At 39.1% G+C, this 273,579-nt stretch overlaps 1 protein-coding gene and 1 long non-coding RNA gene across 4 annotated transcripts; both read left to right on the top strand.

The window, feature by feature from the left end:
* Positions 1-35,096: 35,096 nt before the first annotated feature.
* Positions 35,097-181,022, top strand: SMOC2 (SPARC related modular calcium binding 2). Of its 3 annotated transcripts, none has more exons than XM_065680378.1 (13): positions 35,097-35,741; positions 81,302-81,473; positions 94,503-94,609; positions 96,750-96,849; positions 103,694-103,741; positions 108,071-108,121; positions 110,031-110,105; positions 135,269-135,455; positions 141,151-141,233; positions 172,816-172,918; positions 173,823-174,097; positions 176,553-176,596; positions 179,372-181,022. In XM_065680378.1, the coding sequence occupies exons 1-13, from the start codon at positions 35,667-35,669 to the stop codon at positions 179,393-179,395; spliced, it is 1,344 nt and encodes a 447-aa protein (XP_065536450.1). In that variant the 5' UTR covers positions 35,097-35,666; the 3' UTR covers positions 179,396-181,022. The 3 variants fall into 3 exon arrangements, with proteins under 3 accessions (XP_065536450.1, XP_065536449.1, XP_065536448.1); XM_065680377.1 differs by having other exon boundaries at positions 108,038-108,121; positions 173,823-174,070; XM_065680376.1 differs by having other exon boundaries at positions 108,038-108,121.
* On the top strand, positions 57,517-64,889 carry LOC136015048 (uncharacterized). The gene is made up of 4 exons (XR_010613053.1): positions 57,517-57,634; positions 57,882-59,477; positions 64,159-64,291; positions 64,707-64,889. It is a non-coding gene; the product is annotated as an uncharacterized LOC136015048 (long non-coding RNA).
* Positions 181,023-273,579: the final 92,557 nt, after the last annotated feature.

Genomic DNA, 273,579 nt, shown 5'->3' with positions numbered 1-273,579 from the left:
GGAAAGGATTTCTGGCTTATAAAACAACATTTCTCACAGAAACTGTAGCAATATGACTTGGAGAGATGAACACAGACTCTCCTGCTGGTTAAAAGGCTGAAAGTGGATTTGGCCATTAGGAGGTAATGTAGTGATTGCACAGTTACACCTCTGAAAAGCAGTAAAAATCTTGAATATGACCTAAATTACTTTAAGCTGTGAAGACTGTTACTTCTGAGTGGCTCCTCCAATTTTTCTTACTTTCTTTTCAGAAACGGATGAATTATATTCCCTTTTGATTAGGTGGTCATTCCAGGCTGGTTTGTATTTGTTTCTATAGATATACTCATCAATCTTTTCTGACTTATAATTTCCCAACTGATGTTACCCAGCCCTACTTCAAGGATTTCCTTCTCCAGCCTCTCAGTCTGTGTATGCTTATGGTTGTACAGGCTGGAAATATTGGCTATAATAAAACTGCCCCTTCCTAAGAGACACAGCTCTTAGTATTCTTTCTTGGGGTACTGTTTTTTTAGCTTTATTGTTAGTCCAATGAGCTTAATATTTCTAGTAAAATATTTATTTGTATGTGTTTACAATCCCGTTAGAAAATTAAAAAATTCTCTTCCAGAAGAACAATATCAACCTCGTATTCTGCCCCACTCGTGCTTTTTCAAAACAAGGCTAAACTGAATCTTCCTTTTTATGTAATCTGAAAGTGCTGTCATGAATGGCATTTTCATACAGATTAGTTTTTCATTTTCTGCATAAGAAGTCTCTTCTGAGATTGTATGTAGGCTTTAATGATGTATCTCTGAATGTGAAGTGCTGTTTACAGAGACTGGACACATTTTCTCTTGCAGCTGCAGCTATAATGGCTCCATAGCTTATTGCTGCCTTCAGCTTATCCCTGCCAAAGACAACTGCTCCCACAAATTTTCTTGGGGGGGCCTCTTTCAACCCCAATAATCCAAACTAGGATCTCTTTAACACTGAAAGGACCTTGAGTTGTCCAAAGCTTAGAGGTGTCTACCTGGATATACCATGTCCCTTTAGAATGGACATGCCATAACCATCCAGAAGGCTGTAAACTCCTAAAGGTTACATCTAAGTTTAGCTAAAAGAGGAAGATCGACATTTAAAATATGGAAACTCAGTTTCTTCTAAGTGAGAACAAAATATGACAGACCTTTTAAGCCATTCTGCTTTCTCCTCACAGTTTTTTGTCTCAGTTCAACAACATTTAATGTCATTTTGGGCTGCAGCAGGCTCCAGACAGGCCTGAGAAATTTGAGCTAGTGGCTGCCCTAAAGGCTAGGCTTACTTCCCTCTTCTGACTGTAGTTGTCTGCTCCTTCTTTTGCATGAGCTCTTGTGTTTGTCTGACATCCTCAGCTTTTTGAAGCGGCATGAAACACTCACTTTTGGTGGCAGCAAGCTGTCAGATTGTCCCAGCTATCTTGCGCAAACCTCACCCCCGGTGCCTCTGGGTCTCCAAGAAAGAATTTTTCTGTTGCTTCAGAAGCTTTGCTCTGTCATTTTCAGCTTCTTTCAGGCATCTCCTAATATCTGCCCTTGCTGCAGGCTTCCTGCCTGCTGGCTCATGCACCCACACTCCAGACAGCTTTCCCAGCTCTCTTTCACCCAGAGTACGGCGGTCACAGCAAGGCAAACAAGCAACTCAGCCACTGCAAGTGAACAGGGTAGGAACAACGTTGTGTGCATGCACTCTTAGTATCCCCCTGCTTTGTAGAAAACATTTATTCCATCTTACTTCTCTATGGTCAGTCTATTGCAAAGAAAAATAAATACAGTCAAGGAGCTGGGAAGAATTCAAAATTCAATCTGTTATTCAACCCAGATAGTGCCAGGACATTATGCTCCAGTGCTCCTCTATTCCTTAATCGTTGCTTCGTTATCCAGGTCCCGCAGCTGAATATAAACCTAAGGTCATGAAAGGAAGGTGGTGGTGAAGAAGAAGACACCTTTCTTCTTTGCATAATATATCTTTATTTTTGTAGTTGCTGAATACCTTTTTCTTCTCAACAGTGACTTGGGAATTATCTTGACTGTGCAGTTGGTGAAACAGTCACTTCAGCGATGAACATCTGAAGTCAATAAGCTATGAGGAATCAAAGAAGATGGGGTTAATGTTATTTTAAGTAAAGAATATTTCAGCTTTTAGTTAGTGTATTACTTAAATCATGTGCAACAGGTCATAATAACCCATTAAGATCAGATCAATAATGCTTCAAAACAGAAATGGTCAGGAAATTGCTGTTCCTGCAAATGAATTTCGAAGAATGTATATTTATGCAGTCCCGTTGCAGGATTCTATTGAAACCTGAGATACCAAAACACATTATTGGAAAAAAAATGGAAATTTTTAAATAAATTTTTCTATTCAGTACAAAAGCCCTTTTTTTCTTGGAAAATATTTTGGCAGGAGCCAAATATGTAATTTTGAAAGACTAAAAACGTATTTTGAAAGACTAAAAACGTATTTTGAAAGACTAAAAATTGGTTTTGGCCATGACATAATTCTAATGAGATATTTTTGCAAAGGAGAAATTTTGCCAGCTTCGAACAAAAAAGTCTAAAGAAGCTAGGCTTCACAAACAAAAGCAACTACCAAAGGAACCTCTGCCCACTGGTTCCCTACCTATTCTACCTCCTAGTTTTCCTTAGTGGAGCTGGGACCCAAAGACTTTTCACAGCAAGCTCACTCAGTGACAGCTGTGAAGCCTACAGAAACACCATGTAACTCTGCTAAAGGTACAGCCAAAATATAATTCTGTATAAATTCTGTATCAGAATTAGATGCTGCGAATGAGAAAAGTAGCTGAATTCCCTGGGTCTCCTTGACTGGTGGAGATTGAGGCAGCTGCGAAGACCAGTTTCAAAGCTATGAAAGAGAAACCCTCTGAAACCCAGAAATACTTGGGATATTTTATTTTCGGACAAGGTGGGCTGAGAAGACTTTGTAGGCAGCTGGAAAAAAATCTGCTCTAGTTCTTAGTACTAATAATATCTATCAAATAATATCTGTCACAATCATGTCTTGATAGCTCCTTTTAAATAGAAAAATGTGTGGGTGCATTTACAGAATAATACAAAGTAGCACTGAAGTTACATAGGTTCAGCTACCTGAAAGTTAGAGATCTAAATTAGATCTAAGTATTATTCTAAGGGAAAGAGGTAAGTACTTGCAGTGGAACAATCATTGGTCTACCAGACTTCTATCTTGGTGCATTATTTTCTGGGGGTATCCATTCTTCCCTGAGTTTTTTTTTTAGTCTCTGAGGAAATCTCATTCAAAAATGAAACAATTTATTTATCACTTACTTGAGAATAATTGTTGAAGGGTTATAGGAAAATAGGCCATATTTAAAAAAAAAAAGGTATTGTGAATCATAGAATCATAGAATAGTTAGGGTTGGAAAGACCTTAAGATCATCTAGTTCCAACCCCTCTGCCATGGGCAGGGACACCTCACACTAAATCATCTCACCCAAGGCTTGGTCCAACCTGGCCTTGAACACTGCCAGGGATGGAGCATTCGCAACCTCCCTGGGCAAATCACAGCTTGTCAGCTGAGCAATACTGATCAATTATTGCACACTCCTCATGATAATAGCCCTAGGTTTTCCTCACCAAGGCTAAGCAAATGGGTGACGTGATGTATTTGAACTCAGCAGAATAAGCTGGAATCTTATTATTTTGTCTGCTGGTAAATATGACACAAATTTTCTATGAAGAAAAAAAAAATCACTTGAATTTTTATACACTGGAGATAAATTCCACTAATTTCATGAGTGTTATATTTGCTTTTAGATGAAGCTGTATGTAACTCAGTGGACATGAGGAAGGATTTAATGTCCTGAACTGAGTTTAAGCAAGAATTAAAGTACACAGATGTAACATTTTTCTTCCTGTAAACCACGGCTCAGGTGCTGCCTAATCCCAGAGGTGAAATGACTCCATTTTTGTCTTAAAGGTCTCTAGATATCCAAACTCTGCTTCAAGACATGTCCAAGAACTCTTCTGTCTTAACAGGCTCTGAGCCCTGGGGCTTCTTCAAACTATGTACAGCTCATTTGAACTTCACAGTAAGATCTCATCTTTCCTTCATACTCAGCACTTTTGGAATATGAGGGCTTTTTATGAGCCTCCATCTGGGCCTCTCCAGATGGAAACAGCTGAAAATGCTAATAATTTTTAAGCATTTTTGCAAAGCATGTCGTGTTGATTCTCCAGGACAGCATTCGGTACAACCAAATACTTGCTAATACTGGTCTGCCTGCACAAGCCCAGAAGAACAATCTTGATTTTACTAACATTTTATTTTTAGCCTGCCACTTTTAAAATGCTTTCTTCACCTCTGATTTACTTGCAGGCTGAACGGCTCACAACAGCTCTTCTGGTAATTGCAACCTGGCTCAAAATTCCTGGCATTGGTCTGAGGAGAAATGTGCCAGCCTGGGAAGCTCGGTCTTCTGGCGGCCTGAGGGAAACATTGGCAGGAGGCTAAGGCACTGTTGGGAAGGCATTTGAAAGCTAATGGCATATAAAATAGTGTATATGTGCATATAAAATAGTGTATATGTGTTGGTTAATATAGCACAGTGTAATCATCTGTGTTTTCTGCAGAAAGAATCAGGAAAAAAAAATAATTCCCATTTTTAGCAGTTTCCCTTCCCTGAATCTAAGTTTACAGACTTCCTGCAGAAACTTAATTTAAAGGCCACTTAAATCTTTATGACAGTTTGGAAGCCAACCTACGTTTTACACAGAGATGTAATTTTTCAGCTGCTCCTTGTCTGGAATGCTGAGAAGTTCTGGGCAGTTCTACACAGGAGTTCCAGTTTCACCCCATTCAAAAATTATCTGAGTAATATACACTTGGAGCAGCATCATAAGCTGCTAGGAATAGTTCCTATAGTTCCTAGAAAGCAATAAATCCCCCTAAGTAGCAAAGTTTGAGTCTGATTTTACATGGGTCGAATCAACTTCTAGTCTTCACTTACACCACAGCAGCTGTGCTACTACTTGAGATGCTGCAGATGCAGACGAAGGTGGGGATGAATTGCGTCAAACTGTGTCCAGTACCAGCACTGGGTTTACCTTATCTTCGTCCCATTAGGAGTTAGTGGTTCTGAAGTGAGTGGGCTTGAACTGCTGGGAAATTGCCAAGGGAAAACAACCAGACCCCACATATCTAAGGGGGCAGATCACTAGGATTTTGTTGTCTGATCAGAAGTCCAAGCTGTATTTCTAGCTGTAAAGGCTACACTCCTTATGCATCTTTGTTTTTCCATTTTTTCCCGTGTGTCTTTTACTGTAACTTACTTCTAAGAAAACATAACTTGGAGCAAATCTTATAATTCATGTCTTTATTCTCATCTTCTCAGGCAGTATAGATCTGTCTGTGCACAGAGTCACTTCACCATTGTCCTGGGTTCAGCAGTAGCAGTCATTTTTCTGCTTCTTAATAGCTGGCGCAGTGCTGTGTTTTTGACTTTCAGCCTGGGAACAGCGCTGATAACACCGATGGTTTTAGTTGTTGCTCAGTAATGTTTACTCTGACCAAGAACATTCTGAGTCTCTTGCTCTGCCAGGGAGGAGGTGAAGACGGGAGGAAACAGAGACAGGACACCTGACCCAAACTAACCAAAGAGGCATTCCATACCACAGCACGTAATGCCCACTATATAAATAGGGAGCAGTTACCCAGAAGGGCTAGATCGCTGCTCGGTCAGGCTGGGTATCGATCCGCTGGTGGTGAGCAGTTGTATTCTCTTCCCTTGTTATTTCCCTTATCATTATTATCATTGGTGGTAGCAGTAGTGATTTGTGTTATACCTTAGTTACTGGACAGTTCTTATCTCAACCCGTGGGAGTTACATTCTTTTGATTCTCCTCCCCATCCCTCCAGGAGCAGGGTGGGGGAGGGGAGGAAGGGGGGTAGTGAGAGAGAGGCTGTGTGGTTCTGAGTTTAAACCATGACAGCCATCCACTAAGATATATTCAGTTTACCATTAGAAACATCCTTGCCTAGTTTTCTGTCATTCTGGGAGGAAGAAAGGAGCAGGTGAAATATCCCTCAGGCTTCAGCAGATGTTCAACAATGTCTTCAGCTGCATAGCAGATCAGGGGAAGCCACACATTTCAGGCTGTGTGATATACATACACACATGCACAGAGCAAAAAGACTGTCAAAGGCAAGTAAACTTATCTGAAGAATCAGCTGGAATTCATTTCCTCAAGAATCTTTCTTTTAAAATGGGCAGTTTTCACACCACTGCAATGCCACCCCTGGTAAACCGTCATTGAAAACACACAGTGTACATCCAGCTGCATATGTATTTCAGGCACTGCAGTTCATCTGAGTTTCATTCTACTTTAGGGGCATTTAATCTGTACATCCTCTGAAAGTTTGTATGTCATGCATTACCACGCTTCTAGCTAACAGGGGTCATGAGAGCCTTACAGAAAACATATTCTGAGGGGAAGGACTTGTTCACTGCTTTAGACACAGAAAATCTTTACTGTTATAGCATCACTATGTCACGAGCAAGATAATACACGCCAAGACATATACGTCCCTGAACATTACTGAATACTGTTTGGCAAGCGATTGAATTGTGCTGGAGCTTGTGCTGGAGCCAGCTTGGTAACTTAATTTTGAACAGTTGAAAATGTCACTTTGGACTCCCATCTAGAATCAAAGGCTGAAAAGACTTTCTTAGCCCCACATGACTTTTTAAACCTGTTCTGCAGTCCTACACAGGTGTAGGTAGAATAGTGACACTGTACAGTCTCTACCCAGAAGGACTGTGGTATTAACATCTTGAAACAAATTTTGAAAATATCTATGAAAATATTGTATCTTTCCAGTTTTTCCAGGTGGATAATGTTTTGTTGGTGCTATAACTAAGAGTATCATTTGAGAGTTTTCACTGTATTAATAAATCCATTTATTAGCAGAGATGGATGGAATACTTAGGCAATGCAGTTTTCATTTTATTCCACATTTAAAAGATGACGGTATTGACTGAACATGGAAAACATTCATAGAATTTGATAGGGATGAAACTAAATGAGAGAGTTATAGGAGTTATCGTAAACACATAGGGAAATATATCCTCTCCAGAGTATTTTCGAAAGTCAACCCTACTGAATTTTGTAACAAGAAGAGAATGTCATGTTAAATACTTGCAGGAAATAAAGCTTTAGGACTTTCTCCAGTTAGACAAAACACAGAAAAGGAGAAGATTTTAGCTGTGCTGGGCATATACAGTTCCCACCAAAACTAACAGTGATGAAGGCACAAGAACACTGGGGAAATGAGTCCATTAAATGGATAGCTCAAGCTTCCAGTCAGGTGGTAGTTACTGAATCTAGTGGATATGATTCTGGTTTCTACTCTACCAATAGACAATATCCATTTGTATCTCAGCAATCTGCATTACGTTCAAAAAGGCAGAGGCCTTCCCAGATGCTTTGGTAAACTGCTGGCATTTTGATTTCAGTAAAGCCTTGCCTTTGTTGTGCTCTAGCAGTCGCAAATTAATCATGCATAGCTGCCGATGCTTTCAAGGGAGATTCCTGTGTTCTTAAATCGTGTGCTGCAATGTCCTAAAAAGGACACCAGAAGGCAAAAAATTATTAGGTGCTTTTGGGAGCCATGCTAGCTGGAGCGGGGATGTAGAGCCCTGCTTGTCCCTTGCCCCGGTGTCACCTGTGTTCTGGGGGATACTGATGGGACCAGTGGGGCTGCTTTGTATGGACAGGCTTCAGCCAAGCTGATGCTCTGGGCTTCTTCTGTACCACTGCACTGGAGACCAGTGCTCATCCTCATCCTGACTAAACTCGAACCAGATGGTACCTCCCAAAGTGAACAAATGCTTATTTCTTTATTTAGTGCAAGGGGAATCCATACAAAATGTTAAAAATGCAAAAAGTGGCCTGACAACTGTAGCTCTATGGCACAGAAGTCACATGACTATGAAAAGGCTTGTTAGACACATCTTGATAAACAGTCAGGCAGCTTTAAATATCCTCACCATAAAAAAAGAAATAAGGAGTAAATTTCCCTTTGAAGTTCTGTCAAGTGTAGCAATCACAGCTGTGCTGGTTTTACTAACCTAAGTATTTAGCATACCTCTTTTCCAAATGGTTTCTTTTTTTTCTCATGACAGCTGTGAACAGACAGCAATAGCTACTCACACTTTGGGGTACCCTACAAAAAGTAATGTTGGAGAGGCTTTTGGATATATTCTCCCATTGTCTTCTGCATTGCAGTGCAACATGTGAGTAGGATTTCCCATGCCAAGAGAACCAAGAGGAATCTTCTGTGCTATTGTTATCACCAAGTATGACTGATGCTGTTGTAGCAATGGAAAATGTAAAATATCAGCCATAACGGGCCTGATTTTTCAATGTCATACTGGAGGGTGCTTGTGAGGACAAAAAAAATATATAAAAAAAATCTTATGTAGCATTAGATGACAGAAAATGCAGTGCTTCATAAATCAAATACATTTTTAGGGGTGAAAATATATTTTCAATACATAATTCAAATACATTTTTAGGGGTGAAACCAGTTTCTTCCAATTCAGACCCTTGGCAGCCAGTGGCTGTCACCCCATAGATGGAGTCTGCCATTTGTACAGCCCGTTCAGCCAAGAGCTGAAAAAGAACATCATGGATGTTGTTTCACCTCCAGATGTTCTGTGTGACAAGTGTTGCCACAGATCAAATGAAGCCCTTTGAGGCCAAAGCATGACAACCTAAAGGAATGCTGCCAAATGTATGAAAATGTTCAACATATTTTACACAAATTTGAACATCTGCGGTGCTCAAGGAAGATTTCATGGAGCTCTATAAATATTGTTATATGTAATTAGCTTCACAGCATGGGTGCATTATTATCCTCAGATTATGGCTAGGGAGATTGGCACAGAAAAGATAAGCAATTAGCCCTTGGGAAACAAAGATATTTTATGCCCCAGAGGGAAGCAGAACCCAAGCAAGTCAAGCAGTAAACCTATCCATCTTTTATTTTCCGTAACACCATTTTGTGAAACTACTGTTTCTAATTTGGTGGAGATGGCAAGCAACTGTTCATGGTTATAAAGCAGTGTTGTGTTTTAATGAAATAAAATGAGAAGGTAAGCACATTTCAGATCTCCTTCTCATAGATATCTAATTTAGATAGGTTCGCATTTCCAAAAACATAAGGCATAAATTAATGTAATTCATTATTTGAGCTTCAAAAGGGAGATAATATTAAAGGCTGTGTCCTTCCTTTTAGAAGGGTATTTATTTTTCCTTCTAGTTTCTGATTATGTCTAATACATTTACAATATATTTTTGGCTCTTCTCCACAACCACTGGAATTAGAAGTATCATTATTGTTGAAAATGAAAGCTGAAATCCCTTGCAGAAAGGAGCTGGGGTTTTCTGAAAAAGGTGATTTCTATGAGGCTCATCAAGTCACCTGTCTCAGTATCATTTTTGTTTGCTTTGGTTAGCAGGATAAAGTTTTAAAACGTCCATATCCCTTCTGAGCAACATAGAAAAAGAAAGTGGATGAGATCTTTCTGCTACTCTTGTATCACTTAGCTGTTAACACTTCCAGCTAGGATGTTCAATACAGGTGTCTGGGTTGGCGTCTGCTGACTGCTCATGTTGGAGACATCTCCTGTGTCTTGGTCCTGGCAGACAGTGCAATGCTCTGATGGCTGGATGAGATTTCTCTCTGATATGGCTTGAAGACCCCATTCAGAAGTTTCCAGGCTCCACAATACCACCATTTCAATGAAGCTGATGTGACTTCAGTGAAGAAATTTATGCTGCCTCTGTATTTATAAGTTTTGCCTTAGCACACCTGTATAACTCTCACTGTTGCCAGAAGATGCAACCAGACACTGAGGAATATTGGTAAACACAAGAGGAGCAAGTGCCCTGCCAAACATTTAAGAAGGAGAGTCGCAGGCTCAGGGGAATGCAGCTTAGCTTCTGGATCTGGGCCTGAGCTTTGAGGCTGTTAAAAAGAAACAGATTTTTTTTTTTTTAAAGTGTTGTGATTTTTATTAGCTTGTCAAATATTTTTTAAAAACTTTTGACACTTTAAACAGTGTAAAATGTGTTTTACATGGACAGATGTGTTGGTCTTCCTGCATGGGAAGGAGCAGTCCCATGGATGTGTCAAGATGGTTTATCTGTTGAACGTGAAAGACGTGGAGTATCTGTGTACTTCACACTGATGTGTTCGATTTCACCCTTGTTGAAAGAATGAAAAGTGGTGGAACAGAAGAGTGGTGATTTCTGTCTGAATCCAGATACATCTCCACACATTCGGGGTGTGGGAATGGACAGTGGGGCAGGAGGTCTTACAGTTGGGGCCAGGAAGATCATGGCAGTGGTGGATGGGCTCCAAGGTTCCTCTGAAACCGCAGAATTGCCATGATGGACCAACAGCTGCTCTGGTCCTTGTCAGTCCCACCACCAGCAAATAGTACAGTCTCAAGCTGGCTGAGAGTAGAAGGTGGTTACAAACCCAGAACAGCTTTCTGAAGCCAGTGGTCAAAGGACGCAGGGCAAAAATGTCCCTCCTGAAGGGCTGATTTGGATGTGGGTTGGTGTGTGCCCTTCTCACAGAGTTAGGGGTGTGAGCAAATGATCTGAGGACAGGTGAGTGAATTTTCCAAAAAATGTCTGGAAAGAGGCAAGCATGGTTACTCCTGTGAAGTCTGTGCAGGTAATATTAAGAGCAAATACTATGTTCACAATCCATTTGAAGTGATACTACCCGATTTCTATATACTACCATATTATTGCTGCATCATATTGCTGCATGGGGACCTCATAGCAGCCTTCCAATATCTGAAGTGGGCCTATAAGGATGCTGGGGAGGGACTCTTCATTAGGGACTGTAGTGACAGGACAAGGGGTAACGGGTTAAAATTTAAACAGGGGAAGTTTAGATTGGATATAAGGAAAAAGTTCTTTACTGTAAGGGTGGTGAGGCACTGGAGTGGGTTGCCCAGAGAAGTTGTGACTGCTCCATCCCTGGTGGTGTCCAAGTCCAGGTTGCACAGAGCCTTGGGTGACATGGTTTAGTGTGAGGTGTCCCTTCCCGTGGCAGGGGGTGTTGGAACTAAATGATCTTAAGGTCCTTTCCAACCCTAACTGTTCTATCATTCTATCATTCTATGACTATCAAAAATTACTAATTACCAGTTACACCAATTTTTTCAAGGGGAGTTGTGTAGGAAGCAAGTGTTTGCCATTCCAAACCCAAAAGGATCATACGAAATGTCACCTAACCAACTAGAGACAAGGTTACACTGAGATTTTGTTTCTGTGGAAGGGAAAAAGGCAGAAATTGGTGAGGTAAATGCCTGCAGTCCCACTGTGGTTGCAAACTCAGCAGCATTTGCGCATTACAGAGATATAAGATAGAGGACACCAACTGGTTTGTGGTGTCCTGCTTTTTGTGAGGCTCCTTTTGCTGGCCAGTGTCTGACATACGCCAGTGACAACAAAGTCATGACCAAGCACACAGTGAATCCCACTAGAGCTACTACTTTGTAAATTACATAATAAACTGAATTAGAGATCCTCCAAACACCAAATTTTATATTATTAAAGATTGGATACTCCTGATGTGGCAGTCTGAAATATATTGAACATCGCAAGCCTGCATTCAGGGCTTTATACGTAGCCATTTGGAAGGCTAGACTTTGTCAATGCTGTTTAAAAAGACTCCGTAAGCCAGGAATCCAAACCATGCTTTCATGTTCAGCTGAGACGTGGGAACATCCCCGCTGTGTGACAAAGCTGCTGTTGCTTCTGGCCCCCTTAGGCTAACACTGCCTCAACAGAGACTATCATACAAATGTTCACATTAAAGGGACTCTCCTCCGGGTCCTGCAAATTCAAACCACTATAAATACAGTGCTATGACTACATTAGCGACTTGGCACTGCTATTTGTCATTGCATAATGATGAGAAAGTACTAAAAACTTGACAAGTAGATTCTGTTCTTTGCTTTAAGGACGTGAGCACTAGGTGTCACTGCAGTCCCAGGAAAGGGTACCATCTCAAGGGTCTCACCAGCTGCCAAGGAAAAAGTAATTTTTTTCCCGTTTGAGAAAAAGTAGGCTTTGATGGTGTCAGAGAAATAGAGAAGAAGACAACCATGTTATAAATACGGATATAGGTATAAATGCGCGATATAAATTTTATGTGGATAGCATCTTTTATTTAGAAGGGAAACATAATTTGTACGACAAATTGCAGTCTATGCCAGGATCATCTCTTTTAGCACTCACTGATAGAGCCCTAGAGTGACAGTTTCAGACGAAGACTGAAGACTCCATCTTGAAAAGGTCTGTTGTGTTGAAACTGCTCAATGTTATTTCCCTACTTCACAACAATTTTAGATTACTGATATAACACAACTTCAGACAAGTGGTGCACAAAACATTAGGGAACACAAATACACAAGTACAGAGCATACTAAAACAGAAACAAGACTATGGGAAAACATCCATACCTGTCCAGAACCTCAAATTTCCTTGTTTATTCATCTTTCTTAAACTTTCTAAACTTTTCTCCCTATTAATTTTTCTCTGGGGCCTAAACATTCTTATCTCCTTCACTCTTCCAAACGTGTTCTGAAATAATTGCAGACGTTGTAAGTTGGAAAGATGAGAGTGACAAGTAAGAAATACAAATTTACACTCAGAGCCAATGAATCCTTGTATTTCTTCATGTCTGGATTTCATCATTTGCTGGTTTGTTATGTAGAAGAGCAGCGTGAATGAGAAACAAAGTTCTGGCAATCTTGTTTCGGGGTTTTTTTTTCTGTCTTTTAACAAACGATGGCTTCTGTCAAAATAACCCCCCATAAATCCTTACATAGCTCCCTTGTGAGTTCTTCCTGTGCCAATTAAGTTCAAATGAAATGTAGTGGCTTTTATTTACTTTTTTATTTATTAAATGTGTCCAGATAGCTTCTGGCTACCATTAGAAATTTGCAAATAAAACAGATGCCTTATTGATCTGTGTCAACTCAGCTCAGAGTCCACTCCAGGACAAACTAGACATGTTCTCCACCAAGTCCCCAGGAAAGAAGGGCCTGAGCAAACAGATGAGCCAAGTGTCCTGCCCCAAATAGCAACAGGCTGCAATACTGGCAGACCAGTGGAGGAAATTCAGTTCACAGGTAGATAGACCTCCTACTGGTGAACAGGTAGGAGGCATTTCCACGCTGAAATGCCCCTGCCAAGAATGACAGGTAAAAGAGTATATCTGCAAAGACAGAGAGAAATATCAGGAGGTACTTTGGTATCTGCCATGCCTTCTCAAAGCAGTGGGCTCAAATCCAAGTTCTGCAATTGCCCACTGACAGAAGAGTACCTTCCACCAAAATGGATGGGTGGTTATACATCCACAAAGGTCCTTTGCAAATGTGAAGCTCAAGGCATGGGGCTGTTGTTTTATGGTTGCAAGGAAAGGATACATATTTAAGGCCCCAAATGAGCTGCTCTTGACCCCGGTTTGAGTAGGGGGGCTGAACTACAGACATCTGGAAGTCTGCTTCTTACCTCAGCTATGCTGTGATCCAGAAAGTCTTTTCCATTACTAATTCTTAAGTTCATAGGTTATGTTGCAGAGCAAAGAGAGAGAAGTTTTGATTCTAGTTTACACCTTTGCAGAGGAGGAAAAAAGTGAGCTCATAAACGTTGTAGTAGGATCAAAAAATGTTAAGGAAAGAATGTGACCTCATGGTGGCCTACCAATTTGCTCTAGTTTAGTTTAGAAACTTCATCTATTTTCACCCAGTTACTTCAAGTGCAAAATTATCCTGTTAAGAATGGGTGTTAGGAGGTTAAAGAGCTGTGGACTGATAAATGCACATCTCCTCAGTCAAGCCCAATGAGAGACACTTACATGCTACAGGGGCTGCCAACAGGACAATATATCAACTCTGTAGGTGTCCAGACCATAACAGAGGTAAGCCAGCAGATGACAAGCAATCATTCATAAACTGTGAATAATGAGATGTGAGACACACAACTAGTATCAGATTATGTCTTTTCCTTATTGGTGTTGTAAAAATAATGATTTAAAGGTCAGCTGAAGTAAATAAGAAAGTTTTGGGTTGATGGATTTCTTAGGATTTAACAACTGTGTACAAAATTACTAAGAGAGAAGATCATGTAGTTAACATGAACTTAGCTTAAAATAAGGTTTCTGATAATTGATTGTGCTGTTTTATGTTAAGGCCTATATTCAGGGTCCAGTTCCCTGCGTAAGAGGAATGTCTCAAACAACTTGAAACACAACATTTTGCTGAATTCTTTCTGATGTCATTACTACAGAGTATAGGCATGCTGCTTACTTCTGACTACATTGATGATAGCAAGGTGTACTGTATTTTTATCAGTCATCATACTCTTGGTATGTTTGGTGCTATTCCATCATTCTCCTTTCTTCTTTTGTTTTTTGTCTTGTACTTCCTCTCTTCTCCGCTTACTTTCTTTCATCTGGCCATGTTCTTGTCTTTTCCATAAATTTCACGTGCTGTCCTTATTTTTCTCCTCTCCTTAAGCAGAAAACTCTCTTTTACTAGAACCAATTCTATGAATATCTGAGTCCTGTTGAATCAGTTGTTAATATCATCCCCACAGATTTCTCTTGAAAAAACATTTCCAATAACACATCAGCACATCATGACTGCCAAAGAAGGCACTCAAAGGGAAACAAACTTCCACTCAACATGCCCAGCATGACACCAAATGCATCTGATGTCATTCCACAACCACAGGATTTGCTGTTATTTTGTTTTGATTTTCCTCAACCACTGGTACTGGACGAGCAACTTCACAAAGAACAGTTATTTGATGGCAGCTATACAAGCTAGAGAGAGCTAGTAGCTTTAGAAAACCATGATCCGATTTCACCCTGGCCAGCCTGAAAGTCAGTATCAAAGGACCTGACATTAAACAGGCCTAGACAAAGGAGGAGACGTAAGACGGTGATTTCATAAGAGGAACTGAGCTTTCATAATAACTTTAGGGACTGAAAAATGAACAGTAAAGATTAATGAGAGCATGTGGAAAGACGCTGCTTACTTCTCCTCCGGGATAAAAGGAAAAATAGTTGTCTTCTCTATCTTGGAGCACAACAGAACTCTGTTCTTTCTCATTAGGTAGGAGGATCATATGATGAATCAAAATATGGAGCTTGATATTGGATATAAAGTAATAATCCAGATGTATAGTCACTTTCTAGCCCTCAGCCAGCAGTCACTTGAGCACTATCATGCACTCTATATGGTAGAGTATTTAACCTGTGCCTTCTCAATAACGTACAGCACAGCAGCTCAGAAGAGAAGATCAAGTGGAGTGAGGTAGATATGGGTCTGTAATGGCTTCTTGTCTAAAAGAAGGAATGAACAGAACTTGCCATGCTAAATTTCCCAAGGAAAAAAAAAAAGCCAGCCATCAGTATTACCTGCTTGAGCTACAATTCAGAGGAAATAAAATTGCAATCTCAGCACATTCTTCTTTGTGGCTTTCCATAATGAAGAGGTGCCAGAGAGCCCAGTGAGCTCCAAAAAGAGCAGGCACTAGCACACACATGTGCCATTTTCCCACTGACTTCCTGTCAGGACACATTTCCTTCCACACACATCCCTGTCTCTTTTTTTCTCTACCCATCAGGTCAGCAGACCTATATCTTTGTCATGGGTATTTGAATCCATTTTAAACGACACATGGAAGGTTTCTTCTCAGGTGCTTGGTCAACAAAAGAAGTTCAGGTAAGACTCATCTTACGAAAATATCTCAGGAAGTATTTAGCTCCCCTTTATCCATCAAATCCTAGTCCTCCCTAAAAGGCACAAAAGTTTTGTTTGTTGTACATGCTGTGCCATAAGGCTTCCTCTGTTTTTAGTCGTGCAAATTCTAACTGCTTCCTTGACTTGCCATGGTGCTTTGTGACGAGTGCTACTGGGAGAGGTTAAGCGTATGTGCCAGCCCCATGCCTCTGCCATGGCCAAACACGATATTTCCAGTGTTTATAATAGATTGAAACTACAGTGACAACAAGTTTTCACATTTGCTCCAGACATGCACGTGCACGCATCATGGAAAGGCTCAAAGAAAAATTCCTATTGTTTCCTCTGAGACTCTCTGGCTTTATACCCTTGCTAACAATTCAAGATATAAAGTATTTATGGCTGTGGACATCCGCTCCAATTCTCACAAAATCCACAGAAATGCCAAAACTTTCACAAAGATACTTTTCCCTAAATATACTTTATTTAAAATTTGTATATCATAAATTGCCCATATGCAAAACTTGATCCTAGTTGTGACAGGCTTTATATGTGGCATCATATGATATCACTTCTGTCATCTGGGCTTGGAAAACAGGAAAGCATTTCCTGCAAGAACTGTTAAGCATGCATTTTTTGTAATAGTCTTATGGGAGAATATTCAACTAACTCTACTGTAAATTCCTTTGCTCTGGGCATTCGTGCCAGTTAAATGAGATCACTTCAATGTTTAGGAAAGGTTGTGATGTTAACAGAAATAGACAAAGGCATAAGCATATATATTTCATTGCATTCATAGAAGATTCATGGATTAATTTTTTTCCAGTTCTGATCTTCTGGAATTTCAAATGCAGTCATGAATTTGTATATGCTTACAAAGAGCAAAATCTCATTTTAGTTGCTCACAGAAATGTAATTTATCCTCAAAGATTTCATTGGAGCTTCATATTTCAACTCAGGTTATCAGCACTAGTATCTGCAGAACAGAAATAGGAATGCCATAGTTTTTTTAAAGACTGATTGTTTATTAGATGTACAAAGAAAAATGCCTAACATTTCTGGATTTTAAGTACATATTTTCATTTTAGCATTGCCTCATTCTAATTTGATTTTTTCTCTTTCTTTGGAGAGGCCAAATGAAAATTTTCTCTTATAAGGAAAACATGTTTCTCACCAGAATATTTTAAAAGCCATAAAAAGGAAGAATTATAACAGTAGGTAAAAAGTACCTGCTTTGGTTAGAGAATGAACTACCATCCATGAACAAGATACACACTAAATTATTAAACATTATAAATATAATAATATTAAATATTATAATAATTTTAAAATAAAATGGAAAATAAATATATTAGCTAGTGTAATATTAATATTTATTATAATATAAAAATACTAAGTATAAATAATAAAATATGTTTTAAAGTCTCACCCAAATTTGATAGCAATTTTCTATATACTTCAACAAGTGGTCAACACTACCACCATTTTAGTATTGCTAGTTCACATAATTTCAAAAGCAGGTGCTCTGCTGTGAAGCTTGAAATTGGCCCATTTGCAAGTCTTAGGCTGAAATATCACCATCATGTTGAGAAGTGTCCACCGTGTGCAGAAGTGTAAATTATTCAATTTCTTCAGGGGCACAAATCACCCAGCTGAGAATAGAAACAGTATTAGATAACCCAGATCAAACCAAAGTAACCCAACAGAAAACATTTACACATTCCTAAATGAAGAACATTCAGTGTGCTAACACTGAAAGCAGGAATGTTAACATTCCTAATTACAGCATTTGCCACAAGCAACATGGAGGACAGTTGCATAAAAGACTTAAAAAACCTCTCTGGAATGATTGCTTCAGAAAAGTGTGTGTGATCTCTTTTCCCTCTGCAAGTCATAAGGAAGGGAAGAAGGAAGCTAGCACAGGGCTATTGCTATCCTTTAGCATAAAGGCACCCATCACTCTTTCCCATAGAAGGTTTATTGCTAGAGCATGACAACAGTTAACGCACCTATACATTGGATGTTGTGTTATTAATGGCCCTGCTAATAGCTGGTGACAGTGAGAGAATGAATTTCCACAGTTCACAGCCCTTTGTAAGACTTCTTCTGGAACATTTCTCTTCACTATCATCACCTAGATTCCCCCTCTGACCTCTTTATCAGTCAGTGAGTGGTACCAGAGGCTTAAGACACATAATCATAGCAGTGTGCCATGTGTGCTCTGCAGAGCAGCACAATGCAGTGGGGAAAATTAGGAAAAAAAAAAAAAAAAAAAAGCACTGCATTAAAAAACACAAGTTCTTGTTAATACCTTATGAGGTAAGGATAATGCCATTTGGTTTCACCTTCTCCTTTGAGCTTACTAACTTTACCTGAATTGTTATATTTAGCTTTCAAGTAAATCTTCATACTTACAGCTAGGCAACCTGATTTAAAATTCACCATGGGCAGTGAAAATACCCTTTGAAAACTGACTTCAGTGGACTTTGGATCAAATCTGTATCTACCTTAAAGCTTTGGCTCCCTTGGCTCCTAGCCATGAAACCAGAGTCTGAATGTGGCTTATCTGTTTAGTGGAGGAATTTAAAAATAACCTTAAAAGAAAACACTATTATGTTTGCTTCCACTTCTGCCTCCCTTTCAAGAGAAAGAGAAGTAACTGCTCATTTCAGTACGTTTGCAATTAAAGGTAAGATAAACAGCTATAGGTCACAGGTTATTTCAAGCATGCTTTGCGCTCATCAAACCTTAGAATATGGAAGTCTTTTGTTCCTGTGTTTTTGCTCCACAGACCAAGTGGCTGAGTGAATGTTCACAGAAGTTTCTGAAGCACAGTACTGACTCCTGGGCCGCACTTGGTCCAGGAGCACCCAGACTCTTCCAGGACCTTAGAAGCCTTGCGCTTGGCCTTTCACAGAAATGTGTCAAAACATATTGATGCTGCTGGTGGCTGTAGCAGGAAGGATGGCTGTAATGTACAACTCCATGTGAGACAGAGGAGGCATCAAATCTCACCACTCCATCTCTTGAAATTGCCAAGACTTCTGTGAGACATTTTGTTTACTCTTTACACTATTAAAGGTTATTGTATTACCATTGAAAGCCTAAATTGTAAGGTGGGCAAAACCATCCTGAGTACCTTTAACAAGGAACATGAGAGAACGTATGAGAAGGAACATATGAAAAGCAATGTAAGTACTTGACTGTCAGTTTATGGTAATTCAGACTCTAAGTTTTCATTTGAACTGTTCAAAGGGTTTAAAATACTCCCTTTTCTTCAGGAACACTAAGGAGTTTGCATTGCACAGCAACTTCTACAATTAAAAGATCAGTGAAGCTATTTCCAAGTCTGCTTTATGGCAGAAGTAACTTCAATCTTTCTGTTATTCTCGGTGCTTTTCAGCCTGCTAGAAGAGCACTTGGATTAACTATTTACGGTATGGTCCATTTTTAAAATACTCTCTTAAAGGAATCTTTTAGTTGATTTGTTTCCTTAACACAAAATGTGTCTTACTCAAAACTTAGAAAAGCTGCTCAGGTAGCATAATGCAAAGAACTCTTTTGGTTTGCACAATATTGCTAAGGGCAGGTCAAACAGGAAGAATTTATATACTTTCTCTGCCCTTTGTTTTGCTTACTATTACCAGTGGTACCTTCCAGCTTTATTGGAAGACTTAGGGAATTGAGGTGGTACCTTTTTCTTAGTTTGCTTTCCCAGAAGTCCCAGCTCTAAGTCAGGTCAATATATGATACACTCTGATTAAAGGTCCACAGGACCCAGAAGTTATTCTGGAAGCACTAAGGCTAATACTAACTGCCTCCCATGTCATACTACTGAAGACAATTTTGATATGTCAGCAGCTGGATGATCCCTTGGCACTTTCTGTGTCTTAGCATCTATTTCTGTCCACCTACTTTAATGAAATTTGGAGGGTCTGAATTTTCTCAGAGATTGCTATTCCTTTATCAAATTGATCAATGGATTTCAAAGGAGTTGGATCAGAAGGAGTGGTGGGACACAACCAGACATGTGAGATCATGATAAATGTCTCACGTCTTTATTAAATCAGAAAGAAAATCAGCTATCATGTTGTACTTTAAAAGAGTTTGGATTTCTACAGATTTTGCATGGGTAGCATACATCTCCCTGGGCTGGGCTGGCAGGGAGAAGTCAAATGTATATGGTGGGTTTCAAGCCCAGGTTTTCAGCAGTTTCATAGAATCATAGAATAGTTAGGTTTGGAAAGGATCTTCATGGGGAGATATGGGCAGCTGCTCAGAGCCAATCCCTCCTTTGCCCAGGACTAGATCTTGCCAGGTGCTGCACATGCTGGCCCCACTCCAGCACAGCACTTAAGCTCATGCTTAACTTTCAACACATCAATTACTCATGGAGAAGTCAAGCCCGGAGAAGCTGCTGCTGCTGAGATAGCAGTGAAAAGGAAATGGGGAGGTGGTGACCTTATTGCTTCCCTTTCCCAATGGACCTGTCTGCAGACATCATTCAGGGCCTGGGGTAAAACGATCACACAGGCTAATAGGTCAATGACCTGCTACCCTGTCGTTGGTCTAGCCCCAACCTTTGCAGAGGAGAGGGGAAGAGAGAGGGGAAGATCTGTGCAGTTTGTCAGATGTTATCACACTTGATAAGGCAAAGCTTTGCTTTCAGGAATTTCTCTTTCCTAGTTTGCTATGAAAAAAGATGGCAATCCAGAGATCTGTGGTGGCAAAAAGGAAACTCACAATCTTTTGTTCTTGCTCTGCCACTCACATATATGACAGGTTTCCTTTCTCCCTTAAGCTGTTCCAATTTCTGGCTCTTCATGTGTCAAAATAAGTTTCCAAAACAAATCACAAATGTTTTTGGTAATTAGAGCTGTCATTTTGATGTTGGGGAAAAGCGCTTCCCTTCCCAAGAAGAAGGCACCTCCTGGTCAACAGCGTATTGTGGTGATGATGAAAAAATTGGCATTTGCCTTTTTAGGGTTTTTGTTTGCATAGTACATTTTGGGGGGTTTTGTGGTTGGTTGGTTTGTTTGTTTGTTTATTTCACTTGGGGGATTAGATAAGGGAGAAGAGGAGATTGCCTTCTGCTGATGCCATATGAGCCCTTCTCTGATTCAAAAACTCTCAGAAAATGCAGCTGACAGGTATACAACTATGCACAACCACTTAAACACACAAGAGTGACCCAAGAATAGCCTCTTCAGAAGTGTGGACATCCAGCTGAATGTAAAGAAAGTTTCATATATATATATATTAAAAAATAACAATGAGAAAAATTGAACCACAGGAAAGGTAAGATCCCTTCCTTCAGATCTCCAGCAGCATGAAAAGCTTTTCTCTAAACTTTATTCTAAATGTTTGGAGGAGCATCTTTAAAAAGTACTGTGACAAACAGGCATGCAGGCCAGATCCTTTCTCTTCCAAAGAGACCCTCAGAGACACATATGAAGCTCCCTTCATAAGACCGACACAATAATGACATTCTCACCAGAAGTCTGCTCTCAACAGCTCTCATAGTTTGTTTTTAATGTGAGCATTTTGTAATAAAGGCAACATATATGGAGATAATTATTTCAAAGACTCCTTGTTTTCTTTGTGGGAGTTTAACTGCACAGAAAATCTTTTCTGAGCAAACTGCCCTGCTCCAGTTGCACACTCCTGCACCATGCATGACTCCCTGATCTCTGCAAAATTACAGATTGCTCCCCAGTCTTCTCTAGGGCACCTGCAGCACCTTGGTCACAGGAAATTTCAATCAGAATGGAACCAAAGCTATGTTGTAGGTGTGGACAGAGTGAAAATAGTTGAAAAATTATCTAAAATGTGTACTGCAGGATGGGAAGAAGAATGGGCTTTCTAATGAAGATGGAGGGCACTTGCACTCGGATTTGCTCTTTTATTGCTGTTCAATCCACTTTTGGTGAGTCATTTACTCTCAGTGCCTCTAGGTCCTCTGATCTGCAAAGAGAATCACTATGGTTACTTTTCCCCATCTTTCATGCATACTTGCAATGTGTAATTTTTTTAGTGCACAGGGAGGTACTACTGTGAAGCACTTAGCACAGTGAGGGGGCCTCTCTGAAATGCAATTCACTGAAGTGGTTTGCTGGTGACATCAGTTTAAGGGCTAGTTTCAGGGCTTCTGCCTCTCCCATCTGCCCATCCCTGCCTGTGTACTGCAATTCACTGCCCTGTCAGTTCAACTCTGAGTTTTTCTGGAAGATGCTGAAAGAAGATCAGGAAACTTATTTGGTTAAAAATAAGTCTCCCCTCGTCAACATAATTTCTCATTCAGGTCAAAATAGTGATAAGTACAGTGTGGTCCTATCAGCAGATGCTAGCACAAGCAAGTGGGCTGTGAGATGTAGCACAGGGATGAGAACAAAGACTTTGTGATTTCCTTACATTAGCTTAGCCAGGTTTTCATTTCATCGCAGCCTGAGTAAAACTTTTTAAGCTGGAGAAGCATCAAGTATGGTTATATCAGTCTCTGCTTCAACTCCATTATGAAACTTTGCCCTTCTGCAGGATTTCTATTCAAGTCCCACAGCTCTTTGCAAACATTAAGTGCTGTGTCCCTACAACACACCTGGCAGGCAGATACGGTATCCTCTTATCAGATGGGCAAAACGAGCTGCACAGGGATCATGACTGGTTCAGCCATGCAGCACGAGCCATTGCAAAAAGCAGCAAGAAGCAGAAAACTTGCTGGACTGATGTTTCAACTACTAGGCTTCTGCTGGAAATCAGTGGCTTCTGATAGAAACTGCCAATACAAAGATACTTCAAGCAGCAATAAGAATGGGGTGAGGAGCAACAATGATATGACTTGCAGATGGCTTTCATTAAATACAGTTTTTATTGGATTAAAGACACAGCTTAGAGTCTACAGTAGAACTGCTTGAAATACTTTAATCTAATCTTGAAGAGGCTTTTTGACCAAATCAAACATTTTGCTGGGAATTTTTCTACTCCACTGAAATTTCCTGGGGGATCTTGGTTTGAAACAAACAAAAAAGTAATTTAAAAATGCTCGTGCTTGTTAGCTTTAGCGCTGAAGATGAGATATATTTTATAGAAAAGATATGTTAAAACTTGTAAGAATAATTATTTTTGCCAGCTCTTGACAGGAGAAGCTTTGTCGTGGATTATCATGAGTGACTGACTGGGCTACAAATACCATAAAAACCTAAACGGTTTTGTATGCTATAATTGTAAGAAGGAAATACTTATTCCAATGATGAAACTAGTATTGATTAACCCTTCCTGAAACAAAGCTTCTTTCATGTTATGTTTGGTGTTTATCCTCAACCTTTAAAAAACCCCTGTTTTTATAGTAAAAATTATTATCTTGTGGCATTGTTTTGGCTCAGAGCTTTTGGGAGCAGGGCCTTAAAAGTCAAAAAAGAATTGCACTAAGCCAAATGTTAGCATTTTCATATATAGCCATATCTTAACAAATCCCATCAAGGCACAGATTATCCTGTTTTGCAGTGTAAAATCCAAGTAAAATTATATAAATGCTTGCAACTCTATTTCCTGCTATATTCTCAGATTTTAACACAAGCTTTTTGAGGACAAACCCACATAGGTAAGCTCACAGTTAGACAATGAACAAGGTAAATAAAAGTCTGCCTTCTCTGAATAGAAGTAAAAGAATGGCCTTACTAGGTTTCTGGGCCTATCCATGATTGCTTCAAAAACTAAACCAACTGAAACTTTAGCTGCACTTTCCTTCTAATTTTCAACTGTTTAAAATTAGCTGTGGACCTCAGGATCCAGTACAAGCAGAGACCCAAAATCCCATCTAGGCTGACTCCTTAAAGTCAAGAGAAATGCCTTCTGATTACAGTTCATAAAAAGAAAAATCATTTACAAGCATGGAAAATAACATTCATATTTTCATAAATAATGCGAACAAGCAGTGAGGGAGGTTAAAGGAAGGGATAAAGCTTGCAATTCTAAACCAAAGGAACAGAAAACAAAGCCAACAACCCCCCCAAAAATTCAGAAGTCCCATCAGACCAAAGCCAAATGCTTTCAAAATCTGAAAAAAACCTTCTGGTGTGAAATAATTTCAAGTTTCAACGAGAGCGCGGTTAGCAATAAACTATAAATCACTGCAAATAGAAGTTTCTAACCGACAAGTAGCAAACACATGAAGGCTGTTTCTCCATACTTTTGGCTCATTTGAATACAATTTTTTGAAGTCATTCATAAGGAAACAAGATTTATATAATCACTGTATTTCCCAGCTCTTTCAATCTGATCCCTTCTGGCTAACTCCAGCCCAAACTGAGGGCAGTGGAGGCTTGAAGAGATTTTGGTCCAAACTATCCCATGAATGTCACTACCCAAGGGTACGGGGAGGCTCAAACAGAGGCACCCAAGAGCTCTGGTGGGAGACTGATGGCTCACCTGACATGACAGACACTAAAGAGGTGAGACCCATGGTGCATGTACTGACAACACTGAAAGCTGTGGCTGGAGCTCACAGCTTACCAGCCATGGGGTGCTCCAGCTGCAGAATAGAGGCCACAGGCAGTCTGCTGCTCATTGAAGAGATTCAGTGTATCATTGACAATATTTGGGGAAAGAACCTCTGCTCACTCTCAGCTCTCCTTGTACAATGTTTTTTTCCACTTTACTCTCCTTTATCTTAATCTTCAGAGAAAAGTTAAAGAACAGGAGCTGAGCAAATGCCCTTGTGTAAGCAGGGATTTGGGCAGCCAGATGGTTTTGTGACAGCTGCTGCATTGCTTTCTCTGTCCAGAAATTCTTTATTTCACAGTGTTTCCACCCACGAAGTAAAAACTTAAACATATTTGAGTGTCTGCAGCAGTCACTGCTCCAATAATGTCATGTAAGCCTGTAGTAAGACTGAACACCTCTCCAAGATTCACGGATTCCTCCTGGGGTCCAGAAGGCTCCTGGCAAAATGTTTTTCATAATCTTCCTCTCTCTTAATCTCCTGTGATAGCATTTCAGTCACAGGCAGGAAAAGACTTGTCTTCCAGCAGTGGATCCATACCCGACAGTGGCAGGAATGGAGAAAGCTGAATGCATGAAGAGCAGTAATTACCTGCATTATACGAGCCTCTGAGGACTCTTTCAGAAGGGCCCATGAGTGTGGGAGCTCTCCTGTAATACTTAGTGAATCAATTTTCAAACACAGCCTGTACATCTGTGTGACTGACAGTTCAATTCAAAGCTGTTTCGGTTTCTACCTACATATGGTGCAGACAGGACTGCATTCAGGACTGCCTAGCCACATGAGTGTATAACAGTTTCTCGGCAGGTTTTGAAAGTTTTATACTGGCTTAGGTTCAGCCTGCAACTAGTAATATGCCTCTTAAGTCCTGACTCCAGCTGGTCAGGAATCAGGAGCCCCCTGAAATCTCACTGCCACATGCTATGGGTATGACTATGCAGGCAGGTATGACATTGAGATGCTGGTAGTTGTGTGCAGGCATGGCAAAACCCAGGAGCCTGAATCTTGGTTCAACACACAATGACCTTAAGATGCTGTTCAGAAAAGGTCTTTGTTGTTTTAGAGTTGGAATTGTCTGCACAGAGAAAAAAGAATGACTCTGTACACTGATGCAGAATTAAATGCAGAGACAGGCAAGAGAGAAGGGATACTCCCTGAGAGCATTTAACTGGAGCTCTGTACTGGGGGACAGAAAATAAATTAGCCAGCTGAGATTGATGTTGGAGAATGAATGTGATTTGTATTTTATTAATAAAAGAGGTCTCCCCACAAAGGAAATTCCCATCTTGGCCTAGTGATGTAGCACTAAGTGGAAATTGATACATGAAATGCCAAAGCCGTAGATCTCTAGTTACACTGAAGTAGACACTCTTTGGGGCTTGTAATTACAGGGAGTTGGCAGACATACAGATTTCATCTTTGAGAGAGAAAAGGACTTTCTGCTCTCCTGCCAGCCGAGATGACTAAGATCAGTGCCAAGTTGGACATACCTTCCAGAGCATTTGCAAAGCCGCGTTCAGTTCTACCTTAGATTCTTTCACTCTTTGGGTTTCTGAAAATTAACTCATAAAATATTTGTAATGGCACCTGCAGCAGCAAGGCATCTCAGAGAGAAAAGCCAAGTCCTGCCTCTCAGCCAGAGGAAGGCACAGTCGAGTAAAAGCAATTGCTCAGAGCTGAGCAGGAGGGAAACAGGAAAAGTTTTGTAATGACTGGGGCACAAAGGATGGCTCAAGGAGATCTGATACTCCTGGACACTGCCCTGACTCTGAGCAGGAGTTTGCTCTCTCAAGCCACCCTAATGGTATGGATTAGTTACTGAACCATGGGGCAAACTTTCTTTCTCAGGCACTCCACTGAAGTGGAGTGGCTGCCCAAGCTGCCAGAAGGTATCCGTGCAGTCCAGACTGCAGTCCAGACCTGTTGTAACGAAACCTGGAAAGCCAGACCTGCTTTCTGTTGCTCTCTTCAGATTATTTCTCCACGTTTTCCCTCCGATTTGTGGTACTGAGATCAACAACACCAAGTCTGCTCTTGGTGATCTGTGCTGACTGCCAAGGTGGCAGATGATCAGCTATCTGACATTTAGTTGGACATTTCCCCATGAAGAATATAAAACCTGTGGGCAAAAGAGCAGTACTAATACTTTTTGGCCAAATTCTGCTCTCAGTTACACCAGAGGAATGCAACTGAAGTCAATATAATTTACAGGCATTAAGGACAGCACATGGTTTGGGTTGGTTTTTTTTCTTTTTTTGAGATGACATTTAGATTCTAGTTGCAGCTAATAGGGCTGGCCACAGATAAATCTCAAAGAAAAGTAACTCTGTTGTTTGTCTTATTTTCCCTAACTCCAATGTCAGCCCCGGTCTAACAAAGCACCCTACAATATTTGCGTAGGCATTGAATTTGTTAGCCTAACTTATTTTAATGTGTTTATCCCACGTTTCTGTATAAATGTGTAAAACAAATAAAATCTGTTAATGCCAAATGTTCTCAAATACTCTTTTTCACAGGCACAGTGTACACTAGGAAGACCTTGCAAGTATAGCTATGCTGGAATTTTTATATCAATAAACCCCTGAGGGGTGGTGCAACTCCCAGCAGCGCACTGGTTCCAAGGATGAAATAACATATCCTGGCAACCCGAGTGATTTTTGCCAACAGGGCTGCAAGGCATTTCTTTCGCTGAGACAGAAAACCAGCAAAAACTTCTCCTGAGAAACCAAGCAGGGACTCTGCACTAGACAGCTGCTTGGGACATTCACCTAGCATACAGGAGACAAAGGTGTGCACCCCGGCTCTGCTCACATCAGCTGCACCAGATCTGAGTCCCCCTCCTACCGAAACATCTTCCCAGCCCTGGCCCTGCTCACTGCCCAAAGATCCCTTCATCCCTCTGCACTCATCTGGCACAGCTACCACAGGACACAGAACTGGCGGTTCGGATGGAAAGTGGGAGAGCTGAGCATTGGTCAGGCACCACAGGAGCTCGAAGAGGGGTCTCCTTGTACCTTTGACATAGCAGATGCCAGCCTTGTGGCCAGACTCAGGAGTAGAGCTTTGTCTGTTTTTTTTTCAGCAGAAGCACTTGTTGGGGTCCAAGAAATCTTTCCTGACAAGGATTATGTTGTAACTGATATGCCCCCACAAAGAGCATAGCTTTTTAAAAGTTGCTGTTGTCTGACACACGCACATGCATAATCGTATTTCACTGAAGAATTTCTGACCAACTCTTGTTGTGAACTCAGGAAAGGCCAAATGACCTAAGGGTTACAAGGTGCCAGTTGCAGATAGTGTTTCACATTCTTTCTTAGAAAAATAGTTACGAAACTACTGGATTTTCTTTCTCTGCGTTTTTTTTTCTGTATCTCTTCCAATACAAAATACTTTGTTCTCCCAGTGGAAGCCAATCATTTACTAAATATTTAGTGCAATTCATATCTGTGTCTCTCAAGTGGGGCAGTGTTTACAGTTCAAAAGCAAGAATCTTTCTTCTCATGCCATAGTCACTCCATAGAAATAAATACAAACCACAGATCCTGCACAAATCTTTGCTGAGGCAAAAAATTTTAAACACCTTATGGATTAATGTTTATGGAGTCTGTCAGAGATTTCAAACCACAGCAAGAAGGAAAGGTTTTCTTCAGCTCTGAGAAATTAACTTTTTGTCTAACATCAGCCCTACACTGAAAAAGCCTTGGCAGGTTGTTTGTCTAAGTAGACAGGCCCTTATTCAATTGTTCATGATGTCTTTCCACATAGTTCTTGCTATAAATTTGTCTCTTTGCCACCCTCTTTACACTTTTCCTCCGCGTGCCTCAGAGACATGCAGAGCCAGCAGCTCACCACTAAGTCAGCCTAAGGGGAAATGCTAGCAACAAAGACCAGCCTGCCAAAACCCATAAAACTTGCTGCTTTTTGCCTCGCTTTAAAACAAAAAAATAATATTGTGTTTTCTCTAAAGTGGTAAAGCAACACATGCCCAAATGAGTACTTGACATTACACTGGGATTTTTTAAGGGTTTTGAAGAAACCTTGGCACTCAGCAACATGTTCTCCAAAATGTATGGTTGTTAATTAGTTTAGTAGTCAGCAAAAGTGAAAAAACCCTCTGGTGGCACAAGCAGCTTTTGGTAAGTCCATGAAAATCACAGTCTCTGAAATACTGAATAAAACCAAAGGGAAGAAGCTACTAGAAGCAGAAACGCAGTCATGTCCTCTGCTATGATAACCTGCTGTTTTACTGCCACCACCATGACTATGAGAATGTACCTGACCTCACCAGCTGGTCAAAAGCAGCTAAGAAAAATCGTAAATATGAAAAGAAATGGACATTCCCCCAAACTGTAGCATTTTTTTCTTGAAAGTTAAACTGAGTTTCTTTCATTATTTGCCATTTTTTTGACTCTCAATGGACTAAAAGCCACTGCTACCCACTGCAGATCAGAATTTGGGTAGGTCACGCAGAGTGGTGTTCACATAGACCACGGCGTGCTGATAGTGCCACTTTCCCACCCAAAGCCCCTACTCCTCTGCCTAACCTCAGAAGAATTCAAAAACTAGCTGAGGGCATCTGCTGCAGACCCGCGCCCCTGTAAGGCCTGTTGGGCAGCTGTTACTGCTCTCCCCAAATTTTAGGGTCCTCTCCACCCTCTTCCTCACATCTCCAGTACTTCATGCCTGCAGATAAGGCTCTGTTTGTGGTAATGAGTTGTTTTCCCACCTGGCACAGAAAACTGGTTTTGTCTTTCCTTGGAGAGTCATTGAGGGCAGAAAAGAGAAAAACCACTTTTCTTCCCTGTGCGCTTGTTATTGGGAGAGGGTAGGAAAGAAGAGGAGGTGAGGAAAAAACAGCCTATGCATGTTTGCATAATCTCTTAAAAGGCATTAATCTCTGTGCAAGGTGCCACAGTAACAGCCCTGAAGACCAAAGCCCTCTGTTTACATATGAAGCAGGAACAGCGTGGGATGGAACAAGGATGGCTGCCCTGCACGTTCAGGCGGCTTTGCCTCCATCCTGTCCCGGGTTGATCTCTGTCATTGGTGATGGTGTGGTTCTAGGCCCGTTTAGGCTTTGACACCTGGGCTGAGATTGCTTGGTATTTTGAAGGCTTTGCAAACACCTCCTGCCCACGGGTGGCTGGCTTGGGACCACAGAGCTCACTTTACACAGGGCTGAGGAAAAGGCATGAGAATGTAACGGATTTTGGGTTACTGTGGGGTTACAAATCTGAAATAGCAAGCTGGTCCACAATACAAATGTCAGTGCTGGGGTCTGGAAATAAAATATTCATGCACTTTACCAAGCTTTTTATTCCACATTTAGGACTGCATGAAATTTCCACTGGTAAGATACCACACTTCTGTGAAAGCATTTCCATCTAATCCAACAACAGACCTCTTCCTATTCTTCTGAGAAGCAGTGCACATGTGATGCTGAAGTAGCACATCTCTGACAGCTGCCCAGGATCTTCCCAGTAAGAAGACTTCCTACATCTTCACATTCACACTGTTTTCTCCTTCTTTTGTTTGCAAGTATAAAGGACTTCCTCTGGAACATGCTATAGCAAACAGTGATAGCAAAAGAAGTCTGGCCAAGGAAAGGGAAAAGTAATAACATGAGATAAGTATGTTCTACTTTTATGCCTAATGATTTTGAAGCTATTTTATGGCTTCCACCTTCTGGTTTTATCTAGTATTATTCTTTTCTACTGCATCCTATGCCACTTTAGCTACTCCACTCACTCTCAGAAAAGCACTTTACAGCCAGTAATTCCCTTCATGTAATAGCTGGTTTCCTACACAATTTTCATGGTTGGTGCAAATCTAGTTACAGTCACTGGGGTTGAATTTATTCCTCCTGGACAGAGGTCCTCCCACTGACATTCTCCACATTATGGTTTGCTACTAAGGCGCTGAGAACTGTGCAGAAAGTTGTGGATGTTTCTAGATGATCAGCAGCAGATCAAGTTTGTGAACATTAGCTAAAGGATATATTTTTTTTCTTCTTTTTTTCTTTCCTCTCTCTACTAGTACTCACATTCTTCTTGACATCTCAGGTGTTCCTTTAACTGCAGGAGCCAGCTGGTTTTTCAGGGTTTGGTCCTGATCCCAACCACACCATCCTTAAGTTCTGCACTTGGATGAAGGAGGAGTGCCTGTGGCCACAGAGTCATGGCAATCCAGGAAGGTGATTTAGGGCAAGGTGAGTGAGTGAGCAGCAATGCTTTTCTCTGTGTTGCAACAAGCAACCTTTTGAGAAGTGTAGAGTTTGCTGGAGCTGGGTGATCGGGTGAGTGTATCAGAACTGTGCCTCTGGCAGATTGGAAAGGTATTAGCACTGCACTCACCCTGCAAGATGCAAGGCAGGTTGTTGTTGTTGCCCTGAAGCATTATGTGCTCTTCCTCACACTGCCCACTCACTAAAGTGTGATAAAACGCCACACAGTAATCTAATAATGAAAAATTCTAATAATGAAAAATGCAACATGCTGAAACTGGAAAGTCTAACTGAAGGATGATGCGTTTCAACACTATCTGTTTTTCCCAGGGACAACTAGCCAAACACAGGCCTGTTCACTTGATTTCCACATTCTGTCCCCTTTCTAAAAGGCCGGTTTGATGACTTGATTTTTAATGATCAAATAACGGGTGGACCTTGGTATTTTGGGGTGAGGGATGTGTAGCTCTCAGAAAATAGGATCTCAGCTGCTCTTCCCATAAACACTTAAAATTTCACCCCACATTTCACACGGCACAGAGCACAGCTCAGTCATCATCAGCTGCTTGCTCATAGCTGTGTTAAAACAAGTGCTTGTTAAAGAAGTTTACAGACCGTTTTCTGCTTAAAAAGAAATTAATTAAATGAATGGGTAGATCTTTAAATTTTTGCTTAAGAAGTCCCACAAACTCCTATTTATCTCCTGGACTCCATCTTCTTGCTGTTTGTGAGCTTTGAATGTTCATATTCACAGAATGGGGGACTCTCCATTGATGTCACTTGGCTTTGATGTAGTGTCTTTGTTTATAAGAAGCTAAGTGATAATGTTTTACAAGAACAAAAAACAAAAATAATCAAAAACAAAACAACAAACAACTACTTCTATTTTATTATTATTTGCTACAGGCCCAATTGGTCTCTGTCATTGACCAGGAATTCATGATGCCCAGTAATGTAGAAACATAGGAGAGAAAGACAGGCTTTAGCCGCACAGCATAGAAATAACTGTTCTCTACTTGCTTGCATGTTTGTAAGCACCCATATATTCTCTAAGTATTGCAAGAACTGTTTGCCTAACCTTTAATATTCTTTCCTATTATTTTTCCAAATTTTAAAAATTAATCAAGCGTTTCATATACTTCAAGCCAAGCTGCAGAATGCATTTGCAGGTTGAGAACCAGCAACCTTGAAAAGCAGGTGATAGCACAGGGTTGCTCAGTAATTCTTTGAAGGAGGATGCCAGAAATCCTTAGGAGAGAAAGAAGCTCTTTCTACGAACAGCATTGTCCTCTGCCAGACAACACCTGATCCCACTACAAGAAACAGACTCCTGAACGCTTATATACCCCAGCCAGAAGAGCTCCACCCTTGTCATTCCAGTACTACATTGAAACCTAAGACATTTACTTTTTTGTAGCCTTGATAGTTAAGAGCCAGATAATTCTTCCTTTCTGACAGTTAGAATTTCCAACATCATTATTGGAACAATTTTGTTAAATGCAATGCCAGGATGGTCAACTGTTCACAGGGTTTTAAAGCAGCCTGCACAATTCTATAGCAAAGAGATAATTCTTTTTTCGCTTTTTCTAACATAAGTGAAAGCATGAAAAGAAAGCATCCATGCCCTAGTAAATGCTCCCAAAACATCTCCTTTATATTTGGATCCCCTGCTGTTAAACTGTACAGGATTTCTCCATGAAGCTCACTCATTTGAGCAATCTGAGCTGCTTTCTACAACAGTTCTACAAAGACTTGGAGGAAGAGAAGAAGACATGGGCCTCATGATGAGAGCAGAAGTGTAGGACCTCAGGAAACTTGGGAACAATTCCTAATGTAGCACAGATCAAGTCTGGACATGGTCCTGGTGTGAGGTGGCAGAAGTCAAAAATGACCCCGACATGACCCAGAAAACATCTGGCCATGGCAGCTGGGAGATGTGCTCAGGATACACCCACCACTAATGAACTACAGCAAGTAATGCAACCCAAAATTTTCCTTCAGTGCCATCTATGCAGAGGGGACACTCACCATATATTATGAATGGACCCGTGGGCTCTCTGGAAATCTGTCTCCTTTTTAAATGGGATATTAACTCCTGTAAGGAAGTCACTGATGTGACTCCCTCATAGTCCTTCCCCAGATGTAATGAGGAAAAACATTTATTTCTTTTTTACATTTCTTATCTAATTAGACTAGAAGTCCTTGGAGGCAAGTTTCCCACCACCATGGTGCTGCCCAGAAGCTCTGCCTGTTAAAATCACTCTATCTTTTTACATTATAAATCACTATTTTCAGTTGCTTAAACTTTGCCAGATTTTTATCATTTGGTCTCACATTTTCCTTTAAAAATGCTTACTTTAGTTTAGGCTTCATTATCTTCTGGTATGAGGGGCAAAGAATGGGAAGAAGAAATGTTAAGCTGTATAATCAAGATTTTTAAGAAAAAAGCTGGGGGAATTCTAGCATTCCGTTTTTGCAGAGTTCTGGCCTTTTGGCTATTGCCAGCTCTGTGGAAATCCACTCAATTTTGACTAAGTTCTAAACCCTCAAAAACCTGCAGCTTGTTTTTGTTAGATTTCTCGTCTATACTGAGAAGGGATTTTTTTCCCTGCAATGTCAAATCTGAGCTGCTGTGCTGTTTAGTAGGTCCTGAGAACAGACTGAGAACAATGGGACTGTTTGCTGTGAATCCCCTTTGCCAGCTTCACACCAGCAGTGCACAGGAGAACACTGAGCTTAAGGTGAAGGGGCTGTGGGACTAGCAAGCTACAAAGAGTGTGACAGAAGGTAAAGCAGGCATAGAGCTATAGGTAGCTTGGTGATGAAGAGCACCTAGACCTGAACTGGGAAACAGACTGGGACAGGAGATGGAAGTGGACTGGGAAGACGATTCTGGAGAGGTGATACTGACTCAATGGACAAGGCAAAGGGAATGACAGGTTTGATAAGGGGAAAACAGGACTAAGTGCATATGGAGAGTAATCATGAGGTATGAAAGAGGCTGGAGTCATGGTCACAAGAAAAAAAGCTCCTTCCGTCTCTGACAGACATCAACATTGCCAAGTTTCACCACCTCCCAGCTGAGAGAAAAGGGCTGTGAAACCCACACTGGCAAAATGTCCTGCACTGCCTAAGGCAGCAAGTGGCAATTTGTTACCTCTGTGCGAGACGCAGATAGTTTGAGAGTGATGGAAGAGGTCTGTGTGGTGCAGTGAAGGGTCTCAAACATGCTCTGAGCTGGGCAATGACATCATAGCTTTCTTTCCTTTCTCCCATTAAAAAAGCTCAGAAGATATTACTGGCATGCAAACACACATGCAGGCACATAATTTGTGTAAATAATTGAGTTGTTTAAAACCAAACTTTTTGAAAGGGTGGCTTTCCAAATTCTTATGTCTCTGGGTGCTCACTTGAGATCTGAAGCTGTGACTATTTTGTTGGCTGTATGCCTCAAACATCGTAGGATCTGGAAAAATCAGCACTAGATGCCTTACTGGATGTAAGTCACACAGAGTCTGCCTGCAATTAACATCTGCTTCTCTCTGCGTTGCTTCACTGGTCACGCAGCTGCTGCTCCGGAGAGTGCACTCCATCCCGAGCCCTGGCTGAGGCGTGTGACCGCCAGGCTGTGACAAGCCTGCAGGGTCAGATCTGGACCCTTGGGGAAATTGTCCCCTGTGCGCCGTGAGCGTGCCACTTAGCAGCCTCCCTAAAGCTCTTTCACACCCCCGTCCTCTCCCATAAATGCGTACCCCCTGAGAGCAAATCAAGTCCTCATAGCTTCGGACTCCCTGGTATCACCACTAAACCGTGGGGATCTACCTCTGCAGGCTGGCAGCGAATCGCGGGTTTCAGGGGAGGAACGGGGAACTCTTTCATTGACAAAGTTGCAGTAGAAGGGTTTCTTTCAGGCAGCTGAGGGGAGGAAATCCTCTGGCGATTCTCAGTAAGGAAATAATAAACCACCTCTATTTGACTCCTAAAAGATAAGTGGGAAAAGCGCAAAACCGTCGGAAGTTTTCACTTAGCGTTTACTGCACGTGTAGCGGCAGCCCTGCTGCGACTTGCATCTCTCCGGTGTACCCTGCTCCTGGCAGGGGCAGGCAATACCCGCTCCTGCCTAGCCAGTAGACCTGGCAGCCCTCCGCGATGCCCTGCTGCCGGCCCCTGCCCCTCAGGACACTGCTCTTTGGTTTTTGCCCCTCCAGAAACCTGGCTGCCTCGGTCCTTGCTCCTCTCCCTACCCCGATGGTGCACCGGCGGGTCTCAGCGGGCGGACGGCGGTGCCACGGCCGGGGCTCAGAGGGAGCGTGTCGGGGTGCATCGAGGCGCTTCCCATCGCGTCCCAGCAGCGACAGGGGCTGTCAGTATTTGCACATGTTGATTCAGCAGGAGGCGTGGGGGGAATGAGCCCTGCGGGGGGAGCAAACCGGCGCCCCCCCGGGAGCACCGAGGAGGGTTAATCGTCGAGGACCTGTGGGTCTGGGAGGAGAAAGCGGAGGCCGGGCTGGGGAGGGGGGAGGATAAGAGGAAAAGGGGAAGAGCGGCTCGGTGAGGTCGCACACCGCCAGCCTCTGCAGCTGCGGCAGTGTCTTCCCGCGGGCTCCCATACTGGAGGGGTAGTGTGAGAGGATTCTCCCTTCCCGTCCCAATCTTTTCCTCCCGCTTCTCCCACCACCGGGAAGACGAAGCGGCAAGGGAAAGACAGCGATTCCCAGGGATAGACAGCAGCCCTTGTGAGGCGGAGGGAGGCACGGCGCCCCGAGGGAGGCGGCGGGGTCCGGCGGATCCCCTCGGCAGTGCCTGGGCGGCTAGACGGCGAAAGGGGAGAGACTGAGGCTCGGGAGCATCTCCGAGCCGGGGCTGGCTCGAGTAGCGAGGGAGGAACACGGAGAGAGGGAGAAACTGCCTCCTCCCAGCTATACACCCGTCCCCAAATTACAAGGGCTGCGGTGGGGAAAAAGAAAATAGAAGACCAAAACTGGGACCTCCCAGCCGGAGCGATTGAAAAGGAGCCAGAGTAGGAGTCGGGGAGGGGGAGCGACACCCCAAGGAGAGTCCCCCTCCTCCGCTTCCCGGAGCCGCTCCGTGCCCACCGGCTCTGCCTCAGGATGTGGGTGCCGCTGCTGCTGCTGCTGCCGGAGCTGTTGCCCGCAGTGCCGGCCCAGAAGCTCTCCGCCCTCACGGTAAGCACCCCCAGCCCGCCGCCGGGCGCTGCTCCCCCGGGGCGCACCTGAGCGGGCCGGTGCTTTTAGCCGGGCGGCGTGCGGGCCTTGGCTGCCTGGAGACAGGCGGAGGACGGAGCCCGCAGCCCGGCGGGGAGCCCTGCCGCTGCTTGTCCCGCACCGCGGGGCGCGGAGAGCGGCTGGCACCGCCGCCCCTGCGCGTCTGTCCCGGGGAGCACACGGCCCGTGGCAAGCTAAGTGGAAGTTTACTGTGGGTCTCCGCAGAGCTTCGGGCCAATGTTAATGTCCGCGTTAGTGCTTTTATTTTCCCGAAGCGGAATAGTGCTGCAGTGAGGTCTGCTTTTGGACCGTCTTGGGTTGACCGATTTGACTTTATTTTTAATTAGAAAGCGAAGTGAAACAAGCCTCTTTGGCTATCGCAGGCTCCGTGGTGCTAAACATGGAACTCTGCTTAGAGATGGGTGAGCCAATTCATTAGGCTTGCTAAATAAGCCATAAGCACTTCTCTAGCCAAGACCTGAGGTTTGCAGCTAACAGCTCGGTTCAGTCTTCTTGTAGAGCTTGCAGTGTTTGCAAAGCTATAATTAATACAATCTGCAGAAATAAAAACATTTTCCTTAAATGTGTTTTTAAACAAGTGCTTGAGTAAACATAACGGACAGCTAGTACCTCTTTCAAGCTGTTTTTAAGTGTTTTGGTGAAGGCTCTGCCCTTTGGAGTTTGTTATGTTAAAGTTACAGGCAGTTGCAAAGTGAAATAGACACCATTTTTGTCTAAGTCTTTCATAAAATTTCTGTAAAATACTGAAAGTTGGTTTCTTGTCTTTTTTTTTAATTTCCTTTTTTTTTTTTTTCCCCTTTTTGAGTAAGGGGGGATAGAGAAAGCTCAAGGACACATGGCAGTGGGGGATGGCTGAGCTGATCATACCTGAAATGCTTGACAAAAAGTTTTGCCTCCTTGTCTAATTTTTGGTGGGAAATGATTTGTAGATTCGAAGCTGCTAACTGAAACCTTGAAGGAATGAGTTTGCTCCATGAATTTTGTATTGTGTGGCATTTGAAAGTGTGGGACAGATGAAGTCAAGTGATTCTCATCTCTTTAAGCACCTCATTTGATGCACCCCTAAGCTGTCAGGTGATATGTACTATTACAGTTAACAGGTTAACATTGCAATTTAATTCCAAGCTCACTTTCACAAATGTGCAAGCAGCATTTACAAGAGATTAAAGGTTATATTCTTTCTTCTGCACATAAAAAAGTGCCAAATATCAATGTGGAGGTAAACTGGAAATGCTACCAAAACTTAATTTGTCCAAGTGTGAAATAAGACTGATTATGAGTGTTTTATCGTCTTTAAATGTTCCATGACCCAAATGATGCCAAAGTCTTTTAGCAGATGTATATAAATCACTGCTGAATCTAACTGTCATTTGGTGAGTGGTTGCCTGCCTCACAAAAGGGAAGAAAAATTTGGCCAAGGGTAGGTGCACAAACTCTTTAAAAAAATAAATGTCATAGACTTGTTCAGATGTATTTGACTTTGGTGTAAGCTGAGAGATGTCTGAAGTCCCTCTGTTACCTCTTTCACCTCTTCAGAGTGTGTGTTGCTCATCTCTGTATCATGTAGTAGTGTGCATCTTTACGAACCATGCCTAGAAAAGTGAATCCTGGTGGATTCTCCTCCTGCTACCAAAGGTAATGGCTTTGGATATGTTATGCTTTTGGGCTGAATTAAGCTTGAACATTTCAATAGGGGTAGCTAGCTTTGTTAGTAAAGAACTCTAGGTTCTCCTGTTTTTCTGCTGCCTGCGCTCTTCTTTCAGAGATGGCTAACCTGCATGAATACTAGCCGACATTAGAAATGCTTCCATAAATTGGATAATGAACAGACACCCACAGGAAGAAAACAGCACACATACACTACACTCATACACACATACTTTTTTCATCTTCTGGCAAGACTAAACTTTGTATGAGGCAGGTTTATTTCTACTGTTTGTCTACTTCCCTGTTTAAACAACACCAACAAAAGAGCAATGCTATTACAGCAACAAATACCACAGCAGTAAATCATTCTTTACTCCTGCAGTCATGTTGCTTACAGCTCACAGACTGCAGAACCCCTTCCATTGTATACCTTTCTTAATATTTATGGATAGTATCTGCGTAATTCTAGGGAAAAATAAGCCAAGGCTGTGTAGAAAGACCAAGAAACTATGACTTTTATCACCTGCTGTACCAGTGTGTGATGACAGAGAATTGCCATTCTTTTCTGCACAACAGATAAAGATTTTGGTTTTATTTGTGGTAAGAAGAATAGCAGAGAAAGACTGGTATTTTCACAAATAACTAGACACCATGGGGACAAAGCATGTTTCTCTGTGGACCCAAGTTTCATGAAAACTGCAGGATGGTATGAGGAGGGTGAGCACATCGCTGATGGTATCGCACTGTCATGAGTATAGGCAGCTTGCTTGCCAAGTGGTGGAAATATCAGGGGCACAGTCTCTCTAACTGCAGTGGTAAATCTGCTATAAGATGGACCTTAGTGATGACACAGTAGCAAATTTAGTTTCCTCTAGCAAAAGTGTCTCTAAAGTTAAGGTCATCTTCCAAAAGACGACTGCATGAATCAGAGTTTTTTTCCTTGCCTGGGTGTTGAACAGCTCTGGGTTCTGAGTGATAAACTGCATAATGGCTGGGCAGGGAGCAGGGAGTCAATGTCTGTCTTTATGAATATTTTCATCTGTCTGAAGAGATTTCTGTGCTGTTTAAACTTTTATGTCCTTGCTGGTTCCAGAAACAGAGCAAGTATTTGCCATGGTTTAACCCTAGTTGGCAACTAAGTACCACGCAGCCGCTCACTCAGCCCCCCTTCTCTGCTAGTACACCCTCTCAGTGTTGTAAACCATGACATGTAAACTTCCAGTGAAGACTTTCAGTAGTTTACAGAGCTGTACCCCTGTTTTGTCAGGAATAGTACTTTTGCATTTCACTGCGGCAGAAATGCTCAGAAGAGCCACCCATATCTGTATTTCAGGTAAATACGTGATTGTCAGATGTTGGAAGTTTTACGGTAGTCCACTAGCAAGACATTAATTTTCATACAAATAACACCTCCAAGAGATTCCTGATTGCCTAACTTGCGACTGCAGGTCTACAGGGACTGATGAGCATATGGCTTCCTATAACCTTGATGATAGCCATCAGGACACTTTAAGGCAGGTGGATTCATCAGAGTAGTCAGCAAGTAGTTGTGATGCACCAGGCAGTCTAGAGTCTGGTCCCCTTGTCTTTACAGCTATATCTAAAGTGAGTGTATGAGTGTTATAACAGTTCTTTCTCTGCTCAAACTGTGGACTCAGTCAGCACTCACTTGGGTCCCTATCTGTGTGCCAGGGTAGAGGAGGAGCATGAGAGGTGGGCTGATGCACACCTGAGTCTTCATTTTGGAGCCAGGATGTGCATCAGGGTCCACAAGTTTAGAAGTTCTTATTGGTTCACTCGGTTAGAGATAGCCCAACATGACTTTGAGTTTGTACCAGTCTTGGCCTCTTGTCATCAGAAAATACTCTTTGCTAAAGTTGCTCCTAGACTCTGCTCTTCTGAGTAGGAGCATATTGCAATGATAAACAGAGTGAGGGGAAACACAGTATTCCACTTCTGAATTGCTAACTGAGCCACAGTTACAAAGATACAGCCAAAGAGTATTATTTAGTATTATATTTATTGTTATTTCAAATAAACAAATACTGGCAACAGAACAATGGCTTTCATTCTGGGAAGGTAGGCTGAGAGCAGTCTCATAAGAAACGGTAAGATCTGGAGGGACTCTAGCCAATTTGGCTGCTCCTGGTTTTTCCTCCCCTTGTGTCAAATACTTATGTAAAACATTCTTACATTCCAAAAAATACCTTAAGTATCCTGTCCTTTTGCCTTGTTTATGGAAAGGCAGGCAACAGTCTGCAATACTTGTAAAGTGTTAGAATATTTGTGCAATGCTGAATTTTTATTCTGATCTGTTAGATGCACAGTTTATTTCTGGGTGTGTGAAATCGATGAGAACTGAGCCTTATTGATGTATTAGGGGAACAGTCATATCTTAAAGATATAGGTACTTTTGTTTTGAAACACAGTGTTTTAAAGAAAGCCTGTTTTGTTGTTCAAATAAGTAAGTTTATGATCATGTCACTTACCAACACACTGTTTATGCTGTATTTTTTGAACCATCAGCTCATCTTGTATCTCAGTTGCAGTGTTGTGTGTGTGCATGTACTTGTACAAACAATAGTGCTGCTTATTTCAAAATCTTGATGACTTAATCTACAAACTATCTAATTTTATTCTTTCAAAGCCTTGCTGAACCATGTGTCCTTCTCAATACAATTTTGATCCTAGATCTTACAAAGAAAGTTTGCTTGAAATTGCTTCTTGAAATGAACACCTCTGCCTGTTAAAAGTTTCTTTCATCAGAGGCTGAAAATTTCAGGGAACAATTGTTTCCTTTTTATCCCTTGGCACAGGTTTTGTGAGTATTCAATAGCATTTAATGCACTGGATAGCTTCCACAACACTCACCAATATAAGACGGACCACTAAGGTAGTTCAGTAAAGCGAAGCTAAACACAATCAAAGCTTTCCAAGTAAAGGACCTATTTGGATGGCGTCTGCAAACACAAACATTTGGAAAAGTTACTCTAATTGTGACTGAAAAACCAAGGCCATAAATAAAACTGTAAGTGGCTCCAGATCCTACCAGCATTGTTACTGCAAATGGGCATTGGTACAACCAAGGGTACATCAGCTCTGAAAATAAAACACTTTCAACAATGCTTCCTTCCAATAAACTCTCAAGATACTTCCCACTAAGAAAACAAAAACAAAACCTGGGAGAGTTATTATTGAAAGAGTCAGCAAATCTTTTGATCAGGGGTTAGAAGTAATTTTTCTGCATGCAGCCAACATAAACTGTACCTTATAATGTGAAAGTCGTAATGGAGATGGCAGGTTGACTGCACAACCATAAGATTTTAAAACTGGAATTCAATAGGAGCAATGAACGTGGGTGGGGAGGCAAGAGAAGGACAGAGGAAACAAACAAAAGTGTAGATCATGCGTATTTTGTCCAGTTGTGGTGCTCTCATCCATCCCCCATTTCCCACTGAATACCTCGAGGAACAGCTGTATGTATTCCTTGAGAGCTGCTAAACCTCAAGGTTTGGTTCATTTTGAGAAGCCTCCAAAAGTTTAGCTGCTATCCAAAACCTATCTGAACCCTGTTCGTTTGGAAATTGGGCTACAAATCTTTTCAAGACCTGGCTCACTCAGGACCTCGCTAGTGTTTCCATTTCTTCGGCCAGACCAGCCTCACCACAGGCACAGCCATTTTCATGGTATTTTGGTACTTCCATTTCCTGTCAAGCCTGAGACCAGGAAGTGCAGAGGCGCCTGAAAATTAAAAACTGAGTAAGAAAGAGTTGGGATCAAAAGCCTATTTTTGAACGGCAAATGAAGGTCTGAGTTTGGTTTAAGAATGGCATTTTGTATCTGAACAAATTCATATGTTCTTGGGGAAGCTGCAGGATGAATGGAGGTTACATTTTGCAAAGGATTCAGGGTTTTCCAAACATTTAGTGTATTCTTTAGGATCAAACCCCAAATGCTTCGTAATTTTCTGGTTGATTCAGTATCATGTTTTGAGGTAGGTTTTAAAAAGTTCTGATGAAAGATTCACGATGAAGATCATTTCATGGTGAAGAGTTGGAATGCTTTCTTCAGAAATAACATAGCCAAAATGTTTTTTGACAGTGTGAATAATGCCCTCCCCTCCTCTGCCCCTCTACTGTCTTCTACAACAAAATCCTGGCAATACAAATCATTTTGGTCTCTATGGCCCCGTGTAGTCTAATGGGATATGCTTCTGTTGATGTTTCTCTAGCCACTTCTGGTTGTTAATTGATAATCACTGCCCTCATATTTTTTTACAGTGATAGATAAAACACTTTCCAGTGCAACGCTAGCCATGAGCCTGAAAAGAGGAAATGCTTCAGGAAAAAACTTGAAGTTTGCAATCATAATATTACCTAGCATAATTTATGCTGATGGAAAAGGAAGGATAACTTAAGATGCAGCAAGAAATTTGCCATAAACAAAAAACTGAGCAGAGAAGAGCAGGTATAGCTTTTTTTCCCAGCACTTTTCAGATCTTTGCCTAGTTGCCCCATTGCACAGCGAATTGGTCTGAATTGTAGCCATTGGTGCGGTGCAATGGTGTGCATGGAATACAAGGATACAAACTGGTTATGGAGAGGTGAAAGCTACCCAAAAGCGTATGGTTTGGTATTAGATTGATGTGGTAACACTTGGCAGCAGAGGGTTTCTTAATATGACTTTACCAAATTAGGAATGGTCTTCAAAGAATCAAAGTTAATGTAGCGTCACATCTTAACCACAGAACTCATGAAGTAAAGTTTGTGTGGAGTCAGTCCCCTAAACACAATTTTTAGCCAGTTCTTGCAGAAGAAATTGCATTGGTGACTTAGTAACTGCCCTTCAGTGACTTTTTTTTTCTCCCCTTTCTAATTTATTAGCTTTTAAAAATGGTCACTGAGTATTTCATCAGCTTCTGAGAAGCCAGGCTAATAGAGAATACATCCTAGAATTCTTGTTGGGATGGAAAGAGAAAACATTTCCTGAAGGCGATCCTTTCCAGCTCTCTTCCTGGCTTGCTCAGTGTGCTGCTAGAAAACTTGCTCAAGAATGTTTGCCTCATACCTACCCAAAACCTAGGATTTTGTTTTCTTTCATTTACTTTAAGCTGCTTGTTCTGTCATCTTCTGAGTTACCGAGTGAAGATTTTCTTTACTTCTGTTTTACCTTAAATTTGTTTTGAGGATGTAATAGTATACTTTCCTGTCCTTTAGGTGTTTGTTTTTAAACTGTATACAAACTAGCTGTTATACATATGCTATAAATCTTTGACTGTCTTAGAGCACCAAGAGTGCTTAAAACAAAGAAAAACTCCATTGCTCTGGAATGCTCTTTTTATTTATGCCATGGCTGCATGCTGTATTTTACAGAATTTTAGGATACAACTCCTGCTGTAAAATATTCACAGTTTTTTTGGGGGCTAGATTTATCATACGTTTATCTATATTCTGACCTTTGTTGAGTATTAAAGCAAGATAATGTCACTGGATAAGCAGTGTAAATGGTCAGGAGCAGTCTGTACATTCTTTGAAGTGAAAGTAATGTCAAATAAAGAAACATTTTAATGCTAATCAGGATGGACTCACCACAGTCCTGGTAGCAAGCTGCAGTACAGAGAAAGCCTACAGACTGCAGGCATGTGTGGATATCAGGGAGGAAAGGCAACGGCTCAGTTTCATTACCTTTCTCTTGCTCTTGGCTGGAATGAAGTGGAGGAGTGGTGGAGTTTAGTCTGAGTGAAGGTCTGCCATTGAGTTTCATTACTACTTTGAAGGAGGGCCAGAAAGGAGGGTGACATTTTGGTGGGCACACAAACCATTTAACTGTATTTTCACCATAACACGACCATGTGCATAGCTCAAAGTGTGTGATCTGCCTGGGAGATAAATCACGCGATCTAGAGAACCTTTTTCTTTTCTAGGTGCTGCTCTTTATAGTGGCATCTTTCTGCTAATGTAAAGCTTAGGGTCTGGGACCTCTTTCTGGAGAATACAAGGTGAAAATACAGCAGTGGTTTCATACCAGAAAGGCTGAGTTACTAAAATGTGGGAGCTGATACATGCATGAGGCTGTGAGGCTGATACACACGTGCCATGCTGGCTGCAGTGCACTTGCCTTTGTCTTGACTTCCTATAGGCATCCAAACACCCTAGATTCCCTTTTGGCATGGTGAGGTGAACCTAAGGGTCACAAAAGGAGTGCTATTATCAGAGGCAGGTGTTGTAAGGACATGTTGAACATGGCTTCCAAACTAGCTCTAGGTCAGTTGCCCCAGTAAATATATTTGTCCTCATGTCCATCTGCATAGCTGAAGAATTATTTAATGCATTTAATCACAGTGTTTTAATTAGTTCTAATTTGCTTTAGCATCAACATTGATGCTACTTAGTGCAGCCAAAGGGATGCCAATGAAGCTGACCTATGCTCTGTAAGGTTGGTTACTGTTTGCCATCTTTTTATGCCAGTAGTGCTGTATAGCACTGCTCAAGACTGGTGGGTAGCCATCCTATGGACTGATGTTCCTGTTAGAGTGAAAAAATAACTTTTTTAAAGTAAAAATTTTTATCAAATAAATGAAATCAAGTAAGTAAAACCTGGTCCCAAGTGAGCTACCTTGTAACAGAAGAGAGTATGTATTCTAAAGATGCCTTTGTCTCTGCAACTGGATTCAGAAATAAAAAAGTCTAGCCACAAAGAAACTAAAGAAAGCTTTGACTTGACCGTACTTTTATTTGTTTAGTAAATTATCTAGTTTTTCTGAGAGGCAGCCGTCAAAGACTTCAGAGACATGAGATTGAAAACCAGAGAGGGGAGTCTATACAGGTCCTTGTGCTTTTCTCCTCCTGTCCATTCGGTTGCAAATACAGCCCCGTGGCATCACTTGCGCAGCATCCTCAGGGGCAGGGAGGTCAGCTGTCTTCTGTGACACTTCAGGGATCCACCACGGGATGGGGTACAAGAGCAGCACGGTCTGCTCGGTCCCTGCTGGAACGCAAATCTGAAATGGAAAACAAATCTTAACAGAAACTATTGGAAGGTAGAATACAGTTCTGTGAAAAGAAAATATCTTTAATGGCATGGCTTGCCATGACATTAACTAACCATTAGCACTCGTGAGAGCTCAGAGCAGCCTGGTGTGGACTACAGGGAAAATGTCATCTAACATATGAGCTGCCCTTGACTGTGGGACACCAGGAGGGGTTCAGCCTGCAGAAAGTGTATGACTTGGTCATTTCATTGCATTTATCCATACTGTTTCTTTTTGCACTATTTGATGTATGAATTCTGGTGAGAAAGACAAAACAAAGTGGACAATTTATTTTCCACACTGTATTTAATGGGATTATGTTTCCGACTGTGCCCTCCTGGGAGGGCAGTTTTCAAGCATGTCAAATTTTTGATAGATATCAGCCTAAGTGGATTTAGTTGCAAATCTGAACTTTGAACAGGAGGTTTTATCTTTCCATTTTGTTTCCTCCTTGAAAGGTACCATAAATTATGTTTCTGAGAGGAAGGGAAAGATTTTTTGAAAGAAGTGTTCATTTGGTAAGTTGCTCTTCTGTTCAAGTTTCCCCTTTCCAGGTGCTGAGTGACTCCCAGAGCAAAAGTTCTGTCATTGCTTGGTGATGGACTTCCATCAGTTTGCAATAAAATCACAAAGCAATATTAATGCACTGATAATTGATTTCTTTCTCAAGGAAAAATGGCAAAAAGCAGAATTCAAATGTCTATTTGTCTGCATCCAGTGCAGTAATATTCTCTAGTCCAAAATGGGTGCCAGTGCTGCTCTTCTGAGATGTCTGTGTTTATGTATGTTTATGGATGCAAGACCAGATGAGATCCAAGGCAACGAGAGAGTCAGAATTGTTTCCTACTAGATGGCAAAGACAGATCTGACACCAAGATGGAATGGCTGATATAGATCGCTTTCTGCATCTTGGTGGCTGCTGAAAACCCTACAGAAGAAGGATAGACACAGCACTGCTGCGCTAACTGGTGGGAGAATCACCGATTCACAATAAATGTAGTGTTGAGGTAAAACCAAAGAAAAGAGCTGGCAGAAACTGATGGTGGGAGCGAGGCCAGAGGAGCTCAAAATTGCCCTCCTTTGTGACTCATGGTTTTGACTGGGCTGTCTCTGGCCTCTGCAGACCTTTCTCCAACCTTCTGCTTCCCCATACAGTTTATCTTCCTTCCTTAGTATATCTTCTTCTTCAGTATTTATATACCTTGCCTATTTGTAGACTGTAAGCGATTTGTACCATGTTTTAGGCAAAAGAGTCTCATTCTTGGTTGGCCCTCTTGGTATATTATCATTATCAGGTTCAGTAATAAATAAGAGTAGATCTTGAATGACACTTGTTTACAGATAATGCTGAACACAAATAATAGAGGGTATACAAATCGCGTCAGCAAGCAGTTGTGGCTGCAGTCTGCTTCTTTACATCCTCTACACAGTATTCAGGCTGCTTCTTAATTTTTCTTTTTCATTTTTTTTTTTTAACCTAATATACCTTTTGTAAAGAATTGGAGCACTCAATTCAGCAATACAAGATGAAATGAGCAAAAGGGTCTGTTCCCTAGTCTTGTCATGCTGCTGGACAAAGAGTTCTGCATAGTGCAGTGGGCCAAGTGTCATCTGCTTGGTATTTCCTGACTTGTACGAGCTTAGCGTTTCAACCTTATCATTGCCCTGAAGCTGGGGTTCTCAGGCTGTGGTATGTGTTTCCTTTCATGCTGCAAAATTCTTTCTGCCCTAAAGAAAAAAAAAAAAAAAACAAAACTAAAACCAAAAACCCTGAACCAATGCAGCCTGGTCTTTCCTTCAAAGAATAAAGGGAATATTTGTATGTAGTTCAGCATAGACCTGGGAGTTTCTTTAACCACTGCTCTTCCCTACCTTTTCTTGAGGGAGAAAACAAGATTGGTCTGAATGCAAGGTACTAACATCCTATGGTTGCAGATCAAAGAGCTGAGATCTGTTCTTGCTGCTACATTCACCACCTCTTGAATATGCTGTCTTTTTCTGTAGCAGCAGCACGAAGAACCCTCTGGGAAAAGGCTCTCTTGACAACCTCAGAATGTTGTGGAGCATTATCAAGGAGCACAGATCTTCCTATAGGCTACCTGGGGCTTCAAAATGTTACCCATCAGCTGCAGTAAATTCCCTAGATTGCCATCTCCTACCTTAAGACTACCCATGTCAGTTATATATGTATTTGCAGGGGTCTACTATATACATTCCCATGTAATGCTTTTCTTTCTTTTGTTTTCCAACAAGGGGAAAAGCCACTTTTTATGTGGTTCAAAATTCCCATATCGGGCGTTTAAATGGGATTAATAACCAGGATTTCATATTTTTTTTTTTTCCTCTGGAGTTTATGCAATTTGATCTGGCCGCTTTGATCTGAATTAGTTTTTCTGTGTGTTTTGGTCTAAGGAAGGGGATGATGCACAGGAGATTAGTATTAGTTTTCATTTGACAAGCTTTCTAAGCTGTTAGGTTTTGAATGTGTTGGAGATGCTGCAGGGCAGCTGTGTTTGGTAGCTGATAAATCTGTGTTACCTAAAGACTGAAAAGAACACAATCTCCCTCAAAATCTCAGATCAAGTCCACTTCAGGAACTGCCTCAGGAGACTGTTTTATTTTAGTAGCTCTCTTGACCATCATCCTAAATGAATAGAGAGAGCTTTTACTGCTGGAATTGCTTATTATGACAGAAGCAATCAAAAAGTTACACAGTTTCTCTCCTTCACACAAAACCAAATAATTTCTTAAAAACCTGCTATCCTGAGTCTTCTCTGCACCCCTGGGTGTGAGGAGACACCAAAATGAGATTCATTTTACAACCATGTCAGGAAATCACACTCATTTCATACAAGTAAGGAGCACCCAGAAGTGTTCAATGAAATTAGGTGGTTACAACTAGGACTAGTCCAATGTAAAAACTCACTGTTTCCACCTGACTGCAGTTAAAGCAGTGTCAGAGGTGCAGTGAAATTCCCTGGAGGGATCTTCATATAAATGAGTTAAACATTAGAAAGAGTGTGCATGATGGATGGACAAGCCTGAGAGAAATGACAAATCTATCAAAGCTGCAGGGGGTCAAAGTTCATATTCTACAGCTATTTTGTGGTATGCAGGATGTCCCTCAGGAAGAGCCCCGCAGCTATCTGCTGTCAACAACAGCAAAGCAGGTGTGCACGTGTGTCTGGGAGAGGCAGAGATAGATGCTTTCTATTTCTCATACCTGGTGTTTCTTGTTTGAATGCAGGTCAACACCTTTTGAAACTCTGTGATTATTTTCTTAATGTTTCTGGTTTTGCTAGAGCACTACTGTTTAGAGAAGTGACATTCAGATGTTGTTAACAAAGTACAAGTGGAGCTGATTACTTAATTTTGTATCTGTTCTTTGTGACTGTAAAAGGGCCTGAGGGCTGCATATGTCATGTGCACACATTCTGTGTCCTGCATTGTTTAAAAAGAGGTGGGATGTGTGCCAGGTGTCTGCAAGGCAGCTCAAATAGTGGAACAGCGTGGGTGAGGGGAAGTGAGACAGTTTGCCCCTTTGTATGCTGTTTTTAGAGATCAGAAATGATTCTGACTTACCATGATGCAGACCTTTCTGATAAAGCTCCAGCTTCTGTCCTGGCCCTCTGGAATATCAGTTTGCTTTTGTATACCTCATGTGATTTGGAGAGTAGAAATGTCTGAGACAAGCACTCAACATAAGTAAGTTTGGAGCTCTTTTATCATGTCCTGTGTGTCATGGATAGAGCTGCTGCAGGTGTAGCTGTACATGTGTGCCAGAGGGTTTGTATGATGGCAACTTACTTTCTTGAATCAACCTTGTCATCACGTTTGTGTTTCTTATATATTGTTGACAAATGCATGTGGCTACAGAACTTAAAGTTCCACTGAAATAGCCACTAATCTGTGAAATAAAACTTGATAAAATCCTGTCTGCCTTTCACTGCAGGGCAAATACAGCTCACTCTCTTGACAGGAGGTTGATAAGTTGGAGCTAAATCCCACATCCACCAAAACCATTATTACAAGACTGTTGGTTCAGTTTTCTTTGGTGAAAATCATGGTTTTGATCATGGCAGCAAGGAGAAAATCTCTTCCAAGACACAGCAATTTTTCAATGACATGCTGCAGGAAAGCTCCAGAGACAGTTCTGGGAGCCAAAGTTTGGCTGAAAGATAATACCTGAATGTGGTGGAGGCACTGGGTCAGGTGAAAATAGAAGCGAGCACAACCTGGAAGAGACAGTAATCAAGGTCAACAGAATGGGGAGCTGTACTCAATGCAAAAGTGTGGGGAAAAAAAAACTCGAATCTCAGCATTTTTTGGTTTTAGTTTTGTTTTTCTTTTTCCTGAAGTGTCGTCCTTGTTCCAAAATAAAGTGGGCTGTAAATAAAATGGACACATTTTTACAAACTTCATGTCCTACAAGCAAGCTATAAGGCAATCTCTAAGTTTTCATGTTACAGCTGTTATCTCCACATACAACTCTGTTAAATTAGAGCTAAAGCCATGTATGTGTATTGTTCGTAAACACAATCATTAAGAAAAGCTCATGGAACTGGGAGTAGTGAGATACCTGTTATTCATTCTGACCACATTATATAGGAAAACCCATACAGTGTGTATTGGTTTCACAATGCACTTTGTCTTCCAAGCTCACACCTCTCCCATCAGTCCTGCTGTCCCCCTATGGCTTGGAATCCTGCCTGAGCTTGATTGCAATACATAAGGTGAGGCTCCTGCTGCTTACTTGCTGCTGCCTTAGCTGAGAATCTGCCTTGTTGTCCAGAAGTGTTTGCAGGTTGTGTTAAAACTCCTGCAGATTACATATGAAAGCATGCAATGTAAGGGTTTTATTTTCAACAGCCAGCCTCCTTTTTAGTAAGCGTATGATGCATGAAATTGGCTAATGCTGTTATTTCAGTTAATGTGGCCAGTATTCCCTCATGTCCATTAACTTGAAGCTGTGAATGGTGCTAGGAAATGAAGGGTTGGGCTTTCAGTGTACAGATCACTTGCATTGTTTTTGCAGCACATTGATCAAGGTTTTAAGCTTTTTCTACCCCAGAAATCTCTGCTGCTCACTGCTTTGCTTTCTCAAACAGCTGTTGACTATATGATGTCTCTCAGATAGAGTTTTTTATTCATCACGCTTTTCATGTCAAAGGTGAAACCCATTGCACTATTGCTATTTCATTTTCCAAATTACATTAGGATGTGTGCCATGGGAATCCATTTAACTGTCATGGTGTTGTTCAAATACACTGTAACTTGAATCGAACACTTGGCAGATTTAGTCTGATGGACTGTGAATCCAGATGTTATCCTTCTTCTGCTCATCACCTCATAAAATACTTACCGATTACATTTTTACCCTAGGGATAATTTATCAGCAGCACTCAGTTTCATTATGGATGCTTCCCTTACTCTGCAGAGGGTGGCAGATCTGTCCAGTGGAGAAGTACAGTTCTACTGTACATAGTAAGTAATTTTGGAGTTTGTATGGTGACCACTTCCTCTTATAAAGCATATATTGGGACCTAGTCATCAAGCTCTGGTAATGGTTAACTTGGTGACAGTGTACCTACAATGTCTCTCAGAACCAGAGAAGACACAAAAACTGGGCAAAATTGGTTCAAAAAAATTGGACAAGTATTTCTGTTTTATTCCTAGGTGACTAATGAATCACTTTTGAGTTTCCAATAGATGGCTGAGTCTAAGGACAAGCTCACACCTGATGCACAGTACAGCTGCCCAGTTGTTTACTATAATCTCTAAAGCTTAGTTCTTCAGGAGCCTGTGAAAACTGAGCTAATGAAAAGGATGGCTCCCTCACCTACTCAAAGAGATTTGTCAAAGGCCAGAAAAGATGACAATTATAAGGTGGGCTGAAAAATTAGGGAGAGAAGGGTCGCATATATCCAGATATAGGTGCATATATATTTGAAGGATCAAAAAAGGAAAGCACAAGAGAAGAAAGATTTAATCGATATCACCACCCTAACAGTAAATAATTTCTTCCTTATATCCAATCTAAACCTCCCTTGTTTAAGTTTTAATCCGTTACCCATTGTCTTATCACTACAGTCCCTGATGAAGAGTCCCTCCCCACCATCCTTATAGGCCCCCTTCAGGTACTGGAAGGCTGCTATGAGGTCTCCACGCAGCCTTCTCTTTTCCAGGCTGAACAGCCCCAACTTTCTCAGCCTGTCTTCATACAGGAGGTGCTCCAGTCCCCTGATCATCCTCGCGGCCCTCCTCTGGACTTGCTCCAACAGTTCCACATCCTTTTTTTGTTGAGGACACCAGAACTGCACACAATACTCCAAATGAGGTCTCATGAGAGCAGAGTAGAGGGGCAGGATCACCTCCTTCGACCTGCTGGTCACACTCCTTTTGATCCAGCCCAGGATACAGTTGGCTTTCTGGTCTGTGAGCGCACGCTGCCGGCTTGTGAGGCACTGGAATGGGTTGCCCAGGGAAGTTGTGAATGCTCCATCCCTGGCAGTGTTCAAGGCCAGACTGGACAAGCCTTGGGTGAGATGGTTTAGTGTGAGGTGTCCCTGCCCATGGCAGGGGGGTTGGAACTAGATGATCTTAAGGTCCTTTCCAGCCCTAACTATTCTATGATTCTATATAGCCATCTAGGTAGCCATCTAGGTCCAGGCAGTCTAGAGAAAATACTTCCCTCTTGCCTAAGACATTTACATGCATGTACTGAGTCCTTTGGCTTTTTCTTTTTAACTGATTTCCTTCTCTTTGTGGACAGATGGCTTTTGGTTATCTGAGATTTAAAAAGAATTGTTATCAGAAACAAAACGGGTTAAACCTCTGCTGGCCAATCTGATTAGCTGAATGGCTAAATGTTTTCTTTTGTGATAAGAATTATGTAAGCAAAGCTACAAGTGATTAAAAATGATTTTAGCATAAAGAGGGGAGGGATGGAGAAATTTAAGCAAATATTTAACAAGTTTTTTTTTTTTAATGCAGTTTGTGAGATGTTGCATTTTTAAACAGAGCATTTTTGAACAAATAGCTCTTCTGTTTGAATGCCTTCTCTAAACTTTATGTATTTTACTGAAATACTGGTTTTATAGTGCTGATGTTCTTAAAGAGATGGAAGAGTAGCCATTATACATTACTCTAGAAATGTGTAGTAATGCAAAGGAGTTTTGTTCCCTGAAAGACTAGATGGATGAAAAAAGTGCAGGAAGTCTAGAATTTTTTAGGTAGGTTTTTAATTGGAAGGAACTTCAAGCAGTGGTAGTATTTAATGTGTAATGTAACGTGTATGCAACTATAGGTTACTATAGTTATGTATATAGTTTTGTGGTGTATCAGTAACAATATATCAGATAAACAGGAGCTAATACAGTTTTAAGTTTCGTGAGCTGAGTCCACTTCTGGAAATCTTTTCTAATCTGAAAGGCATTCTGCAGAATTTGCAAACTTCTGTGACTTAGTTTTTTGTTAGCAATCACACCATCTTATTTCAACATTGAAGACAATATAGAAGTATTCAGTTGCTTTTTTTTTTTTTTTGCAATTGCATTTTCTCCTTTTCAGAGTTCCTCTCTTGATTTTAATAGGAGAATATACATTTCTGATAAAAGATTTGGCATATATCAAAGATGTGGCTTATTTAAAAATAAGTCTACCAAGCCCTCTGTGCATAAACCCATAGCTTCAATACAGAGTGGCACAAATATCCAAATATTCTGCGTATTTTACTTAATGCTTTTCAGCCTTGAAGTAGCCTATAAAACCAGGCTGTATTTATGAAACTTTTGAAGGCATAATAAATACTGCACAAGTTAAACATTTGAATAATAAATACTGTCTGATTGTTGTGTCAGTACAGGAAAATCACAGATGTATATCTGATGTACGGGTAAACTTGACAGTTGAATTTTGAATCATTGTTTAGCATTAAAAGAGACTGAGATAAGACAGACCAAGTTGTTGATTGTTACTTTTGCTAACTTTGTGACCAGGCTTATTAAAACATTCACAGAGAGCTTCACATTTATCCCTGCAGAAATAGGGGAATTAATCAGTATCCTTCTATAACTATAATCAAAGACAAAATCTAATTAAATAATAAAAAATAAAGCCCAGCCTCACAGGTTTTTTTATCTGTTTCATACTCACAGTCTTTTATGCATAGCAGACAACATCATTTGTAGAAGTTCAAAGGTGTGATTTGGGAGATGCCTCCAAAGATCCATTCTTCAAACATACCTTTGAAAAATCCCAAGTTATTTCATTTATGTATTTTTAAAAGATGTCTTTGGTATTATGTAGAAAATTACTTTTCAGGTTGCTTGTTTCACTGGGTAAGCCACAATTGCCTTATATTTATAACACTTGCATGATCTTAGTGTCACAATGACCTTACCCATATCAAAATCTTTAGTGTCGTAATAGCCCAAACTTGCAACCGTACTGTCTAATTACCCTGATTACCCAACGTCAAAACACCCCTGTAACCCAGTTTAAATACATTTGAATCCAACAAATTAGCATATGTAAGACCTTTTTCTCATATTATTCAATTAAAAATGATTTTGCCTTCCTCAGTCCAAAGCAAATCATTACACATCCCTCTCAGGGGACCAATTCCCTTCTACTTGAACCACTATGACTGCCAAAACATCTTAATATGGTAAAAAATGTAATGTGAAAGGCAAGCATTCTACGTTACAGCATCAGGCACTGGGAGTGGGAGCAGCAGGGGCTCCCCATGGGCAGCCAGAGCCCATCCCACCCCACAGTCAGGAGCAGGGTACCGGTGGCGGCCTTGGGCAGCCCCAGCTCTGGGCAGTATGCATCTCCCTGGGTATAGGCTGGTGTCAAGGTGGGAAGTCACCCATAGGCTATACCCTGGGCCTGGGAGAGCAGAGCCATAGTGAAGTTGCATTGTGGTGGGAGCACTGGATCTCACAAGGCCAAGCAGCAAAAACATAGCTGAGAAGCAGATCCCACAGGTGGGGGAAGACCCAGGTGGGTTGTCCCTTCTCCAGCATTGCCTGGGAACTCCTCTGCGGGGACACCAGGGCAAAGAGGCTGCCCACAGCTGTGCTACCTCCCCATTGACCCTGAGACCAGACAGCCAGACCTTTATGAAAAGCACGCTGTCATGACCTGTACATGGAGATCCAGCATCATGTTTAAACCCTACAATCCAGAATGCACCCTAAAAAATAGCTGTATAATCTACAAAGTAATTCTTCCAATGAAGAATTGTAGCAACCAGATTTTTGATCTGGAAAAGGTGGCAAAAATCAGCTTAAGGGAAGCAAAAGCCAAACTGCTTCCAGCAGTTTTGCAGGACAGAAAGTGTTGGCTGGTGGCAGCATAAGAATGACAGTAAACCACCTCTGCATTTCATCTGATGTGTAGCATTCATTGTACTTTGCATAATACAGATTTTATAGTTTTAAATTGTTATTAAATACGCAGGCCATGGAGAAAATGAACCTCTGACTTGATCACTTATGTTATGTTGAAGCTGCTTTGTTATTCATGAGTGAAGACTTTTCCCTTGGAGAAGAATTACAAACAAGCTAGAATAATACTGAACCTAAGGATCTCATCATCCGCTAAGTCACGCAAACAGAGACCAGTCTGAAGGGAGAATCTGGGCAAAGCTAGAAAAGGGCAACCATCTGTATAGAGGATTGTCTCAGATGGACTGTGGAAGCAATGTGTCCCCCATGGCCTGAAAGCTCATCACCCATTATGTCTAGGGAGCACCAGTCTTTGTAGGTTCTCACATTACTGAATATGTTTTGCAAGACAGCAGTTAGTAGATCGTTGACCACTCATGTTAATATATCTGACATGATAGCTAGTATGCAGATAAAGTTCTCCCATCCACAAACTCCTTGGGTGTGAGCTGGAACAAGCTATAACAGGAAATGAATAAATTGCTTTCCGCATTGCTTTACCTGCTTTCCACACCATATAAAACCAAGAAGTGCAAGGAAACCTTGTGAAAGCATGGGTAGGCTGCCAGGGCCAGAAGCTGCAGAGGGGATATGTCCACGTCTGTCTGTCTGCATGCCTGTGTACATGTGTACAGGTGAAGGAAGCAGGACAGGTGCTTTGTAACTTTCTCCAGTGCATAGCTAAGTATTGTGTTGTAGGAAACCTCATAGCTTTGTGTGTTACCATGGCACAGTGCACGGGGTACTATGGCTTTCAGAGCCAAGCAACACTGAGTCAACACTAATGTGTCAGTATAGCTCTCCACCAGGTAGTGAAGGGTCGGATATATTTTTCACTGTTTTCAAACTTCAGATTAAACTGAATCAACAAGTTGTAGGTAACTAACAGACATGACTTGCCTTCAAATGTCCAGCCCAGAAATGCCTTAATGAAATCAGTTTCTATTATCTTGCAAAGTCTGGTCAGAAATAGCTATGGGCCCACAAAAACTGATCTCATGTTGACAAAAGATCAAATTTCATGCCTTGTTTTTGCAGTTATGAAGCTAAAGGTGCTTGCCAACATCAGGTTTTCTGAGACAAAAAGAAAACTCTTGCTCTAACAGAAATGATGCTTCTAGCTTTGCATTCTTTCTTCATCATACCAGGATTTTTTCTGGAAAAGCATTTACACTGAAAGCATTTGCAAAGTAATTTATGTTACTGTCATATCTGGCAGTAAGTGTGGACACTAAAGAAAACAGTTTCAGGATTTGTAGATTTTCCAATCATAATCTCTTCAACCACCTTGAATGATTAAAATAATAGGAAGAAATCTTACAATTGTCTCTGAAATTTCCATTTCTAGCTGATTTTTTGAGGCAGAAGGCTTGTTTGACCTCTTTTAATGCCTTTCTTGGGGACATGCATTTGCTCATGAAATGATTAAAAGTTTAATACAGGAGCTATTTGGCAAGAGTATATGTGGCGGCAAAATCACAGAGAATAATAGAATAGAATAGTTAGGGTTGGAAAGGACCTTAAGATCATCTAGTTCCAACCCCCCTGCCCTGGGCAGGGACATCTCCCACTAAACCATGTCACCCAAGGCTCTGTCCAGCCTGGCCTTGAACACTGCCAGGGATGGAGCACTCACAACTTCCTTGGGCAACCCATTCCAGTGCCTCACCACCCTCACAGTAAAAAACTTCCTCCTTATATCCAATCTAAACTTCCCCTGTTTAAGTTTCAACCCATTACCCTTGTCCTATCACTACAGTCCCTAATGAAGAGTCCCTCACCACGATCCTTATAGGCCCCCTTCAGGTACTGGAAGGCTGCTATGAGGTCTCCCCACAGCCTTCTCTTCTCCAGGCTGAACAGCCCCAACTTCCTCAGCCTGTCTTCATACAGGAGGTGCTCCAGGCCCCTGATCATCCTCGTCGCCCTCCTCTGGACTTGTTCCAACAGTTCCATGTCCTTTTTATGTTGAGGACACCAGAACTGCACACAATACTCCAGGTGAGGTCTCACAAGAGCAGAGTAGAGGGGCAGGATCACCTCCTTTGACCTGCTGGTCACACTCCTTTTGATGCAGCCCAGGATACGGTTGGCTTTCTGGGCTGCGAGCGCACACTGAAGCCGGCTCATGTTCATTTTCTCATCGACCAGCACTCCCAAGTCCTTCTCCGCAGGGCTGCTCTGACCCTTTTCTTTGCCCAACCTGTAGCTGTGCCTGGTATTGCTCCGACCCAGGTGTAGGACCTTGCACTTGGCATGGTTAAACTTCATAAGGTTGGCATCAGCCCAGCTCATAAGCATGTTGAGGTCCCTCTGGATGGCATCCCTTCCCTCCAGCGTATCAACTGGACCACACAGCTTGGTGTCATCAGCAAACTTGCTGAGGGCGCACTCAATTGCACTGTCCATGTCAGTGACAAAGATGTTGAACAAGACCGGTCCCAACACCGATCCCTGAGGGACACCACTCGTTACCGGTCTGCAGCTGGACATTGAGCCATTGATCACAACTCTGCATGCGACCATCCAGCCAGTTCTTTATCCACCATGTGGTCCATCCATCAAATTGATGTCTCTCCAATTTAGAGACAAGGATGAAATCATTAAGTCCTATCTGCCTTCATAATCAATGTATTAACCTTAAGTGATCCATCCAGTTCCTTCACTGAGACTGTTGTGGTTTAAACCCAGTTAGCCACACAGTTTCTACTACCCACCCCTTTATTTCCTCCCTCCCTGCCCCCCCCCCCCCTCCCCCCGGGGGGATGGGGAGGAGAATCGAAAGAATGTAACTCCCACGGGTTGAGATAAGGACAGTCCAGTAACTAAGGTATAACACAGATCACTACTGCTACCACCAATGATAATAATGATAAGAGACAATAACAAGGGAAGAGAATACGATACCACCCGCCGAAACGAGTCCGACCCCCAGAAGAGAGCCCATGCCCTTCCGGGTAATTCCCAGTTACCTCCCTGGGCATGACGTGCTGTGGTATGGAATACCTCTTTGGCTAGTTTGGGTCAGGTGTTCTGTCTCTGCTTCCTCCTGGCCTCCCCTCCTCCCTGGCAGAGCATGAGACTCACAAGTCCTTGGTCAGAGTAAACATTACTGAGCAGCAACTAAAACCATCGGTGTTATCAGCGCTGTTCCCAGGCTGAAAGTCAAAACACAGCGCTGAACCAGCTATTAAGAAGGAGAAAAACTGACTGCTACTGCTGAACCCAGGACAGAGACTCACTTTAAGTAGTGAAGATTTTGTCACTTCATTGCAGTAGCCTTTTTTTTTTTTTAACATAACGTAGCTAGAGCTATACCTTTTTATCAACACACGCTTTTGAGTAACATATCAAGTGGAGTGATGATATGGAATTAAGTAGCATATCAAATGGAGTGATGATTTGGCTTTAACGGGGAAAGAGTGGAATAAAACCTACTTCCCTATTACAGCACTTCCATTACATGAAGATCTACTGCAGCTGTACAACAAACCAGCTGCCTCCCTGACCTTTCTATGTTGGTGGTGCCAGAGAGACTGATATATTAGCCTAGGAGGGGCCTGGGTGGGATGTTGCTAGAGCTATGGTGTAGGAAAAGGGCTAGTATATCCATGCATGTTTGCCTAAACATCATGCAGGTTATTGTCTCTTAGCTGCTGTTTTGCATAGTACTGTTGCTGACAGAACAGCCTGGGATTTCTCAGGTAGGCCTTCAATGGGTTGTTTCTCTGTGACTGACAGCTTCTACCTGCTAGCGGAATAGCTAATTTTTGTCAGTATCAGTAGGTACTGCTTGTTACCTAAATAGTCAAAGCAATATTTGATATGTTCTGGGCTGCACTAACTGTTCAGGCTTGAAACAAAATCTAGTAGAGAGATCATACTTAAATGAAAGCTGATTTTAAGATGGTGGTTTTTCTCAGGTGACTAAAATAATCCTTTACCTAATAGGAAGGAGAGGAGCATGCACTGTCCCTCTGCTCTTCAGAGCTGGAAGCAACCTGGATACTGCAGCTTGGAATAAGAGTAGTCTCCTGTTCCTCCCATACTTCTTATGCCTTCTGTAGCTGCTGTCTGTGATCTGTTGTACAGCACTAACAAACAGGAAACAGTTTAGATCATCAGCTCAAGGTGGCAACAGGGAGGGAATTTAGGGGGTCAGAAAAGCCTAATGTCTCTATCCTGTGAGAGTCTTGAAAGTATAGATTGATATCCTGTCTGGGAATTAAACCCTTTCTTCTCATGGTGCCATCTAATTTCATTCAGGCTCTTTATGGTGCGATCGTTAGTCCAAAGAGCATGTATGTTTTGGTAACCCTTCTTTGCTGGTATTATTGCACAAGCATTGAGTAGTTATTTGAGCATGTGGCTAAAGCCTTACCCCTTCTATGATTGTGCTACCTAGAGGGAAGGCCTGCCATGCAACGAGGTGTTAGAAAGGGGGCAGCTCACTCTGCAGAACCATTGCAGCTACCTCCATGCCTTGTCCTTTCACATCTAATGTCTTCAGGACAAAGATCTCTGTGTATAAGTGCGAGGTAAAGCTTTCTCCAGTGTGAAGCTGTTTTGGCCTAGGGGCAGCAAAAGCCTGTGGCTACCTGGGAGAAACAACAGAATTTCTCCACCTCTTTGTCCAGAGGAGGTTGAAATTCTTCAGCCTTACCTTTTTGGTTTAAATAGTTTGAGGCTAAAGCTCTGCTGCCCATGTAGTCCTTCCTCAGGGTGAACAATGGGATGGTGGAAAGGGTTTGGTAGGTAGGTAATTTTGTCACAATTTGAGCAACCACCAGGAAAATCTTGTGGTGAGGTGAAAAAACCATGAAGCTGAACTTTAGGATGGTCTTGATGTCACCTTGCGTGCCATAATGTAACCTTAAGTTATATTATGTGCTCAGAGCTTTGTGATTGCTCTCAGAAGATGGAATTTTCTGCCCTAGTGCTGTGTGGGATTTGTTCCACAACTTCATAGTTGGAGGACTAAATGTCACCCCCCATTTCTGGGAATGGTGGAAAGGGGAGCATGAGAAGAATGTTGAAGAGATGTTCCCTAAACCACATAATGGAAACAATGGAAAAAGGAAGAGTAACAGCTCTAGCTATTATATCCCCTGTGTATGTTTCTGTGAGTTTACCCACAATTGCTGTGGGTACAGTGCCAATATCCTTAGCTGAAGCTACTGCTGTGCATTTAAGTTATATAGTCCTTGTTGAATGCTGTGGGGTCCTGTATCAGTGAATTTGCAGCACATCTCCCCGAAGAGAGCTCTGAGAAATTTTGCTGAATGATGGGACCCCTACACTCCTCAAGACTTCTACCTTTCATTTCATTGTTATGATAAAAGCTGTTCTATGTGTACGTTAGATAACATGAGGAAAATTATTCCCTCTAAAAGCAGTGAATATTTATTCAACTGGAAGTGGTTTCACAGCTGCAGCTTGGAAGAGTTTGACCTATAGTATTTAGAGATAGGATCACAGTGATGGCTTAGTGACATCTGCTCTTTCTTCTGTGAGATCTTTTGTGAGATGCTGCTATGTTTAGTGATGGTAGGTACCGTTCCTCAGTGATTCTTGATGTGCCCATGTTATTCAGTTAGTAGTCAAGTTCTGCTAGCAGAATGAAACTGAATTAAAACAACCTAGAAGGTCCTATATTGATTAGGGACTTTCACCACAGGAAAAAATTTACAATATTCTAAGGTGTCTGTGTATGAAGCATGCACCTTTCCTGAAAGGAAAAGACAGATAATACTTTCTAGTCTGTTCATTTTAGGATTGGGAAAACAAATCCTGCTGAGGTTGTGTTACAAATGGGTCCTTGCAAAAGTTTGTCATCTTCAGTTTTCTTGTCTGTTAATAATAGAGGAGATCTACATCCAACTTTCTTCTGAAAGCATGAATATCTTAACCTATTTGAGAAGAAAAGCACTATTGTTAGCAGCACTTTACTGAATCCTTTAAACTGGATTGAGTTTTCTAGTTCAGAAAAACGCTATGATTGTGACCAGAGAGCTTTTCTACTAGTAGAATCTAAAAAGGATAAAGCACAGGATAAAAGAGTAAATTGTTCCTTAGTCTCTTAAGCTGCTAGGAAAATTCCTGAAACTGAGCATTTTCAACACAAATTCTATTACTGCACTAAAACACACCAGCTGAAATGCTGCAATGCAGTTTAAGTAATTTACAGCTTCCCTGAGTAGGTTTATAGGTCATAAAAATCCCAGGTGATGCTTGGCTCTTAGAAAAAACAAATTGCAAAATAAAGAAAAATAAGATTTTATTATGAGTTATTAGAAGAGCAACCAAATGTAGATGGGGATGCCCTTCTGTGCTGAATCTACAGCTCAGTGAAGGTTTAATATCTAAGTAAAATGATGTATAATTATCATTTTGTTCAGGTCTGGTTTTCTGTAGCTGCAGTGTGTGTTGCTAACACTTATCCCTATTAAATATAATGTACAGCCATTGGTTGGGCCAAAGCCCCTTGGACATTGATCTCACTTGTAAACCTCAAACTGCTAATTAAAACAATTTGATCCTTGAGTTACCAGGTGCTGAAAAAGGATGCTTATTTATCTTCTGTTTACCCCAATTAATGTGTCCCATGAACATAAAGATCAACCTAGCTAATGACTTCCACTTTAGGAATTCAAATGAGTTTAAAACAGAAGCCCCATCTCTTGCTGTAACTGGTAGGTGGTAAGATTTCCATTGCAACAATAGTACAGTGTGGGGAAGATTGTCAGCCTGCTAGAGGTAAATAATGCTCTGGGCCTGAGTATTTTAAGTACTGCTGATCTGAATTATGTAACTTACTAGAAAAAGCATATGCCAGTGTAGCTTACAATGGCTTCATAGAGACCAAAACCCAGAACTAAAACAAAACTTGAAATTAATGAGTTATTTGGGAAAATACTTTCTGAGTGTATTAAATCCTTTCACTTGGACAAGTTATTTTGTCTAATGATAAACAGCCAAAACAATCATCCATCTTTAGCTAGACAAGGGTCTTCTGAGTCTAGCAGGCAGCTGTGTGATGTATAAAAGTCTTCAAGCAGAGCAGCACAAACTGATTATTCCAGTTTACAGTTCTGTTTTTTGCAGATGGAGCACTGTAACTCACCGGTTACAGACATAGCTGGGACTCCAATTCCCTGATCCTCTGAGCCACAATAAAAAACAATAGAAATTTTTCTGCAGCCAGTTACTGCTATGGTGTGAGTTCATCACTATCTTTATTCTCTCAAATGCAGTTAAGAGTCTCCTGTCTATGCCAGAGTGAAGAATCATTGCAGACAGGCTTGGCTTTTCAGAATGAATGCTTATCACCCTTGAAAGTAGAAAGAAAATTCTAAGCAGCCAGAGGTCAGAAAACTCAAAATCAACTACTTCCAGAAGCCTGTATTTTATCTGTGTGTTTTCTCTTAAGATACAGCTGGGCTGACAAAGGGTCGCCTGGTTTTCTTGGAAACAGTTGACATTTTCCCACTTATTTTGGTATTGACTTCAAGTGTTTAATCAAGCTCAAAGTGTTACTTGCAGCTGGGAATCAAATGTAGGTGAATTTTCCCACTCCTGCTTAATGGAAACAAAGTTGTTCCCTCCTTTCTAACTACACGTTTGGAGAAAGATCCTGATAATTGAATTTGTTGAATGTAAACCAATACCTCTCCTAGGCTCCAATAGTAAACAATTTTTTCTTTACTGGAGCTGAACAACAGTGTACCTAAGTCACTGAAATAATCTGCTTTTTTTTTTTTTTCTATAAACCTGACTTTCTATGTTCTTCCTGTATTTAATACAAGAATCACAGTTGTAAAGCCAGTTTCTCATGTACTTGCTTGGTAATGTGACCTTGATTTAGGTACAATCTCCAATATGGGCATATGGCTTGTATTAAACAAAAACCCAAACCAAAAAAAACCCCAAACACCCCAAAATCAAAACAACCCCCCAAAACAGCCAACCAAACCCCAACATTCTTATTTCACATGTAAGCTAATTCTAAAAAGGTAGATAAGTGTGCAGATACACACATGAACAGGCTGATGTATCCAAATACCCTGCTTAAAAACACCAAAAGTCTTCTTGAGTTTGCTGCTATAAAAACAAACAAAACCGTATGGTTGTGACAGGTGTTGCAGTGTGGATCACTCAGGCACTGGAGTTAATTTATGGATGTTTGCAAGCAAGTACAGCTCTGGTAGTTTTCTTCTAATGAATGGTGTCACTGTTGATATGGAGACTCCAGAAAACATATTTCTGTTCACCCTACTCACATTTAGTGCTCAGATGACAGTAAGGACCACAGCACTACTTGGTTTTGATTTAAATACATAGTTTTGCCGTAGAAGATTGTCTAGCTGAGGCTGACAAAACCAGTTCATGTCTTTGTGAGGTTTTCTGACTTTCATGATGTTAGGGATCTGTGATCTTCTTTGGATGAAGCTGTCTCATCCCTAGACACTTGCTTATTATGCTACTCCAGGGAAATCTATGGAGATGGTGTAAACAACTGGGTAGGAACAAATAGGCAGGATATTCTTACATTGGGAAAAGATGGAATACTGATTATTTGTGAAAAGTTATGTTGATAAAAAGACTGGCGTCTAGTAACTGCAAGTACTAACATCCAGCATAAAGCTTCAGTTTTGCAGTTTTGTTCTTCAGTACTGCTTGCTGAAGAAGAGGATCTGAAGCTGACTACAGTAATATGAAAATTCTTCAAGTGACTGGATTGTCATAGCTCAGAGTGAAAAGGGAAATGAAGGCTTATTCTGCATATTCTCAATATTTCTGAATTGTCAACTTAGTTGGCTGCATGTGCCACCTCTGAGAGAAAACATCTGTGGCTGGAGTCAGCAGACCTTTAACTTAATTTGAAAGCACTTTCTCAAACTTGGGATTCCCGGCCTAGACTCTAGGAAAGAAACCTCTTTCCCACAACTAACTGCATAGTTGACATATTTTGGTTTGGATGCTGATTCTCCAGAGTGGGAAGATGGGTTCATTTTATTACTGGGTTAATTCTATCTTATACAACCCATTTCAGTCTATACATTTTAAAAATGCATACTTTCAAATTTGGAAAAACATTTGGCTATTAGGGAAGGAAATATTAAGTATATATATATTCATAGATGGGTCAATGCTGTTCTCATTCATAATGATGAGTGTGTAAGTCCATCTGATAAACTGCCTTTCTCTCTAAAAAACTGAATCTTATTTATGCTTTAGATTTTTCTAACTTCAGCTTGAAGTTATTGGAACTTTGCCTTTGCTGGCAGTTAAAACAGACCCCTTGAATAAGAAAGGTATTTTGCTTGGTTAATAATCTCTGTAAAATTTGCGTACATTTCAAATGTTTTCAGAATAGGTAAGTTCTGCTTTCTAATGTGTAAGTGATCAATGGCTTGTCCTATGGAAGGAAACGAGATTGTTGCTGTTAACATTAACAGAGTTCAATCCCTCCCACAAATATTTGAGCAAGAAAACAGCTGAGGTTGATGGATGACCTTAATAGAAATAGAGTTCTAATTGGTTTCAGAGCCATATCAATTTTTTCATGCTGGAAACTGTTGGGTTCTCTCATAGGTGTCCCTACTGTTTAACTCTGGAGTGAGTTGCTCTAATTATCACTTATTTGATGATATAGCAAATTAGTGCTCACATATGAGTCCTGAACAATGGAAATCATCATTTCAGTGGAACATCAAGTTGGCTCTTGGCATGTTTATTTTCCATGTTTCTCTTTTGTTCTAGACCAGCACTCATTACTGTTCATGTTCTACAACTTAATTTACCAGTTACCACAAAGCCTGTAAAATCCAAAGTAGGTGCTGATCTATTCACATGATATATTAGTTAAAATCACAGCAAATTGTGAATTGCTACAATTTATATAGACAAGGGTCTGAATCAAAATCTGGGATCTAAAACATACCAAGCATGAGGAGGATTTGGATTCAGATCTAAACTCTGTGGTTTGGGTTTTTCTTTAATCACATGGTGTTACAAACATCTATTTCATCTGTCTAAACTGTCCCAGCTGTGCAGAGTATTTCCTTGAACACATTAGACTTACTCCTGATTTACATCTGTGCAAAAGTAACTTTGCTAAAGTCAGTGCAACTGGTGCCAGTAGATGATGTGTGAGGAAATGTCTGTACTTTCCATATGATGTCTCTGTATGCTAAGAATACAAAAAATTACATGTATTTTTTTGCAGTGGCTTTGGGAAAAATCAGTCTGCAAGTCTTTGCGTGCACATGAGCATCATGCAGATATGCTAGCAAACATGAAGTATAAAGGAGTTGTAATGATAGCTCTCTGCAGTGGTCATTTGAAACCTTTCTTTTAAGGTAGGCCTTGGTGCCACTCCTGTATCCTCCTTGCTGTCTTCCCCTCACCTCACTGGTTTCTTCCAGGTTCTGCTACTACCACTGTCTTTTCAGTTTCTATTAGCTGTGTCCTGCTGCCTCCTGTCAGGGCACTGGGTTTGTCATTGTACTGTTTGCCTCTCACCTTCAAAGCTATCACTCATCAGCTATTAGTAACCAACATTATATAGGTATTTGAAGTAAAGAGAATATTACAGCTGGATTAAATGTTGATTTCCACTCTAGTTTTTCCTACTGAATTACATAAAGGTTTCAACTGAACTTGAGCTGTAGGGAAACCCAAGCTTTTCTTTAGGTTGGACAGAGCTTGCAAAAGTCCTGGGTTTTGTATCTGACATTCTCTCTCCATGTCTGTTATTCTTGCATGCATATCCAGTTCTGGACTGAAGTGTGACTGTTCTTTGGTATTTCGTGTCCTGGCTAGAAGCAGAAACCCCTGGAAGCATTGCTGCAAAATCCGTTTGTTGAGTGCTCCTGTGTAGCTTTCCAGGCTTGCTGAATCTAATCTTTGTGTGTTTTCAGATTCACACTGGATGAAAATAAATTTCCATTCCTTTAATTGTGACTTTATTGGGATGCAATTGCAATTCTTCTGTTTCATCAAAGGAGGGGGTGTGACTTATCTGTCCTACTGAAAGTGGTCTGACTTGCACCATATTATGCCAGTAAGGAGAAACTGCCTTACAGATTTTTATTTTTCCAAAGATGATATGTGGTCTCTGTACAGCTGCAATTTCCCTGGAGGAAGACGGTCAGACTTCTCATTGGGGGTTGTTCATTCTTACCTCTTCTAGCCAAGAACAATATAAATCAGGGTGAATCAAGGGTAAGATGCGTGTAGTTACCAGTTCAGTGTATACTTAGCATAAAAATACAATCCACTAAGGGAGCAAGAGAGAAAACAGTGAGGCCCATTAAATATCATGTTGCATACTATATCAGACAGAAGAAACTGGTACTTCAGAGAGCTCTGGGCCAGTGATAAAATAGAGTGCAAGAAGATGATTAGATCTGTAAGCCCTTCTTCAGCTAAGTATTAAGTTTTGGCTAAAGAATATACAAATTTTGACACCTCCTTTTAAGTTACCAGTCAAGTTTGTAACTTTGAGGCAGGCAAGGATGTGCAATCATAGGTGCCCTCCCCTTGGGAACACCAGTATTTCAGAGCTTGCAGACAGTGTGAATCCTTTAAGGAACAGAAGGGATCTTCTTTTTGTGTACATAAAATAAATTAGTAATTAAAGCCTTTTGAGGACATAAGCAAATTTTGTAGCAGTTATCAGTTGTTTTATCAGTCTCTTAAGAGCAGCTTAAGCAGATATAGAAAAAACAAGTCTGTTTTGGCCCTAGTTTATGATATCCATGATACATCATATGTGATTCATCAGAGGCGAATCACATTCAAACCAATAAACTGTTTATGCTGTGCAAAAACACAACTTTATATGAAAAGTGTTCAGCTTTCATAAATGGAGAACAGAACTGGGGAAAACTCAAATGTAAAAGGCAACCTACAGAGTGATTGTGGAAACACAGCTTTAAAATTTTAAAGCTAGGCACTTTTACAGTTGTTAGATAATGATGTATATTCTCTCACACTGACAACTAAGAAAATCCAAGTTAGGGCTTAAAGGTTTAAATCAGCAGACTGTTCATTGCTGAGAATCATGTTTCCCCCACACTTATCAGTCACTCTTTCTACTGGAATTTTATATATGCCTAACAGTAGATAACTTCTGGAATCCATGTCATTTCTATTGGCAGCACCAGGTCACCTGCTCCTTTATCTGGAGTTCAAGATTCAGCTTCAAACATTATGCTTGTCTGTGTTGCTTCTGCAGGGATTGTTAGATATAGTCATAAAAATCAGTGTTCACATCTATTTGTAGCATTTTTCTCTATTTTAAGTAGTTTTCTGTTGCTTCCAGAGTTCTAAGTTTTAACATTTTCTGGGTGGGCTTTTTACTTTATAGCCAAAGAACAAAATCTTGGTTGGATTCTTGTACAAGGTTGTGTCGGCCTTGCTGAAAAAGCTTGGAATATCTTTTGGTTGACATGATTTTTAGGCTTAGAAATAGGAAGAAGAAAGAGGAATAGTTAGTAATGGGCAGCAACAATTTACGAAGCTCTGTATGCAATATAGCTATCATATGAAAAAACCTCTGCATTTGTCTGTTGTTCCCTTGGGTGTTCCGTGCACGTGAAAACACGGTGTTACATTTGATTTCCATCTGTACAAGACTCTTAGGCTTTTGAGCTAGGGAGAAAGGAAATGTATGATAAATGGAGTTGACTATGCCTCTTTGTATTTGCCTTTTCTCAAAGGTTGGGACTGGAACACTGTTGCAAGAAGCAAAGCTTTGACTGGACTTACTTAAGCAGTAAGAGTGAGCTGTTCTTTATCATATTAATTTCAGTTGACTCATGTCATTTCACCTCCCAAAACCAATGATGGTTGGTTAAGATTATATCCAAACCAGTCATAAGTTACCAATGAATCAGTAACAGAATATTTTGGGCTGATATACAAAAACATCTCTTGCTCCATATTTAGTGAGCTTGGATTCTCTTGTGGTTCAACAATATTTTACAGAAACAAAACATTCTCAACTTCAAGCAGAGTACAGAATCCTTAAACTTTTAGTGCAAGGAGGGCAAAAAGTTAGCCAATTTACAGCTTCATTCCTCTTGGACTAGCTAACAGACATATGTCTTGCATAGTCTGTGCCCAAAACTTTCCACTGTCACTTATTTTGACTATCTGATAGATGCTGTGATATTAAAAGCATGGTATGCAACAGATAAATCATGGTATCAACGCCTTGTTGTGCTAATCCTCTCTGCTTTTCCAAATAGGGGAAAAAAAAAAAAAGATTGAAGTGTTTGGGTATGGAAGCCATGATAACGAACATATCCTTCATGGTTGGAGTATTTTTTTATTTTTCTCAGGTAGACCTGTAATTTGTTTGAAACATTGCCGTTGAGCAGCCTTATGGTATAGCTTTTAGATAAATTTTTGGTAAGAAACAATGTTTACAAAAACCTTGAAAAATATCCTTTGCCTTAACAGTATCAATTTGCTTTAGAAACATTAATATATCTTAGCTATTTTGTGTTTTGATGCATATGACAACAATGCCATCATTATTTCTACATGTCTGACAGCTACATCAAAGAAGTATCTGAAAAACTGAAGTTTTCTTAAAGCTAAAAGCCCCATAGCTAAATAAAACACTGCTAAGCTATCATAGAAAACCCAAGTAATCCATGGTCAGCAATAAATAAACCCAAGAGAGCTAAAGTGAAGGTCAAATCTGTGGCCTTGTTCAGAGCATGATCTTTTGGCTTTAGCATTTTACTTAATGTTTTGCTGTTATATTGTATTTTTCATTCGTGGCTTATAAACTGCTTTACGAAGACAAATAGTTCTTATTTTTCGGGTGAGGACTAAAGAAGCATCAAGAGATAAAATGGCTTGTCTGTTTAGTCAGTTCATTATAGCTATAAAGGCTTCTGATGCCAAATATTGTCTTAATTTTTAGGTAGATTTGGTTCTTTTAAGGAAGGTATGTTACAGGTATATATCCCTTGCAAATTAAATGTATTGTTCTCCTCCTTCTAGGAGGAGATACTAGGTACTTCAGGGCTCAGAAGTAGACAAGAACTGTGTGAGACTTTGAATTTGGGACTTGCCCTAAAAGAGCTAAAAACCCAATCAGTACCACACTGTTTCTCAAAACTTGAGAGAATTAACGGCATGCTGAGCCAAAACAGCTCAGCCCATGCTTTTGCCTTGGAACACCGTTCTAGATGTCATTAAAAATGACCTTTAGTGAAGATTTTTATTTTAATGGAAACAAAGAAGGTCATAATTTAGTTTACAAAACATCCTCAAATGCTTTTAACAAGAAAACCCACATGCCAGTTTTGAAGGATTCATACAGCTTCTCTTGCTCTGTCCTTGCTTTGTTAAATAGCCAGGCTTGTTTCAGCCATGACTAAATCTTTGTAGGAAAGAACATTTGGAAGGATGAGCCATGTGGTTAAAAAACAGGAATTAGTTTCTGGCATTTAATTCCCCACATTGCCACAGACTTCCTCTGTGACTTTGGACAAGCCACCACATCTCTGTGACTAAATTCACTGGCTGTAAACTGATGCTAGTGGAATTTCTCATCTTTAGAAGCAAGTTGTGAGGAGGACGTGCATTTGGGTATGAACTGCAGCTGTGGAGGACTTAGATTTTTAACTTTCTAAAAATCCAAAATAATTATTTAAAGGTGTGGCCATTTTCTATGGATTGTCTCAATAATGGGAAAATGCCACAAAGTAATTGGAGCAATTTGTCTGTGATACTTTGGCACCTCTTTCTGTCAGACAGTTTTGCAGCTGACCATACTTCCCTACTTGAGAGGCTGACAGCAAGCCGGTGACAGCACACCCATGGCAAATGTGTCATAACTGGCTATTGATGTTGCTCTGAAGAAGTTCTAGCTTTAGGTGTGATGTACATCACAGTAGTGGTGGACTTTGGGGAGCTTTAATAAATCAGGAAGGCCTGACCATCAGGTGCTGAAAGAGGTGGTTAGGGATATCAGCCTAGTGGATGACATCCAAAAGGTCAAGTGGCAGACTGTGTGATGACAGAAATCAGGTCCAGGTATCAAAGGCAACCTGTGCTAGATCTGACTGGGGACAGTTTTTTTAGGTCCTCAAGACTGCATCTCAACTAGAAGGCTTCTTCAGTAGTAAGTGGGAATGATGAATTTACGTAAAACCTTTGTTTTGGTTTCTGAGCAGTTAAACAATGAGCTACATCTGCCAAGGAGCCTGAAAAATCCTCTTGTTCATCTAGCCCAAGCCATATTCTTGGCTGAATGTTTAGAGTGACATCTGTCATATTTATCCAGATTGCTTTTTAATGTGATCAAGCATTATCTACAGAGAGATTCCATTGCCTGTGGTGGGCAGCATATAATTCTGCTTAGGTGTTTGGCCAACCTCTCCCTGTAGGAAAGAGAGGTGAATGAGCAGTTGCCCTTAGACCAGTCACTTAATCATCCTTTTCCTAGGGCAGCAAAGCAAGGGGAGGTGAGAATGCCTCAGCATCTGTTGTGGTATCTACTCTTCCTCCTGTCTGTGAGGCAGAGGGCAGGGAGCAATATTTGGGCTTCTTTAACAACAACTCCAGTATTACTTTTCTTCCTCTTCTGGAAAGCTGCTGTCTTTCCAGGCCACTACACACAACAGAGAAACAAAGCTGTGCCTATGGTTGCTCTGCTTGAGCTCACAAACACCAAAAGACAAAATATGGTTTTCGAAAGCTGGGTCAGAGACTCCAAGAAAGACAACTTGTACACAGGAAAAGGATATGGAATTGGTGGGGTGGGTATATCTGTTAAAAAGGGGATGGGCTCTGTTAAATATTCTTCCAAATGCATGCAATGAATCCATGCAGAACTCTTATCAGTGAGCTATTTTCCACAATCAAATAGGAAAACATTTCATAGGTGCCACCCTGTCCATATTTTGTTGGTCAGTTCTACTGTATATAAACAGCATCTGTAACATGGAGTAATTACATGCTTCCAATAAAAATAAACTGCGAGGATAAGATTCTCAGATTGTTTCAGTGTGATTAGAAGCCGCAAATATAAAATATTGCATCAGAGACTTTGGACTCTAGAAATCTTTAGTCTTGGGTCGTAGAAATATGATGTTTAGATAAGTTCTTGCTAAAAGCTGGAATTTGCCGGACTTCAATTTTTTTCACATTGTGAGGTACAAGAAAGTCTGATTAGAATGAAATACCTGTTCTTTAGAACTGTTTTTTTCTTTAAATCTGTTGTATTTTCAAAGTATTTAGGAAAGTTTTATCACTAAACAGAGTGTCTAGTCTTCCCTAGGTGTGTAGAATTGGTTCTGTTTGCATCCCATTTCAAAAAACGCCCTCAAAATCGTTGATATAGATGATTTTTATCCAAGGATTCAAATTGACTGATATAATCTTCTTTGTGTTCTCAGCTCCACTGCATTTAGAAACAACACTGTTCTTTTCTTTTACTTCTGGAGTGCAGTATTCTCTTCCATTGTTGATTCTCTGTCCACAATACAGTATGTGTGACTATCGTCAATACAGCTTCTTTGGGGATTATTTTTGATACAGCACATACTGTGGTGTGGCCTTTGCTCATGAAGTCAAATGGAAACTCTGCAACTTCTCCATCAGGTCTTTTACCCCTAACAATTCCTCTTGCTATCAAGAAAGCTCATACGTAAGTGTCCACAGTGGAAAGTGACTAATGTGTTGTACTGCTAGTATGAAGATTCTTTAACATTCTCTGTTATCGCTGGGTAATCTTTTAGGACAGATTTAAAAGCTACTGGTCAGTTGGTGTGTAGAAGGCAAAGAACAGCAAGGTAGATGTGTTCTGCTACAAAGAAGGCAGAGGCCACTCAAGATGTGACACAGAACTTGGAAAAACTTATTTTTTATTCTGGTAAATTGCCTGGTTGGATCATGGTTTGTTGGCCTCCCCCATCCACTTCTAGATACAGATGAAAAATTTTGGTTTTCGTGTTTTAAGGATTTTTCTTTTGTAAATGTCTTCATGATAATTAGAAATAAATGGCTTCCTAGTGACTTTTTTTCCTTGGAAAACAATGGTTTAAATTAAAGAAAAAATGGGTTTTGCCCAACATATAAACAAACATACAAGAGTTCCAAAAAACCCCAAAGTTGGAGGAAGTAGAACTGCCAGTGGTTTGAGAAAACCACAGGCAGGTTCTTGTGTCCCTGTGGAAATGTTTGTTTTTTGTTTTTTATTTTTTTCTTTTTTCTGGCTGGCTTGTTGAACCCTGCATGTTCCAAATGTGTACTGTTTAGCTGTTCACTTTTAGCATGATTTCTCCTTTTAAAGATGACAGTATTTAAACCTAGCAACATGCTTTAAGATCAACAGTTTAACAAGAGCAAAATCTGCCTCCCAGACTCAGCTGCCTGCCTGCCTTCCTTCCAAGATACTTTGTTCTGAAGAAGCTGATGGCAGTGATAAATGTAAGAGAGTTAGAGCTCTGCAGTTATTGTCAGCAAGTTAGCTTTATGGGTTGGGGATTAGACCTTTGATGTCTTATCGGGTTTCTGCCCTGCGTGAATCAGTTGCTTACTTGATTTAAATTATAAAAAGAAATGCTCTGTTGTGATATTGTCTCATACTGTGTCTTCGTCATTTGAGATGCCCTCAGTGTTCTTCAGTTCCCCAGAAAGGGAAGGCAACCAGCCATATGGAGAGTGGCCAGTTGCCTGCTGATCGTGATAGGCATTAGAGTTGCATAGAAACTCAGATATAGAAAAACCCTGTTCAGCAAGCCTTTCTGTCCCCCCACAAAGGGAGATTGTTCCCAAAAAGTCTGTAACACAACATCCACTACTGTTTCACTTTAGCATTTGAGGGGGTCTCCCTATTCCTTTAATAAATTACTTCCTTTTCACTGAGGTAAGGGATTCTTTATGAAGTTGTCTTTCTAACATCCCCCAGTGTAATTGGTGCTGGACTGGTATGGACTGCTGGTGGCTGCTTGGACATGTGGTGAAAAGAGAGCAGAGGTGAGCTGAGAAGGGGGTCTTCCTTTCTTGATTCCAGGGAACAATGAGGATGGCAATACCTTACCCTGGACACAACTGAGAGCATCAAGAAGCTCATTTTCCAGGTTTCGCACGTGCTATGTGCTGTACCAGTGGGTGAAGACATTTTTGGCCTTTGTGACAAAGGTCCAACCTAATGCATCTTATTTTGAGTTATACATTATTGGTTTTAGTTTTATTGTTTTAAGCTACGTCAGGCACTTTAAGGGTATGTGTTGCTATTCTTTAATCCTAAAATAGATATATAAATGTTGATCTGGATTAGATTTTATTTGTATTTTAAAATAGCATTTCAACATTTTAGAAGCCAAAATATTTTTCATGTGAGCAGCCTTTGAACAAGATTAAAAAGTAAAATATATCTGTTCCCAAATCATAGCTGTGGTTATTAAAGACACCAACCAGACAGATTAGCTGCATGTGAGGAAACTGGCTAACAGGACAGTTGTACTAGCATGCTTGTATTCTGAAAGTTGGGTCAGTACTCATGAAAAGCTTAAGTAAACTAAAGGATAATTCAATACATAGACAATGCATCCCACTGTTTCTCTGTTTATTTTCTCCCTGTGTGACTTCTGGCAACTGAGAAGAAACACTATAAATGACAGTAACCCGCCAAAGAAAAGATTATGAATAACAATACCACAAGAATGAAGGGCATGAAGTTACCAGCGACTTGGGAAAAATGCAGAACATTGGACGCGTGACATGTGTAGAAACTAGTGGATTGTGGTATATGCAGAACAGAACACTTTCAGATAAGAAAGTGTTCAATTTGAGTTTCCGTATAAATTTATGGTAGATTGTTTTGTACATACATGTGAAGTACAACGCATTTCTAATAAGAGGTCTTTTTTTTTTGTTTTCTTTACCACATTTTTAGCAGTGCTGCTTTCAGCACTCCATTTAAGAATGACATGTTTTACTTCCCAATCTGCAGTTTTATGTTCAGGCAACACATACAGCAAGCTGATACCTAATGGATACCATGGACAATGGACACATTTTAACGGACACCATTAAAGCTTTTTGATGGTACAAAATGAAATAAAACCAAATCCCATCTAAGTTAAAAAAATAAAGTTAAACTAGAGCTCAAAATAATTATAATAAAAATCACAGGAACTTTTTTTTTAATCCCTGAAAACCCAGGTAAACTTTTTTTATAAGGGGGAAAAAATGTTGCAGTTTATTTGTTCTTGCTGTGGTTCACTTTTATTACTTCTATATATCTACAGTATTAAATATGTGGGCTGTCTTCACCTATAGTGAATTCGTTAGGTTCAGTTTGCAGAAATGTTTAGTTTTAGTGTCATTGACAGTCTTTATCATCTCTTGAAAGTTAAGACCATTAGTTCATTTTTAGCTATATGGGGTGATTGCCAACAAGTTTTTCATACATTGTTTTTGATGCTTAGACTTTACAGCTTCTGGCATGACTCATTTAGAGTGAGTGTTTTGTGCTTCCAAAGACTATATTGTAAGAGCATTCAAATGAATCAGTGAAAGCTGCTCCTGAAAGGGTAGTTCTCCAGGCCTGAGTGCTACTCAATAGGAGCCCAAACCTGCTCCTGTTGAAGTCTGTGTATTTACCTTAGTAGGTATTGAACCAGATCCTAGAATGCTATTCAAGAAAATAGCCCTTCAGTAGGTATGACTGCACTTCAATGAAGCAGTGTCTCAGCGGGCATTAGAGACAGCTCTCCTGTGTGCCCCTGTAGATGCACAGGTGCTTACTGGAGATCTTTGATAAGATTATTTTTGAAACCTAGACCCTGCTTCTGTTTCAGTTGTTTGGAATCTGGCCCTTAGAATGTTTCTTCCTCTTTGTTTTCCTTTGCTCCTATGGGCTGGGTTAATCTCATAGGACTTCAACCATTTGCTGGAGAGCTGTTTACTCTCCAGTTCATAATGTGGAAGATACATTACTAGGATGCAATCAATCTTCTCCTAAGTCGAGTGAATCTTACCCTAAAGGTGCGAGTTTCTAATTTCTCTAATCTGTGCAGCTAGCCCCACATTATGAAATCATGATCATGGCTTGCTGCCCTGGAGAGTGCTGCAGTATTGTGGCTGGAATATTTACTATTTTGTGTGAACAGGGACAAATAAACTTTCAAGAACAAATGTTAATTTTCAGATGACCGAGATAACCTCACTGAAGTCAGTAGACTGCTCACTTGTCTGCTAGTGAAATATAATGGAACGATTCTGATTTACACCAAGAACATTTATCATTGAGAAGAAGCACAGAAATGTTTTGAGGTTCTTGTAAGTGCAAACTGCCTTGCCTACTACAGTAGTGGGAGTGGGCACATTCTAGCTCATCAGTATACTATTTGCTTAGTCCTGTGTGTGATGTCTTTCTGTATAAATGCTTCCATGCAAGCTTAACTTTAATAATGATGTCTGGTTTGTCTGGACAAAGGAGCAGGTTACAGTTTGAAGTAAATGGCTCTGGGCTTGTCCTGGAATAGTCGTGAAAGACTGTTTTGCTTCAGTGGGATAGCACAAGGTGAACTAATCTGTTAAAGATAGGTTAAGTACACTAGTTATGAAGGGTTTTCATTTTTAATGTATCTATTGGACTGTCCTAAGTAAGCCAATAACAAGGATGAATATAGGCTGAGAAAGTTGGGGCTGTTCAGCCTGGAGAAGAGAAGGCTGTGTGGAGACCTCATAGCAGCCTTCCAGTACCTGAAGGGGGCCTATAGGGATGCTGGGGAGGGACTCGTCAGGGACTGTAGTGACAGAACAAGGGGTAACGGGTTAAAACTGAAACAGGGGAAGTTTAGATTGGATATAAGGAGGAAATTCTTTCCTGTTAGGGTGGTGAGGCACTGTAATGGGTTGCCCAGGGAGGTTGTAAGTGCTCCATCGCTGGCAGTGTTCAAGGCCAGGTTGGACGAAACCTTGGGTGGGATGGTTTAGTGTGAGGTGTCCCTGCCCATGGCAGGGGGGTTGGAACTAGATGATCTTAGGGTCCTTTCCAACCCTAACTATTCTATGATTCTATAAGGAGAAATTAGGTTTTCCATATATTTCAGCACTATGGTTGAATGCTTTTTATGGCATTGGGATGAGAATAGGGTTTGTTGTATAAATGTACCTTCTGCTTCATTCCTTGGCAGAAGAGTGATGAAAAATACTGAAAAAATGAGTGGTGTTTTAATAAAGCACTTTAACTGAGACAGATTAGCTGGTTACAGTACTCTAAGGCAGACTGTAACATGTTGATATTTAAACATCATTGCCTTTGAAATATGCATGGGAATATGACTTTACAAATTATAGCCTGCATGTGTGGATATATATACACAATGGTGTGTGTTTGTGCATATATACACATGAATATATGTATATACACACACATATGTGTTACTATTGTCTAACTCATTTTCCCATTGTAGACAAGCCTGGAGGGAACAAAATATTCCTAACTTGGAGACTTTCACATCTGCACTTCATGCAGCTATCAGAAAGAAGGAGCATGCCTACATAAATCACTGTAAATCAGCACATTTTTCAACAGCATGAAGCCCTAAGCGCAGAGCCACTTTAGAGTGCACTTCTCCACAGTTTGTTCACAGACCTCCCATGCCAGCAGCGGGGAAGTCAGACCATTTTATTTCTATTCTGTTCTAACAACTTACAGTAACCAGATGCAGGATAAAGAAATTGCCTTTCAAAGCTATAGTCTGCACTAGGCTTTTCCAAGCAAAACGGCGATGTCTAGTATCAGTCTTTTCTCTTCTGCCTGTTTTTCAGGACTTTTTGGCCCTTAGCCCCCCAGGATGAGTTGTTACTCTCCTGTTCTGTGAGCAGGCTTGAGCTTATTTAATTTTAGATTCTGAAGCAGTAGTTTTCACCAGTTATAAGGGGTCCACAAAAAATAACAGAATAAAAGCCTGTTGTCAGTATGTTTAAATATCTAGTTTCAGTGGAGGATATATAGCATTGAAAGGAAAACTGAAAGGGTCTATAAATTGAAGAAAGGTTGAAAACTTCAAGTAATCCAAATCCATGAACTTGAAGGTTTTTTCTTTCCCTAGTGCACAGACTCCAACCTGACCTTACAAAGTAGGATGGAGTTTCTCTCCATAGAAAAGAAGCAGTTTATGAGTCTTCAGCTGTGGTAGGAAAAGTTATAGTAGGGCAAAGTAAAAATAGGCTTAGCATAGTTATGATCTATGCTTTAGTGTGCAGCCTGTTTGTCAAGGATGTCTCTACAGGACTGCAAGGAAACTTTCCTAGTTTTAAACTGGCCCAAATAAAAAAAAAAAAAGTAATGAAAAGAGAGATTGGAGATCACTCCTATGCCTTGCTCAGATTAATCAGACAGTGGCTTCTGACCAAAGACAATCCACAGCTGTGCACTGTATTGTGAAATGTAGATTAGAGCATTTCCCATTAGTGTTTAAAAGGCTGTGAGCCAGATTCGATAATTAATCTTTATGCCTCAGCCTAAGTACATCTGTTGTCAGCTTTTCCTCCAATGGAGTGTTCCCCATCACCAGACTGTGACACTGGTCTCAACTCTTCTGCTTTCTTGCACTGGCAGTTTGGCTTGTAGACGTATGTAGTTACTGATTGTCTAGCCATACTCCATTTTTCTTCCAGTATACTCTGTGATCTGCCTAGGTGAAGGGAGAGTTGCTCTGCACTATACATAATGGGATCACAGATTTGTGTACTGGAAATGAACAAATGTGTATGTGACTTTTCTGAGACCTTTTTTGCCCTAGTGGTGATGTGGTGGCAGGATATAGGCCAGAGGGAATGACCCTGAATCCCTGCATAAGAGTAGATAGTGTAAAGAGGAGATATGTGTCATGCTATAGAAGTGAAGAAGTTAATGGTCATATTCTCTTGATAAATGTTTTAATAGCACAGTAAAGAAACCATTGAATACCTGCTCTTGAGATACTGGAAAAACTCTCTTGCATCCCAACTCTCCACGGCCCAGATGTGGGACCAGGGACAAAAACGAAGCCGAAAGATGAAACGGAGCAGAGAACAGAAAACAGTAGAAATAATTTTCTCCAGTATAAGTAGGGTTTCAGGTATCTTCTACTTTGACAATTCTAGTGTTAACAAACTCCAGTAACAGAGGGATGAAAGATCACTGGGACAGCCTGTGATATAGAGGCCACATTTCAACCAGTATCAAGAGTCTTTGTTGTGTGAGACAGTGAAAGAAAATACTGTAATTCCATGATGCCTGAAACACATGACAGTAAATAATATTTTACCAGTGCTTGTATCTGTCAAATGGGTGCAAGCAGCTTATGGTGACTTTGGTTTTATTAACTGAGGTAAACTTAATAATAAAGAATCTTTCTGACATAGTTCTATTATTCTTTCTTCTCAGAAGTAGTATGTGAGAATTTAAAGCAGCGCCTTGTATGGAATGGTAGGCCCCTTGGAAATTGGAAGTTGTAAAAGTATAATGCTCTGGAAAGGCTGAAATAAATTGGAAGGTGTAAAAATTTTTTATTATACTAAAATGTAAAGCAGAAGATAAGTTAAAGCAATTCCAGCTGAGGAGTTGTGCCTGCTAATCTGTAGCATAAGCTTCAATTTGTAGTTGAAAACAATTTTCTGAAACTTGACTAGGCTGGTTTCTGTGTTATTAGGGGCAGGAACACCTCCTTGTTAAAAGTGGTTTGTTTTTTAATAGGGTTTAGCCATAATTGTCCAGTTTTTGGTGGTGATTCAAAATAGTTCCACCTCAGGTTGGTCAATTTTTGTTGGCTCAATATCAGTTGCTACTAGCATTCAACAGAAATGCTGCTTTAAGCTTGCCTTTCAGTGAATCACATGTTTGTACAATAACAGACTTGTTTGTTAAATGAACTTAAAGACAGAAATAGATGAGCCTGTTTCAGGGTGAGTCACCTTCTGGTCCATCTAGAGCCACTTTTCTCTCTAAACTGTCCTATTTTAATCAAAAGGAGTATTTTCGCAGGGAAGTGAAGCTCTAAGATATGCATCAGTATTGTCCTCGTGTCACTGACTCGGCTTGTTCCTGTTTAAACAAACGGCAGATTGTGTGAGAAATCTCTTAGCCCTAGCTTGTTTCAGCATTTCTATTAGTTTTGACATATATCAATTCCTTTGGCTATATACTTTCTGTCTTTATTTTATAAGTACATTTGCTAGTCAGTCTTGTATGCTGTCTTTTTCTTGCAGTTTCTTGCCTTTTTGTCCTTCCTGCTTTTAAATTCCTCAGTTACACTAGGTTGGTGGAAATTGTTTAAATGTACAACCCAAATTCTCCAGTGAGGTTTGGCTAACCAACAAGCTATTTAAGTGGTTTTGTCTCCTGGGTATGTCTTCATCCTCTGCTTTTCCAGGTTGCTTGAATATCCTTGAACCCATAATTTACCCTAATATCCTCTAAGGCTTTGAAATAATAAAATACTTAAAAAACATTCTTTGGATAAATGCCCTTTAAAATATAGCTTTATCTGTGAACTATCACACTCTCAAGAGGGTGGATTTTGTTCCTCAGATGATTAAGGGGATTTGCTGTCCGCTGTGTTACTGTGGTTTGTCCACTGTGAGCAGGCATACCCATCTTAACTCAAGCACCAACTCAAAACAGAAAAGATGAAGAAAGTCTGTGAGAAAAATGGGACAAAGGGTAGGCTGTTGCTGTGTGTGATTCTCCCCCCACCCCATGCCTGGGTTCAGTTCTCTGATCTACCACGTGATTTTCTGTGGGTCATGAAGGCTTCCTGTACTTTTGAAAAATAATTCTCTGCTCAACAGGGGTGTTGCTGAGGATAAATTAAGGGTGGTAAAGTGCTTAGCCATTACACAGGGGTAGTCTCATACACGCAGAAAGGCTGTACTCAGATCCTTACTTCACAAGATAGGAAGAGGGAGATCACTTGACGTGCCATCACCAAATCCACAGGGCATATCTGTGGCAGAACAGGGGACTGGATCCAGTTTCGTTGCCAGAGGCCCCACACGGTCTATTTTTCCTTGAAAAGTACTTTTCATAGTCGAAATCCTGACTCCTGCAGATGCCTCCACAACAAGAAAGGGAGTCTTGGAGGACCTCACTTGGAGGACCCCCCAACACTGCAGCTCATCAGGGCACCCTGGCATACCCTGGAGACCAACATAATGTTGGGATTGGTCACAGTTATTGAAGCCTGTCTTCCCTGTTGCTCATTTTGCAGGTAAAGGGAGATGACTTCAGTTTTGTTCTCTTCTCACTCAGACCAGCTAATTATTAATTTCTGTTAGGAAAAACGACCTGAAAAATAGCTCCAAAATGGGAAAGAGGACGTCTCTTTTGGAGCTGTATAACTACATGCCAGGATGAAAGTTTTGGGGTTTGTGTGTAATTTGAGTAATTTGTGAGTTATTTGCTTCTGAAACTAATTATTGTTAAAAATGAAAAATTACTAAATATGTCAGGAAAAGGAAACTTTCCTTTTCATGTTACTGTGCCAATAAAACATAAAAATTCTGGTCAAAATCCAACCATATGACTATCATTTTAAAGTGATACCTTTGAGACTGTAGCTTCAATTTTAGGCATGCTCTTCAGAAAGACATCTGTATTGTCTCATGTTAAGTGATAGGAAATGCAAATAGACCACAGTTTAAGTATGAAGATTACAGAGATTTATACCTCTCTTTATACTTTTTTTTCCCTAATAACATGCAGGGAAACTGTAGCAAATGTTTTCCTATTTTCTTTAGCTTACATTACTCTTTTCTGCTCAAATACTGGTCTTTGTCCCCCTTTTTTTTTTTTTTTTTTTGCTTGAAATTCTCCTCTTAGTAGCTTCAGTTTCTAACCTGAGGTTCAAAATGTTCTGTAGCTGAGGTTTATGATAATGAACGGCAGCAATGAAACACGTGCTTTAACTGGATGATGACCTTTTCTTAGGTACCTCCTAATGTTCAGGAGAACTGTTATCTCCTGGTGTAAGCTATATACATTGCTTAATTTTGTGCTTATTCAGAAATAATAAAATGATGGAGAAATTTATCTGAGGACTTGAGTTCACCTCCTCCCAAGTTCCCACTTTTCAGGAGCTCAGAAGATAAAGTACTATCTTTGTTTTTGGCTGGCAAGCAGAGGCATCAGAACCAATTGTGGTTTTGGCAGTATGTTTCAGGGTAAGTAGCTCCTGCTTTTCACAGTCCCAAAAAAGATGCCAAAATCATGAACCTTGCCTGCAATCGTGGGGATGGAGAGGTGAACAGTTAGAGCAAGTTCAGTGTGGCTTTGCGGCAGAACTAGAAAGGGGAGCATCTTTTGATGGCAAGAGGTTACTTCTGTCCTCCTGTACCCACTTACTGGCTTCTGGAGGAGATGAAATGGAATTTCTGAGAAAGGGAGAACACTCTTTCTGATACAAGAAGGCCAGTTCTTGGCCACCTGGGCACAAGTTGGCTCACATTCAGGTGGCTGTTGACCAACACACCCATGTCCTTTTTTGCCAGGCAGCTTTCCAGCTGCTCTTCCCCAAGCCTTTAGCTTTGCATGTGGTTGTGATCCACATACAGGACACCATCCTGCATGTTGTAAGAATGGTCTCACAGGAAAAACTGCAAGCTTATAACCTTTCCCTCTTCAATCTTGGCATGTAGTTTTATAGACAAGCATATGCACAAGTACAAATATTTCTATGAAATATATCTGAAAACTCTTTGTGGGTTTTTTTTTTGGTTTTTTTTGGTTTTTTTTTAGTTTTGTTGAGGAGTCTTTAGGTTTTAAATATAAGCATTGCAAGAACAAATGATCTGTTGTGTTTCACAAGGTGCTTCATAAGATTCTCTTACCTCAGTTTTTTTCTTCAGACCTTTTACACTGAGGCCACTGGAGACATTATGGGTATAATTTTAGATAAGTAATGATGTCTAAAATCCTATTTGGATCTTAGAACATATTTTTCAGCTTGTTATTGTAGACTCGTTAATGCATGACTAATAAAATAGTCAAGTTTCCATTGCTCTCATTTTTGTTGTGGAGAACGTTTCTGCCATCACCGTTTTTACTGTAAAGACTCCAAGCTGCTGTTTCCAGCTTCATAATGGGTGAAGAAGATTCAGATATTTCCTAATCGCAATAGTGGTTTTAGTATATGTTAGAGAAATGTTGCAATCACTACCATTTCAAAGCAGCAGCAGAATAATCACAGGTATGAACTAGCTAGTACTTGAATAGGCTAAAAAAGCTGAGCTTTCTTTTTAGTTTTGGGTAATATTTGTATGCCTTCCTTGGGGAAGGGGATCACAGAGCACTTTTCACATGGGAATAGCATTCCTACAGGTTTTGTTTCTTCTTTTTCCCCCAGTTTTTGAGAGTGGACCAAGACAAAGACAGAGAGTGCAGCCTGGACTGTGCAGGCTCCCCCCAGAAATCACTCTGTGCATCTGATGGAAGAACTTTCCTGTCCCGGTGTGAATTTCAGCGAGCAAAATGCAAAGACCCTCAGCTGGAAATAGCCTACCGGGGCAACTGCAAAGGTGAGCAAATCAAAGTTTCTCTTGACCATGATGAAAAATAATAGACTTAAAATAGTTTTTGAAAATGTTTGTTTATTGCAAACTAGGAATGCCGTATGGGAAAAGCTTTCTAAAAGCAAGTAGGTTGAAATCCATCCTGTTGATTTATAAAGATAAATTGACCTTTATCAATCAGAAAAAATACTACTTCCCCACCCCTTTACAGTATAAAAAATCCCTTTTAAGGAAATTGAAAGTTTAGGTTGTTCTTCTAAAGGACTGTTATCATTGGCAGACTCAGAGTTACCTTACAGTTATCTGCAGAGGTTTCTTGTTTGTTGCAGTTTCGTATTTGGAGTTGCTTAGGTTCAGTCTTGTGTTTTCTAACTGCAACCATTTAGTTTGTGTGAGGGAAAAAAAAGAAAGTTTTTTAATACTTAGAGCCCTCACAGGCCATTTCTGCCTACATAATCTACTCTTCTGATGTCTGGAGAAACTGTGTGATATGCAACCCTAGCACTTCAGATCCAATATTTATAAAGTATTCATAGCTAAATCTTTTCACTTTTAGAGTAGCCTGGTGCTAGAGAACACAGTTCCTTACTGAAGTGTAGGGTGATTCACAACACAATGATCTTCTTTTTAAAATGTAAGAATAGCAGTGGTCATAAAGATTTACTTTCCTTTTCTCTTTCCAAAAGAGGGGTGGGATGGGTTGGGAGAAAACACCAGGGACCACACATATTCGACCTCTAGGAAGCAATTTTCCACATCATCTCTCTCCAGCTCCAGCAAGCCTCTGAAGCATCAAGACTGCTTCAAAGAGATGTTCTGTCTCATCTGCCTAGATGAAACACTATGCTCATTCTTCAGCCCTTTCATAATAAGCCATTGTATTAGCTGATGGATCTATTTACTTTTGCAAACAAGGATAACATAGTGAAGCTACCTGAGCCGAAGCTTTTGTTACACTCATGAACAACAGAGAGAATTCTTGTGCACTCTGCATTTGTTCATTTTATGCATTAGAGCATTATACACTTTTATGGAAATCAGTTTGACTGTTTTTCTTTATTGCTTTTTCCTCTTATCATACTGACAATGTCATCTGCAAGAAATTTTTTCTATAAAGATACATTGAATTGCTTTACTGAAGGTGTCCTTGGTGATGCTGGCAAATTTTTCTGCAGTAAACAACTAGTATTTGGAGAATTGCTCACTTGCTCTTTACTAATAGGGTGTCAATACAATTACAGACTTGGAATTAGACACCTTAAGCAACATAGGTGTTGTTAATAGCAAGTATACATCATGCCCTCATTGGTCAGATGTTTTTAACCTTTCAAATAAATGAAGGGAAGCATCACTCTAGTATTTAAAGATGTTTTTTCTTTTGATTTGCAATAGACACATGATTGCCAATAATATACTCGGTCAATACCAGCAAGAGACCAGTGCTCTTTCATAGTATTTCTTACTCAATCAAAGCATCCTTAAATTTTGAGGTGACCAGTGTCTTTATTACTACCTATGGCTCAAATCATCAGAAATATTTCAAGCTGTAAAAACAAGCTTTAGAGAATAAAAAAGACGATTTGTTGGCCTAGCTGTAAGTCTCAGTTTTAGCATTGCTAGAGCTACTTTTGATAGTCCCATCAAATATTCTTCTGAAAGAGCTAAGAAAGTCCTCAGATTAAGACCTCTTTTTAGTCAGTTGCTTTTGAGTGGTGAAATTTGTTGTTGCAGGTGATGTTTGAGGAAAGAGCAGAGGGTTATTTTAGTAGGGCTGACCAAAAAGTGATGGTTCCGTTTCAGGGCAACTTTCAAGGTTTAAGAATTTGCTTTCATTAGCAAATCCTTTTGGAAGTGTTCATCTGTCCCCCTAAAAAAAACCCAGACTTTTTCTCCATTAAAACATTGGATTTAAAGCAAGTTTTGATGTTGCTAATGCAAGAAAAAGTGAAAGAAACATGCATGTTTGCATGCAGAAGTTATGAAGGGAGAAAAGAAATAATTCCTGGTATAGGATTCACAACTTTAAATATGTGCCTGATAGTCATCAACCATTGATCAGAAAGGGCATTCTTAAGTCTGTGTCTATCTTGCTCTGTCTTCTTCACAGGTAAAAATCCCTGTTCACAAAAATCTTGTATGAAAATTAAATACTTCCATGTATCTTTTTAATTAGTTGAAAACATGGTGACCAACTTCTTGTTCTGTTCAGTCTATTTGCTAGAAATCTAAACACTGACAGTTTGTGCCAATGACTTTTTGTAAAAATTGAGTCAATTTCTTAATATATTTTTTCTGTTTATAAATTAAATTTTCTATATTTTATATAGAAATTATATAGATTTTTCTATATTTTATATAGAAAATTTATATAATTTTATTTTTGTTGTTTATATATTCAGAGCTATGTTTTCTTTTTGCATTGATAAGGGAGTCTGAAACACCACCAGACAGAGGGCTTCTTTACCTGTCTTTTTTTCCTTAGAAAGCCAAATTTAGCTTGACTATCTTTCCTCTTCCTCACCTATTCTCAGCATGTGTCTCACTTGCTTGATTCTGATCACTTAAATACTAAAATTACAAGGGCATAATTTGCCTTAAATATGCTTGCTTTCCTTTCTCAATTCAGGTTTGATTCAGAGCAATAATGCTCAGCCCAGGTAATTCTTTAGCACTGCAAAGGAAACCACTTGAAAATTCTGGATCTTGAAACTAAATGACAGCTAACTGGCAGAATTTAAACTGTTTTATTTTTCTCACACTAATTTTTTTTTTTTATATAATCCATTGCTAAGATTGGAAATGTTGTAAGAAGCTGCAATCTTATAAAATTTCCAGCCTCCTTTTGCAGTTCCCAAATAATCTGTGTGTACTGTAGGTGAGCATCCAAGCTTTGGATATTTTTCCAAAGAAAATCTAAACTGGAGATTTGCCACTTGGTTGACAAAGACGTTTACTGTGCAACAAGGTTATGAATCTAATAAATAAATGTACGATGACAGTTGAGAAATATTATTTGTGTTAGGGGAACTGTTAAAATATCACTTGTAATGGGGATCCACTATACACAGGCAAATGCTTCAAAGTAGATCTGTCTCAGCATAGCCAAAGAAACAAAACATACAAGAAGTGGAAAAGCAATATGATTGCTTTTAAACTGCCCAGAAAGACACAGAGGCTATGTCTGTGTTTATTGATTAAGCAGTGCCAGAACACAGTGTGACTGCCTGCACCTGAAAGCTGGTAGATTGCATAAAGCCATCTTTTAGGGATTTAAGGCAGCTCAGCCTGAGAACTGAGCCTACCTACTCTTACAGTACTGCCCTTATACGTGCCAGGATCGATCTATTCCTATGACTAGTACAAACTCATGTGTGATGCCTATAGCACTTAGCCTTGTTCCCTGAACTACAGCTGGGGAGAATGGGATGGGAGAGCTCTGGATGTCACACAGGAAGACTTTGCAAGCTACAGAACTGAGCCTTTGATACTCTTTGTTAGTGCATGCAAAAAGTACAAGTTGAAATTTCTTAGTCTTGAAAATAGGACCAACCATACAGAAGTAATGTGTCTACAAAAAATAAAATAAAAAATAAAAATAAAATAAAAAGAGGGAAAAACCTTATTCTAAAAAGTAAAGAACCTGCTTCTAATTCATATACCTGAATGATGCATTTGTCCATTATGAGTAAGAAGTATTGCTCAGCACTGCAGTTTCCTGTAGGGCCAGTAGCTGTAGTTTAACATTTAATAGGGATTTAACATGATTTAGAACATGGTATGGGTTTCTCCAAAAGGCTTGTATGAAAACTGAAACGCACAAAACATCATCTAAAAGTGTCTTCCCCAGCAGAAATGGGAGAGGCATTGGTAAGTGAAGATCTCCTTGTTTATCTTACAAATGTGACACTGAATGTCTGTCACAAATCATGATAGATGTGATTACCTGAAACAAGTTGTTTTGTTTTTTCTCATGGAGCACCTTGTACATCTCAAATGAAGAATTCTGCCTTTTTTCCTTCTTTTTTTCAACTGTTCAGAATTACTCTGTAAAATTCAGTCTTATTGCTATAGAATGAGGTTGCACAAAGAATATTCAAATTTTCTATTGCCATGAAAATACTACATTATAAATAAAAAAAGAGAATGCTTCAACTCATTTCTGCAGACTTCTGGAAATTTTATTGCTGCTAAAATCTCTCAGGCTTTTGTTACCTTATTTATTCTTCACTACTCAGCAAGGTTTTTCATATGAACTTTGAAAATGTGAACTCATATTTTTCCTGTAGCAGCTTTCAAACAATTTTAAGCTTTTTAATGGCATTTACTGTGACAGTAAATAACATGTATTAGCTTTGAAAGCTAAAATGATGATGCTGAGTGTTGCTGAGTGGGATCGAAGGATTTTTCAATGAAACCATGCATTTTTTTGACATGACAATAAGCTTTATTCCTAGCTAGGTTAGTGGAGGATTTGGGAAGATTATGGGACCAATGGAGTTTTTTCAGAATCTAGTATCTTTGAATAACTCCATTCTCATTGAACAGCATTTTGTCTCCCATCTCAGTAACTTCAGGTCTCTAGTGTAGAAGGTCTGCTAGCAGATCGCATCTTGTTCAATGTGAGCAATGTCTGGAATGGGTGTGTCTAGTGGAGGGAACACAGGTTTTCTGTAATGTACCACAAAGCAGACAGTGTCTGGTAGACAGCAGCAGTTAATCTGCAGTTTTGCTAACAGTGTACGGGTGAATTGGAAGAGGTGGCACTGTAGTTCGTCTGGGGTATTTTGAACTTCATTTAAGCATTTGAACTCTTGGAGAATGCTGAGATTTAGGCAACTTCTCGGGAGGAAGCTGAAGAGCGTATGCAATGATGTGACTGAATTTTGGCTTTCTGGCCACTGGGAATGTTCCATCTGAACTACAAAGCCTCTATTTCCCATGAAGGTGTCCTGCATAGAGGAGGAGTTCCTATTGGTGTAACTAAAGTTTGCCTTGAACGTGGTCTGCAAGTTTTGCAGAATAATACACTTGAAAATAACCTTTTTTTTTCAGTATTTGCAGAAGTCACCCCAGCAGGGACTTGCTGCTTCATGAGCACACCGAGGAGAGCTGTCACACAGAGCAGTGTCATTGTTATTCTTCAACTATGTAGATCCTTTTTCTCCATTGGAAAACCTAGATAGTTCATGTTTAGCTTAATTCATTTACAGTATCTTAAAGACCCTGGCTGTTTAAAAATGCCATTCTTTTATAGGCTATTATAGACATAACAAAAAGTGCTATCTTCATTCTTACAATTCATATAAGGAACTGAACTACATTAAAATATGAGTGGAATTTCCCATAAAGCGGTATTTTGCTGTTTGCTATTTACTTTCCTTAAAGAGAGAAACACTCAGCATTTCTTTCATTAAAATGGGGCTCTTGGCAATAGTGAAAATTTCACTAATTTGAATGATTAGTACAATGAGTTAGTGAATGAATTAAGGACATGCTTAAATAATTTGAAACAATATGAATTAAGCTACCTTTCTGCCCTTGGAGAAATATGCTAGTATCATTTTTTGTTTTGTGCAGAGAAAGGAGGTATCACTGCGCAGTAGTTCTTTTTGGCTGGTAAATTAATCTGCATCCTGTAATTCATCCATCTAAGCATCTTTTGGGGAAATGTTGCTTTCACCTCTTAGTTACAGGACCAAGTTGTAAATGCTGGACATATTTTCTGAGTGCACACCTTATCCTGTATTCTTAAGGCTTGAGGTTGCCCTCAAGCTCAGGTTTGCCTGTGAGCCAGGTGTGAGCTCAATGTATGCTCACACTGCCTGAGTGTGTCCCTTAGGTCAATGTATGGGCAGGGCTATTGGCTAATATACTCCTGAGATGTTTCATTTGGAGAGAGAAAGATGTAGTGAGTAGGTTTGGTACTTTTCCTAGCTGAAAGGAGTGGAAGTGGGACTGGACCAAGGTATCAGTTTATAAAGTAATCCTGAACACACAGAGAGCTTGCAAAATCTGCGGAGTGAAAGAAGAACAGTTTTTACTTGTCCTCACTCTTATGAGGAAAAAGAAAATGGAAAAGCAAACCCAAACCAAAAACAAAAAGAAAGGGATGATGGGAAAAAATGATTACAGGGCAGAGTTTTATTAAAAAAGAATAATCTGGGAGCTGTCTCCTTTTTCAGACATATTTTGTTACTGCAGACACTATGTTTAATTTGTAGGATGACTGCACTTTTCCCCACTGTAATTCTGGCAATCATGATAAAAACACTGTTCAGCCTCACCCTCATTTTGGTTTTGAGTCTTCATTTATACTATGTGTCAAGCTGTTATGTATCAAGCCACTGTAGTAAAAATTTTAATTTGAGGAAGAAAATAGTCAACATCTTGGTGAACAAAAGGTATCTCTATGCGGAGATTATAATTTATGTAGTCTCTGAAAGCAAGAGGAGTTGGTTTCTGATTATACTTTCTGGTAGGAATTTGTTGCAGGTAGATAAAGTTTTAAGTATGTTTGGAATATTTTTGTGGAATATCCTTTGTTCTTTTTAGTGTATCTACTGAAATACAGGGCAACTAACACTGAAATAACATCCACAGTTTGCTGGAGGTGAAATTTATCTCTCTTTAAAATACTCAATTTTTGTTCATAATATCTCTTCAAGCATAATTTGTCAAAGCTAGGCTGCAGAGAAACAAAGCATATAGGATCATTTTTAGGTAAAAAAAAAAAAGGTATCTTTTTAGAATCAGGTATGCACTACTGTATGAAAGTAATCTTGCTCTGCTCAGAAAGCCTGGTTTGGCCTTCGGTATGTAAAAAATCAGAAAGCTGTAGCTTTAGTTTTTCTTACAAATACTTGATTCAGTTCTAGTCAGACTGTATCTCTCCAAATGTGACTGTTAGCAAATAGAGAGAAATATTATTATGCCAAGAAGGAATCCAGCACAACATTCTTTATTTTATCTTAAAGCTTAGCTATCTAAATTGCTGGGTGGTTGCAAAGTGGGTGTATGTGTGTGTGGGGGGGGGTGGTGAACCAACAAAATAACAAAGAAACCCCACACTGCTTGTTAGGTGCCAGTAGAGGAGAGTTGAGGCTAAGATTGCTCTGTTGTTTTGTTTGAATCCAGAAAGCAGCAATAAAAATAAATAGTGGAAGAGTTGGCCAGCCCTAGTCATGAAGCAGCAAGTCTATTTTATGGATGTCAGGTTAAATGTCTGTGCTGGCATCCTTTCCAACCCAAGAGGCTAATAATCTCTGCATCTTTGAAACTTTGAGCATGTGTAGCTTGCTATGTGTTTCCTAGCTAGAAACTACAGCTATTTACATGCTTTGTTAGTAGGCATGATCAATTCTTTGGAATATAGACAGACATAGGTCAAATATTATAGAACATTTTCATGTTATGTATAGTTTGTCATGTAAACCAAATGGTGTGCTGAACTCCAAAACATGTTGTGTGCTGAATAAAACAATTTTGTGTTAAACTAACTACAAATGAAGACCGTTTGATTTCATTATATCACTATGGGTTATAAAAAGGGTATAGCAGTTTGAAAGAAACACAGAAGTAGAAAAAAACTCTGGATAATCATTAGGACAATTCAGTAAAGTACTAACTTTAAACAGCTTGTTGCATTGTATGTTCCTAAATTTAAGGGCAGGTAAATTTATATAGGTATTTTAGCATAATGGAGCAGTAATAAAGGAAGCTTACAGAGAAGCAGTGAGAGATAAGTGAATATCTGTGACTGTAGTAAGGCTGCTTGTTCTCATCTATGTGACTTTAGAGAAGCTTTCTCTCAAGCATAAGAACACCTAAGTATCGGTGGGAAGTCCCCAAGGGAACTTTTTCTTCAAATGATTAAGTTTAACCACTTTATTAATAGTTTTAACAAAGTAGTAAAGGTTTCTGATCTGTTCAGCAGGATATTTCATCTATAATAAAATAACTCAAACTGTGAAGTGCATTTTATGCATAAATACATAACAAACTTGTGTCACACACAATAATCTCTTTGAGAGCAAACAAAGTCTGCTCAGTGTATTGGGACTGGGAAAGGTCCTTTTATTCTTGTTGAAATATACAGCAAACCAAGAAATACGGGATGAACTAAATCAAAACCTTTGCAGGAGATTTATCTATTCTTTTGGCAAGCTGTTTACTTTTCCATGGGAGAATCTGGGTTAGACCTCCCTGTGGAGCCCAAAGTTGCTGTAAATTTGATTGTATTAAATGTCACTTTAGAGATGGTGTTTACACCCTTGATGAGTTTGTGTCATTGTTTTAAAGATAAACTTCTACTTTCCAGTCATAAACTTCTCTGAGTGATGTATTATTCAAGGATTAGCCAGCAGATTTGAAGCTGATAAATGTTTGGTGGGTTTTTTTTGGTTTGGTTCTCCCCTTCCCCCCCAGCCCTCAAAACTCAGTGGTTTTGGTGCTGTACTGTTGGAAATAAGGCATAAAATAAAATTAGTTCCAAGTCAGCCCTGTTCTGCTTGTGAGGCTGTTTTTCTGTTTCCAGAATTTACTTGGGTACTGCAATTTCCTATTGACTTCCATGCTACCTCAGGAAATCCTGTGCTCCCAGGTGTCACGCATGACAGCATTTGGTTCTGCAGCAGTGTACCAGCACCACTTCACTTAGTAGGTGAAATTCTTCCCTGTCGCATATAGAAGCTTAACACAAAATTAAGATGGCTCTATACTTCATCCATGCCTTCCAGACATTGATCTCCTCAGGAATTGTCACTAGGGCAATTCAGAAAGTCCTCCCCAAACAGCTACAGCTCTGTAATCTCAGTTCTGTGTATTCCTGTCCACTATCATGCACCCATTTCTGTCTTAAGCTATACACCCCAGGATGTATTTGTCTTCTTAAACCTTTACCTGCCTTTGCAGTGCTAGTGCTGAATCACAGTTGTACTATCAAACATTGGCCAATGTACTATACTAAAATGCCTAAAGCCCTGTGCCAACCCAGTTTGACAGCTTTTTACAGTCTAAGTGAGCTTATTTAAGGTACACTTGTGCATCTTCATGTTTAGTTTCTATGCTAGGAGATTCCCAACAATCTTCTGGAATGTAAAAGCCCATTCCGCTGGAGTTGAGAAAGTAAAATCTCACAGAGTCAGTCATTGACATAATTAGTAATTGCTTCTAGGCATACATTGCTGCAAAATAGTTTTTTCCCGTTGTCTGAGTGTAGGCAAATAAAGCCTAATTTCAGCCAGCTTTTTACATCACTTATAGTCAAATGGTTGTTTCACCAGGTCATATACCAGATTCTGTCTTGAGCCTGCTGGGTCCCCTATTAATACTTAAGCTAGGAAGAAAAATAAAGTGTAGTGAGAATACTAGTCAGAAACTAGTAACCATTTAAAGCCCCTTATTTTTCAGCTGTATGGTTCCAAAATTTTAAACAAAAGCAGATTTTTTTTTTTTTTTTTTTTTAGAGCTAAAAGTCCAATATAACAACAGTGAAACAAGGCTGAACTTTTCCAGTGATGCACAGCATTGCATAGCTCTTTTCATCCTTCCAACATCTTGCAGATTTGGAGTCCCCTCTGCTCTTAGGTTGTTTGTCACCAGTGTGAATGCCATTTACTTGAAAAGAGTTTAGCCTGCTATGGTCAGGGTCCATGATCATCAAAATCAAGGCTGTGGGCTGATAACTCAGTAGAGAGCTACCAAGTATGTTCCACTACTTTTCATTCTCGGTCTTCATACCAAAATAATCGGAGTCCATCCTGATCTGAGTGATTCCCGTTCTAGAGAAAGAGGAAAGTTGAATTTGTATATGAGCAACTTAACTGGTATCTCCTTAGATGACAGTATTCCAATAAACCTCCTTCTGTCAATTCACTTAAACCTAGACTCATGCACTTTGAGATTTGTGTGAGCCCATTGACAAGAATTGTCTGGGTGCACTCACAGGACTTTGCACAATGAGTCCCAGATTTGGCTTTTTTGAGTGAGCAGAAGCAATGACAGTGTAAAAGGCTTGTTTGCCTAATCACTGACTTTCCTTTTAGGAGCTGCAAAATGTCCCTACATCCATCTCTTGTCTGATAAGTTGATGGGAGCTCATGTTTCGGTCTTTTTCCCAATCATGGCAAGAATTAATCTTCTCATCCTTTTTCAGCTGCTATTTTGCACAGATGTGTAGCAGATAATTATCTTGAATTCTTCTTTTCCTTCAGAAAATATGTTTGAAATCATGCAGTAGATTTAGAAGGTATTGCAATCAGGACACAGAGGCAGATTCTCAGGTGGTGTAAATCCTGCAAATTTATTGTAAAAAGTGTTATAACTTGTTTTGGATTCAGTGATGTTTTATTTGAAAGGAATTTGGCTCTTCTGAAGTATTAATTTAATGTTGATTAATATTCTGAGGAAGAATGTTTTTGTATGTCTTCTTTTTATCTTGACCATCCTATCACATTTCTTCCATCAGGTTTAAACTGTATCTGTGTGTCATAGTTATTCCTTTGTGGTAATACCTTGGTGAAATGAAAAAAAAAGAACTGGAAATAATATTTTGACAATACACACTTTCAGATGCTTAACTTGATAAGAAATCTTCATGGGTTTATTTTGGGTATGCTGAAGAACATCGATGCCCACAGCTTAAAAATGTTTCTGTGGTTATATAATACAAAATAAGGCTTCAGATGGGAATTTTGTATTCCACTAAATTTGATCATTGTTGATTTTAAAGCATATTAGATCATCCAGAAACAGGAGGCCTTTAGAGCATCAGGCTGTTTAGGAACAAGTTTTGGATGGTTTTGGAGAACTTCTCTTTCTCCTTGGCATGTTTTTATGCTAACTCAAATATTGGAGATAATTTACAACCCTACTGGTACTATACCAGAGACCTTATGTGATGGAATTTATATCACTTTTCCTTTTAGACATTTAAACCACATGTCATTCTAGAAAAACGAGGACAGAGGGCCAACAAAGGAGTGATTTATTTTCAGTTAAAATACTAGCTACATTAAAACCACATGTTATTAAGTACTGTATAACCAAACCATGCTCAGAAGAAGGCTTATGACACCAAAGCTTGCTTAAAATCTTCCTTTTTTTTTTTTCCCCAGAAAGGTTTGGCAGTGCATACATTAACAGGCTTCACTTGAGCTGCACAGTACGTTGACTATAATTTTCCCTTGATGAAACAGGTTATTAAAGGACCAGAGTACAAATTCATTCAGTTCCTTGTTATTTTTCTCATGTTTCTAGATGGTTGAATTTTTCTGTCTATTTTAGATAACATTGCATCTCTGTGAATATCTCTCCTGCAATAACATGATCTGATTAAGGTTGTTAAGACTGAAACAGTTTTTCAAAGTGAAACATGTATTTTGGGCATTTTACCAACATGAACTCTCATAATGCTCCTGTGAGAAGAGTAAACTAATGCACAGAAGTAGTGCACATGAATTCAAGACCAGAAGGGAAATCAGTACAAAGATTAGAATTAAGGGACCCCAATTTTGTTTTCAGGATGCAGATGCTGAGGACCAGTTTCTGTCCTCATTAAGCTGCACTTCCACACCAGATTACCTGGGGCTTGAAGGGAATTTTTTATGCTAATGTTGACAGGTGAGTTGTCGAAAGCTTAGTGGAGATGACCAGTGAAAGATTCATCCTGTACCAAGGACTTCCACAGTTGCACCAAGCTGCCATGGTGGTTCTGTGCATGTGTGTCCAGCTGACAGTGGCATAGAGAGGGTGCTTGGGAAGCTGGAAACTTAGCTGGCTCACCTGTATGTTCCTGAGGACTTTTAGATGCCAAAACCCTGTCAAGATACTGATCTCAAATAGGGAAGTGGAAGTGGTTTTGCCTCACTGTTCAGATTCTGTTCAGTGTGCAACCTGCATGGACTGGAAGGCCTGTACAACACTTCTGTCTCACAGGAAATCACTGGACAGTTTTAGCCCTAAAAGCGATCTAGCCAGTTACTGTGAAACAGTTAACAGTCAAAACGGGATCAGAAACAGCAATTTTTTTATGCTTGTGTGTTTGAGATCATTCTAATTCAGATGTTACAGTCACATCTTGAAATCATTAATACTACCTTAAGCTTGCCTGGTATTCTCATTTCTTCTGAAATTGTGTAGCTCAAGTAGATCCTAAAGTATTGATTCTGCATGAGCAAAATGCTAAAATTTGTAGCAGCTTTAAACAAAGAGAGGTACAACAGTGTATGTTATGTGTGTTTTATCAGTCCTTGTCTGCCTAATTGAAACAAAGTATATGTAGTAGACAATATAATTTATTAGACAATAGAAAGTTAACTGAATTAAAGCTGTCTAGTTTTCTAACTTGTCTTGGAAGGAGACCAGTACCAAGTAATGTAGGAGATGGTGCTAGTAACTACACAGTGGACAAAAAAAGGACCATTTTTTTTTTACTTTTGCCATTTCTAAATCATAAACTTGCACTAAATTTTACCATAGTATGAATTAATGTCCAAAATTATTAGAATCACCTCCCCAGTAAATCCCTATAGTGTACAACGTATTTTATTACATTTATTTTACCACCCTGGTAGGCACACCTATACTCACAGCTGAGGCTGCTGCCTAACTGCAGTAGACAGTGTGTAAAATCAGAGTAGGAAATACAAGGCTCCTGCTGCCTGCTTTGCCTTTCCTGAAGCTCTGGAAAGCTTGTGCTGCCACCAGCACAGAAAGAATATTGTGGGGCACAATATAGTATCTATTGCTGTGCTAAATTCATAGGAGAAACCCCTTTTGGGCTTCTACCATTGCGAAGCAGTTGGAGCAGCAAGGTTGTCTCTCCAGGCATCCCTCCATCTCATTCCCCAGTTCTGAATTATTGCCTAGAAATTGTCTTCTACTGGTTTTCTTTCCTAAAAATATTGTGATTGTACATTTTCACTAATTCTGATTCTCTTTATGCGTCTCAGATCCTTCCTTATTTTTCCTAATTTAGATTATCACTTATCATTTCTTTGTATTGCATCATCAAGATGACTTGTCTTCTCCCTCTAGATGTTTCCAGATGTGTGGCTGAGAGGAAGTACACCCAGGAACAAGCTCGCAAGGAATTTCAACAAGTGTTTATCCCAGAATGCAATGATGATGGCACATACAGTCAGGTTGAAAATTTTTCATTCAGTATCTTGCATGGCCGGAAAGTCTGAATATGTGTTTTTTGTAGAAAATGAAGAAGAGACAAATGTAATGAAGGGAAATGTAATTTCAAATGTAACTTGTGCTAAGGCTGACGTTAAAAAGTGGAAGGAAAATTCATATTCTGTGCCAAGTTCTTGTTCTTTTTTATAAGAGTTGGCCAGCAAAAGAGCCAAACATTATCATTTATCATGCAATGCACTCCATGTTCTTCTAGGCTGAGGCATCTGGGTCATTCTTGTAGCCCCCTCAATCCTTCTCATCAGATGGTAAAATGCTTGGAGTTTCTGATCTGTTCCTCATTCGGACCAGAAATCTTGTAACTGGAGTCTATATCTTAGTGTTAAAGCATGAACCATGGAGAATTCTTCCGTATTCTCAGCTGAATTTCTGCACAAGCGTATGGTCTAAAACTAATTTACTTAGGTTAGATCATGGAATTAAGAAGGAATGCGGTTAGAAGCTTACTTTGTGATAAGTATTCACAGAATCCACAGAATCCCAAGGGATGGAAGGGACCTAAAAAGATCATCTAGTCCAACCCCCCTGCAAGAGCAGGGTAACCTACAGTACATCACACAGGAACTTGTCCAGGCGGGCCTTGAATATCTCCAGTGTAGGAGACTCCACAACCCCCCTGGGCAACCTGTTCCAGTGCTCTGTCACTCTTACAGTAAAGAAGTTCTTCCTGATGTTAACGTGGAACTTCCTATGTTCCAGTTTACACCCATTGCCCCTTGTCCTATCACTGGATATCACTGAAAAAAGCCTAGCTCCATCATCCTGACACCTACCCTTTACATATTTGTAAACATTGATGAGGTCACCCCTCAGTCTCCTCTTCTGCAAGCTAAAGAGACCCAGCTCCCTCAGCCTCTCCTCATAAGGGAGATGTTCCACTCCCTTAATCATCTTTGTGGCTCTGCGCTGGACTCCTTCAAGCAATTCCCTGTCCTTCTTGAACAGAGGGGCCCAGAACTGGACGCAATAGTCCAGATGCGGCCTCACCAAGGCTGAGTAGAGGGGGAGGAGAACCTCTCTTGACCTACTAACCACTCCCTTTCTAATGCACCCTAAGATGCCATTTGCCTTCTTGGTCACAAGAGCACATTGCTGGCTCATGGTCATCCTCCTATCCACCAGGACCCCCAGGTCCCTTTCCCCTTCACTACTTTCCAGCAGGTCAACCCCCAACCTGTACTGGTACATGGGGTTGTTCTTCCCCAGATGCAAGACTCTACACTTGCCCTTGTTAAATTTCATCAAGTTTCTCCCCGCCCAACTCTCCAGCCTGTCCAGGTCTCGCTGAATGGCAGCACAGTCCTCTGGTGTGTCAGCCACTCCTCCCAGTTTTGTGTCATCAGCAAACTTGCTGAGGGTGCACTCAGTTCCCTCATCCAGGTCATTGATGAAAATATTAAACAGCACCGGTCCCAGCACCGACCCCTGAGGAACTCCACTAGTCACAGACCTCCAGCTAGATTCTGCGCCATTGACCACAACTCTCTGCCTCTGATTCCAATCAACATCACCTTCTGCTGCCTCTGTACTGCATTTCTGTTGTGAAGTTGTGCTGAAGACAATCCTTCTTATTTCAAATAGGGTGAGGGAAGTGATACTGGCCTTCAGGAATTACAATGAAATTGATTTCTAACAGGAATTCCAAGAGTTTCCTTTCTGACAGCTTGGGATATGAATAATGCTGGCAGAAGCACTCTGTCCTGCTCCTTCAGTGGGTGGAACAATATGTTCTCTATGTGGAAAAAAAATCAAGATTGCTTGCTTCAGTAACAGTTTATATGTCTCTTGAGGAACTTCGTTGTGAGGTTTTCATAGCACCTGCACCTCGGTCTTCTCAAATAGGGTGTAAACAACCACATATTTCAATAGTTTTCTCTTCACTCAGTTCTGAAGGACTACCACACTTTGCTTGAAATAAATTTCTTTAAGCTGAAAAATCACATGTAGGACTGAGATTAGGTCCATTATGGTTTATTGTTCTAGGTTTAGTTTGCTGAACTAGTGTTTCATACTCATGTCATGAATGCTGTGGGATAACAGACATATATCTGACAAACTGCACATGGTTCATCTCATTCCTGACAGGTTCAGTGCCATAGTTACACTGGATACTGCTGGTGTGTCACTCCCAATGGTCGTCCTATCAGTGGTACTGCTGTGGCCCACAAAACTCCCCGGTGCCCAGGTAAGACTTTTTGCAACATTGTCTCATGAATAGCAGATTTATGTGGCTTGTGATTAGACTTGAGGAGGAAGATTCTTCACTGCAAGAGTGGTTCAGCTCACAGAAGTGTTGGCGGAAGCTGTGGATGCCTCATCCTTAGGGATTTGCAAAACTCAACCGGACAAGGCTTTCAGAAAGTTGGTCTAACTTTTAAGCTAGCCCTGCATGAGGGCTGAAGTCACTGCCACCCTAATCCTCCATGTGATTCTATGACCCATCTACTTTAATTGTAGTAGTATAAGCTAGCTATTGAAGGGGGTTTCTGCAGTCATACTCATTTCCCATGTGTACTGCCTTTTGTCTTTCATCAGGACAATTAACAGGTTCACTGTTTTTTAGGTATTTGCTTCTGACCATCTTTCATTGACATATAAATATTTATCCCAAATGTATGAGCAGTTGCCAGAATTGCTGTTTACCTTCCTCGAGGCTGAGAGAATTGCACAGACATAGCTCTAAAAATACTTTAAAACTATGTATTGTATGCCTGTTTGTGCTGCAGCACCATTCTCTGTCAGAAACTGGAAAATAGCTTTAAAAAGCTAACCTGTTAATGTAAGTGAAGCTGAAAAAGAAAGTGGATTGGGGTCTTTGAGGGAATTCGCCTGGTCCTATCTACTTCAGTTGTTTAAGCACAATATTGATGTTTTAATAAATAGAGAGAGGAAGAAAGAGACTACTGAGAAAGTTTCAACAAAGATATAAATAGTTAATTCAGCTTCTAAGGTCTGTCTTGTTTAAATGATTTGGAGAATCTCCCATGCAACTTGTCTGTAGGTGAACTTTAGCTGGAAATAATATTTTTCAGACTAATCCTTTTGATCCAGTATGAAAAGTCACCGTAAAATGACAGTCAGTTATGAAAACTAATATAAAATGTTCAGAAGCCTTAAAATAGAGAAAAGTATACATTCATTTTAGTGTAATTATAAATGAATGACATTTTCAGAAGACTGGTTAGAATTGCGGTTTTATGCTTCACTGACATCAGTGAAAAAGAGGTTGTGCTTAGAAATTTTCTTCTAACCGTCTTTCATTGACATTGATAATAAATATAAATCTCAAGTGTATGAACAGTCCCAGAACAAATGGCATTATTTTTGGCTCAAGATGTTGTTGAACTAGTTGCTTTCACTTATAATAATAGTTTCTTCACCTTAGTAATACCAAATATAAATAGAACAAGTTCACTTTTTCTATTTATATTCAGTATTATTGAGGAGAAGTTTCAGTTTAGTTCTAGGTTAGTTAATAGATTATTATAAGAATTATTCTATCATTACAGGAACCAGACCTTAGTTCCTCTCAAAGCTGTATTCATGTGTCTGTCAGATAAACTTCCCAACTGCTTCAGTTTGTTTTTTGGAGGGCTGGGAAATCTTTTATGGAAATGCTAAGGAGAAGGTGATAGTAGCACTTGATCTTAATTTAGTAGCTCAGAGATAAAGAGACTGCTCCAGGGCCCAGGTGACTATGCAGAGTATGATTTTGCTTCATGAAAGATCATGGGTAATTTTCCAATTGTTATGAGACCCTTTGGGATCATCTCTGCACATTTCCTCCCCTGCTTGTATAAGTGCTCCCACATTTGATATTGTATATTGTCAAAGGGCAATATACCCCTTTGTCCCTCAAGAAAGAAGTCCAACTACAGCAGTGTTTGGAAATAAATTTGAAATGCTAGGGGATTTTGCAGTGGTAGCAGCTAAGGTCTTAGTGTTAAGAGGTCTGGAGAAATCTTATTCAGCAGAGAAGGCAGCTACAGATTTTCTCAGAACCTGATGTGGTATAATAAGGCAAAACTTTGCTCTTATATTGCAGAATGAAAGCCTGAAGCACAACTGCACCCTTCTCCCATTTCGCACTATATATTCAAAATTGCCATCTGTTTAGGATAACAGAGGGTTTCTTTTTCCCCCAGGACTGTTGATGTTTTCCAGATCACTGTTGATTCCCTTTTGTACGTTTTTCTTTAGTACCGCTATGCACAGGAATTACAATCAAAATATTAGTGTGTATGCTGAAGTTGAGTAGATGCACTTCTGTTCTAACTAATATTTCAAGGGTGCTGTTTCTTCCAACACTATTGTCCCTATTCAGTCTAATACATGCTGTTGTTGCTAGCCTTGACATAGGCATTGCCTTGCTACTTTCTGACATTGCAGGCAGGTCTCCTGTAGCAGTGGCAGGCTGACACCAGCATGTTTATGTATTTTCATTTGCTTCTGAATATTTTGCAGGCATGATGTTATAGCTATTTCAAAGACATTTATGCAAATTTCTCAGTTTGCACTTACTAGACTTTTTTGAACGGGATGACTTTTGCCACCTTTTTCATCTAGAGGAGAATGTGCAAAGACAACCAAGATGGCAGGTAGAGTTAATTGTGAATGTGCTTTCATAATGATTTTCTCAGAGGAAATGTAATACCATGGAATGTGTAAAAATTTCTTATTTTAATTAAATTGTTCAGTGTTTCTTTTCAATTTTATGTTAGTTCTTCAGTAACTTCAGATAAGCTTTAAATACATATAATCAACTGTGCTGTTCCTAAGTTATGGGATAATTTCTTGCCTTTCGTTTTCTCCCAGTAGAACCACCTTTGACTTTGATGAATATCCAGAAATAGGAAAGAAGAACATGGCAGCCTGGAAGAACTTGGATTTTAATAGAGGAAATATGGAGCAGAATTTAGGATGGGCAGATAGGCGTTTGGATAGCCAATTCCATCCCCTATTCATGTTTCACATTTTCTGTGTGATATTAGATATGTGAAACAACCCCTAGGTTTATCTAACTGTTAATATTGGTTAGATGCAAAACATGATGCTTCCTAAAGCTACTTCAGGTCCGGGGACAGAAAAGTGTCATGTGAATATTTTTTATGTACCTACAGTAGGTGTATGGGCCATTTTTTGCTCAGTGTGTTGTTCTGTTTACTCTTCCTGAAGTTGTCTTTTTTAGTAGACACAGTGTGGAAAGATGAATGTTATATGTAACATTAAAAAATGCAGGACTCTACAGCTAATTTATATAAAACCTTTGTTTAATTACCACGTTTACCTGAAAGAGGCTTTTTTCCTGTCCTTTCCAGTTATTCCTGCACAACGCTTGGTATTGGTAAAACACACTTGATAAATCTCAGAATGTCATTCCACACCATGGAACTAATCTCCACTGTTGCAGGAACAGTGGTGAGAAGGAGAGTAAATCAAACACATTCCCATGACAGCATTAAAAAGAAAGCTCCTTAAAAATGATGAATGTCCCCCAATACTTTTACTAAAGAACACCAGACATAAAAAAGACATTTTTACAACTCCCCATCTCTGTTATCAGCACTGCAGGGAACTGCAGAAATTCCGCAGGTACTGAGTCCTGGGAAATGGGGCAGAAACTGAGAAGCAGGTGTTAAATTAGCATTGAAAAATACAATGTTTGCCTATTGTAGGGTTTTTATGCCCTGTTAAGTATTCTAGGCTTCTGCTAGTGAGACTGCAGAGGTATGGACACATGGGGTTTTTTGTTAAGTAGTTTTGCTACCTTACAATTAAGATTGCGTGATCATTTTTAAGGCCAAAATACAAGTACCAATAAAAATCCAGAAATGATGAAAACAAACATGTGGGAAGGCAATGAACCTTTAAAAATTTACATCACATTACTTTTGTTAGCTGGTAAAAATACCTATCCTTAAATCATGTATATCTTCTGCCCCCATACAGAGTACTTTCCCTATACATACACAGCCAGACACATCCATATGTGAGGAAAAAACAACATGGGAAGATAACATTCCTGTTTCTTGATATCTGCATTCAGTGATTAGATGCCAAATATTTGAGATCATAAATCATTATATATATTAGATAATAGTAGATTCTCTTTTAAATGCCAGTTGCATATGACCTTATTCATAGAAAATGGGTATTTCTAAAATTACAAACCACAAAACTCACATCACATTCCCTGAAAGGTTTATTGTGCCTCAGAAGTTGCTATAGTGAAACTCACTGAAATTCTTGGTTTTGCGGTAAAGTAAGGCATTAATATTTCTGTTCGTTTGGGTTTTGTTTTGGTTTTGTTTTTTGTTTTTATTCATCGGAATCATAAATGGATAGATGGCTAAGCTAGAACAGTACTGCATTCTTCTTGTTAAAATAATGCTCCTGAATCTAATATCCCTCCTTGCCCTCTCTCATTCCATAAATATTTTTATGTGGTGGTTTGGTGGCTTACAGTGCACTGAAAACTTGGAAGCTGGTTGTATTGCCTAACTTTTATCGAAGTTATAAGTTGCTCTTTCTCTTTGTTGCCTTGCTGAAAATGTGAGCATTTGTTGTGAGTATTGAAGATACAATTTTCTAGAAACTTGCAAATGCAACTTCCTTCCACAATTTTAGAGTAGTACTTAAATATATTCAGAAAATGGTACAAAAAAAAAAAAAAAAAAAGATACAAGCTCAATAAACCTTCTCCACTTGAACTCTGAGACAACAAGAAAATTTTCTGCTTCATAAACTGAAAACTGCAGGTGAATCTACGTGAGGGCACAGAATATTCTTTGTAGGAAATTCTGTGAATATTTTTGTTAGCTTCTCAAGACTATTAAAAATTTCATTGTAGCCCAGTGAACCTAATTTTCCTAGCATTCACTTAGGAAAATCCTGGCATCTTAGTGAAATAAATTTCCTAGCATTCATAGTGAATTAAATTAATTGCGATAAAGTTAGCCTTTGTGATTGCCACTCTCTTCTTTCATGCATCAAATTTCCATCAAAATTTAGGGTAAAAAAAAAAAAAAGCAAAGCATAGAGAGAGTAATTCAATTTTCCCTGACTGTGCGTGAGTATTACATAGTCATTATTTCTCACCATTTCGCATACAGATGGAGTAATCTGAAGGCATCTTGGTGTTAATGAAATCTGGAAAGATTTTTCTGATATAAGATGTGGAATATTATATAAATTTCACCAATGCATTAAATTACTTGGTTATAAGCTGAATTTTAAGTTCAATTTATAATAATGGTTCTGAATATACGCTGAGAGACAACACTGGTGTCAAACTGAGGCTTTACTTAGTACTCTTTTTAGCACAAAAGGGGCTATCTGTGACAGTTCATCACGCACATTCCCCATGCTGAGACCTCATTTCTATTCACAAATCGGTGTAAAACACTTTAGTATGGGTGAGAGTCAGACCTTAAATTGCTGCATATGCAAGGGAATTGTAATTATGTGCCGGAGCATCAAAATTCAATTGAGAAACTACAGAGTTAATTGTAACTGGATGAAAGTTGAGGAAAGATTAGATGACTGGTATTTAGTGCAATTAGAAAAACCTGTAATTTTGTATGCAGTACTCCCTAAAACTGGAACATCTTATTTGAGTTCAAGCTAAGCCTTTTACCAAATTTAAGCCAAGCACCAAAAAGCTCAGATCTGGCTTCATCTAGCGTAAATGCAAGAATCTTCCTCCTCTTCAGAGTGAACACATGGATTAGTATTGCAGTCTGTTTAGAGCAAACTGTCCCAAACACACGTGGATATAATTCCTGTAATTATAATGACTTTATTTTTCCTGTCTGCATTAACACTGATTCATCACTAAGTATATTGATTTTCTGGTGATTCAAACATAATACAATAAAAATACACTACCACCAAAAAAAGAAGTGTCGAAACTGGAATATTTCTGTTATGGGTATGTAAAAGCTGTATTAAAAGCTGAATCCTTCAGAAGGTAGTACCAGCTTGGCTGCACTGTCGTATATTCTTTTATGGAGGCTTTAAAATCAGCATGCCAGATTTGTGATTTGAGCTGCCTTCCCTCTGGCAGACTCCTGTGTCTAAACTTGATGTTGAAGTAACTATCAAGTAACAATGCCTATGATTTAGTGGGTTTTCTTATTTAAATTGTCCTTTTAGAACAGATTTATTGTGCTGCAAGATTTTTTTGTTGTTGTTGTTGTTTGTTTGTTTGTTTTAAACCCAGTGATTCTAGTTATTCCAGAGGGAAACAAGCTAGGAAAATTAAGGCAACCATATTATTTCACACACTTCAGAGCATCTGTTAGATGTGTTTTTTTTGGTTTGTTTTTTTTTTTTTTGGTTGGGGTTTGTTAGTTTTGTTTTTTTGTTTTTTCCATTAAAGCAGGTGTACATAAGAAGAGACTGTGGTGAGAATTGATAGACATTATGCTTTTTAATTTTTGATCACTCTATGTAGGTCTTCAGAGAGAAAACTACCACTTCTGAAAGTGCTTTTTTAAAGCAGCAGAGACAGATCTGTTGATAAGAAGTGGCTAGGAGTCAGAATCATGCCAGTGGGTGTAATAATGAGACATAAGCAAGAAATAAGGAAGTATTTATATTTTAAAGCCTAAGGGCAACCACCTCCTGTAAAAACTACTAAAGAAACCAGTAGATTCTTCATTTCTTGGCAACTTGAAATCAAGACTGGATGCTGGGTTAGAGTCCAGGCTGGTAGGGTAAGCTATTAAACCCCATCTCCTGCAAGCTTCTTGATACCATTTCCACCACTGCTGTCTCCTTTTGTAAGGGCCAGATCTCTGGGGATGTCTCCTGCAACTAACTCAGGCTCAAACTCAGAATAATGCTGTGTCTCTGCCTCCACCAACACACACACTTTTAACACCACCATAGGGTTTTCAGAGGGCTTTGTGTGAGGCATTTAAAGCAAAAAGGCTTCAATGACTCATTAAATCTGAACTATTTTTCTTAGAAGACATATTAAAAATAAAAATAATATTTTTTCCGGTTAATTCCTTTTTCCATTGCAGGTTCAGTGAGTGAGAAGCTGCCACAACGAGAAGGTGCAGGAAAAACAGGTAAATATCTTAGCTGGCCTTTAAATAGAAATTAAAATATCTGTGGAATACACCACTGTAATTTTCCATAGGCTTAAATTATGAATAGTTATTCATTATGTATTACAGCTACATCTATACTATGTATACATGCATATATGCTATTTATTTTATGTCTGCATTTTAGTTATCTAGTAAACTTATAAGTATAAACGTATGCATATATGTATGCATGTATTTGTCTATATATGCATAGACAGTATGCTTTTCCAATCTCAGCCCTGCAAACTTTGCTATTCTGTGCTGTTTGGAAGATAACTTTTATTCCCATAGCTACTCTGAAATACTTTCCCATACTGTTTGCTTGCCCTGGAGGACAGATTATTCTGTCTGTTAGATAAAGACAGCATTCTGCAGTCCCAAAATCTCAGGAACTGGAGTCCTCACTTTATTTCCATAGCAATCAGTGCTTGAGACATCTTGGACCCAGCACTTTGTTCTATATTGTGTTTAATTCATCTGAAGGCTTACAGTCATGGCCAGATAATTGTTATTGTTAGAGATAGATCATGGTGTATATCTTGTTGGCAGGGCAAAATCTGATGAGGCTCCAACATAGCTGGTAGATTTAAGTGAGAGAGATGTCTATGCTTTAAACAAAATCAAAGCTTATGTTCCCCAAACACCTAAAAGAATTTTAAATTCAACTGAAAATAGCATATTAAATGTAGCTGTCAGTTACAATGGCATAAATTAATTTTAAAGAAGTTACTCATTTGTGTTAATGTTAATGACTGTTTGGTGCACTGTAAATATAATTGAAATATTTTTTTTACAGGAACTTTTGCAGCATTGTAGTATACCCAACATTTAAATAAACTATTGTGCAGTTAGGTTAAGAAAATCAGTACTTCTTTAGATGCTAATAATTACAAAGAACTGGTAAATTGTTCCTTCATGTGTTTCCAGGCAGTTGTGGGTTCCTCTAACCTTAAATTACCCATTTGCTTTAGGTCAAGACTTTCATTTTCAGCTTTGAACTGAATGAACTATCCCATGTATGAAACTTGTCTGGAATCCTTTATTTTTGTTTGTGACTGTGGCAGCTGAGCTGCTGAACCATAAATGACCAATCATAGAACAAGGAACTGGAATGAATGCTATTTATCAAGTCTTCCTTCACATCACACATATTTGTGTCTAAAGTGATATGGTTGCATTTTAATCACACCCTGTTTTTATGCTCCAGCACAAGTCTGCAGCATGGACGGCCACTGACCAGGTTCTCAGGCAGTCCTTGGCTCTTCTCAGATGCTGCTAACTTCCTCTCCTCACCCTTTTTCCAGTCAGTCTTTAAAGTCAGTCTTTAAGCATGCTTCAAATAAAGTAACGTTGTCAGAGAGATCACAACATCTTTAGGGACCTTCATGGAGCAGTGAACAGGATCAGCTGAGTGAGAGCTGTGCTTCAGTTTCACAGTCAGTGTAGTAAAAACTGTTCTGTAGCTCAGCTTGAAAAGGCACAGCAGTAGTTTTTGAAATGACCATAAAACTTCCTGTCCATCTTTCCTCTGCACATTCCTGCGGACTAATCAGAGGTGTCTGGATGAGGGTACCTTGATCGTGTTATAACCCACCAAGCTTAGGCAGGTTCACAATGTTCTCACTGCTGCAGGGAACATGTTCCAGGCCTTCAAGTGTGAGGACTCTATTCAAGAGACAGCACAGACTTAGCCTGAGACAGTCTCTTCCAAGATGTCACACAGAGACTCAGAAGAGAAGATGACCTGGTGGGCCATATCTGTTGCAGTTGTTAACCTTGCTTTCTCTATTTCAATACTGAAAGAAAATTTCCAGCTGCAGATTTTGGAGGTCAGTTTGCATGTTTGCGAATTTTCACATTAAACTGAGCAGGAGTAAAACTTAAAAGATAATTCCTGAAGTGTCTTCTCTGGCCCCAAAGTTTCCTCCTCTAATCAAGGAAAATATTCATACAATCTGAAAAGCACAAGTGTCAGAGGTGGGATCACATCCCTTTTTTCTGATTCTTAGCTGACTGCAGGGCTATGCTCTCGGTAACTGAACTCTTGACAGCAAACAGATGGTTTCTGTTTAAATATACGCACATATGGACTGGTGTGCCTGTGCCAGCCACAAAGACCTATGCAATTAACCTGTGAGATATCCAATTAACATGAAGATGAACTGTGACTCTGTTGAATGTTGTTTTGAACAATGGAATGCCACGTGCATCATCATTCTTAAAGGGGTTTTCTGTGAAAAGATGATGTACCTGACAGTGCTAACAGAAAATGAATGTGGGCATCTTCCATCAGATTAAGGGTAGTTCAGGACCTGAGTTATAGAGTTATGGAGTGAATTTAATGCCTTTTAGGTTATACAGATATCTTGTACCAAGTGTTTGGTCCATTGATGATCAAAACCAAACCTCTTTATTCTTTTTGGGGGTGGGGAGCGACATGAGGCCAGTTTTATGATTCAGTCATTAAACATCTGTTGAGTTTTTAAAAAATAAAATCAATAAACTGTTTTAAATGATGCTTGAACAGAGTTCAAAAGGCTAACTTTGACTGGGCTGAAAATCACCAAAGTTGCAACATTATATCTGAATTTCATGTAATAACATAAGATCAGATGTGTCATAAGCTGAACCTGTGTAGCAAAAGCAGATTAGAGAAATGTCATTTAAAATAAAACCTGACTTTCTGGCTGGGGTCTTGGGAATATTTGCCGACTGTAAGATACCCTCTGAAATTCTGCGTTTTCTGAATCATGCGCTGATTGATGATCTAAATATATATCTTGATTCTTAGTACACTAAGATACTTGATCACCTCTCTGAAATTAATCAATGGTCTTATTCCACCACCCAGAGGACACCACAAAAATGCCAGCAAAACTAATGAAAAGTGACAGTCTGTTAATGCATTGGAGCAAAGTAGCCTGTCATTGCGTGGATGTGAAGAATGAGCACTCTTAAAAGATGTCTCTTCATGCTTTTGTTAGAACATTTTGCAGTGAAAATGAATTTCTACTGCTGCTGCTTTGGTTTTATGAAAAGCATAGAGGTTAGTGTGCCATGGCTGAAAATCTGGTTTTACCTGGTAACTCTGCTGTGAACTAGGCTGTGGCTTCCAGAGTCCTCTGCATGATCTGCATAAAGAAAATAAAGATTTACAAAAACAGTCTCCGGGGTGATGACCTCAAAGAGAGCAGGGAAAAGGCTATTCTGACTTGTATTAGCAAGAAGAAATGGAAACAGATATAGTGTGTTAGCATTAAAGCTGCTCCTCACTGTTACCGTGGTAGGGCTACGTGCAAGAGGAAGCTTCTCAGTTAACTTTGGTCTAGCTTACATGAAAATGCCAGGAAAACAACCTGGAAACTATGTTGGTCAGAGATCCAGTTGTGAAACTGCAAGAAATAAAACCCTTGCATGGAAGATGCTGTCTACTGACGGACACCTGGTGCTGGAGTAAGCGCCATGCTACAGGAAACAGCAATGACTTGAAAGTATGTACTAGCAAGTCCTACAGGTCATGTTTAACCAGTATCTGCAGTAATTTTAAATAACAAAAACATAATAAGGTAAAGATGGGTCTTTGGGTACTGCAGTCTCTCACAGTAAGCTAACTTAAAGATTTTTTCGTATTGAGGTTTTCTTTTGCAGCACTACTTCCGCTGTGCTTTAGTAAACCTAAATTTACTCACATCCTCTTACAATTTCTGTAAAATTTCCTCTCTCTTTTCTTGCAGTAATGGTTGGTAGCAGATGGATGGAGATGGCTGACTGGAGGATAAGAATTATGCAATGATATTCTGATCCTTTAATCTGTGAATCTTGCTTATAAGATCAGTTGACTGTTAAATATATCATGCTGGGCCGAAAGAAACTTTCATTTTAAGGTGTCAACATGTCTGCAGCCACTCATTTGCCCCAGACTGCTTTTGCTTTCACAGGTCTTACTCCTTCTATATATCATCCAATTACTGACAGAAATGCTGATTTTCTCAGTTATAATCTATAGGTATCAATGTACAGCTTTAAAAATGAAGAATTACTGTCCAGGGAGCAGCCTGATCACTTCATGCCTCGTCAAAGACCCTGCAGTCATTTCGCCAGCCATAATCTCAAAAGCCATCCATTTATACTCCATAGTCTGTAGACGTGATATGTCTATTCTGTGTAGCACTTATAAATAATATTTAAAATATTTGTTTACCGGCCGGGGCTATGTGCAAATCATTAGTATCAATCACGCATGTACACTTATTTAGCTTACTCTCATAATTGTAGTCTCCTTGCAAATCTTTTCCATTCTGAATTCAGATGATGCCTCAGCTCCCGCGCTGGAGACTCAGCCTCAAGGTGATGAAGAAGGTGAGCATCGACAAGAACTTGACAGTACGGTTCTAAACTATGCAGTACAGACTGTATATTATAATATCAAATGCTACCTTAAGAGTTCAGGTAACTACCTCTTAAGCAACTAACTCTTAAGAGTCAGTTAGCTGCAAGAAAGTGCAAACATCTGTACATTTTTCCAAATCACAGAATCACAGAATCACAGAATCCCAAGGGTTGGAAGGGACCTAAAAAGATCATCTAGTCCAACCCCCCTGCAAGAGCAGGGTAACCTACAGTACATCACACAGGAACTTGTCCAGGCGGGCCTTGAATATCTCCAGTGTAGGAGACTCCACAACCCCCCTGGGCAACCTGTTCCAGTGCTCTGTCACTCTTACAGTAAAGAAGTTCTTCCTGATGTTAACGTGGAACTTCCTATGCTCCAGTTTACACCCATTGCCCCTTGTCCTATCACTGGATATCACTGAAAAAAGCCTAGCTCCATCTTCCTGACACCTACCCTTTACATATTTGTAAACATTGATGAGGTCACCCCTCAGTCTCCTCTTCTCCAAGCTAAAGAGACCCAGCTCCCTCAGCCTCTCCTCATAAGGGAGATGTTCCACTCCCTTAATCATCTTTGTGGCTCTGCGCTGGACTCCTTCAAGCAATTCCCTGTCCTTCTTGAATTGAGGGGCCCAGAACTGGACACAATATTCCAGATGCGGCCTCACCAAGGCTGAGTAGAGGGGGAGGAGAACCTCTCTTGACCTACTAACCACTCCCTTTCTAATGCACCCTAAGATGCCATTTGCCTTCTTGGCCACAAGAGCACATTGCTGGCTCATGGTCATCCTCCTATCCACCAGGACCCCCAGGTCCCTTTCTCGTTCACTACTTTCCAGCAGGTCAACCCCCAACCTGTACTGGTACATGGGGTTGTTCTTCCCCAGATGCAAGACTCTACACTTGCCCTTGTTAAATTTCATCAAGTTTCTCCCCGCCGAACTCTCCAGCCTGTCCAGGTCTCGCTGAATGGCAGCACAGTCCTCTGGTGTGTCAGCCACTCCTCCCAGTTTTGTGTCATCAGCAAACTTGCTGAGGGTGCACTCAGTTCCCTCATCCAGGTCATTGATGAAAATATTAAACAGCACCGGTCCCAGCACCGACCCCTGAGGAACTCCACTAGTCACAGACCTCCAGCTAGATTCTGCGCCATTGACCACAACTCTCTGCCTTCTTCCTTTCAACCAGTTCTCGATCCACCTCACTACTTGATCGTCAAGCCCACACTTCCTTAGCTTATCTATGAGACAGCAAACCCAACAAAGTCTTTATTTCATGTGATAGTTTTGAGATGACACTGCAGTCCAACATTAGCAGTTTTAGTTGTCACTACACAATGCAGAGACAGGTATTAAGCTTGAGTCAGAGTGCAGATCTAAACGGAGTGTCCAAGTAAGGATGTTAAAGGGTAAATTCTGTCCGCAACATATTGCCTAGTAATATTAAGGTTGATATTTTTTTTCAGGCTTATACGAGTCTGGAGAAATTTGGTGCTCTGTAAACTGAAAGCTCAAGGCCTACATGCAGTGATTGTCCTGTGTTGTGGCTGCCTTACTATTCACTGCAAATCTCACAGAATCTGATTGGAAGTTATTACATATTTTGTGTCCACACTGGGAGATTTTTATTCTGATTAAATATAATTTTAGTCTGAAAGTATTGCTTTCAACCTTTTGTATGAATTGGATAAGGAAGAAACTATTCATGCTTTTGTATGAATAAAGGTTTTAACTGGTCCAATACAAACCAGTGTGTCCCTTTATTTTTAGATCCATATGTATTTAAAATCAGCCAGTTACTATTCAGCTGCTAGTAACTGGAAAAATAAGATAAATAAAGAGGTAATATTTAAAATTATTTTTCTTTTTTTCCCTAGATATAGCTTCTCGTTATCCTACGTTATGGACTGAGCAAGTAAAGAGTAGACAAAACAAAACCAATAAAAGCTCAGGTAAGAAACTTAAATTGTCCTTACTTTGCAAAGCTCCCATGAAGACATGAATTATGCCTTGTTAAAACAAGCCATTTAATTGAAAGCCATTTTAATAACCATTATGCTTCCACTCTTATCATATGAAAGCAACTCTATGATGGTCATTGTAATGATTTTGTAGGCTCATGCATCATACGTTCCTTTTATATGGAGGTATTTTTGGCTAAGTTTTACTACATGTAAATTGATATTACTCCATTGAAGTTTCTGGCTCACATCTGTGTGCATCTGTGAGTGGATGTGACATTTATTTTTTTCATTCACTTTAATTATCTGCGCCTTTGTTGTCTACTTATATTTTTGTAGGGTGATATGTAGCAAGAAGGTGATTGAAAAATGACGGTGTGGGTTACAAGTATTTGGTGGTATATCTTAGGAGGCAAACCCATCAGAAACCAGTCATCTGTTAACAGGAAAGTGGAAAGACAGTGGTTTTGGTTTTTTTGCTACATCATCCACCTGTTATTTACAGCCTGATCGCCAGTTTAGTGTGAATTAATTACGTTGCCTTGTTTTGTAATTGCTGAATTTTGGCTTTATTTTTTTCACCATTCTTCAGAGTTGAGCTTTGTAAACCTGGAGTAGGAATGTCAGGTGAATGTCCTGAGACAGAAAACCCTTATAATATTTGAATAGATCCAGTGCTTTGGTGGATTACAAGTTTTGCTGCCTTCCTTGCAGCTCCTTCCTTTCAGTGGAACAAATTTCAGAGAATCTGGGTTTCCTGGTGTCTTTTTCTCTGAAAAAAAATTTAATTCAGATGGAAACATTAATGATACAGGCTGTGGTTCAGTCAACTGCCCAAAAGCACACTTCAGATCCAGTGGAAACTGAAGTTGTGTTTTTACATAAAGTACTGTGTTTAAATATTTTACTGAATTGAAGCCCAAAAGGATTTTAAAAGAGAAGCAATTATCGAAGGCAGACTGACATATCTTTACTAATAGGTTTATAGATTTTTAACATCAAAGCAATCATTATTAACGCTTTTTCCTCTTCTTGATTCTCCAGTAGGTGCTCAGGGGAAGGACCTTAAACAAAGTGTAGGCAAGAGTTTGAAGCAAACACTTTCTGTGCTGGACATTTATTCTGCCATTTCTTTACTCAGTGTTAGCAAGAACAGAATTCCTTTGGGATTTCTGTTGTGTAAAATATATGCATAGAAATAAGTCACTTTTAGGGGTGTTAATTTAGTTTTTATGGTGTTAGAGACTAGAACTAAAGCAAGAACTCGAGTTTGCAGTGGAGCTGCTGGAAGCCAGTTTCAACACACACACACACACACACACACACACATAAATAAATCAGAAAAACAGCAGAGAAAAGTTGGGTTTATTACTATGAAGTTGTAACCTTCAGTCCATCTAAAGACATATTTACAAAGGAAGAGAAACCAGAAACATAATCTGTTTTATGATTATTAGCCCATAGTGCATTAGCATCAAACACATGGTTGTGTTGAATTTGCTAACAGGACTTGCTCACAACTGTACTATGTACACATGTATGTATGTATCTCTGGAGGGCTAGCAGTTGCTGCAGTCTTTGGTGCCATAGGTGAACTAACAGAAGTCAGCAGACACTTTGTAGCCAGCCTTGCTTTAATTTGTTGGCATACCTGATGCGCCAGAAGCAGCCACTAGTCTCTCTTCTGAACTTCTCTTGTATATGTAATGTAATATGACATAATCAAGTCGAATCTAGGTGCTAAAAACAGTGTCCCCACCAGTTCTGCTAGGCAGCATCTCTCTTCCAGACTCCAACGTATAATGTATGTCAGTGACTGTATATTTATAAGTTGTTTTGATGGCTAAGCCTCACTGATATTCAGTAAACAGGTCTTTTAAGGTCTAGGTTAGATTTTCCCATTCTGAGTGGTGCCAAGGCTTTTGGGAACATCCAGAGAGAATGAACTCTGCGCTGCTATGTGCATGGAGGAACCTCATGACTGAATCCACTGGACTGTAAACTAACCACCTTTGGACACGTAGGCTTCAATATAAGGGATAAACGCAGTTGTCTTCTTTACTCAGTTTGCTTAGCAAACTCTGATTCAGACTTTGTCATACAAAATCCAGAAATCTTACTAGAATGTGTTTGTTGGAGTAAAATGAGGAGAATTTATGTCTTCGTGTAAACTGCCTTTGTAAAGACGAAACCCAATTTATTCATAGTGGATTAAGTTTTCCTTTGTTGTTCCAAGCGCTTTCAAAGAAATTCTTCAGGTGCAAATAACTCTATGACCTAGCTCTGCCTGTAGAAAGTAACTGAAGAAAAATAATTATGCTATAAATTTCAAGCAAAGTCCAAATATCCTACTTAAAACTATTTTAGTCTTTATTGCTATTATCTTTTCTATTTTTTACCTGTCCTAATATGTCATGGTCAACAAAGTCATGAACATAAAGGAACTTGTCTTGACCTGAGAAGTCCATCTCCTTACAAGAATGTTTTTGTGAGTTAAGGATCATAAATTAGTACATTAAATCTACTGTACTCATTCTGAAGAGGTTTGCTTTGGCTTCTCTGCAAATGATCTGCCAGTTACAGTTAGCCAGTAAAGTCGGCGTAAGCTTTTAGGTTTTGGAACATAGAAAATAATGGCTTATGAAATTCTAGTTTATATTAGTTATCCAGTACTTTCATTTGATTAAATCAGACTAAATTAATTTAGCACAAAGTAATGGTATTTGGGAGATGCAGGGCATGAAATTACTGGATTATGTATCCATGTTTTATAATGATTTATAGTGCATATTCTTTTTGTTGATTCAGAAAAATAGGCCTTTGCTGCTTACTAAAGACAATTGGAGAGTGCAATTGAACATACTAACTTTTGATGATCAAATGTTACTTGTGACAAACCCCCCCATCAACGCTGGGTCATGTAACAGTAGCTCTGTTTAGAGTGGTGGATTTGAGCTCCCCCTCTGCTTGGCCCTGATAAGGCCACATCTGAAGTACTGTGTCCACTTCTGGGCTCCTCAGGACAAGAAAGACAAGGAGCTACTGAGAAGGCTGCAGCAGAGGGCCACAAGGGTGATCAGGGGTTTACAGCATCTTTCTTATGAGGAGAGATTGTGGGAGGTGGACCTGTTAAGTCTAGAGAAGAGAAGACTGAGAGGGGATCTCATTAATGCAGGTCAATATCTCAAAGGCTGGTGCCAGGAGGATGGTGCCAGACTCTTTTCAGTGGTGCCCAGCAACAGGATGAGGAGCAATGGCAATAAACTAAAGCAAAAGAAGTTTCACCTCAACATGAGGCAGAACTTCTTTATGTTGAGAGTGGCACAGCACTGGAACAGGCTGCCCAGGGAGGTTGTGGAGTCTCCCTCTCTGGAGACATTCCATACCCACCTGGACATGTTCTGTGTAACCTTCTCTAGGTGGCCCTGCCTTGGCAGGGGAGTTGGACTAGATGATCTCTAAAAAGTCCTTTCCAATCTTAATGATTCTGTGATGCTGGCATGGTTTAGTGGGAGGTGTCCCTGCCCCTGGCATTGGGGTTGGAACTAGATGATCTTAAGGGCCTTTCCAACCCTAACTATTCTATGATTCTATGAGTCTATGATTTTGTGATCTCCATTTTAGCTCTTTGTTGAGGACGACTTTCAGAATTTTTGAAAGACTTTTTCTTTTCAGAGTTAGGAAAAAAAGTAGGCATCTGGTTGCTAAAATATAGTGTTTGCTGAGATTGTTTTATACATGTGCCTTGGTGCCTTTGCAGGTATTTTCTTTGTTTGTTTGCTTGTTGTTTTTTTTTTTGTTTCTTTCAGATTCTTTTTTAAGCCCACATTCCTAATTTCTTCTCCAGTTTCACAGAAAATATTGTGGCTTTGCCACATCATATTGACAGAAATAGAATTACAGCAATCGCTGTCAACCACAGAAAAGTGCATTGAAAACACTCAACATGGGACTATATGGCTTCTGATTAAGACATTATAGCAGCCAACACACTGCTGCCTGTATGTGGACTTGGTGTCTAAACTCGTGCTGTAGTTTGTGGAGGTGAGATCAAGTGGAGCCTAGAGAGCAGCCCACATCATCGTAAAGTCAACACCTGCACTTGGCCAGCTACCTAGATAGCTAGACCTCACTGAGTGTGGTGACTGGTTTAGATTTCTAGCTGATGTGAAGGTATCTATCCTGTAGATGTATAAACTTTATCCCACCCAGAATCAGTTGAAAGTCCAGGTAGTATTCTTTTAAAGCTTGTCTATTTTACAAAGACCAGAGGACAGGTTTTTTCCTTGAAGAAACTGAGTAACTTGGACTATGTATTCAGTAGTTGCCAGTTATTGTGGCTTGAGGGGTAGGTGTAATTTTCATGTGAGTAGAGAGCACATGACAGTACAGATACTTGACTTTGATTCGTGTGTTAAACACATGAAATGAGAGGGTAGAAACGTAGGGCCCCTTGCAGTCAATGGCAGAACTCCCAGACAGTGTTTGAACAGCCATTCATACTCTGACTACATGCTACTAGTTCGCGCAATAGTTCACGTTTCATCTGGATCAAGCATAGGCACGTGATGTAGTGCTCTGTGCCAGCTTTGTACTCTGTGCCAGTTTTATGCTTTAAGCAGGTGCTGGAGGACAAGCTATACATGATCCAGCAAATAACAAGATTGGCCCAGCGGAAGACTTTCTGGCATAAAGGCTGCCGAGGCAGGGTCAAATTGTCAAAACTCCTAACTCATCCATGCCAAAAGTAGCGGATCATGTGATTATGACAAAGAATCCTAAATCAGAATTTGTTGTCTCCTCAAGCTATAGCTTTAGTGACTCCTCAGGCTATGGCTTTGAGAGTGCCAGAGTTCAGCCAATTCTGGTAATGTAGAATCATCTTCAGTGTCATTTTTTGCTTTGGCTGTGCACGCACGAAAGGAACATATAGCTTTTTATTTAATTTTCTGACACAACAGAGTAGTGGTTTATTGCTGCTGTTTGGTACAGATCATCAGTTTCAGGGCTTTAAAACTGTTACAAGATTTTATCAATTAGCCCCAGAGGGCTCAATCTAACAGGAGTTTCATTCTCAAAACCCCATCTGGGAGAACACTGAAGTGCGCATACTGTAATGTAGTACAGACTGCCTGCAAATGCAAATGAAAACAGCGTAATATCCACTGTGAATACATTCTTAATAGACTAAAATAGCGAATTTAAGCTAATAATGTAACTAGCAATTACCTGTCTGTATCTGTATGAAACAGCTGCTTGCATTCGTCTGCCCATATAGACTGACTGTTGGCAGTCTGCCAGTGAGACTGTTTAATGTGACAGAGTGACATTCTAAGATTTTAATACAGTTTTTATTGCCTTGTCATCTGACTGCATTAAAGCATTTGTACATGTGAGTTTTTCTCACATGGAAACTATGTTGGTTTTCAGTGAGGTTTCTGTTTTTTTAGCTTTGTTTTCTTTCTCAGAGGCAGTTCAGTGGGATCCTGGGATCCCTGTGCACTGATGATTCCCTGAAAGTCACATTCTTACAAAGAACCAATACAAAACCCGTTCCATACTCCAAAGGTCACGTTCATTCCAGACTGAACCTGGCTAATGTCCTCCTGCTATGCCTATCTTGGCAAAACTCAGCTCTGAAGTTAAAAAAGCCTGCATGAAAGAAACAAAAAGATGTTGGTTTTTTTTTTCTAGAGGAAATAAATGTAGGAGTTGGTGTGTTTGCCCAATCACATAAATTCTAATAGCTGTTCCTTTCTAAGCATGGCAAAATGAGAAGCTTATAGACAGGAAAATGAGTAACAGCTCAGTGACTTTGTATTTATTCTCATAAATGGTTGCATTTGCCAGATGTTGCTTTTAATATTGACTGAAGAGAAATTACGTGCAGTTGAAAGTGTTAGAGCTAGCAAGAAAAAAGTAAGATCCCACACTTGTGTTGTAAGTACAGCCATTAGCTGTAGCTGGAGAAATCAAAAGCATGGAAATAAGTTGCTGAAATATAGGCATTTCATGTCTTCATATGGCTTAGGGTATCTGATATGTGCAAGGGCTAGAGTTATGACAGCCTACTGGAAATCAGTGATGTTCTGCCATGCAGGATTGATGATAGTCCAGAGTACCTAAAATGGCATTGAACTGACCCTAAGAACCTCAATTAAAACCATGAAAGTAAGTAGAAGGCAGACCTGTTGATTTTAAATAAGTCTTCAAACCTACGAACTGGTTATTAAATCTATACATGCATTCTGTCAGTGGGAGCTCAGTCCATTACAGATGGGCAGTCAGTCTCTGCCAAATTCAAGACAAGTTAAAATATAGATAATACTACTGTAAATTTTATAGCTTGGGTTCATCTGCAAGTCGGTTCACAAGAAAAGGTACTAGCAATTTTTGATTACATCTACAGCTAAAATCTGAATGTTTTGTGATGCCACAGATCTGGCTTTTGGGCCTTGTAAAATCTGTGGGTGATGGAAGACATCAGCTGGTAGAATATTTGTTAACTGGTCTATTATCTCAGAAAGCTGGGTATGAAAGATAAAGAAAAAAGCATTGTGAGGAAGTTAAGTACAAAAAACTGATACAGAGGAGGACTGGAAGCTTCCAGGCCAACAGTCTTGTGGCCTTCTCAGACTCTCTAGGTTAGCTCTGGTTGCTAACTCACTAAAATATTCCCTTTAGAGTTCTTGAATGAGTGAACTATTTGGAGTGAACTATAATTTGTGATTTGTATTTTACTATAAGAACAGTGTAAAGAAACTCTGGGGGAGGGAGATGTGTGAGGCACTGTCATATCTTGTTATATCCCCTACTGTTTTATTTTAAATATTTTGAAGAGCAGGAGGTAGTTCTCTTCCATTATTTTGTTGGTTTGGGGTTTGGTTTTGGATATTTTTTTTTTTTTCTGTCAAGAATCAAGAGTTTCAGTGTAGTATTTTTTTAGAACATTGGTTTCAAGATACTCCTTGACAGCTGAAAAACTGTTTGTTTTTTTTTTTTTGAAAGTACTGATTGTTCACACAATTAGGGCCAATTAGTAAATGGTTGACTTAGCTCCTAATGCAGAACTTTGTCTTACTTTTCAGTAGCAATTTTTAATGATATGGTAGTCTTCACCGAGCTATTATGCAAAGGGAACAGTACTCTTCACCCTCTTCACCTGTGAAGAAGATTACTCTTTTTATAGTCTTTAGTCCTTTTGTCTTGCCTTTACCTTACTTTACTTGCCTTGCCTTGTCTGTCCTAAATTGGTAAAGGAAAATTACAGTTTTCTTTTAGCTCTTTCAGCCTCTTCTGAGAAGATAAAACTTTCCAGACCTCCTCACAGTGCTTGTATATTATGAAACATTCTTAATTTGCAAGTTGCTGGATCATGCTTATTACTGTCCTGTTTTTAATAATCCTTTTCACAAGCATTTTCATTTATCTTCATTTTAATTTTACATATTAGTCCAAAATCTTTATAAAGATCAAGCACTGACATTTCCACTTTTTTCCTCCCACTACAGGGGAAGATCTTCCCATCTTAAGCCATTAAAAAAGAGTTCTGTTTTACATCCAGTTGATGTTCTTTATGCTCAGGATGTTCCAGGGTTTTATTGGACCGTCAGTGTGGGACAAATAAAAAAAAAACAGGAAAAAGCAGAAAAAAAAAAATCTGTTTTATACAAGGTTGATAATTCTGTTTTATTGTTTATGTTAAAATTTGATGCCAAAAGATAGTAATCTTTCCTGACCATTTTTAGTTATATCATGTTAGTTTCTGCAGCGAGTAAATGACACAACAGCCCTGCTTGAAGTTCTCCTTCAGCTTTTAGACATGCACTCCCCCCTCTACCAGTAGATTTCCCCAGTTTACCAGACATCAGATTATATAATCATAAAAGCATCAGTAAATTTTATAAATCCCAAGAGGGATCTCAGGCTGCCAGTCTATATTTTAATAATAGATGCAAAAGAAGTTATGTAAGTCACATTAATGCACAGAAACATACTGGACTGGATCATATCTAAAAACATAATCTTTATGGGAAATAGATAAATCTTTCAGTCAGGATAGTCTGAATCTAGCTATGGCTATAATATGATTCCTGGGTGATATATAGAAGATCTTCCAAATATATAGAAAGTCTTCTAAATTAGAAGTCCAGCAGGGTTGACACCATGAACTGCCAGGCCCTCCATCATCATCATCCCAGTGATCTGATAGTTGGGAGAAAATATCCACGTTCATAGTTAGGAGAAAATATCCACGTTCATGCAAAAATGCCTTCCCTTCCCTGCTTCCTCCATGCCCACAGTTAATAAACCCAAAGGCAATGAACAAAAACTATAGAATCATACACCCATAGAACAGTTAGGGTTGGAAAGGTCCTTAAAATTATCTAGTTCCAACCCCCTTGCCCCCCTCACACTAAACCATGCCACCCAAGGTTTCGTCCGACCTGGCCTTTAACACTGCCAGGGATAGATCATCCACAACTTCCCTGGGCAACCCATTCCAGTGCCTCACCACCCTAACAGGAAAGAATTTCCTCCTTATATCCAATCTAAACTTCCCCTGTTTAAGTTTGAACTCGTTACCCCTTGTCCTGTCACTACAGTCCCTGACGAGGAGTCCCTCCCCAGCATCCCTATAGGCCCCCTTCAGGTACTGGAAGGCTGCTATGAGGTCTCCATGCAGCCTTCTCTTCTCCAGGCTGAACAGCCCCAACTTTCTCAGCCTGTCTTCATACGGGAGGTGCTCCAGTCCCCTGATCATCCTCGTGGCCCTCCTCTGGACTTATTCCAGCAGTTCCATGTCCTTTTTATGTTGAGGACACCAGAACTGCACGCAATGCTCCAGGTGAGGTCTCACGAGAGCAGAGTGGAGGGCAAGATCACCTCCTTCGACCTGCTCGTCACACTCCTTTTGATGTATACGTTAGATCTCTTTCAGAATCACCTCTAGAACTGAAGTGTGAAGGTCCGTTTCAAGTGCTGCTGACTTATACGGCAGTTAAGATTAAAGAGCAAGCATTGTGGATTCATCATACTCAAAAATGATAATGATGTTAAAAAAATGATAACTTCAAGTCTTGCTCTTAATTTTAATCAAAGTCATCCAGTGAGCTGTTCTGGCAAGACTGTTCTGGTTAGGTAAGAGAGACTAGACTGTTCTGAGGACAGTAATGGTCTCTTTCTTCCATAGAGATAAGTCAAATGACCAACTTTCCACCTTTCCAATAACTAAGAATTTTTTTCAAAAAGCCAATTTTGTTATGGTAAAATACTCCCCTGTTAATATCTTATGTGAAGAATGGAATTCTGCTGCTTGGTCTGGCCACATTCTACACAAAAGCTCTGCAGCTGATGGAAATATGGACCATGGAAGGACTGGTAGCCGTGTAATATGAATCAGTTCTGGTGGCTGGAAGTCAGTTTTGCCTCAGTTTCCTGAATGTACATTTCTGACAGTCTGAATTAATTTCTAGATATTCCCGGGTAGATCAGGTTATGGGTAATCACAGTGGTTTAAATTTAGAGGGATTTTTAATGAGATGATTTATCACATCTGACTTCCAACTTTCTTATTTGCCAAACCATGTATCTCTGAACAAACTTCCCAAAAAGATTGACAGCTCATGCTACAGTTCATGCATTGCTTAATTGTTTTCCAAAAGCCAATTCTTTACTTTTTCCTTAATTCTTGAAAAAAATTGCCATGTGATGCAGGAACTTTTTGAGGCTTCATCAATACTGTTAACATTTTCCATTTGGTACAAAAGCAAGAGAAATTTAACTTCTACAGGGACTTTTGTGGGAGGAGTGGAATTCTCTCCAAAACCTTAGTGTTGGCCATATGTCTGCAATGCAGCTAATGAAGCATTTGTTTTTATGGATTGTTAAGGTCCCGGGTCAATAGTGTCATCCACGGATCCTTTACCTTAGCCTGCCCTTGATGCAGTACACTGGCTTGGGACCAGATTAGAGCCTCCTTTCCATGAAAAGCCACACCAAGGGTCATAATTGGCACAAGGGAACTTGTTCTAGTCAAATTACATTTCTAAAGTATGTAAAACCACTTCGAGATCTTTTCATCTGCAAGATGCCATATATACCCCAAGTATTGTATTATTACTGGCTTGTTTTCTGCTTCACTCCACTCTGTCCATCACGCTCTGTCTAGATAAATGCTAGACAGTGTTTCCCCTGCAGTCTACACTGCCTAGAAAAAACATTAACTATAGTTGCCATAATGCGCTAGATTTCTATGTTACTGGAGAAGAAGCAGTGGTTGAAGAGACAGACCACTGTTTTTCATTAAGCTATTTTTAATACCTGTTTCAATTTAAGAACAGCAGGCCAAGTATCTGCATTCAACCACAAATAAAACTATATTTAAATAAGATTAAGGCTGTAAATTAAATTTCAGATCTTAAATTCTCTTGGTACATTACAAAACACAAGAGAAAAGAGAAGGCAAAGCTTAATATACCAAAGTAGTTGAAAATGCAGCCTTCTATGGAAAGAATGACTTCTTAAAGAACTTTTTTTTTGAGAAGATCTGCATTTTCAGCTTAAAAAAAGTTTGTATTTTCAAAAAGAAAATTCAAATAAAAACCCTTCAAAAAGATGAACAGTTTTGTCTCAAAACTCAGAATCTTGATTGGTCATTGTAATGCTTTGTGGCAGTTGTAATTTTGAAACTTCATTAGCTTCTCCTTTTTCAGGGGCCAGGGGTCCTTAGCCTGATTATACATGCAGGATACAGTGGTCTCCCCAGTTTAAAAACTCAGAGATACCTCAGGGAACTTTTAGGCATCTGTGATTTTTTGATTCTCTGGGAAGCTCAACACAAAGAAACAACTTGTTCTGGGCTTCATTTTGTTCTCATTAAAAATCACATATTTATCAAAAATAAACACTCAAAGTGAAAAACAGCTTTCATTTAAAGATCTGATTTTCCATTAGAGACAGTCACAACAAAATTTTTCAACCACCCCCATTACAGTCATAACCAGGTATGAAAAAAATCTGTATTATTGCCACCTAAACAGTGGGGTTACCTGTTCCCATTGTTTTCCAGTGAGATTGTAGTGTTATTCAAACTTAACACTTCTGTTGTCCTTCAGTGAGTAAAGACAATGTAGCAAAATGAAAAGACTTACTGTCCCCTATTTGAATGACTTATTGGATGCAGTTTTTGTGGGACTAGAATGCATTCTAAATGCATAAATCCCTCAAATTTTGGTGACTTGTAATGCCCTTGAAGTGTTTTCCAGTGCACCCAGTTAGATCAGGGCAACAGAAAATACTTCAGGATTGTATGATCTGTTCTGGTTCAAATTGTAGGAATGGTTGAGTGTCTCACCAGCCAGAAGTGTAAGTAACTTATGATCTTGGATGTTTCTTCTCTGACTTTCCTCAAACTCCCACCATGTACCTAAAGCCATAATCTCAATAGCCCTCACTGCCTGAAGGTAATGAGAGGTTCCTTATTCTCGTTGCTCTCCTGTTTAGCTCAGTAAAGGCTATATCCTGCCTAGCTAAAGGGGCCTACAATTTTACTGTCTTGCGGGGCCTAATCATGTTTAAAAAGCAATCTAAGATAATTTTGGGGACAAGATTTTTAGTTCCTTTGAGTTGATACAACAGGGAATCAGCAAAGCCAAAAATATCAATATGTCAGTGGTCTGAAAGGTCACTTTTGCCCCTTTCCCTACCAACATCCCAAGTATGAAACAGTGACTTCTAATGTAGTCACACATCCTGTAGCTCATCCCTTTAACTAAACAGTCTGATACAATAATAGCAAATGACTGTAGGAGGAGACAGTTTAGTTTCAGCAGGCATGAAGCCTCATGTTACTCAAAGCAGTGTAAATAGAAGTGACTCCACTGCAATTAGAAGAGTAATGCCATGGGAAGCCTTATGAAGAGAGGAGAGAATCAGACCTGGAGGAGGTTTTTTTTAGTATTTAAATTTTCCTCTAAATGGGGACATTAGTGGTACAGGACTGATGATGGTGGTGCTGTCTCTCTTGGAAACATACTGAATACTCATTTCTTTAACAGTTAGAATGTGGTATATCAGTCTGCTGGATCAGTGATAATAGGACTGTCCACCCCAATTCTGCTGCTATTGCATAGCTGGATTTTCTCTTGACTTTAATGGATGTGCCCTCAATACAAGGGCTCAGCTGCTCCACTTGTATTGCCAGCTGAAAGAGTGACCTTTCTGTAAAATTTCATTCTCTCCAGATGAGACGATGAGTTTTGCGCATTGAAGCATATTCATATTCAGAAGCATTGAATATTCATGCATACTTTCGTGCATGTCTAGGAATGTAATCTCACACAACTAACCATATGCTAGCCTCAGGGATGTCATGATGCAGTTACCTTTTCAATATGCTTGTCAAAATGAGCCTGTATGACTTTTATACCTGTCTACAGCAAAGCTAGAGGAAAAATGACTGGCTTCAGATCTTTCTGTCCCCTGTATAACTGAGTAAGAAAGTTAGTGGGTCAAAATGCTATCTTTAAGCTTAATTTATTTTTTGGCATACCTGCTTTTGTTGGAGCCTTATGTAATTTTACCATTGTCTTGCTTATCTATAACATAATCAGTCATCCTCACAGTTGGTGGCACACACAGAATTCCCTGTTCTGAGTCCTTTCTTTGCAGTCTGCTTTCCTTTCTGTCAATAGTGACTTCACTGCATGTTTCTTGATACATAGAGAGACAATTTCAGGGATAACTTGTCCAGCGCTGGTATCCATACTGAAGGATACAGGAGGGTACCAAATTGCAGGAGCAATTAGGTGTTTGATCCTAAAGCTAGTAGAGTATATTTTCAGCATTAATCCAGTAAGTAAGAATGTTTCCATAGTCAAGGTTGTGAGTTTTTTGTGAAGTTAATGGTATTTTGCAAATAAAACTCAACGTAAGTGTCATAACATCAACATTGTTCATCTGAGTGACCAGTGCTCAGAGTCTTGGCCTATACTTTGTGCCAATCTTACTTCCTCAGGATGTCACTGGGGAGACTTAAGCAGTCTACAAAGAATTGTATGCAAAAGCATCTGACGTCAGCCAGTGCAAGGAGACAGCATGGTTTCATTGCTTATATTCAGGGCAGCCAGCCAGGAACTCCCGGTCTCTAACCCTGGCTCTGCTTCTGGGAGGGCTGCTGCAGTCTGGACAAATCAGTGCAAGCTAGAGCAAAAGTTTCAGCAGAGAGATGGTTTATACAGCTTCTAATATAGGACTATTTAATACAGTAAAGAACTTTACAGACTCTTATGGTATAGGAGGTGGAAGGGAAGAAAAAGATTTTGTATTGACCAGTTGAAATACTTGAATTTCTCCAAGTGAAGAGGCACAACCTAAACCCTTTCTCTCAGTTTCAATTTTGCATCTAGACTTCCTGCTTTTTGTTTGTTGGTTTCTTTGTTTCATTAATGTAAATGATGTCCTTAGATTTTCACTCTTTTTCCTTGCAATTGATTGACAACTTCAAAGACTCCTCCCTGCTTTTCTGCAAACTCTACCTGCCACTGGATGACTGCAATAAATGTATAAGTAGAACAGAAGTGAAAAGAGGATGCCCATGACTTTGGTGCAAGGGAGAGCCTGTGTCTTGACTTCCATGTTATCTTTGTCTAAATGACTCTCCTGTAGTTATTCACAAGCATGACCCAAGGAAAGCAGGTTTGTAAAAGCGCAGGCTTTTCCAGTCTTATTTAGCCTGTGTTTGCTCCTCCTGATTGATGAAAACAAGTCCCATTAAAGGCCCTTGTGGACTTCATTAATTATGATAGTGGTTGATTGGTTTGGTAGAGATTTGTTTTATAACAATAGACATATTTAATTAGCAACAGCTCCAGTTATGACAGCTTCAAAACCTCCTGGGAGCATCATGTACCAGGCTTCCTTTTGTGTTATTTTCAAACCATCAAACAACCTTTAATCTTCCCAAATTAAAAAGAAAACAAGGCATACAATGTATAATATGTAGAAAGAATAACAGAACTCTCTTCACATAAGCGATAATAAAAACTTCTCCTTATTAGGTGACTGAATGCCAACATTGCTGTTTCCTGTGATGCTTGTTATCTGGAAAAGTTAAATATTTAGAATCTGTTATTTGAACAGTACTGCTAAAACCAGTCCTTTGGATTTTCTCTTGTTGGTTTCAGAGAGCCTCAAAATAAATGAGGTATATGTGTGTGGGGAGACAGGATGGGAGCAGGTCTGAAAGGGATGAAACTATTTGTGGGAAACAAGCTAAGGAAACGCTTTTAAAAATAACACTTTCTAAAAGCTGTTTTTTACTCTCACACAGAATGAATTGTTGGACAATACTTACGTAATGCTTATTCTATTGGTACAGGTCATTTATGTGGTATGTTAAACACACTTAAAACTAATACTCTTCTGAGAACTTAAAGTAACCATGGCTTGTAAAGTATCAAGGATCATTAGTCACACTTTAAAACTCAGTTTTACTGGTTCAGAAAAATCTTTGACTTTACTACTATGCATCATCAAAGAAGCCTTTAAAACTGTTCTGGGTATGCGAGGGACCAAATTTTCTGTTAGTGATCCTTACTGTGTACAGTGGAGTGGTTCCAGTTTACAGGAGCAGAAATTGTAGCCTGGACTTTTCAGTATGATAGGGGTCTTCCATTCTTCAAAAGCATAGGGATGTTTCACTATCACACCATGTTTGACATTATCTAAACTTCAGAGAACTATTCCTTTTTAAAAACAGATATGAAAGTCGGGTGGAACTAGCGTTTTTATTTTTAATTCAGATTGCCCTTGTTTTTCTCCAAAGTTTGAAGTTTCTCCAAAGCCACACCAAGGATTTGGCATTGCTTTTGAAACCAAAGCACAAGCTGAGCTGTTTAACCATGGCCATATGAAGAAAAAAAAAAGAGCTACGTAAAACTATATTAAAAAGTTGGATCTGAAAGAAATAATATTAGAGTGTTCTTACTGGCTTTTATTCTTTTGTGGCTCATCCTCTTTATTGCATACAAAACTTTGCTGAAATCAATAAACAATGTTTTATCTGAATCCTGCACCTCTCCTGTTATGAATATTGACTTCCTACATGCTAAATAGTCCATTTTGGATATACATGTGCTGCGGGGAAAGACCTGGACAGCTTTTAATCTAAGAAGAGCCTTGCATTTGTGCAGGGTTAAAGCAATGCAGTTACCTTTTGACTAGGCTTCATGTTCATGTTGTTTGTTGAATCTCAGACTGAGGACAAGAGTTAATACATTCCGGGAGCAGTGTGACTCAGCAGATGATAGCACTTTACAGTATTTGCTTCTTGCTCTGTTAAAAGACTTCATTGCACAACATGGTTTTTGTAATTAGAGACACGAGCAATAATATGCATACTCATTTTCCACCTGCTTCCTGCCTTCTCTTTGACAAGATGAAGAAAAGCAAGTCAGTATAAAAGTGGCCAATTTTTTATTCATCTGTCATTAATTAACTTTTTAGGGTGCAGATATGCTCTCAGCATGGATAGAAGCTTTATATACTGGAATATTTTAAATCAAGTAGGTTTGAAGGGTGCATATCTGAGAGCCCTGGAGGTGGAACTGTTCTGATCAGTCACTGAAGAGGCAATAGGAATGATGGAAGCATAAAATTTTGCATTATGGCTGTCAAAATAACACTCACTGAAACACTGAGGGAGAGGAGGATTTCTGTTTCAACAGCTTGTTTAATCACTGCATTCCTGCTCAGTGCCAGAGGGCCAAATCTGTACAATTATGTGATGCCCATGCAGTCTGCTGTGGAATAGACAGAGGTGCATATTATATTGACCATTTTGTAAGGTACTCTGAGACGTGTAGAAGGGAACCATATAAACGCAAAACAGTAGTCTCTTATTTCTTGAATACATCTGCATATTTTTTAACTTGCACCTTGGATCATGTTCCTGTAAACCAGACGGAAGCCCTCCTTCCTGCTGGCTTCTGCAACAGTAGTCAGGGTTCTCTCTGTAAGGTGGTTGCAAATGAGTTCATGCTTAGAAAACAAAGTGTAGGTGGAGAGCAGCCACCTCAGGCAGGAGTTAACCAATAAGACTGGAAAACACTGCATGATGCCAACAGCATTAGCAGTGTGGACCAATGGCAGGAACATGTCACAAACTGCAGCCACAGATGCCAGTGTACACTTCTGAAAATAAAATTACTTGCGTGCCTAAGGTCAAGTATCCAAAGTCATATCCAGCACTGATGTAAGTATCTCGGTTTCCGAAATGGTGAACAGAAACAACCCCTGTTTCACTGAGGAGAAGTGCTGGGTTGATAAACATTCCCGTAAACTGGCTGGCTTATTTAAGTGCCAAAGTATGAATTTAGGTACTCCAGTTTGCACATTTTGTTTTGTAATTTTTAGTAGAGCTGTTCAAACAAATACCCTCAGCTCACCTGGCAAAGACTTTCATTTTCACAGCTCTGTGGAAAAAGTGAACTGGCTTTATTTCAAGTAATTATTTAAAAATGAGAGGTTTTTCCACTGGCAGAAGACTAACATTTGCTGGTCAATATACTCATAAAGCAAGAATGGTAGCTTTGCGCAATTTTGTTTAATGAATGAGCCTTTAGATTGCTATAGCAAATTGGCCAGCCAGCCACTGTCTTTGGGAAAAGTCAGTGATTTTCAATTGCTGTAATTTTGGGTGGTGGCTTTCTTGTTTAGTTGGTTTTGCAGTTTCAATGCTATGGCACTCTCTGCTTTGGCAGGATGAGGCAGCCATAGATAGCAATAGGAACTGATATTTCCTCTTAAGTAGGACAAGCAGTTTCCAGCCCATTTGGCAAATAATTGCTTTCAGGTGTATCCTTGCAGGATAGGGCAGTCTTCTGCACAGTATTCTCTCTCATTTTAGGATAACCAAGTTAGCAAAGTTGAGCAAGAGCACCTGGAGATGATAACCTATCTTCTTTTCAGTTTGCAATGAGTAATTGCAATCTAGGCGATTGTCCATGGCTCATTGAGTAAAAGGGGATGAGGGACCTCATTTCCTCAGGTTTTTCACTCTCCTTATGAAGACTGTTGCCATGTGATTGACCAGCTGGCTTAAAAGAACTTTTGATTTGTGTTAAGGTTGCATTCAAAGATCTGTTGTAGAAGGCAGGATGTAAACTTGGTCTTTGGATCAAGTCTGGCTAATGCAATCCCCTTTGCAAAGGCTTGCTGCCACTTCCTGACATTGCTGTTAATGATTTAACAAAAATGTGCTACTCTTGGTTCACTGCTCTCACACATTTCATAGATGGTATAATAAACGTTTGAATCAGGATGTTTAGGATATACATTTTGGCTCTAATGCAAAATGCATATTTGAAATAACTCAGATTTATAGTCTATTTTTCTCTGTCATTTATCTACAGCAGGAGTAAATGCTAATACTTAACCATTTAAAGCCAGATTCTGTCATGCTTGTAGATGGAAGACTAGATTCTTTGTGAGTGAGTGGACAGACCTCACACTACTGTTCTACTTAATTTAAATAACAATGGCAAAATATAGAGTTATATTTTGTTTAAAAACAGCAGCTAATTTGACTCCTCATAATCTGTACAATGGCAGTGGGAGAATTCAGTGAAGGAGAAAAAAGATTATAAATTAATAATTAAGTAATTGAAATTATCAATAAGTAAGGAGGAGAAGTTTGAATATTTACATAATATTCCTTATCTCTAACTAATAAGTTGGGCTAAAAATTAAACAAACAAGCAAGCAAGCAAACAAACAATGCCAAAATAGCAGGATTTTGAGGTAATACAGTTAATTTTCTTTTACAGTGTTGTGGTTACAATTGTTCTCATGGTACTCCTAGTGTCTCAATTTCTAAGAAAAAGAAAAAATTGCAGAGGTATGTGTAAAACCTTTTCTAAACCAGAAACTCTTTTCAAAAGCTCCAGTAGACAAGTGGGTTTGGATTTTAGTTAAAGAGCAAGTCATCTTATTTTCATGTGACATATTTGTCTTGTGGGATCACTAACTTGTCTGTTGATGGAACCAGAATTTGTGTGTTGCAGAAATCCTGATTTGATATAGTGCTACTTGCCTGCTTAAACCCAGGGTAAGAGTTGAGAAAATCATGGTGTATACACATAGATTAGATTGGTTGTTATCATATTCTTTTCAGGTAAGCTAAATGGGGGCTGGTGGTCTCTGTGGTTTAGATCTCTGTTTTCATGGGCTTAGTGCTTTTCCAGATGGTTCTCCTTGAGTATTGCAATGCCTTTGCATACAAGCCTACATAGATAAATGAGAGCATTTGTCTGTGATTTATCCTGCTTTGTTCAGTGGAGTAAACTACATAAATTAATTTTTAGGGCTGCGTTGAAGCCATGAGCTTTGTGTTTAGCCACAATAATTCACCCAAGCTCTAGAAGTGCAAAATAGCGATCAGCTGTACATTGAGAACATTTTGCAAATGCACACAAGGGGCCTGAAATATTTTGTTCCAACAAATTTTCACAAACAAGGAAAAATATGGGTAGGAATGTTGCCAGCTTTCTCCAGGCCTTAAGAACCCTCATGCTGATGCATATCCAAACCTAATGTAAATCAAAACATGTGGTGCCACATGAGTATTAATAGTGTAATTTAGTCTTAGGTTTTCATTGCCATCTTGATGTTGGGGCTAAGGTTGAGTGTTTATTAATGTTACCTATTCCTTACAATCAGTATTTGGTCTATGAGCAAATGTTAGCCTTAATTGCAAACATACTTGCATGTGAAAATGTCCAGCTGAGGTCTGATGTATTGTCCATTGAATTTAGTGGGTATTTCGCCGTGGATTTCTGCCGGGGGAAGATTGGGCCACATAAATACTTTTTATTTGATTTTAGGTTAATGAATAGTCTTTATAGAAGTTAGCCACATGAGCACATGAATTCCTGCATTTGTTTATAGCCTTGAGCTGCATTTAATTTCTGTTAGAGTTGAGTTTATTTGAAACTGTCAAGAGAGGGCAGGCAGACAAATTCTTGTAAGAACAGGTCTTCTTAAGAAAGATTGATGTGAGATGCCCGTACAGTGGCCATGAAGGATGAGGAGAAATAACTTTGTTTACATAAAAACTATAAAGTTGGCATTTTAAACTGCATTATATCAAAACATCTACTTCAGAGAAGGAATCTGCTATGCTAGAGAAGGTCTAAATGAAAGCTGGAAACCCTTAAAGAATAGGTAGCCATAGAGTTAACACCTTTCCTTCACTAGAATGAAATAATTTAAGGACAATTTTTGCCATTTGTATTGGTTTGTAGCAGGAGTAGACATGGTGGATTCTGGGTGATGACATGGGTCAGCTACAGATAAAGAACCTGCTAATTTGCCTTGAAGATGCATATTTGCTGGTTAGGAATAACAGAGCACTATTGTAATGGATCATTTTGCCATCCAGTCAAGGTACAGTCTTCTGCAGGGAGAGCATAGCTTGAATAGAAATTATCCTACTTCCCACTGCCTTTCTAAAGTGAACATTTTGGTCATATGTGGAAATACAATTTGGTGTAATGTAAGTGGAAATCCATTCAATGAAATTTGAAGACTATGAAAACTAGTTCAAAATATAAAAACGTATTGGAATCAGTTTTCTTGAAGCCTGTTAACTGCACTGGTTCAAGGAGGGTTCATCCTAAGCAAACGGATCAAATTCTTTTCCCTGTGAGATGTGAACTCATTGGAACATTGTATGGGTGACAATAGGATGACTATTTATGCATCCTAATTATTATGGTTGTGGAATAAACTAGCACAAAACTTGTGTAATTAAGTATTTGAAGTGTTCTAAAGAGGTGCCTAAATTAGGCTTATTAACTAGGACAGACAGATGATTTGATTAACAGAAATTGTCATAGAATTTAAGTCCCTACATACTGAAATTTGGACATGAATATATGCTGTCTATATCCTCTCAGAAACATGAAGCAACTGCAATATTAACTGTCTCTAATGTTACACTGCACTCCTAGATCATGTGTATCACTTTTTGGAGTATTTTTGTTCACAGGTTTCTTGTTACCTGCTTTCTATAGACGACATTGAGCTTCAAGTCCTAATAAAAAATCCCTTTACCCTGGAAACCAGTATGTCTAAATTGTCCTTTCATGGCCCATTATGATAATGAGGAAAGGAGAGAGCAGGAACCAACTGAAACCAAATTTTCTTGGAATGGATTCTGTTTGTCATATACACATTGTAGGGTTAAGAAAATTGGAGGAAAATGTTTGTATAGTGGCAGGAAATGTTAAAGTAGCATACAGATGCCTTTGTAATTTTATGCAGATTTGGCAACTTGTTTCTGCATAACATACTGAAATTTAGACATACATATAGTGATTTACATTCAAGCAAAAAAAAAAAAAAAAGCCTCCCATATTGTTTGTAATCATGAAATTCCATATGTTGGGAGAAGCTGTGATAAGACACAATGCAACAACTGCCAGAATTTCTGAAAGAAGGGAATAAAACATCTCCTGTTACAAGACCAACAAGGTGATAATCATAACTTACATAGTAAGTGATCAGCGGTTTAGATGTGCTACAAACAAATGCACAGTTACGTAGTTTCTTCAGAATGACTTTCCCAGAAGAGCCTCCTCTTTTTTCCTCTCTGACACCCCCATGTAAACATTAATTAACAGTCTAAGTAACACATCAGAGATGAATAAATGGAGTCTTTCACAAATAAAGATTTACGGTGTTATAAAGTACTACTACTGAGGTATTTTTCTGTTCATGTAAAATAACTTAATTCATTGAAATCCAGACTGTTTTCTTAAGGATAACTGGCAACAAGAATTGGCTGAAGATTTTATAAGAAACATGAAACTTATCCACAGAGTTTGTCATTAGCTTGAGTATCTTTTACACTGACAAAAAGATGCAACATTTTAGCTGATTGTTTTCAGTGGATGAAGGCATCTTGAACCAGAACAGGAAAAGTATATTTAGTAACTACTTTTAAACTGTAAAGGGAAGAAATAGAATAGCAATATGACATAGGAAGTTCAATGTACATTACATTTAATCAGGTTTTGAAACTCAGTTGTGAGCAGCAGTTTTACTTAATCATTCAGAAAGTCTTTGTTCAGAGTAAGTCGTAGGGTGGTGCAAAGGCTTTTGGTGTAAAATTGGGCAAAAAGGTATATTTGATTACATGACAGATGTGTGTGTTGAATCACTTACGAACCTGGAATAAAATAGAGTTTTGTATAGAAACTGCAAGAAGGTTTATCAACCTGAAATTAAGGATCCCGAGTCGTAGTGTGGCTGGCTAACATTGTAGACTATGTGGAAGGGATTTTTCAGCCATCTAATCATTTTACTGAATTAAGATGCTTGGAAAAGCATCCACTTTTTCCAGCAAGATCAAACTGAAGGAACTAAGTGAAATAATAACAGCATAAGCATACACCCTGAAAAGAAGCTAGAATGTCAGTGCTTTTCTCTTTCCAGAATGTGTGTTATTGTAGCAACTCATTCCATAGAAAATTTGATGCTTTTTAATGATTAAGGTATTTATCCTACTTGTATTGTGGCACACATCTTATTCTGTACTGTTCATTTTATGAACTTCTGGTATCCATCTGTTATGGTTCCAGATCTTTGTTGATATTAGATTGTTTGGAGAAACTCTCAGACATTTTCTAGGTTAATGACATTTATCACTGGTTCTGGCAAATGAATGTTTGTTGACCATGACTCTTCTGACATTACAAAGGCAATTATTTTTGGTATGGTAGTGCTGTGATAAGAGCTCTTAGTCATCACAGAGCTACAGTCGCATCTTTTCAGTACTCCTGTTGTAAATAATTGAAAGAGAAGTGTGAAAGGGAGTGAATGGTTCCCTCAGAGAGGAAATTACAAAGACTAACACTCTGGTTCTGGGAACAGCAGGCAACATAGTAGGTAAGCCTGATAGCTGATCTGAAGCTTGTTAGCCATTCTGTAGGGCAAGAAAATAATACATTTTTATGCACTTTTGGTGAATAAAATGGATGAACAGGGTTCAGCAGATTTGTAATGAAGCTCAGTCATTTGGCACACAGTGACCTGACAGATTCAGTGACCAGTCCATTACACTAATTTATATTTTTTCCAATTTGTAAAAAATAATTTATATTTTATCCAACACCTAATTTAGGACTAATAATAAATTCCTCCTCTTGTTACAAATTTACATTCGTAAGGGAAGAGTAAGAGATTAAAGGTTCCAACAAGATGAACATCCTCCTTGAAAATATCATAGTTTCTTTTATATATGGGGTTTTCCTTGCCTTGAATGCCTCTGCTGATGCTGCTCTTCAAAGACAGACTTTTCATCACTACAGTCCTCCCAGGTACAGGAGTTTTACCTTGGTGTTTTGTATGACTCCTGGGCTTTTTGATCTGTTTTTCATACACTTATGCAATTAAGAACATTCTTTTTAATCTTTAAACCACCCTTTGATTGCTGTTACTGGCTGTCCTGTTTCCAATCTCACTTGTAATGTTAAGTTCCATGGGTTTTCTGACTGTTCCTACTAAATGTAAGCTACATTTGCAACCCTCCTTTAACATCTCTGCCACAATACTGCTTTTTCTGTACCTCTAGAACTTCAAACCAGACATATGGGAAAAAAAGGACCAGAACCAGCCTGACCTAGCGCAAGAGAGAAATTTCTAGCTTGAGCAGCACCTTGCAGAAAACTTTGCCTAGGCAAGTCAATCAAGAGAGTAAAGACAATTTAGCTAGATCTGTAACACCTGCTCTAAAATCACCCCATCACACATGTCTGCGCTGGCCCTCAACTCCAGTGGTTTTGAGTCAGCAGCTCAGTCTTTCTCTGGTTGTTTCGATCCGCGGAAACTAGAGGTTCCAAGAAATTAGGTGGTGTAGCTTATGAAAGCAGCTGAACAGTCTGTATCTGCTTCTGCCCTGGGAATTCTCCACCGCAGCCCCTCCATGCTGTTACATTTTGTCTGTCTGGATGACCTGACTGTCTAGTCTCTGTATACCAATGTATTTTCTAAACAAAGCTGAGAGCACAAAAATGGATTGCTCCTCTGGGTTTATGAGAGATAATAATACCTGCACATCTGCCAGACTGTTGCTAGTTACAAGGATGTAAAATGAGAGAAGGTCGCAGTAGCTAAGGGAATGTTCCCAAGGTTTATCAGTCTGAAAGAGAAGAGAATTCAGTGGAGTTTAAGGAGGAGTAATGATTTCCACCCTCTCACTGCAGCTGCTTCACCCCATTTGCTCCTTTTTGCTTGGTTATATATAAAACATAAGAAGTGAACAACTAAGACAGCTGATGTATTTTCCAGGGTTGTCATACCTTGTAACTTGATAATCATCATAATCCTGATTCAGCAAGGGGAAGATTTATTTTGGTTACTTGAAGAGGGTGACAGATTTCTAATTCGTGAAACCATAGCTATTTCTGTGAAGGTTTTAACATGCAAATAATTACCTACTTCCCTTTTTAAAGGATTCTTTCTGTCCTCACTACACTGTTTTACTGCATACAGTTTATTATCTAAACACTGGTGCTTTGAGAGCTATTCAGTCTCAGTTTGTCAGCGGGTGGATCAAGAGAGAAACATGCAAAATCAGTTTAGCTGTTCTGCTCAAATACTGTGTGAAACAAAAGAGGAAAAGAAAAAAAATCAACCAAAGAACTGAAAAAGCACGCTCAGTCTGTGTCTTGTGATCCTGCTAGCAAGTGATAGCTTGTTTCTTAAACCTTTTACGTGGACTGGAACAAAACACACTGTTTTGGAAAGCAGGGTATTGCATCGATGGAATTTTTTGCCATTTAAACTATGAAGGTGTTTAACTTCCTGCCACCTTTTCAGAAGACTTACCGGTTTTGGTATTCCGCTTTAGCAAAAAGCTGGCAAGGAGCAGTAGCATTCTGGACATAACTAAAACTTTGTGTTAGGTTTTGTCTACAATTTGCAAAGCGTTTTCTGAACCTTGTGGATAAAGTGTAAATGAGATTAGATTGAAGCTGAAATTCATTACAGATGCACTAGAAAATCCGGTCAGGATTCAACTTATCCTTCTGTTGGTTAACAGTGAAAAATCAAGATGTGTGACAGATTCAGAGAATAAGTATGCTACTAGTCTTTGGCTGAGGAGAAGCTTTTATTGATTGAAATTCTAGTAACTTGAAATTTTTCTGTCAATAATGTGTCTGTAGAGTGCTTAACCTTCTTGTTTTTCAAATATTTAATTTTGTTCACTGAGTTAATTTGGGAATTAGACAAAAGCTGTTTTATTAAACTATATAAATTTCACATGATAGGAGACTGACTTTAAGGTTCCTGAAGAAATAATGGCTTGAGTAAATAGACTGAGTGATTTGTTATGGCTGCAGTGCCATGTATACCAGTTAGTAGTGATCAGAACCTCCTCAGCAGAGGATTTCTTTTTCCACTTGGTGTGAAGTGACTGGCATTCTCAGGCCCTGGCGTTTCTGCTCTTTGCCTCCTGATTCCTAGTTTCACATAAAGGCTAGGGATGTGTAGTTATGTAAAGTTTTCTAATATCCAGAAGAGATCTGGGACATATTGTTAATGCAGATATAAAAAATATTGCTTTTTCTCATGGGTCTTTGGTCTCTAGAGCAAATTATACATCACCACTACCAGAATTGCCAGAAAAGAAGCGGAAGGCTTTTCTCACGGTATTAAGATATTGTTCCAAAACTAGAAAGAGCAGAAAATAAATACCTAAATGACTGTCTAGATGAGTTCATGTAAGGAATTCTATGAAATTGGATTTTTTTCTGTTCCCTTGGAAAACCGTCGGTGGTTTAGGGGCTGTGGAGTAGGTGAGGATGTTTTTTAAGGTGGCAGGGAAGGTATTTGGGTAACAATAGTTTATACGTAGTATGGGAAACAGGGTGCCCAGGTGTTATTAAGGCTGTATTATGAAGCAGCTGTATGAAAAGGAAGCCGAAGTTTCTGACAGTAGACAGCATAAACCAATGTAGCTGTTATTTGAGCTGTAGTGAGCCTCTTAAAATTCAGTCTTTAAAAGCGAAGTAAAAAAACGTGTTTGATAAATCTAGCAAACCCTTTCCGTATACCTTCATCAGTATTTTTTCTTTTCCTTCCAAAAGCATCATCATGTGATCAAGAACTTCAGTCAGCCCTGGAGGAAGCTAAACAACCCCAGAAAGACAATGTGTTCATTCCAGAGTGTGCTCAGGGCGGCCTCTACAAACCAGTGCAGTGCCATCCTTCCACAGGCTATTGCTGGTGTGTGCTGGTGGATACTGGGCGTCCCATCCCTGGTACATCAACCAGGTAAGTAAATACACATTCATTGCTCTAAATTTGTAGTGAGAAGATGCCTTAGTGTGCATGTACTAACTAGCATGTAGATTTCTATTGCTGGTGGCATTATGGTTTTCTTCCACTATGAAGTGAAATACATATATAAGAGATATCAAAAGTTAAGGACATGTGCCCACACTTTCACTGCAATGTCACAGGCAGTTTGCTTCCCTAGTCCTTTTATTGTGTCCTGAGAAGCCAAGACTTGGAGGAGATGAGTAAGCCCAGAGGAAACCTCACACTCCTTAGCTTGAACGTAGATGAACTAAGTAAGATGGTCTATAACAGAAACCATGTCCAACCTCAGAAACATACAGTTATTTTTCCAGCATCCTCCTCAACTATTTCATATGACTGTTTTTGATGGAACGATTGCTTGAGAACCCATAAAGGGGAAATATCATTTTAGTGTGTTATTAATAGAAGCTTGAAGTTAAGTCATCTCAGCTGAGCCGGATACATGGTAAAGTGTTGTTAGCCACATAGAGCAGATGCAGGCAATGCAAGTATCAGGTTCCAAAGGGTGTTATTTAGGCTGGTTATTGAGGTTTGGCCCTTGTAGAAATGCTATAGAAGCTCATGTAAAGCTGGTGAGCAGTATGGGTATCTTGATGCAATCATAAATATTTTCAAGCTTAAGCAAAATGTTTTTTTATAATTTGCATAGGGTTTGTGAAGAAACATTATAAGCCACTTGCCGTAAAGTATTATATTCTTGGGGAGTGTTTTTCACGTATTCTTCAAGTGCTGATTTAATGACTGCTGCTTATGCCATATTCTAGACCATGCCAACTACAGTACCAGCTGAAGTGAGCCTGACTCAAAGTTACTGTCGATCTGCTGTTTCTGGCAAGTTGAGATCCATAAACTGTCAAAAGAGAATAATTTAAATTTGATCCTGAAACTGTAGGGTCACTGTGCATATTGTGTAAGGACCTAGACATGTCCTCTAGAGATTCCAGAGGCTTCTTTTGTTGCTAGTCCTCCATTCTCCACCTCTAGGTTTGTTCACTGATTCTAATTTTTAGTGCTAATCCTTCTTTGAATTATACTTTAAATCATTTTATGGAACCTATTCTCTAATTTGAGTCCAAATCCAGTTGTTTGGTCTCCATCCTGTGCTGATGCAGGGGATTAATCTTCCCCAGGTGTGGGATTTTTGTGTTTGCCTTTTCTTAACGTTATAAGATTCCCTCCAACCCATTTGTCCAGCCTGCCGAGGTCTCTCTGAATGGCAGCACTACCCTCTGATGTATCAGCAGCTCCTCCCAGTGTTGTATCATCTGCAAACTTGCTACAGTTTTCCTCTGTTCAAGGATTCTGGCCATTAACGAATAGGCTAAACAGTCCTGGCTCTAGTATTGAACTCTGGGGCACTTCACTGGGGACTGGCTTTGAGCTGAAATTTTTGCCGCTAATCCCAATTCTTTGAGACTGCAGTTCAGCCAGTTTTCAGCACACTTCAATGTTCATTTATCTAGTACATACTTCAGCAGTTTGTCTTTGAGAATGTAATCAGAGACAGTGTTAAAACCCATGCTAAAATTAAGATGACATCTGCTTATCTCTTTTTATCCAATGTGCCAGCCATCTCATCATAGAAGGCTTGCAGGGCCAAGCATGATTTCCTCTCCATAAATCCATGCTGACTACTCTCAATCACCTTCTTTGTCACCTCATATGTCTTGAAATAGCTTCTAGGAAGATTTGCTTCATCACCTTGCAGCTCGCTTTCCTATTTGTGTGCATAGTGTGCATGCAGTGTGTGGCATTTTGGCTTCTACTGTCATACAAACTAGAATCCTAAATCTTCACAATCCCTAATGAATTACCTATGGATCTAGAATCAGTTTCCATCTTCTTTTTTTCCTGTTTGGTCTGCTGGCCTCTTCTGTTAGGCAACTACACAGCCACTCAGCTACGGAGAAGAGGTGTCGGGGAGGTCTTTCACTGTGCTGCAACTTTGGTCTCCAGAGTTGGAAGGCCAGCAAATTGGATTCAGTAATTTCATGCGTATGGTTTAGACACAAATTTTGCTTTTCTGAGAGTGCTCTGCCTGGTGGTTATTACTCAAAAGATCAATTGCTGTGGTATTATAGAATCATAAAATAGTTAGGGTTGGAAAGGACCTCAAGATCATCTAGCTCCAACCTCCCTGCCATGGGCAGGGACACCTCACACTAAACTATGTCACCCAAGGCTCTGTCCAACCTGGCCTTGAACACTGACAGGGATAGATCATTCACAACTTCCCTGGGCAACCCATTCCAGTGCCTCACCACCCTAACAGGAAAAAAATTCCTCCTTATATCCAATCTAAACTTCCCCTGTTTAAGTTTGAACTCGTTACCCCTTGTCCTATCACTACAGCCCCTAATGAAGAGTCCCTCCCCACCATCCTTATAAGGCCCCTTCAGGTACTGGAAGGCTGCTATGAGGTCTCCATGCAGCCTTCTCTTCTCCAGGCTGAACAGCCCCAACTTCCTCAGCCTGTCTTCATACGGGAGGTGCTCCAGGCCCCTGATCATCCTCGTGGCCTTCCTCTGGACTTGTTCCAACAGTTCCATGTCCTTTTTATGTTGAGGACACCAGAACTGCACACAATACTCCAGGTGAGGTCTCATGAGAGCAGAGTAGAGGGGCAGGATCACCTCCTTCGACCTGCTGGTCATGCTCCTTTTGATCCAGCCCAGGCTGGCTTTCTGGGCTGCAAGCACACACTGCCTTGACCATTTCTAATTTGTTCAGCTTTACTGGACTTAATGGGCAGTTCTCCATGGAGCTCTAAGGAAGTAGTGTTTAGTAATGTCCCTGGAGAGGACATTTCTGAGCACAGATGGGTAAGCAGAGTACTGAATTTTAAGTTTCATACTAAGTAAAGAATGACTGGTGTATTTAGGAATCTGGTAAACAAGCAGGTGGGATTACTGCCTGGAGTTTAAAAGGATAGTCTAGACCTCATTTCTGAGAAAGATGTAGGTGGGCTGGAATCCCTACTTTTTTTTTTCCTCCCCTGTATTGGTAAACATTTTTTTATTATTATTATTATTTTCCATCTGGCAGAGGGAAGGGGGTCAGAATATGGTAAGGATGCAGTTGTCTATTTGTAATTCTTTCTCACAGAGTGAAAAGAGTGAACATGTGTGTCTTTCATCGTTTAAAAAACCAGATGCTCATGAAAAATGGTGTATGCTATCTTTCAGCTTCCAATTGCCAGATACATATTGGAAGAGTAGCTGTTAAAATGCTGCTGCAGGAATCAATGGCATTAGTATTCCTGGTAGCAAGATGGATGCATTCAATCCTGGAATCTCTGTTGGGCAAATCTGGATCATACCATTAGGGGACAACAGAGAAAGGACAGGCAGATTCGGGAAGCTGTAGCTAGAATAGCATAGAATTTTAGATGTTGTTGATTTTTAATACATCTATAAGGATGAAATTTGTTATATCAGCAGACTGTGAATACCACAATAAATAAATAGTAGTTGCAAAATGAAGGGAAGTTATTAATGTTCATTTACCTTCTAATGTCCCATCATCTGAAAAAAGATAAATAATTTGTTAGTGAAAGCATTCAAGGGCAAAAAAATATAATCTCATTCTAGAGTTAAAATAAAGATATGTGAATGAAGAACCACTGTAGGACATTCATGACAGTAAAATACACAAGAAAAAGGTGAAATTGTGGTATAAAGCTGGAAACATCTGTGTGACTAAAAGTAGATAATGCATTTAAAGTGTACAATCAACCATTATGCCAAATCTATCAGTATGGTCCTCACCAGCTGACTCTCAATGCCTCTTGAACATCACAGTGTGACTCTCAGCCTTTTTTGCTTAGCAGAGCCATGAGTCTGTGCTCTCATATGTGACTTTTTAGCAGCTAGGATCATGGGCAATGCAATCTCCAATCCACCTCCACAGGAAACTCTAAACTTAAAAAAGTATATAAATCAGCTGTTTCATGAGGCTGCTGACGCTGTAGAATCCCTGTGAAAGCCTCCATCCCCTACTGCTTTGTACACCTCAGTAAATCTCAGTGCTTCCAAGCAGACTGCTCAGATGTATAAACTAGGCTTCATAAGCCCTTGCCAACTCCAGATATACATTCACTGCTAGGGATTCTTTCCTCTTTAAAATTCAAAAGAGTAATTTGAGATGTCTTTTGACTACATTAATTTTAACCTGACAGTGCTCCATTCTGACATACTATCCCTTTCCCACTCTTTCCCCATGAAAACTGAGGTAAGTGTGTTTTTCTTATCAGTTCTTAGCATGGCTGATACTGTATGGTAAATTTCTAATGATTCATTTTCTTTCCTCTGTTGTTTTTAAGTGTTAAACTTAGAGTTTTCGTATTTCATCATTTTAACACTTACTGGTCTTTAATAGGTTTAGTTTGTATATGATTAACTACATGTGTATTTAACAAAAAAGCCAAAAGGGTAGAAGAGTAAGGGCCAAAAAGAAAGCGTCGGCACAGAACAGTACCAATAACAGAAGAGGACGAGGGGAATGCAGAGTCAGGTATCAGATTAATTGGGGACCAGGCTGGTTGCCAGATAATGCATTAGTGAGTACTGCTCAGAGACTTCTCTTTCGCTCTGTTCTTGGCTGATTGGTCATCCATCAGGTATCTGAATCCAACCCATGCTATCAAAGCAGCTTCTATTCCTGCTGTTCTTTAGTGGAAAAAAAGGGTCTGTAGCTCTCCCATGTCCATGAAAACAACACTGTATCTTCTTGCAGCAGACAGAATTTGATGGGACAGTGGGCAGTTTCATCAGATGATGTGAAAATACATTAATCACTCAAAAGAAAAATAATATTGTTTTTTATTTTTTTCTGGATAATTAAGATCAGAATACCGAAGGTTCTTAAGGGCAGTCTGGCCTGGACTTACCGTTATTAATTGCCACCTGGATGTAGCCACCATTTAATGTTTTAAAAAAGAGTATTTTGGTTTAAAAATTTGTATTAGTATATTTAAATTAGACATTTTAGTGCGCCATACAGTAAATGTAGTTTGGGGAACTCAAAATTTCAAAGAAAGATGCATAAAATATGAAAGAACCTGGATTCAATGAACAGGTGTGTGAAAAACTACCATGTGTCTATAGTGGAATATAATAAAAAAGGAGAGATTCAGCAGCAGATGCTCCCATGACTCCCAGACTCTCATAAAAAAAACACTGCTAGTGATGCTGTCAGTGTTTGTTGGAAGTACAGATAGAATCATATCATGTTGTAGAATCATAGAATGGTTTGGGTTAGGAGGGACTTCTAGTTCCAACCCTTCTGCTACAGGCAGGCACACCTTCTACTAGACCAGGTTGCTCAAAGCCTCTACCAATTTGGCCTTGAACACTGCCAGGGATGGGGCAGCCACAGCTTCTCTGGGAAACCTAGATTTTGGAATAGATAATGTTTTTTTAGTTTTGTATCAACCCCAGAAGAATAAAGACATACTAACTTCTTTGAGGTAAGTGGAAAATAGGCAGATGAAATTGCATTGCCCCTTCTGAATGAAAAACAATCCTATTTTATGATTCCCTGAATAAAAGAAGATGTGTGTTTAATTTGGACTAGATAATTAGAAATAAATTAGTCCTAAATCAAATTAACCTTCACTGTTTTTAATCTCTCCCTATTTGTTCTTTAGGTATGAACAACCAAAATGTGATAATGGTGCCAGAGCACACCCAACCAAAACAAAGGATTTGTACAAAGGACGCCAGCTTCAAGGTCAGTGAAATAGATAAATTGGGTTTAATATATTTCAATTCTTTGTCTATTCACTGCAGTAAATTAGAAAGCACTTTGTTACCCTATATCAAAACAATGTATCTTCTAGATATTGCTATATTGATTTGCCACTAACTATAGTCTTTGACTTCAGAAAAATACATGTAAATATGGGTCTTAGAATGTTGTCAGAGAAAGTAAGGTTCAATTTTCTCAGTAGTTTAAAGGCATTAACATTTACTAACTGGAATTATTCCTTGCTATTGTCATACCAGAGAAGTCAGAAACTATGTCTAGAATAACTTGGCCCATACTTCATAATCCTTGTTCTAGCAAAATCTATGGGAAATTTCCCTCCATCTTCAAATCAGTCTGAATTATGTATCATGTAATTACTTTTTTCCAAAAGTAGCCTTGACAGTTTACCATAGAATATTATTCTGTTCTTACCTGTTGTGGGAACAAACCTTGGTGTTTGTTAGATTTTTCGTTTTTTCAAACCTTTTATAAGCATGTGACAGGTCTTATCTCTGGATAGTTGAGGTAAACAGAAGTCGGTAGACTTGCTTAATTTTTGAAATGGCATGTTAATTTGTTTGAATAACTTGACTTGTAGCAGGTTTAGTGAATTATGAATTAAAATTATGAATCACTGTCAGCTATTGTAAAGAACCGGAAACAAGGTAATTGTGTGAGCAGATTTTATGTGTCACGAAAAATATTTCAGTTTAGCCACCCAGAGAAACATTTAGACAATAATTCTAAACTAAATGTGCCCATTAGTGTTGAAATGCATATTGAATGAAGCACACATTAATAATCTCTGTCGTGAAAGAATTTTAATTACCAGGTATAATAAAAAAAGAAGCAATGTGATTGATACAGTTTTATACTGCATATAATTATATGTTGTGTTCTACATAGAAAGAAGTCAACCATAGGATTAACTGTAAGCCATCCAAATACTGTGGCTTTAAAAAATGGCAAGTGTGACCCAAAAACATACCCAGTTAGGTATGAGGGGACAAACAGACAGGAACAGGACAAACAAGGCAGAGAAGGGAACATTCATGGCATTTTAGATAGCTCTATTATTTTTCCTGGATTTATCTAGAACTGTGGGTACAGTTCTGGTCATTTGTGTTCAGGAAAGTGGATACAGAGGAGAAGTTAGCAATCATTAATGTATCAGGGAAAGCAGCTACTCCCCAAGAGAACGCAGCTAACATTTGCTTCATTTAGACAAACAAGTTGAGGTCCGGAGGTTATATTGTTCCATGACCATGGAGACCTCATGAGACCTCATCAGACCATGAGGAAGAGAAACTCTTCCCTTGTGACAGCTTTGGCACAAGAAAAATAGTATGAACTACCCTGAATGAGTTTTACCTGGGAGCTGTGAAGTGTTTTCCAACTATAAAGCAGTGAAGCAACAGCCTTCTAAAGGACTAGTAATGGGGAAGAAAATCTGATTAGTTTTTTAGATAGATCTTCATTACTTTTAAAAGAGACAGTGGGAGACAGAGTTGAATGAGTGAGGTACTCACTCTGCATTATAACTTCTCCCTTAAGATACTGAACATGATACTGAATATATACTAAGAGATTAAAAGGTGATATATACTAAAAATTCACCTTGTAGCATGAATTTCACAGCTCTTACTGCATCGTCTCTATTTCTTTTCCTTCACAAAAAAGGGATGGAGCATGCCTGGCTTAACAGTTTTCCTGTTCAGCTGCTCACAGGTTTCAGCAGGAGCCATATGCGCCACATAAACCATCATATATGTGAAACTTAGTGGCAAATGCACCTCTGTTAATAGTCAAATTGATGAGATTTTTCCAACATTTTATAAGTTAGTACATGATTACTGATGTCGCTTACTGTTGTTGTAACTTCAGAGAAGTTAGCAGGTATTTCAACAATAATTTGGGAAATATATTGGACCTTATTGTGACCTTTCAGTACTTAAAGAGGGCTTATATACTTAAAGGCGGGCCAAGTTTTTAGGAGGGCCTGTTGCAACAGAACAAGCGGTAATGGTTTTAAACTGCAAGAGGGTAGATTAAGACTAGATATAAGGAAGAAATTTTTTTAGAATGAGGGAAAACACTGGCACAGGTTACTCACAGACGTGGTAGATGCTCCATTCCTGGAGACATTCAAGGCCAGGCTGAATGTGGTTCTGAGCAACTTGACCTATTTGAAGATGCCCGGGCCCATTGCAGGGGGGTTGGACTAGATGGCCTTTGAAGGTCCCTTCCAACCCAAACTGTTCTATGATACTTTACAGTACTTACTCCATGGAAACCAGTGGAAAGTTTCCTATCGTCAACATTTATATCAAACACTTCCATAGTTACAGACTTGGGTAATTACTTGATTTCATGGTTTGTTTTTTCTGAGTGAAAAGAATTTACACTCAGAAGAGTATGGCAGAACAGCAACTGAAGAAACAAGTTTTGCACAAACAGATATTACTGGCTGGTCACACCTACCTTTTGCTAAAAATTTTGAAGAAGCATGTGCTAGCTGGAATCTTAGAGGCAGGATGAGCATGTGAAGGGTTTTAAGCTTTCACACATCTATTTCATATCCAAACTGGTAATTCTTATATACAGTACAGTAATAAAGACTTATCCAAAGTCAAGATACTTTTCCAGTGAAACAATAAGAACTTTCCATGCTATAAACTCCTACCTGATAAATTAATTTTCATTAAGTTAGGCAATAATATTTTGTTTTTATTTTCTGCTTTATGATATTTTCCATTATGTGAGCTTTAGTCCAGCAAACCACTGCAACAATGTGAGCTCATAATTTTTATTATGTATGACATGGATTTGCTGTCCCATATCTTATATTGCTTAATCTTTGTCTTTCAAATGGTTTATATTATTTTAAAATAAGGTGAATACCAACATTTTCTAACTTTTCCTAAATTCTTATGGGTTAGCTAGGAGAACCTCCTTCTTCTGCTCTGCAGCAGCATGGAGTAAATATGTCTATAGAAGTCACAGGGGGAAGAGGTTACTTAACAGTTGCAATTATGTTAATTGTCTCTCTTAAGGCTATGTCTTTTCTTTCTCTCAACTAGTCTATTAAATGCCTGAATCCTCAACTGGCAAATTTCTTTTTTTAAATTTCTTTTATTAAGTAAAAATGAATTGAGATTTTCTTATTTTATTATTTCTTAAAAAGGAGGTTGAAAGAGGATCTTGCACAGTTGTTGCTGGTTGTCAACAACTAATATAAAGAATTGCACAAATGGCTAACGTGAAGCAACTTTTTAGTAGAAATAAATCACTGTTGCTCAAAGTTTACTCTATTGTAAGAAGTGCTGCAAAGGCATATTTACATTTGTGTTGTCTAAATTTAAATACAGCACCTGGTTACTCAGTGGTGCCAGGACTGAATGAAAAATGTAGGTTAATTGTGTACTTATTTTCAAGGAATAATGCATTTTTGGAAAGGGGGGTTTGCTTGATTTACAGATCATACCCACAAAAATGCAGTAGCCCTGGGTGAAACCACTGTCACTGTCTGATGTATAAAACCGCGAAGATTTTAAAACAACTACTTTACTACTGTGAATGATTTTAAAGAGGATAAAACTCACTGGTACATCCTCAAGTGGATTAAACTGACATAGTTCTTCTGTTATGCTGATTTATACCACCTGAAAATTTAAACCCATTACATGTTAATCCAATACTTTTAGCAATAATTTGTAAATAAATCAAGATGCAGTTTTTGGCATACAGAGATACCTTGTTAAGGCAAAATTGTAGAAGGTAAAGGCCCATTGGAGTCTATGGCAAAATTCCCACTGATCTAAACTGAGCTAAGAATATATCCTCACATCCTAAGGGTAACTTAAAATAAAGCACCTGAAATTGAAGGCTAATCTAATGTTTGTAAGAATGATCCAAGCCACCTGTATCTGTTGGATTGTCTGGAAGTTATATAATGATAATTCTTCCCATTAGATTTCTGTTCCTTTTCTTAAAACTAAAGTATTTTTCTGACGTTGCTAATGATTTTGATCTTTCTCAGAAACTAGTTATTGCAAGATAATGAGGATCAACACAGAAAGGAGTCTAGAGAAACAGACTGGAGTCTGGGGAAATAGAAGGTTTTTCTTCTTTTGTTACGATCAGAGTTTTCAAAGGTTTATACTTTGACCTTTTGTTCTCCTATTTTGTTATACAGTAAAATGGAAGGCCTCTGATAAACTGACATATTCTGTAAAGAATCTCAAATGGTTAATTTTAGACTTTTGGATAATTGGTGCGTTAAATAGAAATTCTGTTTTCTGCACAAGCTGGTCAAGACCATTTAAAAGGGTAGAGCATATAGGATAGTTAAGCTAAACCTACAGTATGGTGGAATAAGGTGTAGGTGCCCCTGTATTTTCATAAAATCATGACTGGTAATAGGTCAAATTCAGCCAAGCTGAAGAAATATAAGTTCCTGAAACTGTATTTTTTCAGTCTGGGTCTACAGGTGAAGGGATTTTCAAGCATTATATGCAGTCACTAGTTTTTAATAATCAGTAAAATATTTTTCAGCATGCATCCTCAATACATGTATATTTATTTATAAACAATATAGATGTACTATTGTACTAATATATTAAGTACATTATAAAATGTAACCAGATATAGAAGTTAAAAAAGGATAAAATAAAAATGAAATCAGCACTTTTTTTTTTTTTTTTTTATTTGTTACTAGTACAAAAAATATTCTCTTGCTGCAGTCCAGTTGATTTTCTTGTGTCCCCCTGGGGTATGTGTATCCCACTTTGGAGACCAGTGCCTTATGCAATGAATAAGCTGCCTATTCATAAAGCTAGTCTTGCCTCTGCTCTAGGCAACCTGGTAGAAAGGAACTTGGATATGTAAGAGAGCAAGACATGATAGCATACTGAGACAGTGCCAGACCACTCAGCTAATTTGCCTCAAGGACAAATCTTTTTCTTATTTAAAAAATATGCATTGAATGCAAGAAGGCTCTGTTTTAGGCTCTGCTGTGTGTGAGGGCTGGATAAACTTTGGATAATCCTTTGTATAGTTTAAGATTTTTGTATTCTTACTTGACCTGGGAACTTATCTGGATTTTGTGTAATATTATTTCTATTACCAAGACCTGAAATTTGAAAAGTAAGCGGAAAAATTTGAAAAGTATTACGGGAAATATGATTTTGCTTACGCAACATTTTAAATCAAATTTACCCTTATCTTTTGTGCAGAGGGGGTAGGGAAGAAAAAGAAATCCAAATGAGTAAAAGGCACACAAGCTTGAGAGAGGGAGACCACAATGTCAAGCTGGATTTTCAGCCTTTACTGGGTTTCTAAGGTTTTGTGGCTTTAAGTAAGACCATTAATTTTGTTTACATTTCATTTTGGTTGGTTTAATTTTTCCTTTTATTTAACAGAGTATGTTTTTTGAGGTTCTTGCAGTTGTGATACTTCCTCTCCTACAAAAGCATAATTTTGGAGGGGAAACTGTAGTTTGGAAATGACAGTGCCTTGTAAACTGTAACAGTAATACAATCTCTTGACTTGGGTGAACGTGCAGATTCAGTAAGTCTATCTATTGAAAGTCCTGAAAGCCTCCCTTTTCTATTTTCTAAGTCTAGCATAGCTCTTCACTACTGAATATTTCCTTTCCTCAAAATACTGATCTCAATTAACCCAGCTGGAATCCAGCAGAATGTATCAGTTGCATTGAAGTTACTGTAGGTTTCTACTGGTGAAATAAGATCAGCATTTCACTCTTATTTTCATCCTTCCTGGCAATCCCACTGCTCTCTGAAAAGCTTCACTTCAGATGCTTCTCATTACAATTTCCAATCCTAGACCATTTCTACAAAAAGATGAGTATTTTGGGGTTTTGATAGCACTGAGGTAATAAGCATCTGAAAGGTTTGCATGTTTAATCTCTAGGATTTATTCAGTGGCACAAGAAGGATTCAAATTAGAAAATTTGGCATCTTTGCTCAGCGTCTGAGACAGATTTCAAATTCTCAGGTTGGACAAGAGTGTAGACCACTGCCCCCTCCTTCCTGCAACCCAAACCCCAGAGCCAGTGCCTTCCATCCAGAGCCTAAACTCTGCTTATCACTGTGTTGGTACTGTGATGGTCTACAGTTTAAGTCAAGCTAAAAATGTTAAAATATTACTTAATCAAAATGTCTTGATTCATATCCCTTGTATAGTCAATCAGCTTATTTAATAACCACAGAAAAATAATCCCTCAAAACTCTTTGTTATGTATGGCTATGTTGAACTACAGGTTGTTTTCGGATTTCACAGTCTGCTAGTGACTCTGTCCTCAGCTGTTGTTTTGTGCTATAGATCTTCATAATCTTAGTTTAACCTTGACATTCAAACAGTTAATATTTTCTCTTGAAAAATCATGCATGAGAGCTGTTTAACTCATTTGTTTATTTCACATTTACGTTACTTAAGAGGAAGAAAAGTATTCTAATTGCCCAATTTTCTTCCTATTGTAATGGCTTTATTTATTGTGTTTCTGATGGGATAATCCATCATTGACCCTGAACAGTTTATATTTTGTGGAGCAAAACTCATGATTTAAGTTATGGGTGAATTATGTGTAGATAAATACAGTTTGCTTTTGGTTGTTGGCAGTGCATCTTCTTTTTCCAAAGTTAAAGAGTAATAATCAGAAACTCAAACCACAGTGATGCAAGACTGTCCCGGGTTCAGCTGTAACAGCCAAAGAGCTGTGTCTTACTCCAAAAGCATCTTTAAAATAAAAAGAAAGTGATAGAGACTTAACTGCTTTTCCTTTTGAACTGTATTCCATTATATTTTTACAGTTGCTCCACTTGTGATCATGAGCACATGAGATTTCATGAGGTACTGGACTCAGTAAGATGATGAGGTACCACCATTGGTCTACCTTATCTTGCTTACTGTAGTTTCACAGAGTTCTTCATTTCCTCTGTGTAGTCTGATGCTGTCAGCAAGTAAAAAAATAATCTGACCTTACTACATATCCTTAAATGTTTGAATGACTAAAAATTTGCTTGTTTTTTAAAGTTTCAGTTAAGTAATAGAGTATTTCTGATAGTAATGCAGATTATATACATATGCCTGCCTTTCCATGAGCTTCAAATTGTTAGGTAAATTAATAGGTAACTTTCTCCACTGAGTGTGATTTAAAAGGATTATATTTTTATGATGTAACAAGTTTTTTGGGTTCATGAGCTAATATTTAAAATATCCCTTTCTGCTATTGAATCTTGAAGTTCCAAAATGTCACACAATCATTTCAAGTTGCTGGCTGTTTTGAATGACTCTGTAACTATTGCCCTGAGCCCTACACTGCTTTATTTACCAAGAGATACTTGGCAAAAAGGCTCTGTATGAAGCAGACCTGCCTAGTTAAGGGTTTGAACTATGAACAGGAAATGTTTGTGCAAAGCTGGTGTAAACCTTCGTGACAGTGATGGCAAAAGTGAATAGCTGTATAGCAAGGATGAAGGAGGGAGCCTGCCCAGAGCCTGGCAGGTCTGCAGGTGAATGGGAGGGGTGAGGCTCAACAGTGAGGTGCAGAGGGTTGCTGGAGGGCCAGGCATGTTCAATAGTGCTAGGGGAGGCAAGGGTGTGACTGCTTTTCTGTCCAAAGCAGTAGCTGCTTTTTCTAATATATGAGGCTGCAGGAGGATGCCTGACTTCCCAGCCCTCTGCAATCCTGAGCAGCTCGATGCCGTTCCACTACCGTAGGCCTCATGTAGGTTAGTGACAGCTCAGTGAAGGACATTTTCTGCATGTTATGTCCGCTACAAGTATCCTGTGCTGGCAGCCTGAAACAGAGGTGGTGGGGATACAGATGGGTGAAGATGTGGCCATCAACAAGGACATCTGTGTGTCTCGAGTGCAGTAAGGTTAATGCAATGCCAGCGTGTTTGGTGGATGGGAAAAGGATATGCAGCACACAAGCTGGTATCACAAGAACTGACTCAGTCAGAATGCCCACACTGTAACACAAAAGCTTATTTGAGTATGGAGTAGTGGTGGCCTCAGCAGGATGTAGGATAAGGCAGTACTTCTGATGACTACATAGGTCTACTGGTCAAACCTCCATATGAAGAGAGAGTTCTGCAGCACTAAATCCCGAGGCCACCACTATGGCTTCAGGGCAGCTGAACCTCCAAAGAGGACTCTGTTTAACCTACAACAATTTCCTTGGGCCTTTGGTTTTGGTAGCTTCAATATTATTACCCTATTGTCTGGCTACATGATTATATTGTACTCTCCCAGTGGGCAGTTCTGCTTCAGAGAAAGGGAGGCTTGCAAGTTATTTTTGAAGGCTCAGCAGATTATGTTTATTTCCTGCTCACCCTCTTTCCATCTCCCCATCCTGTCTTTAATTGTCAATGGTCTGACCACAGTTCTTTATATTGCTTTATTTCTTCCTCAATTTGTAGTCATTTCTTAACAAAACAATGTATTTTCCCAACCTAAAGCAGAAATATTAGTATCTGAAACAAACAAAAAATTTTGCTCAAACACATGAGAGCTGTTGTAATTTCCAATTATGTGTGAATTTGTCTAAAACAATTACAGTCAAAGTTTGAGCTACTCGTAAAGTGCTAGTGAAAGACAGCTGTGACACAACTAACAAAACAGAAAAGCTGGCTAATTGAAGGTGATGCTGTTGGCTCAGCAATAGAATTTCATTCATTGCTGTATTTAATATTAACCTCTAATTTTGTGTTTATTTTAAAGGGCTATATTAGGAGTAATAAACACTAACTTCATTTGCTGAAGGTTATGCCAAAGAATATAAATTCTGCTTCTCATCTCACTTGTTGCTATCCTCCCTTTTCAGACAAATCCCTTGTTAAGTAGAACAGCCTTGCCAGCTCTGATGCTCTGTGCCAGTGGGTCCTGTTCTCAGTGGGACATCTCCAGGGATCGCATGCCCAGAAAGGGAGAATGTTCTCCTGTATCTGGCAGGCTTCCTGGGAGGTTGTCACCCAGCAGCTCTATAGTCACTGTCTCTGCACCAGCACTATCCGGTTAGGTATCTGAGTGTGTTTTTTGCCTTCTCAACCAAAGAATGATTAAGTGGGACAATGCTTTCTCCCAGAAATGCCTTTTCTAAGTCTGAGTTGACATCAGAAAAGTTCCACTGACACTCATGAAGACGTTTTGGTTTACCTATCAATGATGTAAATACGGAGGCAAATGCTGCCCCCTGCACTTGATGATTTTGGTATCAATTCTGATAAAGCTGAACTCTTTTTTCCAGTCTCTACTAGGAACATTTTTATTTTGGCCTGAATGGCTGTATACATAAATGAATAAATATATAAATACACTTGCAGTAAAAATATTTGTGTTCCCCTCAGTGAGAAGTAATAAACTGAGACCTGTTCCACCATAAAACTTCACTAAAGCAGAAAAAAAGACATTTAAGAAAGATATTTTAATTTCTAGCTTTAATTTATCTATACATTTTAATCCATATATTTAATCCACAATTTAGTACATATGGTAATCTAAATCCATCAGTGAAAAAGCTTTGGTTGAACACATTTATTTTTCTTTGTCTTTTAAAATAAAAAGAACAGCATCATGGATAACAATCTCATTATTATTAGTATTATTAACGTGTGGAGCTGATTTAGAGAGGTTTGTTTTGGTTTTGGGGGGTTTGTTTTTTTTTTTTTTTTTTTTTGTCTTCTGCTGAAAAGTTTCTAACTACTTTATAAATCTGTGCTTATATTTAGCAGTTCCCTACCTCTATATGGTGTAAGTTTGCTTTCAGTAATTCCTGAACTGCCTATAGGAAGGAGCACACCTATTAAAAGTGATGAAAACAGTGAATTTCCTACCTAAAAGCAAAGGTAGTCTTGCAAGAAAGTGAAAGTTTAGGCAGACTTTTTAATGCCATGGTAGGTTAGCCTGTATCAGGAAGTAATACACTGCCTTTCTGGATGAAACTCAGGGTGCATTACTAGTCAAACCACACTTGGCAGAGTAGGAGTATCTGTTGTGGATTTGCAGTCATCACATCAAAGAGAGGGGAAAAATCCACAAGGCATTCATTCTTACCTATTCAAACAAATGGTCATTTTTGTAACATCTAAAGGTAGAATAGAGAATTATGTCTCTGTGTCCCATGGGTATCTGGTTTAGACTAAATCTCTTTCTGAAAGTGCCTGTCTCCATTAACTGTAGAGGGAGCAAGTATGACTAACATCAGCGGTTGAATATATTTGGATTGCTTACGTTGAATGATGTAATTGCCATCTTACCTGAACAGATCATGAGAATGAACAGTTGTGGTACCCCACGAGCAGTGGGATACAGCCTGTCTTTTTCTCTGCTGTGGTCTAGACTATTCAGCTGAGATTGGATCACACAACAACATTTTTTCTTGCAGTGTTTCACTCCGAAGTGCTTTTAGCAGGGAAATAACTCTGACAATACTAAAAGGGTATGAGAGCATCTGTTTGAAAAATTGCATTTTTTTCAGATACTCATTTATCTCACTTAAGTATTTGGAATATTGCCTATGCTTTGGATATCAGGTCAGTGGGAGGGGGAGAGGAATGACTGATGGCTCCCTGAAACCAGGGTAGTCTAATGATATCTTAAGTTTAATTCTCCTTAAACTATCACTTGATGTAGGCTGCTCAGCCCTGTTTACAGATGATAAGCCCCAAGCCTTTGTGCATGGACCAATACTCTGCACTTCAAGAGATTTCTGTTGGTCAGTATTGAACCATCGGAGCCCTCATTGGGGATTTAGAGAGATGCTTTGGAACTGAGAGCCCTTCCTTTCTACTGAACATTATATTTACTCACCTTTTATCTTTATTCTTCTTTTTTAATACCATAAGGACAGAGCATAAGCAGAGTGAAACTTTGATCACGTTGGAACCTAAAAAGGATTAAAATATTTGCCTTCATAGAACACACTTTGATGCTGTATTCCTAAAGCTACTAATCTTCAAGAAATATATTTAAAATATCTTGAAATAATTTCTGGTACAGTGAAGACAAGGGAGGGGTATCGCATAATAACTTGGAGCAACTGGACTGCAGTTTTTGGGTGAGGAGTAGAGAAAATAACACAAGGAGAGGGGAAGATTGATGTGGAATAAGCTCAGTGTTTTCTGCAAGAATGCCTGCAGTCATTATCAACTCACAATCTGAAAGATGGCAGGAAAAACTCATATAACTGAACGGAAAAGGCAAAACCCTTTAGTCTGCCAGGGCTGTAATCATAATGAAAAATGACACCTGCACCTTATCATGACAGTGGGTGGGAGTCGAATAATAATATACTATTTCCTCTAAGACGCATGGTATGGGGCTTCTCCTTTTTAATCTGATAAGAGTATAAGCTGAATAAAAACATGCCATTGATTTGTAAGGCCGTTCCCTACAAAATGGCTATCTTGCTGCGTTGTGTTTTCATACTTGGATACAAATTCTCCTTGATTATCTGGCAGAAACAGCTCTCATGTTTAATCTGTGGACAGGGAAAAATAAATATTTTCATTTCTGAATGGACGTATATCTGCAGCTATATTTTGAAGAGGGAGCAACAATGGTTAGGCGTTTACTCTTTGCATTTAGTCACTTGGAGAAATGTTCCACTTTTCAGATAAAATGAGCACTTGGTTCCCAGTGAGCTCAAAGGGATTTTCAGTTCCCAGCAACTTTGAAAAAATACCCTGTACTGGTAATAAACCACTCTACTAATTTTGTGTCTTGTATCAAACAGTAACTTTTTGAAATCCAGGCAGAGTTATGAGGTTAGGGTTTGTGAAAATATAAGCCAGTGCAAGAATTCCCACTTCCTAACGTTTTGAGTAAGTTAATGTATAATACAGAAATAGCATCAGTTTTGGCTGATGAGTAATGACTGAAAAGGTCAAGCAGTAAGCTTAGCTCACTTGTCAAGGAGAATCAACAAGATGTAGCCAAAGTTGTTTATACTCTGATCTCACATCAGTAGGTATATTTCTCTGAAGAAAAATATTTTGATTTTAGCCTGCTCCATTAATCTTTCTCTTCACTTTTGAGAAAAGTCTGCCTCTGACAATTGGAGAGCGTATTAGATGCTTGCATTTTCTACATACTAGCATGGCTTACCTAAGAAGACTGGTCGCTGGTGTAAGAGGCAAAATTAGTGCTGCATGCTCTCCCTGAGGTTGGATTTATTTTAGAAAGTAAAGTATCATCATTAAGCAGAGTTTCCAGCTGAGGTTCAAAGGTAGTGCCAGGTGATGTCCTACTAGTCATGCAGGGTCAAAGACAGGATTAATTATACATGCTATGTTTTGGTAAGGAGGTGCTGCAACCTTGTCTCAGCCACAGACAGAAGACAGCATACCTCCTACAATATGGAGAACTTGGGACCAGAGATGAGCTTGGGAAGTCTCCATGGTTAGTACAGTTAATTGTTTGTATGACAGTAGTTTATAGTCTGGGATCCCAGTGTTCTAGGCACTGTGCAAACACAGAATAACAAGATGGTGCCTGGAAAATTTGCAGTCCAGCTGATTGCAAAGCCACTTAGGCAGTGGGTGGACAGATGCCATCAACTGAAGAGGCAGTGAAAGTTCCTGCCAATTCTTCAAAGTGCTTCAGTCTGCCAACATGTGTCACCTCTGTTTCGCACTGGCTGAGCTTAAGCCAGCTGGCTTTCCTCCAGGTCCCTTTTTGCATCAGATATTTAGACATTGGAGAATGCATTTCTCTGGGCTCAGTGAAGTAGAACAAGTATTCTTGTTCTCAAATATGACAGTGAATACAAGACTATCTCAGTGGTTTTCAAATACATGATGTTTTTCCTTGGGTTCAATACAACTTGTAGGCCTCCACAACTGAGAGCTCTTGAGGAGGAAATGAAGTTACTCCATGGAAACATCTGGGAATTCTTTCAAAGGATTCAGAATGCTTCACAAAGATTCAGAAATTTGCTTCTCTATAGCTCGGCAGGAGTGCTGCTGTTCATAGATTCCTGATGTTAGCATATGGCAAAAAAACATGAATAATTTTGGGAAATAAATTGCTTAAATTTTACCCTTTATGCTTCTGAGGTTCTTGAATTTGTTTGATATCTAGAAATGTCTTCTGGTAAAGCCTCTTGCTCTGTAAGTCATCCACAAGCAATTCATTGTAAATATTCCTAAAACACAGTTCATGACCTACTGAACCTTGATCCTGCAAACACTTACCCACATTCTTCTTGTGATTAGTTCCATTAAAATCAAAGGAACCTTTACATGTGGTTGTAAAGTTAAGCCCAGGCATAAGTGTTTGTAGGATGAAGGTTTAGGTTGGTTCCATAACCCTTGATAGTCTACGTGCTATGTAGTCTCCTTTTGCTAAATAAATTAGATGCAGGCATTCAGAACCAGTGGAAAGGCAGAGTTATTCAGTCCCAGGCTATTACTCCTGTTCCCTAACTGGCAAGTTATGGAATCCATCCTTAAGAGGCAGAATTTTTGGTTCTTTGAGTACAGAATCCAGATTTGCTGATAGCGATCCAATTTGGGATTAACTCTGGGACATGGTTAAATGCAAAACAAAGGTTATTGAACCAAAATAATCTAAGGATCAGAGTGAATATTCATCAGCTTTTTTACCAACATATTCATCACTACAGATCCTTCTGTGCTGTGAACTTTATAATGGGGAAAAGTACCAATAAGCAAAGAGTTCCTAGGTTTTGTAGCCATCCACATTTATAACAGAAAATGGGCAGATTTTCAGATAGCTGATAACAGAAAACAGAGCAGGTCAGATTTGTTCACAGAAAATAAACCTGGATTTTGAAAAATTTAGCTAGCTCTGTGAACAGAAAAGCAGAATCTAGGCAGAGCTATTGACTGTCATCTTCAACTATGTAATACCTGTATTATATCTATGACATATCTGGTGTTGAAAAAAATATACCGCATTTTGGATTTAACACACTAATTGCATTTGGCATTCAGTTCTGCAATCTCATTTGCCATGATTGCTTTGTGTCTCTCATTTTTCACATTTCAAGCTTGAAGGCATCATAAAAAGCTGTGTATGTATGTGTATATGTGTGCATCTAAATAATCATGAGTGACTAAAAAGAGTTACTCTTTCATGTATGCTGGAGATTTCCATCCCCTTATTTCAGCTGAATTTCAGTTCAGAGAACTAATATTTTAATGGCCATGAAACAAGATCTCTGAACTACTGAAAAAAGAAGATTCCTCTTTTTCCATTAAGATACGTAGCACATATTTCCACCCCTGGAAAATTTTTCAGTATATCTGGTATTTGATCCCTTAGGCTCTAAAAGCAGAAAGTAAATTTTCAGGTATTTAGAGAAGCATTTTATTAGAATTTTTAGCTCCCTTTGAGATCTGTGTAGCTGAATTAAAGTATCAAAGAAAGAGCTGGAAGGATAAAAAAAAAAATTCCTAATAAAATGTTTTAAACCTCTCTAAAATATTTATACAAGAGAGTTTGGGATTCTGTTATCCCCAAATAACATGCGCTTGTATAGGTCTTGTGAAAGTGCATTGGAGTATAGTTTCTAATGGCGTTCTGTTGGGGTGATGTGTGCTTGTAATTTCACCATGCAGAAATAATGTGTTTCTGATTTATGAGATTAAAAGCTTTTATGTGATAGCTTACATAGCTGTAAATTTAAATCTGTCTATAGTAACATGCATGTGTACTCACAGAGATCCTCTTATGCGTCTCAACTCACCGTCCTATGAAAGGGTCTTAAACAAGTTCTACTTATGAATATATCGAAGCCAGCTCAGTAAAGAGTTTTCTCACATATCGAGTTGAACTGGACCCATTGTGTGAGCTGTATCCTCATCTCTTGTTTGTAATGAACTTCTAATTCGTTGCTTTGAATTGAAAATAATCTCATTGTAACCAGGTCTGTCAGGGACTAAAGCAATATAAATGACACTAATAATCAAGACAGTATACTTACTGAACCCTACGAAGAGCTCAGTGTAGAGAACATTGATATTTTCATTAGCATTTTTATTTCACAAAAGGGAAGAAAAAAGTGTTACAAGGTTTCAAGAAGTGTCACTGGTACAGTCAGGTATCTCTCAGAAATACTGACTCTACCTGGAGACTGATGTCATGTCCTCTGTCCTCCAAATATCTGAGTGGATGCTCATTCCTCTGCTTCTGCTCTCCTGCTCTGGAGTAAGGCAGCTCAGATGCTGGATTCTTAGAGGGGCTTTGGGACGTGAGTTTGTAGTGACACCAGCTTTGGGCACACCTGTGCTGAGATGAGTTGGGACAATCAACTCCTTCCACATGTGGTGGCAGCCAGCTTGCTCAGGCATGAGTCTGGGCTACGGGCAAGATGTGATGAATCAGCTCTTTGTATCTTTTACTGTCAGTGAGACCTATCAGTGATTTTGAGCTATTCCCCTACCAGAAGTGGGATGAACTGCCCTGGCCAGCCCACCTTTCCTGTAGGCACATCTAGGTGCCTACATTGTTTGCCTAGAGGCTGGTGTGTGACACATTCCTCCGCAGAAGAAGTTACTCTGTGTAGTGTCCTCAAAAGCCTCAGGAGATGTGAGGTTCACTGCACATACAATGTGCCTCCTTGGGCATATCCATACTCTCCATTTATCAGTGATTTCCATGCATCTGAAAGCTACTGAGTGGTAGGTTACTATGTACAGCACTAGAAATGGCCGCATTTTCCACCCCTTTGTATCTGCTCTGTGTAGTTATCTTTCAGATTTCGTTTGCAGACCTATGAGCAAATTGGAGTCTACTTAAGCATGAGAGAAAATGTAACTTTCCAGCTGTTACAACTATGTCTCAATATCTTTTCTCTTAGAAAAGCAGAAAGATTGCTTCTGAAAAAACATGGTGCATCTTATGCTGTACATATATCAAACTACTACTTTCTGTATAAAGTATGAGGGTTTTGGTTTTTTTTTTTCCAGGCAGGCTAAGACACTTGGTTAATTAAGAACTTTTGGTAAATATCTCTCCTGCTCCTTAATGGTTTAGGGGAATCCAAGTTTTCCTATCTGCTTCTATAAAGCATACTTCATCTTAATTAGAACACCAGCTGGGTTGTAAAGTTTGGGATTATCTAAAAAACGTAAAGAGCACCTACAGAGAATTCATGCTCTAGATGTCATTGACATTGCCATATCAATTTGAACCAGAGTCATGGATAAAACTAATTAATATTAGATATACAATCCCAATGTCAGATTTTCAAAGGAATTGTGTTTCTCTGACAGATCTTAGTCTGGTTCCTAATGAATCACAGGAAGGTAGTCTTTCTTATTGAAAAAATACATTATTTCCTGGATTACTTTAATTTTTACTGTTTTTTTTTTTCATGAAACTCCAATGCTCTCCTATTGCAAGCTGAGCTAAGTTTATTTTTTTGCTGACATTAAAATGCCAGTTTGTTATGAGCTGTTTGAAATCACGTTCTGTTTTTACTCTCCACTTTGTTTGACACAATGCTGATTTCATCTTTTGTCTTCTGTGTTTCTTTTTCCCTTGTTCTTGCTTCTTTGATTAAAAAAACCCAAAGGCAAACAGAAACACAGCATCTGTCTCTCACATGTTTGCAAATCTATTTCATTAATTCTATGAGCTGTCCAGGATTTATACGGAGCATTTTTTCACTAGATACGTTTGTCAATAGGAAAAATTTAATCCAGTAGGGATTGCAAAGAAAATCACTCTTTTGAAGATCCTATTAATAATCAATTTCTTAAGACAGGTATCTTGACCCCTGTATTAACAGAGTGCACAGTGGTCTTGGAGCCAGCTCATGGTTCAAGGCGTGGATCACACAGACTTATTGCAAACTTGGCAGCTGAGTCAAGGAAAGAGATTAATGTGCAGTGCAGTGGCTGGACATGTAGGGTTTAGGAATCGGGTTTTAATTTACAGCTCCCTGTATGGCTTGGTGAAAAGAAGGCACACTGCTGTGGTGCTGGCATTTCCAGTGTTTAGAAAAAGAAGGCTCACTGTTCATCGCAAGTTGTTTTTACTTTCGAAGTTCATTAATTACCCTGACATAGGCAGGTGGCTTGGTGAAACTAGGGTTATTTGGGAAAGCAGGACTCTTCTGGTAGAGTAAAAACTGTATGGTTTCTTCTACAGTGAAGCCTTGTTTTGTCAAATTCCTCAGCTGCTTGAGCCTTAAGCTTGGAGACCTAGCTAAGCGTTCGGGTGAATGCTTTGTTGTTGCTAACTCTCAGTCATATCTGGCTGTGGGGTATCTTGCGGGCAGGCTTCATTCGATAGCAGCTTCATGTGAAAGGCTGGGGGGAGAAGGAGGAATGCGAACAGATACACACTGTTCTGATTCTTTACCATCTGCTCAAGGAAAGTCGCCCTGGGAAGTGGGTCAGAAAACCGGTTTATGTGGGGGGAGACACGTACATTTCTTACCATAAAACTACATGTATTTTTCTTCTGCATCTATTTACAAATATATTTAATATTAAAGTAAGGATTCATAACCTGTCCATAGGTTCAGGTCAATTTTCCCCTCACAGTTTTGTATGGGGTTTTTTTCTCTCATTTGTTTAGCTTCAGCACTTTCCCTAAGTAGCATTTGTAGTTTGGAGGCCAGTGGAAATTAACTGGGTTAATTTGCTTGTAACCAAACCAAAATTTGAACTCCCTTCTTCAACAGCAAAAGATTCATTCCGCAGCCCCTCTACCCCCAGTTGCCTTCTTTGTGATTTATCTCTGTTTACAGATAAAGCAGAACACTGTAACACAGGACAGATAAAGTGAGGACATTCTATACTCATTATATTTTCAGCAAAGACTACAGATAAATGCCTGTCATAAAAGAAGAGCAGTTTATTCTTTAAACATGCCTTGATAGCAAGGCAGTTATATTCTTTTTCAGTGTTCCCTGGCAACCATTTCAAAACACATCAGTGGCATTACTGGAGTCTCAAATACTTGAAAGATGAAAAATGATCCTTTTCATACAGAAAAAAAAACCAACAAAAGCCAAGAAAAACAGAAAACCTAAAGGTCACTAAGAAGTTGTTTTAAAACTTGAGTTTGGAACTTCCAGCCTCTCCCCTTGTCTTGATAGATGTTTCTATCTTTACACATCCCTGAAATTCCTAGACCATACTGATGGTGCTCCAGCAGACCACAGGCATCAGAACAACCCAAGATACACTTAGTATTACAGACAGCCCTAGGTGCTTTGCTAAATTATGTCATTAAGCATAAAATTTGGTGATGTTTGAAGGTATTGTGTGAGAACCCCAAGTTCCACTGTACTCTGAATTCAGCTTTATCCCACTGGAAGTTGTATTGTCTACCCTCTTTATGTCTCCTAAGTGAAACATCCTGAAAAATAGACAAGTTAAATGCCTAATTTTAAATAGAATGGATTTAAAGAGAAAATAAAATCCAACAGACTTAATGAATTCCTGTATCAAGCAACAGGCTTCTCTTGTGTATATGCACTGCTGAAAGAAAATTTAAACAGTGGCTTATACTATGGCAGAAAGATAAAGTGCTGCTTAAACACCAGTTCCCATAACTCTGTTTTTTGGTAAGGCAGAAAACCTTGAGTCTAAGACATGCAAGGCAAAAAAAATTATTTACTGGGAATTTGACTCTTCAGTGTGAAAAGTGCAGTGGCCTTGATCCAGCAAAACGCTGAAGCCAGTGCTTTCCTTTAAGCTCATAAATTCATTTGATCTAGTGAGGGCACTATGTTTGTTGACCTACTTGCCAGGGTTTTTGGAGGATGTTGGTTGCATTTCTTTACACCATGCAGGATTAAGCCCTAATTTAAAGAACATTCTGTCCGATCTGATGCTATTGTTATTTTTCTGAAGGAAATGTTTTAATGTAGCAATAGAAGTGCTTTCTGACAGTCTCTTTGTTCTGGAGAGTTTGCTCACAACAAAAGGAACCCTTCTGTAGACACACAATAGCATGATGATTAGCGCACTCAGCTGAAGAGGAATGGACCCAGGTTCAAGTCCCTGATCCAAACCAGACAGAGCAGGGAACTGAGCCTGGCTCTCTAGTGTCAGAGATTAGGGTACTCCACTGGGATATCAGCAAGCCAGGTTTCAACTCCCTGCTCTGTCTGATTTGGATCACGGAGTTGAACCTCAGTCTCCTTCATCTCAGATGTGCGCCCTCATCACCAAGCTATTTGGTGAAGATGGGATGGAGTGTTTCATTCGCAAAAAAAAAAAAAAAAAAAGAAAAAAAGACAGAATATAAAAAAGCCCATTCTGCACTGGTGTAAAATCTAAATTACCCAATCCTGACACTTTCCACATGATGGAATTGTTTTGTGTCCAGGCCTGGAGGGAGCTACTTCATGGTCACATACTGAGAGCGCCAGAAGCAGTAGGAAGATATAAAATCCCTCTGTCTCTACAAATGCAGCTAAAGATGCAGAGATTCAGCTATGTTATCCACATGGCTTTGGCAGAAGCAGAGAAAACAAAACCAGCAGAAGCCTACTCATGTGAATGTCAGAGCTATGCCAGTGAACTAGTTTTGTTTGGAGGAGAACTGGGGGGAGGAAGATTAACATTCTGTGAGTGTTGGTGTTGTCTCAGGTGTCTGTGTCAGAGCACAGGCTGTCCATGTGAACTCATTTGAAACTTCAAGCAGCTTTTTTCCCCCACTGGTTTCTATACCTCTCTTTTCTCCCTTGGCTTTCTACCTGGTTCTCTCTAATTTCCATGCTTGTATCTTTTCATTGCCGTTACCATGTCTTAATGTCCTCCTGCTTCCCATAAAGAAATTGTTCTGGCTTAAGCTTTTGTCTTTGTGGTGGTATGCTTAGTTGAACTGTGCTGTAAAACTCTCTGTGAAGGTGCTGATACCACTTAACAGAAATAGATGGGTTTCAACTGTTAATCTTGCCCTTGTAATCCACACACACATGTTGAATTTCTTGATCTAATCCCAGGCATTTTTAAAGGTTTAAGGATCTTTTCTTATTACTTTCTCTTCTGCCTTCTGATTTTCAACCAGCAGTGGAACACATACTGATTTTTGACAATCTAGCATGTGAAGCCTTTCATAGTCATCTGCAGGGTGCTCGGTTTAGTTGTATGAAGTTCATGGACTGAAGGTCTTTGTCTGTTGGAATTTCCATTGTTGGGTATCTCCAGGTATGAAGTGTGGACCTCTAATTTTGCATAAGAGTGCTTTTACATTCATTCCCTTGAGATGGAAAATGACTTGTTTATCAAATCAACTTTAAAGTATGCATATTTATATCGAAATATTCACAGAAGAGTTAGAATGGAAATGGGTTTATGAATTTTAATCTGAGTCATTATTTCCATTCACCAACAGGCAAGCACTTACTGTTGCAAAATGCATGGCTGCAAGTCAGGTTATTATACATGCACAAGAGGGACTCAGTTTTGCTGGGTATGCACATTTGAGATGCTGCTGTTGTATATTCAGATTGTATTTTTGCCCACCCCCTGCAGTGCCCAGGGCACAAAAATATAATGTGATGTCTTTTTTCCATCTCTCTCCATTTGTGCAGCAGCAGACATCAAGATGCATGAGAACCTCCTTCATGTGTTGCTGTTGCTGTGTTATCAACAAATAGCCTGCTCCAGAAATGGGACATGTGCACTCCTATAATTGTGTGCACATGCTCAGTCTTGGAGCATGCCATGTCATGTCAGCCTGTGTATAAATTGGGGTCATGTTTTATTGCAGATCAAGCCTGACTGCTGGAGGGGTGTGGTAGGGTACTTCTCCCTGTGTTTCCTCTCGAGTCTCATGGTCAGTAAACCTGAGACAGTTTTCACTTTTCAATAGCCTCTCTCCTCAACCCTCTCAGTGATAATAGCAAGTGACTGACCCGCTGACCCTGGGCAACCTGATTAACACTGAAGTCCACAACCTTTCCTGAAGTCGACACAATGGGCTTCTGCACAAATGCAGGGACATCCAGGCCTTGGCATGGCTGCAGGATATTTGTAACTGGGTTTCTGACCAAGTGCAGGACATGCAGCACATGAGGGAAACAGACCACAGTGTACATGGCGAAACTAGCATACAGTGTAGTGGTCCAGCAAGGAAATCGTCCTCATAATCCGTAAGGGAGTGCTATCATGTAATTGGATCTCCCTGCTGTAAAAAGACCCAAGGCACTTTGTAATCAAACCACATGCTGTAAACTATTTTACATGAAGTCAGCTGTGTTGCATTTTTCCTGGCAGACACTTTAGAACCCTAATTACATTCATCTCCATCTTTAATTTACTCCATTGTGCTGCTGTCATTGCAGGATCTTTGCAACCACGTGCTATGTGTTAATTTCTTCGTGCTTACTGTAAATTGCAAATTAAGGGTGGCATGATTAATGCTGAATTGTCCTTGTTGTGGGATGAAGTCAAGCTCATCATTACTTGAACATCAGTTTATTGTGGTTTAATGAGGTACACAGTGTTATACGTGGCTTGGGGTATCCATTGCAAATAGAGGTCAGTTTGCAGAGAAAGTTGGTTCAGGAACCTGCTGTAGCTACAGAGATATTCCTCTGTGAACCCTGGAGAAGAGAGCTAGGTAATGGTGAATTAGGAGTGGGTCTTAATTCTTAAATTAAATGAACAGTAACTATTTATTACAGCCTGAGCGTGAGCCTTCAGTCTGTCATAGGATGCCCACTTCCTTCACCAGGAACTGAGGGTATTTAATTCTTGCATAATATCGTACCTTGTAAAAGTTTCGCAGTAAACAATTGTAAGGCTGTAGTTATGCTTTTGTATTAGTAATTTTACAGCTTTTTTTATTTAACAAAGGATGAGCCAGTGAGATTTGAAATGGAATTTGCAGAGGAATTCTGTCATGTTTAATGGAAAGTGTCCAGAAAGGTAACACAATTGCCAATCCCAAATTAAATATTGCATAAAGAGAGAAAGAGATTTTCATGATGCCAGGTTTCCAAGGATTGGTTCATTCCGTAATGTTCAAGTAATGCTTTAGTTGTTCTTGATGACTCTTGTTTCACTTCAGTTACTTGCAGGATTTTCATTTTATAAACCTCTTCTAATCACTGCCGTAAAAACTTGCTCTGAGTTACATAGTATATAGTTCATGTTCCAAGAAATAGCCATGACTAACTCCCTGTATTGTCAGCTCCTCTTTGTATCAGAAAACCAATTTCTAAGTCTTCCATTTTCCAGTTATGGGATGGAGGGCTGGGGGGCAGGAAATCAGGTAACATTGATGAAAATTTGTCCTATTTAAAATTCAGTACTTGTAGTTATCTGTATAAGCAAACTAAAGCATGGGTAAAATGTTCAAGGCCAGGTTGGACAGAGCCTTGGGCAACATGGTCCGGTGCGAGACATCCCTGCCCATGGCAGGGGGGTTGGAACTAGATGATCATAAGGTCCTTTCCAACCCAAACCATTCTATGATTCTATGATTCTGATACTCACCTGACTGCTTGCAATATAGCTAGATCTTCTTCCACTGTGTTTCTCCCTTCCCCATATAGTTTTCCAGCTCACCCTGCACCATCCAACAATGTTTTCTGAAAAAAAAACTGTTTTCTGAAGCAGTTACCTTCATAATTTGCAGTTCTGCCACTGCTTTCATTTCAAGGATAGGCAGACACCAAGTCATTGCTCTGTACAATCCACATTTGGGTTAAAAATTAAAATAAATTAAGAACCACAGACTGGCATGAAGGTTCTGCTCTTCTCTCTGAAAACCTGGTACCACTCTGTGGAGAGGGACTCTTCGAAAAAAGCTCTCACATGAATCTGTGCTGCTGGGCCAACAGTTTTTAACTCAGCTCTGAATTTCCTTCATCTTTTTGCTTTAATGACCACTGTTTCTCAGTATTTTAATAGAGATCTTTTTTCTGGCTTTTGCTGAGAGTGAATGCTTTGGGATTTTCAGCTAATGCCTCCAGTGGTAAGTGTCTCAGTAAGAGATACCCAGGAAGGTTAAAATTAACATCAGGTTGTAGAAAAGTCTGTTTTTCATGCGTGTTTCCAAGGAGCAGGCTGCTCAGACCAATTAAGTAATGTAGAAACCATCACCAGTAAGCAAGTCCCTGTAGTTCAATTTTTCCAGCAGGAGACCAGAATTATACACCTTATTTCTGAGGTCACTTCCATAATTGCAACAACATACATTTTTTGTAATAGCTTTTCCTTTTTAATGGATATTTAAATGGAGGTAATTAAATATGGTTATTTCATACCCACCTCCTCAGAGGAAACATAACAGTATGATGAAAATACAAGTGAATTGAAAGTAATAAATGTCTACTAAAAACTACTACATTTTGACTCCCTAAGTAATATTGGTTGTTAATTGTTAAGACTCTCAGAGTGATAATATGGAGATTCGGGTGCCTGCCATACTATAGAAAACTGGATTCCAAAACATCCCCATTAATAAGCTGTTGTTGAAAGTGTTACTGCAGTCAGAAGTACCAGCTTTATATCTCAGAGGCAGGCAGTCATGACATATGGTATGTAAAGCAGAAGTATAGCCTTTTGAAAATTGAATCCAGTTACTTTTCTTTTGTGGACTTTTTTGGGCCCTTTTCTAATCCTGAAACTCGTCCCTCTGTGCCCTAATCAGTAGACTGATTGACTTGTATTACTGTGCCAATACTTCAGCCAAATACTTTGTGTTTCTTACACTGGAGCTGGATGGACATTGCTATGGTTAAACATAAGGCAACCATTCTCTAAAGGTTAGGAGTTTGGATTGACACAGGCTGACCCTAAATGCTCAGAATTGCAGATTCTTCTCAACATACTAAAATGTCTCTGGTGTCCCAGAGCATTGCAGATATCGTGTAGGCAGTGACTACCTAATAAAAACGTCAGCTGCATTGTGTCCAGTTAGGCAAGACCTTATATGAGTTTTCAAACCTTTTTCTTGTTCCCAGTCAAAACTAGAAAGGTAAGAGTCTACAAGAGAATGTTTAAAAAAGGCAGATAAGGTCCACAGACCTTCTGAAGTTCTGCTTTGAGTTTTGGATGGCATCTGAGAAGTTTACAGTGTTCTAGCTGGTTCACCGTCTGCCTGTTCTCACAGTGACATCTCAGAACTGTTAACAGCAAGAAATTTAAAGTCTTTCAAACTCTCATGAAGGAAAAAACCAAACTCAAAAGTGGTAGTCAAAAGTTAGTGATTTCACATCGTCTGTGTTATGCTGTTATGTTCTGATTCTCTTTTTGTCGTTTAGCAATTAATATTACAAGAACTGATATAAAAGTAATGAACTGCTTTTCCTATTAACAAATGCCTTAGCCTAACTTTGTCACTCAGCTTCCTGTGAAAACTGTTTATAGGATCATATGTGTTTCTGCTATGGACATCATCCCTTCTTTCTACCATATTTACCCAAAGCATAAAAAAGTAGTCTGAGCTTAAATGAACTTATCAAACAGATACATACAGAATTCATCACAAGCAGTTTTACACCATCTGGGAGTGTAAGTTAGCTGTCTGGGCTTCCTCAGAAGTTAATGGGAAAGAAGAGACACATTTTAAAGGAGATCTTATCCTACTCTAAGAAAAAGTCTAAGGTAGCTGAGATGAATGCCTTCTGAATGAGTTCTTTTATACTGAGCTTAAAGAACTTTTATGGGTGAGACACCTCATTTCACCAGGCTCAAGTTGGACAAATCCCACTCAATGCACTTTGGTATGATATGAATGCCTGGGCTTGAAGGGTAGGGCCTTGAGAGATCATCCTTTGTTAACTCTTTTGTTTCCCTCTAGCCCCCAAATTAGAACAGAAAGATCATTCAGAACTGAAATCTGCTTTCTGCCCTGCTTCAGGAATAATAGTCTTCCCTGTAAGATAAAGAGATCTGGGGCTACAAAGCAATGGATTTGTAGCTCCCCTCCAGTTAACATCTGTTCCATTCTACTTCATTATTTCCAAAATCTGTAAGCACATATAACAGAGAATTTGGCTCTGAGGTCAACTTAATTCTTTTAATCAGTGAGAATATTTAAGAGAGAAAAGAAAAAAAAGGGTAATACCTGGGGGATATTAACAAGCAGAGATGATAATGTCCTCAGCCCCTTTAGGACAGAGACTAAGAGGTAGATAATTACCATTTGTGAGATGTTACCAGGAGGTACAGTGCAGGAAAAACTGCAGTGAGCCATAAAACCACTGACTCTGTTGAGGCCATGACGTTTAGTCTCCAGAAGAGTTACAAATGTCGGTTTCCAGGCCCATCTTTTGAAGGTGTTTTTTTGCTTTTGGTTTGCTTTTTTTTTTTCCTGGACTATATCTCCAGAAGAGATAGTGTCCGAGAAGCTAGGGAATGGGTTAGGAAAGCTAAGGCCCAGTTAGAATTAAACTTGGCTAGGGATGTTAAGGATAACAAGAAGGGATTCTATAGGTACATAGCAAATAAAAAACAGACTAGGGACAACGTAGTGCCCCTCTGGAAGCCATTGGGAGAACTGGCTACACAGGATTTGGAGAAGGCTGAGGTTCTGAATGACTTCTTTGCCTCAGTCTTCACTGGCAAATGCTCTGACTGCACCACTCAAGTCTTGGAAGGCAGACACAGGGACTCTGAGAATGAAGACCTTGGGCCCACTGCAGGAGAGGATCTGGTTCGAGACCATCTCAAAAATCTGAATGTGCACAAGTCCATGGAACCTGATGAAATCCATCCATGGGTCCTGAAGGAGCTGGCAAATGAAGTTGCTAAGCAATTGGCCATCGTATTTGAAAAATCATGGCAGTCAGGTGAAGTTCACGGAAACTGGAAAAAGGGAAATATAACCCCCATTTTCAAGAAGGGGAAAATGTGATCACCCGGGGAATTACAGACCAGTCAGTCTCACCTCTGTGCCTGGAAAATCTTGGAGCAGATATTCCTGGAAGGCATGCTAAGGCACATGAAAAACAACAAGGTGCTTGGTGACAGCCAGCATGGCTTCACTAAGGGGAAATCCTGCCTGACCAATTTGGTGGCCTTCTAGGATGGGGCTACAGGGGTGGAGCAGTTGATGTCATCTACCTGGACTTGTGCAAAGTGTTCGACACTGTTCCACGCAACGTCATTGTCTCTAAATTGGAGAGACATCAATTTGATGGATGGACCACTCGGTGGATAAAGAACTGGCTGGATGGCCACATGCAAAGGGTTGTGATCAATGGCTCAATGTCCGAATGGAGACCAGTAATGAGTGGTGTTCCCCAGGGATCAGTGTTGGGACCAGTCTTGTTTACCATCTTCATCACTGACATGGACAGCGGGAGTGAGTGCGCCCTCAGCAAGTTTGCCAATGACGCCAAGCTGTGTGGTTCGGTTGATACGCTGGAGGGAAGGGATGCCATCCAGAGAGACCTTGACACGCTTGTGAGCTGGGCTGATGCCAACCTTATGAAGTTCAACCATGCCAAGTGCAAGGTCCTACACCCGGGTCGGAGCAATCCCAGGCACAGCTACAGGTTGGGCAGAGAAGAAATTCAGAGCAGCCCTGTGGAGAAGGACTTGGGGGTGTTGGTCAATGAGAAAATGAACATGAGCTGGCTTCAGTGTGCGCTCGCAGCACAGAAAGCCAACCGTATCCTGGGCTGCATCAAAAGGAGCGTGACCAGCAGGTCGAGGGAGACGATCCTGCCCCTCTATTCTGCTCTCGTGAGACCTCATTTGGAGTATTGTGTGCAGGTCTGGTGTCCTCAACATAAAAAGGACATGGAACTGCTGGAACAAGTCCAGAGGAGGGCCACGAGGATGCTCAGGGGACTGGAGCACCTCCCGTATGAAGACAGGCTGAGGAAGTTGGGGCTGTTCAGCCTGGAGAAGAGAAGGCTGCGGGGAGACCTCCTAGCAGCCTTCCAGTATCTGCAGGGGGCCTATAGGGGTGCTGTGGGTTAAAACTTAAACAGGGGAAGTTTAGATTGGATATAAGGAGGAAATTCTTTCCTGTTAGGGTGATGAGACACTGGAATGGGTTGCCCAGGGAAGTTGTGAATGCTCCATCCCTGGCAGTGTTCAAGGCCAGGTTGGACAAGCCTTGGGTGACATGGTTTAGTGTGAGGTGTCCCTGCCCATGGCAGGGGGGTTGGAACTAGATGATCTTGAGGTCCTTTCCAACCCTAACTATTCTGTGATTCTAAGGGCTCAGGAAGTCCTCCAAGAAAATGAGAAGGGCCCTCAGCATATCTAGAGAAACACAAACTTGTGATTTATTTGCATAAATAGAAATAAACTCATGAACTGAACATATATGTGTGTATAGAATAAAAGTAAAAGAAAATTTTTCCTTGTATTATCTGATCTCCCATGGTAACTAGTAGCACTGACAAACTTTGCTGAAGACTTTTTTCCTGTATACCACTATTATTTTAGTGAGGTTAAAGATGTTAAAGAGACATGAATATTTCTGATTATTCTGGTTTTCGGCAGGTCAAAGTTTATTTATAATCTTCAGGGGTATTTGAGTGGTCATTGTATATGAATGCACTGCTAAGCCTGATATTTGTTTTTACAAATAGGGAATAAAAAGCTTTAGATTTGCTAATTGGAATTTGTCATGCTTTAATTACTTGAGTGAATGACTCAAGACAGTTTCCTGTCTTGCAGGAAGATCAATATAAACTCCCTTTTGAAGTGATGAAACATCCATTGTACCCACATTTTTACAGAAATTAACAAAATACTTTTCTAGTCATGACTTCAGATGTGCTGTGAAAGATCATCTTCAAAGATTGACAGTAGCAGATTATTATCAGCCAAGCAGAGAGCTCCAAGGCACTTGGGTACATATTTTAGAAGGTTTATAGACAACTATCCCACAAATTTAACTCAAAAAACACATCCTTAGTACTAAAGGTAGATGTATTTATAGATGCACGTGTACATATGAGATATATAATGTATAATGGTGATTCTTTGATTACCTTTATATTATAGCTGAAATGAAGTGTTTGTATATTCCCATCACTTGTGGTATGTATTTGTTGGTCTAAGGTTTACTCTGGGTAAAACTATCCTTAAAGCAAACACTCAGCTCTGTGTTATATCTCTGAACCTGTAGGTTAACTCCATGTGGTTTCAACTTCAACCATTTAACAACAAATTATTATTTATGTAAGCTGTCAAATCCACACAGGACAAGCAACTGCAGAAGAAGAAATTGAAGTACATAAACCATAGCAAGAAACATAAGGCTCCCATAAGAGACTTTCCCTTTCTGTATTTAGTCCAGTAAGAGTGAATTATTCATTACAATCAAGCAAAAGCTCCCCCAGTTTTGCTATTTCATCCGCAAGTTTGGTGAAAATTAAAGCTCAGCGTGAAGCCTCCAGAGAGTTAATAACACCTGCAAAGAACAGAGATTTCTCTGTAAGGTAAATTGCTGTTTGATTGCCCAAACGTCAGCAAAAATTATAATTGGGAGAAACTGAATATTTTCTCTGTATATAACTGGTGAGGATTTTGTGGAGTGTCATTTTACGTTAAGTAGTAGAGTAATAATTTAGAATGTTTCACAGCAACTAATTGTGTTTGTCTTAACAGTGAGATTTCTATGAGATTTCTGTTGCTGTCGACTGCTATTGCAACTTTATGCGATACACAATTAGAAACTTGTCTTAATCTTAAAGAAAATTGTCAGAGACAAGCTTTAAACTATGGATTTTTTCCTCATAATTTCTTGTGAATTTAGAAATCGATACTTTCCCTTACCTAGCTGTAGCTTATGAGATAGCAAGGTAGGTCATGATTTTGATCTCTACATCTGTAGCATATGTACACTCAGCAGCTCCCTGGACAGCAGAGGAAACTATCTAAGGCATAAATTTGTGTTTCTTCCAGATGTTTCAGGTATACACTCATAACTAACTTGAAAAATTAATGTGGAGCTCCTAAGTCAAATTGGATATCAACATTATTATCTATGCACAAAGGAAAGAGAAAGAAAAAAAATCAAAGTGTCTTGTTGCCTTACGGTGTGCTGCATTGTTACACACTGAGGTATCATTGTCTGCATTTTTCTTGACTCCTCTGTACATTCACAACTCATGTTTAGAGCAGGATTCAGGCTTCTGCATCATGACAGTAAGACAAACACAGCATGAAATGGATGAAGCTTTTACTATTCAAGATAGGTCTACAGAGAGCCTCAGACAGACCTCTTTTTACCTGTCCTTTGAAGAGAACCAGCTCCGGGCCACAAGCCAAGTATCCCTGCTAGCAAGAAATAGTGCTGAATTCACTAGTTTGCTCAGAGACTTAGTTGCTTGATTCAAGCAGGTCACCATGCTACCATGACAGGGTGTGCCTTCTGCATGGGCACTGGTTGGGCTCTGCCTGCTCATCTTTGGGCAAATGTGCTTTTGAGTGGCTTAATTTAAATCACAGTGCACAACTTACTTACATGATTGCAGAGTCTAAGCTTTACTTACCAGCAAACTCTTTGCTCTAAGAAATATACTTTTGAATTATGTACAGAATGATGCCAAGAACCTGTTGGTATAGTCTTCTGTCCCTTCCTATTAATCTTTTGCAAACCTTCTAATTTCTGTGCCTTATGGAGAAAGCTCAAGTGCTTGTCTCACTGAATGCAAATTTAGGATTATATTCATAGCTGTTGGGTTGGGATTTTTTTTCTTCTTTCTTTCTTTCTTTCTTTCTTTCTTTCTTTCTTTCTTTCTTTCTTTCTTTCTTTCTTTCTTTCTTTCTTTCTTTCTTTCTTTCTTTCTTTCTTTCTTTCTTTCTTTCTTTCTTTCTTTCTTTCTTTCTTTCTTTCTTTCTTTCTTTCTTTCTTTCTTTCTTTCTTTCTTTCTTTCTTTCTTTCTTTCTTTCTTTCTTTCTTTCTTTCTTTCTTTCTTTCTTTCTTTCTTTCTTTCTTTCTTTCTTTCTTTCTTTCTTTCTTTCTTTCTTTCTTTCTTTCTTTCTTTCTTTCTTTCTTTCTTTCTTTCTTTCTTTCTTTCTCTCCTTCCTTCCTTCCTTCCTTCCTTCCTTCCTTCCTTCCTTCCTTCCTTCCTTCTTTCTTATTGTAACAAAAAAAAAGAACTCAACTGGTTAAAGCCTAAGGGAAGAGTAACATATCTGAGAGAGTGACAAGTGGCTTCAGATATGTACTTTTAGTACACATCTGTACTAATGGTGCAGATTAAACCTTCTTAGTGCAAATGATACTTTAGTGCAGTGCAACTTGTTTCGTGCATTGTTATATGCCTTTTACAGTTACTAGAATAAAATGTCTTTGGTGCCAAAGGCAAAAACATAAGAGACAGGGAACTCATAGCTGCATGAATGTGTTAGACAATAATATGTTGTGGGTGCTGCTGCTGCTGTACATAATAGCTGAGCTATTCTTACTGCAGCATAGCTAAGGGCTAGTATAACATAGCTTTCATTTCCTTGGATCAACATGGGATGTATTAAAAAAAATAATTTGCTGGGCAAGATGAGGCTTTTCAGGCTCAGATAATCCTGCCTTCTCCAGAGGTCACTGAGAAGTGTAGTGAAATAACAAATACCTACTGATTGACTAATCTTTCTTTTCTACAACACTTCAAAGCATTTCCCTTTTTTCACATAAGAATTGAACTGCAGGTAAACAGGCCTTCAGCATAGAATTGTCTGTGAAAGTCCTGCCGTGGGCTTCAGCTTCAAGCTTGTCATCTCTATGTCACTGTTGTATTACCCTAGAATTTAACTCAGCTATTACAGGGCTAGGGAAAGACCTGGTGTTTGGCTCAAGGCTTTAGGGAAGAGGAGAGGAAGCAGGTGTGTTTTGTAAGCAAACGTCCATGTGTCAATGTTCATGCACTTGACAGATGAATGTATCTGCTCCAGCTGCACTGCTCTAAGAGTGGATCTTTTAGTGTATATTTATCTGACGTATTATGTCTGAAATGTGCTGTCAGTTTCTTTCAGAGAATAACTTTGTGGCATAGGGAATGTAATTATGAGGATGATCTAGCATCACCACAAGATCCTAAAGTGTGAACCAAGTAACTAACAGCACCAGACTGGGCTACATACAATATAGTGGGAGTTAATCCCTGTCCAGGGGAAAAGTGAAAGAGGCAAAGAGTTTGCTACCATTTTACACAGAGGAAAACAAATCCACTGGGAGAATATATGTTGAGAAAGGCATTGGTAGTTCAGAAGAGCGAAAGAGGAAATCCGAAAGAAGTATTGTGCTATTGTCTTCCAGTCCATGTTTCAAACTGTTTGTGTCATGTACAAACTTTTGTTGTTTCAAATCTGTTCTTCTAAAAATACAACACCCATGGAAAAAATATCTTAAAGAAGGAAAAACAGTGTCTAAAACTGAAAGAAAGAGACCCAAGGTATGCAAACCATATTCTCACTTGCTATAGTGCAAAAGGTTGTTTTTCTATTCCTGCTCTATGTTACAGATATATACCTGAACTTAGATGCTTGCGTTTGAATTATGTTATGAACTTGTCCACAATTTATGAGGATTTGTGTATAGGGAGTCACACCTATTTCTAAATTTGAATTGTTGCTGGAATTTAAATGTTGCAAAAAAAAGGAAACAAGAGAAGAAAAAATATCTGTTTTTCTAGGTTGCCCTGGGGCCAAGAAGAACGAGTTCCTGACGAGTGTTTTGGATGCATTGTCCACAGATATGGTTCACGCAGTCTCTGATCCATCACTGTCTTCTAGCCGGTGGGTTTCGTATCCTTTTTGTGTGTCTTTCAGAGGATTCTGGCAGTGGTGAATGAATTGTTGAGGGCTTTGAGAAATTATTCTTCTTATGCCTTCACAAAGGGTGAATTTCAAGAACCTATGTAGGAGAGTTTACTTCACTCCACACTGTGGACTCTCTGCACTGAACAGAGATGCACTTGATAGCTAAATTCTCAGCAGCAGCACAGCTTAGTGTTTATCTGTAGCTGCTGGTGCAGCTGTGTCTCAGTCTTTGTTCTTCTCTCAGGCTTTACTTAATGAATGTGTACTACTTTTCTGATGCATATTTTGCCAAGTTTCTTGTAAAACAAACCCATGCTACCAACAGTCACAGATAGAATTAAAAATACCTAAGTGCTGTCAAACTTGGGTGTCTGCAGGACAGTAGCTTACCATCTGAAGCTGAGGTGGCATTTATTTTTATAAGTTAGCCTGTAATTCAATACATTTGGGAGTTTTCTCTCTAAGTTGTAATTGGAGCCTAGGAATTTGGCAATGCTGACTGCTGACCTGCTTTCGTTGGGTATAGTATGTGTTTTAATGTGTCTGCCGTCTATGAGACTTTTACTCTTCTATTTCTCTCTTCACTTTTCTCTGTTTTGGGAAATGAAAGGGGAAAGCACTGTTCTTTGAGCACGGTGCTGACCTCTACATAGTTTCAGAGAGTTAACAAAGAGCAGATTCTAGTCCTGGTTCTAGTGTAAAATTTAGGATACAGTTGACCAAACTGAAAAAAGATGGATTCACTACAAGAAGCTAGTGTCCAAAACCAGGGAGCCTTATCTGACAAAGCATCTGACAGTGATTAAACTATTCTGATATAAAGATAGAAACTAAGGTTTATGTATGAAAATTAAAATGAAACTCTTGTTTTCTGTTACAGGGTTTCAGAGCCTGATCCAAATCATACTCTGGAAGAGAGAGTGGTCCACTGGTATTTCAAACAGCTAGATAAAAATTCCAGTGGTGATATTGGCAAGAAAGAAATCAAGCCATTTAAGAGATTCCTAAGAAAGAAATCAAAACCCAAAAAGTGTGTGAAGAAGTTTGTGGAGTACTGTGATGTTAACAATGATAAGTCCTTGTCAGTTCAAGAATTAATGGGCTGCTTGGGAGTAACAAAAGAAGAAGGTAAAGCAGAAACAAAGAAACGCCATAGTAAGCACTTTTTCTGTCTTTTTCACTAGATTCTTCAGAGCTGATTAGGTCTTATATTTGTATACACCAGAAGTATGCAAAATAAAAGAATACACCTGCCTGTAGCTAATGCAGCTGCTGTTCTGAGCAGATGGCAGGAAAACTGCTTCTGTGTACACAAATCATTACTCCCATCAACTTCCTGTTGAGTCAGACCATTAAATGTATTACAGTAGGAAACCTAAAAGGATATGGTAACATTAACAGTTCTCGAAAAGCCAGTTTAGTATTATTGCAGCACTGTGTCCTGAATGAGTGGAAGTATCACACCTGTACTTCTTGGATTCCTGCTGGGAAGGGAGCACATTGTCGAGCTTTCTAATGACTTCATTTCTCAAATGTGGTTTAGAGGTATAGTGAGGAATGCAGCTATCTTCCAAATATGTGGAACAGTTGCTAGTACACAGCCACCTTATCTTGCTACCAAACTGGTAGAAGGAGAAACAGCTAACTAGAGTGTGTAATGGTCCCTGCAGAGTTCAGTCACACAATTCCTGATAAGAAGTTAAAAAAAAACTACGATTGTTAGCAACAACAGTAGGTCCTCATACAGTAAGAAGTTATAGAACATGAATTGTTTTGTTTGTCTGGGGCTCAAAATGAACCCAGGGCAGTAAAATAAAGGTGTCATAAGAAATGAAAGCATGTCAAGTGGGAAATGCAGACAGAAAAAAAATGGTTTCCACAAAATTGGTTTTAATCAAGTCTAGAAAGGGAATGCTGCAGAACGAATAGTATTGTAATAATAAAGTGGCCATGGCTTACAGAAGCAGATCTGTCAAAACAGATATATCAAATCCAGGATTTTGTTTTCTGTGGTTTTTGTGGAATTGATAATAATACCTTGCAATTTTCACTCAGGTGATGGAAGTAAAAAATGTGTATATAAAGGTGGATGACTGTAGTTATCTTTATGCTGTAAATTAAACGTAGTATCTTCTTTTTTATTTACACTATTTGGCAGATTAGTGTTTTGAAGTGGAGGCCATTATGGTCACTTCATATGTTAACATCCGTGTCAAGACACTTCTGCTGCAACTGGCACTCCTTCATCTCTTATCGTACATGAAAATTTGTGACAAAACTCATTGCCCCAGGACTTAGAGGAAAACTGCAGCAAGACTCAAAGCAAACCAAGTGCCCATTCTAGTGAAAAAAAATCCAAAGATTAGCATAAACTGCCTGTTTTGGAAAAGAAAGTTATAAGATGCATGAAGTTATATGAAGATCGTGCACAGATTCAGCCGAAGTAAAAATTATGTTTACTGTAACTGGAGATTTTTAACAGAGCTTCTTAAAAAAAAAAAAAAAAAAAAAAAAAGAAAAAGTAGTCAATAAGGAGAACATTCATTTTTGGGAGGAAAAAATAGATCAGAACTTTTGCATTGAAAAAATAATAGCATCCACTTGGAAACAGTTTCTAAACCAAGTCACTTGGGTGCTTTCCTAGAAATACGTACTTTTAAAGACAAGACAGTAAAAATTGCTTTTGTTGGAATATCAGTATCCTGTTTAGTTTCTCCTGCTTGATAATTGAACTTTTCTTTCTGATAGTCCTTTCACTACCGTTGCCACTTCACTACAGCTAGAGTTACATTTCTAGGAACAGGTGAGACTCTTTCACATGAGGTGTGAGAGCTGAGACAAGGAGATGGCTCTGTATCATTCTGTGTGGGTCCCAGGTATCTTACAAGAATCATTTGAAGCCATGTAAAAGCCAGAGAGCTATAAAACATTATTTTTCAAGGGAATACTTGTTGCTGCAGTATTTTTCGAGGTCCAGTTTTGTCCCCCTTTGTCCCAGTACCGTTTAACTGACTAACATAGTGACATGGAAGACAAAGAGAGCAAGTTCCTCCTGGCCTCTCAAGTTTGTTTGTGGAGTCAAATGAGCCAGCAGACTCAAATAATTGTTTTGCTTTGGGTTTTTTCCCCCCTGTTTAGAGCAGTCTTTGACTTTGCCACCAAGGAACTTAAAACTCAGCGATAATCTGATCAAATGTGAACCATGTCTTTGGCCGTTCTTACTCAGTATCTTTAAGCAAAGTGAGTGCTTTCCAGACAGTCTGCTTGTCCATGCTTCTTTGCCACTGGGATAATAAGCTATATTTACTACTAAAGATTTAAGAAGTTTGAAATGCTGGACACTGACTAGATAAAATCTGTCCTAAGCAAATGTCACATATTAACTGGCAAGAAATGGTGTCATTCAACTTTCATATAATTCCATGAAAGAAGCAACACCTGTGTTGAGCAAAGAGATAAGCAGATGTTTCAACAAAAGATCTGGAATATTTTATCTCATTTATTGAAAGTTGTGCTCCAAAAAATGCGTTTTCGGAATGAGGGCTTCAGTTCTTGGGAATGTTACATATAACTTGCAAACCATATTAACGTTTTCTTTTCCCTCCTTTAGCGGCACCTAAAACCAACACTGAGAGCACTTCATCCAGCAGGCAGGTGAGTATCGAGGAGAGGAGGATATCCCTTCCTGCCTTGCTCAGCTAAACTTCTTGGGGGTTTAGCAGTTATCATTGCAGCTTCAAACTGCATTCATCTTCTATTCTGCAGATTTCCCAGGAAAATGTAAAGCAGCATGATGATTAGCAAATTCTGACTTAAGTTCTGTCTAAGGAAAGCTGAATCAATCAACTGCTGGTCCAGAGTAAATGTTTATAAAATGCAAAGTAGAACAGGTTTTCGTGTGGATGTTTCTAGTAAAGTAGAAATTGCCATATAGGTTAGTGATAATTAGATGAGTGTAACTGAGCCTTCATGAGCATTCTGCATTCCTGAATAACAGCATTACTGTACACTTCTAGATGTGCACTGTTATCTTCATTTGCCTTCTTTAAATGAATTCTGTTAATTTTCCTGTGTGTCATACTGCAGACACAAACTTACATTGATAGAAATTACTTTGTGGACAAAGCCATTCATTTCCCTTGCCCTATGAAAATGTATACATCTCACAAACCCGACTATATTATTATATGGTGGCTTTAAACACCTTTTAAAATCTTAGTGAAGAGAAAAGAGCTGTCACTTTCAAATGCCTTTGCTGGCTGAGGAAAATGACGTTGGTGAACTAGGATTTGCACCTGTCTGCTGATGTATGTTGAAACTAAAATTGGTTAGGTCTGCAGAATGATTCTAGCAAATAAAATGTCAGGTGCCCTGACAACATAATCCATGATTTGGTTTTGCATCAATTTTCTGCAAAGACTTGATTTTGTTTTTCTGAGTAACACTAGTGTATGTCATTCCTGGAATTTTGGCTACTCAGGGCATTCAGAACTACAAAAGCCACAGGAGCAGAATTTTTAAATCAAGGAGCAGAACACACTGAAAAGGAGGAACTTGGGTGGCTCAGGGAAAAAAAAAAAAAAGAAAGAAAAAGATTAAGAAAGGGTTTTTCATTTGTGTGTCTCAGTTTTTATAATCATTAACACTAAAGATGCAGTTTTCTGGACAACATTGGCACAACTTCCTAGCACTTTTGCATGGGTCTGAAGAAGGGCTTCTGAATCTGCCAGTTATTTGAATGATTGAGTGATAGAATTGCCTTCATACTATTTTTGCCTCACTTTTGTATTAGTTAAATGAGTAATGCCCACGAAAGCATCAGTAAATGATGAATTGTTTTAAATATTAATATAAAGATATTATAAGGACAGGCAACCCTGCAGCTGGGAAAACAGGAATTTGGGAAAAAAACATCCCAAAGCCATGTCTCTTCCCATCTATCAGAAAGTTAGATTAATTTGTTAAAAACTGAACCCAAGATGAACTTCCCCACAAGCCAAGAGAAATTGTCCTCTCATTGTTGCTAGTCAATTTGTTACTTACTTTATCTCTTGATTTGTTTGATGTTAGGTTCACACTTCCTAAGGCAAGCTCAACACTGATTGTGGGTTCTACCAGACCTCCTACTTACCTTTGATGGAATATAAAATATTCTCACAGTTAGAGGGATGTGATAAGCTTCTGTTTGTTTAAACAAATGTTTGTGATCTTAACTTTTCAAGTTTGCCCTACAAATCACTTATGCTTTAAACAAGGCAGCATGAAAACAATTATCCTGTCAGAACTCACAAACATTCAAAGGGGATATTTTAATTATATAATGGCAATTACTGGCACACGTGCATTACACTTGAAGCATGACAAGCCCTCTCCCCTTTCTTGTAATCTGATCCTGACTTGCAGAATCTGTAATAAAAGTGTCCTAGAGGATCTACGCTTTTTTAATTTTGTCCAATAATTTTGCTGACTCAGCACCAATTATTTTAAAAGCTGTTGCTAGCAAATGATAGCCTTGAATTAAGGCTGGCTCAGCAAACCATCTGTTGGCAGTTTCAAACTTGAACAATACAAAGCAGCAAATACAGAAGGTGGCTTTCATCACAAAAGTTTTCACTTGAAGTTATTGAAAAGCAACTGAGCTTGGTAGGAATTACAAAAAGGAAACCACCCATCTAAGAAGGAGCTATCAGACTTGCACCACTGTGTAGATGGGCACTCAAAAGCTCACTTTCTACTAGTTTATTGTGGCAGTTCAGTTATATATATGTTTATGTGTGCTTAAGCATGTATTCCAGACTTTTTTTTTGTTTCCACATACGTGGTCATCTGTATATGTACATGCACATACGAGCTTACTGAAAGAAAGCAGATATAACTACATATACCAATATGCTGTCTCAGCTGTGGTTGCTCTATGAGAGGTCAAATACATAATGGATATTACAGAACTGGGTTAGTGGCCAGGTATATTTCCCTTGCTCAGCTCCACCCTGTCCAACAAACATATGCATACATGCACACATGCTGTCAATGGGACCCAGAGGGTCTTTTGCAGCCTAGCAAAAAGTTTATAAGGAAACTATAGGTTGCTCATAAGACTTTGGCCAGCAGCCCATTCTTTCTACATCACATGCCATAGAAAGGTATATTGCACCAGGGACTTGCCCAGGCAGTTGCTAAAACTGTGTGTTTGACAGGTATAGATTTAAAGAGGCCGTAGGTAAGAAATAGCAAAGACGCTGCTCATGCCCTTATTCATAGATGCCAAGAAGGACCATAGGGCAGGAATTATTTTATTCCCCATATAGATTTGTGCAGAACTCTTATTCTAACAGTGACATGTGGACACAGCTGAAAAACAGATAAATGTTTATACTTGATTAATCAAAAACATCATTAACAATGTAAATTTCTCCAACTTTCTTTCAGCAAGTTTCTAAGAAGCAAGGGTGAACAGCTTACTGATCCAAGGCAGATCTCTGACATGTGGGAGATTTCCTCACCAAAAGGCAATAAAAACAATTGTAGTATTTGCACTTTGTACTTAAAAATGTAAATTCACTTTGTAGAAAAAAACAAAATATTTAAACAGACTTTTTTTTTTTAATCTGTGAAAATGTAACAGCTAGTTTTGAAAAATTATCACATACAATGTATGTGTATTCTTTGGTTGTCTGAAATATGTGAAACATGTTGGAGATGTAAAAGTTTGCATTTAAACCATTTTTTTTTAAATAGCTTTTTGGCAAATAGTAGCATAGAAGCCTGATTCTATGTATTTTGGTTTCAATAGTATGCCTTGTTTTTATTTAATCAGTACTGTCATTTAAGTAGAGTTATACTGAAAAGTCTACTGTGTTCTCAATTTTGTCCAAGCAGTGTTGGATGTTTCAGGATTGCAAGACTGAGGAAGTGTGTAAATTGCTGTTTACTTGGGTTTGCAGATTTTAACTGAACTGATTGGTGGCAATATTTTATTTCATCTTTATTGTTATTATTATGCATTCCGAAGATCATACAGTGAGAATGCAACCACTAATGGATTAAAAACAGTTATTCTACAGTTGGGCTACTTAAACTCAATACTCAAAAAACGTATTCTGTTATCCACTTCTGAGGTGTCTTCCATTCTAAATCCTGGTAGGATTTTTTTTTCCCTGTTTGTTTTTGTTTGAGTTGTTCATACAGCAAACCAACAAGGAGTGAGGTGAATTGTAAAGTCACCCCAATCTGGTTCAGCCTGGGTCTAAAAGCATGTTTCTTTGGTCAGTGTAAAGCAAGATCAGAGTTTATATGGGTCGGAATTGTAAATCTAACTATAAAGAGACAAGGAAGGCTACACAGTTGTTCAGCTTTTTCTTCCCCTACACCTGGTTGTCCCCATCAACTCTTTAGTTTGCCTCAGGGTCCACTAGAGGTAAATCTGAACAAATTATGAGCAGTTGCTGTCAGGAGGGGCTACTCACATCGCCCTTGCCTTAGGCTTTTTCTTTCCTCTCTGAAAGAAGTTCTCACATGTTTTCATACCTTCTCTGTCATTTCTCCCCTCAGTGCATTTTTGTATGTGTGCCTGAGGGGACTAAGAACTTGCGGATGTGAATGTAGAGCAGGGGACCCAAGAAAAAAAAGAACAGCTCTCGAGCAGCTGTGAGTTAGAAGCAGCTGGGTTGATCGATGCAGTGGTAGATGGACTGCTGGCACCTAGGACTTGACATGAAAACGCAGGAATGTTGCAACAAGCAGTGATTTCGTCTTGTTTGGTTAAAAAACATGTGGGATCTGACATGTGACTACCTTATCACAATAGCACCCTGGCTTGAACTTGTACCTGGAAAAGCTTTTTTTACAAATAAAGATATTTAATTTTAATTTCAACATATGCTGAAGTGTTAGGAAACACTGTCTGCAGTGGAATTATACCCAAGAAATTGTGTACTCTAAGCTTTGGCAGCAGGAGGAAACCAAGATGCAACTGTGTGTTATCTTGTATTTTTGTTTTTAAAAGTATTTGTTATTCTTTTATACTGTTAAACTTTGAATTTGAACTTCTTTATAGATTAAAGATCAGTATGTTATCAAATTGTGCTGGTGATTTTAATTCTGCAACACAGATAGCCATGTCTGGAAACAGGTACAGTCAGGGGTGACCACTACTGCTTTGAGTTTACAAGAAACCATGTGGCCTCATATTGGGTCCATCTTCTTTTCTTCCTTTGCCCCTTTACTGAATTCTCTCCTAAGGTCATTCATGCCTTATTCATACCACTGCTTTCGCAAAATAAATAGTGATTTTGAAGCCAGATCCTTTGTTGCCACTAACTCCATATAGTTTTAGCTTGGTCTCTTGCCTTTTCATTGCAAAGAACAGTGTGGCATAGATAGAGATCACACCTTTTCCCCTCAGTGTGAGTGTGAGCTGCTAGGCAATGTTCAACCTGACTGGAAACAATGAGGTGAGAAAGGCAATACCCTGAGCATGCTCACTTATCTTTATGCTATAGGCATTCTCTTAGGTATCCAAAGACTTCTGCAGCATAGAGTCATTTAATGACTCTACAATGTCTGACTCATGAGATATTTCATCTTCCTACATATTTCAATGTCATCACATTTGTGGTTCATTTTCCAGCCATTTCCAGCCATTACACCGCTTGGCTACAAGCAGTATTGAGTACTCGTAGTTGCAGCTATAGTCCAGATCCCTAACTGGAACACACTCGAAAGCCTGCTGCATTCCATTTTGGTTCCTGTAGCTCCCATATATCTACAGGATAGTTAAACTCAGATAGATCTTGGCCCTTCTAGTTGCAAAAAAACACAGCCTTGGTACCAAAAAGGAATCCATGTGATTAGGCCCTTAGGCTCATACCACAGTACCAGTGTTTGTTTAGTTCCACTGTAATTAATTAGTTCTAGGTTTTATCCTATTCCATATGCAATGGTTTAGTTACAGTTTTTAATTCTGTTCCAATTGAAAACACAACTTTCAATAAGTTTCAGTATTCTGCTTCTCATTGACCATTGTTTGTTGTAGTTGCAGCTGTTGCTGAACAGATTTATTTAGAGCTTTTGTAAAGTTATAAGTAGAAGACTGTTAAATTTTAAGACTGTGTATGTGTTCAATGATTTGTCTAGCCTGTTGCAACGTCCATTAGCCAACAGGCCACAGAGTGAGAAATGTTCCGTGTTTTGTCAACACTTTGGATAACTTTCTCATCTTGTTCCCAGCCCTAGAAGTAAGCCAACTTCATAACTTTATAGCTTCAGTTTTACCAAAATCGCTTGATTCTCAGTCTTCTCCTAGTCTAACAAAATGCCTAACTTTCAGATACTTGTTTTGCAGAACTGGGACCTAAATGATTGCTCAGAATGAAAATTCTTCTTGAAATGTGGTTTCAGATAATACAAGAGCAAAAAAGCATCAGTTCATATAAGAGAAAAGACTTCAACTAAATATTTGCTGCTTATAAATAAAGGAATACATTGTACTTTTCTCATTTGGACCAGGCTTTTGCCCTTTGTAAGTGTCATAAGCCAGTGGAGAAAGTATGTATTCCTAGAAAGTTGAAAGGAAAAACAAAAATATCGATTGCATCATTAAAGACATTTAAGAGTGTCCCACATTTTATAGGTTAAATTTTACAGTAGTAATAAAAAATTAATTAATAGAGGTTAAGAAATCTTGTTTGGCAAGGATAATTTAGTTGTCCCTTTTAAATATTTACACTAGTGTATTATATAACTACATTATAGTAACTAGTGTGAAAGAGTCTTTAATGCAGAAAGTGAAGGGTTTATTAACTTTTGTTTTCTTTAGGCTGGTAAATGGATGTCACTTTGGGTAATTACTTTGACATTAAATAGCAACCGACTAAGTTTATTGGTCTGAAACTTTACAATGATTACAGTAAATTGCTGATATAAACTGTACTCTTTGTCCCATTTAATTTTTTCTGTTCAAGTTTTATAAGTGAAAATATGCACTTTGTTTGAAAAGCATAAATAATAGATGTTACTGTTTTCTTTCTACAAAATCTCATGTGGAGAGCGTTCGAACACACGTTTCTCTACAACATCCAATGAGAGGGGTGAGAGGAAAAGAAGTCTGACGTTTTTATCTAGGTTAGCAGTAGAAATATATGCAAATATAGAAATATTTGCCTTTACTACATCCACCATTCTTATTTCATCATACACTTTGTCGTCTGAGTAATGTTACTGCTGGAATACAAAGCCTATTTGAAAAGAAGATGGTGAAATGAGAGTCCATTTTGTGTATGCAATCTTTTCCATAAAATACAGTTGTCTGAGTCATTCTTTCCCTAGAGACTATCGTTATTCTTTACATCAATTCAATGCATAGGATTGCTTGCTTCTTATCAAGTACGGAGTTCTTTGCACAGGCATGGAATCCATTCTTGGCTATATGGGTACTTTATGAAAAAAATAATACATGAGAGATTAGCACAGATTGTAAGTGGAAGGCTGCAACTTTGTATTACACTGCAAATTAGTTTATAAAGATTTATAAAACCCACTCAGTGCTTGAAAAATATCCATGAAGATGCCTATATCTGTACTAAGTTGTCAGTCAGGGAAAAAATAAAAGAAAGAAAAAGGAGAAAAAATAAGTGAATGAAGTTTCCATTGAGAAACATTGTTTTCACTAAACCATGACAGACAGATTTCATGTGAGGATTTCCATGAAATTGCACTTTTTTGTGTGCATGATTATTTTTATGCTGAAAATTCTTTTCCTTTATCTAAAAAACATGAAGTGGCAACATGGAAACGGGGTAAATTTTGACACTGATTTTGTGCCAAAAATTAGATGTTGTGAAAGGTAGCAGCATTCCTGATCTTCCTCTGACTTCTTTAAGAAAAAAAAAGGGTATTTGTTTGAAAGAAGTCAGTTTTCTGAACATTATCGTACTTCACCTGAGTGTCATTTTACAGTCTTTGGGTACCTTTTTATCTCTATATGAGGCAAAGAAATGCTACATTTTCATTTGAGAGGTTGCTGAACTGGTGAACTTAGCACTGTATGCACACAGATTGTGAAGAAAACTGCAGTACGAGTAAGGGTATTTATACTAGTTTGTGTCTATGCAGCACAGTTGAAACAGTGTGAATCAGTGACCTGCAGAAATATATAGTGCACTTTTCCAGCTTTCAAGCAAGCCTTCCATGGGACTGAATGCAAACAGCTGCAAACCTAAAATAACATCCTGGCGTATCTTTATCTTTTACCCGTCATTTCACTTAAAGGCTTATGGGTGCCAAATGCCACTTTGACTACTACTTGAGGAGCACCTCTAGCCCTACTGGCATGTAGCTCCCCAGGTAGTCTTCCTGAACCCACAGCCTGGATTCAGTCTTCTGAGAGCTCAGGCTGGGATACCAGTGGGACCAAGATGCAGAACAAAGAACACAAGAAAAAACATGATGACAGATACTGTAAGTTACAGGATGTTACTCCACAGCTCAGGTTTTTTTACCCAGGTGGTCTGTGATCCACTGGACACTCCTGCCCTGTATCATCAGTGAGAAACCCTAACTTCTTGCTTCATAATACATCAAATGTGTTCAGTGGCAGGATATTACGCTTCAACTAAGTGGGAGTCAATGCGAGTCTTAGCTGAAGAGTATTTGAGAAATACTGTGACCCCTCAACAGATCCACGTGCTCAGTTAGTTGCCACCTAGCAATTCCTCCTTCTGTTCAGCACCATGTAATGGAGCAGTGTCTGCATGCATCAGCTCTTCAATGCCCTGAAGATAGGTGTGCTTCTCTCAGTCTGAAGTGTATTTCTTTGTGTTGAATGGTCAGTTTTGAGGGAAAAAGCTTGTTCTCTGGTTCATTTCTTGCTGATAACCTAGGAGCCTGAATTTTATTGTTGTTATTTAAAAAGGTTCAAGAAATATTTTGCAAGACAAAATATATGAAGGGTGAGGTGCTGCAGTGGAATTAAAAAAAAAAAAGAAAAAAGAAAAAAGTGTTGTTTAAAGAAGTGGTAAAAAAGAGAGAAGTTAAAAATAAAGCAGAGGAGCAGAGGGAGGAGAGCAGTGAAAGGAGGATCATGGAGAGAACACAGGAGAACTGAAGTGGGTGTCCAGAGCTCTGTGCTAATATAGGGGAGTGAAGAAGGAGCAGACAAAGAGACCAAGTAAGGAAGGAGAGACAGCAGATAGAAATGGGAGGAGGGAGTAAAAGGCGAGGAATGACAGAGGAAAGAGGAATGGAAACAAAGCAAGGGTAGAAATGGTAAAGACAGAAAGAAACAAAACTGCCCATAAGACTTCCATGAGGAGAAAAAATCTGAGGGATCCAGGAGAGAAAAATAACACAGGTGGAAGGGGCACAGGAACGAAGGAACACAGGTGAGAAGGAGATCCCAAATTTTTTCTCTTTTGGGCATCAACAGCTCTTTCCCACAGCATTACTTTCTGATGTATAGAAGAGGTCCAGCTTGCCCTTGGATTCCTTCCCTGTGCATGCATAAGGTCTGAATTTGGACCTCTATCCCAATGGCTCCAGTGCTTTATTCCAAGAGACATTTGTTTTCATGACCAATTTCAAGGCTTGCTTTAGATCCAGGAAGTCTAAGCAACATTTAATGAAAATGTGAAAGCAGAACCCAGCATATTTCTAAATTAAGAGCAGATTTGATGAGGATGAGGAAATCTGAACCACAACAAAGATAAATTTCCTTTTGTATTTCTTATTCAGTAAAGATGCAAGCAAAGTGTAATTAGACTTTTTTTTTATATAATTTTTTATTTCATTCATTGTACCAATAGATCCTCTAGAGGCTTGGCTGATACCCTACAGCTTAGCATGTTCTTTAATCAACACATTAATGACAAAGGCTTACAAAAAAGTAATGGCTTCTCATTGTCTTTTTTTGTGGTTGCCTTCATGTTGACTTTTAGGGTGGCTAAAAATAATAGTTCAAATGCTTCTCAAGATCTTTAATCTAAAGGTTTGTATCTATGTGTGAGAGAGAAAAAGGGAGAGAAACAGAGTGCAAGAAATACAGTCAAGAAAATTCAGGAGTCTACAGAAAATATCAAAGGTTCAGATTAGGAACTCTTTTCAAGGTAACAAATGTTGCAATGTCCTGGGGACAAGAAATTTGACTTCATTAGCTTTGAACAGTCATCTGGAAAATGCCTTGGAAAATAGCTAATGACAAGAAATGCCTTAAGCTTCGGGTTTTCAGTAGTGCAGCAGGGAAAGTAAAGGCACAAGTTCATCACATGCTATCCTAATGCAAATAGCAAACTGGTGCAGGCTGGGACAGTTCTCAGGAGAGGTGGGAAAGGGGCTTCACCTGGGTGCAGCTGGTAGAGTGTGAATCAGCTGCAAACACAGCCTAAAGGAGGATGGGGGGAGAAGAATCAGGTGAAGAGGAGGAGGCTGACCCTGAGTGTACCCAGCCAACTTGTCTTACAACCAGTGCCTGCTGCACTGCTTAGAGCCCAGACACTTTTAACTGTCGAGAACCTATGTCCTGGAAGTAAGCAGTGCAGCCAGTCCATGTTCCAGTTGGTTCACAGGAAAATTTCTGCCTGGAAGGCTTTCACGTTAAGCCAGGCAGTGAACATACTAAAATGCAAGAAAATGACAACGGGTGCAGATCTACTGGTTGCTTACAGTGCATGCAAGGATGTGTGTGTGTGAAAGATTGTTTTAAAATCTGGAGCCTCTACTCTATTTTACCTTTTTACAATAGAAAGAAAAGTCTATTTCCTGAAGTGCGTGACAGGCAACCTCCCAGGGTTCCTCGTCACAGTGAGCACTGGTACGAGCAAGGCTCTGTGAAGAGAGGGTCCAGTTTAGTTAGAAGCATTGAGCAGTGCTTTTAACTAGAAACTAAACACATAAATGAATACTGGAGCACAAACAGTCATTTTATATATTCTCCTCCCTCTCCTATTCATTTTAAACATCACTTTTGATGGTTATGCTTAAGAAATTGGTCGTTAAGGCCTGAGCCATAGAAATGAAACAGCAAGTTTCAGAGATGCTTTCCCTTATAGGTCTTGCTTTAGTTTGCATTGTTAGTTTCTTATCCCAGGGGAGAAGCCAGTTATGGTGGATAGTTTAGGAGCCTTGGTATCTTTTCTTTTTCTTAATTGCAGGCTTGAAACAACCCACAAGGGCTGGGAAACGTGAAACAGCACAGAACACCACACTTGCACCAGTTTCTCTCTATATTGAATAATGTTGCCAGTCTTCTTCTGGATAATAGAAAACACAGTTGAGAGAGACCTAACAGGACAGATCATGCAACATCAGTACATTTGTGGCAATGCTTTGCTGATGCTATTTTTACATTTTACTCTTAGTACATTTAGATTATATTTAGCATCAATGAAAATTCTGTTAATTGATACTTTTAAAATTAGAATAATATGAAAAGCAATCATCTGTTTTAGGAAAAGCAAAATTAAAATATATTTGGGAATTCATCATATCACAACGTTTATTAATATTTTTCATTTTTTACACACAGTTCCATGAATAAAATCCATCTTTTTCTGATCTACTATGTGGTTCTTCAAATACATAGCAAATAAAACTAAAACAAGAGGCAATATAGGCCCACTGCTGAACGAAGTGGGTACCCTGGAGACAGAGGATATAAAGAAGGCAGAGGTGCTGAATGCCTTCTTTGCCTCTGTCTTTACTCCTGCAGACTCTCCCCGAGGGCCCCGGATTTCTATAGCCCCAGAAGGAGTCAGGACAAAGGAGGAGTTTGCTTTGGTAGATGAGGATTGGGTTAGGGATCAGCTATGCAAACTGGACATCTGTAAATCGATGGGTCCGGATGGAATGCACCCACGGGTGCTGAGGGAGCTGGCGGAGGTCATTGCTAGGCCACTTTCCATCATCTTTGGTAAGTCGTGGGAAATGGGCGAGGTGCCTGAGGATTGGCGGATGGCAAAGGTCACACCAATCTATAAGAAGGGCAAGAAGGAGGACCCGGGTAATTATAGACCGGTCAGCCTTACCTCCATCCCTGGAAAGATGATGGAACAACTTATTCTTGACTCCATCACTAGGCATATCAAGGATGAGGGGGTCATTAAGAACAGCCAACATGGTTTTATGAGGGGGAAGTCATGTATGACCAACCTTATAGCCTTCTATGAGGAAGTGACTAGGTGGAGGGATGATGGTAGAGCGGTAGATGTAGTTTTTCTTGATTTCAGTAAGGCATTTGATACTGTCTCCCACAGCATCCTCATAGATAAGCTGAGGAAGTGTGGGCTTGACGATCAAGTAGTGAGGTGGATCGAGAACTGGTTGAAAGGAAGAAGGCAGAGAGTTGTGGTCAATGGCGCAGAATCTAGCTGGAGGTCTGTGACTAGTGGAGTTCCTCAGGGGTCGGTGCTGGGACCGGTGCTGTTTAATATTTTCATCAATGACCTGGATGAGGGAACTGAGTGCACCCTCAGCAAGTTTGCTGATGACACAAAACTGGGAGGAGTGGCTGACACACCAGAGGACTGTGCTGCCATTCAGCGAGACCTGGACAGGCTGGAGAGACCTGGACAGGCTGGAGAGTTGGGCGGGGAGAAACTGGATGAAATTTAACAAGGGCAAGTGTAGAGTCTTGCATCTGGGGAAGAACAACCCCATGTACCAGTACAGGTTGGGGGATGACCTGCTGGAAAGTAGTGAAGGGGAAAGGGACCTGGGGGTCCTGGTGGATAGGAGGATGACCATGAGCCAGCAATGTGCTCTTGTGGCCAAGAAGGCAAATGGCATCTTAGGGTGCATTAGAAAGGGAGTGGTTAGTAGGTCAAGAGAGGTTCTCCTCCCCCTCTACTCAGCCTTGGTGAGGCCGCATCTGGAATATTGCGTCCAGTTCTGGGCCCCTCTGTTCAAGAAGGACAGGGAATTGCTTGAAGGAGTCCAGCGCAGAGCCACAAAGATGATTAAGGGAGTGGAACATCTCCCTTATGAGGAGAGGCTGAGGGAGCTGGGTCTCTTTAGCTTGCAAAAGAGGAGACTGAGGGGTGACCTCATCAATGTTTACAAATATGTGAAGGGTAGGTGTCAGGATGATGGAGCTAGGCTTTTTTCAGTGATATCCAGTGATAGGACAAGGGGCAATGGGTGTAAACTGGAGCATAGGAAGTTCCACGTTAACATCAGGAAGAACTTCTTTACTGTAAGAGTGACAGAGCACTGGAACAGGCTGCCCAGGGGGGTTGTGGAGTCTCCTACACTGGAGATATTCAAGGCCCGCCTGGACAAGTTCCTGTGTGATGTCCTGTAGGTTACCCTGCTCTTGCAGGGGGGTTGGACTAGATGATCTTTTTAGGTCCCTTCCAACCCTTGGGATTCTGTGATTCTGTGATTCTGTGATTCTGTTATTCTACAGGATTTCACAAAAGTGTTTCCCATTGCTTGAGTGTCTGCCATAAATATAAGGGAGTTGACTATTTTTGTCTTAATCCCCATGTGGTTGTAGTATATCAGGAAACTATGAGATAATTGGATGTGGCTGGCAGCCTTTGTTTCAAAGATCGCAAGAAGTGGAATACAAATGACCCAGGTGGAAGTGCAAAGGCAAAACTACATGTGGAAACTTGTAAAATGCCTCCTTGTGCTGTTCTTAATCTTGCCTTTTGGTGAACTTTCAGCTAATCTTTTTAAGAACAACATTGAATAGATAGTGAAGCATGATACATATGCTACAGGAAAATGCGTACAGATGTTTCTGCATATAAAAATAATGCCCTCTGTCTAATAGCCTTTGTGAATTGCCTCGAATCAACACTTTGTTCTGGGGGTAATAGCAAAACCTATGTTTATTCAGACAGCCTAACATGCAGGCATATTTCTGCTCCCACATAAAGCTCCTTACCTTTCTCTAAAACATTGTGCATACCAGCTGTGCATAGATTCTCTGGGAACATGAAGCCAGTGTTCAAGACCTGAGCCAGGGACTCTAATGAGCATGGTGTGAAACTAAAGAGTAAGCAAGATGTGAGAGGGGAATTGAAGCATCACTTTATCATGTCTCGTTCCTGTGAGAGGTGACTTACAAATGCTATCACAAGTCACAAGTTAAGGTGCTCTGAAATACAGCTGTGCCCAGCTCCCTGGAACCGGTGGCTGACAGGGAGTGCAGTCTGCGAGCTAACCTGTTTGCAAAGTGCTGCTACTGTTTCCCCTTCCACCTCAGCCTACAGTGCAACCACCGTGATACCCTGTGATTCTCCATTCACTTTGGAGTTCATCCTTCTGCTCTTTGCCTTAAAAACCTGTCAGGAGGGTGCTGCTAGATTGGCTAAATGTGCATTTGGTTAGGTGCCAGTTTTAAATGTGGTACTTGGGGCCATTTCAAAGCAGGGCTCCAGCACAGTCCCTTCGGAGGACCTTCAGAACTTTGTGGGCTCAGACACTGAGAGAGACTCCCGACAAGCCCCAGCATGAACTATCCCTACAAACGGTGCCAGGCTCAGAGCAGCCTTTCCATCAGGCTTAATAAGTATGGGCATGAACAAACAGATGAAACAGATGTGACCTGCTCTGTATTGCAGGAGTGTGCAAGGACTCGCTTCCATGAGCAGGGAGGAGAAATGATCGTTTGCCAGCCTTAAGTTAGGGCAACCATTAGTTCAACTTTAATTCACACTGAGACCTCAGACAAGGGCATAAACAGCCCCAGATACAAAGGAATGTATCTGCTTATTGGCTGACTTTCTGAGTAATGAGGAGTATGTGAATCCAAGATAGGGATTTCAGCAAAAAGGCAGTGCTGGTTTTATGGGCCAGATATATTATTTTAGGTTTAATTTTAATTTTTCTCGTGGGTGAAGCTAGGTTCAAAGTACCTAATATATAATCCAGACAGCTGTACTGATGTAATGGTTTAGGCCATTATTAGAAGGAAAAAATGTAGATCTATGTATTGTGGAAAGTCAGCAAATTCTAGGTTTTACTGTGAGGGATCTTAAGAAAGTTGAGTTAGGAGCAAGTACATAATCTAAAATTTAAGGGTCAATCAGCAAATTAGATTTATCCACTGTTTCTAACAGTGGGTAAAATCCATCCTGCTGAATAGAGCTACAGAAATTATATGCGGTTCTTATATCCTAGTTGAGTTTCACCATCCTTATACAAGTCTTGGGTGACATGGCTTAGTACAAGGTGTCCCTGCCCGTGGCAGGGGGTTGGAACTTGGTGATCTTCAGGTCCTTTCCAACCCTAACTATTCTGTGATGCTATGATTCTTCTGAGAACCTGTTTCCAGTAACAGAACAAGGTTGGCAGCCCTGGCTATGCACGCATCTGTTTCCAGGAGCATGGCAAATCTGCTGTTTGCATCTCAGACTGAGTTGCATATGTTCTAGAAAGCCTTGGGCACTGATTCTGAACTAAAAGATATAATAATATGGGTGGGTTTTAAATGGCTTTCAGATTTAATTTAGTTAGTTATTCTGAAAACATTTCCCACTGAAATTCTCAGCAAAAGTAGAGAGACTGAAGGCTTTTTGGCTGTGTAGTGCTATGGTAAGGTTTGTGTGAACAGCAAAGTTACCCCCAGAAAGGTCTGCACAAGTTCTGGTCGGATTTGACAAAGAGTGTTACCCACCAGAAGGCAGAAAAAAAGACATATTTCCAGAGAATAAAAGTGAAGGATCATTGGCATGAATCAGCTGACTGGAAGTTTTGTTTCTCTGCCTGACCAGCACATACGTCATGCAGGAGATTCTTGTTTGGATATATTTTGCTCTTGTGGTCTGGGAACAACTGAAATATAAGATGTATAGCAGCAACTTCTAAGTAACTTTCCAGGTTATGATTAAGTTAATCTCATTCTAACATTTTTAGGACAAATGCTAATTTTTTCATAATCCTTCTATATGGGTATTTTAGAGTTTCTTTGTTAGATCTACATCAACCTATCTTCCATTTGTCTCAGCTTGTCCTATTAATGCAAGAAACAGGACAACAGACTTCTAAAATAGTAGTTCCCAACAATTTTCAAATGAGGTGCTTTCTCTGATTGAGTCAATTTAAGGTACTGACAGTAGATGTTTCTTGACTATGTTTCATGGATTCCTCAGGAACAGTGCGTGGACCATGAGCAGATCCAATTCACAGTTTGAGACTACCACTGTAAACAGAGAACACTGGTAGTATGGATAATGCTACACATGAATCCACTACAACTCATTTTCATCTTTTAATGCTTGCACCTTGGAAAAGAATCAGTTCTGCCATGAGGTCTACTGGAAAATCTGATTCCCAGTTTGCAAATTAACTAATACTGCAGCCTGGTAAATTTGCTTTTTTCTGTTTTGGTATCTGTAGCAGTGCTGCTGATTGCCTAGATTACAGTGTGTTTGTGTGTAATTTTGAACCTATCTCTGGTCAGATGTAAGGGAATGAAGAATTACTCGGAGTCTAGAGACCAACCACTTCATCAAATAACATCACAGCAGATCCCAAACACAGAGATGTGCAAAGCAAATATCACCAGATTTCTCTGTTTACAGAGAAGATTTTCCAGATGCTTCCGTGGGGACAGAATTTCACTTCTTAAATCCAGGTTGGTGTATCCCTGAAGATATTTACTAATTTGGGCAGAATGCTGAGCTTGGAGCAATAGTGACTGAGTAAGGGTCTATGTAGATTCCTATAGCAGGAAGTCAGATTGTGGATTATGTGGTTCTTGGCTTTCACAGCTTGTGAATTTCAGAACAGACATGCAATACAGAGAAAGAAAGGTAAAATACCTTTAATGCCAATCATTTAAAATGAACTCTTCGGCATAACTTTTAATTAGAGATGAGATTAACTTTTAGGACTTGGATCTGACAAACTTTACTGATGTTTGTTTTCCAGAGGGAAATACTGGCTCCACTGTTTAGTTTCAGGCATGCTACCTCAGATTTCGTGTTTGTTTCATCCTCTCTTTAAAGTGAATAAAGATTAAAAGTTTGCATAATGTTGTGCCATTTGGTTATTACCAAAGCTCAATGGCACCTTTTTTCTTGTTAACTGAAAACTAGAAGTGGGAAAAACAAACATGAAGCTGTTCCAATAGTGTGAATCTTAGGTTTTCTTCCCATTTTATCTACCTTTGCACAACGAGATGTAACTGTACTGGGATGAAAGCTTTGAAAGACTGTCGTGGGACCCACTGACCAACAGAGACGGAGCTGGCCAAAGAAACTTTGCTTGTTCCCTTTTCCCTGACCACGTAAAGTTGACCTGGATCCTACTGAGAGCTACCCACTACTGCAATTCAGCAAATCAAACAGAGATTTACTAAACACTTGCTAAGTGAGACACTGTGGGAAAGGCTTGTGGATTTAAACAGTTTAGATCCTACATCTGGACTCACCCGTGTATGTCTATCTGGGAATCTTACCCCACATCTTACATGAACTTGTTCATACATTTCCAAGGAATGCAAAGAGGTCCTGACATATGATGGAGAAGTTTAAACAAGTTTCATTAAGCTAATTATCTAAGTAGGCATAGAACCAGGTAAGTACTGGGGGAAGGCTTATAAAAAAAAAATTAATATTTCTATGAGCAGTAGATAGGGCCGGATTTCTGATGGTTTGACATGTCTGATTGAATTTTGTGGTATTTAATAAGATACAAATTTAAAGAGATTTGTGGAAACTATGTCTTGAAGATCCTCACTCCTTTATCCTGAAATTGTCTGAGGAGTTAAAAGTTTATTAGGAGTACACATGAACACGCCACACTTGCTTAGTAGACCTGCTTATCAATTCATGGGAAGGAATAAAAAATTTTCAGACTTAGACACTTTAAGACTAGTGTGTAAGGACATGCTGTGATTCTCAGGTTTTCTAACCATTTCTACAACAGGCGTGATTGAGTACTCTTTAAAAGTCAGATCTCTGCTTGTGGTGCATGGCACTGCAAATGTGAATTCTTTGTCCGTAAGCATAACTTGCATTCACTGATTTATTTTATAGCAAAATATCAAAGCTCAGCTAGCCAGAGAGTGCTGATAACAGCATCTTTCAAAGCTTTCCTCCAGATGAAACATCTGTCCCCCCACTGCTGTCCCAGTGTCTATAAAATACAATATCACTAGCCCACAAAGCACTTTTATTGTGTAAAATGAAACCAGAAGTCTGCTGTGATTTAGGTTATTGTTTCATTTACTAATATTAAGCATAATTTCCCAAATAGGACTAATAAATGAGAGCTGGTTTGCGCACTATATGCAAGCTTACTGTTAGTGGTGTAGGGGGGCAGTAACACAGCAGTTCTTCAGAATTCAGTCTGTGTTCAAGCTGCTCAGGATCTTATTATTTTAAAATGTCAGAATTACAGAGATGTTTGTAACAGTTGCTTAGCAACTCTGGAAAAAAAAGACGTTATTCCAAAGAGAAACTTCATTATTTGTCTTAGGTTAAGAGTAATCATGTATTGTTGAAGTTTCTGCAAATTTTTCCTAACCAGTATTAGCATACAGTATCTTACCTTTCAACTAAAAAAGAAAAATCAGTTTCTTTGTTCTTCTCTTTTCCTTCCCCATCATCTGGTATAAAATGATCAGCTTAGGTTACTCAAACATTCCTTCCTGGCTTTGCTCAATGTAACAACTACAAACCTATTGTATGATTATTTTTGAGCCTTCTTGTTTCTCTTTTTTACCCTTAAAAATAGAGAAACTGTCACTACCACGGGTTTCTTCAGTGTTAAAACTCTAAAGATGTGTGTGCCGTAGATGTGTACTTTCTGTATACATCATGTGAAAGAACATCCTTATAGCCAGCCATTTAGCCCATTCTTCTCCCGTGGCACCAGTGGTGCCATGGCACAGGGCTTCCTTGGAAAGGCTTTACTACCTCAGCAGCATTATGTTGTTACTGTCATACTGTTAAGAATAATATGAAGAGCATGAGATGCCTAACTTTCCTAACTTTCCTGGAACCAAATCTTTTATTCACATCTACAAATGTATGCTGTGTTACACTGAGGAAAGTCAGAATGATTCACTGTATGAGGCTTAAGGATTTCAGGACTGACAGGAGGTAAATGAACAACTTTGATCGCATGGGAATCCATACAGATTTAATAAGGACTTAAATATAGCTCTTCCACCTGGCCCTGTAGAAAGCAGTTTCAGTTGTGTGCTAAATGTCTTAATCTTATGCTAATTTTCTGTGTAGTAGAGAAAATGACCACTGGTTTCAGTGGGAGCAAGATCTAGCTTCTGATCGTGCCTATGTCAATTATGAAATGAACTCATCAGGGAGTTGGCTGGATGTGGCATTTTTGTACTTCACCTACAGCACCTCACAAACAGCTTCTCTGTTTACTTCTGGTATGTTAATCTGTAAACAGTTCTAGACAACAATCTCTTCTCACATCTTGTTAGGCTACTGGAAATGACTGCTTTCCTACCATCCCACAGATCTGAAAAATCAATAAGTGTTTAGACTATAATAGCATTTCGAGAACATCGCTTCCATAGTTACCTTTCCTAATAGTTGACAAGATGTTTGTCAAATCAGAGTGAAAGGAATCTGCTCAGGTAAGTTCTAGGAGACATTCACTGAGTGCCACTACAGTTTTGGTTAAAGGTACTGAGTCCGTGACATGAGAAATTTTTTCACTTGAAAAATCTGTTGTCTTCTACCTATCGAAAGACAGCAGAACTCAGAACTATTCAGCTGGGCCTTACCATGATCTACTTACTACTGAGCTTGGTTTAGTTTAGTTTTAATTTGATTGCACTGCTCTGTATCTAATTCAATATGTGAATGAGAAATCTCAACCCTCCATAACTGCTAAGGATAGATCCTATGTGTGGTATCTGTTCTAGCAAAATTCCTGTTCCAGTGGAGAAAGAAGCCTCTTCATAACAATTAGTAATTTCTTTTAAGTGACAACATCTGCTCTTTGTCCCTTCAGTAAGGACTATCTGAGAATGTGCTTCATTAGAGAAGGAAAAGAGGCTAGACACAAGTAGCAATTTTAAGTCAACACATGGAATGAAATTTGTCACCTGGACAAGGACAGGCCAATTGGGGCTCCAAAGCAGAGTATTTTATAATAGTTTGGAAAAAAACTACTTTAATACTTCAGTTGTGTTATGATGGCTTCCTTGCTACAACTAAATCATGTTTTTGTCTTTTCCAAGCTTCATTACAGCATTGAACACTAAGGACAACTTATCCTGCAAAGCTGACAGTTTTAAGAGTAGAAGGGCAACAAGCTTGAGTCAGAGGAACTGAAGAACCAGGTGTAATACGTAGCAAAACCTGTTTGTCTGGGCTAGATGGGTCTGGCCAGACCTCAAACAAAATTTGATGGCATGGCTCAGCATCCCCCAATATGGAAAGGGTGGGTCTATTCTGCATTACACACAAGCTGCTGTTACAATTTTGTAATATAATTGGCCAAGTCTGCTGAAGGTCTCTGCATACAGTGGACCAAATTCAGACATGATATTAACTGGCACGATTTAACTGGAGTCTGCCAAGGGGTGGGTCAACCTTACTCTCAAATTTTGCTCAGTCTGAAGGCAGTTGAGAGCACATAAGTTGAGAGTATGCATTTATATGCATTTCCAAGCCAAGTTCAATTCATGCCATTCTGCAATACTGTCAGAAAATGTGAATGCATTTTGAAACAAATTAAGCCCTGTAGCACCTCAAAAGAATTCAGTTAAAAGAATAGCTACATTTTGTACAGAAGCAAAGAATAAGTAGTCATGGAATTTGCTCAAAGAATAAGTCTGCCAGCATGAAATGGAATCCTGGATTTCATTTGTTCACTTTAACTTCCTCCACACCTGCCTATGCTTATTACATTTCAATAATTAAGTGGAGCTAGAAAATATCACCTTCATTCTTAGACAAATTCTAATTAATAGATTTTGTATGTGGTTTGCTTAATTCCTGTGAATAAATTTGCTTAGGGAGCAATGCACACATGAAAACTAGTTTGAAACCATAATCAGCCTATGGAGAACACAGGGCAATTATTCTTTCCCAGCCAAAATAAGCTTCAAGAAATTTCATGCTAGCTTTTTTTTTTCTGTTGGGACAGAAGGTAGATGAGCAAAACGATTCTTTCCAAGATCTCTGTATTTTCTTTCCATACCTTGTGTTGAAAAATTTCTCTAATTTTTCTGTTGCTGCTCTGCTTGGTAGATACTAAGACAATTTTTTAGAAGTACAACAAATTAACTGCTCAGGAGCTTGTTTGCATTTGTGCTGAGAAGAGCATAGCATTTTCTCAAAGAAAATATGACAACAGCGTTGGTATTGTACTGATGGTAATATTTCCCTATTGTATGTTTGTTCTTAACTACCAGTTCTTCTCCCAGGACACATTTAGAGAGGGATTCATGCACAGTGTGGGTTTTTTTAATTATTAATCTGCCAAGAATTGTTATGTTGTTATGGAGATACAATATACTTATATGAGGAACAGAGATCCAGTCTAATCTGAGACCTGTGATTCACATACAGTGCAAAACCTGACATTTTTCGCTACAGTCAGGCCCAGGTTTGGGACAACAACCAGAGAAAATGGATCTACAGGGATTCTAATCTAGACTTGTATGAGAGAAATATTGTTACATATTTGATTTCAAAGGAGAAAAGACAGTCACTTGCAAATGCTACTTTGCTGAAATTATGGCAAGTTTAGTTTAATTGGGATGACACTGAACTCCAGCTCCACCAATTGGTGTCAGAATAAGCAATTTCATACCTAATCTGGAACAAAACTCCACTGTAGTATTAAGGTTCTTCAGCTCTTGTGTAACAATCAGCACATATTTTATTATAATCATTAGAACTAGAGTAGCATGCTCTAGCCAAAAGAAAAGCCAATTAGGTGGTATTGTTATTAGTACTATCTGATTGTGCGATCTGCAAAAATAATGGGTATATTCTAAACATCTTGGATGAAAATATTGAAACTTGAAGGCATAAAGTTAGCGTCTAAATTAAAGGCCTGATTTATTTATTTTTGTAGAATGCCAAGCTGCTAAACAAAGCCAAACCCAGTGGCGTGCCAGTAGGCTAATAATCTACCACCACAAGAACAATTTCAGATAGATTTATGGTCCCTCTGTCTGAACCTTTTCTCTTTGAAGATGGCTAACTTAACTCTGCACCATGGGTGGCAGGAGTGTGAGAGAGGGAAAAGGCTGTAGTCATTTTCCTAGTCCCTCTTTCAAGGCAACAGCATAACAACACCGGTAGCCTTTGAGGGCTCTCTACATATTAGGATGAGTCAGAAAATCTGGCTCCTTTTGTTTTAGCCAGAGCATTGCCTTCTTAGGGAGTTGTTTTCTCTGCTTGAAACGTTACAAATGATAAACCAGAGCAGTATTTTCTATTGTGAAGGTTTTGGGGAGTGAAGGTGATGCAAAAAGTCTTTCTGACTGGAAACTGAATCCTTTTCCCTTTTGCTGTTTTACCTATTAGAACAAAAGAAAGGAGGAATCACACTGGAGAAAAAAAAAAAAAAAAAGAAGTAAAATATGGTGAAAAAATACCTCAAGCATTTTACTGGCCAACAAAATAATAAAGAAAATTTTAGTTTTGGAGTCCTTGAAACTGAATTCAGTATTTTGTCTTTCTGATGGAAAATAGCAAACTAACTAGACAGTTTTTCATGATAACTGTTAGACAAAATCCGCTTTACCAGCAGAAGGATTACACTCAAGCTTTTTGACTAGTTCTGCTTCACATTTTGAAGGTATAGCCAAGCCCTCTGGCCTATATTTCATCCTTGTCAGGAACAGAGGAACTCGAGGGAGAGATATTCTTCAGTGTACTCTTTCCCTGGCAGTCATTCAAAACTGGTAGGAGGAAAACAGGCATCCTGCAGTGAGCCAGCATTGTCCTCTCTGCTTTCCACATGCGGCAGAAATCCCTGCTGCCACTCCCACCCCATCCTATTCTACCTCCCAGTGGAACCTATGTGGAGGGTTGATTTTTTGTCATTACTGCAATCAGTTTTATATACTTCCTCCTGTCCAGATTTCTCCTCTGAATTCCTGCCTAGTACTCTGAAGGTTCCTTCTGGGACCATCCTTGTGTGCCATCAGGGTAACTGTATTTATATCATCTCATGGAGTGTCAGAAATGTAGGTCATAACTGTACATTGCACTGAGACACTGAGGGAAAATTTAACAATAAAAACATGTTTTATTAACATGGTTCTTCATAGTTTACAACATTCCTGAACAGCAAAAGGACTCAAATGACCATAAAATATTGTACTGAATCCATCTAATGGGTAAAATTCTGGCCTTTTTATATTGAAAGTAATTTATTTCTTGTGTAGCAGCTCTGTAGTGTTTAGAGGTTTGTTTTAACTAATTCAGACACGGAGTAGGCAAAATACATACAGATCTGCTCTGATTTGCACAACCCACCTTGCTTTCATTGCCTGTGCCTAACAAACCATAAACCTCAACAAGCTGATGTCTTCAAGTTAGGTGCTGGGTAGTTGACTAGACCATCTCAGTTGTGTGGCAGGTCCTTCAATATGCACTCTGCTTCAGCATGTTCAGGAAAACTTTTGGGAACTATTTTTTATCCCTGCCTTTAGGAACACCACACAAGAAAAACGGGTTTCCCTTCTGCTGCCATAGAACATACAGGATTTTCTCTGACTCCTCATCTCAAGCTATGGCCCTGGGAAATAATCTATGCTAGTACCAAATAGGATTAATCAGTTGAGTAATCAGCTATATTGCTAACAAAAATAACATGGTCACTTCAAACTCTGATCTCTGTGCAAGCTGAGATCAGTCTTCCCTTTTCAGAAGAAAGAATTTAAAAATAGCCAAATTAAAATGAAAACATAGAAGAAGACACGTGGCATGGGGAAAAAAAGTACTTTTATAGAAAAAAAATGAAGTTTTTTAAAACTCTCTTATACTTGCTTGGGCCAACTGGGTGAAATTCTAGTAAGAAGGGAAATAATAAAAATTTACTGTCATTCAAAGCAGATATTTTTTCATTATTTTAATTAAAAGACTATATTAAATCCAAACTTAATTTTAATGCAGAAGGAGACGTAATCAGAAACACATACTTTCCTGACAAAAGTAAGGCTTTATTGAGTTTGAAAATTCTTTAAAACAGAAAATTTAGCTATTTAGAAAAATAATACAATTTGCTTCTATCTTTCTTTTTTTTTTTTTTCATAAAACGCTGAACTGTTTGGCAAGTATAAAAATCTTTCCTTTTGCTCCACAAATATTCTCCTGATTATGTATGTCTTTTGCTATCATAAAATCACGTATCGTGTCTAGCAAGACCATCTTGTATCACACATTCCTGTGCCATGTTCTTAAGTCAGTAGCATATCCTAGACCCAGCTGCCATGATTTCTGTTCTGATCTAGACTTCCTCTTTTTTAGGCAAACTTCCTTAAGAGACTTTGTAGCCACTGATATTTTGCTATTCAGGGTAAGCTACCTATGGTATAAACTTCTCTCCTTTCTTGCTTTGTCAGATCATTTCTGCTTAGGAGGAAACCGAAGATAAGTTAGGTCTGGGACCCAAATCTTTCAGATGTTGAAGCTGGCTAAGAAAAGACTTTAAACTCAGACCATGTGTATTTGTTATCCTAGAAAAGGATTAGGCACATGAAACTTGTATGTATAATATTCTGTAGCAGAGTTATATTTAACAGAATTTACATTTATACTATACAGTAACCTTGCAGATATTTCAGAAGTATGGCTGATGTTTTATGCATAACCTGTGAAGTCAAATAGAAACTATTGATCATAACAGAATGGAAAAATTTAAACACCAGGGAAGGTTGTAAGTGGCTTCATGGCTGTAGGTAAGCAATTAGATGAGTGTAGTTTTAATGTTGCTCTCTGTGGCAGCAGCCTGGAAAATATTGAACTTAAACAATGGTTTAGAATTTACCAGTCTTTAAATACACTTCACTGTCAATTGGGATATGGATTCAACCTGATACCATGATGCACTAATACAAATTATCTCATTTTAAGTTGTGCTTCTTCAGCTAATTAAGGTCATATAGGCAACTTTTATATATTGGCAAGTACTGAGGCTGGCAAATGAGTGCATCTTTTTGTAGCACTTTTGGCTTTAAAATGAAAAAAATATTCCTGAGGACATCACCTCTAACTGTACACTTCAGTTTCAAGTAAATGTTTTTTGTTTGGAGCTATTATGAGAACACTGTTCCTTCTCAGCCTTTCTAAATGAGAACCACATGCTGGTAACTTTGGATCCCTTGAAGACCAGGAAGGCAGTTTCTGCTACATGAATTTGGCTGTTTGCATTGACAGCTATCTCAAGGGAAGTAATGAAAACCTCGGGATGACAACTGGTCTATTACAAATATTATCATCTTGGGAAAGAGATTGGAGGAGAACATAATGAACAAGAGCAATATTACCTAGGCTTCCTTAAAAGGACTCCTTTCATCATAATCAACCAAAATATATTAAGCCAACATAAGCCATAACAATAATTTATACTCCAAGTAGACGAGGTATGCAGCTAGAGGTGAGACTTAGATTTGTTTAGTAAATAGAAATGGGACAGGATGACTAGGATGCATGTGTGTTGTTCCCATTCTAAACTGCAGTGGAACTTGGGGATTTTCATTTTTACCTTCCTGAATTTGAGTTTGCACACCAATTGCCAAAATTCTGTCTCCCAATATCCCTCCCCTCTTCCCACCTTCCTCCAAATCATACAAAAATGTCAAGCATTAGTAGCACGTACATATTGCAAAAAACAGGAAATACTGTGGTTGAGGTTGGTATGCAACCTGTCACTCTGACACCCTCAAATGCCAGCATAATTATAGCGTTGCTGAACGGGACATCTGTGAGAGTGCTAGAAAGAGAACCCAGTTCTTCTGAGTCCCAGAGCAGTGCTTTAAGATATAAGTATTTATATGTTATATAAAAAATGCCATTTACTTATACATTTTTAATAAAGTTCTCCTCTGCCATGCTGACTGTGCAGTGGCTAAAACCAGATTTCCAAGAAGCAGCACATGTATTGTCATGTAAAATCATGTAGTTGTGCATGCATGCACAGAAGAACATGGTTTGGTCCCATGGTCAAGACATGATAGTAATTAATTCTGAGTGTACTGCAACTGACACTTGCAATATCCTTTGAGTCTTTTTATTTTTTTTTTCTCACATGGATCTCCTATTTCTTATTTTTATTCAGTAAAATTTGCTGAAAAGAACACTTCCACCAAGTTAAAGTATGCTGAATCCAACTTGGACAATATGAGAAGGAAGAATGTAAAACCTTTCAATCTGTAGTGTGAACCTAAACCACTTGAACTACCAAGCAGTGTTAGCAGTGGTGTGCTAATCCTTACAGTGTGGACCAGTGCTGGACAGCACATCTTGGAGGTTTTGTTGAGTGACAGAAGAATACGAGGAAAAAAATAATACTAATTTCTACTCTTACCTCTTAAAAGGTCGTTCTAGCTCATTCAGCTTGGTTTTGTTTTAGCAGTTTTGCTTTCCATCAGCAGGATTAATTTTTATAAAAATGAATTAAAAGAAATTTCAGTAATAACAATTTAACTATGCAAGAGTTAAGATGACTGGAATAACTAATTTAGCTTTATAACCTCTTGTGAGGGCAGCCATTGGAGCCATTTTATTTGTAGGAAAGCTAAATAAAAAAAAGAAAAAAAAGAAATTAAAAGAAATAGCACATAAGTTTTCACAGACAAAAGGAAACTGAAAAAAAATAAACATAAGCATAAATTTTTTTTGCAAAGTGTGGAGGTTAGCTGAAAATGTTCTGTTTGGAAGATTTTTGATCTAGAGCAGATAAAGCAAAAGCATCTGTTTTGCATAGAAAATGAACTTTCTATTAAATACAAATATCAAGTAAGAACAGATTAGGAGCTGTTGCCACATAGGTGCTGTGGTTCAGCTACCTTGGTTTTCAGCCAGTGTGAGCACTACAGCACGAGGGAGGGATCCTGAGTGAAATATACCTCTTTAAGCTCTGGGAGACCTAATCTGGATAGTAATGGTGAAAGCAAAAAAACATCAAAAATAATACATCAAGATGACATTTCTCAACAACAATATTCAGGTTTGCCATGTTTTATTGAGCCAAAATGAACATCAAAGCTTAGAGCAACATTTTCTTTGTTTTATGGTCTCTTTCCACCTATAGCATAACATTTGTATCTAAAATACCCTAGAAATGAGTATAAGACTTGAGGTACTCTTTGGATGCTTTTCATTAAAGGCAGTGTTAGTGCTTTCAAATCTCAGTCAGAGACTAGAAGGCTAAGAATGGCATCCTAGGAACAAAAGCATGCTCTTGAAACTGCTAAGCTCTCTTTTAGATGATGGGAAGGTCATGACCAAGCAAAAATGTCTCTAAGCCTTTCTTTAAACAGAATATGCTACAAACGTGATCATCTGTTTCTTGGCTACTTTAAACTGTTCCAGAAGTAAACCTCAGTCAACTCTGTGAGCAGGTAGAGCTGCAAGGTAAACGCTTTGTTTTAATTTCCAATATTGTGCTTGATACAGAAAAGACAATGTGAATTGGGATAGGAATGTGAATGGGATAGGAAGACACAACGGACCCACCACAGAGAACATTAACTTGGCTTGGCATTAAATGCACTGGCTGTTGCTACCGCTGGCGTTCAAGATATTTCATCCATTTTTTTCTCCTCTGTTTTTTGGGAAGAGTCCTTTGCAAATATGAAATAGTTTATGAATAGGGATACCCACAAGTATTTACTAGGGCTGATAAACAATGGAAAACTCAGTGAACGATCTCAGCTCATTTTTATGAAGATGAAAATCTGTGTTTGCCAGGTCTAGGAGCCTCAGGCTATCACCATTAAAGCAACAAAGACATCATCAGAATAAAAGGGACTTGAAAACTGAGGTCTGAACCTTGTTGACATTGCAAAATGCACCTTTTTAAAAGTAAAAATGTGGCTTTCAAGCCACATTGCTCAAGCATACATGAACATGAGGGTGGACATTTATTGCATTGGTCTAACAGGCAAATATGAGCCTCTGTGTGAAACCATTCCCAAAAGAACCTTTAGCCTTTTACCTGTAAAGACAGAGAGTAAATATTATCCCAATTTCTGGTGTGGATACAGTCTGTAGGAAAGCAGGGGTGTGCATGAGTATCCACAACTTTGAAAAGACTTTTCAGAACCAGGGAAGGTGTGGAAAAGAGTTTGAACTCATTGCTTATAAAATTACATTGCAAGGAGAAGAGTAAACAGTACAATATGTTTAGATAATTGAACAAAAGTCAGCGAAGCAGTTTAACTATCATAGGGTATCTTCCTGAGCACAAAATACCTGCTATTACTTCACACTATTACTTTCTTGAATCTGCCAGTGTCTGGGCCCCTCAGGGCAATGAGAGGTCTCTTGTGGTCTGTCATGCAGGGGTTGGCAGCCAGGGTGCATCCTACCCCGCAGCCAGGAGCAGGCAACCAGTGGCATCAGGGAAGCGCCACCCTGGGACCTCAGGAACCTCCCTGGGGAGGGGGACAGGCCAAGGAGAGCATGGGATTTGGGCCTGTTGGGGGCTGGCTTAAGCACCCTGGGCTTGTCCTTATGGTTCCAGGGGGTGGGCAAGGACATGGAGGATTAAGGTCACAGCTTCTTAGGATGCTGACATGGAGAAATAAAACATATGTTTTAATATAGAAAGTGATTGGCCCCAGTACAACCCAAGGGAGTAGAATATTCTCTATTTCTGTAGTCAAATGAATGCTGGGTGACTTTTCCAGAAGATATGGCTTCAGTGTTGAAAAAGTGTAAACCCAGTCAGGCAACATGGCCTTTTGGTGATTGATGGTCTCACAATCTGTGGATCACCAGAAACAAATTTAAAAATATTATGAAATACCTTATCTTGGTAGGAAGTCTGTATGGACAGTTACTGAAGTTTAACTAAATCCAAGTAAGTTTGTGTGCATTTTTGGCTCATGTTTGGGCTTTAGGCTAAAATGTAGGATATATTTAGATATGGTCCTGACCATATATAATATATATATAACATATATTTTATATGTAAATATAATATAAAATAGGGTCATAAAATCTTAAATTAACACAGAAGATCTAACACTGTTTTTCCCTAGGTGACAAGTAAAGACATGGTCACCTCAGTTGTGTGCTTCATTGGAAGGGTCTGACCAAGGAAATCAAGCAACAGCAATTGCCAACAGCCTGCAGGAAGTCTGGTGAAAGCTCAGGTAGGAATAGGGGCTGGAGAGATTAATAGAGGATCTTCCTCTTGACCACTTCATTGCAGAGTGACTCAAGCCAGAGCATGGTACAGCGGAAAAGACTTTTTCGAACAGAAGTCATCTCCTGTATGATGTGGGGCTCTGACCTGTCGTGTGAAACAACAGTTTGTGTGTATTTCTGCCCGAACTCAGATAGAGAAATTATAGTCATTTAGTGAAGCAGTTGCTTATAAAGCCAAGTATTTTTGACAACTGGTAAGCACGGTTACTGTACTGTAGCAAAGGTGCTGGCACTTGCCTGAAGCTGTTCTTCAGCTGACTGCTGTGTTAACAGACTGCCAACTGGGTTAATGGGAGCAGGAACTGGAGGATGTGAAAGCTTTTTGGCCGGTCTTTCTGCAGCCATCAGTGAAGTTGGAATTGTCATTGCTTTTTGCACAGTGGTAGATAGTCGTCTTACCACAAATCTTCCACTACCTATCTAAATATCTATTTAAAATGCCACAAAGGCTTCAAAATTTGTTTTGTGAGATTTTAGGATTTGCATAATCATTTGACAACTTGCAGAATGGCAGATAAATACCAGTAAATTGTAAAGGGAGTAATAGGAAATGTTTAAAGGTTGGACCAGATGATCCTTTGAGGTTCCTTCCAACCTGAGCTGTTCGATTTTTCTAAACGGAAACAGAAAATTCATGGCAAAAGCAGCCTGCAAAGATCTGGGAATAAGGATGCTTGAAACAGAATCTCAAAATAGTGTAAAAAGCCACACATACTTGCTTTGCTGTGCTGGTACAGTACAGATCCTGAGAGAGAAAGCAGATTTTGAAAAACAGATTCTTAAAGGCCTGAAATGGAGCTTTTAGTAATTCATATGGTACCAGAGTAGCGTATGTGACCCAGACACTTTAAATACCACAGCGGCAGCAGGGTTTCACCATAGCTCAAAGACTTCTATGCTGCAAAGTTCAAAATTTCATGCTGCTGCCCTGGGCATTTCTAGCTTGAGCTGTCAAAAGGGCATGGAGGGACACCTTCATCTACTGCGCCTGGCAGAGACCAGGCTGCCCATTGCAACACAGACAGGCTTGGAGGCACCAGGGCTACAGCTGTCCAGCCTTATGCATGAGAGACCTGGGAAGTCACTATTTGAATAACACTTAAAACAATCAAATGATGTAAAAGGCTTTTAAAGAGTTTCCCCCTGATTTCAACATCTCAACAGTACTTAATGAGTCAGCTGAACTGTTTTTCTGGGTGGTTTTGTTTTGGTTTTTTTTTTTTTTTTTGGTTGGTTGGTTGATTGGGGTTTTTTTTTGTTTGTTTATTTTTGTTTTGGGTTTTTTTTTTTTTTGGTGACTAATCAGCCATTTCTGTCTTGAATTTGTGTGGGTCTTTCAAACTACAAGGAGAGAGAATTTGTTACTCTTGTATTATTTTCCAATAGGAAAAATATGAATGTAAAAGTATCAAAAAACCCAACCCTGGCATACTGTATCAGTGTAGTACCTGAAATTACTTCCAGCTCATTAAATGAAAGTGATTAGACTGTAAATTGACTGCAAGGTTGGTAGATTTGTGTATATAGAGTGTCTGTGAGACTACAAAAAAATGGAGACATTGTAATGATGTTCACTTCAAATGTTACTGTGAAAGAAAGCATTGTTCTTATCTTCTACCAAGGAAAGGAACAGAAATTATGGGCTTGAACTGTAATAAAAGAGAGTCAGGTTTGACACCACAAAAACCTCTGCAGCTGTAGGAACAGTGGAGTGCCAAAGATTGCAGGAAAGCTAGTGCTTAGTCTTAAAGAGCAGACTGTTCACATTGCAGGCAAGAATCAGACATGACTGATTCTCACCTGGGCAAGGAGATGGAGCAAACATCGTCTCATGTTCCCCTTTAGCCTCTTTTTCTACCATTCTATGAATCTTTCAGGCTGTTAGAGTTTAATTTTTGGGGTCTGATAAGATTTTCCCAACAGAGAAACAAGCTAACAAACATATCTAACTCCATCCCCAGTCTCTAGCTTCTGCAGCTTACTAACTTAGCATATGGTCCAGTTCCAGAATGACAGAATGACATTACTGACTTTGTCTCCAGAAGAAAGTCTAAATGTCATCACTGCAGAACTCTTCAATGGTTTATATAAATAAAGGGCTTTTCATGCCAATAATACTTCCTCTTTCCTATCATAGTGCTGCCATTAGAGTGTTAGTGTATATACAGCACCAGCTGGGGCTGAATCTGTAACATCTTTTCTATTTTTGTTCCCTCTGCGCATACCTACATAACTTTGATATTTGCTGGACAGATAAAATATTGTATTCCATGCCCTTGACCACTTAGACCCCCCCACAAACAAACAAACAAATAAAACCCAAACCAACTAACCTACCAAAAAACCCCAAAACAAAACAAAAACCACAAATTCAAAAACACCCCCCCAAACCAAAAGCCACATTTGGATACAATTAGGACAAATGGGAGTGTCTCATCTTTATTCTCTCTTCCTTTGGCCAACCTTAACTTTTCAGAGGACTTCTTCATCTGTGGCCTTTGTGTTTTGGGAACTTGTCTACATCAGTGAAATTTCCTGAGAAAATTTCATCCAGAATTAAGGAAACCGTGCCAGCACTGTGGCTTCACACAAAATAAGTCTGGCTCTTTTAGCCAGGTTGACTCCGGTTGAGAGGCAGAATTTCCCCTTTGTTTGGGAACTGTGGCATCACCATCACAGCCAGCTCTCTGATCCTAAACATTATTGAGAATTAATCAGGTGCATTCAATTCATTCCTCTTCCTCATCCCCAGCCCTGCCCTACATAGAAGGTACAGACTAGTATTTATGAGTTGTTGAAGAAAAATATGAACATTGTGCTTTGGATGAAATGCAAGCCCATGGAAGACAGTGGGGGTTTTGTTATTGATTTCAGTAGAGTCAAAATTAGTGTTGTTTGACCAAAGCATGTTTGCTTCCCTCTTATTTCCATAAGTGGTATCTCTTCTTAGTGATTAATAATCTTGGATTAACTATATTTGTCTCTGAATTTTGCTTTTTATGATGATTCACTGAATAGGACTTACAATATGCTTCTTTCTTCCTCCCTCTCAGATTTTCCCTTCCTGGCTTCACCTGGTAGTTTTCCAGCATAATATATTCTAATCTTTTACTACAATTATTTCATTACATTTCTCTGAATAGTTCTATTGCCACTGCAGAGGTCCTTTGACTGTTACTTTTTATGACTTAGAAGACAAATGAAGTCTTGGGGCACAAGGGCAGACTGAGTGTACCTTTGTTCCAAAAGCCTACATGCCAAATATTTCTCACTCATACGGTCTAGGGCTTCTAGTTTTTAATAGAGGCTCTGCATTGCATAGCATCATTTTTCAATTAATTCAGTATGTTGTTGTCTGCAAAAAATGATTCCTTGACATCTGTGCATGAAAAAAATAAGTGAATTAACAGAAAGATGGTACCTCCATAAAATGATAGCAGAAAAATTATCTGATGGGCAAGGACAAGGCATGTCCTTTTTCTTCTTTCCTCTCTAATTTCTGTAGTGGTTTGTATCCTTCAGAAACCACCCCTGTAAATACATCAATAACAGGAAACTGTGGATAGAGGTCCCAGTGGTTCATGTCGCAGAAACAAATGTACATATGCCTAACTCTAGATTGTAAAATATTTTACACCATGTTAACCTTTCCCTTCTCTCCTACATTTATTATTATCAGGTCTTTGACACAACTTGACCTACTGTCCATGGTCTATGTCTGGCTACATTTTTACCTGGGCTCACAGCCACCTTTGTTCCAAGGCAGCATTGAAACAGAAATGCTGAGATAAGCAGGGGTAAGAAACACTCTGCTACCTCACAAATCCTCTGTGTAATAATAGGAAACAGTTATAGTGCTCTAAGGACATTTGGCTAGGCTGCTTCTAAGAGAAGACTATATGATATGGTCTACCTTGTCCTAATGCAATATCTTTCTATAATCAAATTTAAACCATTTCACAGAGTTAAGTACTTTATATGAAATGGAAAGACTGAGATGTGAAGCCCAAGGCTGATAAACAAGCCAGTGGAAGTAGCGAGTCAGGAGCAGTGAGAGTAAACCACATATTTCCTAACACAGCAGCAACTATCCTTATGCACAGCTTCAAAACTTGTGTAATTGTGTTGGTGGGAGACAGTTTATGCTGTTCCATGTTACAGATGTGCATCTCTATGACCTTCCTGTCATAATTTTACACGTTAGAAGTGAAGCAGTTTAGGCTCAGTATTAAAAACTGGGAAATGCATCTCAATATCAATTCCATGTAGCCACGGCTGTTATAATATAAAATATTTTCCATTATTTTGATACTTTTATAGTCAGTTAACTGTTAACAAGAAAATAAAGAATTGTTTGCAATCTGTCTTGGATCTTCATCAATAAACTGCTTCTCTTCGTTCAGATCTCTTGCTCATTATGAAGTAAGGGTTTTAAATGCTTTTTGGTACTGAGAAATGTGACTAGAATCCTCTATTTCAACAGCATCCAAATGGTTGTGGAATAAAGAGGACTTTATTTCAGAATAGCATTTCTAATTAAAATGATTCCAAAATAGCTTATTACACAATATCTATTTGCTTCATTTTTTTTTTCATACAAACTGTAAAGTAATTTAGTTAAATTGGTATTCAGACTTCAATTAGACCCACTCCCAGGATTCTAGTGTCAAAATATAAAATATTCTGCAAATAAATGGAATGAAGAGATTAGATTGTCCTGGAGATTTCAGTCCTCGTACATTTCACCTCTAATTTATTTTAGCAGATTACCTATTTGTAATTAAGACATCTCTTAGCTGCTTCCAAGCATATTTTTTAAGAATAAATAAAAAGTCATTTAACAGAAATATATAGCTGCTCTTTTGTATGCTCAGTAATCAGTTCTGCTTTTGCCTGGCTGATTCAGGAATCCTGTGGGATGACCTTTTTTTACAAAATGTGGTCTGTGACTTCCTTTCTTTAGTGACTATATTAGCTCCAGAGGTGTGCTCAGGAGAATAAACAACTCAGCTTTTCCAAACCTCCAATCTGACTTGTTCTGTGTTTTGTGCAAGTAGCCATGCAGGCTTTATTAGACCTTGTTTATCTGTTATTAACTGCTAGCTATAGATGAGCACAGGACTGTGGTTTTGGTCTCTTGCTTTGTTGGGTATTTTTTTAATATAAATAGTCTTTGAACATCGTGCTGCTTCTTCAGTGGGCTGGGGGTACAGAAGAAAATTAAAGAAAACAAAAAATCAAAACATAGAAACCACACCAGTGAGCAAATAAATAATGAAACACATGATGTTTTCTGCATGGAACTAACTGCAGACAAGTTCATTAGTTAAATCATTCAACATGAAATGTAATGGATAGTAAAATTTAGGCTAGTGGTAATTTCTCACATTATTTGTCTATTTAAAGTATTTAATCATTATCATGTTCATTTTTCTCTCAGACCAGTGTGGGTTTTTTTGAATAATATATTCCAAATGACATGAAGTTAATTTTGGAAAACAAGCCTGGATCAGCCTATGAGCCAGACATTCCTCCTAAATTTGACTCCAAGGAAAATATGGAATTCTGCAGGGCCTTCATCTACCAGAGCACAAACACGGTCATTTAATGAGGGCCAGAATGTCTAACACCTCCCTGGAGTAAAGTTTTATGTCAAAGTAAGTATTTACTGTCCCTCAGGTATGGCCATAGTACTTGCCACTGACAGTTAAATACAAGTTGCAATGACAGCTTATGATGGAGGCTTGTTCAGAAGCGGCTGGGTGTGTAAGATTTCCAGAACACTTGCCAACCAAAATAAGAAGGAAAAAGAGTCTGTTTGTATGGTTAAGAGAAGAGGACAATCTAAACCAGCCTGGAAAAACAAAACCAAAAAAACCCCAAACAAAAACCAACATCAACAAAACCCAATACAAAAAAAAAAAAAAAAAGAAAAACCCCAAACAGAAAATAATAATAATTTGAATGAACTGCACATTGATGAAGGCAAGTTGTGCTTAGCAAATAGCTGAATGGCTGAAAGCTGTGAGAAGCTTGGATTCAGAGGGAGATAATTCAGGTTGAAAACTGGAGGTTTTCTATCACTTATCTTGAAGAATTTTGCCCCAGACCAATAGTGGCTATTGAGGTTTGGAAGCATTCTACACATGCAAGGGTAGCCAATGTTCGAAGGTCCCACCTGAAGGGGTCTGTCACTAAAAAGGGGAAATTCCTACAATTTCCCCTGGGCTTGTACCCACTTGGACACTGTAGACATCAACTCCACCCAAGTCCCATTGGGTACTGAGGAATTGGTCTGGTAGCAGGGAAGAAAGTGGCAATGTTGGCAAAGGAATTAAGAGCAGCTCTTATCATGGTATGCTCCCTTTTCCTCACAGACAGGCTACACGGAGTTTGCCAAGCATCCTTATATCACATGCCAACCTGACCAGCATGCTCAGGCCTGTAAGATCCTGTGTGCTTTGGAGGGTGCGTTTAAGCCTCTCCCTGCACAGACTAAGAGTCTGGCCAAGGTGATGCTGACCTATCCTCAGTATACGTTTTCTTTTATTTTTGTGTGTGTGCTGTGAAGCTTTCCCTGAGGGGTGAAGAAATACTGAGGGAACCTCCTGGAGGGACAGGAAGACTCAAGGGAAAAATGCATTCCCCAGGCACTAGCCAGAGTATGGCCCAGCAGCTGCTGTCTATCCCTATGGACCTCTGAGCACCAGTGATGACTCTTCCAGAATTTCTATCTTTTTCCATCCTAAAGAAAATACTAGATTGGAAAAATAGAAAAAAAAAAAAAAGATTGAAGCACCCAAATTTTGATACTCATCTTCAGTCTCGAGAATTGTATCCTTATCTGTGAATCTTCTCAAGGGTTTAACTCTTTTGTGGCTGCACAACTGTTCTGGAAATCTCAGCATCTGTTTCTTCATGAAAGTCTCAGGGATTCTTGCTTCTCTCAGGCCCGCAGATAGCATGGTGCTTCTTTGTGAAACTGTATTCTCACATGTTCACTTGTCAGTTCTATTTGTACCCTTCTTTCTGAGTCTTTAGAGCCTTTCTTTTAGTCTGTCTTTTTTTGTTTTCTTACTGGTTTCTGCATGTTGTTGTTATTGTTACATTGGCTCAAAGGTAATTTTTCCTGGCAAAGCACCATTTTATTTGGGGGCTTATACTTGTGTTACTTGTGTTGTCTTCTGAAAAGATTTTCCATTCTGCCTGGTAATTTTGACCTCATCATTTCTTTTTTTCAAGCAAAGACAGTTCTGCTGTGGCTAACTTTCCTGACTGGTCTACTGAAAAAAAAAAACCCACCTTATTTTTTATATATGTGTGTATGCACATATATGTACACACACATGCATATATGTATTTAAATATACATGATACACACACATATATGTATGTAAAATATGTGCAATGAATTATACACATATGAGATACACAGACAACCAGGCTAGTGAATTATGAAGGGAAAGGTAATCTGGAGCTGATTTTTGTACAGGCCAAAGCATTGCTGCCTCCAGGCAGTGACTCCACAGTTGTGCTGACAGTATGACTGTATATGCCCTGTGCCTTGTTTCAGTCAACGACCAGCGAGGAACAGCTATGTGCATCTCTAGTACTAGAATCATTCATTTTGCTTGAAAAGGTCACTTCTTTTTGAAACAGCTAAAGAGAATAGGTTAGATGTAGCAGCAATCTCCAGCTGGGGGTATATGCTGTGGGAAGGGCTGGAGGAGAAATGGGGCAAGTGGAATGAACTGGCAGCTGTGAGTGGAATGAGTTGACCCAGGTACCTATTACAGGTGCAGCCAGATGTGGAAGAATGTCCGTCACCAAAAAATTGTGTCTGCAGTGCTTAGCAGAGGAGAGACATGGGATGACTAGATGGTACTGTACAAGTGTGAGACAAAGCTGACTTTTCATCACAGTTTCATGGGAAATGGGTCAGAGCTAATGCTTCCAAGTCCTAGAAAAAATTACAATGCAAGTACTTTAATAAGAGCTTAGATTTTCCCTGGAGTCAGAGCTACCCAGCTCCCATTGAAAGCCATAGCCAAGATTAAATGGATGTTTTTAGTCAGTCTGAGCATTCAGACATTACAATGACAATTGGAAGAAGTCCTAATAGCATTGGGGTGGGGTGAGAGAGGGAAATGTGGTTTTCTGAAATCACTGTTTAGTACCTCTTTGACAAAACAAACCGTATCTACTCTACTCACCCAAAACAATATAATTCCAATAAACTATTCATGCTCTTCTACCTTGTTCTTAGTTGTGGGTGGCTTTTTTACACAGAAATGGAAGAAAAGCATTAATGAGCAAAGCTTCCAAATCCAGTAGATCTTGCACCTGCAACTTTCTGAGTCACTTTGGAAATGCTTAAAGGTTGTTGTAAACAGAGGTATAAGAAAAAATTTTCCTCATTTATAAACAGACTTAAAGTGTGAAACACCCTAATCAAGTGTTTATGACCCCTTATGTATGAGCTTATTCAAAATGAGAAGAAATGGGGCCTAAGAGCAAAGGAAGGCATAACTCTGATCTCTCCACTTTAAGTGTCTCTGAAACTGTGAATGTTGGGATTTTTTACAGGTATATTTTGAAAAAAATAGGTAAAATACATTCATAGCTGCTGATTGAAAAGCAAATCCTAGTGACATAAATGAGCTTATATGATGTACAGAATTAAATATTACAGTACAGTGGGCTTTTCGATAGATTTGAAGGCAAAAGCCATGATTCCACTCCTGCATGACTCTACAATGCTGCCCCAGTGCACTGGAGAAAAGCACATCAGGCTCAGGTTTTATTCCTGTCTGGGCTACTGGCTTTTTACTTTGTACTATTGCATCCCTGTGCACATTGGTTTCCCAGCTTGTGAAAAAAGGTGAAGATATGTGTCTCGCTTTGTAAGGCCACTCAGGATGTACTGCTGAAAATATCCTTTAAGAATGAGGCATTATTACTGAGTTCCATTCATGTGAGGGTAATTGCAGGACTGGGATTACAGATTCTTTGTTGGGTATTTAAATACCCATAAAAACCTGAACTGGTACTGACTGCTCTTGTGATTATCTGCAAATAGATTCTGACTGTATTTGCAAGGATTAGTATTGCCCGCATGGGATTGGACCCACTTTCAGAGAGGCCATTCACAGCCCACAAAATAACTTATTATCAGACATCCGTATGATGACTTGTTGTCTTGTAATATGTTATTAGAGGTTGGTGCTTAAGGGAGGGGTGCAGTATGCAAATAACATTTGACGGGTGTTTCTGATATTGCCCTGTATACCCACTGCAAAGCCAACACTAATAATTTCATCACAAGTCATACCTTTTTTTTTTTTTGTATCCTTTATAACATTGGTGCATGTAGTCCTGTGATTACAATAAAATGTTGAAGGTTGCTGTCAGACTTCAAAACCATTAAGTTCCTTGGCCTATGTTTACAGGTAAAAGCTCATTAATATTAAATTAAAAGATCAGGAGTTGGGAACAGTGAATATATCACACTGCTTAGATTTTTTTTTCATCTGGATTTTAGAAAGCTGGAAACTATTCCAATGGGTTTCATTACTTTCTGTGTGATTTGCAGCCCATCACTCAAGTTTTAGAGATATGTAAGCACCTGACACCCGCTGGAATCCAGCAAAGAATGAGATGACTAATCCAGGTTGAAAATCTGTGTTTCATTTCTGTGGTGAAATTCCTTTTCTGTAAAGTGAGGATTGTAGACCATTTATGTTTCGCATAGTTCAGGGGGTTTGAGATATGAAATTCAGAAGTTACTAATTTAATTGGCAAAAATGTCTTCATCAGAATATGCTGGTATGAAGGTCACTGTCTCCAGGGTGAGGAGCAGCTATGCGTGAAGACAAAGATTCTGCGTTTCTCCAGGCATGGCTTTCCTCCGCAAGTGCTTCTGCATGTGAACAAGTGTGGAATATCCCAGGTCTTGTGCTGTTGGAGGATAAGATAAAATCAGTAAGATCCAAATCTTGGCCAGGTACAGTTCATAAGTGTTCTTTCCTCTGACATCTTTGTGTGTTTTTCTTTGCCAGTTGTGTATTAAATCTGAACCCTCTTTCTGCTGTTCTCATCTTATGAGCAGTGAAATATATGGATCCTCTCCATTTCTGATTCCACAAAACTGTAACCAAAACCAAGGACAAGTATGTCTTCCGGTATAGTATGATGTATTGTGTATCCTATCATTACCTTTTGGGTTTTGCTAGCTAGCAAAATAATAATAATACTTAGCACTGACATAGTAATTACCTCTTCAGAGCCCTTTGTAAGCATTCGCTAGTTCAGTGTTTCCCAGACTATGATCCAAGCACTGAGAGTGGTAAGCAAAGAGCTCTTGCCTCATGCTGTTGACTCATGCTGTTGGCCACCCATGTTTACCACTGCTGCACTCCATTAAAGACAGCTACATATATATTTGATTCATTGATGTAGAATAGCAGACAGGATGTAAGTTCCTTATACCAGCCCTTGTATAAGGAACAAGTTGGGGCCACCTGCCAAATTGCACATTATGCTGATAACTTGGCATATGGGCCACTTTAGCTTGGGCCGAGTACAGCTCTTACTTACTTGCCACAGTATATCCAAATCGGTTCTCACATGAGCAAGTGCTCCAATGGCTTCTTCAGGGGTGTTGTATGACCAGGCAAGTGAAAAGAAATGGTCTCTAAGACAACAAGCAGGAGAACATTTACTTCAGGTTCTATCTTTAGATGGAACTGGCATAAGAAGAAATTTATTCAATCCAGAAAAGTAATTCCTTGCAAATGCAAACTTTTTGCATTAAAGTATTACTGGTAATCCATTTTCAAAGGACTTACAGCTTTAAAGATAACAGTTTCAAACTTTCAAATATCTAACTGGAACAATAACTCCAAACCGGGCCTTCCTAACAGCAGAAACTATCCTAACTACCATACAGTCACTCATGTCACCCTGACCTAAACAAAACGTCAGTGTTGTATATAAGTGGAATAGGTTCAGCAGCCTGGGATAAAGGCTGTCTGGTAGCACATGATAAGCCTTAGTTAAAAAATATCACTGCTCTTGATCACATAAGAAAGGAAGGAGCACCCAAATCTTCTTAATGGGGGCTGTATGAGGTAGGAAAAGAACACTTATTCTGCAAGCAGTGCGTCAGTTTTCTTGCAGCTTGTATCTTTGGCTTTCACTAAGTGTGCTCAGAAACAAAAGCTTTTTATTTCCAGAGGATTTAAACAAAATGTGAGGATATTTGTTTTTCCTCTGATCTTCCAAGATATCTAAGAGAAAACACAGACAAAGCCCAGATAACTCCCCTCCCCCCAGCATTAACTCCAAATATATTTAGACTATTATTTGACTGCCCCAACGTTCTGTAAATCACATGACTACCTCCAGGTAGTAGATGCCATCATTTAGGATTGCTGACGTTTCAATTTCCATCAAATGCACTTTCTGATTTAAGAAGGAACACACAGAGTAGATCAAAGAGTCATAGGCAAGGATGGGCATAAGCTCTGAACCTTCATCATCTGTACTGTGAAATTGTTAGAACAGTTCCTGGGACACAACTAAGCACAGTCAGGAGAAAGCACAGGCCAGCAGCCATTAAGAATAATCAGGTTGAATGTGACCAACCTGTTTTTGGAAATATACGACCAGCTAGTCCAACCTACTTGGTCTCAGGGCTAGAGAATGGGCCCTCACTGTTTTTAGCTTTTTAATACACATATTGCCACAAAAGTTGTTTGTGTACAGGAAAAAGGAGAATCTTCAAATCTCTGTTCATTGAGATGTGTCAAAAATGTCAAGCCAGGTTGTCTCAAACCACACAAGTTCTGGGCAAAATGACTCAGTTATTCCCTCTAGTGCTCTAAGGACAAAGTTAATCAAGAAATTGAGACCAGAAGAGTAAAAGGAGTGTATAAAAACTAGAACCTTAGCTGTGGATTTCAACGTGTCTTAGAAAGAGAAGTGCTCAGGAAAGCTTTTACGTGCGCTTTTTTGAAATTCATTCTTTTCCACACAGTTCTTGATGGCTTCCAACAACTGACTGCTGCATGGTACATGCATCTGAGCAACTAGGCCAAATGAGTATTGTTTCAGAGAAAGACGTATCAAACCTCTCCAGTCCTGAGGATGCAAAATTTCTGCAGAGTTCATCTTGTGGTAGTTCTTGAAGGACCCCGTGAAACTCAGTTATCCCTTTGCAGCCCTGAATATTTTCCTGTAGGCATCAGCTCTCAAATTAGATCTGGGAGGCAACTTCTCAGAGCTTTGTTATATGACAGCCACATCTCCTTAGCATGTAAGAACATCTGCTTTTGCACTGTTCTTATGCAAAGCTACATTGCTTTAGCGCATGATATGAAATCGTCTTTCAATAGTCTTGTATATCTTCAAACTGAAAAGAATATGTTTGGAACTACAAAATTAAGCTGGAAAATTCAAGAGAAAAAGGCTGTTTTGTAAGGTTATTAATCCTTCCATTTTCCACCCTGTCCAAAAATACCATAGTTTCAGTTTTGGTCATGACATTTCAGTACTTCTTTCCCAAAGAAAATCTCAAAGTACTCAAATGCAGGGGAAGGAAAATAATGTGGGATGATCTCAGACCTGCAGCCTCCCTTCCTCTCTATCTCCTCTTTAGGTTTTCATACTGACCCTGCCTTTCCCATCCCATTTTGACTAAAGAATAATTTTTTAATTGCAAATTAAATTTGATCCAGTAGTTCTAAGCTTTTATGGTTTAGAGAAAATATTGGAAAGTTTAATTATTTGTAAAAAATAAAATCTGTCTTGTATAAAAAAGACATCTGGAAAACAAAAATTAAAAGTTCTTCAGAAAAGTTTTGATAGCTAATATATAAGTTCATTCCAGAAAATGTGCATGTGTAAGGTTAGCTCAAATCAGAAATACCTTTCAGTGTATTGCTACAGTTGAAAGTCATTCAGTATAGACATTTGCAGAAAAACTTTTTAACAGACATGGAGATTGTAGTGGATAAGAGCCATAGGTGGGCTTGAGGAAGGGTGTAAACAGAAGAGGTGGGGTTAGATGATTATTTTTATCTTCAGATTTTGGACTTTAGTTTGTAACATTTTAAAAGCTTGCAACTTTAAACTGCCTAGTTCAAGTCTTTCAGCCTTGCAGTTTGGTACTTTTCAATGGTGGGATTAGGGGCCCAGCAGCTTCCAGGAATGCACTTTACAATACCATGCTGACGAATTTTTTCTGGCTGTCTAGGGCTCTGGGTAGGTATGAAAAGACTTTTTTTTTTTTTTTTTTTTTTTTGTAAAATCTGTTCTTTGTTTGTTCTGCTTTACAAAAAATCTTTCAGAAATAAAAAGGGTGACATACAGCTAAAGGCAAATGTTTTCTTTCCTCATAAGGCAAACCCTTGTCTTATTTTATTGTTTGGAGAAGATAGTAGAGATATGCTTCTATAGAAACAGAAATAGAGGAGAGGGAGAGGAGAGGAGAGGAGAGGAGAGGAGAGGAGAGGAGAGGAGAGGAGAGGAGAGGAGAGGAGAGGAGAGGAGAGGAGAGGAGAGGAGAGGAGAGGAGAGGAGAGGAGAGGAGAGGAGAGGAGAGGAGAGGAGAGAGGAGAGGAGAGGGAATTCAATAACAGCGTGCAATCTAAAGTGGAAAAAACTAAACTGGAGTGCCATGTAAACTAAGTAAACAGCAGAAATTCAAATCTTCTTTTAATCTAGTACAGGGCATATCAGATCTCCCAGGACAGGCATGTTTTAAAGATGCATTATTTCACCAAACAGCAAAAATATGTGACTTTGCATCTTTTGGGAATAACCAAACATGGCATACCAAAATGTAAAAGTACATTTAAATTGTCCGTGTGCATGTTCATTCCCTTTCATTCTTTTTCATTCAAAATATTAGGAACAGCTCAGATGTACCAAATCCTAGGCCATCAGATTTTTTTAACATTTTCTACTGCTTAGTGGTGAATTTTAGATCCTGGAGAGCTAAAAGAGACTTCCCATCAAATCTTGTCTGTTCTAGGGCTTCTGTGTTGATGGATTTTGCTTTTTAAATTGATTATCAACTGTTAAGAATAAACACCTTAAAGTAATAGCCTTATCAGGCTTTGCTTCATTTAAGGCACATTATAATCTCTACTGTGAACATATTACTAAAGGCATTACTAAAGGCATCTCCCAGGATGAACATTACATGAGATGTTATTCAAGCAGCGTAGGAAATACTGTCATCTTGTCAGTCAGCCCAACCCTGCATTTTCCTTTCATCTCCTTTGCAGCTGTCTTTGAATACAAAACCTAATACCTCTTTCATGATTCACAGAAATGAATTCTCTTTGCTGTGAAAATGCATCATTGGCCTTTTGGATTAATCAGTCAATGGCATCTCGTGTTCCCAGAGCTATAGCCTATTCAGCCGCATTTGGGAGTTCTAAGAGAACCAGTGTTTTTCATCTGTAGGTTTTAAAGCTCTCTGAAATGAGAGAAATACCTTTTGGGTGTATCATATCTTATAAGAAAACTGGTGAGATTAAAACTGTAAAAATTTACTTCTTAATTATATGAAGGAAAAAAAAATGAAAAAAATCCCATGCAAATTGTAGGTGTTCATAAAAATATGCCTCTCATAAATAGAGCATTGAAGAGTATATCAGTGTGGTTTTGTTTCAATACTGGAAGTTTATAAAAACTCTCTAAGAGTTGAGCTCTTCTTAGAGATGAAAATATTCTGTACACATATAATTAGGACAGGAAAATAATAAAAAATGATAAAAAGTGACTAATGTTTATGTCTGCAAAAGGTTAAAAAAGACTGCAAGCTTGTTTTTGTTTCCAAAGAATACACTTCTCTACATGACTTGTGGTGTACTTAAACAAATGGGCTGCACTATTTGTGGTTTAATCAAAGATGGTGTTATTGTTCATTCTTGTCTGGAAAGGCTAACAGGTTGAGCACAAATACCATGACTACTCATCCTATAGTTATTTTTTCACAGTTAGTTATGAAGTCCATTCTAAGGGGCCTCAAAAATCCATTTCAGATTGATTGCTCACCCTGTGTGAGATTATGCAAGACAAGTATTAGTCACGTACAAATTACAGACTCAATGAGCTTGTGCTTTGGCCAGCTTTTCCCCTTCTCTACAGGCACATCTGAAAAACTGTAGAAACAAACCAAGAAATCTGGGTTAATTAATTTATGTGAAAAGTAAAAGATGATATCAGAGAGTAAGAAAGAATCTATAGCAGAACTCAGAGAGAAAAGGGGGGGCAATATGGAGAAAAGATGGTGGTGGTTATTTCTATTTTACAGAGATTGAAACTCAGTCATTTCTCATTACACATTATGTAAGAAAATATGAAAGTTTAAGGAATATAAATGTAAAGTTTTCAATTTTCCTCACTTTCTTCCAGTTTTGTAAATATATGAAGAGTTTGGCCTGTTGCCCCCTGGTATGCAAAAACATAATTTACACATTTAAATTTTACATATTTAGACATTTTTATTTTTCCTTCTGCAATTTGCAACCACTGAAACATAACAAAGTTGTTCAAAGAGTAATAATCTCAAAATCCCAACTGTATGCAAGTGTGGGTTTCTTTACACAGTTTGCTCCAGTCAAGTGACTTCTTAGCTATCTCCTTATAAAAATAAGTTACAGAAGGAGACTTTAAGAACAGGGCATGTTTCTCCATGCTTTAACCAACCTTGTAATGACCAGAATCAGACACATTATTTTTAGAACTGTGCCAAATACAGGAATTCCTTGAGAAAAAATAAACTCTTCGTCATTTCAGCTCAATATGTTCTTATTCATGCAGCTATAGAACACGCCATTCTTTACTCATAGTCTTGCAATATGATCTGTTCACTACCATGTTTTGTAGCTGATTAAAGTTAGGGCTTTATGAGACATTTGGCATATTCACATAATTCTGAGATATATTTTTCACTCTTAAATACATAATTTTATACAGAGTATCTTTAAAAATTTCTATGGCTTCTTTATATCCAGCCTATAGGAAATTAATTCTTTCTTATCAGTATTCTCATTGTAATTTTGTAAACGAAAAATTTGTCAGAAATTACTTCACATGCTTTCCCAGAAAAGCAATACAAATGGAAAACACTTTAGTGCCAGATCATCCTCTCTGGACACCCCCAGAAACTTACCCACTCAGAGATGACTTCCTGTGAAAATTATATTTCAGTTACTACTCAATTAACTGGTTTTCTATTATGGTTTCCTTGTTTTCTTGTTGGTGGTGTTTGTTTTGGACTGGTTTCTTTCCTTCTTTATTTATTTAATACTGAGCAACCCATTATAGTGTCAAACATCTTACAAAAGTTGTCAATACTGTATGAACTATTTTTTATCAATCAAAATGTAACAATGATTAAAATAAAAAGTCGTTTGTGAAAATACAATTTCCCATAAAGGCCACCTTAATGGACTTTGATTTTCTCACCTTCTCTCAATCTTTATTAACTAACTCCTTCATCAGTTGCTTGGATAGCTGGAGTAATGCTGGTTCATCCTATTCATCTTTGAATATTGGCACAACATTAGAATTTTTCTGTTATATTGGAACTTCCCTACTTTTTCCAAACTTACTGGAAAATAGTATTTGCAATTTAAACAGACACTCAACCAGCTCTTTTTAAAATCTTGGATGCAAGTTAACCTTTATTCACTGGTTGAAATGTCAAGTTTTAGTAGTTTTTGTTTAGTATCTTCTGTCAAAGTGGAAACTATTTCATCAGACTAAGAGCTAATAGGCATTTGCCAGGAACAGATCAGGCCCAATTTCTTTCTCTAACACAGTGAGAGTGCAGAGAATACACTGAAGATGTTGTGAATCTTCCTTTAATGAAGTTTTTACCATCTTATGAGGATCCTAAAGAAATCATGTGTTGACTATAAACTGCACGCAAAATCAGATGGGTAGCAGTTCCACACTATTGCTAGCAGTGGTCAGCAGTCAGTGACAAGCAATATCCAGTCATGTGCTGTCCTAGATCTAGTGTGCTCAGTATTTTCATGACTAACTGACCTTCAGAAAAGAACAACTTGCTTATTAAACTTACAGTTGATTGGAAGCTAGAAGAGATGGAAGAGAAATCAAAATGATCTGCATGAAAGACTGGATGAAATTCAGTAGCAAGAAGTATAAGAAAAAGTCAGCCACACAGATACAGGATGAGAGGAAACCCAAACGCAAACCCAACCAAAACTAAAACCCCACGATGGCAGCCACTTTTTTAGAAGCTCATCTCTAGGCTCGAGTGAATCATAAATTGAACACAAGTCAGAATTGTTCTGGTGTTTCGGAAAGGCTGACATCACAGTAGGATGTATAAACAAGAAAAGACATATGAAATAATCCTTCTGGTCTGGTTAACACTGCTGAAGCCTCAGCTGGAATTCAATTTTGAGCAGTGCATTTCAAGAAAAATGCGAAAATACTGGAGGTAACCCAAACATGAGTGACGAAAGTGATAATAGGTCTAGAAAAACATGACCTACGAAGAGAAAATTAAATAATTGGATTTGTCTCAACTAACAGAAAGAATACTGAAGTTGGCGTAATAAAAGTGCTCAAATGCGTCAGAGTTTTGAGAGGATGAAAGGAATACTTTGTTCTTAGTAACCACGGTGGATTGAACAATAAACAGTGGGCTTAATCTGGAGCAAGAAATTAAAGATATTGGGAAAGGTTAGATGGGAAACAAATTTATATGGGTAAGAATAGTAGAACACTAGGTCAGACTGCCAAAAACCTGCAGTTTTCAGTGCTGGAGGTCTGTAAAACACATTAGAGAAACAGCTGTCACGAAAGATGAAGGTATTTTGGGGGTCAGGAAATGGACTAGATAACCTCCTAAAACCATATCATGATGTTTTTCTGTGCTTTTTCTATGATACTGGTGAAATATGAACAGAATATTTCCCTTATGTACAGAATGTGGAAAATGTTTGAATTCTCATTTTAATGTTCTATTCAAGCTTTGTCTGATAGCATATTTCCTGAACAGTTCTCTTTTCCATACTACAGTTCTATCAGTGACAACTAGAAATGCTTAGAAAATTACTACTACTGCAACAATTCTATTTTTCATTATAGACTTTAGTTTACTAAAATAAGTTTTATCTTAATTTCTGGTTTACAGTAATTTCTGCCCATTTTCCTCATTTTCCAATTGTTAGATATATCTTAGATGGCTGCTTTAATTTTTCACTCTCAGAAAGGCTGGTTTTCTGCGTGGCCTTCCTTTGGAATTAAGGGACTGCATCTTCTCAAATAAAACTGAAAACATTCTGAAGCAGTTCCCAATTATTGTTCATATTTTTTCTCCCAATTATTTTCCATATTTTTCTCCCAATTATTGTTGATACTTGTCTGCTTAAAATTATTTCTATAAGATGATATTGTTCAAAATTGCTTTGAGATTTTTGAAATTGGTAGTGTTAAAGCCCCACATAGCACTAATTTGGATTTTATTTTCTTTGTGACTATGAAGTATTGGGTGCTTGGGTTAGCACATCTTTTTAGAGTACTGTGAGAATATTTTTATTTCCAGATTCTTCTTCCTCCTAGTTTTTTTGACCTGAGAATTGTTATAGGTGCTGGTGGAGCATTCTGGAGATGCTTTGTTAACAGCTGCATGAGCAATTTCACCATGTGGTTCAAAACAGTGGTCTTCCTCCTTTCAATGTAACCCCTTTTACCCATACAGTAGATTCTTGTCCTTAAAGTACTGGTATCACTAGAACAGATTATCTCTTTGGGCAACAGTAGCTGCAAATGGTTGAAGGAAACAAGCTTCATTGCAGAATAGAGAACCAGAATTTGGGGACACACTGTGGAAATATTACTAGTGAATGTGTGGCGAGAACAGCACCAAAATGATCCTCGGGTTACACTATATTATACTGAAGAGAGGAATGCAAGAATACTGTGGCCAGACAGGAAAACAACAGAAATAAAGGTTGTCCCTCTAATTTATTTCACATGCAACTGCAGAGGCTTTAGATGCAAAGTCTAGAGGAAGCTACCTGAAAGTACTTATATTGCTCCTTGAAGAAATTCTGTCTGTAGTTGCAACTCACTAATATGTGAGTAATGATGTGTGGATCAGAAATTAAATTCGAAGCAGAAAGACTATGTTAGTCCTGAAAAGATTTATATACAAATTAAGTGCAGGAATAAGCACTTTTGTATACTTTCCTCTCTGCATTCTGGATCCCTTGCCCCAGTACAGTGTGTTCCTACAGATGCTGTCAACTCTTTCATACTTACCACAATACACAGTAATGTAGAGATTTTTAAGGCTAGCTTGTAGTTGTTGTAGTACCCCATTCAGCCATCAAAGTAGTTGCAGTACTACAGCTATTGCCAGGATATGCATACAAGGAGAACAAAACCTGGGTATTTTTTCCTTCTCTTTTTCAAGGTCTCAGAAGCATCAAAGTAGATGCAAGAAGCTTCTAATTATTTCTTTTTATCCTATTTGGCCAGCTCTGTAGCTGTGCAAGGCTTGGGTTAAACCCCAGAGTTAAACACAAAGGGTATGACTCAGTCTGAGATCGAGCCCTCAATGCCAGAAAGACTGTGGGGTTCTGAAAGCCTGGGGGAGCTCACCTGCCTGGCAAAAACTCTGAACAACTGAAACAAAACCAGGTCAAATCATGACCCTGCTGCCTATCGTTGGTCTTTTTCTCTATCCAGTCACCCACTCCCTTGGCCTAATACTCCTGATGTTTTCAAGGCTAGTTTTCTGTGGAGATGGGATCCACATGTGAGCAGGTACAGGCAGGGAGTGAACATGCTTCTGTAGGTGTAAAGATACTCATAGGTGGATAAAAAACCAACCTCACTGTCAAGCCTCTCCTCCACTTACTGTTCCACTTAGATCAAACCAGGCTATATCGTGATTTCTTTATCATCAGTGAATATTCTGCAAGAATCAGCAGAGGCATTGCAGTGGCACATAGGTTGTGTGGAGACACTGGCACCAACAGCTCCCACACCTCTGAAGACTTCCATTGCTGGATCTCAGCATGCTACAGCTCAGGAGGCACATCAGAAAACAGCAAGCAACTTCTTAAAGGGAATATACTGGGGGATTTTTGGCTACCATCAACTGGCTGTTTTAAATCAGCTGTTAGGACCTTGCCATCTAACATCACTGCAGTAGCTCTTCCCAGAGCTGTCTGATTATACAGCATGCATGTAGAGTTAGGGCATAGGAAACTCCAGGTGTGCTGTGAACCACATTCAGAGAAAAATTAACGGAATGTGAAATGGTGATAGGATTTGGTTCCAAGTTTTTAATAAAATATGGTATATTTTAAAGGACCAAAACCAGGGAAGGGATTAATATGTTTTAAATTCTCCCAGAAAGAGAAAAAGCTATAAACCAAATCCTCACCAAATCCTGAGTGTCTTCATAAATATATGGTTCCAATTGAATCTCTAGTGTGATGGGGAGAGGTAAATACAAGATATGGGCTTGAACTCTGAATTCATGCTTAAATACTGGAAAGCTATGTCTTGTGTCTTCCTCACAAGATAGATACGCAAATTTACCAAATTACTTCTTGCAGCAAAGGAGCCACAATAGGTTAAGGTCAATTTAAAGTCTTATTTCAAAGATAGGAGAGTTAGTGTGAAACTGTTGTTTGCACATATGTGTGAGTGCCAGCTTAAACCCAAATCTGTATTCCGCCAGCAAGAAAATATATCTGGAAAAAAACAATGACAGCTGTACAACAGGATATGTAAATCAGTGTGTCAGTGTTTTACTTTCTGCGTTTGCTCATTCTGAAAAAAAGTCCTAGCCCTCCAAAAACACTTATTTCCTAACTATGTAAGAGACACTCCAATCATTTTCTAAATGTCAGTCTTTTGCAAGAAATCCCTTGTACATATTAGTTTTCACATCCTTATGTTTTCAAAACAGAACTGAATGTGTCCATTCCTCCTGGAATCACTCCGGAGTGCGTTTTTACAGCTGACACAATTTATTTGCACTCAGTCAGGAAAAAAAGAAATCCCACAAAAAACAAACTGACAAAAAAGTCTTTCTTTTGGTAATGTATGACTAAGATCTGTAGAGGTGACTGGCAATTCTAAGTGCTGAATTTCTTACATTGCTTTACAGCCTCAAACACTGGATGCTCAGTGTTTCTGAAAATTAGGTGTGTAGAAAGTATCATAAATTCAACTTCCCCAAATGAGCAGTTAGTTGATAGCATACTGCTCAACTGCTGAAAGTGTGGGAATACATAAGTACATGTGCATACCCATTAATATAAATAAATATATAGATTATGATTATGTGGTGCAGTAGAAAAACTTTATAATAATTTATTTACAGTTTTATAGAGACAGCAACTGAGAAGTAACACTGTGCCATATTGCCACATATACTATACTAGATACAGCAAGTTAGAAATGTCCTAATTAAATATGTTTTCCATATTTCTTTCCCACAGAATAGAGCATCGTTATATTAGAACTATTGCTCTTGGTTTTGCTTTTAGACAAAGAGAACATTATAATTCAGCAACCCAGGAAACAAACCCTGGCAGTGGTCCAAGAGAAAGGAATGAAGCGATTAACTCCCCTTGCATGAAATGGAAATGGAGATAAGCGTGTGTTTCGTTGAATTTGAAAATCAGAATTGAAGGTTCTGTCTACCCACCCTTTGCTAAAAAAGAAACATGCTGAGTAAGTACTTGGGATGCTTACCTTCATTTATCTCATGGATTTTGCAGGAGGTTTACATTACTGTAAGTTCTTTCTGAATATTAGGTTAGTCAATCATTGGTAAATACCTAGAGCACCAGTGAATTTGTGTCTGACACAAAATTCCTCTACATTGATGGAGCAGCATACTCTCTTTAAGGTATTTATATAGCATGTGGTGTCCTTGCCCATGGCAGGGGGGTTGGAAGTAGGTGATCTTAAGGTTCTTTCCAACCTTAACTATTCTATGATTCTATTTTCAATGCAAGGAGGCTCACTGATGTTCATTAAGACAGGCTGACACTAACATAAAAGAGAAAAATTGGATCTCACTACTAAAGTGTGCTTTCTTATCTCTGTCCAGAGAAAAACCTATGGAATCAATGGACTCAACAAATCTGTTTAATTAGCAAAATCATGCAAATAGGTAAGAAATGTAGCAAACAAGTTTTTTTCCTGCAGAGGTTATAATACTTCTTTTCAATAAGAATATTTTCAAATGAAGTTTATGAAATATTTCCTTAAAATAAAATCACTGGTGAAAAAAAATTTCTGTGTCTTCTAGCCCATATACATGGAAGGAAGGATTGCTCTCATTCAAATATTTTTGGCTATATGTTCACTTTAGTTTAACAGTCTTAAATGATGGGGTTTCTATCACTTCTCTTGCCAACATAGTCTATATTTAAAAAAAAAATTTAAATCGCTGACACAACAGATACAAAGAGTTGTTATGCAGATATTCTCATTTATAAATGACTACATAGGAAAAAGAGTCTCTGAACAGAAGAAAATTAAGTGCTGCATTTTTGGCAGTGACACAGAAATGCATAATTGCTTCCCTTAGTTTTGCAAAAATAAGGAATTAATTTTCACAAATAATCACAAAAACTGTTTTTTATTCTGTTTCAAGGCAGCCTGATCCAAATTTTACTTTGCCACAGCCTTTTGTGGAAGAAGAACAAAGGCTGTTAAAAACTTAATTACCAGGACAGTACACGTGACTGATGGATTGAGTTGGACCAACTAAGCTGCAATTATTTCACCACAGTGTGGCTGACTAAGATTGATACTTGGACTTCACTCAATGGTTTTCATCATTCCACCAGAAATAAACAGAGCACAGACTATTCTCAATATGTTTATGCATCAGTAACTTATATTACTTTTGGAAACTGTGAAATTTGTGCCAGTTGGTTGTAAAAGAGCGTACAGTTTTTGATTTTTTTTTTTTCTTCTCTTCTCCCACAACTCAGAATCAATGTGTCCCCAGTTTTCATCCTCCTTACATTACATGCCGTTCCTAAGAGCTGAGGCCAAGAAATAAATGGACATAACTACTTTCCTCCATCAAAATCCTGGGCTATTTTTTCCCTTTTGCAAAGATTAGAAATGAGTCTCAAAGAAAAATTAAGGTAAGAGTCCAGGTGTCAGTTTCTTTAAATGAATACATTCAGAGTCAAGATTAAGACCAAAGCAGGCTACTATTCCACAGAATTTAGATTTGTATGCTAAAATGTCTATAAAGTCTAGAAATATGGGGTCACACACATAAGCTCCAGCCTCTGTGCTGTGTACTGCCTGCCTGCAGGATGGCTCATGGTAACGGTGCCACAGAAATGAGGCTGTATATCTTCCAGTTCAGGACTGGTTTATGTACAGACAGCTCAGAGGACCAGCAAATCATAGGGTCTTATACCTGAGCATCCTTGCCTGCTTTTAGTTCTCTATACAATTTAAAAATACAGCACTCCCTGAACAAGCAATGGTGGGGATACTAGCAAAGACATGAAAACAGTGATCTTTGTTCCTCCTTCCCACCACATCATCCAGTCTTGTTCTGAGTAGCATGAGATGAAGAGATGATGAAAGTCCAGTTGCCTTCTATATACCAATGTCTCCACTGTGGCTACCCGCACGACGCCGGTAGAAGTGCTATTCATTGACAAAGCAGTTAAGGGAAACGCTTAGCATGGAGATGACCACAGAGATACAGCAGCTATGAAATAGCGACTAGAGTTCGTTAGACTGTCTTTACATATCTTTTCCAGACTTGCACTATATTTTTTTTGTAAAGAAGCACGTACAGCTAAAGTCAGAATTAATTAATTTTAGGTTGTTTTCTTAGTGTGGTTTACATGTGTTAGTTCAATGAAGGACAAACATAAATCTGAAGCACACAGCTGACTTCCTGACAACAGGCAGCCAAATCATCTCTGTTGTGAAGACTCTACATTTCTTCTTTTGTTGATTGATATTCTCTAATCTGAATGAAGCTTAACATAAACCTTGCATCTATTAGCCATGCCAAAAAAGGCTATTGTTCAGTGTCACATGAATAAATAATTTCCATATAGTGGGTTTCTATTTACTTACCATGTTCCAAAAGGCATCGCGTTTATGTGTATCGGAGTTAGTTCTGAATCTGCTCTAAGTTAGCAATATTATGTGCTCCATATGTTTGTATGACATTTTTGTCTGGTTTGGGATTTTTTTTCTTTTTTTTTTTTTCATCATCAGGATTGAGTCAAATAGGGGTTCATATACAGCAGCAGAAGAATACCATCTCAAGTGGTTTGTTCCCTAGCTCTCAGTCATCAGTGGTTTACTAGAACCAGTCCAAGTAGACTTGAAGGCACAAGAGAGGAGAGCTGTCTGATTTTAGCATGAAATACATTCTCTGATATGTGGAATACAGGTCACGGGGCTAAGGAGAAGCAAAAAGATAGAACAGGGAGAGGCAAGTTAAAAGGATTGACCTAGGAAAAGAAGGAAGGTAGATGTGTACAACCTTGGGTACACTGGAATTAATATTTTAAGTTTCTCTGATAAATTCCTTCAAGACAGTTGTCTGGCAGTAGTGCAGCATTAATCCAATCCTCTGAAGGAAAGATTTGCAGGTGCTAAAGCCAGATGATCTTTCCAGTGAGTTTAATTAGCATGGGTTACCATATTCAAGAGTTACAGTTTAAAACTGGAAGTATTACAAAGCTGATCCTCACTACAGGTTTAGGTAAGAGCCAGCTTCATGGGGAACATGTTACTAAGCCATGCCAAAAGGAAGAAGAAAAAGAGTGCCACCCCTATATCTACAGGACTGCTGCTTCATAGTATTTTCAAGGCTCTTATGTCAGTGCTGGACTCAAAAAGTTATATTTTCAGTAAAAATGGGATATTTTTAACTGCTTACCCAATGGAATTGATAATGTTGAAATAATTAGAACTGAATAAGAAATCCTAAACCATAATTTATTTTCTGTTACTCCTAGTTACTTTTTTTCATTTTATTTAAGTGTTGAACACAATAGCTACTTGCAAGTATAACGTATGTCTAATATTATGAAGGTGTGTGCTTATTTGATTTAGTTATGAAGTGTCCCAACTAGAATAACTAATGTGATGCAAATGGCTGAAGTTAATAAGTATAGATGTATCAAGCTGGCCTTGGTCAGTCTAGAAAACTCAAGCACTGGTATAGCTCTGTCTGATGTGGGTTTCAGAATATTTCAGGAAATCCTTTTCTTTGAAGTTTTCTAAAAAGCTTGTATCAGTACAAATTTTTTAATCTTCCTCCTTGAAAGCCCTTGGCTTTTTGTATACAAGCTCCTTAAACCTCCTTTCAACACTCAAGTAAGTCTGTGATAGGTAAATTAAATAAAAACAGATTATATCACTTAATGCAGTTAGTTATTCACCAGAAGTCAGTTTAAGGAGATGCCTGTTAACCTTATAATTAGAAATTAGATGGAGACAATAAAATGTTCTTGGAGCAAATCAAGAACCAGGGAAAGTTTGGAGACTTATGCAGCACGGATGGTGCTGCAAAATCAACATATGTAAATGACAAAGTATAAGCAAAAACAAAATAAATCAGTGGGGTGTAAGCCTGACTTTATTTTCTTTTCATATCCTAATTGTTGCAGAAGATAATGCAAATATTAAATAGCAAAACTTCAGTTAGAATGCATCTTCCATGTACTAAGCTTGTTCTTCCACAGTTCCAAAACCTCTCATAATTTCTGATTTATGATGTGCCCATATTTCATCTGATGACTCTCCCAGTGCCTTTTTCAGTTTCTTAATTCTTTTCGGTCTCCCTTATTCTTTCACAAGAACTGGTTAGAGAACGTATTAAGAGGTGTGTATCTAATGTAGAACAGATGACATGAATATCCACAATGGTCAAAAAAAACAGAGAGTGGGAGGAAAAAAGAAAATTTTCTGTTGAGTTTTCTTCCTCTTAACTTTCCTTTTCGCTATATCTGATACCCAGAAAGAAATGGGGAGAACATTTTCATTTAAACATTATTATGTTTACTCAATCTTTCTCTGCAGATTATCTGCTTGGAAATTGCAATTTACAGCATAAATAATTTTATAATCCATACTACATGTCCTCTATAGGATACTTTAAAGATTACTAAAATTAAATTCTCAGTGCTTTTTCATCCAGCAATTGATTATTCAATTATGAAAAGCATAAACCTGGAAATGTGAAGAATAACGTATAAATTCAGTCTCAGTTTCCAGATTTTCAGAAGAGCTTTCCTGGAAATGCTCTAAGCAAAGTGCCTCACATAAAGACAAAGTGACTTGATTTATGGCTGACCCATCTATGTTATTTGCAATTTCCTTGAATTTTTTGCTGTTATTTCTGTTCACTGTAACCACTGAAAAGGAATAATTAGATACAAAATCTTCATAGATGTCTTTAAATTCATTGCTTCAGTTTGTCCTGGTCTTCTATCACAGGAAGATTTCTTGAAGTTACTCAGAAATCTCTCAGTAAATAACTTTCTGTAGTAAAAAAATTTTTTTACATCTGCTAATACGATAACAAGATGTACATTCTGCATAACCATAGCCATTTTCTAGAGATTAAAATTAATCTCTTCAGAAATAACAATTAAATCATCCCTTGTGTAAATATTCCATATAAAAATATCTAGTTTCAGTGATATTTTTATTGTTAAAAAATTCTAAAATCTACTCAGAATTAAATTTTGCCCTAAAGAAGCAGAATGAAAGACAAACAATACTTGATTAAGCAACTGTAGATACTAAAACTATCAACTTCAAATGAGAAGACTGTCTAGGGCAGCCATTGTACCAGACGACTACAGAACTTTCCTATGACTTAATTTTGGGTTTTTTGTGCTTACACTGGCCAATGAGTCAGTCTGCTCGCTACTGCCCAGAGTGGACAGAGAAGAAGTCAGGCTTAAGCTCTAAGAAGTGATCAATAGATGAACCTACACTGGAACAGAACTTTAAGATTTCCCTACTCTGGTAGTGTTCAGAACAGGCTGTAGCTCCCTTTTCCTAATGAAAGTGGCAATATAAACCTAAACACTTACAAGACTGAAAATACCTGGGGAAAATTCAATTCCCCTTTTCCCCAATTTCCTTGCATTATCAGTATGAATCAAATGATCTATCACCAATTTTGCATTTCTAGCTCACACAACACTGCATACTGAATTAGCTAAAGAATCACAACATCAAGGTTTTCTTTTGAGAAAAGCAGAGTGCAGACTGAACCTCCGTAACAGTCATATTTAAGTTATTCACTCATTCATTTCTGAATTATCTCAGTAATTTCCATTTGTGGTTCATGAAAATCCTCCTAGCACTTCACCTGAGAGCTAATCATAGTAATACAACATGGTGGGCACTGAAGTGATTCTAAAGCCATTGAAATTTGTTTGTTTGTTTGTTTTGCAGAGGGGTCTTCCTAATAGAGGGTGTTTGCTAATTAGTGAGTACTGGGAAAGGTAAACAGGCTGATGCGGAAGATGTTTATTTAGTACATGGTCTCTTGCACTTCCATATCCTCATTTTGCTACTTGTTGGTACAAGATTTAACCACAGACTCAACTGGTATTAATTTCCAGGTTATCCAAAGCAGATGGAAAACAGAGAATGAAGCAGCCATTAACGCCTACACAAAGCCCAAGACAACTTGGGATTGTATCAGTGTACAAACATAATAACTGCTACAGAACAAACCAGAGGACCATCTAATTTGACCTTCTGTCTTCAACTGAGCTGGTGCCAGCCATCTCAAATGTAGATATAAAACCCCCTAATATAAAAAATTGTGCAATGCTCTGTCACAGAGGAAAATTATCCCTGACTCCGGCTGTTGCTCAATTATGTCCTGAAGAGTGAGGATTAACGGTTCTTGTGACTTTTGTCCCAGCATGAGTAATTGCAGATGCCATTATTATTCAGACAGATGGATAATTCTGCTCTGAACCTTCCTCAGTGCTTTTCTTTGTAGTCATCTGTGACCTTAAATGGCAGAAAGTGTCACATCATTTTAGAAACACATCTCAGCTATATCCTGCCATGGACCAAAGAAGCAGATTCTATCTCGGTGTGAAACTAAATTTGTCTGCAGAGACATATTAACTGAGGTGATGAGTTATACAATCATTTGGCTGGCATTCCTACCTACATTTCACTCAGATCAACACATTCTGCTCTCAGTCACCCTTTTAATGTTCCATTAAGGCCAAGGGGTTGAGGTAGGATAGGTGGGAGAGGAGATATTGGCCCAGATTAGCATTTCTATTATCTGGGAGCTGCAGTAGAAAATCATAGTCTACAGCTGCTATCAGCATTTTTAACCAGCCAGGTGAGCAGGTAGCGCCATGAGTGCTGAGATGTTACCCTGCAAAGCCTGTACCTATGTTAAAATGTCATGCCTATTCAGGATAGAGAGTTTTCACCTGAAGAAGCATTTTGTGGCATGTTACATTTTTTTTTCTCTTCACTGTTAGTTATTAATCAGAAAGGTATCCATTAAGAAACTAAAACGTGTTCATCCAATGATTTTATCTAAAGGTACCTCACTGAAAGGGGAAGATAAAAAAAGACAACTGAAAATGCTAGGGTGTCTTTGAGTTACGAAGGGAGCTTTCAGCAAAGTATTTACCAGACCAACTGTTACTAGAAGCCGTGACTCCTGCCTTGTATAAGATTACACTGTTTTTAAGCAGAGGCAAAATAAAACACCAGACTTTGTCCAAGAATCATCAAAATGACCAAAAGAATTAGCTGAGTATGTACACTAGATGGCTATGGTAGAAAGAAAACACTGAAGTATTTTTTATGGACAGACCAAAGAAATTAAGCAAATATCTTCACATTTCTTATCACCCAAGAAATGACTGTTGCCAGATAGTTTTCTAAACATGATGCATCAGCAGGTTTCTGGCAGGTGCCTTAAGGAGACATTTCTTCACATTCTTTATGCCTGTTAGAAGACACTGCTCCTCAGACTGCCACTGGGGTTCTGTTTGGCAGCCACAGTGATTCACCAGAAAATGAAACACATTTTTGATTGTATAGAATGCACTCAGGTCTATACACATGATGATTTGATTAGGAGAAAAATGGTAGAAAAGCAAGGCCAGATGCCAAGAGCCACTTTCGAAGGAGCCTGACTTCTGACTTAAAACAAACAAATAACCCCCCCCCTAGTATAAATGTCACAACAAAGGAAGTAGAAACCTGGGGAAAAAAATTACCTGCACAGAAAAATCACAGTAAGTAAATATCATCACATACCTCTGTAAGAGTGCATGGAAGTGACCAACTATCTGAGAGTTAATAAGAAAAAATGTCCTGTATAAATGCATGCAAATCTGCAAAAGAAACTGAGAAAGAAGTTAGTCATAATTCCGCAGCAAATACGCACTCAAAAGTGGATGCTGGCACAATCTTCATCCAAAAATATGGTCAAAATTAGAGACGAGGGTGCATACATGGAAGCTGCGAGCTGAAACTGAGCATCCAGAGGGACCTTGATAGGTGAGCCAATGAGAACAGAAGTTCAACAAAACAAAGTGCAAGGTTCTACACCTGGTTCAGGACAAACCCAGGCACAGCTACAGGTTGGGCAGCGAAGAGAGTCAGAGCAGCCCTGTGGAAAAAGACTTGGGGATGTTGAGTGATGAGAAAATGAGCATGAGCCATCTTCAGTGCTTGCTCTCAGCACAGAAAGCCAACTGTATCCTGGGCTGCATCCATAGAAGCGTGACCAGCAGGTCAAAGGAGGTGATCCTGCCCCTCTACTCTGCTCTTGTGAGACCTCACTTGGAGCATTGTGTGCAGTTCTGGTGTCCTCAACATAAGAAAGACATGTTGCTGTTGGAGCAAGTCCAGAGAAAGGCCATAAGGATGATCAGGGGTCTGGAGCACCTCCTGTATGAAAACAGGCTGAGAAAGTAGAGGCTTCCAATATCTGAAGGGGGCCTACAAGTATGCCAGAGGGGGACTCTTCATCAAGAACTGTAGTGATAGGACAAGAGGTAATGGGTTTAAACTTCAACAAGGAAAGTTCAGGCTGGATATAAGGAAGCAGTTCTTTACTGTGAGGGTGGTGAGGTACTGGAATGGGTTGCCCAAAGAAGTGGTAAATGCTCTATCCCTGGCAGTGTTCCAAGGCCAGGTTGGACAGAACCTTGGTCTAGTGTGAGTCTCCCTGCCCATGGCAGGGGGGTTGGAACTAGATGATCTTAACGACCTTTCCAGCCCTAACCCTTCTATGTTAGAAGAGTTCTACCTTCGCATGATATCATTCTATCATGCAAATTCTATCTTTGATTCTATCTTTGCACTTAAACATAGCAAATGAGTTTGCTCACAGCTATTTGGTCGAGAAAGGGGTTTTTCTTTTGTTTTGAAGTTGGAGGCCATAATTAATTGTGTTTGGAAGACAAAAATCTCTGAATGGCTTTTTCAAATTTTATTTATTTGCATGTTCAATAACTGATTTGCTGACAATATGTAGGCTTGCTTTCCCCCACAGCCAAAGCCTGGGCATTTGCTTTGTGTTCTTTCTGTAGTCGAATGCCCGTTCTAAGCATTTGCTGTGTGTTAGCAGTCTTTCAACATGGGTTAAGAAAGACTCTGGTGGATATATACAAAAACGCTAATTTGCAAGCCACAATAGTTTGATATGGGATAAGCTAGTTTATTGGTGACTGAAATCTTCTGTCAAAAGGCTTCTGACCCCTTTCCTGCCAAAACTTAAAATGTTTGAGTAGGATCCTGCTCACATTTCTTCTAATAACTCTCAGTCTGTTAAGTGCTTTTTCTTTTCCCATTTGAAATCTTTCTAACACTTTTTGAAATTTATGGTTTTAGAAGCCCTCCTCAACTGCTTTTGCCATCTTGCAAAACTTAACCACATTAAGTGCTCCCATCACAGATCCTGATGTTAAGATAACTGCAACCACAAACACTGTCCTTTCTTCTCCTTTCTCTCACCAAGAGTCTTTGGTAATATTTTGAGGAGAGGTAATAAAATGTAATTTGCTACTTCATTCCCATTCCTTAAGTAAACTTAAAAGCAGCTATACTTATATAAAATGCTCACCATATGTTAAATAGATGTATAAATTTCTTATAACTTAGGTTCTTTCTGATCTTATGCACTAAGGCTTCCTTCTGTCAGTGGAGTTTCAGAGACCAACAATATTCCCAGTCTATACAAGCTGGACATATACATCTGAATCTGAAAAGGTGTAGTACACACTGAAGGACCTAGATCAAATTGAGAACTACATCCACAGGCAGTAATGGTGTAGAAGGGATTACTTGCTAGCAGTAGTTCAAAAATAGCATAGTAGCTGAATCTAAATTGTAGATTTCAACTTTCTAAATACCAGTAAGTCCAGTGACAGCGGAAGGACTCCATCTATAAATAAATGTAGTTTATATGGAAAACTGTCTCAACCTGATTTTATCAATTTGACATGCATATAATACAGTTATTGTCAATAGATTAGAGCAGTTCTGATTGTCTTCAAATAATGATTGCCTGTAGCAATCTGATACCACCTGGCTAAAGCACAATTTCAGGTAGCCCATAAAGATTCTATTTGAAAGACAGAAGGGTGGAGATATTATTTTAAAATAGCAAAAATAATGCTTTATATTAGGAAAATTATTCTAATTATGCTTTGTTAGTGTACTTAATATGTAATGGTGTGGTTTATACAAAATATATACTGTATAATTCATTATACTAAATTGTGCACATAAATGTAGATGATGCTACAGCAAATGTTCAGAAGTTAGAATTTGAGTTTTATAACTAGGGGAGAAAAATACTATAAAGCACACTGAACTTATTTGCTTGTAACGTTTGCTTAGAACTGTGAAGTTCTGCCTGCTCTCCCTGTTGTGTCAGAATATTGCAGATCCCTTGACACAGCCAAGAACTTCTAGAACAGCCACTTAATTTTTTTAATTCTTTTGTCTGTAAATCAGTAATGGTGGTCATGAACACATGGTAAATTGCATCTCTGGGATGCTCAAAAATGTGGGTGTTTATGAAAAACTATTCTGCCTGTTAAAGAGCACTGAGATATTGCTGTAAAGGGAGAAACTCTGAAAACAAGCTTAAATCTCTTTTTCTTGACCTAGAATAAGATATCTATCTCAAGAGACTTTCAGTAACATTAACTCCACCAAATAACCATTTGGTGTCTAATCTAGTTTATTTAAGGGTTAAACCTGAAGGAATGTGCACAGCCTGCATTATTCTGTGCTCGAGAGAGTCATTCCGGAGATGGCTGAATAAAAGACCATATCCACAGATGTGTAACCCTTAATGAAATTCATGCTGATTATTATGTCAGAGGCCAGCCACAGTCACATGGGGGATTTTGTTTGCAAGTTTCATTTGCCTGCTGAAATCTCTCCATGCTTCATCCACTACCAGTATGATGTGGAAAAGAAGAGGAGGGAAAAAATAACCCAGACATATTTCCATCCCGGATACTCAGAAGCAGGGATGCGTGAGAGCAAACAACTCTCTGCTTAGGGAAAGATAGTTCTGCAAATCAAGGTACTCCTTTCAAAGCCTATTTATGAAGTAAAACAAAACCAGAAACAAAACCAAAACCTACAAAAAAACACAAACACGTCAACAAGCTATTGCTGCAGTTTACATGTGAGACAAGGAGACCAGCTACACGAGTATGCATAAAACATGAAGGATGTGCTCTGCAAGGTCACACAATTGAAGAACATAAACGTGTGTGGGTTAGCCAGTGTCAAGTTTGTTTACACATGAATAAATCCTAATTAGAGAAATGGAAAAATGTCTGAATCTAAATTTAAAGTGGAGTCTGTTCATGAGAGTCATGGGTGACTAAAAGTAATTAAGGCCGCCACTTAACTAAACAGATGTGACAGATTAACCATGTGTTTCTGTCTTTGATGTAGATGTAGATTTTTTGTTTTGGATACATTGCAGTTTGAAGTCCTTTAATACTGCCTGAGATACATCTGCCATTATTTTGATTTAGTATATTTCTTATTGCAAATGCATTTAGCACTGACATTTAGTTTGTATAAACAATTGAAAGTGTTTACAGTGAAAAATACTTGTTCAAGAAAGCCACGGTAGAGAAAAATACATTCAAAATGCAAGACAAAAGATGTGCAGTTAATAAAATACATTTTCATGCTTCATTTCGCATGGATTTGTGCAATGGATTTACATGAAAGTCGAAAAGAAAGCAAAGTCTCATCCAAGACTGCTCCAAAAATGCCTAGTCATTTTTCTTTCAAAATAATATTTTATTTTTTATGTGTTGAGGCCTTTTACTTTTGCTATTTCCAGCCCTGAAGAGCTCAGATGTGCTGCGTTCCTAGGAGTCATCGTATTCTGCCAGTACTTCTCCCCCAAATGGAACGAAGAAAGATTGGCTATTGTTAACACAGTTTATTCTCCTGAGCTCCCAATCCAGATAACCCAAAGCCGTGCATGGTAACCATGCTCAGATAACTACATATGCAGATACAGCTCTATGAATAAGCTTCCAGATGTATTTAAATTCTGGGTTGCAAGTTGTCTGCATGCATCATCTGAAGGAAATAATTGGTGAACTGGTGAACAGCTTTTATAGAAAGTTATAACTGATGATGCTCTCTGGCTTCAGGCTGGCCAACAAACAATGTTCCTGATCTGAAACAGTAAGCTGCCTATGAGACTGGGGATGATTGTAACTCCTTACCTCTCATTATCTTATGTAGAAGCTCTCAATTCCCAGCAACCGCGTTGAATTGTCACAATGAGCCTTAAAATTTCTGCATTATGACCCTTTACATCTCCTCCTCCAGAAGCTATGTTTAACAAGTCAGTCTCTGCATTAGCATGTTTCAGGTTTGATTTCTTTTAAAGAATGAAAAGATCAAAAAATAATACATATATTTTTCAGATGTTTATGATGAAAACATTTCCTGCATGCTGCTCTGGGAAGTTCAATGGAATATACAGCATCTGTCTTCCAGAGAGCAACTCTCCAACTTCAAGCCACAGAGGCTGCACTCACCCAGAGTCCTTCAAACAGCAGTTTTTTGAAGGCCAGACACCCATGGTTTTCTTTGTACTAAAAGATTCCTATGTATCCAAAGACCTGAAAACAATTAGGGGAAGGTATTAATGAAACCTAATGCTAGTCCAGGGAATTGTGTCTCCCTAGATTCACTACCTGAGGGCAGTGGCACTTTCAGAGGACACCTGCCTACATCAAATAACCCCCAAAGGAGTGTTTCTCCTTCTCCATGCACCACAAAGACAGCCTAAGGAAGCAGACTATGGTTACTGTTAGCTTTGGTGTTTTGTCCACTAAACATTTTGTACAGTCATTTATTTCTCCTATATAGAGTTTGGAATTCAAAAAGTCATACCACAAATGATGTCAGCTAGCACAGCTAGAAGAAAAAAACGTAAAATACTAGGTCATCTTGTCTATCGTCTGCCTGCGTGGGATTGTTTCCCACACAATTCATGGATATGCCACCCATAAAGGCAGCTGGTAAGAGTCTGAATCACATAAACAAGGGGGGAGGGAAACTGCATAAACTTTGTAGTATAAGAGGAGGACATTTTACCATTTATTTTTAAGGACACGTCTTCAATCTGATGGTTCTTAGCAGCTGTAAATCTTTCAAATTTGACTTCAGCTACTGAGAATTTTCCAGGTGATATCATAGCTTTATGCTATCTCCTTCTGTGCTCACAGCATATATAATATCTTCAAGGAAAAATATAAGCTAAGCATAATTTCCTTAAGTTTAGCGTAAAGTGAGCATACTCAAAGCAACAAAACCATCCAGCCTAGAGATGTTAGGTCTAAACTGACTTCTCTCCATTTTGCTGAGATCAAGAATGCCTGTTTAAGCAACCTCACACTGCTTGAGCAATAAGCAACATATTCAAGACGTGACACTGAGGGACAGGCCTTGGTAAAGTCAGAATCCTGACATCAAAGAAGTAAGTATTTAAAGCCGCATCTTGGCTTTCAACTTACACATGACGGGTCAATTGAACCCCAGTAATTTTAATGGTATTCAAGCCGTTCAACATCTATATACCATGTTGGGGATCACTATCATTGCTTAGTTCTTACTTTTTATCTTCCATCTCTCTCTTGGCTATATTGATTCCTTAATTATTTATGAAGGCACACATTTTTACAGAACTTGTAGGACTGTATTAGTCTCTAGGTAGTCTACAACTTTTTCTAACAAAATAGACTGAAATCAGCAAGTGGATTTACAAGCTATGAAGCTATCCTATGGCTTTAAAAGCTTTTGAGACTGAAGCACATACATATACAAAACCATGACATATTTTGATATAAAACTGGGTTTGAAAAAAGAAAGGGCAATTACATTTTGCAATGTCTTTATGTATTAATACCACACTTTAAAAGTCTCAGATAATGTTTTCAGCTCTTCTTATTGGAAGTGCAAGGCTAAAATTACCTCTGATTTATATGCTAAGTTTTCTACATAAAGGTTGTAGAAGTTTGTTTCTTCTTTTGTAAGAAAATAATTTCAAAGCTCATGTTTGATGGCTGCCTTTGCTGCAATTTGCTGAGTGGTCAGCATTTAATAGGATGCAGTGAAGTACATCTTCTGATCATGTCAGAGTCGGGAAATGTAAATGTCAATCCGTTAGGAATGCAGAACTGCCACGGATTTTTCACAGAAGACTCTCAATCACAAGACTTGCCAAAAGAGGCAAGAAAGTCTAAAGCAAGCATCTATACAGTGCAGAATGCTGATACAAATATGGAGTTGGCACTTAAAACAAATTTCTGCTAATTGCTTATAATGTCATCCATGTTAGCTTTCCATATAAACATCTATCCGCGTAATTTTTAAACAACTTGTTTTAAATAGATTGATCTTAACAAAACCCTTAAAGATCCATAAACCCTCATAATATTACTGTTTCATCTCAAATTTCTAGTTACAGTAAACTCTCTTTTGGAGGATGGGTGGAGAAGTTTAAGGTCTAGAAGGAAGAAGACTTTTTTTATGAAGAGAATGAGGTGGTAACTTCACCTGGGTCATACACAATATAGAATGATTTACTCTTGACAGACCATCATTCCTCATCCTGTTGCAGCTGACACCAGGGAATAAACACAGGTTTTCTGCCTTTAGCCTTTTTTGTCACTTCGTTTATAAGTTCCCTGCTGGATGGTCTTTCTCTAGTGCAATGAGACCCGTTCAGCTCTACAAGAATGCACCATGATACTAGCAATGAGGAAAATAGTCTTTTCTTCTTTCCACATCTCACTTAAGAGACAATTTAGTTTTGAGTGATGGCCCAGATGTTCTTGTGTCTAGTTCTATTCATGCCTGTGAAAATGTTTACTTGCCCTCTAGAAAAGAATGGCCTCTGATGTAAAAACAGAGTTCATCTCTGAGCCAAATCCGTGGTCAGCTGTCTCTTCCTCCTGAAGTCCATGAGAATTTGACCCAGTGTCAATCTCAGAGTACGAAGAAATGGAAAGTTTTCTACAAATGACTGTGTGTGCCATGCGGTTTGGGCTCTTCATGTAACACATCACAAATTCTGGTAAAAGACCATGGCCAAAAAAATGATAATATTCCTTACACTGTTCTGTTTGACATTTCACCCTCTTTTGGAAGATTATATAACATATTGCATGAATTGTCCATTTCCAAGATTTAACCCGAGTACTTGAGATTGTTTTCTTTCCTTGTTATGAATGCAATTAGGATTTCTGAAAGAGACTTTTTACATATTACGAACTTTAACTATAAAGCCAAATGACATTAAATTTCCAGGAAACCATCTTGCCTGTTTTCTGAGCAGAAATTCTCATGTTTGACATATATCCAAAAGCTGGAATGAAATGCATATTATCGTCTAATGTTTAGGAAATTATGTTTTAAAAGTCAGCCATGGACAAAGCTTCTTGCAGAGTGTCCTGCTTCACATATCCTTGAGTGTCAACAAAATAGAACCAGGGACTTACTATTATGTTGAAGAGAAAAATAGCAAAATATGATTTTGATTTCTGGAAGAGTAGGTCTGAGCAGTAAACTATCCACCAGAATATCAAAGAACCTTGAAAATGAAGGACCCTGAAGTATAATCTCCATTGACTTCAGTGCAGTTGGGCCAAAGACATTTTCAGTTTAATGTGGTTAAATCCTGGTACATGCCTAATACAACTTTTGCCAACAAAGCTAGAGGAAAAACCTTCTAAATCTTATTCTGAAAGAACTGGCACGTTGCCTTCCATAATAAAAATAATTCTGCAAATACGTTAGGTTTTTATGTAAAATGCATTGTTTATGCTTTGTAAGTTGATTTAAATTAGGAGAAGTATGGAAAAAGAACACTGTACTCAGTTGAAACAGCAATGGAAGAATTATTTTTTTAATTATTTGTTTCTTTGCTGCAAGTTACTATGAAAGCTTCTTCCATGTTTAAGCGCTTTGCGGGTCTCAGTACATCAATGGAATCAAGTGAAAAACATTCATCCAAAGAGCACTATAGCATGATCTGTTTCTAATTACTTCATCATGTATTCATTTGTCTTTGCTTTTAACAGCACTTCTTTAGACATTTGTATTTGTGCATGAAAGCCATTTTATAATTGCTCTGATGTATAGTCATATATTTCACAACAGCTGAGGAGATGCGTAACTAGAACTATGCTGAAAATCTCTGTGTAGTGGGGGGTTGCTTGCTGTTAGCCAGCTGAGACTATTTGTTCTTTGCAGATCTATTAAGAAATCCTTCAGTGAAATAACTTTTGAGTGTGCCAGGTTCATATGCTAGATGCAGATACCAATGGTGTGCTTCATTTCACCTCAAAGGGGCACCTAGTTTCAGTTAGTTATTTAGGCTTCCAATAAAAATGAAGGGGAGACGTGCACCTTATAAGGGCTGTGTATTTTAGCTCCCTGACTTATGGTGAAACAAAATGTTCTTTGGAGAATGCTGTCTCTCCTCTGACGAGAGAAGTTTAGATGGACTAGTTTAGACCAGATAACCAACTTCAAGGCTGTCAAATTAAGGAGGGATGAATCCTGCCTCATCTGTTTACAATTACTTAGTTGTGATTTTTGTTTTATTTCCTAACTGTTAGTGAGTGTTGTTGGATAAGGCCTTGTCAGTTATGCGGTAGCCTGATGACAAGAGACCTGAAATGGCTACCTCAAAAATAAACATAATAAGTAATAAAAAGACCACATTCCAGTGTAGATCAGTGAGTACTCCCAAAGCATGGAAAATTTTGGAAACTAAGTAAAGCTAAGCCAGAGGAAGAAAAGAACTCATATGCTTAAGTTACTGGAATACTGGAGCTATGTTTTATCCCTGTAAAAAGCAAAGCTGCATGAGACAGACTCACGCTGCTCTAAGGACAGGTGCCAACTTCAAGTCTGTTCTCCTCAGCTAGCAGCTGACTGACATAAACAGCTACCGAACAGAAGGCCCACTTAGAATCATAGAATCATAGAATAGTTAGGGTTGGAAAGGACCTCAAGATCATCTAGTTCCAACCCCCCTGCCATGGACAGGGACACCTCACACTAAACCATCCCACACAAGGCTTCATCCAACCTGGCCTTGAACAACGCCAGGGATGGAGCATTCACAACCCCCCTGGGCAACCGATTCCAGTGCCTCACCTCCCTAACAGGAAATAATTTCCTCCTTATATCCAATTTAAACTTCCCCTGTTTAAGTTTGAACCCATTACCCCTTGTCCTGTCACTACAGTCCCTGACAAAGAGTCCTTCCCCAGCATCCCTATAGGCCCATTTCAGGTACTGGAAGGCTGCTATAACGTCCCCACGCAGCCTTCTCTTCTCCAGGCTGAACAGCTCCAACTTTCTCAGCCTGTCTTCATACAGGAGGTGCTCCAGTCCCCTGATCATCCTCGTGGCCCTCCTCTGGACTTGTTCCAACAGTTCCATGTCCTTTTTATGTTGAGGACACCAGAACTGCACACAATACTGCAGGTGAGGTCTCACAAGAGCAGAGTAGAGGGGCAGGATCACCTCCTTCGACCTGCTGGTCACACTCCTTTTGATGCAGCCCAGGATACAGTTGGCTTTCTGGGCTGCAAGCGCACACTGAAGCCAGCTCATGTTCATTTTCTCATCAACCAGCACCCCCAAGTGCTTCTCTGCAGGGCCGCTCTGAATCTCTTCTTTGCCCAACCTGTAGCTGTGCCTGGGATTGCTCCGACCCAGGTGTAGGACCTTGCACTTGTCGTGGTTGAACTTCATAAGGTTGGCATTAGCCTACCTCACAAGCATGTCAAGGTCCCTCTGGATGGCATCCCTTCCCTCCAGCATATCAACCGGACCACACAGTTTAGTGTCATCGGCAAACTTGCTGAGGGCTCACTCAATCCCACTGTCCATGTCAGCGACGAAGATGTTGAACAAGACTGGTCCCAACACCGATCCCTGAGGGACACCACTCGTTACCGGTCTCCAGCCAGACATTGAGCCATTGACCACAACTCTTTGTGTGCAGCCATCCAGCCAGTTCTTTATCCACCGAGTGGTCCATCCATCAAATTGATGTCTCTCCAATTTAGAGAGAAGGATGTTGTGTATGCATCTCTTTTCTTTCTGGCACCTGCTATATTGGCCAAGCACTGCAACAAACGTAGCTTCTCCCCCCGATGTGGAAGGACCAGCTGTGATTCAGGCTGACCTTGTGGCCAATAGCCCAGGGTGGCTGTGAGCCCAAGTGGGAAGCCCGAGGATCTTTCACCATGTTGAAAAGGTGCACTGTCGGCGGTCCCCTAGAATCACACTCCTCCAGCGGTGTGAGTGCACCGAGGTTTCAGGCACATCCAGACCTGTGCCTTGGAGATGCTTTATTTCTCAAAAGGAGCTGGAAACTTGAAGGCATTTGCTGTGTTACTGGGACACTTTCAGTAGCAGAATAAACTGCTGTGAAAGGGGCCATTTGGGTAAATTCATCTTGTTCCCAAGTCTTTTTTTTAAAGTCCTGGACACCTGCACCACAGTGGATTTTCTGAGTATAGAGTAAAGACTTTCTATTTAATACATACATATGAAATATGTATAAATATGTATTTTAGAATTATTTTTTCTGTAAGCACTTGCTTTTTGAATGTATGGATGGCCAGACCTCAAAAAATTATTTAAGTGTTTTTCTTAAAAACATGCCAAATATTTTCAAGGCATCTGGTTTTGGTGAGAGCACACTGATTGTTTTGTAGAATATTTATATATATCTTGATCCTTACAGATTTTTTTTAAGGAAAATATTTATATCGTGGTTTCTAAATCAAACAATGTTAAGTATGTAAATAATGAAAGACTGCACATTTCTTTTTCTTTTTTAGCTTAGGTTACTTTTTTGAGATTTAGACTTTAATGTAACATGACTTGTACGGGGTCAGACGTAGGTAGGTGCCTTTAGACATGAAAAAAATAAAGACCCATTTGTATGTTTGAGTGAGAGATGTTTTGTACAGTTTGATCAACACTGAATTGTCGGCCTGAATTTCCTTTAATGTAACCAGAAATTTAAAGTATTTCAGCTGAATATGGGACAGATGCAACAGTTAAACTGTAAAGAGAATAAGAGTAATTAAGCCTTTACATCTGAATGAACTGTGTAAATATTTTTATGTAGTTCATGTGAAATTATTTTCTTTCTATAGCAACTGGTTTGTCAGAGGCTTTTGGGGGGACAAAGGCAATGCAGGAGGGATTACTTGCCTTTTTTTGAAAAGAGTATGTTTTGAATTTTCTTTATAATCCTCAATTTGTCCCAGATTTGTCAAAAAGATTTTACAAGTTTTGCCAACTGTTGAAATGAGCTCAGGCTGAATTTACAAAGTATAGGCTAACTGTCAAGTTAATCCTTTCTCTGAGCCCCACAGAAAGTTTACTGTTTTGTTCCAAACCGTGGAAAACTCAGGAGTATGGTTGCGTATTGCTTTGTTTTTTTTGGGTTTGCACGAGCCCTGAAACCCAAAGGTAAACTCAGCAAGTGTGTAACCCACAGTAAATAAAACAAACAATCAAAGAAAAAATAAACAAAACAAAAGAAAACAAAAGGGGGGGGGTGTGGATGGGGAGAATAAAATCCCAAACCTGAAAAATAATATATTGAACCCTGGGGACTGGAAACTGCCAAAGCTACCTCTCATAGCTTCAGTATATGAAAAAGAATGCTGTTATAACAACAGAAACTTTGATGTCAAGAGAATGCCACCATTTTTAGTAGCATTGAACTGTCACATTGCTTTTGGAAAAGATGTCATGGTTTGGTAGCTCTAATTCCTTGTGCATAAACCATTCAGCTCAATTAAAAGAACTGACAAAACCCATAATTTTTTTCTAATCCATATGGAGTCTAAATAATCATAGAATGGTTAAGGTTGGAAATGACCTTAAGATCATCTAGTTCCAACCCCCCTGCCATGGGCAGAGAGACTCACACTAGACCATGTCTCTCAAGGCTCTGTCCAACCTGGCCTTGAACACTGCCAGGGAAGGAGCATTTACACTTCTTTGGGCAACCCATTCCAGTGCCTCACCACCCTCACGGTAAAGAACTGCTTCCTTATATCCAGCCTGAACTTCCCCTGTTGAAGCTTAAACCCATTACCCTTTGTCCTATCACTACAGTTCTTGATGAAGAGTCCCCCTCTGGCATACTTGTAGGCCCCCTTCAGATATCGAAAGTCTGTTACAAGGTCCCCACCCAGCCTTCTCTTTTCTTTTTCAGCTCTGACAGCAGTTCCTGAATTACCACACGAAGTGATACCATACTCACTCCTATATCTGCATCTCCTTTTGCAGGAGAGTGAAGATGAAGATTTTTTTTAGTATGTTTGTACATTTTGCATCTTCTGACTGAACTGAACTTAGTGAAAATGGCCAGCCTTTAGTAATGGTTTGAAAGATGGCAAGCTCTTTTCATTTTGTAAACAGCAGTGCAGTTCAGCTTGGAAAATGTCCACTTGGAGATCAACACAGGTCCAATTTACTGCTCTTTTCTTCAATTTCCTTATTTCTGATTATGGAAACAGTCCTAAAAAATAACAAATAAAAGTATTTCAAGGAAAGGGGGATGATGATCATATCTGTAAGGGAGTCAAAAGGATCTGTAAGGAAAAATTAGGGTAACCTTTCTGAAATACTGTTACTCATGATGAAAGAAGTGTCTTTTGGACAGCTAGCAAACACTTCTGCAGTAGTCTGTATGTACTTGCCCGTGAGGTGGCTGACATCTTGTTGCTTTTCTTTGTTTAGCAAGTTATTTAGTGCAATGGTTAGAATTTGCAATATACAAAACCAAATAGATCAAGCCACTGGAAGGTGTTGGCAAATTCTTTCATCAGTAACAGCTGCCTGAATGGTTATTACTTTTATACAGATTCCACAGTCTGTTCTCAGCCTTGGCTGAATTCAGTGGGAATTTTGCCTCCACCATTTTAAATATTGTAGGATTTGGCCATCCTCTTTTTCCTAAGATACCCAGTATGGGAAGAAACTCTCAAATGAAAAAGACACTTAGAAAAAAATCTTTCTCATTAAATAACTCATTGTATTTGATTTAAGAGAATCCTTCTGCAGAACTGAAACATATGCAGTAAATTTGGGGACTAATACTCTCCAGATTTTCAGAAAAGAAAAAAACCCCTTACACAGATTAACGCACTAATCAACTGTTTACCATCCTTCAGGTAATATTCAGCATCTCTCCAGACAGCTATGGTGTTCTCATGTTCCTTTATGGCACATAATAGAGTATACATGACAAACATGAATGATGATGGGATTCAACTCACCCAACTTTTAGTAAGCAAAGACACAAGCATATAGTCAGAGCCACCTGCTTGCACTCCTAAAGTGAAAGGGAGAGTTGGGCACCTTCCAAGGATGACACCTGGGTCAGAGCAATCCCAGGCACAGCTACAGGCTGAGTAGAGAAGAGATTCAGAGCAGCCCTGTGGAGAAGGACTTGGGGGTGTTGTCAATGAGAAACTTAACATAAGCCGGCAGTGTGCGCTCGCAGCCCAGAAAGCCAACCGTATCCTGGGCTGCATCAAAACGAGTGTAACCAGCAGGTCGAAGGAGGTGATCCTGCCCCTCTACTCTGCTCTTGTGAGACCTCACCTGCAGTATTGTGTGCAGTTCTGGTGTCCTCAACATAAAAAGGACATGGAACTGTTGGAAAACGTCCAGAGGAGGGCCACGAGGATGATCAGGGGACTGGAGCACCTCCTGTATGAAGACAGGCTGAGGAAGTTGGGGCTGTTCAGCCTGGAGAACAGAAGGCTGCATGGAGACCTTATAGCAGCCTTCCAGTACCTGAAGGGGGCCTATAGGGATGCTGAGGAGGGACTCTTTGTCAGGGACTGTAGTGACAGGACAAGGGGTAATGGGTTCAAACTTAAACAGGGGAAGTTTAGATTGGATATAAGGAGGAAATTCTTTCCTGTTAGGGTGGTGAGGCACTGGAATCGATTGCCCAGGGAGGTTGTGAATGCTCCATCCCTGGCAGTGTTCAAGGCCAGGTTGGATGAAGCCTTGGGTAGGACGGTTTAGTGTGAGGTGTCCCTGCCCATGGTGGAGGGGTTAGAACTAGATGATCTTGAGGTCCTTTCCAACCCTAACTATTCTACGATTCTATGATCTAGCCTTTCTTATATTTAAATGCATGGGTCCTGAAAAAATGCCTCTTTTTGTATCCTCTGGCATAGAGAGAGCCTAATTGACTAGCTTAGGTTAGATATTTCAAATTCCTCTAATTATTTTATCCTGTCAGCCTAAGAGTGCAAGTGGCCAAGACTGAGTTTTCTACCCTGTCCTGGGACACCTACTTGAATCCACCACACTTCTGATTTGCTTGCTCCTCTTGCAAAAACTCTTCAATATTTCTGGTGCCTCTAAGCATGCAGGCAGAAAAGCCTTCACCATAACCATATCATTTTGCTGTTAGCTTGTTACTCATCTCAGTCATTTTTCACAGACTCATAGAATGGTTTGGGTTGGAAGGGACCTTAAAGATCATCTGGTTCCAACCCCCCTGCCATGGGCAGGGACACCTTCCAGTAGACCAGGTTGCTCCAAGTTCCGTCTAACTTGGTCTTGAACACTGCCAGAGACAGGGCAGCCACAACTTGTCTGGGCAACTTGTTCCAGTGCCTCACCACCCTCACAGATGCCAAATTCTAGGTGCACCTGCCATAGGTCATGGGCCTTTGCATACATGCAAGCATAAAAAAAAAAAAAATTATAGATAGCATTTTGATTTAGTGGCTATTTGTGATAATATTGGATTTGTGACATAACGATGTGGACATAAATGACAATGTGGGTTTCAAGAGAATGGAAAGATTCCCTGTATGATTTTGGAGATTCTTAGAAGTTTCCTACAAGTTACTGAATTCTGTAGAATATGCATTTTAATAGCTCATATAAAAAGAAATGCACATGAAATGCAGCCAATATTTTTTTATGCCTTTATCAGCATAGTACCACTGAAAGTCAGTGGATTTACTCTAATGTGACCATGATTCTCATTTGGTTTGAGGCTTGGCTGAAAGATTGATTTCAAATTTTCAATTCTAGGTGATTAATTTCAGCTATCAGTACCTGTAACTAATGAGATACATCTGCTATAGATGGTGTTCTTCTTAGTGAGAGAAGTTTGTGTTTCCATGTCTGCTTTATTTTGTTTGTATAAAAACACCTCCAATCAAAGCCTGGTTCAGATACCTCCAGCATCTATTGCCAGCTCAGTTTCGATTTAGCGTACTACTTAGTTTGAAGTTTACTCCTTCTATCAAGGGCCTAAAAGGGAAATATGTGCCAGAAGTCTTGCTTTCTTACCCCTCAAAATCAAATTAAACTTAATAATAATAGTAACATTAATAGTAACACACACACCCTTCTCCCTTAAAACTTCTGTGTCCCTCCTTTTGCCCTCATGACTGGAACAGTATCCCTGTTCCACGTAACAGCAGTGTCTTGGTTCCATTTGACCATTCTCTTATTTGTGATTAGGCAGTAGACAATGACTTTGATGACTGCTTGCTTGTGTGGCCATGCACTATTACAAGGCCAGATACACAATTTCATAGATGTACATTTTATGAATGTCATATATGTAATGCAAATCAGTTTAGTCTTTCCATTTACTTAATGAGTGCAAAATGACTTGTAGAAGCTCAGCATTGGCCTCCTATCCTTTAACTACAGGGTACATTGTCTTTCAAATGCCAACTTGATAATTGCAGTTACAGCAAAATGAGTATTAACACCTCTCTCTCTTACACTTTCAAATATAACTTCACATTTAGCACATGAAACATAATTCTGTGGATGACTTAATTTCTCTGTAGTGTCTATATGTAGAAATTTAAAAATTGTGTCATTTTTATAATTCTTTGAGCTATCACCTTTTCTCATGCATGTTTTTTTTTCTCTACTTAAACAGACATATTATGGATATAAACAAATTTTCACAACCACATGGTGGAAACATAGGTAATCTTCATATGAAATGTTAGGATTACAGACCATGTGCTCTTTTTTTTCTTTCTTTGTTTTAGATTTTGCAGAAGTGGAAAGGGCTAAGCAAGCCCTTTCCAAAGATACAGAAAATTGACATTGTTCTTCAAATATTCAACTTTTGGTAACAATTTCACCCTTCACATATATATTGTGTGACCAAAAGATTGTTAAATAGATAATGATGTATTTATTTTATATGATAGGAAACATTGAAATATTTTTTTCCTGGTAAATGAAATAAATCTATGACTAAGTTTTCATGAAAATGTTCATAAAAAAGTTCAGCAATGATGACTAATACAAAAAAGACCCATAAAAACACAGAACAAATGGATTTTTAAAAAGTCCTTTTGAACACTCCGGAAAAAAATAACATTTTGAGCATTTCAGCAAAAGCAGATTTTTGATTTTGCACCAAATTTAATAAAAAAAAAATAAAATTAGAAGAACAGTGTTTGCATTGCCAAAAGACTTCAAATTAATACACACAGGCAGTGTTAAGGCTGGCTCCGGTTAAGATCTTTGACTATTACAAGATGAATGAAGCTGAGAGTGACAAATTGTGATTGCATTGCAGATGGCATTTTCATTGCATAATGTTTAATTCTCCTCTTGGATTAACATATGCATTAGACTCTAAAATGGTGTCAAGATTTTTTTTCTCCTGAGAAAAATCCATTTAATTGGAACATCATTTGCATGAAATTCCATTAACATCATTGAAAATTCCAGAGGACCATTTTTAATATCAGAAAAATTGTTTCTGAACTTTTTGATTTTGCTATTAATTCAGAATCTGATGGATTTTTCCAGCCAGTATTATTTCTTTACTATTTAAGAGGACATGTCAGCACTAGGGGTATTTCATGTTGCTAACAAACTGTAACAAGACATCACTGTTGAAATCTTTCATTTTGGTTTTACAGAATTGTTGCTTCACACTGACTGAAACAGCTTTTCTTTTTCTATCACAGAGCATCTCCTGCTTGAATTATGATTAAGCCATTTGCATTTTAACCCAGGTGATATATGAGTGGAAGTGACCTTCAAAAGAGCAAAGAGCAAAACCTCCCACAGAATGGAAGACTCCAGCTTTCATCAACTTTGCAGCCAAATGCTAGTGAGATACATCTTGCTAACTCTAATTCAAAATTTGATGTAGGATATTATAAAATTACCAGTTATAATTCTGTAGTCAAGGCTGAGGGTGATATTTATGTACTCTTTATATTCACAGTCTTGAAACTCATTAAAATGTGTGAAGAAAGCACAGGGGACAGGAAAACATTTTATAAATATCACCTACATAAATATAGACTCCTTAAGCTAATATATACATTTTACAGTGTTAAGATGGTCTCATGGCTGAGGTAAGGAGAGGTGGTCTGGAGAAGTTCTGTTCTTTTCCGAGCCCTGTTGCAGACTTGAAGCCCTACAGTTATGCCAGTACAGGTACCAGCATCTTCTAACAACAGATTTATCCATATGCTGCAGACCCCAAATCCTGTACAATGATCAAAGCGCGCAAGGAGGCTGTTGGGTCACCAAGGTAGAGATAAGCACATGAACCCTCAGGTGACTTCTGGGCAGGCAGATGGATGCCTGCGTTGCCCCTCTGCAGCAGCAGTGCAAGAAAGCAAGAGTGCTTAAGTGAAGGATGCCCAAGAGTGCAGTGTACAGTAATAAAAACATCTCACTTAAGAAAGATTTTTTTGTTTTGTTTTGATTTGTTTATTTTTGGTTTGTTTTGTTGGGGGAAGGGTGTTATTATTTTTATTTTATTTTATTATTATAATTAGAGCTATCCACTGGGAAGTATCCGGAGCACACACTGGTGGCAGTGACCTGCCCTTAGCCAGTATATAGACACATCTACAGGAGCTGTTCCTTTGATTGTTGCTGAAAAAATCATGATTACTGCCACTGACTGCTAGTGTGATCCTGCCCTCACATGAGGTCAAAGTTATCCTGTACCTCAGTACCCACAGACATGAGGTTATAACATGGTACAAGAAGTAGATCAGGGATATAAGTAAATATTAGGTTAAGATAACTGGGGAATGAGTTGGCTTTATGGAGTAAACTTTAATGACAGCTCTTTGTGAGCCAGAAGGCAATCATGGATATTTTCTTCATATAGAAGTGCTGCATACAGAATATAAATGATGATGGCTAGACTTCGCCATGGCTTGACGAAGATTTAGGAAGGGCTTTACCCACACTTACTAGTAAACCCTTCGGGCCTGTGCAGAGGATTTTTTAGGTGAGGCACAGCATGTGCAAAACTGGCCCCACCCTTTACAGCTGAGGTTTATCTGCCAGGGCCTAGTGAGCTTGGACAGTGACAGCGAAGTCCTCAGGTTGTAGATTTGGTTAGAGTGCCCTTCTCTCAGGTGGATGGCCTTACAGGGCTATATGAGCTCCATCTGCCCAGGTTTGAAGTTATAGTTTTACTTCTCCTAGGATGATTGCCAGAACGCTAGTGAGCCCATCCTGCCCATGGACACACTTTGTCTGACCCTTCAGTTGAGACTTGTCTGGCATGGGAGACCCTACCAGAGTCATACGCCACCACCAGCATAGCTCTCAACCTCACAAGGGCACGCAAGCTCTTTCCCAATGACAAGGGGGTGTCCGTGAAAGAAACAGACTGTAGATAGATTCTAAAGATACATATTAAGTCTTTTCCTCATATATAAATTACATAATTTAGAAAGGAACACAAACATATTTTATATTTCTGCCGAATTTCCTAATCCTAGAAGATCTGACTATAATTTGCAATCATCTAGTGCTTTGGTGTTTGATCAGAAGCTTTCAACATGAAGATTTTTACCTTCAAGATATAAATAACTACAGGGGGAAGGAGACAGGTGTTTAAAAGAATTCAGAGTTGAAATTCTTCAAACTAGAGTGTTTATGATGAGAAAGCAACTTTTGTTTGCTTTATGGCTTTATTCTGAAAGAGATCAAGAAGCTGTTGAGGATTGTAAAGTTTGTATACATAAGGTTCTTCCATTTGATTTAGCATTTGACAGGGTGTATAGACATTTAAAATCCCTCTACACACTTTGAACTTCTAACTGAAAAACAAAAAGTCTTTTTTTTTTTTTTTTTTTTTTTTTGAGATATAGCTGCTCAGCTTACATTAAAGGGTTTAACATATTCAATAATCTGGAATAATACTTTGAATTTTTTAAATCGCAATATGCCCAGTCACTAGTTCCAACCTGAAAAAAAAGAAAATAACTCAGTAAAATATACGTTTATAATGTCTGGACAGTGGATCATATGAGGTACTTCATGCCTAGATCTTCTGGAATCTGATACACCAAATTAAATGAAATATTTAAGCTGTGTCAAAAGGTGATACATCAAGCCCTTATAAGATATTTAGTAACAATATATTAAGGCACATGTTGACAGAGTTCTTTTATATGTTAGCACCTCCATAACAAAAATCACTGATCTGAATGCTCTAACCAGTTGAAAATTCAAGTCTGAACCAGAAATTTCATAACTTGGATCATGAAGTCATTTTGCCCTATTTCTCTGAGAACACTTGATAGTTCTCTTTCACTTAAGACTTTAAGAGAGATTCAATCAGGGGTCAGTGGCACAGACAGTCAAACGTACTCCCTTGTCATTGTTATATATCCATATTTTTGGCTTGGTATTTAGCATCAGTTTGTCCCATTAGCTTCTTCAGAGAGGAAGATTTTCCTCACTGCTATCTGTCAGTAGCATTATTTGTCTGTATCTAGTTGAAATAGGAAACTGCATCCTTAATTTTTTTTCTAAGGCTTCTAAGATTTTTTCCTACACCTCTTATAGCATGCCTTTTTTGTCAGAATGTCATTTACATTAATCTTGATGGCTAATGAAGCACCAGCCCAGAAAACCACTGATATTTTAATTCCATGCATGGCAAAACCTCACCTTCAGACTGGCAAGTAGATTTATCAAATCTCATGCTCTGCAGAAACATCCCACATTAGCTGCAGCTCTATCACATTAGATACTGTAACCCCTGAGCCATAGCCTCTTTTGTGCTGTAGTACCTTTTTGATAAGGTAATAGCACCCAAAATATCAAGAAGTACACAGCAGAAGTGAAAGGAAAGTGTCCGTTAGGTTTAATGATCAGATGACTTTGACAGGTTAGCAGCTCTGTTGAATCATGGATGGATGGGTGGGCAGGCAACCCACCCATATACACATAAATCTGGAAGCCACACAACAGCAACCAGGACTCAGGAACTGTTGGTATTCTAATAGAAACAGTTTAAAATACAGTCTGTAAAATGGTTTTGCCACTCCAGAGGATCAATGTGCTGTGCTGTAAACATCTTGGTGTTGTGCAGGCGCTGTAGTGAGGGACACTTGCCTCTTCATTCAATTGAGAAAATGCTTTTGTAGCTTTCCTGCCTGTTCCCACACTCCCAAATCTTTTCCCAGGCTGGATAAAATTAGCTGTGGCTGGATCTGATGGTCTTTTCTTGTCCCTGTATAAAGGCGAGAGCTCTCTTAAATAAGCAGCAAACTCCTCTATATCTCCGACCTTTGCCGTGTAGGTTTAGCAACAAATCAAATGGCATCCTCATCTATCAGGCTGCCAGACTAAATGCCTCAGTTCTAGATCAGTCCTGAAGACTAAGAGTCAGCCCAAATCACGCTTTGACTCATTCATTGAGTTCTTCGGGGTTTTTGAATGGTACTTATAAAGGGTACTTGCACAGAGAGCTGACACATGATTTTGATGACACTTGACCATTAGACACATCTTTATTTTTTTCATGTCTGTCCAACTATTAAAGTGTAAATTGCCATCTTTGTGAAATCTCTTCAGATTGCAACCTTACTGTATGCGTTTGTTCTGGTGAATGCATGACAGCTTTGACATTCTCATGCTTACTCATTTGCTTTTCTGTGAAGTAGCAGTCTATTCCTCCAGGGAGTTCAGAAGAAAAAAAACCAAGCAGGAAGCAGGATGGCAAGCAGTGGTTTGACAGGAGTTTAGAAGGCAGCCATCCAAAATGCTGCAGGCGAAGATGTGAGCTTCAGAAGTCTAAATGTGAAAAAGGCTTATCAACAGCACCATTCAGCCTCCATTTCTCATGTTATATTTTGTTTATCATCTGCAAGATAAAAAACAGATGAAAATAATAGGCAGCATAAAAATGGGTGTTGTGCGGCTTAGTAGTCCTGACCAACCCTGCATGGCATTTGCCACACTGCCCAACAAGTCCTGCTCAGCCACGAACCATTCTGGTGGGCACAAACCCACCATATGTTGTGGTGTCATCATTTAGTTAAGATTTATTTGCATATATCCTGAAAGATATGTTTCGAGGAGTTGAAAACCAAGATGTAAAGAAGTAAAGAAGTGTGGTTGTAGTTCTGCTAGTTTTGTTATGGTTGAGACTTCTGAAAACAAGTACAGCTGACTTGCTCTGTAACTTAAATATGAATGACAAAGTAAAGATTGTTTGGATTATCCTTCACTGTCTGTCTTCTTTTCTTCCTCAGATTCATTGGGGCAGGTGCTATCTTCTACTGTGTCTGTGGAGTGGCTGGCTCAGGTTGGGCCCATGGTTGTGCCAGGTGTGTAAATAACTTCACCTGTGCTATATGCGAGGGAGACTATCTGGCTTAATTTCACTCTCTGGCTTTAACTAATAAAAGTAATTGTCAGTATTTATTCCCACCCTTCTAGGAGGGGAGGGAATGGTACATTTTGTCTCTCCTTGACACGTTCCAGGAACTTGATGTACCTCTTTTAATAGGTTTGTTGCTTTTATAAGTATTGACAACCATCTTACAGCCTTTCTCCTGTGACTAATTGGTGCTGATTCAAGTTACTTAAAAATGAAGCTTCATCATTTTTCACTTCTGTTAAGAAAAACATAGAGAACTATGCCAAGAAATACCAAGAAGTAAAGCTCTTCCAGGGCTCCAGTTTTTTGAGTCTGCCCATTGTAAGAGTCTTACTTCTAAAAGGTGGGTTTGGCAGAAAAATATGTGTTTTCCTTGACTACAAGGGATCTTCTATAATCGATAACAATGACAGCTATTTAATTTTTTTTCTTTGATTCTTGGGCACTTGTGCACCGAATATGCTGTGAATAAATGGTAATAATGTGACCAAGCGAATGCATAATACAATAGACAATATCACAATTAAGAGTAACAGAATATTCATGATCCACAGATACTGATCCTCAGAGGGTTTTTCTCCCTCCCCCCGCCCTTTTTCTTTTTTTTTTTTAAATACAGCCTCCAGTACAAACTTAAAAACTTTAAAAAAACAAACAAAAAACAAAAAATAAATGAACAAATTTTTACTTTATTGTCAGGAGTCGGGCAGCCATGTACCTCAGAAAGTCTGGGCAAGAGATATTCTTGAGGTCAATCCGTAAAATGCCTGAATAGTTCAAAAGGTGATGTGTAGGGGATAAAGCAGTATTTTAACATTCAGGATGGATTATCTAGTAAAAACTGAGAGTCCCAGAGGGTTTCCATATATCACCGCAGGAATTCTGCCTGTGGTAAAGTAGAGCTGTTAATCATTAAATCTGTTTCTCTTGAAGATTATTTTTTTCTTAATAATACTTTCCTGTTTATTTCTTGGACTTGATAGTGCTTCTTTCTACCAACCTGCTTTCCACAGGAATGTCATTAATTTTTCCAGAGACAAAAAAGTTTATTTTCAAGTCTGGCCAGTAGGGACTGGAGTGACAGAAAGCAGGAAAGAAGTGACAGCTGAAAAAAATGCCAGCTTGAAATTGTCACTGATGCTTGCCCCAAGGATCTTGCTGTGCTAGGCTGGGCTGCTTTTCAAGTGTCTGTTCAACCTCAGATAGTGAGGGACTGCCCTGACAGAACCTTACTGCAGGGTAAATTTGGGGCTCTTTTGAACTCAATGTATTTGGGCTTTACAGCATCCCAAACACTTTTTTTTTTGTTTCTCCAGTACTCACAGGTGAGATCTTTTGCCAAAGATCTGGTAGTAAAAGAAAGAGGCAAGTCAGCTCCTTCACTGGTAGGTTGGTCTTATTTGTGTTACAGGTACAAGAAACTGATTTTCAGACTCAAAAAGCTTTGGGTTCAGCATCTTAGAAATTCAGGTCAACTACTCCCCTGGGAGGGGAGCCACTCCTCAGATACCTTCCCAGCCCCCTGGTTTTTCTCCTCTTTCTGACATTTCCACCTCCTCAATGGAAGTGAGACAGTGGGATTTTGAGTCCCAAAACAGAGGGATGCTCCTGGTACAAGCACCCCATTTGTTGCCTGAAACTTACTAACAATGAAGTGTCTGTGATTAACCCTTTCCTCTGCCCTGAGACGGCACACCTGAATAGGCACAGGGAAGCAATAACAGCAAAGAAAGCATTCCGCACATGTAGGCTTTTCTGTTAATAATTGGCTAAAACTAGGCCATTGCTTTTCCTGTTTGTATTTTCTTTTTAAAATAAAATGAGATATACTGTGTCCTGAGACAATCTGTACTTCAACTTCAGTATTAAAATACTCTTAGTTCCTTTTGCTTGGACAACATGTTTACTGGAATGCTAGAAAGGCATCAGCTAAAGGTTTAACCTGCTAGAACATTTCTGCTGAAGAACTGAGGCCCATGAGAAAAATACAGCTTGGGTGTGTAGGGTCTGAAGGTTGAAGTCATTCAGTTGAGGTTTTTTTTTAACTTGGATCTACTGTACTGGGATTAGAACTGAACAAAATGTTGAAAGTTGATCCTGTCTCAATTACATTTTATCTTGGGTTCTGAGAGTTTTGTTTGTTCTCTCACCTTTTTAACTTAGCTTGTTAAATACCAAGTATAACAGAAAAAACTGAGCTATGCTTGTTTTCAGTCATGATTTTTTTTCTCCTTTCAGCCTAATCCTTTGAAACATCTCCAATTTATGACAATAAAAACATTCTGAAAGAAAAGATGAGAACTCCATGTCCTGATGCAGTGCAAATTTAAGAGATCTGGAAGTGTTAAATCAGTAGAATTTGAAGCAGATGATAAAGAAAAAATGAAAGAGTAAAAATACCTAAATAACATAATTTTTTATTTGCATTTAATGGCAAAAATAGGGAAAAATGCAGAAGAGCTAAGTATAATCTTCTGAAGGTGATTTTTGTTCTCCTAAAACTACTGTATTTTGAAACATATGATCAATGTTTTCTTTTTTAATGTTAACTCTAATCAACACAGCCCCAGAAAAAGGGAAATTTCACCATTTTGTACCACTTGTCACCCTGCACCACAGGGATATTACAGTTCTTTCCTCTTCACCTTCTTCCAAAGGTAAATTTTTTTTTTTTCTAAAAACAAATAATGACCAGCTGTGATTATGTTGATTTTGTCATGAAGGAAGTAAGGGAACATCAATCTATTTGGCTAAAATATTAGAGCTTCATGAAGGGGGTTTCAAGAAGGCACTGCTTCCGGCTGGATCACATGTATTGAACATTTACATTGTTCCCTATATTTTCTGTTTGGTCTACATTATCTGCCTCATTGACACTGACCTTGCTGGCAGTCACTTCTTTCTGGATATGAAAGCAGGTACATCAATACACTACATCAAGTCCCAGAACTACTATTGGTTAAGTCCACATGAAATTCCACACCCAGCTGAATTTTTACCTAAAATAGATAGCTTTTGTCATGTTTTGCAGCTGATATTTGCTGACGAAATAGAACTTCTGTGTTAAGAGCTATAGTTGACACTTATGCAGCACAGAAAACGTTCCCAGCATCCATCATGACAGGCCTTACACATGAGGCCTCCAGCAATTCAGCTTGTATGAAAAGAACAGTTTTGCTGACACACCTCTAAAGGTGAAAAGCAGGTACTTAGACTGAAGTAATTAAGGTGAGCAAGATGGCAGAATATTTTATAAAATGTCAGCCTTTTTCTGTCTAAGCCACACATACCTTCCCTAAGGCAACATTCATAAAAAAATTAGGCTACAGTAAGATTTATTTGCTACTTGCACATTTTAAATTTAATTTTCTCCCATCACATTCACATGAGGTATAACAGTTATGCAGGTATGAGTAGTCTTAACTGCAAAGCATTTGCTCAAATTCTAGCATAATTTACTCCAAAATATGCTGCTTTTCCCAGTGCTCTGGAAATTGGTTAGAGAGTCTTGATTGAACATGTAAGGATAACTGCACAACCTTCCTCTCTAAGCAGAAAACTTAAAGTTCTCCCTTTGTGAAATAACCTTAGCGTGTTACAAGACAGGGTCTTAATTTGGGCCTGTTCATGGGGTAGAGGTGCTTGATGCTTGGAAGGATGCATCAGTTTTAGTCATTGCTGATGTATTAGTGGATGCTAGGCGTATTGTCACTGCCTCAAAAAATCTGAAGAAAAGACAGCCTAACTTTTAGAAAGAGTCATGAAATCAATTTTTCACAGAATCTTTGCTTCAATACCCAAGAGGATTTTCTTTCAATTGGAATAACTCATAGTTGTTGAAATAAGTTTATTTCCCTATCTGACAAGCTCTGGCAAATTAACCATGCTGCACAAAAGCAAAGGTCTCAGTGTGGCTGCTGCTGACATCAGAGTTGGAATGTGTCTGCAGCACATCACTGCGAAGAATTACCAGTCATTCCCTGAAAGCAGACAAGGTGTGAGAAACTACTGCACTTCTAATGAAGCCATTTCTATCTTTGTTAAATATACTGTTTATGCTAAAGATGTTTTATGACCATTTTAAGTCAAACCAGAGTGTGAATTCACCTGACATGAGAAAGCACAGCTGGGAGAAAGACTTCCTTCTCAGCGTTTTTTTTCTTCTTAATACCTTCACTCTGGGAATTTTAAATACATTTGCTTATTTGCCTTAGTCCAGCTTCCTCTTCTAAAGTTTGTTTTAAGACCTTGGATCATTAACTCTGTCTTGAATAAATACTGAAGAGCAAATAGTTAGCTAGAGACATCAAGGTCCAAACACCTCTCCAGCTCTGAAGAGGTGAGTTAGAGTCATATCTAGCTCCACTTCACACTCCTCTGACACCACTTATCAATAGCAAAACACTGGGACAAATTTCAGTCAGACTTCACAAGGTTCTTTTTCCACTCAAGAACTTAATGTACATTCTGCAGAAGGAAGAACTGCAGTAAAGCCCAGCTGAAAAATGTGTCAGCACTTTTACACAGCAAGACAGCACAGGACAGAGAACTGAGTAGTGCCCTTCTAACAACAGCTGTGAGACAATCCCTAGGTTGGGGATTGTTAAAATCATCCTCCTTGAGAGGCAGCTGCTCCTGAATGCACTTAAGGCTTCAGAAGTGCCCAGTGAGAGTGTGAGAACTATGTTCCACCATGCCACTTGGGGCATCACAAGTTCTCTGTGGTCTTCCTGTATCAGCATGTTCTAACTCCTCTTCCTCCATCTTCAAATTAGTAATAATTTTCTCAAAACTCTAGCTAGAGCCTTAGATATTCCAACACAAAATTCAGAAGCTGCAATTGCGCATGGATTTCATGCTGATCTGTACTTATAATCACATTTTCCAGAAATGAAAGTGGCAAAGGTATCCACGCAAATAAGTAAGCTTCGCTGGAGGGAAGGAATGCCATCCAAGCGGACCTTGACGTGCTTGTGAGGTGGGCTGATGCCAGCCTTATGAAGTCTAACCATGATTAAGTCCAAGGTCCTACACTTGGGTCAGAGCAATCCCAGGCACAGCTACAGGCTGAGTAGAGAAGAGATTCAGAGCAGCCCTGCAGAGAAGCACTTGGGGGTGTTGTCAATGAGAAACTTAACATGAGCCGGCTTCAGTGTGTGCTCGCAGCCCAGAAAGCCAACCGTATCCTGGGCTGCATCAAAAGGAGCGTGACCAGCAGGTCGAAGGAGGTGATCCTGCCCCTCTACTCTGCTCTCCTGAGACCTCACCTGGAGTATTGTGTGCAGTTCTGGTGTCCTCAACATAAAAAGGACATGGAACTGTTGGAACAAGTCCAGAGGAGGGCCACGAGGATGATCAGGGGACTGGAGCACCTCCTGTATGAAGACACGCTGAGAAAGTTGGGGCTGTTCAGCATGGAGAAGAGAAGGCTGTGTGGAGACCTCATAGCAGCCTTCCAGTATCTGCAAGGGGCCTTATAAGGATAATGGGGAGGGACTCTTCATTAGGGGCTGTAGCGACAGGACAAGGGGTAATGGGTTCAGACTTAAACAGGGGACGTTTAGGTTGGATATAAGGAAGAAATTCTTTACTGTGATGGTGGTGAGGCACTGGAATGCGTTGCCCAAGGAAGTTGTGAATGCTCCATCCCTGGCAGTGTTCAAGGCCAGGTTGGACAGAGCCTTGGGTGACATGGTTTAGTGTGAAGTGTTCCTGCCCATGGCAAGTGGGTTGGAACTTGATAATCTTAAGGTCCTTTCCAAGCCTATCTATTCTATGGTTCTATAGTTCCTGATATGAAGCTCACTTGATGATCCTGGAAATATATCATAGCACAGTACTACCATTTCATGGAAGTTTATAAGTAAGAGCTGAGATACAGTAGCTTCTTAAACAGCCTTTCAGACTAAGCTGTAATTTTATCCAAGAATTTATTGTTCATTCTTTTCACTGTAAAGTGAAATAAGTCAGTTTAAATGATTGAGAAGTGAAACAAACCTCTCTGATTTACTTTCAGAAATGTAAGGATGCTGGTAATTATGGCTGAGAAAAGCCCCTTAACTGATAGTCTGAATGCTCCTGTTATGCACCCAAGAAAATTGTCTTTAAGGTGTTGTTTTTTTTTTTTTTTCTAAGTTGGCAAAGAACAGATACAGCCAAGGTAGTCTAGGAAGCACCCAGCTGTTTAGAATATTTATAGGTGCAGCTGCAAGCTGTTAAGCTTAGCTAAAAGTGTAAGAAAGGAATAGTTTCTCTAATGACATTTTGGTTATAAATCTCTGAACTAAAGAGGGATACTGCTCTTTCTTCATTCATATTGTCTGAGTATCAGGATTTCTTTCAAGAGGTCCTTAACCCACAGTCCACTAGGAAAGTACTCTCCCTCTGGATATTTTCTGCATGAATACTTGAGTGCTACAGGCTCTATGCTACAGTGATAGGACTATACAGAACTTGTGAGGTAGGTAATTCTGTGGATGTGCAATATCTGCTGCAAAACCTGAAAGGTCAGCTGCAGGTTTGTCAAAAAAGATCGCTTAATATCTGAACTGATCTGTGGAACCAGTGTCACTGCAGGGTCTATAGGCTGGGAGGGAAGTCATGGACTTACTGACACTAGAATTCATTTTGCTTTTTCCCCATTTAGATCCTTCTGAAAATTGCATAAAACATTTTAATATAGAAAACCAAAGCCATGAAAATTTTTGCAATGAAACCAAAACCATATTACAAATTTGAAATCCAGCATGGGGGTTTATCAACACTTGCTTTTTGTGAAAACTGTTTTGAGAGAAGTCAAGCTGCAGTATGGTTTTGAGCAGGAACTATGGGAAGCAGAATGCGTAGCTGAATTTTACATTGCATGCTCTGAGTTCATTTCCACCTGAGAATTATGTAAACTTGGGAGCATGAAAATTCATACGGATCAATACTCGAAAATGCACTGAAGAACTGTTTCTGTGATCCCTTAGAGCTTCAGGGCTAGCATTTGGTGTTGTTTAGTGCACAAAAACTGTTTGTGATTTTCATGACTGAGGTCTACAAGGAAACTCTGCTTTGATAAATTACTGCAGATCACTTTAAGACAGCTTCTCTATGTTTATTTTCTTCCTACCAACATACTACAGAAAGAGAAGGCTTAGCATAAACATTGACTTAAGTATGTACAGCTGATTTATAGGAAAACTAAGCTGTAGATGTGTATTTCCAAAGCTGAGATGCAAACTATATCTTGAAGTACATTTTGGAAAGCCCCAGAAATGTAAAGTTAAAATGACCCCCCTGGTATATTCAGGGCCAGCCACAAAGACAACAAAAAAGTTTAGATATGTCCAAGGGGTGATAGGGGTGGGAAAAGACTAGCTAATTCTATACAACTTCAATGGCCAGTGTAGTGTAAAGTTTGTGAGCGGGAAGAGCAAGTGTCATTCAGAAAACTGATATTCTGTGAAGAAATGGAAAAGCCCTGCAATAATTTGGTACCTGAAAAGAAAAACACGTGGCATTAGGTTTTTAAAAGGCCTAGGTGGCATACAAAAAAATCCCAGCTACCAAACATAAAAATAAATGAAACTGAAAGATCTATGTATTTTTAATTTAGAAAAGATAGTTCAGTGTCACCTCAAAAACTCCCCTTTAGCAGTAACCATGTAAGTTTTTCTAAATTCCATCTATACCTGGACTCAGTACTGCAGGAATTCAGTGAAATTTACACCCCTTCAAAATGTGAGAGGCTCCAACTTCCTGTTGAATTAAAACTCATTAGCAGAACCATACACTACTCACTGGAGAACTCTTTCTGGGAGGATGAGTAATATATATGGCACTAGTGCATAAACAGCTCCCTCAGCCTTTTTACTTCCTTGGAGGTTGACCTGCTAGTGTACAAGATGGACGTAGCAAGAAAAGGCCATTTCTCAGCAGTAAAGAATGAGTCATCCCTTGAAGATGGCTAAACAGAAAGAAGAGAGGAAACACAAGTCCTACCAGTGCCTTCAAATTCACAGTAAAGTTGGAACAGTTTCTGTTGGTAGCAAGTCCCAGCTGCCCAAAGCAGAAACATACAGAAGGCACAATAGGTAGAGGTACTATGATGCAAATAATGAGGAATTTACCTTAATACACATAGTTAAAGAGCTGCTTGTGCCTAAAAAAAGAAAAAGGAAAAAAAGCCTTTTATCTCTTTTGGAATGACTTGCTAGCCTGTGTAACTGAGGGTTTTGGTTTAACCATTTAACCTGATTTTGATCTTAGTCTTTGTTTTCAGCTTCCAGCTGCAAAGAGTTGGGAAGTCGGATCATATAGAGGCAAAGAGTTGGGAAGTCGGATCATATAGAGGCAAAGTAATTTAATTTTCATAAACTTTCTATTTTCTGCCTCCTAATCACAGTGAATATCTCCTCATTCTTTTGGAAGATGAGACATAAACCCCATACATGTTTTGTTTATATGAGTACTTATTATCATCACCTTCCCCACAGTCTCAGGGTTTTTTTCACACAACTATGCTTCCATATCCTTTTCAAGTCTGTAATACTTCAACCTATTGGAGGCCATCTACATTAAGAGAATGACATTCTTTTGCATTTACTAGTGTGATAAGAATACAGATTCTATTGATGATGAAGATTTAAGAGAAGTATGCATTCTGTTTCCTATCCAGGGATTTACTGGAAATCTGTAGCAATCAGTGAAAGACTCTTACCTTTCAATAACCAGATTTGGTGCTTAGTATATGGAAGTTGTTCAGGAGCAATAGACAACTTACTGGTTCTGCTACATTCCATCTCTGTGAAGGATGTCACTGACATTACACAGATTGAATGATGGAGTTCTGGGGATGGAAATAGCTGTAAATCTGAGTCCTAAAATTAAATCCTTATAGGCATAGGTTACAATACCTCTCCCTGTCATCAAGAAATCAAGGAAGCCTTTCCTAAAGGTAGGTATAACAAAAGCAGGTGTTCTTGATATAGGAGACATCTTTTGCAATACTACTATACCCATTTCTTTAGTGTATACACTTTAAAAAGTGTAAATATGAAAAAAAATATTTCTAGGAGGAAATAATATGAAACAAATGTACTTCAGGTTCCTTATAAGGGTCTTACTCTAACATAGTGCAATAAGCATAAGCATTGTGGAAAATGATTTTATTTTTGTCCTTACAAAACCCAAACTGGTAATGTTCAAGCAGATGTAAGACTGAAATAAGAATGTGCATGCATTTTAACTGAATTGATGCATTAGTGTACTGGGAATCTGGAGATAAATCAGAGAATACTAGTGTATACTCATGTTTTGAGTTAAATATCCTGAGAAGCTGGGAGTCTTTGGCTTGAAGTCATTTTTAGCTTTCCAGCAAAAGTAGTAAAAACAAAAAAAAACATGTCTTTTCTTTTTCTTATTAAATCTATCAGTTATAAATGTCACCTAGGAGCTGGACAACCCACTTTACCAGGAAGTGTGCTTGAGTTCAGATAAAGTTTGTTATCTCTGCTGAAGTGGCCACCCTGTTAGACAGCAGCAGCCCAGTGTGTTTGCATAGCTCACAGAGCATCTTCTTCAACACATAATCCCTCTGTTCTTTCCACTACAACCTTAGAGCAGAAAATCAGTTTTCCAGTGAAACAACATCCCAAAACTAACTGCATTTACACTCTGGCTGTAACAGCCCATCCCCAGCAACTGTAAACTTGTTAGGAAACATTGTTCATAGTCCTAAAGCAGCAGCAGGATATGTCTCAGCTACCTCTCTCGTTCTACAATTTTTATTTGTTGGTTAAAAATATCCAGAATGGAGAGCTTCTGCAAGAGTGTCAGTCAAAAGTAGATAAAGATTGATCAGTTCTGAGCAAGACAACTGGCTACCTTGCTGGTCGGATTTACAGACTATCTCAGTACTGGCCATACAGCAGGGATTTCTAAACACTGCAAAATGGAAAAAATAATTTTCAAGGCATAGTCAAAAGGGACTCTAGATGTATGATCAACAAGCCAGTGTAGTGAAGAAATTCCTTGACTAGTCTCAGTTCTGGTCAGATCTCCTCCAGGCTCTGTTTCAGCACACAGATCTATAAAGGTTCCAGCTCCTCATAAATTGATGGCTTGTGGCTTTCATAATACTATCTGTTTTGTAATCTTTATTGGAGCTGACTTTTGGTAAAGTTCATGATTTGATTCATATTTGTTGTATTTTACCTTACATTTCACCTTTACAAAGAAGTCTACAAATCCTTCTCACCAAACGCTCCCAAAATAACAAAAACCTACCACACCAAAAAAGCAAGAAGCAATGGGTAAGTATGCCAATATATTAAACTAAAGCAGGAAAGAGCAAGAAGAAGAAATGATCTCTAGTATTAGCTACTCAGAACTGGCCAAAACAATCTATACAGTACTCGTTTCCTGTTTGCCTTTATCTGCATGGTATGGCTGAGAAGCAATCATGTATCTAATCACCAAATTTTCATACCACTTTAGATCAGAGATAATTATGTATTCTTTCTCTTTTCAGTATCAGAATTCAGTGTACAAATGGCTGAATTCCTCACCAAGACATTAGTTCATGACATCTCTGGCATTGTTTTTCAGAAGCAATCTCTCCAAGTATATTTGAATATAACAGGTGAAAATGAGTTATTTTACAAACTGAGAGAAAGTTTACTTTCCAGGCTGGTGCTCTATTAAAGCCCACAGTAAATTCTGTAGTGAAATTTAGTGCCACAGCATTTCTCAAATCATCTGTTATGTCAGGAGAGCTATGAAAGGACAGAAACCTTAGGCGTTTCAGGGTTACAAAGGGCTGGCAGAATTAAAGTGAGTCATAGACAAAGGGGCCAAATGTTTTTCAGACATGTCAGCACATAACTGCTGAACAGTTAATCCTTCAGTAACAGGTTAACCTGCTGCTCTGTTCTAACCATGAGAAATGCTCCTGTGAGAAGTTCCCTCACTTGTCATTTGGACTGTCAACCTGCTGTAATGATTTTGCTTCAAAGCCCAAGTTAGTTTACATACTGAAGCACTAACCAGCTAATTTTCTCTCTCTGTTGCAGACATTTATTCTCAAATCATTCTTCTCTTATCACCTTCCTTTTTCAAATGCTTTCTCAGAGCCTGATGGCTTGTGGGAACATTCTGCATTGGAAAAACTACTAATGGGTGAAGGATGAGAAAAAGTCCGATTTGAAACAAAATTAAAGGCTTCTTCTTGTATAATGCTTTGGATTCAGGCACTTGCTAGTGTCTGTTTAGCACTGTTGTCATTTTTCATTAAACTATATAATGTAGTTGAGATGGTTTTGTACTATGCTTCATCTTCAGATGTAAAACAGTGGATAAGGTACGCATCCAGGAGGTGGCAAACTGAGAAGGGAGGTATAGAGCACACCTTCTACATGGTTTGCCTGACTCCTGGAGGAATTGGATCTCCAAACTGTAAGTCTGTACCTCCCATAACTCTGAGTGAACCAAGCATGTACTTGTTTGCTTCTTAACTGCTGGTGGGAAACATGAAGGGGACAAAAAGAATGCTCTCAATTCTTTGGTAAATCACCGCTATGCTGCAAACAACCCAGAGCTGACTTGAGTCACCAAAACAATGATGAAGTATAGCTGTGGTAGCAGGGGAGTACAGCTCTCCTTTTCTTTTCAGATGATAGACCCAAATGCTGGATAAAATATTTCTATGAGAGTTTCCATCATAGACTTCAGATGAGGCACTGCAGCATGTTAGTATAGCTTGTAACTGGGTGTAGTCATAGTTGAAGGGAGTGTGGTACACACCTACATCTTCTGCACTGACAATAGAGGTGAATAAAAGCAGATCCATAAACATCAACGACCAACCTTCTCAAGTAAATGTTTATTTGTATTTTATCCTGGAAGGCATGGCCTACGATTGGCTTATGGATATTCCTTGCCAACTTATGCTCACAATTTGATCTTTCATCTTTCAATGGTAGATAATTAACTCCCAGGAAGCTTTCTGTACAAAAAAAATTGGAGTTTTTTTGCAAGACCAAAGTCCTCTGTTCTATGAGGAATTTAATTATTCCATGGTGCTGCATTTTTTTCCCCATAAGACATGCTGTTTACTAAGTCAATGGATTTTTGACCAAAATTCTCCTTCCCCTGCTGATCATCTTTCTGCTTTTTGCCAACCATCTGCTTGGATCCCAACCTCCAGCTGAGAGATGGAGGCATTTCAAGGATGGGCAGAGTAACCACTTTATGAATACCATTTCTAAATTGCTCTAGGATAGCAGACACTATATAAGGTGTCATTACTATTAAACTGTAATTCAGTAGTATCCTCTGTTCATTACTTTCTCTTGGAAATAAGATGGAAATAATCATCATCATAAAAACTGGTTGAGAACATCCAGTAAAACAGCTGGTACCCTGACTTATTTATTAGAAGTGAGCTCCTATATGAAGCTCAGCAAATGAAAATGACAGTGAACATCGTTTATGTTCCTTAACATGTACTTTAACGATCTTTCACTAAAAGGATTTCTGAATCCCCACGCAATGTTTGTTTGGTCATCTAGGGCTCTTTGTTATATTAAAACAAATGTTTGTGAAAGTGGCTATGTAGATCAGGTAATATATTCAGTTCTACCTGTGCAGTAGCATATTTAGCATATTTAATATAATACTTGGTATATATTAAATATATATAAATATATAATATTTATTTAGCATATTTAATATAACATATTTAAACATATATGCATATAGAGACCTTGTGAATGTGGATTGCAGTGAAAGGGGGCTTGACTGAACTGAGGCAGGAGCTATTATTTTGCCAGTGAGTATTTTCTGGAAGTAATGAAGGAGGAGGTGATGGTTTGAGTAAGTATCGGGCAAGACACAGCCACATATATGAACCTCCAGATCTGTAGGAACAGGGTTGTGAAGGCAATGTAACACAAGGTGCTAAAGGCATCTGTTTCATAAAAAAAAGGAGAATTGTTCAATGCATCGATCATTAGTTAGGTTCCTTTTGGATAAGGTGGCTATAAAGCTCCTGAGCGTCTCCCCTGGGAAGATACTGTTAAGTGTGTACATGTGTGTGTATGCATTGGTTTTCCTGAATAACACTGAGCCTTCCTATGGTAAGGAGCACACCAAATAAAGCATTTATATCCAGAAAGTATCCCAGCTCAGCCAAAATCTGAGTAGCAAGATGGAGAGGAGCAAAGGTGGAGGGAAGATTTAAATTTGGGATTTGATCGATCACAATTCACCTGTTTTTAACTCAAAGAAGAGCTGTCTATTCAACTTAGCCATTGCTAAACAGGGTCTGTTACGAATCCAGACTTGGCTAGTAAAATCTCTGCAATAAAAACATGTCTTTGATGTCCAGCCCAGTACTTAAAAACCAAAAGTATGCCGTTACCAAGGTGAATGGGTGAATGGTTTGGGTTAACATCTGAACAGTTACAAATGTCACAAGCTTGGAGAGATTTAAAAAAACCAATTGAAACATCCACTAAAGCCAGGTTTCTGGTTTAAATTTAAAAGAAATGAAAATATCTAAATATTTTATGGAGTTGTCAGGCATGAAATTGCATCTTTGAGGTCTGAAAAACACTGAGAATTTAATACATGTATTTTAGATAATGACATGCAAATAAAAAAGACGGCAAATGATTCATGATGCATTATGCTTAATACCAGATTAAGCAAAAGGGGTGATATATGTCTGAAGATAGCATATGGCATGTTTATGATATTGTCCTTCCTTCTGGTAAGTACATACTAAGAGAAAAAGAGCACCTGGCAGGCTTTCTCCTCATGTGATGTGAGCATGATACCAAACAAGGTGGCCTCACACTTTAATCTGTGGAAAAAAAAAAATCTGTGAATTAAGGTTTTTTATTTTATGGGCTAAACACCTTCCATGGTCTTTCCTAGCAGAAATTCAGGCTGTTGCTATTGTTTTTTTCTCCCCATGAAAGCAAGCAAAACTGGGTTGGACAGAGCATATCCTGTGTCTTCTAGAAGCTCACCATATCTCCTGTCAATGTTCTTCATTACCTGGAAGAGCACATGAGAATGAGAAAGAAGCTGAACCCTGTATATTGAAGATGGGAATAAAAGAAGCTAATTTTAACTGCTAAGCACCACTGCATGCAGTGGTCATTATTTTCCTTTACTGGTGGGGAATTAGAGCACACTCCTGAAGAGTGCAGCTCTAAGTTTCCATCAAAACTTTCCTGCCAGTGACTATACAATTACAAGCCATACTTTAACACATGTGCTTCATATTTTTCTGCATGAAAGGAGAATGTTTTTATTGCATAATCATCAGGATCAATAAGGTTTTCAGATAACAATTTCTACTCTTTGAAACTCCACAAGGAGATACTAATTGAGCATCATGCATTCTTTGCCTCATGACACTAGTATACAGCACAAAGGTCCCAACTGGTCAATTAAGCATAACTTCTTTTGCACAAAAATGCCACACAAGGAAAGAAGACTAGCTTAATAATTCAGATAATGTAAAATAAAGACCAGGTAAAGCAAAACTGTACTGAAAGTTCAGCAAAGCTTAAGAAAATCTTTGTTTGGCAATATCTGAATTTTTCATAAAATATCAGTGACTGTAGCAGGAAGCCATGTGTGAATTTTATGACCAACTGGATAGCAGTCTTCCAGCTAGAAAGAAAAACTCAACAGGAATGTTGTGTCATGACAGTGGGAAGAACACAGGGAAACCTCAAGCTCTTATTCATGAGGGTTCAATTTTGTTGGCTTTATGCAATCCTGAAAACTAGAATACATCTCTGTAAGGTACAGCAGCTAAACGAAGGATATACCAAACCATTAAAGATGGAAGAAATAGACTGCTTTGGAGCAGAAATGTGAGCCAGCATCTGAGAAGGCAGTGAAATGAAGTGAAAGTTCTGTGGATTTAGGCAAAGTGTAACCAAGTCTGTAGCATTACGGTTCTTTGTCCCCCTCTGGTGACTGAAAACCTGCAGAGGTCTGTGAAGTTAGTACATCGTTTGAGATGAAAATGAAGAGGGTTGGGTTTGTACCTATTTTGTTTTGCCTATTTTTGTTTTATCTATCTTGTACCTATTTTTGTGCCTATTTTGCAACTAATCCTGGACTATTCTTATTACTTTACTCTAACAAGCCATACAGGAGTCTCCTATTTCCTTTGGCTAAATTATTTGCTGGAAATGGCCCTTTTTCACAGCATATGAGAGCAGTAGGTGCTGGCATTTCAGAGTCACAGAGGTGCTTTTTCAAAGTCAGCTGTTTCTACATTCACTCCCATGTCTGTCTGCTTGTGGGGAGGAGAGTGGAATGCTGTTTTGTCCCCACTCACGTTATGACTGAGGATTATGGGGTCAGGCCTTTTCCATGGTGTAGCTCTATTGCATCCTCTTGATAAAACCCCAGTTATTCCTACCTACTTATTAAAAGCTTAGTGTAGAAAATGAGTATGTCAGTTCATGAAAGAACAGCTCTGTCCAGCAGTCTGAATAAGCATTAATAAGGGATGACTACAGTGAACTATAGGGATGAAGACACCAAAGCTGTGTGTAACTTCTAGATCTCTGTGCACTATTGGCCAGTGCAATGCATTTAGTCACCCAGGTATTCTAAAAAACACAATGGGCAGAAAATGCTCCAGGAAAAAACAAAGGCCAAAAGTATGTACAGTAAGTACAGTATGTGGGGAGCTGCCAAAAATAGTAAGAAAAGCTGAGGACAGATGCGTCCTCTGCCTATGAAAGTTAAATATAAAGTAATTAGCTTAGAGTTCACAGCTGTGCTCTTTCTCCTAATGTAAAAAATGAAAAGCTGGACCAACCATTCCTGGTCAGAAAAAGAATATTGGTAACGCTCTTTTCTCCCCAGCATCATCTTGCTTGGGCTTGAGAAGGCAAAATTCCTGTTCCTTCCGTTTAGTTTGAAACTAGATCTTTTGCCTTCTCGGTTGTTGGGCATTGCTGTATGTGGCATGGTGTGCCCTAATCCAGCTAGCTGAAACTGTCCTACTTTTCAGTAAAATGTGTAAATATTCAGACAGCTAGACCAAGAGCAAGTTACCAGCGTGGTAACCCAGTGTTAGAAAATTTGCCTGAGGTGTCTGCCAGGGAAGTTCAAGTCCTTGTGCCAAAAGACTTGCATATGAAAAGTAGAACAAATTCCAGAGGTTTTAGCCAGTACTCTAAGTTGGATTGTGTTGCTGGGAGATGTGTTGTTTAAACTTCCTCCAGCACAAAAGGAGATTTGAGAGTCTAACCCCTTAGGCGGTTACTCTTACAGCTAGTGTGTAAGAGGGCATTGCCTCCTTTTAAGCGTGTCTAATGTGAATCTAGGTATGCCTAACCTCACCTTGAGAAGGGTAACCAAACAGGGCTGTAGATATGAATTTTATTTGACAGTCACAGGAGTATTTAAATTCCTGCCCTCAGGATAGATGCAGTTCTACTGCAGTCCAATAGGAAAAGTATACACACAGCGTTGGGAACATTGGTACCTTCAAAGTAAGGAAGGAAATCTTTTCCTTGGTGGACCTGTACACTGGGCATATGCACCTGAAGTGGCATATATGAGCTTGTTTCCCTTGGGAATCTAAGCTGAAAAATCCATTGCAATTGGTATTCTTGCTGGCATCTATTAAGATAGTAGTGACTTTCCACCAACTGGTGCTATACCAGTCAGCAAATAGTATCATCTGGATCTCAAATACTCACTGCAGATACTGTTTGAAAATCTTCTCAATCTTCTTGTTTACCACTTGAACTGAATTGCCAGTGAGACATAATCGCATATTTATAATTATAATTACATTGTTTTATTATATCTTTACTCTGCGAATATTTACAGAACTCATCCTTCAAAGAGTCTGTTGTTGCATCTAACTGGCTCAGTGTAACCACTCCTAAAGTCTCTCTCAGGAAGTGATGTTCCTTCAGTATTTTGGGTACTCTGGGTGTAGTTGAAAGTCCATGAAAGTCATAATGAATCCATGGATTTGGTGG

This window comes from Lathamus discolor, chromosome 5 (assembly GCF_037157495.1).
Source record: "Lathamus discolor isolate bLatDis1 chromosome 5, bLatDis1.hap1, whole genome shotgun sequence".
Taxonomy (NCBI): Eukaryota; Metazoa; Chordata; class Aves; order Psittaciformes; family Psittacidae; genus Lathamus; species Lathamus discolor.
Note: the sequence above shows the minus strand (reverse complement) of the source record. Positions and strands in the feature narration are given on the sequence as shown.

Excerpts from the sequence above, each read along its gene's own strand:
- SMOC2 (XM_065680376.1), top strand. The coding sequence starts at position 35,667 with ATGTGGGTGCCGCTGCTGCTGCTGCTGCCGGAGCTGTTGCCCGCAGTG. Across the intron at positions 141,234-172,815 it reads CAAAGGACGCCAGCTTCAAG|GTTGCCCTGGGGCCAAGAAG; the intron begins GTCAGTGAAATA and ends CTGTTTTTCTAG. Across the intron at positions 172,919-173,822 it reads CCATCACTGTCTTCTAGCCG|GGTTTCAGAGCCTGATCCAA; the intron begins GTGGGTTTCGTA and ends TTTCTGTTACAG.